This window comes from Triticum aestivum, chromosome 6A (assembly GCF_018294505.1).
Source record: "Triticum aestivum cultivar Chinese Spring chromosome 6A, IWGSC CS RefSeq v2.1, whole genome shotgun sequence".
In the NCBI taxonomy this organism is placed as follows: Eukaryota; Viridiplantae; Streptophyta; class Magnoliopsida; order Poales; family Poaceae; genus Triticum; species Triticum aestivum.
The window spans coordinates 100,104,478-100,392,835 of record NC_057809.1 but is presented as its reverse complement, the minus strand read 5'-3'; the positions used below and the strand labels follow the sequence as shown (position 1 = coordinate 100,392,835).

At 45.0% G+C, this 288,358-nt stretch overlaps 1 protein-coding gene and 1 long non-coding RNA gene across 7 annotated transcripts; one reads left to right on the top strand and one right to left on the bottom strand.

The window, feature by feature from the left end:
- Positions 1-105,688: 105,688 nt before the first annotated feature.
- Positions 105,689-108,004, bottom strand: LOC123129491 (uncharacterized). Its single transcript, XM_044549639.1, has 2 exons — positions 107,817-108,004; positions 105,689-107,453 (listed from the first exon to the last, which is right to left on the bottom strand). The coding sequence occupies exon 2, from the start codon at positions 107,240-107,242 to the stop codon at positions 105,689-105,691; it is 1,554 nt and encodes a 517-aa protein (XP_044405574.1). The 5' UTR covers positions 107,243-107,453; positions 107,817-108,004.
- A 77,896-nt stretch (positions 108,005-185,900) lies between these two features.
- On the top strand, positions 185,901-191,077 carry LOC123132282 (uncharacterized). 6 transcript variants are annotated; one of them, XR_006464609.1, is made up of 9 exons: positions 185,901-186,143; positions 186,211-186,284; positions 186,509-186,855; positions 186,958-187,424; positions 187,519-187,859; positions 187,953-188,095; positions 189,226-189,356; positions 189,461-189,738; positions 190,647-191,077. It is a non-coding gene; the product is annotated as an uncharacterized lncRNA (long non-coding RNA). The 6 variants fall into 6 exon arrangements; XR_006464608.1 differs by having other exon boundaries at positions 186,958-187,859; positions 189,461-189,543; positions 189,620-189,738; XR_006464606.1 differs by having other exon boundaries at positions 186,509-186,747; positions 186,958-187,859.
- The last annotated feature ends 97,281 nt before the right edge of the window (positions 191,078-288,358 follow it).

Here is a 288,358-nt window from a genome sequence, read left to right as displayed (position 1 = left end):
ATTCCAACTTCTCTATGGTTTATAAACTATTTTACTAGCCATAGATTCATCAAAATAAGCAAACAACACACGAAAAACAGAATCTGTCAAAACAGAACAGTCTGTAGTAATCTGTAGCTAGCACAATATCTGGAACCCCAAAAATTCTAAAATAAATTTCTGGACGTGAGGAATTTATCTATTAATCATCCTCAAAAAGAATTAGCTAAATATTACTTTCCAAATAAAAATGGCAGCAGTTCTCGTGAGCGCTAATGTTTCTGTGTTTTACAGCAAGATATCAAGACTTTCCCCACGTCTTCCCAACGGTTCTACTTGGCACAAACACTAATTAAACACAAAAAACACAACCAAAACAGAGGCTAGATAAATTATTTATTACTAAACAGGAGCAAAAAGCAAGGAATAAAAATAAAATTGGGTTGCCTCCCAACAAGCGCTATCGTTTGACGCCCCTAGCTAGGCATAAAATGCAAGGATAGATCTAGGTATTGCCATAATAGTAAGATAGATCATTAAAACTCTTTTCATATTCTCTACGTTCGGCAGCAAGTTTTCTTTGAGGCAAGCAAAAGTAATCAAAAGGGCTAAATTTAATGGGACAAAAGTCCCCAAGATCAACTTTAGGAGGTATAGGTTCCTCCTTCGGCCCTTCGTATTGCACAACAATTCATCACTATAAGCAAGCTTTTGACAAAACTTTGTGAGCCTATACTCAAGAGAGTATCCTAGCTCATTATTTCGAATGGAAAAATCATTATTAAGTTCAGAAAGTCTATCAATTAGAACATTGGTGGGAACCTTTTTTCTAAGGTTTTCATTAAAAGCAACATATTCTAGAGATTGAAAACGCATTATTTCCTCTTGATCAAATAGGATAGTTTCTATGGGAGGACGGCCAGCGTCCACCCTATAATGCGCGAAGATTTCTTTGGCCTCTCTTATTATAAATCTGAATTCATGAGCCAAAAAGATAGTAGTGACACGCTTAACAGAAGAATGCTCAATATTAGAAAATTCTAGGAAAATCCATTGTATGCAAGGGTGCATGTGCATGAATTGTCTTTCAGGTTCAACCACAAGCATGGCAATAGCGTCCGCGAGACTACTAGTTCTATGAAGGATAGAACTACCCATAGAAGGCAAAGCAACGACACAAGTAAATAAATCTTGGATAACTCCTTTTCCAATAATATTACCACTACCAATATGGAATTTTTTTGTATGTAAGATAGGGGGTTCTTCAGCAGGAGCGTCAGAGTTTTTCATGATATTATTATTTTCCATATCGATAATAATTTCCCCAATTTCAGACATAACGTTAGATAATGCAAAAGGCAAAAGGAGGAAAATAGAGGAAGAGAGGGAGGATAGAGAGAGAGGGCGAATAAAACGGCAAGGGTGAAGTGGGGGAGAGGAAAACGAGAGGCAAATAGCAAATAATGTAATGCGGGAGATAAGGGTTGTGATGGGTACTTGGTATGTTCACTTTTGCGTAGACTCCCCGACAACGGCGCCAGAAATGGCTCATTGCCGGGAGTCAGATCTTGACTTGCGTGAACCTCCCCGGCAACGGCGCCAGAAATTCTTCTTGCTACCTCTTGAGCACTATGTTGGATTTCCCCGAAGAGGAAAGGATGATGCAACAAAGTTGCGTAAGTATTTCCCTCAGTTTTTGAGAACCAAGGTATCAATCTAGTAGGAGGTTGCGCGCGCGTCCCTAGTACCCGCACAAAATAAATAACTCCTCGCAACCAACGCGATAAGGGGTTGGCAATCCCTTCATGGTCACTTACGAGAGTGAGATCTGATAGATATGATAAGATATTTTTTTGGTATTTTTGTGATAAAGATGCAAAGTAAAATAAAGGCAAAGGAAATAACTAAGTATTGGAAGATTAATATGATGAAGATAGACCTGGGGGCCATAGGTTTCACTAGTGGCTTCTATCAAGAGCATAAGTATTTTACGGTGGGTGAACGAATTATTGTTAAGAAATTGACATAATTGAGCATAGTTATGAGAATATATAGGTATGATCATGTATATAGGCATCACGTCCGAGACAGGTAGACCGACTCCTGCCTGCATCTACTACTATTACTCCACTCATCGACCGCTATCCAGCATGCATCTAGAGTATTAAGTTCATGAAAACAGAGTAAAACCTTAAGCAAGATGACATGATGTAGAGGGATAAATTAATGCAATATGATAAAAAAAACCATCTTGTTATCCTTGATGGCAACAATACAATACGTGCCTTGCTGCTCCTACTGTCACTGGGAAAGGACACCGCAAGATTGAACCCAAAGCTAAGCACTTCTCCCATTGCAAGAAAGATCAATCTAGTAGGCCAAACCAAACTGATAATTCGAAGAGACTTGCAAAGATAACCAATCATACATAAAAGGATTAAGAGAAGATTCAAATATTCTTCATAGATAAACTTGATCATAAACCCACAATTCACCGATCTCAACAAACACACTGCAAAAAGAAGATTACATCGAATATATCTCCACAAGAGAGGGGGAGAACATTGTATTGAGATCCAAAAAGAGAGAAGAAGCCATCTAGCAAATAACTATGGACCCGAAGGTGTGAGGTAAACTACTAACACTTCATCGGAGAGGCTATGTTGTTGATGTAGAAGCCCTCTGTGATGGATACCCCCTCCGGTGGAGCTCCGGAACAGGCGCCAAGATGGGATCTCGTGGATACTGAAAGTTACAGCGGTGGAATTAGGGTTTTGGCTCCGTATCAGATCGTTTGGGGTAAGTAGGTATATATAGGAGGAAGGAGTACTTCGGTGGAGCAATAGGGGGCCCACGAGGGTGGAGGGCGCGCCTGGGGGGGTAGGCGCACCCCCTACCTCATGGCCTCCTCCTTTGTTTCTTGACGTAGGGTCCAAGTCTCCTGGATCATGTTCGGTGAGAAAATCACGTTCCCGAAGGTTTCATTCCGTTTGGACTCCGTTTGATATTCCTTTTCTTCGAAACCCTAAAATAGGCAAAAAACAACAACTTTGGGCTGGGCCTCCGGTTAATAGGTTAGTCCCAAAAATTATATAAAAGTGGATAATAAAGCCCAATAATGTCCAAAACAGTAGATAATATAGCATGGAGCAATCAAACATTATAGATGCGTTGGAGACGTATCACCGGGGCCCTCAGCTTTGGCCTTGTTGCCGGTACTAGGCATACCAGATCCTTCAACAGTCATTACTGCCTTATCTCTTCGCTTCTTAATGCCCTTTTTGCTCTTCTTTTGACTAGTTGATTCATCCTCATCCTTTGAGTAAACATTGATGCAATCTTCCTCCCTGTGCAATCTCCTTCCCTCTTCCATCCGAGCACATTTATCCACTAATGTATAAAGCTCATTCACAGTCTTGGGCAGCCGCACGTTCATCTTGGAATGAATGCGGCAGTTGTGCACGTTGGACTGGAAGGCTACCATCACAGCTGCCGAATGGATATTTGGGATATTTCTAAGAACTTTGTTGAATCTCTATAAATACTTACGGAAGGTTTCTCCTTCCTTCTGCTGGAGAAGCTGCAAATCGCTGGGCCTGCTGGGTTCTTGATGACCGCCAGTGAAAGCCCCGATGAATTCGTTGCACAGGTCAGCCCACGACGAAATGGAGTTCTCCGGTAGGTGCATCAGCCAAGACCTTACATTGGACTTGACGGCCAAAGGGAAGTAGTTGGCAAACACCTTTTCATCTCTTTCCCTGGCAGCCTGAACAACGATGGTGTAGATGCTCAGGAACTCTGTCGGGTTCAGCCTCCTATCGTACTTCTCAGGGATCTCTGGTTTGAACATGCGAACGAACAACCAATGGACTTGCCGTAACTCTTGTGTAAAGGCAGGGCAGCCAACCTCCAAAGGTAGGAACCCTCCAATGCCGAGTGGAGGCTTGTCGACGTTAAGGCCATCACACCCGACAGTCCAGCGAGGGTTGTTGCGGCACTGCTCGATGACGACGTGCATATCTCCTCTCCGCACATCCTCCGGGGCTCAATGTTGTCTTGGACATACTCAAGGGTCAGAAGAGGCCATCGAGACGTTATCGTGATCTTGATTATGTTGCGCTCGCACCGGCTGCCGTGGTGGGGAGTGCACCATGGGGATGGCCCCTTTCGTACGATCGGTAGCACGAGCTGTTGCTGTCGCTTGGGGAGGTTGTGGCGGGTCAACTCGCCATGAGCCCCCAGCTTCGGTGAAACCAAGCAGACTCTGGATAGTGGCACGCTATTCGACCATCTGCTCGGACGATGGAGAAAACCTCAGCAGCAACTAAGCTTGCGGCATGGCCTTCGAGGCCGTGCTTGGCAGGAAGGTCGATGATGTCGATCGTACCGTCGCTCAGCTCTTGATGGTGCTAGGGGCGTTAATACTGCGCCCCCGCTGTTGCTGCGGGGTGACCACCTGGACGTGGTGTGGCGAAGGCGCTTGAGGGCCAGCGGCTCTGTCGACTACAGCGACATGGTCGACCCGTCCAGGGGGAGGTGCATGTACAACAACCGCACCCGTGGCGGGGGCGGCCGGAGGGCGGCGGTTCACCCTGGTCTAGGCATCGTTGTTGTGGTTGTGCTCATCCATGGGGGAGATGGGCACAGATGGAGTGGCTCCCTCACCCGCACCTTGGGGAGCGTGACCGTCAGGGTGTTGCTGATGCTACTCTCCTCCGGTGCCTCCTGCTCCTGCGTCGGCTGCGGGAGAAGTGTCGATGGTGCCGCCTGCTCCAACCACTTCGCCAGCAGCGTCTGCGCCCTCACGCATCTCCGCACCACCCGCAGCATTGGAGGCTGCGGGCAGCAGAGCCTTCGAGGTGGATGGGTGGGCCGAAGGTCCAGACTTCTTCTTGGGCGCCGTAGTCGACAGCATTGTCGAAGATGACGATGGTGATGAAGATGACACACTGCCCACGCCTTCGGATTCACGCAAGAGAGCCCCCTACCTGGCACGCCAAAGATGCCGCGGGAAACCACGACCACCTATGGGACCAGGAGGTCCCTTGCTGGTTCGGCAGGGGGGCGACGCGTTGCACAAAGAGCGGAGGGGCGTGGGACAACACGACAGAGATCACACAGGCAATTTACCCAGGTTCATGCCACCGCGAGGCGTAAAACCCTACTCCTATTTTGGTGGGTTCATGGTGGAAAAGTTGGTGATGGAACGTAGTACACTTGCCCGACAGGGATTGCCTTGGGGCAGGAGCGACTACGCACGGATGGGGTGCGAGTTATCCAACCTACTAACCCTTTGTAGGGTTGCCATGGGCCTCCTTTTATAGATCAAGGGGTAACCACAATGGCAAAATAGTCATTATGCACTGATAAGATAGCAAACAGTGCTATCATCCCTAACTATGCGGGCTGACAGGGCGCAATAAATGCACCGCTTAGGGTCACATCACTGGTTGCCCGGCAAGGCCTGCCGGGGCTATCTTGCCAGCTCCGCGTCTGTTCTCTTGACACGTCACAGGACGGGTGTCATCTACGGGTTTCTCCTATAGGAAATGGCTGCCACTTAATCACTTTGTGGATTGACACCGCACTGATCGACGACGTGGGTCGTGGTTAAGTGAGCCTTAGTAGGCTTTGCCAGGGAGCTTCGGTTGCTTTCTTCTGGTGGTGGCCTTGCCCCTTGCCGGGCTCGCCTGCCCGGCAAGGGAGGCCCTTCTCTTGTCGATATTCTGCTTTCTTAGCTTGATCTTGGTCTTTCTGGTCTATATGCTGGTCCTTCAAATCTCTTGGTCCTTGTATTCTGACTCGGTCCGGTGCTTCAATCTTGTTCACGTGCCTGTGCATAGTCCGGGAAACAGACCTAGGGTTTTTTGCACTGACAAACATGAACCTAGTGATAATGCTAATAATGATGTCCATGCTGATGCTCAACCTAGTAATGATAATGATGTAGAGATTGCACCTGATGTTGATCTCGATAACCCACAATCAAAGAATCAACGTTATGATAAGAGAGATTTTGTTGCTAGGAAGCATGGTAAAGAAAGAGAACCATGGGTACAGAAACCCATGCCCTTTCCTCCTAAGCCATCCAAGAAAAAGGATGATGAGGATTTTGAGCGCTTTGCTGAAAAGTTAGACCTATGTTTTTGCGTATGCGTTTGACTAATATGCTTAAAATGTCTCCTTAGGCTAACTATATGAAAGATATTATTACTAATAAAAGAAATATACCGGAAGCTGAACTTTCCACCATGCTTGCTAATTATACTTTTAAGGGTGGAATACCAAAGAAACTTGGAGATCCAGGAGTACCAACTATACCATGCTCCATTAAAAGAAACTATGTTAAAACCGCTTTATGTGATCTTGGAGCCGGTGTCAGTGTTATGCCTTTCTCTTTATATCGTAGACTTGAATTGAATAAGTTGACACCTACTGAAATGTCTTTGCAAATGGCTGATAAGTCAACTGATATACCCATCGGTATTTGTGAGGATGTGCCTGTTGTGGTTGCAAACGTTGCTATCTTAACGGACATCGTTATTCTTGATATTCCCGAGGACGACAGTATGTCGATCATCCTTGGTAGACCCTTTTTGAATACAGCAGGGGCTGTTATTGATAGCAACAAAGGCAATGTCACTTTTCATGTTAATGGTAATGAGCATATGGTACACTTTTCTAAGAAATGACCTCAAGTTTATAGTATCAATTCTATTGGAAATTTTTCAACTATTAATATTCGAGGTTTTGAATTCCCTCTTCCTACTGTCAAAAAGAAATACAATATTCATATTGTTGGGGACATGCATATCCCTGTTGAGGTAACCTAGCATCATTCAAAAATTCTCCGGTTTCATGTCATTCGGAAGAAGTTTGTTAATAAGACTTGATCAATGATGCGGCTTGAAGCTACGTCGGTATTTCCCCAAAGAGGAAGGGATGATGCAGCACAGCGGCGGTAGGTATTTCCCTCATTTATGAGATCAAGGTTATCGAACCAGTAGGAGAACCAAGCAACACGAGATAAACAACACCTGCACACAAATAACAACTACTCACAACCCGACATGTAAAAGGGGTTGTCAATCCCTTGAGGGTAGTGGCTCCTCAAGATAGGCAAACATACGTGAGATAAATTGTAGTAGATTGATATATCGAACACCAAATAAAATAAATAAGAATAAATTGGAGCAAGGTATTTTTGTATTTTTCGTTTAATAGATCTGAAAATAAATGCAAAGGAAAATAATATGAGAAAGAGATCCGGGGGCCGTAGGTTTCACTAGTCGCTTCTCTCGAGAAAAATAGCAAATGGTGGGTAAACAAATTACTGTTGGGCAATTGATAGAAGTTCAAATAATCATGACGATATCCAGGCGATGATCATTATATAGGCAGCACGTCCAAGATTAGTAGACCGACTCCTGCCTGCATCTACTACTATTACTCCACACATCGACCACTATCCATCATGCATCTAGTGTATTAAGTTCATGGAGAAACGGAGTAATGCAATAAGAATGATGACATGATGTAGACAAGATCTATCTATGTAGAGATAGACCCCATCGTTTTATCCTTAGTAGAAAGGATACATATGTGTCGGTTCCCCTTCTGTCACTGGGATCAAGCACCGGAAGATTGAACCCACTATAAAGCACCTCTTCCCATTGCAAGATAAATAGATCAAGTTGGCCAAACAAAACCCAAATATCGGAGAAGAAATACGAGGCGAAAGGCAATCACGCATAAAAGAGATCAAAACAACTCAAATACTTTCATGGATATAAAACGATAGATCTGATCATAAACTCAAAGTTCATCTGATCCCAACAAACACACCGCAAAAAGAGTTACATCATGTGGATCTCCAAGAGGTCATTGTATTGAGAATTCAGCGAGAGAGAGGAAGACATCTAGCTACTAACTACGGACCCGAAGGTCTACAGAGAACTACGCACGCATCATCAGAGAGGCACCAATGGAGGTGGTGAACCCCATCTGTGATGGTGTCTAGATTGGATTTGGTGGTTCTGGACTCTGCGGCGGCTGGAATAGATTTTCGTTGACTCCCCTAAGGTTTTTGGAATATTGGGGTATTTATAGAGCAAAAAGGCGGTCCGGGGGCACTCAAGGTGGGCACAACCCACCAGGGCGCGCCTGGGCCTCCTGGCGCGCCATGGTGGGTTGTGCTCTCCTCGAAGCACCCTGAGGCGCAACCTTGGCCCATTAGGTGTCTCTGGTCCAAAAAAATCTCCGTAAAGTTTCGTTGCATTTGGACACCGTTTGTTATTGATTTCCTGCGATGCAAAAAATAGCAACTGGCGCTTGGCACTATATCAATAGGCTAGTACCAAAAAATGATATAAAATGACTATAAAAATGATTATAAAACATCCAAGATTGATAATATAATAGCATGAAACAATCAAAGATTATAGATACGTTGGAGACGTATCAATCAACCTTGTTAATGAATTCCTTTTGATGAGCATCAGATGGATGAATTTAGAAGGCATAACTCTCTGTACCCATCCTTTACTTTCTGTTATCTGGATTAAATAAAGCAAAATTAGTATTTTCTGTCTGTTTTTTGAATTATCCATGCAATAAAAAAATCCCAAAAATAAAAGTTCTCCAAATGCCCTGAAAAATTAGTATGATTTTTATAGAATATTTGAGAATTTCTCTCACTGAAAACACTGCAGGGGGCCTCACCAGTGGGCCACAAAGGTGGATGGCGCGCCCTACCCCCTAGGTTCCCCTACCTTGTGGGTCCCATGTGGCCCCCCTCCACTTATTCCAGCACCCATCCACTTCGTCTTCCTCTAGAAAAAATCATCCCATAGCTCAAACTCGTGTTCTTTCTCATTTTGCTGCCATTTTCAATCTCTTGCTCAAAGCTCCATTCATAAAACTGCTTTGGGGGGACTATTCTTCGGTATGTGACTCCTCAAATGATCCAATTAGTTTTTGTTCTAGTGCTTAATTCATTTCAAATTTTTGCTGTTGTGGTGACCTTGTTTTTAGCTTGCATGTCAAATTTATATGGTCCAAAGTAGTTTTGATGCATGATATATCCTCTAGGCACTTGTAGGAGTAGTTGCTATCAATTTTGTTGAGTTTGGTTCACTTTTATTTTGAGTCGCTAAAAATTTCAGAAATTTTTTAGAGGAAGAAAAATGTCTAGGAGAATGTACCAAGGTGGTACTTCGAGGAAGCAAGCACCGAGGCTCGTGATACGTGAGCCAGACCTTGAACCACCAAGGGAAGCTCAAGTGCGGCCTTGTGAATGGCCGTTGGATGAATTTATGGTTCGTGCAAGTTTCAAGGATGAGTTTTATGCATACGTACAAAATGCCGGCCTTGAGGACTTCTTGTCAGACAGGTGCCGACAATACTATCACCTCACCGATTCCTTTGTGCGGAGGTTTAGTTTTCATCTCAGTGCAATACTCATACTATCTTGTTTGATCTCTATGATAAATCCTATACCATGGACCCAGAAGATTTTAGTGATGCATGCAAAATTCTACAAGGGGGTATTCCTTGTGAGCCTCACAAATCTGAATACAATGATTTTCATGCTAGCATCACCGTGGGAGAAACTAGAAATATCACACAAGCCACCATAGGGAGCATTCACTTTCCCGCCATACATTATTTTGCTCTCTTTGTAGGTAGATGCATTAACGGTAAGCATGAGAATTGCCACCTTTGCGTTCCAGATCTTAGTGTCCTCAAGTGTGCGGTGTTAGGTGATAATCGATATAACTTGGGGGCCATTATTGCGAGGAGGTTACATCTTAATTCTAAAGAGGGGGGTTTATTTGGTGGGATTTATGCAACTCGTTTAGCTAATTATCTTGGTGTACCCATTAGAGGGAATGACATAGAATTGCCACCTAATTTTCTTGATTATAATGCTATGGTACACTACCAATTTCTTGATAGGAATGAACAGTTCCTCCAGTACCGATTAATATTTGATAGACGGCGTGCCGTCCATGTTACCCATTTCTCACCGACATTACATTCATGTTCACACACTCATTCCAGTTGTTGGTGTTAATACTTTTCCATTGTATTATCCATGTTAGTTTATTTTCTTGTTCTTGCTTTCTTCTTGTGTGTTTGAAAAACCTTAAGAAAAACCAAAAAAATTAGTTGTAGTTAGTTTACTTTCTATGCATGTTTAGTAGTAGTATTAAAAGAAAACTCAAGAAGATTTCTCGTTCTTCTTTTGCTTGTTGGGAGATTTCCCGTGTAAATAGTTTTTCTCGTTCTTGTTTACTTTCTTCAGAAAAACAAAAACTCGAAAAACATTTCAGTGTGTTTCTTTGAAATTCTTTTCTTTTCTTTGGGGGTCGAGAGGAGAAGAGCATGATGAAAATGTTGAGTGGCTCTCATATGCATTCTTGTTGATCTAACAAAGAGCCCATATTACCTTGTCTTCTCCTTTGAATAAATTTTTGCAAATTCCAGCTTAGTCCAATGCACGTGCACTATTATTATTATCCACACTGTTCGGTGGTGCAAGTGAAAGGTAATAATGATGATATATGATGAAATGATTGAGATGAGGAAAAGCTAGTATGAACTCGACCTATCTTGTTTTTTTAAATCTAATTAGTTCATCGTTCCTGATTCAGCACTTTATGAATGAAACATGTTTGCAGTGACAATTGGAGACTATAGTTACTCATGCCATGCTTAATTAGATAGGAGTTTATAATGGTTTACCTTGCGTGCCAACATGCTTGTAAAATGGTTGTGATTTAGTATGATATGATGGTATCCTCCTTTGAATGATTTGAGTGGCTTGACTTGGCACATGTTCACACATGTAGTTGAAACAAAATCAACATAGCCTCCACGATATTTATGTTCATGGTGATTTATATCCTAATCATGCTTGCATTCAATGTTGGTTAATCTCAATGCATGTTTATGACTATTGTCGCTCTCTAGTTGGTCGCTTCCCAGTCTTTTTCTAGCCCTCACTTGTACTAAGAGAGAATACTGCTTGTGCATCCACTTCCATAAACCAAAAGTTGTTCCATATGGGTCCACCATACCTACCTATATGCGGTATTTACCTATCGTTCCAAGTAAATTTGCATGTGCCAAACTCTAAACCTTCAAATGATAATCTGTTTTGTATGCTTGAATCGCTCATGTACCAACTAGGGTTGTCAATATCTTCCATGATAGGTGGGTTATTCTCACGATATGCGGACACCGCTCATTCACGAGAAAAAAATTGCAAACAAAACTCCCCCATGACTGTTTTTTGTTGGACGGTACCCGTTGTTTCAAACCAGCCGTGGAGTGTGCTTGTTGGTGGTGGGGAGTATAAATATTACCATTTTGCTCGGGAACCGCCTATATTGTATGTAGCATGGAAGATACCGAGATCTGTTGGTTGTTATGTTGACAATGAAAGTATGCTGCTCAAAATACTATTTATCTTTGTTTCAAAACTCGAGCTCTGGCATCTCTGCAAATCCCTGCTTCCCTCTGCGAAGGGCCTATCTATTTACTTCTATTGCTGAGTCATCATCCTCTTATAAAAAGTACCAGCTAGAGAGCACCACTATCATTTGTATGCATTGTTATTAACTTATATTTGAGTATGACTATGATTGGATCTCTTTTACCATGAGTTACAATGTCTAGTCAGTCCTTGATCTTTAGGGGTGCTCTGCATTTATGTTTTGCGGCCTCAAAAAGGGCTAGTGAGATACCATCTTGTTATATCATATCATGATTGTTTTGAAAAAGTGTTGTCATCCAAGATTTATTATTAATGCTCGGTAGTTGATTATGCCATTGATATGAGTAAATGTGAGACCTAAATGTTATTGTGAATATGGTTAGTTCATGATCTTTGCTGAAAACTTGAATGATGGCTTTACATATTTGCAACAACAAGATCAAACAGAGTTTGTAAAAGTTTTTCTTTATCACTTTCAGTTTGTCAACTGAATTGCTTGAGGACAAGCAATGGGTTAAGCTTGGGGGAGTTGATACATCTTCATCGTATCTACTTTTCCAAACTCTTTGGCCCTTGTTTTGGACTCTAATTTGCATGATTTGAATGGAACTAACCCAGATTAACGCTCTTTTCAGCGGAATTGCCATGGTGTTATTTTTGTGCAGAAATAAAAGTTCTCGGAATGACCTGAAAATTCACGGAGATCAGTTTTGGAATAAATAAAAAATACTGGCGGAAGAATCAACCGAAGGGGGCCCACACCTTGGCCACAAGGGTGGGGGCTGAAATAACATACGGTGCCCCCATGTTTGGTTTTGGTAATTGCTGACGTTCTCTGTGGACTAATGGTTGCCTTGAGTTATATTTGAAGAATTTGTCCATAGGTTTTTCTTGAAGTCCATGTGTTGGTTTCAAGGAGTTTATGTCTTGACCAAGGTACTATTCAAGGAATTATCCAAATATTTGTCATGTAGAAGACATGATGCAAGGTTGATCAAGACTAAGTCAAGTGTGAATCAAGTTGATCAACACACAAAGAGTAGAAGATGTACCGAAAGGGATCAAGTGATCCCATGGTATGGTAAGCATTGTCCATTATGCTTTGTGTACTAACCCATGGTCTATGTGAGAGTTATTTGTGGGGTTAGGTATGTTTCCATGGTCGTGCATCAAAATGAAGATATCATATAACCCATGGTGGATGACATCAAGTGGTGATCGTCATCAAGATTGTGGTGTGCAAGTTCAAGTGGAGCATCAAGAAGATATCATGCTTGAATCTTGCCGCCCATTTCTGTGACAACAAACTTGTGAAGATGTGCCGAAGAGTGGCTCACCCATGGTGGAGTATGGGGGGAATCTACTTGTCTTCATCAAGTCAACACAATCAAGAAAGGTGGTCCAAGTTGAGGAGGTCAAGATCTTCACCATCTGGATCAAATGTATTATGCATAAATCAAAGGTATGTCCTTTATAGGTTTCTAGTTTACCAGTCTCATGGTGTTAGTTGGGAGACCGGATTATAGGATCGATAGCCGTACTATCAAGGGGGGCTCTCGAGTGAGTAGCTTATTCGTATCGTTCATAGAGAGGTCAAACCTTTGCATAGTTGGCATCATATTTGTTGGTTCTTATTTTGCTTTTCTACTTGTGAGGTTTTAGAGCTTGTGTTATCTTCGTGACAAGCTCTAGTTCATCGAAAACCGATTTCCTATGCATCTTCTTTTGCGTTTTCAATGTTGGAGTTTTTACCGGTATTGTCTGAGAAAGGGTTCTCACCGTTTTATTTTTGGTATTTTCTCAATTTCTATTTCTTGATATTTCTATCAATATTGTGTTAGCCCTTTGCCTTAGCTTTCCAACAAACTTGGTTTCATCAAATTCGGAGTTCGTTTGCAAAAGTTGTGGTTGTTTCAATTTTACAAGTTCCCGCTCTCTCTGCCTAGTGTGGGTGCCTGGGGTTTCTTGCTAGTCTTTGGGGGAAAAGAGAGAGGAGATCTAGATCCACATTTCCACCAATCACTTTCTCCTCTATATGAGGGGAACCCCTTGGATCTAGATCTTGGAGTTCTTGGTGTTCTCCTTCTTGTTCTTCCTCTCATTTTCCTCCATAGCTTTCATTGCTCTGGTGGGATTTGGGAGTGAGGGACTTGGGAACTCAGTGTTCCCTTGCCATTGCATTAGTTGCATAGGTTTGCGTTCTCCACGGTGATACATGAAAGTAAAGAGTTGAGAATCTTATTACTCTTGGGTGCTTGGTACCCTAGAGCTTGTTCCTCTTGGGTGCTTGGGCGCCCTAGACGGTTGGTGGTGCTTCGAAGCTCAATCATTGTGGTGCAAAGCTCCGGGCAAGCGTCGGGGTCTCCAATTAGGTTATGGAGATCGCCCCGAGCAATTTGTATGGGTTCTGGTGACCGCCCCCAAGGGTTGCCACAGTGCACGGGTTCGGTGACCGCCCCCAAGGGTTGCCATTTGTACGGGTTCGGTGACCTCCCTCAAGGGTCCCTTAGTGGAATCACGACATCTTGCTGTGCGGGGGCGTGAGGAGATTATGGTGACCCTAGTGGCTTCTTGGGGAGCATTGTGCCTCCGCACCGCTCCAAACGGAGATTAGCATCCGCAAGGGTGTGAACTTTAGGATACATCGTCGTCTCCACGTGCCTCGGTTATCTCTTACCCGAGCCCTTTACTTATGCACTTTACTTTATGATAGCCATTGTATGACATGTTATATATGTTGCTATCACTTAGTTATTTATCTTGCCGGGCATAAGTTGTTGGTGCACATAGGTGAGCCTAATTGATTTAGGTTTGTGCTTGACTAATTAAACACTAGTTTTATTCCTCATTTGTTCAAGCCTAAACTGTAATTATTTTAAAGCGCATATTCATCCCCCTATAGGCCACATCCATGATCTTTCAATTGGTGTCAGAGCCTCGTCTCTCTTTATTAGGTTTAACCGCCTAGAGAGTAAGGATGTCGACTAGGGGGTTAGGATTCTCTGACACTGTTAATTTTGATGGCACAAATTTTGATGTTTGAGTAATTCGCATGATTAATCTCTTTAGGGTCATGGACCCAAATTTAGAGAGAATTGTAGATATGGGTTTTTCTGCACCAAAGTATCCCCAAAGATTATCTTTAGAGGATGAGAAAAACTCTTATCTCAATGCTCAAGCTTCTAATATGCTTTTCGATGCTTTGAGCAGTGTAGTTATATTTCAACTCATGTCGTTCCGGGATGCTCATGAGTTGTGGACAAAGCTTCAATATAAATATGGCGTGTCCAAGTTTTGTGGGGATGATGGTTCTCCCTCCACCTCAAGCCGTCTTGTCTTCTCAACTTCTTCTACTTCACCTACATGTGGATTGCCACAAGGTAAAGATATGGTGAGTAGTGTTGGTCATTACAATGATGATAGTGTGCATATTGTTGATGATTCTTCATCACTATCTTATTGCAACACTTCATCTTTGGACGTTGACAACTCGAGCACCCTACATGTTTCACATGCTTGTGTTGATAGTCCTTGCATATGATGTAGAAATTGCTTGGGTAAATCATGTGATGATATGCTTGCTATATATGTCTTGTTGCGTTGCTAAAAATGCCTCTATTTCCTCTAGTTGTTGTGCTGACGATGTAGAGGAAACCCAATACTCCATGGAACAAGATGTGGTCTTGATTAGTGCTTCAAGGGATCTTACATCATCATCTATTTCTTCTCACTTTTTGCCTTATGGCTAAGGCTTTGAAGGTATCTCCTACTTTGAATCCCAATATATCTCTTAATGATGATGATACTAATGAGGATGAGAATATTGATGAAGAGAATGATAATGTGCCTCCTTAAAAATTAAAGGGGAATCAATTTTTAAAGCTCTTCATAAGAATAAAATTGCTTGTTCCAACTTCATGGAAATCATGTCTATTGCCATTGAGGGCAAGAAATACATTAAGGAGTTGGGATCTTATCTCAAGGAGCATGAGGTCACCATTGAGAAAATGGAAGGTCATGAGCGTGATTATGCTAATGAGATTGCGGACCTATCTCAAGCCTTGAACTTGAACAAACCACTAAGGAATCTCTTGAGGAGACTTTTGCTCTAGAATTATCTATAGTGAGGGAATCTCATGATAGAGCTCTTGAGGTGGCCAATGATTTTGAAACTAAAAATGAGAAGCTTGAATTTGCGCATGCTAAACTCCTTGAGGACTTTGGGCACCTCGAAAATGGCTCAAGTGTCATTAAGAGTGAGCTCATTGGACTCACCCAGTCTCATGCACAACTTAAAGCTTCATATTCAAAAGATCATGCCAAGTTGCCTTATCCTCTTGTTGTTAATGATGATGCTTGTGCTACTAACTCTATTTCTTGCGAAGCATCCATTTTGAAGGAGAATGTTGAGCTAAGGGCTCACCTTGAGTTTCTATCTAGCAATTATGAGAAATTGGAAGAATATCATGTAAAGCTCACAAGATCTCATGATGATCTTCTAGTATCCCATAATGTTCTAAAGATACCTCATGAGGCTATTATGACTAAGGTAACATCTAGTGAGCCTCACGTGGATACTAGCACTATTTCAAGTCTAAATGTTATATTGTCATGTGCTAGTCCTCGTAAGTCATCCACTCATAATGTTGCTACATCTTGTGATGAATTACTTTCCTTGCCTTGTTGCTCTAACGTTGATGCCTATACTTCCTCTAGTACTTTTGTTGAGACTAACCATGTAGAGGAAATCAAATAGCTCAAGGCCCAAGTCATTTCTTTGAAGATTGACTTGCAAAAGTGTCATGAAGGGAAGTCCACACTCAACAATATCTTGAGTGTGCAAAAAACCCCAATGACAAGGGTTGACTTGGATTCAACTCCAATAAGAAGAAGAAGTCTAATATGAACAAGAAGAAGGGCCAAGAAAAAGTTAAGAATCCAGCCAAGATTGTTTGCTTCAATTGCAAAATTGAAGGGCATCATGTTGGATCTTGCTCATTGAAGAAGAAGCTCATTAGTGACAAGCAACAAGGAAAGCGGACGCAAGTTCACTCTCATGCTCAACCTCAAGTTGAAGAAAGGCCTCTTCCCAAGAAGACTCAAGCTAATACTTCTCAAGTTGAGAAATCAAGTGAGAAGAAAGTGAAGAGTAGACGTTTCTACCTATGTTGTGTGAAAGGTCACCTCGCTTCTTCATGCACGAATGGTATCTTATCCCACCCTATTTTAATTGATGATGTCTATTCTCTTGGGAAGGATAAGGTTGGCAATGTGTTTCCCAAATTTGTTTGTACTCAAAGTGGTGTCAAGAAAAGAACCATTTGGGTAGTCAAGCCTATTGTGACTAACCTCTTAGGACCCAACTTGGTTGGGACCAACAAGCTCAAACTTGATCAATATGTGTTGTTGGAGGGTATTGAAGCCTTGGCTACATCATGAAGATTAATGGGTCCTCATCGTTCATATTGTCTCAAGCCAAGTCAATTGGGTTTCTATCTTACATCTAATGTTCCTCCTCGCGGTAACTTGTACTTAAATTGTTTACATTTAAAGTTACTTGCCCCCTTGCATGTTTTGGTTTTGTACCTTGCATGTGTTTGTATATGTTGTGCTTCGAACTTTCTTAACTTGAGTAATCAACTGTGTATGATGGTTTGCACATCATGTACACGTGAGAGTTGTGTTGAGCCTTTTTGCATCTTGTTGTATCTTAGTTGGCTCTTGTGAGAGATTAATGGAACATCCCATTGTGGGGGAGTGACATGCTTTGTGCACTTCACGATCCTATAAATGTGTGCACATGAGGAATACCACCTAGTAGTGATATTACCAGATTATCTAGTCTCTATGTGGTATGTCTTCTCATGAGAAATTCAAATTCTAAATAGTCTATTAATTATCTCTTGTTGGATTCTTATTGCCTCTTGTTAAGTTTTCTTTGGTATCACATTATGGGGGAGTAATGTGCTATGTGCATACTACAAGCCTAGAAAATGTGTACATTTGAGATATTGTCACCTTGAATTGGTATTGTAAATTATCTTGTTCCTAGGTGGCACGTTAGCTCTACAAGTTGCAATTTGTTGTTGTTTTTGGTGTGAAGATGATGTTGGATATCTTTGCAATCTACCACCAGGAATTATTTCCAAATACTTCTTCTCTTGACAATTGGTAATCATTTATGTGGTAAATATTGTTGATCATCTTTACATTGGCTTTTGCTTTTATTTGCCTTATCTCTTGCCAAGGATTGTGTCAACTCCCATTGTCGTCCGTACCACTTGTGGATCTTATTGATTTCTTGATCTTGTCTATTGTTTTCTAGATATAGTGAAAGTGGTGATCCCTCCGTGTGCATTTTGTATTCAAATTAAAATTCTCTATAATGCACAACTCCTGGGGGAGCTGTCCTATTTCCTATAAAACACTCATCTTGTGATCCTTATCAAGTGTGTTGTGGTGGAAGGCAAGCCATTTCTTTTTGGTACTTGTGACATCATGAAACTTTGTATAGGGCTTGGTTTGTTCGGAACCATCCTCTCTTTTGGGAGTTTGATATCTTTAATTTTGTGTGTTTCAATGGATATCTCATTCCTTGATGTATATTTTAATTGATATCTTCCAAGTGATGATTTTCTTCGTTGGTATCTCATTTTCACTTGGTATTACTTTTCCATTTGGTATCAGTTCTTGAAACTCTTTAGCATGCATATTTACTTCATGTATTTTCATTAGCATGCTTTCTTTCTTTGGCCCAATATATAATGGGAACTCCACCTCAAATTGAATGAGATGTGCATGAAATTTATTTTCATACCTATGTGGACATATTTATGTGGAGTTTGTCCTATGTATTGGTGTTTCTAACTCTTTGGTCCCAATGAATTTGTGTACCATTTAGTTTGTTGTGTTTTTCTAGGAACAATTGGAGACGCATTGGATGCTCGGCTCACTCACAAGGAAGGTCTTGTCACCATGTGCTTGTTGGAGTCAAGCTTGGATGATCCATGAACTGCTATCTACCTTCAATTGGTATCTAGTACATCCTTCCAATGCTATCTCAGTAACAAGTATCATCATCTACTTCATGAACATATTTCTTGCATCAACCTTGTGTAGGCTTTATCATGGAATGCAACTCATTCTTTCTTGTGATACTTGTTTCCTTTCTCAAAGCATCCCAACAATGATCTCATATTGCTAGTTGTGATGCCTTTGATGTTCGTGTGGTTAGAATTCATTTATATAAAATAAGACCATATCAAGGCATGTGCTATGCTTTCAAGCAAATATCTTATTGGTATATTTATGACTTCCTTGTGGATATCTTATTCTTTCCTTTTTGTAACTATCTCATGTGTACATCCTTCTTTGTGGATTGATATCATCATGATCTTCATCTACCTAGAATCTTATACACTTCAAAGAAGTTGCATATCTAGTTGATATCCCTTTCTTTCACGCCCACCTCTTCGTTCTTGTATTATTTCTTTGGTGGCTCCGTGAAAGTGTGTGCCTTATGTGCGGGTCTTATCTCATTACATCTTGATGCACTCTTGTATGGTGAAGATAATTGTTTTCTCTTGCTTGTCTCGATGAGGCTTTTGCCATTCGATTGGTATCCCTCCTCTTGACAACGCTATCATTTTCTGTCTTCACCATGGGTTGTCACAAGAGTTGGTTATTCTTTTTGCATATAGAGTGTGTTTGTGAACCCCTTTGCTTGATGTGTGTGGGAAGGACATGCCTTGCACCTTGTATCTTATTTATTCAAGACTATGTTGATGCTTAATGCTCATCCTTATATTAGTCTTCTCAAGTGCTTTGGCATGACTCACACACATTATTTCGGTTGAGCGTATTTCTAAGTTGCCTCTTTTATATGGTGGTCAACCATTTGTTTGTTGCAAGTGCTAGGCTTAGTTTCCTACATGCCCGCTTGCACTTGTTGTGAGGTTCTATTGATTTTGGGGGATTGATGATCTTATTTAGTGCACTTTGTATCCAAATTCAAAAATTCTTATTTATGCACAAATCATGGGAATCTTCTCTAGTTTCTTTAGAACACTCCTATGCTCATATCATAATATCCTTTATTCATGTGGCTCGTAGGATCATTGGTCTAGTTGGTTCAATTGGTATCTTTTGATTGCTTGTTTCAATTGGTATCTTTCGATTGCTTGTTTTTCTCTTTGTTATGTCTTTGTGGCATATCATCCTTTAGCAATCTTTGGATCCTGAATATAGTTTGTCTTCCTCCTAGTATTTATCTTTGGATATGGGTATTGCATTCCACTTCTTATGATAGATACACAATCTTTTGAGGAACAGATTTTATATTGGCCTTCTAAGCTTTTCGCCCATTTTGGCAATCGATGCCAATGGGAGAGAAGTTTCAGAGAGTTTTGCGGAGAAGTTTAGAGAGTTATTTCTTCTTGCTTTGGTTTTTGTCCTAAAGTTTTGCATCTCATACGCTTGCATTATTGGTTGTTGCATTGCATGGTGATGCATAATTCCTTATATAAACTCTCTTGAAAGTGATTGTCATCAATTACCAAAATGGGGGAGATTGAAATAACATGCGGTGCCCCCATGTTTGGTCTTGGTAATTGACGACGTTCTCTATGGACTAATGGTTACCTTGAGTTATATTTGAAGGATTTGTCCATAGGTTTTTCTTGAATTCCATGTGTTAGTTTCAAGGACTTTATGTGTTGACCAAGGTGTTATTCAAGGAATTATCCAAAGATTGGTCATGTAGAAGACGTGATACAAGGTTGATCAAGATGAAGTAAAGTGTGAATCAAGTTGATCAACACACAAAGCATAGAAGATGTACCGAATGGGATCAAGTGATCCCATGGTATGGTAAGCATTGTCCATTATGCTGTGTGTACTAACCCATGGTCTATGTGAGAGTTGTTTGTGGGGTTAGGTATGTTTCCATGGTCATGCATCAAAATGAAGATATCATATAACCCATGGAGGATGACGTTAAGTGGTGATCGTCATCAAGATTGTGGTGTGCAAGTTCAAGTGGAGCATCAAGAAGAAATCATGCTTGAAGCTTGATGACCATTTTGGTGACAATGAACTTCTGAAGATGTGCCGAAGAGTAGCTCACCCATAGTGAAGTATGGGGGAGAAATCTACTTGTCTTCATCAGGCCAAATCAATCAAGAAAGGTGGTCCAAGTTGAGGAGGTCAAGATCTTCACCATCTAGCTCGAATGGATTATGCACAAAGAAAAGGTTTGTCCTTGATAGGTTTCTATTTTACCGGTCTCATGGTGTTAGTTGGGAGACCGGATTAAAGGATCGATAGCCGTACTATCAAGGGGGGCTCTCGAGTGAGTAGCTTATTCCTATCATTCATAGAGAGCTCAAACCTTTAAATATTTGGCATCAGATTTCTTGGTTCTTATTTGGTTTTCTCTTTGTGAGGTTTTAGAGCTTGTGGTTATCTTCGTGACAAGCTCTAGTTCATCGAAAACCGATTTCCTATGCATCTTCTTTTGCGTTTTCAGTGCTGGAGTTTTTACCGATCTTGTTTGAGAAAGGGTTCTCACCATTTTATTTGTTGTATTTTCTGAATTGATATTTCTATCAAGATTTTGTTAGCCCTTTTCTTTAGCTTTCCAACAAACATGGTTTCATCAAATTTGGAGTTCGGTTGCAAAAGTTGTGGCCGTTTCAATTTCACAGGTTCCCGCTCTCTCTACCTAGTGCGGGTGCCCGGGGTCAGCCGATCCCCTCCTTAGACAACTCTCTGATGAGTCCGAGTGCCCGGGGTCATCTGGGCTGCTCCCTCACCTCCTCTTCCATTCTTTGTCCGGTATGAGTGCCCAGGGTTTGGGGCCCCGGGTGCCCGGCTCCTCCACACCAACTCCTCATCCCTGCCTGTCCGGGTGGCCGGGGTTTTACCCCCGGGTCCTCGGGGTTGTATGGTGTTTTCTCTGTTGGGTCTAGGTGCCGGGTGTGGCGGCTGTGTGCAAGGCCACATTTTTCTTGGGTGTATTTATACCCCCTTCTTCCTCCTCCAACCTAAGAAATCTGAGCAAGTTTTGCCCCCACCATTGTTGACCTCTTGGAGCTTGCTATCTCTCAATCCCTCCATGGTTTCTTACTATTTTTTGGGGGGAAAGACAGAGGAGATCTAGATCCACATTTACACCAATCACTTTCTCCTCTATGTGAGGGGGACCCCTTGGATCTAGATCTTGGAGTTCTTGGTGTTCTCCTTCTTGTTCTTCCTCCCATTTTGCTCCATAGCTTTTGTTGCTTTGGTGGAATTTGGGAGTGAGGGACTTAGGTGCTCCGTGTGCCCTTGCATTGCATTAGTTGCATCGGTTTGAGTTCTCCACGGTGATACGTGAAAGTAAAGGGTTGAGAAGCTTATTACTCTTGGGTGCTTATTACCCTAGAGCTCATTCCTGTTGGGTGCTTGGGAGCCCTAGACGATTGGTGGTGCATTGAATCTCAATCATTGTGGTGTAAAGCTCCGGGTAAGTGTCGGGGTCTCCAATAAGGTTGTGGAGATCGCCCCAAGCAATTTGTACAGGTTCCGGTGACCGCCCCCAAGGGTTGCCAAAGTGTACGGGTTCGGTGACTGCCCCCAAGGGTTTCCATTTGTACGGATTCAGTGACCGTCCTCAAGGGTCTCTTAGTGGAATCACAGCATCTTGCATTGTGCGAGGGCGTGAGGAGATCACGGTGTCCCTAGTGGCTTCTTGGGGAGCATTGTGCCTCCACACTGCTCCAAACGGAGATTAGCATCCGCAAGGGTGTGAACTTCGGGATACATCATCGTCTCCACGTGCCTCGGTTATCTCTTACACGAGCCCTTTCCTTATGCACTTTACTTTGTGATAGCCATAATATGACATGTTATATAGCTTTCTATTACTTAGTTGTTTATCTTTCTTAGCACTTTACTTATGCACTTTACACGAGCATAGTATGACACGAGCCCTTTACTTATGGACTTTACATTGTGATAGCCATACCTTGCTTTCATAACTGATGGCAGCTGGAACTGCGTCGCTTTTTCCCCGGAGAGGGAGGGATGATGGAGTACAGCGGCGTTAGGTATTTCCCTCAGTTATGAAACCAAGGTATGGAACCAGTAGGAGAACCAAGCAACACAACGTAAATAGCACCTACACACAAATTATAACACCTCACAACCCGACGTATTAAAGAGGTTGTCAATCCCTTTCGGGTAACGGCGCCAGAAATTGGTGCGTGACAGTAAAAATGTTGTAATAGATTGGATAAATAGATCGCAAATAAAATAAAAAGCAGGAAAGTATTTTTGTATTTTTGGTTTAATAGATATAAAAATAAAAGTAAGAAAAAAGTAGATCGCAAAGGCAAATATATGAGAAATAAGACCCGGGGGGCGTAGGTTTCACTAGTGGCTTCCCTCAAAAAAATAGCAAATGGTGTGTAAACAAATTACTGTTGGGCAATTGATAGAACTTCAAATAATTATGATGATTGTTGGCACACGAAATCGCCGCGCAACACTAGGATAGTTGTCGTGCTTTCGTGACGACGAACGATTGCTTTACGAGAAAGCAACAAAGATTTCCTCGCTTTCGTGGAGAAGAACCGGCCGCTTTTCAGCGCAAAACGGCAAAGATCGCCAAACCTAGGGCTGCTAGGGCTTGGCAGGAGGTAATGGCGTAAAATAGAAGAACATGAAAAAAATAATATTTGTATTGATAGATCAATTGTTTGGGGGCTTTTTCCAATCGGTCGTGGCCTTATAAATAAGGCACGCTGGACTTGGTGTAAAATATTACTAACTCTGAAGCTAAAACCGATCAGGACTAGCCTTTCTTGATTCGGTTACCGTGTAGCTTACGTCTACAAAAAATATACTTGCCAATCTAAGTACCTAGCAAACCTAGGCCATATCCACGTACATGCACTCTTGTATATATGAATAAAGTATTCCGGCCACGTCGCTATCACACTAAATATAGTGGCTAAGCATATGTAGAAATACCTTGAGCCCACAAAAATATTTAAATATTCCGACAACGTCACAAATCAAACTGCATAATGGCCATCAGGACTAAGCACACTTCTTCATATACGTAGATATATATCACTTGCATGCATCACACCCATGGTACAGTATAGCATATGATTCTTCTTAGGACTTGTTTCTTCACCTGCCACGAAATTTCCTGTGGCAATACTTCAACAATGCATTAACCGATCAGCTTGATAAATCAATGATTTAATTTGGCTCATCATATATTAACTAGCCAAATTATACCATCAACACATGCCCCCCCAGTTTTTGGTACAATTGCATTGACCAAAAATACTATAGCAGTTACCGTATGATGAAGTCGATCACGATCATATCATTACTCAGGGCGATGTCTAAAGATACATCGTCCAAATTTTCTTAGGGCGATACCTCAAATAATATATCAGCGAAATTTGCTCAGGGCGATACTTAAAATAACATATCGGCCACAACATGTTCATGCCTCCTGCCACATGCTAGGATAGTACTTCTTCAAGTATTTTCCATTGAGAGCTTTGGACAACTTTTCTCCCTGCAAAGATTGTACAAAATATGAATTCCCGGGAACAATCTTGAAGATTTTGTACGGGCCCTCCCAACTCGGCGACCATTTGCCGAATTTCCTATCTTTAGTTCCAACAGGTAAAATCGTTTTCCACACTAAATATCCTATTTGAAATGATTTATCTCTCACCTTTTTATTATAAGCCTTGGCTACTCTTAATTTTTCCTTCTCAATTTCTCGCAAAGCTCTTAATCTCTCTTCTAAAATGTCATCTATCTTATCCATCATCAGGTCATTATAATCTACAGCTGACAAATCATTTTGTCTGGCCATTCTAAGAGCTTGTAAATTAACCTCTACGGGTAACACCGCCTCCTGGCCATATACTAGATCATACGGTGCTACTTGAGTCTTTCCGTGCTTAGATATCTGATAAGCCCATAAAGCTTCCGAAAGTACCTCATGCCACCTTTTCGTATGTTCCTCAATTTTCTTCTTTATAAGTTTACTTAAAGTTTTATTGCTAGATTCGGCCTGTCCATTAACTTGAGCGTAATAAGGCGACGAATTTAACAACTTAAGTCCTAAAGATCTAGCAAAATCACGAAATTGATGAGACATAAAAGAAGCACCTTGATCAGTAGTTAAAGTTTAAGGAATACCGTCTATGAATAATATGCTCTAAAACAAAGCTAATAACCTCTTTATGAGTCATATTTTTCAAAGGAACTGCTTCAGTCCATTTAGTAAAATAATCTATAGCAACTAGGACGAAGTGATGTCTTTTAGAAGACGAAGGATGTGTCTCACCAAAAAAATCTAAACCCCATCCGCTAAATGGCCATGGCCTAATTATGGGATTTAACATAGACATGGGCGCTAACTGTACACCAAAATTTTGACATGCCTCACAACCTTTATAATACCAAAAACAATCCTCTAGAAAAATCGGCCAATAAAACCCCGCTCGTTTTAATAACCATCGCATTTTGTGAGCCGACTGATGTGTTCCACATATTCCTTCATTCACTTCACCCATAGCTATTCTAGACTGATCAGAATCCAAGCATTTTAAAAATAACCCATCTATTGTTGGGCGATACAACTCGTCGTTAAATAAAGTATATTTTAAAGCTTGTTGCCGAATTTTCCTATCTCTCGTTTGACTTGGATCCTTTAAATGATTAACTAGAGGAACTCTCGAATCAATTAGTTCTAAATTATTTGCTAATTCTGTCGTTTGTGACCCATGCACCGAATCTACACTACATTGTATAGTTAGTTGTTCAACTGTGCTAGGCCCAAGTGCACCCTGTGGTAAAGTATCCATCATTATAGACGCAACATGCATCGGCTTGTATAATATAAAAACATAATAATATAATAACCGGATGCTTGCTGTGCTAAACAATTAGCTCTAGAATTCTCTTCTCTAGGTATATGATGGATGGTGAACGTATATAGAGACTTAATTATGCCTAAACATCGGTCCAAATAAGTATTTAATAACCCATCAAAACATTGAAATTCACCTTTAATTTGTTGTACTACCAGAAGCGAATCCCCAAAAGCATCTATATCCTTTACACCCATATCAAGTAAAGTTTGCAAATCAAACAGTAAAGCTTCATACTCAGCTTGGTTATTAGTGCAAGGATATTCCAAATGGACCGACGTATCATAAACAACATTATTAGGTGAAATTAAAACATTACCGACGCCTTGCCCGTCCCTACAAATCGATCCATCAAAATAAAGCTTCCATGGACATACACTAACATAATTAATATTTTCATCATCCTTAATCCTATGATCAACAATAAAATCGGCGATAACTTGACCCCTCATAGCACGCAACGGTTCATCAACGGTTCATATGTTAAATCATATTCTATTAGCGCGTAAGCCCACTTTCCAATCCTACAACTAAGAATCGGTCGTTGCAACATATACTTAATGACGTCAGCCCGTCAAGCTACTACACACGTACTAGAAAGAAGATAAGGCCAAAACTTGGTACATGCATAGTATAAAGATAAGCATAACTTTTCAATAAACATGTACCGACTTTCGGCGTCGAGAAAACGACGGCTTAAGTATGCAATGATGTATTCTTTCCCGCTGACCTCTTGCGCCAACACTGCACCGATCACCCTATCTTCTGCAGCAATGTAAAGCCTGAATGGCGCACCGGACTTGGGCGCCCGCAATATTGGAGGATTCGATAGGCATCGCTTTATATAATTAAAAGCATCTCGTTGCTCTGCCCCCAAGTAAATTCGGCTTCATTCTTTAGCCGAAGTAGAGGAACAGACGATTGAATTTTCCCTGCAAGGTTAGATATGAACCGTCTTAAGTAATTAATTTTTCCTAACAACTTTTGCACATCCCTTTTACACGTGGGTTCCTCCAAATTTCTAATTGCCTCCACTTTCTTAGGGTAAATCTCTATGCCATTTTCATGAATTATGAATACTAAAAACTTACCAGCCGACACATCACAAGCACATTTGAGTGGGTTCATTTTTATTCCATACTGGCGCATCCTTTCAAAAGCTAATCTTAAATTGGTTAAATGATGATCAAACCCATCCGATTTAACAACTATGTCATCAATATATATTTCTAGTACAATGCCTAGAAGATCATGAAAAATTTAATTCATAGTTCGTTGGTATGTAGCACCGGCATTTTTCAACCCAAATGTCATAACGACCCACTCAAATAAACCAAAAAAACCTGGGCAATGAAAAATAGTCTTAGACATATCTTGTTCGGTCATAAATATTTGATTATAACCTGCATTACCATCTAAAAAGCTAATTACTTTATGTCTCGAGGCATCATTAATAAGCATGTCGGCTATAGGCATTAGATATTCATCTTTTGGAGTAGCCTTATTCAAATCTCTAAAATCAACACAGATTCTAATATTACCAGTATTTTTCTTTTCCACGGGCACAATATTAGAAACCCAGCCTGCATATCTACACGGCCGAATAAACTTAGCTTTTAATAACCGATCAACTTCTTCTTTGATGCGGTCATACAAATTAGGATTGAAACTTCTACGAGGTTTTTTATGCGTCCTAAAACCAGATTTTATAGGTAATCTATGCTCTACTAAATATCTACTCAAACCAGGCATCTCAGTACAATTCCAAGCAAAGCAATCAACGAATTCTTTATGTAATAAACATACCTTACTTTTCTGATCAGCTTTCAAGCTAGATTTTATAAATGTAGGCCTCGGAATACTTCCATCACCAATATCAATTTCTTCAAGTGGATCAGTCGATGAGAATCCTTGTCCAAGCTTTTCCATGTTATCAAAATCTTCAATAGTTTCATGCATATCATTCCTTCCGGAACGATACTCCTCCGTGCGTCTCTACAACCACTTAATATTGTCTTCTTTATTCATTATTTATCTAGATAAATCATTAAGCCGAGCTACGTTAGCTGGCTGTGCATTTATAGGTACAAAACCATCTCTATCGGTACTAATGTAATCATAGTCCAATAAATCCCTACCGGTCAAACAACGCATCTCACCGTGTTGCCAATCAACCGGCGCCTCCGTCAAAGCAATACAAGAAGAATTGTTCGCCTCTATCACCTCAACATCATCATTAACCCACTGAATTAAGCATTGATGAAGAGTAGAAGGAATGCAACAATTTGCATGAATCCAGTCGCGTCCCAAAAGAATGTTATACCGTCCTTTCACATCGACAACAAAAAACGCAGTCGGCAACGTTATGCTTCCGACTGTGAGCTCCATAGAAATAACACCCTTAGCCTCAGACAATTCTCCTAAGAACCCACTGAGTCCCATGTTGGTCTTCATTAACTCGTTCTCTTTTCGGTTCGGTTTAGAAAATACCGAAAAGGGCATAATATTAACACCCGCACCGCCATCAACAAGCATGCGACCAATAGGCTTACCGTCAATGTGACCTTTGATAAATTATGGCTTTAGGTGCTGTACATGCTTCTCTGGTTTCTCAAATGTAGCATTCTTTGGGCCAAGAACAAGTTCAGCAATTTCAGCCTCGGGCGCGCGAAATTCAGCAGGCAATGTGAACACCATATTAGCATCCATATCAGTTGGTACATCTTTATCATTCTCTGAATTTTCTGCAATAATAGTGTCATCCGTATTTTTATTTTCCTCAGCTGCGATGCGCTTCTCCTTCCAAGTTTTTGTGGGTATCATCAGTTTATCTTGATTGAACCATTTATCACGCTTCTTCTCAGCTATCTCTTCCTTTACTTCCAATGTCCGCAGACGCTGTACACGTTGTTTCTGAGTGTGAGTAAGTCCCTTTGGGCACCACTGAGGTGCTGGTTTAGTCCCTGGCGCAACTGACTTAATTTTGCTGCCCCCGGGTCCTTTGGCCTGTACTGACATACTGTTCCTCCTGGGATGAATATTCTGTCTTTAGCCGACAAACCTCTTTGCTGATTAGAATTATGTCCGCGTACATTGCTGGAATCCCAACATGTGCATGTGTTGTTGTTATACTTCAAACCCATTGGAGGCAAACTCTTGGACGTTCCTAGACCACAATTTCTTATAACTAAATCAGCATACGAACTTGCCAATTTATACTGTTGAGTAGTACGTGAGGATACAACATGTTCCTTGTCTGACCGTGCATGTGCGTCATGCCCAGAATTAGTTTTCTCTTCAAATTGATTAGATTGGCCAGCTTGCCGCAACTTCATGCCATTACTTTTCTCCTCTGTACCAACAACTTTTGTAGAGACACTGCTTGTTTCTATACAATTGACAACACTTTCATCTAACTGGTATTCTGCTATTTTCAGACCATGAGCAGTATCTAAGTCATCTACACTTTTTCCGGGTTTAGAATCGGCACGTTTCACAGGCATCCATACGCGCTTGTAGTCGCCCTTATAGTTGTTGCGCTCTCCACTGCGTACCGGTGATTGACCTCCTCAAATCTCGATGGTGTTATGTGATCTAGCCTCGTCATTGAAACGAGCCCTTTTCTCATATACGTTTGGTCTGAACGTATGCATCGGCGGGATCCATCCCGGCTGAAAATAACCTTTTGACCCTGTAGGATATGGCGCCCAAGGATTAAACCCCCATGGAGGAAACTGTGGATACATAGGAGGTGCATAACCCCAATATGTCGGCTCCATTGCAAAATATGGCAATTGGTCATATGCACTTCCTTGCCATTGCTCATGACTACGAGGTCCAGAAGGATATCTTGGAGGCTTATTTCCTTCGAGCCGATTAAACACATTGCTGGTCTTGCATGAGGTATATTTTTTCAACAACATGCTAACTATCGGCTTTGGCCTTGGAGCTTGTCTCCTCCCTCCATTGACTTTCCACACTCCTATTTCTGGATTTTTTGGCTTGATCATCCTTCGAGGAGCACTGTTATTAACAATGTTTTTCTCTCTTGCGGATTTGGTCTGATCCGACCGAATAAGCATTTTTTTACTCTCAAGCTCGACCACATTGATAGGAAAAGGGTCGCTATCGAGCTTCATCTTAGAACCTTCTGTAAACGTCAATCGTCCTTCATTGATGGCCGATTGCACCTGTCGACGAAACACGTTACAATCATTAGTAGCATCAGAAAAAGAATTGTGCCACTTACAATAAGCTCTTCCACCCAATTCTTCTGGAGGTGGAATTACATGACTCTCCCTCACTCTAATTAATTTACTTTACAGTAACATATCAAAAAGTTCTATCACACTTGCTTACATCAAAAGTATATTTAACTTCGTCTGTTCTAGCAGGTGTAGGTTTTAAAGCAGAACATACAAAAGGTTTTGACTTCGGCGCTTGAACCCATTTGGCTACACATATATTAACATCATCCTCACTAGCCAAATCACTATCATAATCTAAGGCATTAACTACATGGTTTTCTTTCTCTTTATTTCTATTATCTTTAAACCGGCTATATTGTTTAATTTCCTTAGCTCAGTTTTCTTGCGCCAAAGCCTTCTGCAAAACTTGATTAACATCTAAAAATTCCTGCCCTTCTAGTTTATCCTTAGTATGAGCAAGTAGACCCGAAAAGGCAAGATCGGCTAAATCCTTTTCGGCTATGGTCAAGCTGAAACATCGGTTTTTGACATCTCTAAACCTCCTAATATAGTCATGAACATGCTCATTATATTTCTGCCTAACCATGGTTAGCGATGTAAACCAAGTAAATGCAGTACCGGATAAAGATAATGGAAACAATTTTAATCTAAAACATCCAATGTGCCGACCTCGCTGCATTGTGCTAAAAATTGTCCCACATGCTCAAAAGTAGATCTACCATCTTCCCCCATAAATTTAACAAAATCTGGAATTCTAAAACCACGAGGATATGGTGTCGAGTCAAAGTAATCAGGGTATAGTTTTTGATATGCACGTGCTCTACCCTTAGGTTCTAAACCAAATTCTCTAAGTATATTAGCAAGCTGATCCTTAAAATTATTATTGGGCTGTAGAGAACTGGCTTGTGGAGCAGATGGAACACCAGCACGTGCTGGAAATTCCGGCAAAGAAATTGGAGCATGCGAAGTTTGCAATGGAGACCCACTGTAATATGAATCAGGTACCAGCCCATACGGAACCCCGGTACCGACAGGCGGCGGTGGTGGCGTACTATATGCCACTGTCTGATAACTAGGCTACTGCATATTAGAATTAAACCCAAAACTTTGGTTATTGCTATTGTGATTTTCTGGAACCGAAGTCGAAACAATAGGAGGAGTAGTACTAGGAACAAAATTATTAGCTGAATTACCAACATAGTCCCGGCCATCCAGATTATTGTTTAAAGGGACGTGAGGCTGCATAGCATTAGCCGATGCACTAGGCGTACGTATATTACTTGGCAAATTGTTAAATCTGCTACTGTATGGTGGCATCGTTTTTTTCGAGAATACTCATCATTGAATTGCAGCACTAATGAGCGTACATGACCAGGTAGACAATTTTCAAGATCCTTATTAAACTGTACCTTAAATTCTTCAAGTCTATTAGCTATTGCTTGAGTAATTGTACGTGTCGTATTTTCCATATCAGAACCATATTTACTAGCTACGGACACATCAATTAGATGAGCAATTTCTTCGGTTGAGGTTTTTACCTAAGTATTGAACACATCGGAAGGGCTCAGAACTACCTTTTTGACGACACGTTCCTCGTCTTCGCGTATCCAGCCAACTTCAGCTTCAGCCTCTCAACCTTTTCTTTCTCAAGCTCCTCTTCAAGCTCGCGCCGATCATCTTCTGACAGATCGTCGAGTGTGACGGCGATGATGTTCTCCAGGTCGATGTCGCTCCCGTTCTTGGACTTGGTACTCATCGTGTAGCTCTTCTTCTTCTCATCCCTAGCGGAGTCGCCAATTGTGTTCGCACGCGAAATCACCGCGCAACACCAGGATAGTTGTCGTGCTTTCATGACGACGAACGATTGCTTTACGAGCAAAGCAACCAAGATTTCCTCGCTTTCTGGAGAAGAACCGGAAGCTTTTCAGTGCAAAACGGCAAAGATCACCAAACCTAGGGCTGCTAGGGATTAGCAGGAGGTAACGATGGAAAATAGAAGAACGTGAAAAAAATAATGTTTATATTGATAGATCGATTGTTCGGGGGCTTTTTCCAATCGGTCGTGCCCTTATAAATAAGGTACGCTGGACTTGGCGTATAAGATTACAACTCTGAAGCTAAAACCGATCAGGACTAGTCTTTCTTGATTCGGTTACCATGTAGCATACGTCTACAAAAAATACACTTGCCAATCTAAGTACGTAGCAAACCTAGGCCATATCCACGTAGATGCACTCTTGTATACATGAATAAAGTATTCGGGCCACGTCGCTATCACACCAAATATAGTGGCTAAGCATATGTATAAATACCTTGAGCCTACAAAAATATTTAAATATTTCGGCAACGTCGCAAATCAAACTGGATAATGGCCATCAGGACTAAGCACACTTCTTCATATATGTAGATATATATCACTTGCATGCATCACGCCCATGGTCCAGTATAGCATATGATTCTTCTTAGGACTTGTATCTTCACCTGCCATGAAATTTCCTATGGCAATACTTCAACAATTCATTAACCGATCAGCTTGATAAACCACTGATTTAATTTGGCTCATCATATATTAACTAGCCAAATTATACCTTCAACAACGATATCCAGTCAATGATCGTTACATAGGCATCACATCCAAGATTAGTAGACGGACTCCTGCCTGCATCTACTACTATTACTCCACACGTCGACCGCTATCCAGCATGCATCTAGTGCATTAAGTTCATGGAAAAACGAAGTAATGCAATAAGAACGATGACATGATGTAGACAAGATCCATTTATCAATATGGCGGTAGATATAGATCTCGTATTTTTATCCTTAGTAGCAACGATACATATGTGTCGGTTCCCTTTCTGTCACTGGGATCAAGCACCGTAAGATCGAACCCACTACCAGGCACTTCTTCCCATTGCAAGATAAATAGATCAAGTTGGACAAACAAAACCCAAATATCAGAGAAGAAATACAAGGCTATTAGAGATCATGCATAAAAGATATCAAAGAAACTCAAATACTTTCATGGATATAAAAACATAGATCTGATCATAAACTCAAAGTTCATCGATCCCACCAAACACACCGCAAAAGAGTTACATCATATGGATCTCCAAGAGACCATTGTATTGAGAATCAAGAGAGAGAGATGAAGCCATCTAGATACTAACTATGGACCCGAAGGTCTACAAAGAACTACTCACGCATCATCGGAGAGGCACCAATGGAGGTGGTGAACCCCATCCGGGATGGTGTTTAGATTGGATCTGGTGTTTCTGGACTCTACGGCGGCTGGATGAATATTTCGTCGACTACCCTAGGGTTCTGGTATTTTTGGGGTATTTATAGAGCAAAGAGGCGGTGTGGAGGGGCACCTGAGGTGGGAACAACCCACCAGGGAGCGCCTGGGCTTCCTGGCACACCCTGGTGGGTTGTGCCCCCCTCGGGGCACCCCCAGGTGCAACTGGGGCCCATTGCCTTCTTTCTGGCCCATAAAAAATCTCCGTAAAGTTTCTTGGCATTTGGACTCCGTTTGATATTGATTTTTTGCAATGTAAACAACATGGGGAAAATAGCAACTGGCACTTGGCACTATGTCAATTGGTTAGTACCAAAAATGATATCAAATGACTATAAAATGATTATAAAACATCCAAGATTGATAATAAAACATTATGGAACAATAAAAAATTATAGATACGTTGGAGACGTATCAGCATCCCCAAGCTTAACTCCTACTCATCCTCGAGTAGGTAAGTGATAAAAATAGATTTTTTATGTGGAGTGCAGTTCGTCAAGTCAAATCATATTCTTTTATTTATAGCAATGACATTTGTAATTTTATGTAATTCAAAGCAATAGTCTAGTTTTGACATAATAACTTAGGTACTCAAGCATATCAACAAGCAACCATGTCTTTCAAAATATCAATGGTAAACAAGTTATCCCTAGCCCATCATGCTCAAACATTGATCCATTCATGAAACACACTCGGATATTAACTACACCCAATACTTGAGCATGATCATATTGCCTCCTAGTTGGTGCTTTTATGAGAGAATATGGAGACTCAAATTTCAAAATAAAAAATTGCATAAAGTAAAAGAAAGTCCCTTTGCAGAGGGAAGTAGGGATTTGTAGAGGTGGCAGAGCTCAAAGCGAAAAATTTGAGATAAAAACATTTTGGGAGGTGTATCCATCCCGCCAACGAAAACGACTTAGAATTCCAAACACTTTCCATGCTAGATATGCCATAGGCGGTTCCAAATAGAAAATAAAATTTATTCCTCTTTCCACCATAACTTTCACTTTCCATGGCTAATCGTGTCCACGGGTGCCCTCCATACCAACACTTTCCAAGGAATTTATTATTTGACAACATAAAATAAATTCATTTTTGTTTTTGCATTTTGGGACTGGGCATCCCTAATACCTTTGCCTCACTCTCGTGCAATGACAAGTGAATAAACACTCATCTTGAGAATAACACATCTAGCATGGAAAATATTAGCCACCTCTCACCGCTCCGCGAGCGAAACAAACACACAAAAGAGAAGTTTATTTTGAAAATTAGAGATGGCACATGCAAATTTTCTTAGAACGGCAAAAGAATACCGCATATAGGTAGGTATAGTGGACTCATGTGGCAAAACTGGTTTAAAGGATTTTGGATGCACAAGTATAGGTCATACTTGGTGCAAAATGAAGGCTAGCAAAAGATTGGGAAGCGACCAACCAAGAAACGAATAATCTCATAGGCAAGCATTAATCGTAATTAACACCGAATAATGCACCACAAGTAGGATATAATTTTCATTGCATCATTATTGACTTCGCTGCATGCATAGGGAATCACAAACCTTAACACCAATATTCTTAGTAGAGCACAATTACTCATCAACATAACTCACATATCACATCATCATATCTCAAAACTATTACTAAGAATCAAGTTTATTTTGTCAAATGATCTTCATGACATTTTCTTTTACTTTATCCTTCTTGGATATCTATCACTTTGGCACTAATTTTCATGTGTTGCTTTTCATAAGCTCGAACAAATATAAGTGAAGATCATGGGCATAACAAATTTTCTTTCTCCCAAAATAATTTAAGTGAAGCAAGAGAGAATTTCTTCAAAATTTTACTAACTCTCAAACAAATCTAAGTGAAGCAAGAGATCATTTCTTCAAAAATAACAAAGCACACTGTGTTTAAGCCGTGTTTTGGGCGTGTTTTGGGCGGTTTAAGCCGTGTTTTGGGCGTGCCGTGATGGTGCCCCTCCCCCTGTACCCATGGTATTTCTAGAGCGTAGTTATGTACGCGAAGTACTGGTGCCGCATTTTTGCGAGGGCTGGGGTTGGGGCCGCATTGCTACGCCTGCTCGGAGCGTGGCAGGCGGTCTTGTTGTAGGTTACTCCGGGCGCGCTTGATGGTTTCCGGACATTTAATGGCCGGACTGGAGAACTGCCTGGAGAAGCTGCTTTGTACTTCCGCTGCAAGGGCCGCCGTGTGCTCCTCCATTCGGAGGGAGCGTTCGGTGTTTCCATTGACCGTAATTACTCCTCGAGGGCCTGGCATTTTGAGCTTAATGTATGCGTAGTGCGGTACCGCATTGAACTTGGCGAATGCGGTTCGTCCGAGCAGTGCGTGATAGCCACTGAGGAATGGGACTATGTCAAAGATTAATTCCTCGCTTCAGAAGTTATCCGGAGATCCGAAGACCACTTCAAGTGTGACTAAGCCTGTACAGTTGGCCTCTACACCTGGTATTAAGCCTTTAAAGGTCGTTTTGGTGGGCCTAATCCTCGAGGGATCTATGCCCATTTTCCGCACTGTATCCTGGTAAAGCAGGTTCAGGCTACTACCGCCGTCCATCAGGACTCTAGTGAGATGAAATCCGTCAATAATTGGGTCTAGAACCAATGCAGCGAATCCGCCATGACGGGTGCTAGTGGGATGGTGCCTTCGATCAAAGGTGATCGGGCAGGAGGACCATGGGTTGAACTTTGGGGCCACTGGCTCTATCGCGTATACGTCCCTTAACGCGCGCTTCCGCTCCCTCTTGGGGATGTGGGTTGCGTATATCATGTTCACCGTCCGCACTTGTGGGGGAAAACCCTTCTATCCACTGTTGTTCAGCGACCGGGGCTCTTCGTCGTCATCGCTATGCAGCCCTTGTCTGTATTTTCGGCATTTAACTTGCCTGCCTGCTTGAACACCCAACAATCCCTGTTGGTGTGATTGGCCGGCTTTTCGGGGGTGCCATGTATCTGGCACAAGCGGTCGAGTATTCGGTCCAAACTGGACGGCCCCCTAGGATTTCTTTTGAATGGCTTTTTCCGCTGACCGGATTTATAGCCTCTGAATCCAGCATTAACTGTCGTATCCTCAGCGTTGTCGCCGTTAATGCGGCGCTTCTGCTTGTTGCGACGCGACCTGCCACTACTGTCCCTGGTATCCGAATTACCACGGTTCTTGGTCATGTTGTTGCTACGAGCAAGCCAGCTGTCTTCTCCCGCGCAAAAGAGGGTCATGAGTGTCGTGAGTGCTGCCATAGATTTCGGCTTTTCCTGTCCAAGGTGCCGGGCAAGCAACTCGTCACGTATATTGTGCTTGAAGGCTGCTAGAGCCTCAGCGTCCGGACAGTCGACTATTTGATTTTTCTTTGATAGGAACCGTGTCCAGAATTGCCTAGCCGATTCCTCTGGCTGCTGAATTACGTGACTTAGGTCATCGGTGTCTAGGGGTCGCACATAAGTGCCCTGGAAATTATCGAGGAATGCGGCTTCCAGGTCCTCCCAACAACTGATTGATCCTGTTGGAAAGCTATTAAGCCAATGCCGAGATGGTCCTTTAAGCTTGAGTGGGAGGTATTTGATGGCGTGGAAATCATCGCCGCGGGCCATGTGGATATGAAGGAGATAATCCTCGATCCATACTGCAGGATCTGTTGTGCCATCATATGATTCGATGTTTACGGGTTTGAAACCCTCGGGGATTTGATGATCCATTATTTCGTCTGTGAAGCATAGTGGGTGTGCGGCGCCTCTGTACTGGGCTATATCACGACGTAGCTCCAATGAGCTTTGTCTACTGTGTTCAGCCCTGCCGAATTTATGGCCGGCGTGACGGTTACCGTACCGAGTCGTGGGGAACCCATGCGATCCGTAGATCGATCTGGTTTGCCTTGTCTTGTCCTCCAACATATCTCGTAGGTCCGGCGCATTTTCCCGTGCCTTGGTACGGGGTGCGGCTTGAGCGGAGGGCCGAGAGGCCTCTCTGTCGCGGCCACGAGGTGGCCGATCGGTCGTGTCAAGTGCAGGTGATGCAGGCTTAAGTGCTTCCTCCTCTAGTCGGGGTAGCAACCTGCGCTTTGGGTAGCTCTTGGAGGGGCGTTCGAGCTTATGCTCTTCGCCCGCAAGGACTTTAGTCCATATGTCGACTAGCAAATCTTGATCAGCTCTAAGTTGTTGCTGTTTTTTCTTGAGGCTTCTTGCCGTGGCCATAAGCCTGCATTGAAAACGCTCTTGCTCGACGGGGTCCTCTGGCACGACAAATTCGTCGTCATCGAGGCTTGCCTCGTCTTCGGAGGGAGGCATATAATTATCGTCCTCGACCTCTCTGTCTGCCGCTCTCTCATGAGGGCTGGTTTCTCCATCCTCCTGTGCTAAGTCTTGCTGGAGGGGGTTTTCTTCGGCACTCTCTGGAGTATTATTATCTCCCGTGCTGGAATCACCGTATTTGTTTTGGCGGGATTTTGATCGGCGCCGCTGACGCTGGCGCTTAGGCTGTTTCTTGGAGGGGTCATCCTCCGCTGTTCCATCGCCATCTCCTTCTTTTGGGGTGTCCACCATGTATATGTCATATGACGAGGTGGCTTTCCAGGGCCTGGTAGGCGCTGGTTCTTCATCGTCTCCTTCATCGGCGTCCATACCGTCGATGTCTTCAGAGTCGAAGTCGAGCATGTCGGTTAAGTCGTCGACAGTGGCTACAAAGTGGGTGGTGGGTGGGCTTTGAATTTCTTCACCGTCCGAATCCCAACCTTGCTGACCGTAGTCCGGCCAGGGCTCTCCTGATAAAGAGAGAGACTTCAGTGTCTTCAGAATATCGCCGAAAGGCGAGTCCTGAAAGATGTCCGCGGCAGTAAACTCCATGATCGGCTCCCAATCGGATTCGATCGGCAGGGGCGTGGAGGGTTTGGAGTCCGGAGAGGAGTCCGGCTCCTTGGAGTCACGAGTCTCGCAGAGTGCGGGGCTGGTGTTCGGCTTGATCGCCGTTGGGATCGCAGCCCCCGAGGCGGCGTCCAACCACCCATCCTCGATCGGCGCAGTTGGCTCCGAATTAAGGGTCGAAGTCGATGCGGGTGCGGCCTCCAGGGCACTGTTCGGTGGCAGAGCTAGATCGTGCTCGTCGTGACAGTGCGGCGCGCTCGGTAGTGGCTCGAATCCATTGAAGATCAAGTCCCCGCGGATGTCAGCCGTGTAGTTTAAGCTTCCAAATCTGACCTGATGGCCAGGGGCATAGCTTTCGATCTGCTCCAGATGGCCAAGTGAATTGGCCCGCAGTGCGAAGCCGCCGAAGACGAAGATCTGTCCGGGGAGGAAGGTCTCACCCTGGACTGCATCGCCATTGATGATCGTAGGAGCCATCAAGCCTGACGGCGACGACACAGAGGAACTCTCAATGGAAGCACCAATGTCGGTGTCAAAACCGGCAGATCTCGGGTAGGGGGTCCCGAACTGTGCGTCTAGGCCGGATGGTAAGAGGAGGCAAGGGACACGAAGTTTTACCCAGGTTTGGGCCCTCTTGATGGATGTAAAACCCTATGTCCTACTTGATTAATATTGATGATATGGGTGGTACAAGAGTAGATCTACCACGAGATCAGAGAGGCTAAACCCTAGAAGCTAGCCTATGGTATGATTGTTGTTGTGTATGTTGTCCTATGGACTAAAACCCTCCGGTTTATATAGACATCGGATAGGGTTAGGGTTACATAGAGTCGGTTACAATGGTAGGAGATCTACATATCCGTATCGCCAAGCTTGCCTTCCACGCCAAGGAAAGTCCCTTCCCGACACAGGACGAAGTCTTCAATCTTGTATCTTCATAGTCCAGGAGTCCGGCTGAAGGTATAGTCCGGCCATCCGGACACCCCCTAATCCAGGACTCCCTCAAGCACAACGGTAGGTTTCTTACGAATAGATCTATTATGAGCATTGCAAATTCTATACCAAGCATCTTTTAAACTTTCTCCTTCCCTTTGTTTAAAGTTGAGAACCTCATTCTCGGGAGTGCAAGCCGTAGAGGAGGAATTATCCATAATGGCAAACAAGATCTCGCACACAAAAATAGATCCGGCAAGAAAATGATGAATGGAAAAAGAGAGGCGAATAAAACGGCAAATTTTGTGAAGTGGGGGAGAGGAAAACGAGAGGCAAATGGCAAATAATGTAAATTGCAAGGAGATGAGATTTGTGATTCGGAATCTGGTTATGTTGAAGATCATCCCCGGCAACGGTGCTAGAAATTCTCCTAGATGGCAGCTGGAACTACGTCGGTATTTCCCCGGAGAGGGAGGGATGCTGCAGCACAGCGGCGGTAGGTATTTCCCTCAGTTATGAAACCAAGGTATCAAACCAGTAGGAGAACCAAGCAACACAACGTAAACCGCCCCTGCACACAAATAACAACACCTCGCAACCCGACGTGTTAAAGGGGTTGTCAATCCCTTTCGGGTAACGGCGCCAGAAATTGGTGTGTGACGGTAAAAAGGTTGTAATAGATTGGATAAATAGATCGCAAACAAAATAAAGTGCAGCAAAGTATTTTTGTATTTTTGGTTTAATGGATCTGAAAATAAAAGCAAAGAAAAAGTAGATCGCAAAGGAAAATATATGAGAAATAAGACCCGGGGGCCGTAGGTTTCACTTGTGGCTTCTCTCAAGAAAAATAGCAAACGGTGGGTAAACAAATTACTGTTGGGCAATTGATGGAACTTCAAATAATTATGACGATATCCAGGCAATGATCATTACATAGGCATCACGTCCAAGATTAGTAGACCGACTCCTGCCTGCATCTACTACTATTACTCCACACATCGACCGCTATCCAACATGCATCTAGTGTATTAAGTTCATGGAAAATGGAGTAATGCAATAAGAATGATGATATGATGTAGACAACATCTGTTTATCTATATGGCGGTAGATATAGATCTCGTCTTTTTATCCTTAGTAGCAACGATACATACATGTTGGTTCCCTTTCTGTCACTTGGATCAAGCACCGTAAGATCGAACCCACTACCGGGCACCTCTTCCCATTGCAAGATAAATAGATCAAGTTGGCCAAACAAAACCCAAATATTGGATAAGAATATGAGGCTATAAGAGATCATGCATAAAATAGATCAAAGAAACTCAAATACTTTCATGGGTATAAAAACATAGATCTGATCATAAACTCGAAGTTCATCAATCCCAACAAACACACCGCAAAAGAGTTACATCATATGGATCTCCAAGAGACCATTGTATTGACAATCAAAAGAGAGATGAAGCCATCTACCTACAAACTACGGAACCAAAGGTCTACAAAGAACTAGTCACGCATCATCGGAGAGGCACCAATGGAGGTGGTGAACCGCATCCGAGATGGTGTTTAGATTTGATTTGGCGTTTCTGGACTCTGCGGCGACTGGATGAATATTTCGTCGACTCCCCTAGGGTTTTGGTATTTTTGGGGTATTTATAGAGCAGAGAGGCGGTCCAGGGGCACCCGAGGTGGGCATAACCCACTAGGGCACGCTTGGGCCTCCTAGCGCGCCCTGGTGAGTTGTGCCCCCCTCGGGGCACCCCCCCAGGTGCAACCAAGGATCATTGCCTTCCTTCTGTCCCATCAAAAATGTTCGTAAAGTTTCGTGGCATTTGGACTCCGTTTGATATTGATTTTCTATGATGTAAAAAACATGGAAAAAACAACAACTCGCACTTGGCACTATGTGAATAGGTTAGTACCAAAACTGATATAAAATGATTATAAAACATCCAAGATTGATAATAAAACAACATGGAAAAATCAATAATTATAGATACGTCGGAGACATATCAGAGTTCTTGGTGTTCTCCTTCTTCTTCCTCCTCTCATTTTCCTCCATAGCTTTCGTTGCTTTGGTGGAATTTGTTAGCGAGGGACTTGGGCACTCCGTGTGCCCTTGCCATTGCATTAGTTGCATCGGTTTGAGTTCTCCATGGTGATACATGAAAGTAAAGAGTTGAGAAGCTTATTAGTCTTGGGTGCTTGGTACCCTAGATCTTGTTCCTCTTGGGTGCTTGAGCGCCCTAGACAGTTGGTGGTGCTTCGAAGCTCAATAATTGTGGTGTAAAGCTCCGGGCAAGCGTCGAGGTCTCCAATAAGGTTGTGGAGATCACCCGGAGCAATTTGTACGGGTTCCGGTGACTGCCCCCAAGGGTAGCCAAAGTGTACGGGTTCGGTGACCACCCCCAAGGGTTGCCATTTGTATGGATTCAGCGACCGCCCTCAAGGGTCCCTTAGTGGAATCACGACATCTTTCATTGTGCGAGGGCGTGAGGAGATTATGGTGTCCCTGGTGGCTTCTTGGGGAGCATTGTGCCTCCATGATAACCCACAAGTATCGGGGATCGCAATAGTTTTTGAGGCTAGAGTATTCAACCAAAATTTATTGATTCGACACAAGGGGAGCCAAAGAATATTCTCAAGTAGTAGCAGCTAAGTTGTCAATTCAACCACATTTGGAAGACTTAATATCTGCAGCAAAGTATTTAGTAGCAAAAGTAGTATGGAAGTAACGGTAACGATGGCAAAATTGACAGTGGCAGTTTTTGTAGTAATCGTAACAGTGGCAACGGAAAATTTACTAAGCAAATATCAATATGTGAAAAGCTCATAGGCAATGGATCAATCATGGATAATTATGTCGGATGCGATTCCTCATGCAACATTTATAACATAGGGTGACACAGAACTAGCTCCAGTTCATCAATGTAATGTAGGCATGTATTCCGAATATAGTCATACGTGCTTATGCAAAAGAACTTGCATGACATCTTTTGTCCTATCTTCCCATGGCAGCGGGGTCCTATTGCAAACTAAGGGATATTGAGGCCTCCTTTTAATAGAGTACCGGACCGAAGCATTAACACTTAGTGAATACTGAACTCCTCAAAGTATGGTCATCACCGGGAGTGGTCCTGATTATTGCCACTTCGGGGTTACCGGATCATAACACATAGTAGGTGACTATTGACTTGCAAGATAGGATCAAGAACTCACATATATTCATGAAAACATAATAGGTTCAGATCTGAAATCATGGCACTCGGGCCCTAGTGACAAGCATTAAGCATATCAAAGTCATAGAAACATCAATCTCGGAACATAATGGATACTAGGGATCAAACCCTAACAAAATTAACTCAATTACATGGTAAATCTCATACAATCCATCACCGTCCAGCAAGCCTACGATGGGATTACTCACGCACGGCGGTGAGTTTCATGAAATTGGTGATGGAGGATGGTTGATGATGATGACGACAACGGATTCCCCTCTCCGGAGCCCCGAACGGACTCCAGATCAGCCATCCCGAGAGAGATTAGGGCTTGGCGGCGGCTCCATATCGTAAAATGTGATGAATCCTTCTCTCTGATTTTTTTTCTCCCCGAACATGAATATATAGAGTTAGAGTTGACGTCGGTGGAGCCGGGCCCATGAGGCCGGGGGCGCGCCCCAGGGGTGGCGCCCTGCACCCTCGTGGACAGGGTGTGGGCCCCCTGATGCTGATTCTTTCGCCAATATTTTTTATTAATTCCAAAACGTTTCTCCATGGATTTTTCAGGTCATTCCGAGAACTTTTATTTCTGCACAAAAATAACACCATGGCAATTCTGCTGAAAACAACATCACTCCGGGTTAGTTCCATTCAAATCATGCAAGTTAGAGTCCAAAACAAGGTCAAAAGTGTTTGGAAAAGTAGATACGTTGGAGACGTATCAACTCCCCCAAGCTTAAACCTTTGCTTGTCCTCAAGCAATTCAGTTGACAAACTAAAAGTGATAAAGAAAAAAATTTACAAACTCTATTTGATCTTTCTGTTGCAAATATGTAAAGCCAACATTCAAGTTTTCAGCAAAGATTATGAACTAATTATATTCATAATAACATTAAGGTATCATATTTACTCATATCAATGGCATAATCAACTAGTGAGCAATAATAATAATCTCAGATGACAAAACTTTCTCAAAACAATCATAATACGATATAACAAGATGGTATCCCGCTAGCTCTTTCTGAGACCGCGAAACATAAATGCAGATCACCCCTGAAGATCAAGGACTGACTAGACATTGTAATTCATGGTAAAAGAGATCCAGTCATACTCAATGTAAATTAATAGCAATGCATCCAAATGATAGCGGTGCTCTCCAACTGGTGCTCTTTAATAAGAGGATGATGACTCAACATAAAAGTAAATAGATAGGCCCTTCGCAGAGGGAAGCAGGGATTTGTAGAGGTGCCAAAGCTCGAGTTTTGAAACAGAGATAAATAATATTTTGAGTGGCATACTTTCATTGTTAACATAACAATGAAGAGATCTCGATATCTTCCATGCTACACACATTATAGGAGGTTCCCAAATAGAATGGTAAATTTTATACTCCCCCGCCACCAACAAGCATCAATCCATGGCCTGTCCGAAACAACGGGTGCCTCCAACTAACAACAATCCTGGGGGAGTTTTGTTTGCAATTATTTTGATTTAAGCATGGGACTCGGCATCCCGGTTACCAGCCATTTTCTCGTGAATGATGAGCGGAGTCCACTCATCTTGAGTATAACCCACCTAGCATGGAAGATATAGACAGCCCTAGTTGATACATGAGCTATTCGAGCATACAAAACAGAATTTCATTTGAAGGTTTAGAGTTTGGCACATACAATTTACTTGGAACGGCAGGTAAATACCGCATATAGGAAGGTATGGTGGACTGATATCAAATAATTTTGGGGTTTATGGAAGTGGACGCACGAGTAGTATTCCCGCTTAGTACAAGTGAAGGCTAGAAAGAACTGGGAGGCGACCAACTAGAGATTGACAACAGTCATGAACATGCATTAAGATTAACCAACACTGAGTGCAAGCATGAGTAGGATATAATTCACCATGAACATGAATATTGTGGAGGCTATGTTGATTTTGTTTCAACTACATGCGTGAACATGTGCCAAGTCAAGCCACTTGCTACCTCTTCAGCACTGCGTTGGATTTCCTTGAAGAGGAAAGGATGATGCAGCAAAGTAGCGTAAGTATTTCCCTCAGTTTTTGAGAACCAAGGTATCAATCCAGTAGGAGGTTGCGCGCACATCCCTAGTACCTGCACAAAACAAATAACTCCTCACAACCAACGCGATAAGGGGTTGTCAATCCCTTCACGGTCACTTACGAGAGTGAGATCTGATAGGTATGATAAGATAATATTTTTGGTATTTTTGTGATAAAGATGCAAAGTAAAATAAAGGCAAACTAAAAAAGCAAAGGAAATAACTAAGTTTTGGAAGATTAATATGATGAAGATAGACCCGGGGGCCATATGTTTCACTAGTGGCTTCTCTCAAGAGCATAAGTATTTTACGGTGGGTGAACGAATTACTGTTGAGCAATTGACAGAATTGAGCATAGTTATGGGAATATCTAGGTATGATCATGTATATAGGCATCACGTCCGAGACAAGTAGACCGACTCCTGCCTGCATCTACTACTATTACTCCACTCATAAACCGCTACCCAGCATGCATCTAGAGTATTAAGGTCTTGAAAACAGAGTAACGCCTTAATCAAGATGACATGATGTAGAGGGATAAATTCATGCAATATGATAAAAACCCCATCTTGTTATCCTCGATGGCAACAATACAATACCTGCCTTGCTGCCCCTACTGTCACCGGGAAAGGACACCGCAAGATTGAACCCAAAGCTAAGCACTTCTCCCATTGCAAGAAAGATCAATCTAGTAGGCCAAACCAAACTCATAATTCTAAGAGACTTGCAAAGATAACCAATCATATGTAAAAGAATTCAGAGAAGATTCAAATTTTGTTCATAGATAATCTTGATCATAAACCCACAATTCATCGGTCTCAACAAACACACCGCAAAAAGAAGATTAGATCGAATAGATCTCCACAAGAGAGGGGGAGAACATTGTATTGAGATCCAAAAAGAGAGAAGAAGCCATCTAGCTAATAACTATGGACCCGAAGGTCTAAGGTAAACTACTCACACTTCATCGGAGAGGCTATGGTGTTGATGTAGAAGCCCTCCGTGATGGATGCCCCTTCCGGCGGAGCTCCGGAACAGGCCCCAAGATGGGATCTCGTGGATACAGGAAGTTACGGCGGTGGAATTAGGGTTTTAGCTCCGTATCTGATCGTTTGGGGGTACGTAGGTATATATAGGAGGAAGGAGTACGTCGGTGGAGCAACAGGGGGCCCACGAGGGTCGAGGGCGCGCCTGGGGGGGTAGGCGCGCCCCCTACCTCGTGGCCTCCTCCTTTTTTCTTGACGTAGGGTCCAAGTCTCCTGGATCATGTTCGGCGAGAAAATCACGTTCCCGAAGGTTTCATTCCGTTTGGACTCCGTTTGATATTCCTTTTCTTCGAAACCCTAAAATAGGAAAAAAAAATAGCAATTCTGGGTTGGGCCTCCGGTTAATAGATTAGTCCCAAAAATAATATAAAAGTGGATAATAAAGCCCAATAATGTACAAAACAGTAGATAATATAGCATGGAGCAATCAAAAATTATAGATACGTTGGAGACGTATCACCACTTGAATCGTTCAAAGGAGGATACCACCCTATCATACCACATCACAACCATTTTAATAGCATGTTGGCACGCAAGGTAAACCATTATAAACTCGTAGCTAATTAAGCATGGAATGATGAACTATAATCTCTAATTGTCATTGCAGACATGTTTCATTCATAATAGGCTGAATCAGGAACGATGAACTAATCATATTTACAAAAACAAGATAGGCCGAGTTCATACCAGCTTCTCTCATCTCAATCGGTCCATCATATATCATCATTATTGCCTTTCACTCGCACAACCGAACGGTGTGGATAATAATAATAGTGCACGTGCATTGGACTAAGTTGGAATCTGCAAGCATTTAATACAAGGGAGAAGACAAGGTAATATGGGCTCCTGGTTAAATCTTTTTGGATTTTCTTTTAATTACTACTACATGCATGGAAAGTAAACTAGCTAAAAGCTACAACTATTTTCTTGGTTTTTCTTAAGTATTTTCACACACACAAGATGGAGGCTCAGAAAAAGAAAAAAAACTAGCATGGATAGTACAATGAAAAAGTATGAGCACCGACAACTAGAATGAGTGTGTGAACATGAATGTAATGTCGGTGAGAAATACGTACTCCCCCAAGCTTAGGCTTTTGGCCTAAGTTGCTCTATGCCCATGGATCGAAGCTACTCTCTCCGGTGTACTAAGGAGGCTCCTCAGGGTGCCACTGGTTGGCTATCTCCTCAGGATCCCACTGATAAACAGACTGTCGATAAGGGTCAAGTGGTGGCTCAGGCTCAGGCTTTGGGACTTGTGTCAGCCTCCAGTATGCATAAATGGCCTCTGGCAAGATGAGGTACGTGCCAGAAAGTATGTTAAACGAAGAGGGTGTAGGTAAGGTAATAATCTCACAGTGAGTTTTATCAAATATCAAATTATACTTAAGCATCTTCTTCTTATTTTTAACAATAAAACCATGTGCTACCATACTCTTATAATTTAGAAAAACAGGGGCAACAACTTTTCCTCTTTCTCATAATGCCTAATAGGTATCTGAAAGTGTTCAGCAAGGCGTGAAGCAAAGATGCCTCCGAAGATGGGACCCATTGTACGGTTCAGACTTAATCGTTTAGCAATAATAGCGCCTAAGCTGAAAGTTGTATCGCAAAGCAAAGCATGGCACAAAATGACAAGATCAGGAGCACTAAGATTTCCACTATTCCCACGACCAATCAAGCATCTACTACAAATATTGCAAAGTAACGTAGAACAGGAAAATGTATACTAGTAATTCTTGCATATGAAACTCTCCTCGTTTCCCATGCAGCAATTATATCAATAAATTCATCCAAATCACTACGGTGTGGTTCCTCGATGCTGCCCACAATGGGTATCTTGCATACCCGACAAAAATCATGGAGTGACATCTCCTTAACCTCATCATATAAGTGGAACTCCACTAAAGGTGGTGATTTCTTAGCATGGAAATAAAGATTTTGCACGAAAATATTAGTGAGTAGAAGATATTGTTCGCACTGTCGTGCAGGAAGACGGTGATGCCTGCATTCTCAGCCAAGTGATAAAAGTCATCGTAAATTCCGGCAGCTCTCAAGAACGCGTCACAAGGCCATTCGCATGGCCGAACCTCCGCAGTGCGAGGAAGATTGTATTTGGGCTTTTTATTCTCCTCATTCTGCTTATCCTTCGAGCTTCGGCTCGAAGAGCCTCTGAATAATCTCTTCAACATTTTCTCCCTCTTAAATTTTTAGTGACTCAAAATAAAAGTGAACCAAGCTCAACAAAATTGATAGCAACTACTCCCACAAGTCCCTAGAGGCTATATCATGCATTAAAACTACTTTGGACACATATAAATTTGACATGCAAGCTCAAGAACAGGGACACCTTAGCAGCAAAAATTCGCAATAAATAAAGCACTAGCACAAAAACTAATTGGACCATTGGAGGAGTCACATACTGAAGAACAATCTCCCCAAGCAGTTTCGTGAATGGAGCTTTGAGCAAGGAGGTCGAAAATGGAAGCAAGATGAGCTAGAACACGGGTTTGAGATATGGGATGATTCTTTCTGGAGGAAGACGAAGTGAGTGGGTGCAGGAATAAGTGGAGGGGGTCCATGTGGGGCCCACGAGGCAGAGGGCGTGCCCCAGGGGGGTAGGCGCACCCTGCACCCTCGTGGCCACATGGTGGGGGCCCCTGGTGTGTTCTGAGTGCCAGATATTCTTAAATATTCTACAAAAAATTATATTTCATTTTCGGGACATTTGGAGAACTTTTATTTTCGGAGTATTTTTATTGCAAGGATAATTCAGAAAACAGACAGAAAAAAATATGTTTGCTTTATTTAATCTAAATAACATAAAGTAAAAGAAGGGTACAGAGAGTTGTGCTTTCTAACCTCATCCATCTCATGCTCATCAAAAGGAATCCACTAACAAGGTTGATCAAGTCTTGTTAACAAACTCTTTCCAAATAACATGAAACCAAAGAATTTTCGAATAACACTAGGTTATCTCAACGGGGATATGCATGTCCCCAACAATAAGAATATCATATTTCTTCCTGACAGTAGGAAGAGAGAATTCAAAACCTCCAATAGTAATCGTTGAAAAAAATTTCCAATAGAATTAATACTATGGAATTGAAGTTGTTTCCTCGGAAAGTGTACCATATACTCATTACCATTAACATGAAAAGTGACATTGCCTTTGTTGCAATCAATAACAACCCCTGCAGTATTCAAAAATGGTCTACCAAGAATAATAGACATACTATCGTCCTCGGGAATATCAAGAATAACAAAGTCCGTTAAAATAGTAATGTTTGCAACCACAACATGCACATCCTCACAAATACCGACAGGTATAGCAGTTGATTTATTGGCCATTTGCAAAGATATTTTAGTAGGCGTGAACTTATTCAAATCAAGTCTACGACATAAAGAGAGAGGCATAACACTAACACCGGCTCCAAGATCACATAAAGCAGTTTTAACATAGTTTCCTTTAATAGAGCATGGTATAGTTGGTACCCTTGGATCTCATAGTTTCTTAGGTATTCCACCTTCAAAAGTATAATTGGCAAGCATGGTGGAAATTTCAGCTTCCAGTATCTTTCTTTTATTTGTAACAATATCTTTCACATACTTAGCATAAGGATTCATTTTAAGCATATCAATCAAACACATACGCAAGAAGAAAGGTCTAATCATTTTAGCAAAGCGATCAAAATCCTCATCATCCTTTTTCTTGGATGGTTTAGGAGGAAAAGGCATGGGTTTCTGAACCCATGGTTCTCTTTCTTTACCGTGCTTCTTAGCAACAAAGTCTCTCTTATCATAACGTTGATTCTTTGATTGTGGGTTATGAAGATCAACAGTAGGTTCAATCTCTACATCATTGTTATTGGTAGGTTGAGCATCAATATGAACATCATCATTAACATTATCACTAGGTTCATGTTCATTACCAGATTCTGTTTCTACATCAAAAATAGAAATATCATTGGGATTCTCAAGTGTGTCAACAACAGGTTCACTAGAAGCATGCAAAGTCCTATCATTTTTATTTTCTTCTTCTTAGAAGGACTAGGTTCATCAACATTAGTTCTCTGAGAATCTTCATCAATTCTCTTAGGGTGGCCCTCGGGATACAAAGGTTCCTGAGTCATTCTACCCCCTCTAGTCACAACTCTAACATCATCATAATTTTTCTTATTATTTAATTCATTGAGCAAATCATCTTGTGCTTTAAGCACCTGTTCTACTTGAGTGGTAACCATAGAAGCATGTTTACTAATAAGTTTAAGGTCACCTTTAACTCTAGACATATAATCACTCAAGTGTTCAATCATCTAAGCATTATGTTTCAATTGTCTACCAACATAAGCGTTGAAGTTTTCTTGCTTAACAATAAAATTATCAAACTCATCCAAGCATTGGCTAGCAGACTTATAACGAGGATATCACATTCATCAAATCTATAGGGAGAATTTACCTTTACTACCTATGTCGGGTTATTAAGACCATGTATTTCTTCAATAAGTGGTAAATTCTTAACATCTTCAGTTTTAATACCCTTTTTTCATAGATTTCTTTGCCTCTTGCATATCTTCAGGACTGAGAAATAGAATACCCCTTTTCTTGGGTGTTGGCTTAGGAGTTGGTTCAGGAAGTGTCCAATCATTATCATTACTCAATATAATATTCAATAGCTATTCAGCTTGCTCAACAGTCCTTTCCCTAAAAACACAACCAGTACAACTATCCAAGTGGTCTCTAGAAGCATCGGTTAGTCCATTATAAAAGATATCAAGTATTTCATTTTTCTTGAGAGAATGATCAGACAAAGCATTAAGTAATTGGAGAAGCCTCCCCCAAGCTTGTGGGAGACTCTCTTCTTCAATTTGCACAAAATTATATATTTCCCTTAAGGCAGCTTGTTTCTTATGAGCGGGGAAATATTTAGCAGAGAATTAATAAATCATATCATGGGGACTACGCACACAACCAGGAGCAAGAGAATTAAACCCTGTTTTAGCATCACCCTTTAATGAGAACAGAAATAACTTAAGGATATAGTAGTAACAAATTTTTTCCTCATGAGTGAATAGGGTGGCTATATCATTCAATTTAGTAAGATGTGCCACAACAGTTTCAAATTCATAGCCATAGAAAGGATCAGATTCAACCAAAGTAATTAACTCAGGTTCGACAGAGAAATCATAATCCTTATCAGAAATACAGATAGGTGAAGTAGAAAAAGCAGGGTCATATTTCATTCTAGCATTCAAAGACTTTTCTTTCAGCTTAGCTAATAGTTTCTTAAGGTCATATATATATATATATATATATATATATATATATATATATATATATATACTTTGCAAGAAAAAAGATCTCTAGCAGTTTCTTCATCCATATCATAACCCTTAGGCACATCGGACAATTCATATCTAGGGGGAGAATCTTCATCATCACTTTCATCTATATTATCTGTTTCAATAATTTCATTCTATCTAACCCTAGCAAGTTGTTCATCAAGAAATTCACCTAATGTAACATCCCAAAATTCTAAATTTTGGAATGTTATATTAAATAGATAGATTTGATTGGTTGTTTGATTGATTGACTGAAAGTGAGTGAAATTCGGAACTTTTTGAAAGTTAAATGAGAGGGAATAAAAGGACTTTCCCAAACTTCCATATTTGCTTTCTGATCTCTGTGAATTCAAATACTTTTCATCACAAAACCCTCGAGAGAAGATGACATGACTTCTTCCATTTATTTAAATGACATGGGGTGTTTGAAAACATTTGAATTTCATTTGGGAAAATATTTCCAATTCTGAAACTTTATGCAACTCAATGATTTTCATGAGAGAAGATAAAATGACTTCTTCAAATTATATGAAATATGAGTTGGGAGTTTCAAAGAATTAAATTCAAAGTTCTTTTGAATTTATTTTTAATTTGGAGTTATTTGAGTTTTATTCAAATTATTTTTCTCCAAAAATAAAATACATGGAAAATAGGGTAACATGATTCCCTACAATAGAAAATTGGAGAACAATTAATTTGAAATCATTTTGGTATTTTTAAAATGATTTTAGTTGGATTTTATTAGACCCGTAGCACTCTTTGATTTATCTGAATTTGTGTGGATTTTCTTTGAAGTTATAAAAATGTTCGCGTCATAGAAAATAATTTTCTGAAAATTTGGATATATTATATGCCTATATAATATTTTTAGTTATTTTGTTTTATTATTTTAGTTCTCTGGCAAAAAAATTGTTAAAAAAAGAGTTTTCCCTCGCCGACTGGGCCGGCCCAGCATCTCGCCAGGCCGCGGCCCAGCTCCCCACCGCCGTCCCTGCCGTCTCTGATGGGGACTCCTTCCCTGGAGTCCGCCGCACCGCCGCCTCCATTGCCCCTCGCCTAAGCCGCCCTCGCCTCCCCTCCTGTATAAATGCGCTGCCCCCGCGCCCTCTTCTCCCCTTTCTCTCCCTCAAGCGCCGCGCCCCTCGCCTCACGCCACTACCAACCGCCGCCGCCGGACTTTGCTGCCGCTGTCGCCCCTCGCTGCGTGCTGCCGCCGCCCGCACCACCGCGCCACCGCTCCCCGCTATCGCGCCGCGCCTTGCTGCTGCTCGCCCGCAGCCATCGCCCCGCTCCTCGCCGACGCCCGCCGCCACGGGAAGACGCCGAAGTTCGTCGCTGGTTTTCCAACGGAAAACCGCCCCAACCGGTAAAACCCTAGAAAGGTTTTATTTTGGTTTTTTTGGTTAGTTAGATCGGTTTTTCTCTTTTAGTTAGATTTAGTTTATGGACGTTCATTAGATAGGATTTGGTAGAGAACGAGTTCATTCTTTAGCTCCCTGTAGCGAATGTTCACTATTTAGTTTTTTTCTTTTATTTCTTTAGTTTTCGGCCAGGGACCTATTCGTGATAAATTTCTTCACAGATTAGTCCCTGTACTTCAAACGACTATAACTTTTTACCCGTTAGTCCAAATCCAACGAAACCAACGCTCACATCTTCGTTATGATCCATTCTATCCATTAATCCAACTCAAACATGTTCTTGGAAAGTTTAAAATTTGAATTAGATCAGATTTGAATTCAAACTTCATTTGGTCATAACTTGAGTTTCGTAGCTCCGTTTGAGTTGATTCTTTTTGCAAATCGAAGCTCTTGACCTAAACATTCTAATAAGGACAAATTCATGTAATTTTGGTACTATTAGAAATTGTTCTATGTTGCAAGAGCTATTTGATTGGTTTTGACGTTTTCCGAATCGTCTTGTTCGTTCTTTCTGATCTTTTGAGTGATTGCTTATGTGTGGTTACTATTGCTTGCTTACGATAGATTGACCGGAGTGTGACGAGTAGATCTATCAAGAGTTTTGAGTGTGAATCATCTTCATCAACATTGTAGGCAAGTTCACACTTTGATCATACCCCCTTTCATACCCAGTTTTTATTGCATTAGATCAAACCTCAAACATTGCATGATTAGGATCTAATTAAATTGTGGGATTGGGAAGTAGTTGATGAGGTAGGAACCTATTACCCTGCATTCAAACCTTGGGAGTTACTATTACGTTATGCTTATATTGCCATGCTATGCTCGTAGACGTGGTTTGGGTATGAGTGAAATCCATGACAGATGTGAGATTGTTATTTAATGGTTCAACTTAAGGTGGCAACTTGAATACACATCTGGGTGGATTGCTAGGGGCACCCTGGGGATATACCAGTGGACTTGCCCGGACACCTGGGGATATACCAGTGTTGTCCTAGGAGATCCCGGGGATATACCGTGTGATCATCCTACGGTCCGCCACCCAGGCTCAAAGGGATCATAAGATTATTCATGCTAGAAACTTTCGTGTGCAGCCACAAGCTATTATGGGCTCTAGCATAGTTGATTAAGTCGTGTGAACTCTTACAATTGTAGACTAGCAGATGTAGGGGTTGTAGGTGATACGGTCTACCCATCGTAAGGTGCAAATGCTTCTGAAAGACTATGTCTCGGTCATCCGTCTTCTCAAACACCATGTAGTGCGAGAAACCAAACGGAGGCGATCGAGTCTTGTGGGGAAAAGTGCGCAAACCTCTGCAGAGTGTATAAACTAATCAAGGTTAGCCGTGTCCCCGATTATGGACATCTTGAGTATCTAGTTCTTGGATTATCCTGTTTATCTCATCATGTTACTTTAAATGAATATTGTTGGGTTTAATGATGTTATTTAATTGGGATTGAGAATGCTGTCAACCATTCTCAATGTTCAACGACCACCATGATAGTTAAATAAAATTTATTCCTTTGTAGTAGGGAAAAATTGGCTTTTCGCAAAAACCTATAACCATAGAGCTTTTCCACCAGCCAAATATGCATGTAGTGATAGCCTTTATTCATCATTTTCTATGGTGTGAATTTGTCAGTACATTCAATGTACTGACCCGTTTCGGGCTGCAACGTCTCATGTTGCAGGTTTCTTACGACAACTAAGTGATACGTTAGGGTTACGATTTCTACACTCAACTTTGCCGTTGGTGTTGATGGGAATCCACAACCTTGTTGCTTCCGCTATTTTGGATTGAGGTAATAGTATTTACGTTATTTTATACATGTGATTTACCTCTGTTATAAATCCTCGAGTACTCTGTGTGTCAGCATACCGATCCAGGGATGACACTTAAGCACAGAGACTTGATCCATTCGGGTCAGGTCGCTACAAGATGGTATCAGAGCACATGTTGACTGTAGGACGTGACCCTAGAAACCGGCAAGCCCATAGCAAAGATTTTTCTCTACAACTTTCCCTTTCAAAAAGATCTTTTACCTCTCTTCTCTTCTGAGCTTATTCAAAAATTCCCCTTTTAGTAAGACTATACCCCTTTCCCCTTTTGACCACACAAAGATTCGACGGATGAGACCACTCCAAGAAGTACAAGATGTTAGACAACTAAGACCACTTTGGAATGAAGAGTATTTTTGTGCATCTTAATGGAAACTACAAACTGTTGAAGACTCTGAAGACTAGGAAAATTGGAGGCTCTGAAAAATTTCCAGATTTATGTGACCTAGGAAGGCAACCCTTATGTAACTTGGCAGACTATGGAAGTTGTTAATACCCGAGATCAAGGTGTATTGGAGAAAGAACGGAGCATGGAGCATGAGAACTCAAAATTTTGTCAAGAAACCCTAAGGCAGGAGATATCAACTATGGATGATAGCTCATGGGAATGACAAGAGCAGAAACACGGTTATCCATGATGTCATCGCCCGCTGATGCTATTGTCACCGTGCTGAGTTAAGGATGCATTTATTCAGAATGGATTTGATGGAAGAAGGCTGATGGAGCACCTATTAGTAAGATGAAGTTTTAATCTTAGCCGGTGTATCGCCATGATCTGGAGTGTTACATCAAGAAGTTAAGATGGAGCTACAAGAAGCCGTATTTTGACAAGGAGCATTTCATGAAGAACTTAGGACCCAGAAGTTGAAGTAGCCAAGCTGGAGGAGCTACAACCTCAGATACTGGAGATTTGTCAAGAACTGAAGGACAGTATGACCAAGGCTCATGCCAAGGATGTTGAAACCCAGAAGTTTGGAATGCAACTCCAAAATATTCAAGGATGTCACCAGAGACTTTGCTACAGCAGAGATGAGCTGGCAAAAGGACTTGAGAAAGACAAGTATGACCAGAAGAAGCCATTGGAGGCAAGAACAAGACTCGAAGAGTTATATGACCTTGAAGATTTATTAACCTTTAGAAGACCAAACCCCTTTCATATGCCTACGTTAGATGCGACGTTTGTGAGCTGTCATTTGTTTGATGTTTTTCCCGACAGCCACAAATAAAATTTGTCTTTTCAAAACTTTTGTTTGTGTTGTGTGTATCCCTCTCTATCTCTCTTATCCCACCCCATAACCCATGGACCCAATAGATGTTGAATGGAGATGAGCTTGTATTTTCTGGACCGATGCGTCAGTTGGAGACAGACCGATGGATTCAGAACATGGAGGATCACATGGAGAATAACCCTATAGTTGGAAAGGATATGATCTAGCATGCTCTTCAGTGCTTTGAAAGAGGTGCTGCTACGTGGTGGAGGATGTACCAAACCATCAATGGATGGCAAGGAGTAACCCCTTGGAAAGAATTTAAATTGACTCTGCCAAAGTCTCGGCTTGCGTCCCAGAAGTTGAAGCCTTATGGAAAGGATATGAAGAAACCTTGTGCCTGCAAGATTTGTGGAGAAATAGGACACACCCATAAAGAACACAAGGATGAATGCCCTAATTGTGAAGGAAGACACCCAGTTGAAGAATGCCGAACTAGGCAGATTACTTGTTTCTTGTGTGAAGGGACTACCCACTATCCTGCTCAGTGTCACATTTACCCCATGGTACAACGAACCATCCAACAGAAGAAAGAAGTAATGAAAGGAGCCCTCATGGAAATTTTAGAAGAAACTTTGATGAAGGAAAAGGTGGGGGACATACCCAAAGAAGAACCAATTAAACCCTGCACCAAGTCATGCCATTCATGTGGAGAAGAAGGACACATCTCCCAAAATTGTTTGAATGGGGATCTAGTAGAATTCCCGACAGAGGAACTAGAATATGACCCACAGGAAATAGAAGCCATGATTGGCATGGAAAAGTCCAGGAAGAGAAGCAGATTGGATTCCAGGAAGGACCTGAGTCATATCACCTGTTACAGGTGCAAGGAGTCAGGACATTACCTCAACAATTGCCCAAAAAGGAAACCTCGATACTTGTCAGAAGTAATATGTTTTAGTTGTAATGGAGCAGGGCACTTTTGCCAGAGAATGCCCCAAGGAGAAGGAAACTTGTGCTAGATAGTTGAGTTTGCAACAAAAGAAATGGAGTAGTAGAAGTGAGAACATTTTTCTTCTATATTGAGGTGTTGAGTTGAGTCATGTAATGGAGAAGCGAGTGATTGTAATCATTTGAGAATGAATAAAGTAGCATCGTTGGTACTGATATGGATTTTATGAGTTGTCACTCTATGAAGAAGGATTTTGACCATTTTTAGGATAAGAGAAATATGGTCTATGGAAGATTTGTGCATTTTAAGGGTGGTAGTACCCTGTAAGAACCCTTGACCCCTGGAAAAGATAAGGATACTCCACTGAGTGGATTTCGGACAAAATGAATACGAGTTTTGTCTCGATATGTGTGATGCCCCAAGAATATGTGGGATGAAGTTGGAGACCGTCAGTTGTTTGGACCAAATGTGATCAAGGAGTCAGAAGAGAATGTTAAGATGATTTGAGATAGACTGGAGGTAGCTCAGTCCAGGCAGAGGAGATATGCAGACTTAAAAACTCAAGGAGGTAGTCTATGAAATTGGAGAAAGAGCATGTCTTCATGTGTCCCCTCTGCGAGGAGTTACACGATTTGGAGTTAAGGGACTGTTAGCCCCGAGATTTGTAGGATCATACCGACTCTTGGAGCATATTGGAGAAGTGGCCAACAAGTTGGAGTCACCCTAAGGACTGTCAGGAATTCATGATGTGTTTCACGTTTTCCCAGTTGAAGAAGTGCCATGCAGAGATGGCTAGTATTCCCCTGTAAGGACGCTTGACCCTGGAAAGGAAAATGATGTTCCACGAAGTAGAATATGGATTTCATAAGTATAAGTTTTGATTTCGGTATGTGGGATATCCCACGAGGATGAAGAGATGAATTACTATTGGATATAAAGGAGGTATGATGTTGGAAATATGGATCAATGGAAATTCCATGATTATTCTGAGTACTCACGTCTTGGTTTGGTGCCAATAGAAGGAAAAGAGACAGTACAATTGGATGAATTTTAAGGATGCTAGGAAGTTGGATGTTGGAATAATGATCAGTTGCCCCGAGGATGAGTTCAAGGATCACAAGTGATGAGATGGGCCATAACCCACATGCCCTAGGACCTGCCATGAAGCAAGCACATTCTTGCCGAAGGAAAAAAAAACCTGAAAGAAGTTAAAATTTTATCGACAGACGATCTTATAGGAGTTACGCAAAATCTGAGAGTTGTGAAGGAACGATAGATGTTTGTTTGGCTTGCAGAATCTATGGATATATCCGAACTTCATTCGTCGACAAGAGAAATTCTGCAATGCTTGTGAGGATGACCAAGTGTTAGTATGCGAGATTCGCTAAACCATATACATGGTAATGATTTGGGTGCGGGATGGATTGATCACCATACCGACTTACTCTTATTATTCGCCTTGCTATGTGGGATGGTAAATCTGAGTGACTTACCTATAGCAGAGAGACGACGATCAAAACCCTATTTAAACCTTAGAATGGTACAACAAGTTTTCCCTTGTACAAGGCAGCTTTGCCAACCGTAGGTTATACAGTGATGATCAACCCAGACCCACTTCCCACAGGAGAAACCCTAAATTGTTGACCACCATGAGAGATATCGATAGTTGATTAGTATTGGCGCCAGACCCGTCAGCTAAGAAGACCGAGTCTCGGAATAACCTTACCAGGATGAAAGTACCTAAGAATTGAGGAAAAGGTTAAGCCACTACAGAAAGAGCCCAGATAAGGGATTATCCTGAAGATCTGAGAAGACCAACACTGTTAACAATATGGATGAAGTATATGAGTTTTGATGAAACCGTAACCATACTTCTAAGGGTGGTAGCACCCCAGACCCCGGAGACGATTGATGAAATTTTGAAGAGACCCTGAACCTAACCTATTTCTTTCTAGCCTCTCCGAATCTCGAGGACGAGATTCATTTTAAGGGTGGTAGGTTTGTAACATCCCAAAATTCTAAATTTTGGAATGTTATATTAAATAGATAGATTTGATTGATTGACTGAAAGTGAGTGAAATTCGAAACTGTTTGAAGGTTAAATGAGAGGGAATAAAAGGACTTTCCCAAACTTCCATATTTCCTTTCTGATCTCTGTGAATTCAAATACTTTTCATCACAAAAACCTGGAGAGAAGATGACATGACTTCTTCCATTTATTTAAATGAAATGGGATGTTTGAAAATATTTGAATTTCATTTGGGAAAATATTTCCAATTCTGAAACTTTATGCAACTCAATGATTTTCATGAGAGAAGATAAAATGACTTCTTCAAATTATATGAAATATGAGTTGGGAGTTTCAAAGAATTAAATTCAAAGTTCTTTTGAATTTATTTTCAATTTGGAGTTATTTGAGTTTTATTCAAATTATTTTTCTCCAAAAATAAAATACATGGAAAATAGGGTAACATGATTCCCTACAATAGAAAATTAGAGAAAAATTAATTTGAAATCATTTTGGTATTTTTAAAATGATTTTAGTTGCATTTTTTTAGACCCGTAGCACTCTTTGATTTATCTGAATTTGTGTGGATTTTCTTTGAAGTTATAAAAATGTTCACGTCGTAGAAAATAATTTTCTGAAAATTTTGATATATTATATGCCTATATAATATTTTTAGTTATTTTGTTTTATTATTTTAGTTCTCTGGAAAAAAAGTTGTTAAAAAAAGAGTTTTGCCTCGCTGACTGGGCCGGCCCAGCATCTCGCCAGCCGCGGCCCAGCTCCCCACCGCCGTCCCTGCCGTCTCCGATGGGGACTCCTTCCTCGGAGTCCGCCACGCTGTCGCCTCCATTGCCCCTCGCCCAAGCCGCCCTCGCCTCCCCTCCTGTATAAATGCGCCGCCCCGCCGCCCTCTTCTCCCCTCTCTCTCCCTCGAGCGCTGCGCCCCTCGCCTCATGCCACCACCAACCGCCGCCGCCGCACTTTGCTGCCGCTGTCGCCCCTCGCTGCGTGCTGCCGCCGCCCGCACCACCGCGCCACCGCTCCCCGCTGCCGCGCCGTGCCTTGCTATTGCTCGCCCGCAGCCATCGCCCCACTCCTCGCCGACGCCCGCCGCCGCGGGAAGCCGCCGGAGTTCACCACCGCTTTTCCAACGGAAAACCGCCCCAACCGGTAAAATCCTAGAATGGTTTTATTTCGGTTTTTTTTTGGTTAGTTAGATCGGTTTTTCTCTTTTAGTTAGATTTAGTTTATGGACGTTCATTAGATAGGATTTGGTAGAGAACGAGTTCGTTCTTTAGCTCCCTATAGCGAACGTTCACTATTTAGTTTTTTCTTTTATTTCTTTAGTTTTCGGCCAGGGACCTATTCATGATAAATTTCTTCACAGATTATTCCCTGTACTTCAAACGACTATAACTTTTTACCCGTTAGTCCAAATCCAACGAAACCAACGCTCACATCTTCGTTACGATCACCTCTATCCACTAATCCAACTCAAACATGTTTTTGAAAAGTTTAAAATTTGAATTAGATCAGATTTGAATTCAAACTTCATTTGGTCATAACTTGAGTTTCGTAGCTCCGTTTGAGTTGATTCTTTTTGCAAATCGAAGCTCTTGACCTGAACATTCTAATAAGACCAAATTCACGTAATTGGTACCATTAGAAATTGTTCTATGTTGCAAGAGCTATTTGATTGGTTTTGATATTTTCCGAATCGTCTTCTTCGTTCTTTCTGATCTTTTGAGTGATTGCTTATGTGTGGTTACTATTGCTTGCTTACGATAGATTGACCGGAGTGTGACGAATAGATCTATCAAGAGTTTTGAGTGCGAATCATCTTCATCAACATTGCAGGAAAGTTCACACTTTGATCATACCCCCTTTCATACCCAGTTTTTATTGCATTAGATCAAACCTCAAATATTGCATGATTAGGATCTAATTAAATTGTGGGATTGGGAAGTAGTTGATGAGGTAGGAACCTATTGCCCTGCATTCAAACCTTGGGAGTTACTATTACGTTATGCTTCTATTGCCATGCTATGCTCGTAGACGTGGTTTGGGTATGAGTGAAATCCATGACGGATGTGAGATTGTTATTTAATGGTTCAACTTAAGGTGGCAACTTGAATACACATCTGGGTGGATTGCTAGGGGCACCCTGGGGATATACCAGTGGACTTGCCCGGACACCTGGGGATATACCAGTGTTGTCCTAGGAGATCCCAGGGATATACCGTGTGATCATCCTACGGTCCGCCACCCAGGCTCAAAGGGATCATAAGATTATTCATGCTAGAAACTTCCGTGTGTAGCCACAAGCTATTAAGGGCTCTAGCATAGTTGATTAAGTCGTGTGAACTCTTACAGTGGTAGACTAGCAGATGTAGGGGTTGTAGGTGGTACGGTCTACCCATCGTAAGGTGCAAACGCTTCTGAAAGACTATGTCTCGGTCATCCGTCTTCTCAAACACCATGTAGTGCGAGAAACCAAATGGAGGCGATCGAGTCTTGTGGGGAAAAGTGTGCAAACCTCTGCAGAGTGTATAAACTAATCATGGTTAGCCGTGTCCCCGGTTATGGACATCTTGAGTATCTAGTTCTTGGATTATCCTGTTGATCTCATCATGTTACTTTAAATGAATATTGTTGGGTTTAATGATGTTATTTAATTGGGATTGAGAATGCTGTCAACCATTCTCAATGTTCAACAACCACCATGATAGTTAAATAAAATTTATTCCTTTGTAGTAGGGAAAAATTGGCTTTTCGCAAAAACCTATAACCATAGAGCTTTTCCACCAGCCAAATATGCATGTAGTGATAGCCTTTATTCATCATTTTATATGGTGTGAATTTGTCAGTACATTCAATGTACTGACCCGTTTCGGGCTGCAACGTCTCATGTTGCAGGTTTCTTACGACGAGTAAGTGATACGTTAGGGTTACAGTTTCTACACTCAACTTTGCCATTGGTGTTTATGGGAATCCACAACCTTGTTGCTTCTGCTATTTTGGATTGAGGTAATAGTATTTACGTTATTTTATACATGTGATTTACCTTTGTTATAAATCCTCGAGTACTGTGTGTGTCAGCATACCGATCCAGGGATGACACTTAAGCACAGAGACTTGATCCATTCGGGTCGGGTCGCTACACCTAATGGCACAGTATTATCAAGCATAGAAGTAGTTTCATCATAAGCATCATGCATAGTAGAAGTGGCATCATCAATAGCATGCTACATATCAGAATCAATAACAGGTGTAGGTGTCGCAAATTTACTCATAACAGAAGGTGAATCAAGTGCAGAGTTAGATGGCAATTCCTTACCTCCCCTTGTAGTTGAGGGATAAATCTTGGTTTTTTCATCTTTGAAGTTCCTCATCGTGATCAACAGATATAAACCCCAAGTGACTCAAAGAATAGAGCTATGCTCCCCGGCAATGGCGCCAGAAAATAGTCTTCATAACCCACAAGTATAGGGGATCACAACAGTTTTCGAGGTTAGAGTATTCAACTCAAATTTATTGATTTGACACAAGGGGAGCCAAAGAATATTCTCAAGTTTTAGCAGCTGAGTTTTCAATTCAAACAAACCTAGAAGACTTAATATTTGCAGCAAAGTATTTAGTAGCAAAAGTAGTATGGAAGTAACAGTAACAGTGGCAAAAGTAACAATGGAAGTTTTTGTAGTAATCGTAACAGTGGCAACGGAAAAGTAACTAAGCAAAGATCAATATGTGAAAAGCTCGTAGGCAATGGATCAATGATGGATAATTATGTCAGATGCGATTCCTGATGCAAAAGTTATAACATAGGGTGACATAGAACTAGCTCCAGTTCATCAATGTAATATAGGCATGTATTTCGAATATAGTCATACGTGCTTATGGAAAAGAACTTGCATGATATCTTTTTTTCCTACCCTCCCGTGGCAGCAGGGTCCTATTGGAAACTAAGGGATATTAAGGCCTCCTTTTAATAGAGTACCAGACCAAAGCATTAACACTTAGTGAATACATGAACTCCTCAAACTATGGTCATCACCGAGAGTGGTCCCGATTATTGTCACTTCGGGGTTACCGGATCATAACACATAGTAGGTGACTATTGACTTGCAAGATACACTGGTGTGCGTCGGTCCTAAGCAAACGGTTTAAAACCCCTTTCCGTGACGGCATCTCGAAACGTTGCCAAGTGAGTGTGGGCGATAGGGGGGTCCTTCCCACACGACCGAGAAACCGTCGGGGATATGTCCTCCTGGCACACACGTTCGGCAAAATGAGGTCGTGTGTGACCGGCGAGCACTCAAATATGGAAATACGTATAGTAGAGCTAAAAAATACAATTATACGGCAAAATTGTTTCTGGTCGCAAGTACATCCCACACAGTCAGTCCCCGCTAAACGTTTTCGTTCGTATGCACATCCCACACAGTCGCTCCTAGGAAAACGTTTCCGTTCACAGGTACATCACACACAATTTTTCTCGTTAAATCGATTGTGTTATTGAATGTATCACGCACGGTCCATAGAAGAAACGGTGTGGCAAAGGCTGTCCATCACACACATTTTTTATGTGGTAAACGTTTGCAGAAGGTGGCCTAACGCAAACAGTTTTCAAGAGAAAGTTGTGTGTGATTGTTCATTGATCCAATATGGTTTATTCCTAGAAACTATGTGTGTTGCCTGAGGTCATCGCCCACGGTATTTTTTCAACAACCGTTTGCAATAGCAAAACACAATTAGCAGGCTAATTCGCCATTAGCAGGCTAATTATCCGATTATTCATAATTCATTTATTAATCTAATTGACATTTTGTATTAAGCACAGAATATATTTCATTTCCATATTAAGGAAGCAGAATTTTATAATTGAAATATATCTGAGTACAACATGATATAGCTTCAGCACTCAGCAACCCCATTACACAACTGCACCAGCAACAAGTTCCACATGCAACATGTAGAACCTTTCGAAATTAGCATCATAGATGGTATATAGACAGATGCATCTCATCTGGAAAACTGCTGAAGCGGAAGGCGAATATTGAGCCTTCATTCATGTTGAAGATCTTCGCAACTTTAGGCCAGTGCATGTGGATGATTGATCGTCCGTCCTTCTTCCTCTTCAGGAACACTTCAATATTGAACCGTGGGTGTTGTATGAAAACATTCCTCACCTCTTGACCATAGAGGTGGTTAGAGAGGTAATCATCAGTGAACTGCTTTGGAAAGGCCTGAAAACAAGGATGTGCATAAATATCTTCTCTATATTGGAAATGGGGCAAAGGAATAAAAAAAGGCACAGTATAATAGTTAGTACCATCTTGTAGTGAACTGATGTCTTCTTCATTTTGCAGACAAAAATCTTGTTGTTTTTTGTCGCTAATTTCTTTATCCTAACGATCTTTCTGAGTCTCTTGATTTGATTGATATTCATGGACAACTCATTTCCCCGTATGCAAAAATGGTCGAACAGTGGGTCAAAATCTCTCACAGCAGGACCTACATGTGCAAGACCAAATTGTTAAAAACCAAAATATTAGAATGGTTCCTGCAATTGCACAATAATGTGCTATTAGACAACGGACCATGCACGTGCTAACCTCGATTGTAAACCTCAGTGCTTCCCATTGTTTCCCTGCAACACATATAAGATAGTTAGTCATCAAGTTAAGTAAGGGTTCGCATACTATCAGTAAAATATGTTGATGAAAAATAAGCACATTGCAGATTCATCAGATTAATTGAAGCCACACGAAAAACCCATTTACCCTAACCAAGCATGATTAATAACTAGGAAATATATCACTTGTATATGTTTCTAATGTTTTAAGTGCAACCAAATTTGATTTATTCCTCACATGCACAACAATACAAAATTCTACCCACGACAATTAGACATCGCATTGCAGAATTGAACCAAGCAGTTAACTAAACACCACAACAAATAAACCAAACATTAACTGAACACCACATTGCATAATATAACATACTCCTAATAGAAGATCAGACAGTTAACCAAATAGTTAACTACAGCCAATTGTAGCAATTACATTTATTTCTCATGTATTTACTACAGCCAAATTCAATTTATTCCTCACATGGTATGCAATAACAGAATGCACCCACAATTTTGTAAAGATAAATTTGATTTATTTCTCACATGGAAGACAATACAAAATTACAGCCTGAAGAATTGAACATCACATTTGCAGAATTGAACCAAACAGAAAATTGAAGATGACAACAAAGTAATAAAACGGTTAATAAGTGAGCACCACACTGCACGACATATAGAACATATACACTAGAGCAACAGATTGCATGGTGAAATTAGATAGCACAATTCACTAGAATTTGTGAAGGAAAGGCAGGAGCAGCACACGCAACGGGAAACCGAGCATGCTTAACCGGCGTAGCTAGAAATTGGCAAGGTGCCCCTTCAAGATCTAGGGGGTCGGCACGAATGGCAGCCATCACGACCTCATCCGTGCGTGTGGCCGCGATTTGCTTCCCCACTTCCAAATGCTCCTTGAGGTCCTGGCTATACTGTGTGCACCATGGCTTAGGCCGGCGCTTTTTTGGTGGAGGGGTCAGTGATTTGGGTGGAAGGTGTCGCGCTCGCGCCGGCGGTCGGGGCCTGTGGGATGTGGAATGAGGAGGAGGATGGGGGTCGGGTGTGGATTACCTGCCTGGATAGAGGAGGCCGAGCAGCGTGAAGGAGGGTCGCTGGCAAGGAGGCGGTGGCGCTGCAATCAAGGAGTGAAGGTTTCAACTTGGAAAGGACGGTGGAAAGAGGGGAAATGTGGCTTTTGGTAAGGGGGCGGGGAGGTAGATATTTCCGTGGAAGTCCAAAATTTGGAATCGCTTCAGCCAAAAAACTAGCGCGCAAAGTGTCATCAGACACGGTCCCTTATTCCGAATTGTGTACGATGTGTGGACATCACAAATGATTCAGATAGCTTTACCCGTGTGTGATGAATTTGAACGTCAAAAGTGTTGGTTCAAATTTCCATGGTTACAGTGGTAATCCACGTCATTGCATAATTTGGGTACACAAAGGAGACTACCGCACACCCACACTTCTTAATCGAGCAAGTTCAGCAATTAAATAGAGGTAGATGACCTAAACATTACTCTAACAAATTAAAGACCGGCGCTCTTAATTAAACAAAACAAAGAGTACTACTACGGCTAGTGCTCGTCGATCTCCGCTGCCGCCTCCATGTGCAGCTCGCGCCCGGCGGTCTCCTGGGGAAGGGGCTCCATGGCATCCATCACACCATACTCGGCAAGCATCTCGCCATCCACGTCCGCCATCTCTTTGAAAAAGGCCGCCACGATTTAGGCGTGGGCGGACGTGATCTAGGCTTGGACGGGCTCCGTCGTCGCAAGGTATGCGGCGGAGGAACGAACGGATGCTCGAACACTCTCGGCGATTGCCAGCTCTTCGTTCGATTTGTGCGGTTACCGCCAGGAGCTGAGCGTGGGTGGCCTCGACATGGTCATGGGTGGCCTCCATCAGGGCTAAGGCCGCCGCTGCGGAACGGACAGCTGCTATGCCAGTCTTGCCAGTTGCTATCCCCGAGGCAGATGTTGCTTCTGCCACCTGAGAAGCAACGGCGGCCGTTTGGGCTGCCTTTGCCGCCCGGTCGCAGATTGCGGCCGCACTCATGCACCTTGTTAGCACGCGCAAGGCGGCTGCGGCCGCGCTCTCACCGGAGTGGGCCACCGAAGTTTCCCTCACGACGCGGCTCCACGTGCCCATTTTTCACCGGCGACGATTGAATAGTGAAATGATATTTTGGGAGTGAGCTAGTGTGCTTGACACGCCGGTTCTGGACTGTAGTTGACGCACCTTCTCGCGTAAGCCATAGACGTATTATACACCGACGTGCTCCATGATATTTTTGTACTACATCTCACATGGTTGCTGATAATAAACTGTGTGCGATCTACTCGATTTTTCATCTTGATTTGAATTACATAATGGGATCACAGCGGCAATGGCCGGTGTTTGAATTGCTAGACCTTTTATTTGGAGTGAACGTGCAACTATATGTGTGTCGTAAAAGAATTGGAATTATACAGGGTTCGTTTGAACATTTTATACATTAAATTTTTTTTCTAGCCATTTCAGGTGAACAATTCAAATTTTAACTACAAGCACATGCTCCAGTGCATATAAATTGGTTGAAAAATCAAATATTTGTCCTTGGGTGCATTCTTAGGTCCCATGCAAGAAATGGGAATGAATTTCAAACACCAGGGCACCGTTGATTGCCGGCAAAACATTGAGATGCCTGGTTTTTAAATTCTAGTAAATCCAAAACTCCTCTGAAATTCATGAAACTTGGCATGCTATCATGGAGCGGCATCAACATGCCGTGCTACAAATTTTGTCCCATTTGGGGCAGGTTTGGGTATATGCTTCTCACAAACCGGAGCTTCTCACAACAAGCATCATGGTTTTCGATAGGGAACGTCCCACCTTTGGGGACGAAACGATATACATTGCCTCTTATTGCTTTCAATTTTTTTCTCATGTTAACATAGAACAACAAGAGTGCTATGTGAATTTTTGTGATTTTTCGGGGTTCGTTTGGACATTTTTATGCATTAACTGAGTTTTCAATGCATTTATGTGCACAATTCAAATTTGAACTACATGCACATGCTCCACTGCATATAAATTGGTTGAAAAATCAAATTTGTGTCCTTGGGTGCATGCTTAGGTCCCATGCAAGAAATGTGAATGAATTTCAAACACCAGGGCACCATTGATTACCGGAAAAACTTTTAAATTCTAGTAAATCCAAAACTCATCTGAAATTCATGAAACTTGGCATGTTATCATGGAGCGGCATCAACATGCTGTGGTACAAATTTTGTTGCATTTGGGGCAGGTTTGGGTATATGCTTCTCACAAACCGGAGCTTCTCACAACAAGCATGATGGTTTTCTGTAGGGAATGTCCCACCTTTGAGGACAAAACGATATCCATTGCCTCTTATTGCTTTCAAGTTTTTTTCTCGTGTTAACATAGAACAACAGGAGTGTCATGTGATTTTTTGTGATTTTTCGGGGTTCGTTTGGAAATTTTTATGCATTAACTGAGTTTTCAATGCATTTTATGTGCATAATTCAAATTTGAACTACATGCACATGCTCCAGTGCATATAAATTGGTTGAAAAATCAAATATGTGTCCTTGGGTGCATGCTTAGGTCCCATGTAAGGAAGGGAATGAATTTCAAACAAAGAGGCACCGTTAATTGCCGGCAAAACATTGAGATGCCTGGTTTTTAAATTCTAGTAAATCCAAAACTCGTCTGAAATTCATGAAACTTAGCATGCTGTCATGGAGTGGCATCAACATGCCGTGGTACAAATTTTGTCCCATTTGGGGCAGGTTTGGGTATATGCTTCTCACAAATCGGAGCTTCTCACAACAAGCATGATGGTTTTCGGTAGGGAATGTCCCACCTTTGGGGACGAAACGATATCCATTGCCTCTTATTGCTTTCAAATTTTTTTCTCGTGTCAACATAGAACAACAAGAGTGTTGTGTGATTTTTTGTGATTTTTCGGGGTGTTTGGACATTTTTATGCATTAACTGAGTTTTCAATGCATTTTATGTGCATAATTCAAATTTGAACTACATGCACATGCTCTAGTGCATATAAATTGGTTGAAGAATCAAATATGTGTCCTTGGGTGCATGCTTAGGTCCCATGCAAGAAATGGGAATGAATTTCAAACACCGGGACACCGTTGATTGCCGGCAAAACATTGAGATGCTTGGTTTTTAAATTGTAGTAAATCCAAAATTATGTTAACCATTCATGTGACACCATGTGTCTTGGTTTTAATGTCTATAGGACGTGCCGTGCCGTGCGGATTTCTGCAGCTCTTGATCGCAAACATTTTAAATAGAACACTCGTATGCAAAGTGAGAGTAGCGCAGGATTTGTGCATCCCTTCAACGTAAACAGTTGTTTTGGATGAACCGTGTGCAACCACGTACAAACAATTCTGTAAGATTTGTCAATCCTTGTAACACTGCGATTTGTGAAAATATGAAGCTAAACATCACTAGCAGTATCTAATTTTTGCAACTAAAATTCGGTAATTAAGCATAGATTTCATTCATAGATTAAGCAGTCGTTCTTAATTTATACAAACAGTTCAACTCGACAGATGAACCGACCAAACTTTTCTCCAATTGTTGCCAACCACGTACTGAAATAGCTAGTTGAACTATATATACTAGCTAATTTAGGGTACATTGTACAGTTCGACCACATCTATAGTCAGATGAACTGAACAAAATAGCCCCTAAATACTACTACTGCGGAGGGGCTTTGTACTACTTCCGGCTGCCTCTCCTCTGCCGAGCGCGCTTAGTAAGATGTGGAGGAGGAGGAGCCTACCGACGAGCTGGGCAACCGCAATGTGGTGCCTGCCGCTAATGCAACTTCAGCGACGCTCAACTCGAACGCCCTCTACCGCTCCAGACGACCCCTCTCGAAGCGGTGGTTCTCCTTGTAGATCTCTTGATTCCTCGCCTCTGAGGCGGCATGTGCCGCGGCCACTACGGCGGTAAGGCTCTTTGTGTGCTCGAAGAGGCGCTCCTCCTCCTCCCGTAGGAACTCGGTGTAGCGCACAAGGTCGCTGTCACACGTGCTGGCATCCACCTCCGCCTCCCGCCTTCGGGCGGCGGTGGCGGAGCGGGTGATGACCCCGGCGGTCGACGGTGGGCTGGCGGCCACGACCACCACCTCCTGCCTTCGGGCCGCGGTGGCGGAGCGGGTGATGGCCACAGTAGGGGTGGCGGCCACGACGGCCATCTCCTGCCTTAGGGCCGCGGCGGCGGAGCACGCGATGGCCCTGGCTTTCGACGGTGGTGTGGCGGCAACGACAGCTGGTAACAGCTGCCGACAGGAACCGGCGGTGGAGCATGTGGTGGGTGTTCCATGCATACCCAACAGGGACGCCACGCGCACTACACTACGCCGAGGACTGCGCTGTCGACGTGGTGTGGCCTCCTAGCTAGAGTTGTCCTCTAATGATGGCGGAGTGGTTGAGCGACAACGACGGACCGATGCCATTGGCGATTGTGGGAGAAGTAGATGAGATAAGCTACAGGGAGGGAGGGGAAAATGCGATGCAGGACTTGCCGGCCGTGAGGGTTTTTATAGCAGGCTAGTAAGCATTGGGATTTTGGGGGATTTCACCGAGTCGGGCGGGAAGCTTGCGCGGGAACCTGTGAGGTTGCGTGAGAACGACCTCACCAATGATTCATTGGCGCCACCATTTGGCCAAAAGAACGCCCCCGCATGCTGCGCAAGCTTGCGTTGTAAGCCGTCTGCGGCAACGAGGTGACAAGACGTGCGAGAGGAGGACGAGAGGACACGTACACATACAGTTAATAAAAAAATGTTTGCAATTTAATTACCTACTATACCCCCGTCCTGGTTTATAAGTAGGATTTAACTAATAAAGTACGTATGCATGTCGCCATAGATTATATCGTTGGAGTCGTATTTGAACATAGTTTCTAGCTATACAATTTTTGTAACATGCATTAACACTTTTTTGTTAAATTTAAGGTTATACACCAGGAAGCGTTTGCCCACAACACACACATCTTATTCCATCACAAATAGCTCTGATGGATCAACTGTCTACCACGTATCGCAAACGCACCTCTAATCTGATTCGTGCTTGATGTCTCCGACATCGCTCGCACAGTTCGTATTATTTGCCACATATAAGTGTGATGTCCTCTGCTCGCGTCCCTCGGCAAACTCTGCTCATCGTTAGATGCCGCAGCGCGCTGTGCTCGCTGCTAGGCACCGTGGCATGCTCTATCGCGTCCGTTGGTTGCTTTGCTCGCGTCCGTCAGCGTGCTCGACTTGTGGATAGCTTTTCCTTGAGGCGACCGCAGAGCGCTGATACGTCTCCGTCGTATCTACTTTTCCAAACACTTTTGCCCTTGTTTGGACTCTAACTTCCATGATTTGAATGGAACTAACCTGGACTGACGTTGTTTTCCGCAGAATTGCCATGGTGTTATTTTTGTGCAGAAATAAAAGTTCTCGGAATGACCTGAAAATCAACGGAGCATTATTTTGGAATGTATAATGAATATTGGAAGGAAGATCCACGTCAACGGGTGTCCCACCTATCCACGAGGGTGGGGGCGCGCCCCCGGCCTTGTGGGCCCCTAACGCTCCACCGACCTCAACCTAGACTCCATATATTCACTTCAGGGAGAAAAAACCAGGAAAGAAGGATTCATTCCATTTTACGATACGGAGCCGCCGCCAAGCCCTAAACTCTCTCGGGAGGGCAGGTCTGGAATCCGTTTGGGGTTCCGGAGAGGGGAACCCGTCGCCATCGTCATCATCAACCATCCTCCATCACCAATTTCATGATGCTCACCGTTGTGCGTGAGTAATTCCATCGTAGGTTTGCTGTACGGTGATGGGTTGGATGAGATTTATCATGTAATCGAGTTAGTTTTGTTAGGGTTTGATCCCTAGTATCCACTATGTTCTAAAATTGATGTTGCTATGACTTTGCTATGCTTAATGCTCGTCATTAGGGCCCGAGTGCCATGATTTCAGATCTGAACCTATTATGTTTTCATCAATATATGAGAGTTCTTGATCCTATCTTGCAAGTCTATAGTCACCTATTATGTGTTATGATCCGTTAACCCCGAAGTGACAATAATCGGGATACTTACCGGTGATGACCGTCGTTTGAGGAGTTCATGTATTCACTGTGTGTTAATGCTTTGTTCCAATACTCTATTAAAAGGAGGCCTTAATATCCCTTAGTTTCCGCTATGACCCCACTGCTATGGGAGGGTAGGACAAAAGATGGCATGCAAGTTTTTTTCCATAAGCACGTATGACTATATTCGGAATACATGCCTACATAACATTGATGAACTGGAGCTAGTTCTGTGTCACCCTAAGTTATGACTGTTGCATGATGAACCGCATCCGGCATAATTCTCCATCACCGATGCATTGCCTACGAGCTTTCCATCATCGATCCATTGTCACCCTAAGTTATAACATTGATGAACGGGTTTGTCAACAGCACCGACTACAAGTTCGCCACGATGGATACCAAAGACGATGTAAAATAGCTCAGTGTTACGGGCTTAGCCTGCAAGAACCTTGTCGAAACACGTGACCACTACAGGGTCTGGGGAAGCATGAAGCAGGACTCCCTGGTCGAACTCGCCTCGGCCATCATCAAACCCTGCTACAAAAAGATGTAGCAGGTTGCCCAGAGAACAAGTCACGTATCCTGGCACAAGGCCTAGATGTGGCAACTGGATGAACCTCATCTCGGGTTCGCGGCCAAGAGCGTGTACACATGCTACGAGATGCATAGGCGGATCGTTGACATGAGGAAGTGCCTCGTTACCCAAATCGACGAGCCCGGATCAAGCCACAAGAAGAGAAAGCATCACAAGAAGTAGATGATGATCAGATGATCGTTTATTCTAGTTAACCATGCATGTAATATATAGTTTACTTTATTGGTGTGTGTGGAAATGGCATGTGTGTAGTAGCTACCTATGTAATTATGCATGTAATAGTTTACTTTGGTGTGTGCAAATGCCATGGTTGTAGTAGCCACCTATGTAAGTGGATGTTTAATTTGGTTATGCAAGCATGTCTGAGGGAGTCCTAGATTAGGGGGTCTCCGGACAGCCGGACTATATCCTTTGGCCGGACTGTTGGACTATTAAGATACAAGATTGAAGACTTCGTCCCGTGTCCGGATGGGACTCTACTTGGCATGGAAGGCAAGCTAGGCAATACGGATACGTATATATCCTCCTTTCTAACCGACCTTGTGTAACCCTAGCCCCCTCCGGTGTCTATATAAACCGGAGGGTTTTAGTCCATAGGACAACATACAATCACACCATAGGCTAGGTTCTAGGGTTTAGCCTCTCTGATCTCGTGGTAGATCTACTCTTGTAATACTCATATCATCAAGAACAATCAAGCAAGACGTAGGGTTTTACCTCTATCAAGATGGCCCGAACCTGGGTAAAACATCGTGTCCCTTGCCTCCTGTTACCATCTGTCTTAGACGCCCATGTTCGGGACCCCCTACCCGAGATCTGCCGGTTTTGACACCGACATTGGTGCTTTCATTGAGAGTTACACTGTGTCGTCACCATAAGGCTTGATGGCTCCTTCAATCATCGCTAGCGATGCGGTCCAGGGTGAGGCTTTCCTCCCCGGATAGATCTTCATATTCGGCGGCTTTGCACTGCGGGTCAATCCAATTCGCTTGGTCATTTGAAGCAGATTGAGAGCTACGCCCCTGGCCATCAGGTCAGATTTGGAAACTTGAACTACACGGCCGATATCCGTGGAGACTTGATCTTCGACGGATTCGAGCCCATGCTGGACGCGCCACATAGTCACGACGAGCAAGGCATTACTCTACCGTCGGACAGTGTTCGGGAGATCGCATCCGCAGCTACTCCGGCCTTTAATCTGGAGCAAGTCGCGCCATCCGAGAGCGGAGGGATGGACCCCTCCATGGAGGCCGCACTCTAAGTGGCGATAGAGACGGATACTGACTTCACCCCTTACGAGAGCCGTGTCACCAAACCACTGGATTCGTCTCCGGCCACGGACTCCGAGCCGCTCATATCCGTGCCCGTCGAGTCCGACTAGGCGCCGATCATGGAGTTCACCTCCGCGGACATCTTTCAGCACTCACCCTTCGGGGATGTGCTAAATTCATTAAGGTCTCTCTCCCTTTCAGGAGAACCTTGGCCGAACTATGTCCGGCTAGAATGGGATGCGAACGACGAAGAAATTCGCTGCCCACCCACCACCCACTTAGTAGCCACTGTTGACGACTTAACCGACATGCTCGACTTTGGCTCCGAAGACTTCGATGGTATGGACGACGAAGCCGGAGACGAACAGGATCCACCGCCCTCGGGGGACTGGACCACCACCTCTTCATATGATATATACATGGTGGACACCCCCAAAGAAGCCAATGGCGACGAAAAATCGGAGGATGACCCCTCCAAGAAGCAACCCAAGCCCCGACATCAGCGGCGCCCCTCTAAGTCCCGCCATAGCAAGAGTAGTGATACCGGCATAGGAGATAATAACACTCCGGATAGCGCCGAAGACAACAACAATCCCTTCCAGCACGGTTTAGAGCTACAGGACGAACAAGCTAGACCTCCAGAGCAGGCAACATATGGAGAACCGGAGGAGGACAATTACATGCCTCTCTCCGAAGGCGAGGCGAGTCTCAGCGACGATGAGGTTATCGTGCCTGAGGACCCCGTCGAGCAAGAGCGCTGCAAGCGCCGGCTTATGGCCATGACAAGTAGCCTAAAGAAGAAACAGCAACAGCTTCAAGCTGATCAGGACTTGCTAGCAGACAGATGGACCGAAGTCCTTGCGGCCAAGGAGCATGAGTTACCTCACCTCGAGGAGGAAGCATTGAAACCTCATTCACCAGTGTACGATGCGGTTGACCAGCCACTACGCGGCTGAGCCAGAGAGGCGTTTCAGCCTAAAGTTCAGACCACACCCCATCGCCACTGAGTCAAAAATACTAAGGCCTGGGGCAACACGGAGGACCTGCGAGACATCTTGGACAGTAAGGCAAAAATTGCAAGGTTAATATACGGGACACGAGCACGTGCGCCCACACTAGACAATGATCGTCGCGTCGGATACACCAAGAGTAAATCCGGCCGGGCCGAATACAGCAGACAAGACTCATACGAACTACATCGAGATATAGCCCGGCATAGAGGCGCCGCACACCACCTATGCTTCACTGATGAAGTTATGAATCATGAATTCTCGGAGGGTTTCAAACCCGTAAATATCGAATCATACGACGGCACAACAGATCTCGCTGTATGGATTGAAGATTTCCTCCTTCACATCCACATGGCTCACGGTGACGATCTACATGCCATCAAGTATCTCCCACTAAAACTCAAAGGACCAGCCCGGCATTGGCTGAATAGCTTGCCAGCAGATTCCGTTGGCAGTTGGGAGGATTTGGAAGACGCATTTCTTGACAACTTCTAGGGCACTTATGTGCGGCCACCGGATGCTGATGACTTGAGCCACATAACCCAGCGGCCAGGGGAATCGGCTAGACAATTCTGGACACGGTTCCTGGCTAAGAAAAATCAAATTGTAGACTGTCCGGATGCAGAAGCCCTAGCGGCATTCAAGCACAACATCCGCGATGAGTGGCTCGCCTGCCACCTCGGCCAAGAGAAGCCGAAATCTATGGCAGCCCTCACAACACTCATGGCCCGCTTTTGGACAGGCGAGGACAGCTGGCTGGCTCACAGCAACAACACATCAAGGAATCCGGATACCTCGGATACCAAAGATGTTAACGGTAGGCAATAGACCAAAGCACCGCAATAACAGCGATAACACCGAAGATACGGCAGTCAATGCCGGATTCAGAGGCTCTAAATCTGGTCAGCGGAAAAATCCATTTAAAAGAAATACCCCGGCTCCGTCCAGTCTGGATGGCATACTGGATCGCTCGTGTCAAATCCATGGCACCCCTGACAAGCCAGCCAATCACACCAACAGAGAATGCTGGGTGTTCAAGCAGGCCGGACAGTTAAATGCCGAAAACAAGGAGAAGCGGCTGCATAGCGATGACGAGGAGGAGCCCCGTCCACCGAACCCAGGAGGACAGAAGGGGTTTCCCCCACAAGTGAAGACAGTGAACACGATATATGCAACCCACATTTCCAAGAGGGAGCGGAAGCGTGCACTAAGGGACGTCTACGCGATGGAGCCCGTCGCCCCGAAGTTCAACCCATGGTCTGCTCGTCCGATCACCTACGATCGCAGGGACCACCCCACTAGCATCCGTCATGGCGGATCCGCCACACTGGTCCTAGACCCCATCATTGACAGATTTCACCTCACTCGAGTCCTTATGGACGACGGCAGTAGCCTGAACGTGCTTTATCAGGATACAGTGCGAAAAATGGGTATCGATCCCTCAAGGATCAAACCCAGCAAAACCACCTTTAAAGGCGTCATCCCAGGTGTAGAGGCCCATTGCACAGGCTCAATCACACTGGAAGTGGTCTTCGGATCACCGGATAACTTCCGAAGCGAAGAGTTAATCTTCGAGATCGTCCCGTTTCGCAGTGGCTATCATGCAATGCTCGGACAAACATCATTTGCAAAATTCAACGCAGTGCCGCATTACGCATACCTCAAGCTCAAGATGCCAGGACCCCGCGGGGTCATAACAGTAATTGGAAACACAGAATGCTTGCTCCGTACAGAAGAGCACACTGCGGCCCTTGCAGTAGAGGCACAAAGCAGCCTGTTCAGGCAGACCACTCATTTGGCGTTACAGCCCCCGGACACCTTCAAGCGAGTCCGGAACAATCTGCAACAGGATCGCCTGGCGTGATCAGCGCTTGCCTAGCAATCCGGCCACCATCCCAGTCCCAGTGCAACGACGAAATTCGTGTTGCGCGTACATAACTACGCATTGAAAATACCATGGACATAGGCGGGGGCACAATCAGGACACGCCCCGCATTGTGGCTTAACCACACCAGGGGTTGTATACCTTTGACATTCCCTTTCTATTTTAGGGCCTTACTCTTCGGAAGCCCTTTCCGGCAGTCCGATTGCCGGACACATTCCGGAAGCAACAACCAAGGCGGCAAGAAGCTAGGATGAACACGGGAACCGCCAGGTGGTCTCTAGTAATACTTGATATACCCGCTTTTCACTATTTATGCGTAGCTTGCCTTGGGATAGGACATTTCGAATTTTCCTACTTTATTCTTATTGCACTACTTGTACCAGTACGCTTCGACGTATTATTCAAATAACAGTGCATATTATTAATCTGTCATTACATTATTTAAGTTTTTCTCTTTCTCTTGTATGTCCATTTACGACATTCCACACCTGCACGCTCGGGTGCGGTCAGTACACCAGGGGCCCTCGTTTACCCCGTAATACGATGCAAGAAGTCCAAACACTTTCGACAGTGCGGCACCCCGAACTTATAGCATTATATGCATCAGCTCCAAATCATGTCTTGGGTCAACTGTTGGGTTGCCCGGCTCCCATGCTTTGGTACCTTACGTTCCGCTATATCGGCTAAGGTAGCGGTGGGAGAACTACTACGATTGTGTCCCGGTTCTTCCGAACGATCACCTCAGTAGAGAAAGCCAAAAACTGACTGTCATGATAAGGCGAGAGACTGGTCGCTGTTCGAGAGGTCCCAAGTCCTTAAAGACTTTTTCCGCTTCGGGCGAGGAGTCGGCCTTGTCCGGCTTAGGCGTGTATAGCGCCCCAAATTCGGCCCTCCGAATACCAAGGGATTCGCCAAAAATTTAAAATCATGGACTTCTATGGCTAAGTGAGAGTGATAAAGCATTATAGTATGATTGCCTGGTTCGTTGTGCTGAACACCTCCCTTGAAGGACCCAAAATTGGGGTAAAGAGTGTTCAGATTCACCCCGAACACCCCAATACTAGTTACATGGGGGCAGAAGCCAACGACTGGCCAACTCTCAGATTTTGTAAACGGCCGCACAGAAGGAATATTTTAAATTAAGAAAGTGTCGCATGGCACAAAAGAACTCATTTCATATTACAGGATCACATGGGCATCTTCATTGAAAGATTACATCTTTGGCACACTCATCTGCCACTAAGCAGGAACCCTTCAAGACGCTCTCATAGTAATTCTCGGGGCAGCGATGTTCCTTGCCCTCCGGCGGCCCCTCCTTCACAAGCTTCACGGCGTCCAGCTTCGCCCAGTGCACCTTCGCCCGGGCAAAAGCCCGGCGTGCACCTTCGTTGCAGACGGACCGCTTGATGACCTCAAGCCGTGGGCAGGCTTCCACCAGCCGCCTCACCAGACCGAAGTAGCTGCCGGACAGGGGCTCGCCAGGCCACATTCGGACTATAGGGCCCCTCATGGCCTGTTCGGCCGCCTTGTGAAGTTCGACCAACTGCTTCAGCTGGTCGCTCAAGGACACGGGGTGTTCGGTCCCAGTATAGTGAGACCAGAACAACTTCTTCATTGAGCTCCCCTCCTTAGCCCGGTAAAACTCTGCGGCATCCAGCACACAGCGGGGAAGATCTGCAAACGCTCCTGGAGAGCTCCGAACTCGGGTAAGAAAAAGGAAAGTCTCCTTCACATGCTTGCTTTGCATATTGAATGCCTTACCCGCTGCTATCTTCTTCGCCGCATCAATCTCCTGGAGGGCCTTGTGGGCTTCGGCCTTGGCGCTCCGGACGCTTTCAAGCGCCTGCACGAGCTCGGACTCTCGCGTCTTGTAGTCAAGCTCCAAGGACTCGTGCTTTTTGGCGAGAGCCTCGAGCTCTTGCTGCACCTCGCCCACCCGGGCTTCTTGTTTCTCCCGTTCAATGCGTTCTTTGGCCGCTTTGTCTTCGGGCGCGGACACCGCCTTCCTTAGGGTCTCCACCTTGGTCGTGGCCCCTGACAAATTCATGATGATCCTATTACTTTACACCGAACTTCTTTTTAACTATATAAACTGGGGTATATCTTACCTTTGCTCTCTTCGAGCTGCCCCTTGGTAAGGCTGAGCTCGTCCTCGGACCGCTTCATGGCCTGCTTCAGCGCAGAGACCTCCGCAGTACGTGCGGCAGTGGCCAGCAGGGAAGCCTGCACATACACATAGACACACTCTAATTAGACTCCTGAGTTATCATTTGATACTCTATTCTGCTTTTCTTCGCAAACGCCGAACAGAGCGTCAGGGGCTACTATCTATGCGGTAATATGTTATATTTTGAATGCTTACCTAAAAGCCTGTTAGGAGGTTGGTGCAAGCTTCGGTCAGTCCGTTTTTGGCGGACTGAACCTTCTTGACCACCGCACTCATGATAGTACGGTGTTCTTCATCGATGGAAGCGCTGTGAAGCGCTTCCAGCAAGTTGTCCGGTGCCTCTGGTTGGACAGAGGACACCGGCACGGATGGTTGGCCCCCCTTAATGGGGGACCGCCTGCCAGAGTCCGGAACCATCAAAGGTTCCGGTGCAGTGTCCGTCTGGGGCCCGAACTCGAAGCCCATAGGAGCCTCGCTCCCTTGGTACTCAGGATCCGGGAGGTCGTCGTGAGGCACCCCCAGGATCACCTCCCCTTGGGTCGGTGCCTTTTGAGACACCACCTCGGTGTTTTCCGTAGGGCGAGGGGTGGAAGCCGTCGGAGGAGAACCGCTATTCATATCCGACGAGCCCAAAGAGCCGCTCGACGAGGGTACGTCGAGATGAGCTCGGGCCGGACTGCATAATCATGTTTGGCATGAGCAAAGGCAGTACAATAAAACATACCATGAAGTACTATGGTGTCCAGACACTTACGACTTCGCCAGGGGGTTGTCCATGGGTAGCCACTCGTCGCCGCTGTCGGCGGCCGTCGTGGCATAGTCCGGAGGGAGGGTATTTCCCTTCTTGGACCCTTCGGCCTCCCCGGATGGGTCGGCCTTCCTTTCTTGTCTCCCCCGGCTAGGGGGGGGGAGAACTTTTCTCCTCCTCCTCATTTTCGTGGGAGGAGTGCGCGTCGGACTCATCGGACGATGAGTCTGATAGAACCACTTTGCACCGGAGACCCTTTCGGGTCCCTGCGGCTTTCTTCTTGGCCATCTTTTCCGGCACCTCGTAAGGTGCCAGAGTCAACATCTTCGTTAGAAGAGCGTTTGCAGGATCTTCGGGCAGGGGGCTGGGCAATCAAGCTGCTCCGATGTCTTTACCCAGTCCTGTTAATGACATGAAAGCTTAGATCCAGCACATAACCAAACCAGGGCACATAAATACCCTGAGAGATATAAAAGCCTACCAGATGGGCGCGACGCTCGGTGAGGGAGGGAGGCATCTCGGCACCCTTGAACAGCACCCTCCAGACGTCCTTGTGTGTCGTGTCATAGAGCTCTCGCAGCATCTGGTGCTGGGCCGAGTCGAACTCCCACAAAACAAATGTCCGTCGCTGGCACGGAAGGATCCGGCGGAGGAGCATGACCTGGACCACATTGACAAGCTTAATTTTCTTGTTCGTCCTGTTCTGGATGCAGGTCTGGAATCTGGTCAGCTCTACCAAAGAACCCCAGGACAGGCCCTTCTTTTTCTAGGAGGTGAGTCGCGTGGGGATTCCGGATCGAAATTTGGGGGCCACCACCCAGTTGGAGTCGCGCGGCTCGGTGATGTAGAACCACCCCGATTGCCACCCCTTTATGGTATCTACGTAGGTACCCTCGAGCCAGGTGACATTAGGCATCTTGCCCACCATGGAGCCTCCGCACTCTGCCTACTGGCCACCCACCACCTTCGGTTTGACATTGAAGGTCTTCAGCCATAGGCCGAAGTAGGGCCTGATGCGGAGGAAGGCCTCGCACACGACGATAAACGTCGAGATGTTGAGGATGAAGTTGGGGGCCAGATCATGAAAATCCAGCCCGTAGTAGAACATGAGCCCGCAGACAAATGGGTGGAGAGGAAATCCCAGTCCGTGGACGAAATGGGTAAGAAAAACTACCCTCTCATGGGGTTCGGGCGTGGGGACGATCTGCCCCGCATTCGGCAGCCGGTGCGCGATATTCGCAGGTAGGTATCTGGCTTCCCGTAACTTTTTGATGTTTTCCTCTGTGATGGAGGAAGCCATCCACTTGCCTCCTGCTCCAGACATGCTTGGAGTGGTTTGAGAAGAAGAACGCAAGCTTGGGCGCTAGAGCTCGAGTGTGCGGGAATGGGTAAGCGAGAAGGAAGAAGGCGTGGGTGTAAAAAGTAAATCTTTGACCCTTTATAAGGGCGGAGGAGGCGATGAGTCTCCCCACTCGCCTGGCAAAACCACTTATTCCCCGGGTGCCGCAATTGATGGCACGGTTGGGTTACCCACGTCCGTATTGATGAGAATCCCGTGATAAGGGGAACATGATCTCTGCTTTGACAAGACATATCAAGAAAACCGCCTCGCGATATGTGCGGAGCTGGATGAGAAAAGCGGTTCGAATAATAACCGGGCCATGAAGTGATGTCATACTATCAAAACGTGTCAACAGATTAGATTTGTGGAAGTATTATTCTCTCTACGGTGGTATGTGGAACTTATTTTGTAGGGTCGGACACTATCCTTTTATTCAAACTCTTCCATGGTGTATTCGGAGGAGGAACCCGCCTTGCAATGCCGAAGACAACACTGCGCGCTGGACTCATTGTCATTGAAGCCTGGTTCAGGGGCTACTGAGGGAGTCCTGGATTAGGGGGTCTCTGGACAGCCGGACTGTTGGACTATTAAGATACAAGATTGAAGACTTCATCCCGTGTCCGGATGGGACTCTACTTGGCGTGGAAGGCAAGCTAGGCAATACGGATATGTATATCTCCTCCTTTGTAACCGACCTTGTGTAACCCTAGCCCCCTCCGGTGTCTATATAAACCGGAGGGTTTTAGTCCATAGGACAACATACAATCATACCATAGGCTAGCTTCTAGGGTTTAGCCTCTCTAATCTTGTGGTAGATCTACTCTTGTAGTACTCATATCATCAAGAACAATCAAGTAGGACGTAGGGTTTTACCTCTATCAAGAGGGTCCGAACCTGGGTAAAACATCGTGTCCCCTGCCTCCTGTTACCATCCGCCTTAGACGCACAGTTCGGGACCCCCTACCCGAGATTCGCCGGTTTTGACACCGACAATGTCCTTATAAGTGTATGTATGTATGTATGTATGTATGTATGTATGTATGTATGTATGTATGTATGTATGTATGTATGTATGTATGTATGTATGTATGTATGTATGTATGTATGTATGTATGTATGTCTGTATGTATGTATGTATGTATGTATGTATATGTTGTTGTTCTATATGCAATCCCATCACACAACACACACGTCTTATTAGCAGCAATCATCTATGTTATTATCGGTCTTTAGACACATTTCTAATTACAGACATGTTTGCCGCGTATCACACACATCTTGTTAAGTTGAACCGTTTCTGTTCTCATGTCTTAACGCAAACAGTTCATCTGAGTGAACCGCATGCCGTATATCGCACACACCTTTGACCTGGCTGACCGTTTGTTTTGTGTTGCCTAATCACAAATAGTTCATCTGGGTGAACCGTATGCTCTCTATCAGACACGCCTTCATCTGGCTGCCCGTTTCTTTTGTTCCTCCTCATCGCAAATAGTTCATTGAACTGAACCGTATGCCCTTCATCACACGCGCAACTAAAACCTGAACTGTGTTTGATGCATCCGTTATCGCAGGCGTTTTACACATTTCTGACGGTTTTCATACAACACCGTTTGCTATTATTGCATCGCACACAGTTTCTTGAAGGGTCTCTGATCGTAGTGTCGCGTTAGCAGCATCCTGCAGTAGTGATAGGATCAAGAACTCACATATATTCATGAAAACATAATAGGTTCAGATCTGAAATCATGGCACTTGGGCCCTAGTGACAAGCATTAAGCATAGCAAAGTCATAGCAGCATCAATCTCAGAACATAATGGATACTAGGGATCAAACCCAAACAAAACTCACTCGATTACATGGTAAATCTCATTCAACACATCAACGTCTAGCAAGCCTACGATGGGATTACTCACACACGGTGGTGAGCATCATGAAATTTGTGATGGAGGATGGTTGATGATGACGACAGCGACGGATTCCCCTCTTTGGAGCCCCGAACAGACTCCAGATCAGCCCTCCCGAGAGAGATTAGGGCTTGGCGGCGGCTCCATATTGTAAAACGCGATGAATCCTTCTCTCTAATTTTTTTTCTCCCCGAACGTGAATATATAGAGTTGGAGTTGACATCAGTGGAGCCTCAGTGGGGCAAACAAGGCAGGGGGCGCCCCCAGGAGGCGCGCCCTGCACCCTCGTGGACAGGGTGTGGGGCCCCTGATGCTGATTCTTTCACCAATATTTTTTATTAATTCCAAAACATGTCTCCATGGATTTTCAGGTCATTTCGAGAACTTTTATTTCTGCACAAAAATAACACCATGGCAATTCTACTGAAAACAGTGCTAGTCCAGGTTAGTTCCATTCAAATCATGCAAGTTAGAGTCCAAAACAAGGGCAAAAGTGTTTGGAAAATTAGATACGTGGGAGACGTATCACTCCACACCGCTCCAAACGGAGATTAGCATCTGCAAGGGTGTGAACTTCGGGATACATCATCATCTTCACGTGCCTTGGTTATCTCTTACACGAGCCCTTTACTTATGCACTTTACTTTGTGATAGCCACAGTATGACATGTTATATAGCTTTCTATCACTTGGTTGTTTATCTTTCTTAGCACTTTACTTATGCACTTTACACGATCATAGTATGACAGGAGCCCTTTACTTATGGACTTTACTTTGTGATAGCCATAGTATGACATGAGCCCTTTACTTATGCACTTTACACGAGCCCTCAACTCCAACTCTATATATTCACGTTCGGGGAAAAAACCTAGAGAGAAAGATTCATCGTGTTTTACGATACGGAGACGCCGCCACCTCCTGTTCTTCCTTGGGAGGGCAGATCTGGTGTCCGTTTTGGGCTCCGGGGAGGGGAAATCGTCGTCATCGTCATCATCAACCATCCTCCATCACCAATTTCATGATGCTCACCGCCGTGTGTGAGTAATCCCAACGTAGGCTTGGTGGACGGTGATGGGTTGGATGAGATTTACCATGTAATCATGTTAGTTTTGTTAGGGTTTGATCCCTAGTATCCACTATGTTCGAAGATTGATGTTGCTATGACTTTTCTATGCCTAATGCTTGTCACAAGGGCCCGAGTGTCATGATTTCATATCTGAACCTATTATGTTTTCATGAATATATATGTGTTCTTGATCATATCTTGCAAGTTATAGTCACCTACTACGTGTTATGATCCGACAACCCCGTAGTGACAATAGTCGGGACACTTCCCCGTGATGACCGTAGTTTGAGGAGTTCATGTATTCACTAAGTGCTAATGTTTTGGTCTGGTACTCTATTAAAAGGAGGCCTTAATATCCCTTAGTTTCCAATAGGACCCCGCTGCCACGGGAGGGTAGGACAAACGATGTCATGCAAGTTCTTTCCATAAGCATGTATGACTATATTCGAAATACATGCCTACATTTTATTGATGAATTGGAACTAAATCTGTGTCACCCTATGTTATAACTGTTCCATGATGAATGTTATCTGACATAATTATCCATCATTAATCCATTGCCTACGAGCTTGTTCCATATTGATCTTTGCCCCGTTACTTTTCTGTTGCTACTGTTACGATTGCTACAAAACTGCTACTATTACTTTTTCCACTATTACCGTCACTTCCATACTACTTTGCTACTAAATACTTTGCTGCTAATATTATGTCTTTCAGGTGTGGTTGAATTGACAACTCAGCTACTAATACTTGAGAATATTCTTTGGCTTCGCTTGTGCCGAATCAATAAATTTGGGTTGAATACTCTACCCTCAAAAATTGTTGTGATCCCCTATACTTGTGGGTTATCACTCCGAGTTCTCAATCTACTAATATTGTTAATGATGCTAATGTGTTATACTTACCAATCCCAATCCAATGGGTGATGACTTCTCTTCTGATGAAATTATTAGTAATATTTTTGACCTTATCAGTAATTGTAAAGCCATATTTAAACTAATGCAAATGTACTCGAATGATGCATTACTATAGTACCATGGTACTTATTTTTTTTTGCACTATCAATTTGGCTCCCCTCCCCCCCCCAACAATTTCCAAACCCTGGCTTCACCACTGCATGGTACAATAACAAAAGCAAAGAATCAAAAGGAGGATTGAATAATAAAGTGCCACAAAGTAGCCCCATAGAGAGAAAGTGATATAAGTGAAGCCAGAGAGCATCGTCCCACAATATCTTAGATCAACACCATTCTATGGTTATGCATGTCCATCTTGGTATCGACGGGACCATCATATGTGATGCGAGTTAGAGGCATTAGGAATGACATATTTACGAAGAGAAGGAAGTTGGCATCTAGGATGAAAAGTAACTAACATTGCCTTGCCCCGGCCATCAACTCGAGCCCATCCATATTTCTCCCTCTTTGCACAGCTAGCCCGAGCCCATCCATATCTCTCTGTCTTCGTCTTCCTCTTTTCTCGTCGCTTGTGATACGTCTCCAATGTATCTATAGTTTATGAAGTATTCATGCCATGTTTATAACAATTATATATGGTTTTGGTATGATTTGAAAAGAACTATCCCGGACTGACACTGTTTTCAGCAGAACTATCGTGATTTTTTTTTGTACAGAAATAAAGTTCTCGAAATGGGCTAAAAATTTACGGTGATCTTTGATGGACCAAAATAGACCCACGGAGCACTGGAGCTGGACCAGGAAGTGACCGAGTGAGCCACAAGCCTGGGGGTGTGCCCCCCGCCTAGGGGGCACCCCCCGAGCTTGTAGGCCTTGATACGTCTCCAACGTATCTATATTTTTTGATTGTTCCATGCTATATTATATTATGTTTTGGACATTATTGGGCTTTATTATACACTTTTATATTATTTTTGGGACTAACCTATTAACCGGAGGCCCAGCCCAGAATTGCTGCTTTTTGCCTATTTCAGAGTTCCGCAGAAAAAGAATATCAAACGGAGTCCAAATGGAATGAAACCTTCGGGAACATGATTTTCGGAACGAACATGATCCAGAGGACATGGACCCTACGCCAAGAAAGCAACCGGGAAGGCACGAGGTAGGGGGCGCACCTACCCCCCCCCCCCCCGGCGCGCCCTCCACCCTCGTATATATACCTATGTACCCCACCGACATACTTCTTCCTCCTATATATACCTATGTACCCCCAAACTACCAAACACGGAGCCAAAACCCTAATTCCACCGCCGTAACTTTCTGTATCCGTGAGATCCCATCTTGGGGCCTTTTCAGGAGCTCCATCGGAGGGGGCATCGATCACGGAGGGCTTCTACATCAACACCATAGCCTCTTCGATGAAGTGTGAGTAGTTTACTTCAGACCTTCGGGTCCATAGTTATTAGCTAGATGGCTTCTTCTCTCTTTTTGGATCTGAATACAAAGTTTTCCCCCTCTCTTGTGGAGATCTATTCGATGTAATCTTCTTTTGCGGTGTGTTTGTTGATACCGATGAATTGTGGATTTATGATCAAGTTTATCTATGAACAATATTTGAATCTTCTCTGAATTCTTTTATGTATGATTGGTTATCTTTGCAAGTCTCTTCGAATTATCAGTTTGGTTTGGCCTACTAGATTGATCTTTCTTGCAATGGGAGAAGTGCTTAGCTTTGGGTTCAATCTTGTGGTGTCCTTTCCAAGTGACAGTAGGGGCAGCAAGGCACGTATTTTATTGTTGCCATCGAGGATAACAAGATGGGGTTTATATCATATTGCATGAGTTTATCCCTCAATATCATGTCATCTTGCTTAAAGCGTTACTCTGTTCTCTTGAACTTAATACTCTAGATGCATGCTGGATAGCGGTCGATGTGTGGAGTAATAGTAGTAGATGCAGGCAGGAGTCGGTCTACTTGTCTCGGACGTGATGCCTATATACATGATCATACCTAGATATTCTCATAACTATGCTCAATTCTGTTAATTGCTCAACAGTAATTTGTTTACCCACCGTAATACTTATGCTCTCGAGAGAAACCTATGGCCCCCGGGTCTATTTTCCATCGTATTAATCTTCTGTCAACAAGCTATTTCCTTTCCCGTTTATTTTGCTTTCTTTACTTTGCATCTTTATCATAAAAATACCAAAAATATTATCTTATCATATCTATCAGATCTCACTTTCGTAAGTGACCGTGAAGGGATTGGCAACCCCTTTATTGTGTTGGTTGCGAGGATTTATTTGTTTGTGTAGGTGCGAGGGACTCGTGCGTGGCCTCCTACTGGATTGATACCTTGGTTCTCAAAAACTAAGGGAAATACTTACGCTACTTTGCTGCACCACCCTTTCCTATTCAAGGGAAAACCAACGCAGTGCTCAAGAGGTAGCAGGCCCCTTGGGTACCCCCCTGATGTGAAACTGATGCTGAAAATTCCTATATATTGGAAAACCTCCGAAACATAACCTAGATGAGAACCTCTGCTGCCGCAAGCCTCTTTACTGAATCAATCTCATCTGTATGCCTATTCTGGCACCCTGCTGGAGGGGAAAATCATCACCGTTATCCATCTTCATCATCCCGTCGGTCTCCATGACGAGAAGGGAGTTGTTCACCCTCGGGGCTGAGGGTATGTACTAGTAACTATGCATTTGATCTCTCTCTCTCTCTCTCTCTCTCTCTCTCTCTCTCTCGTGTTCTTGATTTGGCCTAATCTTGATGTACCGCGAGCTTTGTTAATATAGTTGGATCATGAATTGATTTTTTACCTTCGAGGTTTCACTATTATCGGATTGAATACTTTTATGAATTCGAGAACACTTGATGTATGTCTTGCATATGAATACCCATTGTGACAACGGGATATTATATTGATTCACTTGATGTATGTGTTGGCACTCAACTCGCGGATTTCCGAGGTGACATTGGGGTAATCTGTGCATAGGGGTTGATGCATGTTTTCCTCCTACTTTCTCCGGTAGAGATCTTTGGGCACTCTTTGAAGTTCTTTGTGTTGGATTAAATATTATCAATCTGAAGCTGTTTCACTACGAGGGAAAAGCCTAGCAGCAGCGCGGGTTTTAGGTATATCAGTAGCGCGGGGTCCCGTGCTACTAATATGGCGCTACAGCTAACCTGTAGCAGCAGCGCGTGTCTGCCCGCGCTACTGCTATACAAGCGTAGCAGCACCAAGCAATATGGAAGCGCGCTACTGCTAATAGCTCTAGCGCTCTTTACTAGACTGCGCTACTGCTAGTGGCACGCTACTACTAACTTTTCTCCACTCGCTACTGCTAACTTTATTTGTTTTTGTTTTTTCTGCATATTTGATTTGTATTTGAACAGTCTTTGTACAAGAACTTTAGCATATCATACACATACAAATGTAACCATAGCATCAAATCATGTCATCATCATAATCATCATCATCCAACACAAAGTGGTCTCTCATCATCATCTCGAAAATAGCGATACAAGTCTCGATTACTTGCAACTACATTGTCATCCATCTAAACAATGATATACGCAAGAAGAGCTATCACTATGAGTGAGAGCGGAACTATTTAGTACATGAGTTCGTATCCCTCTCTCACATTAGCGTGAACCTAAACTAACTACTAGCTGTTGCTCGGAAATCTAAAACCGGTACACCTAGGGCCTGACACTCCGGACACTCGTCGTATACTCTTGGTGTTGCACTTCTTCGTCATCGATCATCTATGCACCTGCATCGTCACATGAGTCGATGATATGCAACATACATAGTTGAGCAACAGAAAGAGATAGACTTCGCAAAAATAGAGGCAACATATCATAAGCATAAATAACAAAGTTCATCGTACCCAAAATACCCTAACTAGAGTGATCTTTGCTAGTTGAGGAGGACGGTTAAATTACATCATAAATAAAGTTTCATCGTGCATAACTCAAAGTTTCGTCATTCTGAAAGTATGGACTAAACAGACACATTGTCATATATCGACAGTCACTCCAACATGTCGTTCCATCCAACCAAGTCAGGGAGATAGTCCCCGAGCTTAGTGAAAGGCTTCAGGTCGAGACACTAAGCGGCTACACGTGTTCGGACTTCTTCCCGCGACATTTGCCCATCCTCGTAGAACAAACATGTTTTGTCGAGGACGTCCTTCACGATGACTTGGGCAAGTTCATGTTGGATGTGATAGGACTCAGCTCGAAGTTGATGATCCGGGATATCTCCTACGTTCTTTGCCCATTGCAGAATATGGGCATTGCCAGATTTAGGTGACATGCGAAGGTCCTGATGATCCCGTCTATACTCTAGCATGTGGTGTAGGACATAGAATCCATCACTAAGAGAATCACTAGGTTGCTGGATGTAGCAAAAGTCGGTCTTATGGCCGAAGGCGGGCCTGCCGTCCTTTTTCTTCTTGTCCTTGACCTCTCCACCCCGTATGCCGTAGTAAAACATAGCATTGTCGAGAACAGACTTGATGTGGGTGTAATCCTTTTTGTTCATGTTCTTCGACGAGTCCAAGTAAAGAGTGTGGGAGTATCGAGGGTAAAGGATGATGAGGACGGCGTGCCGGCCGCTGCTCAAAATAAGTACACCTCAAATTAATTAGCCTTCACCGTGCAAATGAATGATTGAAACCAAAGGAAGGATATCCACGCAGATGACTTACAAGGGATGATAGGGCACAAGAATCGCATCCTTGTCCTTATTAGCGACCAGGAATTCGATGATGTAGTCCCTCGCATATTTACGGTGCTTTGCGCACACTGCCAAGAAGCCCTCGTGCATGTAGTACGGGTCAGCGACACACATATAAGGTATCTACTCAATCCCGATGATGTAGTTCATGTACAAGGCATAAAGGCGGACAAACGTAAAATCCAGCTTCTTGAAGTGAAACATGTCGAAGATGTAGTCGAATCGAAGGAAGAACTTGTCTGCGGGGCATGAATGGATGTACGACCTTTTCCACGGCACGTTAACCACATAGAGTGGGTATCCTGGATTTTTCGAGGTGATGAGGCTGTTCTCTCTCCGCAACACATCGTCATGAAGTCTCCTTAGATTGCCGTGTGTGGCCTCTAACGCCGCCTTAGGTAGGATTGGTTCACTGGCGACATGCCATTTTGCCGCACCAGGGATAGGTATACGGTCTTGAACCCGAGGCTGCTGAGGCGTCTGGATCATGGAAGCAGCTTTGTTGCCTTTCCTCCGTCTCTTCCTATGCCTCTTTCCTACTAGAAGTTCGTCTATAATATGTTTAGCCTCCGCATGCGGCAATTCATGCACCGACTCCTGACGGTCAAACCCTGAGAACTCATCATAGGCGCCAGTATTGAGATACTGTTCAGTGTTATTGTCATCCTCATCCTCATCTATGGTGACGTGATCAGCGACTAATGGAGCCTCTTCCTCACCCCGTCCGCTATCACCCAGCATGACAACCGATGCTAATTGGGTAGGTGGGGTGTTGATGTTCATACCTTGCTGAGGTTGCATGCTCGTGGGTGTACTCCCGGTTGCCTCCAGACGAAGCAGACTCTTTGGCCACAACAGGACCCACCCATTGCAACCACCAAGCCGCTACAGGGTCTCGTCGTCATCCCCCCTAGTACCGGAGGAGCCAAATTCTCGTGCCCCGGTTTGACACTGACCACAGAAACCTTGAAGATGTCGGGGGGGGGGGGGGGTCGGCCGGTTGTGGAACAATGGTTCCTTCGGCTTCGTTATCGTCGCCTTCCCTATGTCCACCTTCTGGTCGCCAATGGTGTACAATATGGTGCACGGGGTTACGTCGGCCTGCAAAGACATGTCTGCGACGTAAGACATCCGAAAGGCAACGGAAACGAGAGATTATACATTTATTGAAGAGGGCCGGTGTGACAGATACCGTGAGGGCGTCGAGCTCAGCCAAAGATGAAGCACCGCCGAGCACGTCCGAGACGGAGGATGGGCTGCTATGAGCAGGTGCGGGAGCCGGTGTAGGAGATAGTGCGGGAGCAGGTGCAGGTGCTGGTGCAACGCTAGTCGAGCTGCTCCCAAAGAAATCGGCAAGGGGAAAGTCCGCTGCATTTTTTTTCTGGATTTTGCGTGCTCCAACTGAAAACGGCTGGAACAAAGGCACTAGACATATCTGCAATCACCTATTTTGCGGCAGCTACCGCTGTTGCGACTGTCTCAACTGATTTCTTCTCAACCGCAATCTGAACCTTCTTGTCGATGTTTTCTTCAGTTAACCTCCGTCTTTCCTTTCTCTCCTCCGTGGTCTCACGGTAGTACTTCTTCCACGTGGCGCCGTCTCCGACACCATGCACGCGTCCATACGACAGCCATGTGTCCACCGGGAGTCCTTTCAATATGTTCAACGCCCAGTTGAATGGGGTGTCCCACTTGGGCCTCACCAACGCCTCAGAGGACGAGTCGCTTTCGGCCGCAATCCTATGTTGCTCTCTCTGCAAAAGGAACAAGGATCGTTTACAAATATGACTAAACATGCAGTCGAATTGATCGGAAACTAAAATTACCAGCAGTCTCATGAACTCCGTCGTGATGGGGTTCGTCTTGAAAACCTTCTTGACTGAGTCCCAATGGTGCCTTGCCCTGAGGACATCACGCTCCTGCGGGATGGTGAAGTCCCCAAGGGGTATGGGATGCCCAGACTTTCGTGTTTCGCGTCCTCCTTGGCCCATATGGACCTCTTCCTGTCATAACCACGGCTTCCGAGGTGGTGGCGCCCCATGTTCCTCTGTTGAAGCCCCTTCATGTACTTCGACTTTTTTTGGCAGCTTCGGCCTCGCAAGCTACCTTGAATATTTCAAACTGCTCTTGCGTGATTGTAGGATTATCCTTTACAATCTTGGAGTAGGCTTCCTTTTTGTTGATGACCCAATGTTTCACCCTTGTTTCCCAGGCGGCCAACGCGTCGCTAAACTTGTTCATGGTGTGTTTGTTTATCTTCTTCATTGTCGGGTCCTTATCTGGATTTTCATATTCCTTTTCATCCCGGCCTGGGAACAAGAATATATGGTGCAGCATCTTTAGGAGGGAGGGCCTCATATTATCTATCTTCTATAGTTTCTCATCGTTGATGGTGGCGGTTTTCCATATGATGCAACCTATTTGATTGTCGTAGCACGATCGCGCTTTCTTGGGTGTTGTTGGCTCAAAAATGTCGTTGTCCATCTCCGTGACCACCAGTCTAGTAGTCATGAGCTGGTTTAGGCGTCGTGGCCTCTTTGCTTTCGGTTCTATACTAGCTCCGCTAGTCTCGGCGCCGGTCTCAGTCTTAGCGCCGGTCTGCATGTCGGTCTCAGTCCCCGATGCAATATGTGGGCCCAGCAACAACATCCGTTGATCGTCAACAAGGATTAAAAATTTGTCTGCCGCCAGGTAGACGTTATCGCTATCACCAGAACCCTGCCCTTCATCGTTGCTAGCCATGTTTTCCTATGATTAAATCTAGTCAATTAATCTAGCCTTAATAAAATGAATAATGATATAAAAAACCCTATGTTTTGCAGGAACGTTGACTCCTTCCTGGTGCGGCAAATCCCGGGCACTCAATATGTCCTAGTTTGTAGCACAAGTCATGCCGGAATTCACGAAAATTTTTGGCATGACCTTTGCTAAAAAGTGGACAATCAAGCACCTGAAATTTGCCGGAACGGAAATGAATCAACATTCCGGCAAAACATAGGCCACTCGGCTTCATTCCCTGGAAACAACAAAAGGCCACTTGGGCACAATCGAACCACTTCAATGAAAAGATATAACATGACCGCTTTAATAAAAAGATATAATCGACAATAAAAGTCTAGGAAGGGATCATCTTTAAAATAAAACTTGCCTAAATTGTTTTCCTAGAAAAATAGTGGTCTTTTCAAAAATCAAAAACCTAGGACAGAACCCAATTAAATTGCAAAGTAACTCCATTTCTCTAACCCTTCTGACCTAATGCTCTAAAATAAATTTTTCCTCTAACCTAGCGAACCTAGTTAACCTAGCTTGTTAACCTAACGAGCCTAATTAACCTAGCTAGTTAGTTAACCTAGCTTCTTAACCTAGTTTACCTAGATAACTAACCTAATAAAACTAGTTAACCTAGCTAGTTCTCTGTCAAAGCCCTAAATAATTTTTTTCTTAACCTACATAATTAACCTAATTAAACTAAGTAACCTAACTAGTTCTATGTCAAAGCCCTAACTAACTTTTTGCACTAACCTAGATAATTAACCTAATTAAACTAGTTAACCTAGCTACTTAGTATGTCTAATGTTTGTGCTATGCATGAGAGAGAGAGAGGAGGGGTGCTTACAGAGGATGGCTCCGGTGGTGGCGAGGGAGGCAAGGGCGTCTCCAGTGACGGCGAGGGAGGCAGTTGTGCCGAGGGAGGTAGGGGCGTCGAGGGTGGCTCCGGTGGCGCCGAGGGCGGCTCCGGTGGCGTTGATGAGGCCGCGTGGCTCCGGTGGCGTCGACGGTGCGCGGCTCTAGTGGCTATGGGGGCGTGGGCATCGGCAGGAGATGGCGGTGAAGTGGGGCGACATCGAATTGGGGACACGGCGGTGAAGTGGGCGAGGGATTTGAGGGAGAAGTGGTGGCCAGGCGGAGGGAAACCGCTGGTTAAGTCAAACATAGCAGTAGCGAGTTATTGAAAACGCGCTATATCTAAGTTAGCTATAGAGCGTCTCACAAAATGCGCTACTGCTAAGCCTTTCTCCTTTTTTCCTTTCTCATTTATTTTTCTTTACATTTTATGTTTTCCTTTCTTCTTTTTCTATTTCCTTTATTTTCATTTACTTTTCTATTTAGTTTTCGATTTATTTTCTTTTCGTTAGCAGTAGCGCCTTTCTACATAAACGCGCTACTACAATAACTTAGCGGTAGCACGGTTTCCCTAAGAACGCTACTACTATGTGTAGCCTATCGGCTTAGTAGTGAGAATTTAGTAGTAGCGTGTTTAAAGAGAGACGCGCTACTGCTGCGTTTGTATCTGTAGCGCGTTTATCTTGCACGCGCTACTACTATTTAGCACTAGTGCCCTTTTTTAACAATCGCTACTGCTAAGATTTTGTGTATAAGGTTTTCCCTAGTAGTGTTTAATGCATATCGAATAATCAACTCATGGATACTTGTGGTGACATTGGAGTATCTAGGTGACATTAGAGTTGGTTTATGTGTATCATATGGTGTTATTTTAGTACAAATTCTAGGGTTGTTTGTGACACTTATAGGAATAGCTCCATAAATTGATTTTAAAGGATAACTCTGAGGTGGTTTTCTACCCTGCAAACACTTTCATCTTATGTTCTCCGCTAGATAGGAAGTTTAGAGTGACTCTTCGTCGCATGTTGAGTGATTGTTATATTATTCAATTATGTTATCACTATCGAGGGATTGCACTAGTGAAAGTATGAACCACAGACCTTGTTTCTAAGCATTACAATGCCATTTGTGCTCCGTTTTATCACATGCTACCTTGCTGCTTTTTCATTTTCGGATTACAAAAACCTATATCAACTATCCATACTACACTTGTATCACCATCTCTTTGCCGAACTAGTGTGCCTATATAATTTACCATTTTATTGGGTGTGTTGGGGACACAAGATATTTCTTGTATTTGATTGTAGGGTTGTTTGAGAGAGACCATCTTCATCCTACGCCTCCCATGGATTGATAAACCTTAGGTCATCCACTTGTGGTAAAATTGATGCTGCCCTACAGAACTCTGCGCTTGAAGGTCCAACACGAGTCTACAAGAATAAGTTGTGTAGTAGACATCAGCCCGCCTCCGTCATGGCATGGGAGAAGAATACCATGTATGCTACGCTAATGTTCGGGCGCTGATTCCGTATGCAGGAGGAGATCCAGGCCAGGCACGTCGCCTAGATCGCAATCGGCCTACCTCCAGACTCATCAGAGCCGGAGGAGAAGGAAGAGGAGGGGGATCAGCGGCCGGAGCCCATGGAGGGGGGTCTGAAGGAGAAGGAAGAGGAGGAGCCAGTGCTGGTTGCGGGCTTCGCCATGAAGAACGCTATCGTAGAGTTGAAGGTCGCCCAAGCAGCGGAGATGACGGAGTAGATCAGCAACCTGAAGTCCATCCAATATGAGGCATACACGGAGTCCAATCGGCGCTTCATCCGGCAAGAACAGGCGGATACTGATCCGCTTTTTAATGAGGTGGAGCCGGAGGCCACCGCGGAGCAGTGGACATGTCTGTCGCGGATGTACCTATAACAGAAACAGACATAGTGGACATCTCCTACGACAACGAGTAGTATAGTGTATGTGCAGATGTTTATTTTGCATGGTTTGTATGGTTTTAAGGATTAAAGTATGTGGTATCTGATGACCCACAAATATAGGGGATCAATTGTAGTCCTTTCGATAAGTAAGAGTGTCGAACCCAATGAGGAGCGGAAGGAAATGACAAGTGGTTTTCAGCAAGGTATTCTCTGCAAGCACTGAAATTATAAGTGACGGATAGTTTGATAGCAAGATAATTTGTAACGAGCAAGTAACAGTAACGGTAAATAATATGCAGCAAGGTAACCCAATCCTTTTGTGGCAAAGGATAGGCCAAAACGGTCTCTTATAATAAGCAAAGCGTTCTTGAGGGTACACATGAATTTCATCTAGTCACTTTCATCATATTGCTTTGATTCGTGTTCGCTACTTTGATAATTTGATATGTGGGTGGACTGGTGCTTAGGTGTTGTTCTTACTTGAACAAACCTCCTACTTATGATTAACCCCCTTGCAAGTATCCTCAACTATGAGAAAAGTATTAAAATAAAATCTAACCATAGCATTAAACTTTTGGATCCAAATCAGTCCCTTGCGAAGTAGCGCATAAACTAGGGTTTAAGCTTCTATCACTCTAGCAACCCATCATCTAATAACTACTCCACAATGCATTCCCATAGGCCCTAATAAGGTGAAGTATCATGTAGTCGACGATCACCTGACACCACTAAGGGAATCACAACATACATATCATCAAAATATCGAACACATATCAAGTTCACATGATTACTTGGAACAAGATTTCTCCCGTGACCTCAAGAACAAAAGTAACTACTCACAAATGATAATCATGCTCAAGATCAGAGGGGTATTAAATAGCATAATGGATCTAAACGTATAATCTTTCACCAAATAAACCCTATAGTAATCAACTACAAGATGTAATCAACACTACTAGTCACCCACAAATATCAATCTGAAATTCTGGTACAAAGATTGAACACAAGAGATGAACTAGGGGTTTGAGATGATATGGTGTTGTTGAAGATGTTGATGGAGATTTCCCTCCTCAAGATGGGAGAGTTGTTGGTGGTTATGATGACAATGATTTCTCCCTTCCGGAGGGAAGTTCCCCCGACGGAATCGCTCTGCTTGAGGGCAAAAGTGCTCCTGCCCAAGTTCCGCCTCAAGACGGCGGTGCTTCGTTCCGAAAGTCCTCCCTTTGTTTTTTCCAGGTCAAAATGACTTATATACCAAAAAATGGGCACCGGAGGTGGGCCGAGAAGGGCACAACCCACCAGGGCGCGCATGGGGGCCCTGGCGCGCCCAGGTGGGTTGTGCTCACCTGATGGGGCCCCTCTGGTAGTTATTCGCTCCAATAATTCCTAAATAATCCATAATAAATCTTTGAGAAGTTTCAACTCATTTGAAGATGTGCAGAATATGTAACATTGACGTAGCATTTTCAGGTCTAGAATTCCAGCTGCCGGTATTCTCCCTCCTTATGTAAACCTTGCATATTATGAGATAAAAGGCATTAGAATTACTCGATAAAGCATTATTATGCATAAAAGCATTATAAATAACAGTAGGAAAACATGATGCAAAATGAACGTATCAGTATTCGAATGAAAAGAAGGAAAATTGAGGGATTCCCGGTCCGCGTGGCGCTTCCGCGAGCATTTGAGGGGGAAGATTAGGTATATCCAGGTGTAGATGTTCTTACATTTAGATGACGCTCGCGCTGCGACGACCGACACGCAATCCTACCAGCTATGATGCCTCTTGCGCTCCTAGGACATGACCGTATTCTAATCAGATTGAATCCGGTGGCATCGGCGTCGCAATGCAGAATCCTGTAGGCTACACTCATCAAGTTTTCATCAGTCCAGGCTAACTAGTAAATGTTAGCACTACTGAGTATTTTTCATTAATCACTCTCAATTATCTTATATGTTTTGAAATTGTCATACGACTTTAACTATTTTGATTGTGTGATATATGATGCTAATGTTCTGTTTTATTAGTTTGATTTGTGTAATCTGTAATGCCGTTAGGAATAAAAAATCGCCAACAAACACATAAAGATTAATTCGAGTTTTATGCTTGTAGTTTCGAGTTCTCAATCTAGTGATGTTGCTAATGTGCTAGTTAGCAATTCCAATCCACGGGGAGATGACTTGTTTTGAGATTGCATGATAATCTACCTTGAAAAGGATTTAACAGTTAAGATCTCTTGTCAGGAAGCTATTAATAGTATTCTTGACATGATTAATAATTGTAAGGCCAAATTTAAACTAGTAAAAATGTAGTAGCTATGTGTTCATAATGCTACAGTACCATGCTACTTATTTATTTGCACTCGATAAATTTTCTTTTATCAATTTGGCTTGCCCCCTTCCCCTTCTTCAAACTCTAGCTTCGTCGTTGCGTAGTACAAAACCAAATGCAGAGAATTAGAAGGTAGGTAAAATAATAAAGTGCTACGGAGCAGCCCCATAGAGAAAAGGTGATATAAGCCAAGCCGAAGAGCATATCGACACCATTTTATGGTTATGCATGTCCATCTTAGTTCGTGGGTTCGCATATGCAATAGGAATTGGAGACACTAGGAATGCCATCTTTACGTAGAGTACGGATTCCACATCTGGGACGGACAGTGTCTCTACACTTCCTTGACCCGGCCATCAACGCCTCTGAAGGACACGGGCACCGCGAGCGAGTTGACATGTCCGGCTACCGGAAGGGCCGCATCCCATCAGGGTATATATGCGCCGCATTCAACTTGCGCGTAACTTTTCTCTTCCTCAAGCCTTGATGCCGCGTGTGTATCTATGTGCTGCATCCAACTTGCGTGCAACTTAGTTTTTTAAGTAGTGGTACAGGAGTACATCTAGCGCGTTGAAAAAACACGGAAAAATATGTCTACGTGGTGGACTTGATTTCTATTATTACAGGTAGACCTCCTAGCCTAAAGTCATTATCTTAGAGCATGGTTAATAATATAGCCGGCTGATGTCAATATGATCTAGCCTTGTCATCTATAGTCAAGCCTACAGCCGACAAGTACAATAGTAGCATATAAATATGTACTACTTCCTTCGTCTAGATGTGTTTGTGCATCGCGACCAAGACGGAGAGGAAAACGAGAATATATTTTTTTTGCTAATTAATAGCATTGCATGCAATGAACTAACCACTGCATGTTATGTTTGGTAGTAAGTCATTGAAAGCATGCACGGCCCACATATCTTATTGGTTGATATGCCACAAAACAAGAAATGAGGAGGGAGTTAATGTACAGTGCCTAAGTATTTTGGGATTATTTGGTTTTCGTAAGATGACTTACACACCTAGACGGGGGGAGTACTACTTTTTTGATACATGGTCCACATCACTCTCTCACATGTCTAGGAGCGCGTGTTGCAGTCGACTACTAATTAGTAGTCTGTTTCCCTTCTCTCTCCTCCTCTCTCTTTCCCAACTCATCAAAAATATAATACTTAAAGGCTTAGACTACCCACAGTGGAAGTAACATAGGTAGTAACATTACACGTATCTAGGTTAAATAGATGTGGCATATGCAATAAATGAAGAAAGAGAAAAGTGGTAACATAGTTAGTTACTACTAGTATGAGTAACATCACACATATCAAGACAAGATGTGTCTATAACCTAATAAATGAAGTGTTGCATGTTACCGCACATATGTTATTCCCCACTATAAAGATATAATGCCCATTGTAGCTACTCTTACAGCCCGCCTAATCATCCTTATTGTACTTGTTCTTAAGCAAGATACTCCGACTCCCTACTAGCTACAATAAAGAAATGTTCACGCACTAGTCCTCCTAGCCTAAACTCATTAAAGCAGGAGACTAGATTTCAGGAGTGGGAGTATTTCACGTCGGTGTCTACAGAAAAGTATTTTTAGCATCCATAGAGAAGGAAAGACAAACCACAAAACATTAAAAAGTAATATATACCTGTGATTTATAAATAACTCTGACACAAAAGACAAAACGGTCTCTCAGCGCATAAATGGTTGCAAGTTTATGTTTTCATCATCTTTGGTAAAATCAAGTCCACCATGTAGACATATTTTTTCTCTCCAAATTTTCGATGTTTTTTCAGCCATATATTAGCAGGATTTCACCCCATGCTACTATTATGTCATTTTTATTGGCAAACGATCCACAATCCATCGACAGGTCGGAAGACGATGATGCAAGCATGCAACAACAATGGCTAACCCATTCATGGCTGCAGGAGCCCCACCTGCTTCGGCCAACTTCACGCATCTTGACGCGCCGCCCGCCCTCTCGTAGCCCGAGTCGCTGCCATTGGATCTCGCCGAATCTCTTTGTTGGGTGTATTAACCGGCACTCCCTCCCACGAGGCCGCATGCAAGCCAATTGTCATGTCCCCACCTATAATTCGAATTAGCGTTGGTTTATTCTGAGATGCTGTTTCTATGGACTTGCTTATGCTTTGTGATGAAGGTTGAGGTTGATTAACTTGGCCTTTGATGAAGAAGCACCCTCCAGCTATATCGTAATGTGTTCCTCCACACGGTTGTGGTATTTGGATAACTAAATGATGACGAGTCGAGAATAGACACAAGCTGTCAAGGTGGATAGCATAATAATGTTTGGGTACTCTAGTATTTAGGGCAAAAAAGATAGAAAATCATGTATGACCATGATTAGATTAGCTAATCTGTGAGGAGACGCTCTATTTCAAGGAAAATGGTGGAAGGAAGTGTGTCGATGCTTTCTATGTACTAAAATCCGCACGAGGTTGAACCAGCGATGGATAACCAATATTGGCATCACCATTTTTTGTCGAGATGTCGTGTCGATGATGTTGTGCACAATGAATTTCACACCCTTTCTTAGCTGGAAAAGCAGGGGACTAATCATTAATGTCGTACGACAGAACTAGATTTCTAATATGAAATGGCGATATGGTAAGATGAAAAATAAGTCATTTTCTTAAAAATGTATGAACATGTATGATATATTTGCTCTGTGTTCTTTTTGGATTATGTTTATGTACACATGCACTTCACATATGATCCTCGATGATAAATATGTTGGTACGGTGAATAGATCATGCATTAACCTTTCTATACTCAATTGTACTGGAGGAAAAAAAAACTACACCAACCACAACATTATTTACTTATACAACCAAAAAAGTATCATCAAAGAATGTATCCAAATAGTATGTAGTTTCGAAACTACTTCTACTCTTAAACTCTATGTAATGATATTTACGGTCACATTCTTCCACGTGTATATTTTATGTCATGATCATGTTACTTCTTAATAAAACTATGGTTATACCTCCGAGCAAGTAGATAGGTACTTTGTCATGCCCTGACACTCATCGATGATCATATGACTAACATTTTGGGACGAACATATACAACGAGTGTATTGTCCATGTTGAGTTTACACAACTATTTGCATGTCACAACCAAGGGTAAAAGCTAGACAAGCCACGGATGGCATGGTTGCTTAACCTCTGCCCAACTAAAACAAAGCTAAGCCAGGAAGCGGCCCAAGCGTCAGAGCATGCGCATGGGTGCGACCGTGCGTTAAAATTGCTTTAATACCATTCCCTTGTACGACTGATGCATATCTACCTTGCCTATTTTGCATGTCTAGTTAAAATTATTGGTCCATGTCTTGAGTATTCTAACGATTCAAGTTACAAGTGTAAAACATCGAACATTAATTCCCCCCACAACTTACCTGTGAAAGTACTGGCATGAGTCGTCAACAAAACCCAAACTTTATATGAGTCGATGAAACCCAGATTATTGCCACCATTAAAGTCGTACGCAGTACAATAACAAATGCATATAATCAAAGGGTAGATAAAAATATTAAAGTCTCGCAGATCAGCCTCACAGAAAGGCTGTGATATAAGCTAGCCAAAGAACACCGACCCCATTTTGTGCCCACTACACTAGAGGGCTCACACTACTTTTCGCCGACGCCATTTAGGGTTATACATGCTCATCTTAACAACGAGGAATCCAGACTACTTTAGGATTCGGAGACATTAGGAATGACATCTTTACACAGAGAACGAAACCAGCCTCTGCGACGAGCAGTGGCGTATAAGCAGCTCCTCTCAAGGACACGAGGTCCGCGCACGACTCTGGGGGTGTTTGTTTCCAGGGACTTTTTGTGTAGGGACTAGAAAAAGGCTCTCTTAGAGACTTTTTACCAAACGGGAGGGACTTTTTAGGGACTAAACTAGGCATTTGGGACTAAATGAAGAAGACTCTCAAGGAGAGTCTTTTTTGGGACTTTTTGGGACTTTTCCAATAATGCCCCTCCATGCATTTAATGGCCCGCCACTCCATGGTGTTGTTTGATTGTTATTTTTCTATATACTAGGGGCAATATGGTCATTTAATAACCTCTAGGAAGGGACTAGGGACTTTTTAGTCTCTGCAAACAAATAGGGAGGGACTTTTTAGGGACTAGAGACTTTTTAGTTGGGACTAGAAAAAGTCCTAGGACTTATGAACCAAACAGGGCCTCTAGACGTCCGGCCCCCGAAAGGCTGCGACCCATGCAAGTTGCCCGCCACTTGACCCACCCTGGAGCCCCGCCTGGTCGTGTCGCGTTGGAGTAGATGCTGCTGACTGGGAGAGGGCTGAGACGCGATGCTTCCCTTTCTTTCTTTTCTTGATGGGGAAAAAAAGAGGAGACGACACTGTTTCTGCTCTCTAATGCAACCACCAGTCCACCACCACCCCTATTTATCTCTTCTGGCTCGTATTGACCAGTCCTCGGAACACGGTACTGCACGGTCTGCGACCAGCACTGCCGCACGCGCTCTATATCACACGCGCAGTAGTACGTACTCCCTCCGTCCGGGTTTATTAGGCCTCTTAGCATCACAAGCATGTTCCATTTTATAAGGCCCCGCTTTGGGAAGGTGCATGCATACAACCATTTCATTGGTTGCATTGAAGGCCATTGTTGTTGGTGCCATGGCTGGAAAATTAATACACTTTATGCATGCTTTTTCATTGGTTGCATGCATGTGAGAGAGTGCATTGGGAGTGGAATGAAGAATTTAATGTGAGCAAATTACAATCTGTCTTGGTCTAAGAGAAGTTGTCTTTAGGCCTAATAAACCCGGACGGAGGGAGTACTATGCTATTTCTACAGTGCAACGCTCAAACTGAACATTGGATGCAGTGACGCAGCGTCTGCCGTCCAACCGATTTCCCCAGTTTTATTGTTTTACTAGCACAAATGCCCGTGCGATGCAACGGGAGAAAACAGTACTCGGTGAAAACATGGATGACGACTGCCGCCTTCTATTTCAACACATCATCCTATTTTAAAAATAGTAACTGGTTCAAAGTTATTCAATCAAAGACTAATGGGTTATTCCTATAGATTTTTTAAAAACAGTTTCGAAGTTATAATTCACTTCTGTGATGCTTAGATTAGAGTACGTATAGGTACGTGCTTCGCTGAAGAGAAAGGGCGAGGAATGAATGTGCGTCGAAACAAGTGCTAAAGTTTCTCTCTCGCATCATGTCTCCCTCGACCACTGTGCGCTTCATCAATCCGCCGGCTTCACAAACTAATGCTTAAATTGTTAATCCAATTGGAAGATCAAATGCAAGCACCGTGCAAGAGAAGTGAAAGAGATGACACAAGAGCTAGCTAGCTTTTGTTTTTAGGGTAAAAACCACTGTAATTGGGCCAATGAACCCTGAGCTTTTCTCAATGTAATCTCATAAACAGTGTAACTATTATTTGATACCAATAAAGGGGACCACCATCCCCTCCCCTAAAAGAAGCAGCAGACTGCCCACGAATTTCCATACTTTTGCATTTTGTACTTCAACTATCTGCCTTGATCCTTCATCAAGAAACACGTTCCTCGATACCACTTCCTGAAAGTTGGGCATAGGCAATACATAACTATTACTTTGTGAAAGTTTCTACTGAACTATCCTATACCTCCGAGCAAGTAGATAGGTATTTTGCCGTGCCCCTGACACTCATCGATGGTCATACGACTAACATTTGAGGGCGAACATACGACGAGCAACTTGTCATTGTCGAGTTTACACAACTATTTGCATGTCACAACCAAGGGTACAAAGTAGACAAGTGGTGAAGGGCATGGTTGCTTAACCTTCAGCCAGCTAAAAGCAGCCAGGCCGGGAATCAGCCCAAGCGTCGGAGCATGCGCATGGGTGCGACTATGCGTTAAAATTGGTTTAATACCATTCCTTTGTACCGTTGATGCACGTCTACCTTGCCTATTTTACATATCTGATAAAATTATTGGTCTATGTCTTGAGAATTCTTAACAATCCAAGTTACAAGTATAAAGAAGATTGAACATTTTCCCCACAACTTACCTGTGAAAGTACTAGCATGCCCCGTCACCAAAACCTAAACTTTATATGAGTCGATGAAGCCCAAATTATTTTCATAGTTAATCATATGTAGTACAATGAAAAAAAAATAAGAACAGAGGGAAGACTCCCCCTGTCTTTTTCTTATAGGAGGTGAGAAGACTCGAACCCGGGCCGGCGACAGCAACCTTAGTGTTGTCTACCGCTCCACAAAGAAGAGCTTCTCACGTAGTACAATGACAAATGCAGAGAATCGAAAGGTACATAAAAATATTAAAGTGTCATAGATTGGCCTCGCAGAGAGAATGCAATACAAGCTAGCCAAAGAGCATCGATCCATTTTGTGCCAACTACACTAGAGAGCTCACCCTACTTTGCGTCCACACCATTTTGGGGTTATACTTGTTCATCTAAACACTGAGAAAAGATGACACTGTAGGATTCGAGGACATTAGGAATGACACATTTACACAGAAAAAGAAAACAGCCTCCGCGATGAGCAGTTGCGTATATTGTCTTGCCCCGGGCAGCAACTCCTCTGAAGGACATATGCAGCGCGAACGACTCTACACGTCTGGCCCCCGAAAAGCTGCTACGCATGCAAGTTGCGCGTCACTTGACCCGTCTTGGAGCCCCTGCATAGTCGTGTCGCATCGGAGTAGATGCTGCTGGCTGGGCGAGGGATGAGACGTGATGCTTCCTTTTCTTTTTTCCTTTTTGTAATGCAACCACCACCACCCCTGTCTCTCTCTCCTGGAATGTACTGCTACTCCTTGGTACAGCAAAATTGACAAATTTGACCTATGGACGAAATCAAATCACATAATGAACTGTCACGTGAAACTATTTCACGTGGCTAACCTTCTTGTGTGATGCCCGACACGAAGGCGTCACACTACACTGCGCAACGCCTCACAGATAGGCGCTATACGCCTGGCCAGTGTCGCACCCGTATGAACCGGAAATTATTAAGTCAGTGTGCAGGGTCTGAGAGCTAGGCGCCACACTATACAGTGTAGCGCCTAGCTTCTAGGCACTGCACTAGTGATTGCTTTATTTTGTAGTGCAACCACTAGTGCATCGTCTGAGAGCTAGCCAATTTTTAGGCAATGTGAGGTGCAACGCTAGCCAGGCGTGTAGCGTCTATCTGTGTGGCGTTGCATAATGTAATGTGACGCCTTCATGTCGGGCGTCACACAAAAAGGTCAGTCACATGAAATAGTTTCACGGACAGCTCATTCTGTGATTTGATTTTATCCACATGTCAAATTTATCAAATTTGCCGGTACACGTTACTGCATGCTCTTCGACCAGCACTGCTGCGCACGCTCTATCTCACACGCACGAGAGTGCTATGCTATCTAGAGTTAATTGCACAGAAGTACCACAATTCAGACATCACATGCAGATTGGTACCACGATTGCTAATTTTTGCGTGTCAGTACCAACATTGGTCCAAATTTTTGCAAATTGGACTAAAACGTGTATTTATACGTATTGACGCCCGATCCGACAGGTCGGGCCCACCCGTCAGGTGCCACGCTGGCCAATCGGCGCGTGCCCGCGTGCTGACTAGGACGAGCCGGTGCGCTGCTGTCCTAACCGGCCCGGTCGCACCAGCTCCAGCCCGGCCGCACCATTCCCCTCCCCCTCCTCCTCCTCGCTCGTTTCCTCCATCGCCGCCGACTGCGTCCCGACAGCCGGCCGGCCGCCGCACCGCCCCGCCGTCGCCATGGTTTTGGAGGACGAAAGCAGCGACGACCATTCTAGCCCCCCGTACATGCATTCTTCCTCCACAGACGGTCTCAACGAGGTCAGTACAGGGTTAGGGTTAGGGTTTCATATTTGGGATTTCTTGATTTGGTTGATTTCGCTAGGTTTTGATTTGGCCATTGTCTTTGTGCGAGCTTCTGCAGGTTCCTTTCACCATTGAAGATCCAGATTACAAGGGGCTTGAGCTGTATGTGATGTCTCCATGTGAGAAGCACGACATGGCATCTGAGAGGCTTGTTGCCTTTGAAGGAACAGACATAGGCAGGAGGTTTTTAGCATGTGCACAGCCGGTATGTATTGTAGGATTGTAGGCATACTGATTTTTTTTCTTACTTGGTCAGTGCCATATTGAACTCTGTTTGCTGGAGTACTCTGCTTGGTGTCAACATTTTGATTCATAGTGGTTAGAGTAGCTTATTTAGGTCAAGCATGAGTATATTTTGCATTAGAACAATGGCTGAACCTAGTCAGTCAGCTACTCAAGTGGTTGCTCCTCTTATTAAATTTAGTGGTCTGATGCTAAATTTAGACATTCTTTTTGGCAACTGCAGTGATTTTGTGTAATTACTTGTTGTATGAACTGTTTTGTTGTTGTTATTGTTTTTGCAGGAAGGTAGCAATTGTGGCTTTGTTGAATGGGTTGATCACCAGTGGCCCCCAACAATGCAGAATGCATTGTTGAAGCTATGGGCAATGGTTGAAGATGCCAAAAGTGCTAGGGTGAATGACAATCTTGAGAATTCTTTCACTATCCACCAACTGACAGAAGAGAAGAACAAGCTGGAGGCCAACTATGACAAGCTAGTCCAAGATGTGCATGAGCTGATGAACTTCCAGGAAGATAAGGTGGTGGATTTCAGGCATCTGCAGTCTGCCATTACATATCAGCAGGAGGTAAGAAAAGAACTGACTGATGATATGAAGGCAAAGATGGCAAAGAAAGATGCAGAGACCCAGCAACTTACTCAGAAGTATGAGGTGCTGCTCAACCTGACAAGAGCTCAAGCAACAGTCATTCAGAACTTGAAGTTGAACAAAATGAAAGAGAAGCAAGTGCTTACTGAAGCTAGTATGAATTTGGAGTTGAAGAATGCAGAGCTAACTAAGTGTCAGGAGAAGCTCACCCAAGAGAAGCTAGAGTTGAAGCTTCAGGTTGCTGATCTGCTTAAGGGAAATAAAAAGCATATTGAAGAGAAGTGGCAGTTAGAGTTTCAGAATGAAAAGTTGAAGGAGAAGTTCAGGGGGATTCAAGCCATCTTGGAGAAGTGAAGAAGATGAAATGAGATTAGTGGCATTGCTGACCTTTTGGGAATGATGGTTGTGTAATGACCTAGCATCTAGGAACTAATGTTGTGTACCGTATGCTTGTACTAATGGTGAACTATGGATGTGTATGTATGTAGTAGTTATGCTATTCATCCTTTTGTGAGAAAAGGATGAACTATGCATTTGAAGTGGAACTCCTCTATGTATTGTGAACAATGGTTATGTATTGCTATGTATGGATCAGTTTCTTATTATGTATGGTTATGTATTGCTATGGTTATGCTGATTATGTAGATTGTACATTATGACAATGTTGCAGCAAACCAGACAGTACATTGCAATAAAAGAGGAACAAGACTCACTAAATCTCATTGCATCAGAAGATAACTTCACTGATCCATTACAACTTGATCCATTACAACTTGATCCATTACAACTTGGCTACAACTGAAGCAACTAACTAACTTAATATCTTGCCTGCAACTAAGCCAAGCACAAATATAGTGAAAAGAAACAACACATTGTGAAATTTGGCCCTAATCCCTGCAATCTCTGCATTCTTCTCTCTGAGTTGAGTTTGCAGAGACACAAACATGGCCTCCCTTGTGCCATCATCTTCACTTGGAGTCAGGATTGGAAATTGATCTTCAGATCTAGCAACAGTTGCACCTTTAAGCCTCCATACTTCATCACGCAGATCCCCAATGAGCTCACTCCCAGGGTTTGTGTCCATGACAGTCTGAGCATAGTCTTTAAGCCTAGGATATTGCTTCCTGTGATCTCCTAACACAGCATCAATAGCTATGTTCTTTGCCCTATATGCCATGCACTTGGGCACATCTACACCATATTTTTCATTGCATGCATCAATTATAGTCTGAATACCAGTAGTTATATCAGATCTAAAGAGATGCTCATATTTCTGTGCTAGCCCCTTAGCACTAACCCTGGTGGTCTCAGTGGTACTAGGGCAAGTGTGCTCTAGTCTCATCTTCTTAATTACAAATGTTTTCTCCCCTTTTATAACTGCTGCCACCATTAAGAACTGGCATTTTTTATCTGTACACTCAACAATTATCCTCTGATCTGAATTCCTGTGATACCTGAAATTCCTGGCCTGGGTGATGTGCAAATTCAACAAAGCTTCTCTGAATTGATGTTGATCCCTAAAACACAACTTCATACACAGTTGCTCATGTGGTTGCTCCATTTTCTCATTGTACCACTTCCTAGGAGGCCTTTTCTTTGCCCTACTCTTCCTTTTCTTTTGTAGGACAAAAGAGAGTGGCTGAAAACCATCATCATCACTCTCCCTCAACAACCCCTCCTCTTCTTCATCTGATGATGGTCTGAAATCAGGTTCAACCTCTGGTAGCTCACTACAATGTGACCTAGTGGTTGGGCCTCTTCTAACTGGCAGCTTCTGCTTCTTCTTTACAGGTTCAACTATAGTTTCTTCTTCTTGTTCAAAAGTCCTATCTTCCTCTACCTCAAATGGGTCCTCAACTCCAGTGTCACCCTCATAATGCAGCATTTCTTCCTCTTCTGATTGATCATCATCTGATTCTTCCTCTTGTACTTCTAGCTCTCTCTGCCTCTTTCCCTCTTCCACCTCTACATCTTCTTCATCAACCATGTAATTAGGGTAACTTCCAATTTGACCATCCTCATCAGAGGAATCACTGTCCTCATAAGCCTCAAATCCTTGATATCCCTCTTCTTCTTCTTCCAAAACTGCTTTCAACTTGTTAGTTGCATTTCTGCTTTCTTGTGTGCAAACACCAGCAGGAGCAACAGGGTGATGTGTGCTACATTGACTCTCAAAGACTACTCCTTCCTGATCAACAGCTAAGATAGGAGGCTCACTCAGATCATAAACAACAGGCTCTTGGTACACCACAGTGGACAAGTCTGGCTTTTCAAAATGCTGCCTCTCAAAATCAGTATCAGGGGGTGGACAAGCCCTGACTAGCAAATTAAGCACCAATTTGTCCTGGATCTTCCTCTTTATCATCTATAATTCTGCATGACTGTCTACCAAATTCAGCCCTTTCTCTCCTAAAGATGGATTTTCAATGTGAAACAAACAATCATATGCATTAAATCCTTGGGTTTCCATCACTGCAACCAAATTCAGATAAGTAATATCTGAACCACACAGCTTCATCTCCAATGGTTCTCTTGCATCAAAATGGATCCTTACTTGCCAAATGTCTTCATCCAAACTACAGAAAAAATTAAATTTCATTTATTCATTATAATTACTCTTAATTTGGAGAGCAACAGTACAGTACATTACAATTTAAAGTAACCTGTAAGTCTATTATTTACTAATTTAGCACAAAAGCAAATTTTGGAGAGCAACAGTAAAGTACAAAACATCTTAAATTACAGTACCACACAGTACAGAACAATTTGGAGAGCCACAATAATTGAACTAAATTGAGAGTGCAATACACTATGTTACTAGGTTAGTCTAGTCACTTCAATTGGATAAAACCTAATCCCCAACTAGATAAAGCAGAAGATGAACAAACCCTAAAAATGCCCAATTGGATGAATCAGAGGAATAGGACAAGGGTACTTACAGCACGCCGCCAAGTCCATGCGTCAACTCATGGCTGCTGCTAGGGTTCGCCACCCACTGATGCGCCAACCGCAACCGCTGCTCCATGGTGAGTAACATCGACTCCTCGTCGTCGGTCGAGTACGCGGAGCTGGACTCGTCGCCGCCATCCCCGTCGACGCCAACCGTTCCGCTAGGAGGCCAGAACGGCATCTCTCCGACGCCCCCTCGCCGCCGCCGTGGACGCCCTCGCCGCCGACTGGCGGAATCGCCGACGCCATGGACTAGGGTTCGAGCGAGGAGGAGGAGGGGGAGGGGAATGGTGCGGCCGGGCTGGAGCTGGTGCGACCGGGCCGGTTAGGACAGCAGCGCACCGGCTCGTCCTAGTCAGCACGCGGGCACGCACCGATTGGCCAGCGTGGCACCTGACGGGTGGGCCCGACCTGTCGGATCGGGCGTCAATACGTATAAATACGCGTTTTAGTCCAATTTGCAAAAATTTGGACCAATGTTGGTACTGACACGCAAAAATTAGCAATCGTGGTACCAATCTGCATGTGATGCCTGAATTGTGGTACTTCTGTGCAATTAACTCTGCTATCTATGGTGCAGCGACGCAGCGTCTGCCGTCCAACCGATTTCCCCAGTCTTATTGTTTTATCTACGACTCGACGTGCATTAGTCGGTGACGTGACTCCCCTCCGTCACGTGCTAGGCTGTATACTGTTGCTGGCTTGTTGCACAAATGATATGCCGGGGTAAATACTGGCATTACGTCCCCGCCGAAAATTATATAGCCACATATTGGAGGCTTTTCACTATTTTGACTCTTTCAGATAACTTTCGCACAAAATGAATTTCACATAAAACTATTTCACGATTTGATCTTTTTGGTAACTCCATAAACTGTGGCGTTTCTTCTTTATTTAATTACGCCGAGCTAGCTAGCGTTGCTGGCCTGGTCGAGACGCTACGTGGCAGGGCAGAAACGCCAAAGTATGCAGCGTTGCTAGAAACGCCAAAGGTGCTTGGCGTTGCTGCCCAAGCATGAAACGCCAAAGGGTTTGGCGTTTCAACTAGCTTGTCCATATTGCCATTTATTTATGAAGTGGAGCAACGCTAGATAACTCGGCGTTTCTAAGTAAAGAAGAAACGTCACGGTCTGTGGCGTTATCAAAAATGGTCAAATCATGAAATAGTTTTGCGTGAAGTTTATTTTGTGCAAAAGTTTTCTGAAACGGTCAAAATAGTGAAACACACACCTATATGTGCGCAAGTACGCGGTACAACCTGCAGCTGAGATGCACTACAGTACTCATCTCTAAAGGAAGTCTGCTGCTTTATAATTCCAGTGAGTTATTTTATGCCACTAACCTAGACTCATTACCTTAAGCAGAGGAGACTAAACTAGACAAGGAGTAGGAGTAGAAGTATTTCACGTCGCTGTCCGCACAAAAGTATTTTTAGCAGCCACGGAAAAGGACAGGCAAAAAACAGAAAAAAAGAAGATCGATATATACTCCGGCCATCAGCCATGGAGTAGCATTTCACCGCACGCTACTATACTCCGGCCATCGACGGAAGACGATGATGCCAGGCTGCCAGCATGCAACAGCAACGGCTGCCTCATGCACGCATCTTGAAGCGCCGCTGGCCGCCGCTATCCGATCCCGCCAAATTCCTTGTTGATTGGTTTGATTAACCGGCCCTCCTTCCACGAGCCTTAGCACCATGCATGACAATTGCTATGTCCCCACCTAGTAGTATAATTCGAATTAGCGTTGGTTCACTGTGAGATTTTGCTTTTATGGACTCGATGATAGCGTGGCAGTTTAGCTGAAGAACCCTTCGGCTATCTCATAATGCTTTTCGTGCCCACGAATATACTCCCTCCGGAATTACTTGTCTCGAAAATGGATGTATCTAGACGACATCCATTTCCGCGACAAGTAATTCCGAACAGAGGGAGTATTTGGGACAGCTGAATAATGACAAGCTTTTTTACCACACAAAAAAAAAAGACACGAGCCGTCAAGGTCAATAGCACGGTAATTTTTTGGTACTCCAGTCTTTCCGACAAAGAAAAGGGGGGAAACACATAAGAATATGAATAGACGAGCTAATCATTAAGGTGGCGCTCAATTTCAGAAAGAAAGAAAAAATGGTGATGTGGAGGCTTTCTATGTATTCATAACCGCATGGGGTGGGGCCATGGATGGATGTCGTATCGATAGATGAACAACACTGATGACGTGGCGCACAATGAATTTCACACCGTTTCATATCTGAAAATGCAGGAGACCGGTCATATGTGTTGTACAATTCGACTGGATTTTCCATAGAAAATGAAGATAAGGTAAGATGAAAAACAATTTTTTTAACATAATGTATGAACCTGTATGGTTTTTTTCTATTACTATGTTTATTTACACATCTGCTTCACATATGTTCATCATTGACAAATATGTTGGTAAAGTAAATAAATAATGAATCAACCTTTTTATACTCAATTGTAGTCGGGGAAAAAAGTACACCAGCCACAACATTGTTTACTTATACAACCAAAAAAAGATCATCAAATGATGTATCCAAAAAGAATGTAGCTTTGGAACTACCTCTACTCTTAAACTCTTTGTTTTGATCATCACCGTCCTACACATTGTGACGCCCCGAGACCGATGTGCCAGGTGTCCTCCAGTTATTCGCCGTTGTTGCCTTATCATTTGCTTGCGTGTTGCATCTTATCATGTCATCATGTGCATTGCATTATCATGTTTTCAGAACTTGCATCCGTCTCGGTCTCCTCATTCCTTCCGTTGTCCGTCCTGAGCCCAGACACACTTGCACACGCCTGCGACATGTCCGAAATATTATTTTATAAGTGGCTGAAAAATGTTCTCGGAATGGGATGAGAGTTGGTGTGTGGTCTTATTATAGTGTAGATAGACCGCCTGTCAAGTTTCATCGCATTCGGAGTTCGTTTGACGCCCCAACGATTAACTATAGCGGCATTATAGCCAGTCTAACGTCGGACGTTTTCGGTCTCCGGAAACAGATGTCGGGCCCTCTCTCTCTCTTCTTCCCCTCGCAGTCTCGCCACAGCCCACCTAGTCCATCCTCCTTCCCCTCTTCGCTTCCGGAGTTATCCGATGCGACCGCACGGTCCAAAACCCTCTCTGCACAGTGCATCGAACCCCTCACGTGTGCGTCCGAAATTGTCCCGGACCCGACCCGGGCAGTCGTCACCGTTGGATCCGGCTCATCCCCAAACGTCTACAAAACGTCACCGTTTTCTTATTTGGACTCCCTAGCTATTTCATTCGCGACCGTCTGATTTTGATCGGAGGCTCCAAATACCCCTAACCAAAAATCTTCGTTGCTATATATATAGACACCTAACCCTAAATGCCATCCGATCCGTCAAATTTTTCCCCTGCCAAGTCGGCCGCCGCCACCCTCTCCCTTGGGATCGCTCCCGATCCAAAAATCCCCTCAGCCAACCACATCTCCTCGATCCAAATCCTCCCCGACCACCGTCCTTGTTTTCCGTCGCCACCCAATCCATTCATCCAGCCCGCAACAGTGTCTCCCCTCGATGGCTCCATCGCTCATGTCCGAGCTCCTCTGCCCGTCGCCCCTCTCCTGGAGCCGCGAGCGCCCAAGGCTCCAGCCGCCCGAGCACCGGCCAGCTCGCTGGAGCAGATCACCGGCTACCAGGACCGACCTTCCCTGCTCCTTTCTTCTTCCCTTCCTTCTCTCTGCCTACTTTCCTTTCCCCGTTCTCAACTCTCTCTTTCTCTGTCTCGCTTTGGACAGGGAACCGAAGGAGGCCGCCATGGCCTTGGAGTTTCACCACCGCCTCGTCGCCTGGATCCGTTGCTCTGCGCCCGTCCAAGGCCTTCCTCGCCCGGATCCGCGCGACTCTGGCCTCCCTCGCCTCTCCCGCGTCACCGGAGCCCCGGCGACCCCTCCTGGACCTGCTGCTGCCGCCTGCGTCCTCCTCTGCTTCGAGCCGCATCCTGCATCGAGCGAACGCTCGTCCTCGAGCGTTGACTGCGCCCCCCTCCACCTCCTCATTCGGTCCAGCCAAGGCCCAAGCCGCCCACTTCGTCAGCCCGAGCCGCCAAGCCTGCAGCCAGCTCCACCGACCGGGCCTTGGCCCATGTGAGCAGCCTCTCCAGCAAGGACCGGCTCTGTGAAGCCCAATGTGAGGAAGCCCATCTTCGGTTGCTCCCGTAGAGCCTAGTTCGGGCCAGTTTTGGCCTGACTCATGTTTTTTTCCGCGGAGTGATTTATCTATTTATCCAGGAGTCTGCATATTTTCATATTACCCCCTCCATGTTCATGCATTAATAACTCTTAAACCGTGCTTCAGATTAAAATGGTTTAAATATGTAAAATGCTTAGAATTTCATATAGTTTCGTAATATGTCACTTTCATCCATGTTTAAAATGTTTAAAATGATGTTTGGTTAAATTTACTCCTATGCCATGCTAAAATGCTTTAATTCATAACTAAATAACCGTAACTCCGAATTTAATAAACTTTATATGTAAATGGGGTAGAATTTTGCCTAGTTTAACATGGTGGCATCATCTTGCATGTTTAACAACCCTAAAATTGTGTTTAGGGCAGAACAGTACCAAACCTAATATATGCACATGAGGAGTTTCCGGGCTTGTTGTCTTGTTGTTCCGGCCTCATTTAAACTTGCCTAGATCAGATAGTTTCATCATGTTTCACCTCTTGCCATGCTAACAACATTTAATATTGTTGAGTACATAACCGAGATCAAACTAAATAACTTGAATGTGGTGTTTCGTCAATATGCAACCTGTTGCATATTGAGCTCCACTTAATTTGTAGGGTTGCTTGTGCTTTTTTTCCATGCCATGCCTCTTTAAACCGGACATGCATCGTACTTGATTGTGCATCATGCCATGTCTATGTGTTGGTTGTTTACTATGGTGCTTGCTTCTTTCCGGTGTTGCTTCTTCGGGTTGGTTCCGATAACGTCGCGTTTGTGAGTACCCGTTCGTCTACGTCCATTTGTCTTCTTCATGGACTCGTTCTTCTTCCTTGCGGGATTTCAGGCAAGATTATCATACCCTCGAAATCACTACTATCTTTGCTATGCTAGATTTGCTCGCTCTTTTGCTATGCCAATGCTACGATGCCTACCACTTGCTTTCAAGCCTCCCAAATTGCCATGCCAAGCCTCTAACCCACCTTGTCCTAGCAAACCGTTGATTGGCTATGTTACCGCTTTTCTCAGCCCCTCTTATAGCGTTGTTAGTTGCAGGTGAAGATTGAAGTTTTGTTCCTTGTTGGAACATGGAGATGTTGTTCCTGGTTGGAACATGTTTACGTGTTGGGATATCACAATATATCTTATTTAATTAATGCATCTATATACTTGGTAAAGGGTGGAAGGCTCGGCCTTATGCCTGGTGTTTTGTTCCACTCTTGCCGCCCTAGTTTCCGTCGTATCGGTGTTATGTTCCCGGATTTTGCGTTCCTTACGCGGTTGGATAATAATGGGAACCCCTTGACAGTTCGCCTTAAGTAAAGCTCTTCCAGCAATGCCCAACATTGGTTTTACCATTCGCCACCTAGCCTTTGCTTTTCCCTTGGGAGTCGCGCTCTTGAGGGTCATCATTATTTACCCCCCCCCGGGCCAGTGCTCCTCTGAGTGTTGGTCCAACTGAGCGATGTCCGAGGCTACCAGGGGCAACTCTGGGCTGGCTTACCCGACGTCTTGCTCATCCGGTGTGCCCTGAGAACGAGATATGTGCAGCTCCTATCGGGATTTGTCGGCACATCTGGGTGGTGTTGCTGGTTTAGTTTTACCCTGTCGAAATGTCTTGTTGTACCAGGATACCGAGTCTGATCGGAATGTGCCGGGAGGAGGTCTATTCCTTCGTTGACCGTGAGAGCTTGTGATGGGCTAAGTTGGGACACCCCTGCAGGGTTTTGAACTTTCGAAAGTCGTGCCCGCGGTTATGGGCAGATGGAAATTTGTTAATGTCTGGTTGTAGAAAACCTGAAGTTGACCTTAATTAAAATGAATCAACCGCGTGTGTTACCGTGATGGTCTCTTTCCGGCGGAGTCCGGGAAGTGAACACGGTGTTGGAGTTATGCTTGATGTAGGTTGTTTTAGGATCACTTCTTGATCATACTTGTATCGATCGTGCTTTGCCTTCTCTTCTCGCTCTCATTTGCGTATGTTAGCCACCATATATGCTAGTCGCTTGCTGCAGCTCCACCTCATACCTTTTACCTTACCCATAAGCTTAAATAGTCTTGATCGCGAGGGTGCGAGATTGCTGAGTCCCTGTGGCTCACAGATACTTCCAAAACCAGTTTGCAGGTGCCGATGAGTCCGTGAAGATGACGCAACCAAGCTCATGAGGAGCTCGATGAAGACCTTGTCCTTTGTGTTGTTTCGTTCTAGTTGATCAGTAGTGGAGCCCAGTTGAGGTCGATCGGGGACCTTTGTCGCATTTGGAATTCTTCTTTTATTTTGGTTCCGTAGTCGGACCTTGATTGTATTTGGATGATGTAATGCTTTATTCATGTATTTGTGTGAAGTGGCGATTGTAAGTCAACTATGTATCTCTTTCCCTTATGTATTACATGGGTTGTGTGAAGATTACCTCACTTGCGACATATGCCTTCAATGCGATTATGTCTCTAAGTCGTGCCTCGACACGTGGGAGCTATAGTCGCATCGAGGGTGTTACACACATCCCCATGTATGTTTTATGTTATGATCACGTTACTCCGGAATAAAAATGTGGCTATACATCCGAGCAAGTAGATAGGTACTTTGTCATACCCTGACACTCATCGATGGTCATGCGATGGGGTGGGGCCGGCTATGGATGGATGTCGCATCGATAGATGAACAACACTGAGGACGTTGCGCACAATGAATTTCACACTGTTTCATATCTGAAAATGCAGGAGACCGATCATATGTGTTGTACAATTCGACTGGATTTTCCATACATAATGAAGATAAGGTAAGATAAAAAAACAATTTTTTTAACATAACTAGCAAAAATGCCCGTGCGTTGCAACGGGTATGAAATAAATCTGAGAGTGTGGTATTCGCATAAGGATCCACTTTATTAAGATCCCATTGTATTCCGAAAGCTCGTAATTTCTTCTCTGCTAACTAAACCAACTACTTCAACTCGCTCTAAAGAACTTGAATTGTGTGTAATAAGATGTTGATATTCAATAATCATGTCTAAAAATATTACAGAAATCTAGACATTTATCAATCAGTGGCTACTCCTTCGGTGCGAAAGTAATTGTACATCATCCGCATACTTGTAGCAGCTTCAAATAGATCATAGTATATTAATTTCTATATCTCGCAATCTCAGTTGTTGCGAGGGGTGAAACAGGACGCGAGGAAGGTGCATCGTTGTTGCACTTTCTCTATTATTCATCCCTCCCTATCGTACCAACGACAGCAATGGCATTTGAAAGTTGTGGATATCTTGATGGTCAGCAAGTACCGGTGTGCCTCAAATATCTTCTTGTTTAACAAATAGTTTTTTCAACATTTCATCCACTCATTGTTACTCCGTTCCTAAATATAAAGTCTTTGTAAAATTCTATCATGGACTATATACAAAGCAAAATGAAGAAATATACACTTTAAAATACATCTATATACATTCGTATGTGGTTCATAGTACCTTTATTAAGACTTATTTTTAGGAATAGAGGCATCTAATAATGTAAAAACAACACCAAGTAACAACAGCAAGTAATTATAGTTGGTGTTCATCCGAATTTCTTTAATCAGTGCACGCATAGCCATCCACCAGCTCCCAACTCGGTGGAATTTCGTTTCATAGTGTTTTTTGAACCGACTGATTTTTGTTTTGGATTAAGTGCACCGTGAACCATCCCGCTGGATCATGATGGCTCTCGACTCGCGCACGCGTCAATTGGGTGTTACGTGCTTCATGGGACCCACCAACCGCCCCAGGCACATCCGCTTTTTCTTCTCGATCGAGTCCACCACCCCCACCGGCAACAGCAAGCCCGATGTTTCTTATTCTCATCACCCAGCAGCTGGTTCTGCTCCTCTGTTTTCTATCCACCTCACATCACCCACATCCTCCTCTTCCTATCTAATCCAGCGCACCCACAAACGACTGGCTGGCTGGCTGGCTTGGTGTCACCCCGCCACCATGGCGTCGATGACCCTGGAGAGCGCGCGGTCGTGGTAGCCAGAGCCAGGGCAGCACCACCCTGTCGTTAAGGAACCAGACCAGAGGACGCCATGGGCGCCTTGGAGCTTCCCCTGTCCGATCTGGTCGCCTGATCCCGCTCTGCTTGCGGCTCGCATTGACCAAGGAGGCCAGCGTCTTGTCCAGCCTCGGCCCACCTGACGCGGGTGGGTTAGGGCATCTCCAGCCGCGCCCTAGGAAGGCCTTCCCAAGTGATTTTTTTTGCGCCGCCATCAAAAAAACGGTCCAGTCGCGTTCCCAGGAGTCCGATTTTCGCCGGTCTGGGCCAAAAACAGCGCCGGCAGACTCAGGCCGAACCCGACGCGCTGGGGGGCGCCGGGGCGAACTGTTTTGGCGTGAAACAGCCGCGGGCCCACCGTGTCAGCGACACGGCGCCTCGTCTTCCCCAACGGCCTCGGTTTCCGCGGGGAATCAATGCCAAGGCTGCCGCCGGTCAGCCTTGCCATTGATTCCTCACGGGCGACGCGTCACGGGACGGCACGCCGACGCCTCCCCTCCCTCGCATGCGTACACACGGGTGCGGCGCGGCTATATAGCCGGTGGCCTGCACTCGCCTGTGCCCACACCAGCCCCGCCCCTCGCCGCCGCCCAGCTCCTCCCTCTCCCTACCTCTCCCAAGCGCCGCCGCCCAGCACCTCCCTCTATCTCTCTACCTCTCCCGAGCCTGTCGCCATGGCAGAACGCTTCCCCGGAGACGAGGCGGTGGCCAACGGCTTCGGCCGCCGTTCGCTCCGCGAACAGGAGTCCTGGCTCCTGTTCCAGGCGAACATCCCAGCGCCGCCGGACATGCGCGCCGGGCCGACGGGGTGGAGGCTCAACGCCGGGGGAGTGCCCATTCCCCCGTTGCCCGATGCCGTGGCGAAGCCGAAGTACTTCGCCGAGGAAGTCGAGGTCGTGCGCGCCTTCCTGACCGACGCCCAACTCTCCCTTGCCCAGTACGCCGCTGACAACCACGCAGCTTGGGCGGCGTATTTCGAGCGCCGCCAGCAGCAGCGCTTGGCTTCCATCAACGGTGCGCTGGTGGTTGGCGGCCGGCAGAACAGCGAGGGGCGCCACCTATGGTGGGGCGTCCCCGGCCGCACACTCGAAGGCGTGATGACGTACCTCGAGGGCGGCAACGACCCACCGTTGGCGTACCCGGCGAGGGCGGCCGCCCCGGCGCAGCACCAACGCGCCGGGCCATGGGCGCCAAGGAGGTTCGGGTCCTCCTCCTCTTCTTCCTCCTCCCGATCTTCATCGCACTCCTCCGGCACTCCGGCCCTGCTCGGCGTCAAGGCCGAGCCCGCGGCGGAGACGCCGCTCGGCCGGCGCACTCGCAGCACCGGCATCGTCATCAACGAGGGCGGCCGGCGCGCCTACTCGTCGGCTCCTCCTCCGTGCTTCGTCAAGCCAAAGACGAAGCCGGGGCTCGCGCCGGTGAAGACGGAGCCGGCCGCGCCGGTGACGACGGAGCTCGACGACGACGACGCGCCAGGGACTCCATAGCGATGGAGAAGGAGCGCCTGGAGAAGGGGAAGGAGCGCCAGCGCGCCGCCCTGCTTCGCTTCACGGAGCGTCGACGCGGCCACGACGAAGGCGGAGTCGTCGTCATCTGCGACAGCGACGACGACGACGATGATGCGCCGCCACCAGTCCGCCATGGCGACGCCGGGCAGGGGTCCAGCAAGGGTGCCCGCGTCAAGGAGGAGAAGGCCGCCGACGACGATGGTGGCGACGGCGGCGACTTCAGCTAGTTTTTCCTTTAGATTAGTTTATGTATATATGCTATGTAATGAAAATCCACGAACTTCGCCGAAATGTGCCGAAATTTATCTGTGTGTGACCGAAATTTATCGTGTTTGGCCGAATTTTATCGTGTTTAAGGCGAACTTCGCCGAACTTCTTTTATTTTAAAATGTGCCTGGGGACGGCCCTGGGGCCGGCGGCTGGGGACCAACTCGCCCCCAGGCCCAATTTTTGCACCGACTCACTCCCAGGCGGCGATTTTAGGCGTCCCCTGAGGGGCCAACGGCTGGAGATGCCCTTAGGCCAACTGACTTGCCCCAGCCTACTAGATCGAGAGGATCCCTCTCCCCTCTCTTCTCTCTGTGTGTGTTTCCAATCAATCATGTTGGGTTAAATTCGTTTTTGTCTCTGGTGAGAATTTTCTGTAAATTATTGTAACTGATGAAAATCAAATAGGGGAGCGATGTGGGACAAAAAAAATCGGAAGTAATCAACCCTTGACCAGACATCACCTATGCCCAAATCCAATCCAATCCAGCCCCTTTTCTGCTGCGTTTATGCCCAAATCACTTGACATGCGGCACATGCAGCGCCGGCCTACCGTGAGCAACTCCAGTGAGCCACGTCTTCCTTCTTCAAGCAAGGCAAGTCTCCTCGTTCTGGCTCTGCTCGATCAATTATCACTACACACCAGCGGCTTCGTGCATGCAAATCTCTTTGGCACAACACAAGCGGAATAACATTTCTTCGTCAGGCACCGTATGTACCTTGGCGCTGTCGCCGGTTAGCTCAAGACGGACACCCCGTGGCCGTGGTGTGCATGCCCGGACTCTGCTCCCGCCGAGACCCTTTTGCAGACAGAGACAACGTCGAGCTGCATCTGCTCGTGCCGGCACCCCTTGATGCAGAAGGGTGTGTCCCCTCTGTACATGAAGACGTCGCCGTCGCGCGCCAGCCGCTTGGCGTAGAGCGCGCACGCGTCCAGCGCCGGCATGCCGGGCTCGCCCACCGGCTCATGGCGCGTAGGTCAGCGGCGATGACCTCGTTGCTCTTGGCGACTCCAATCCATGCCTGGCTCCACTGCCGGAGCCTCTCCTCCGGTTCGCCGTTGCAGTAGCGCCCGCACTCCTGGCCAAAGCCGCCCCGCCGCAGCGCCTCAATCCGCCGCGAAGCCTCGCCCCGTTCCTTAGCTCGGGCAGCACGGACGCATCCCCCTGCCTTGGTTTGTGCAAGTCGACGCCGGCGGCAAGCGGCGGGGCGCGGGGCGTGACTGGCGGTAAAGTGGAGGCAAGCAATGGATAAGGGGGGAGGAACGAACCGTTATCCCTTTAAGATAGGACTGCGGGTTATTTTCTCATAAACGGAAGGACTTTTTTGCAAAAAGGCCAGCGACGTACGACCAGAAGCAATCGTTGGTTTATTAGTAGGTAAAGATGTATGAACCTGTATGGTTTTTTCTATTATTATGTTTATTTACACATCTGCTTCACATATGTTCATCATTGACAAATATGTTGGTAAATTAAATAAATAATGAATCAACCTTTTTATGCACAATTGTACACTACCACTAGTAGAAAAGAGGGCTTTGGTTCAGGCCGGGTCAGCCCATTAGTCCCGGTTCAGTCCAGAACCGGGACCCATGGGGGCATTGGTCCCGGTTCGTGAGGCCAGGGGCTTACCGGGCCTCGTGGGGGCATTGATCCCGGTTCGTCTGGCCCCTTTGGTCCCGGTTGGTGGGACGAACTGGGACCAATGGGCCTCGCTCCTGGCCCACCACCATTGGTCCCGGTTGGTGGCTTGAACCGGGACCAAAAGCTTTGGTCCCGGTTCATGCCACGAACCGGGACCAATGAGGTGCCTATATATACCCCTCGCCCGTGAGCAGAGCACCCCAGTGCTCTGTTTTTCTCTGGCTGGCGAGGGGAGGGCTTTGTGGTGCTCTAGCTCACCTCCTATGCACATGAGGTGTTTGATGAAATTCCCGAGCCACACTAGTCAAGTTTTCTCCTCTCGAAGCTCGACCTCAAAGATCCATTTTCCTCGAGATTTGTCTAGGTTTAGCGGCCCGTCATGTCTCATTCCCGTCTTCACCGCCATCGATCGCCCGCACCGATCTCGTCGCCGACACCACCGTGGTGAGCCTCTTGTTCTTATCTTCTTTCTGAAAGAAAAAAAATTCTTACTTTAGATAGATACTTCTCTAATTTTCTTACTTTTATTATTGCTTGTTATTATATAGTGCGATGGTTTTGGTATCCGCCCCCGTCGGCCCTCGTCCTGGCTATGATTCAGATGTGATATATATTATCTTCTTATAACTATTTGGTTCATTTATTGTTTATGACAATTATGCCGACCAACGTAACATAGATTTTATTTATCTAGGAGGTAGTTGAACCGGAAATTCCAACCGACCCTATTATCGAGAGGTTAAATTTAGTTGAAGAAGAAAACAATTACTTGAAGGAAAAAATAAAAAAAAATTGAGGAGGAGAAGATGATATTGAAGTTGCATGTTGCGGATGTCGTCGATGATCACAAGATCAAGATGGATGCAATGCGGTTGAAGATGAGAAAGATTAGAAAATATGCCATTCATACCGAGGCTTGATATCATTATGCCGTTGGATCAATTGTTACCTTGGTTGCGATTATGATCGCATTTGTTTTCGCATTGAAATGTTTTACATAGTTTCAATGTATGGTTTAATTAATTAGATGCTCTGGAGAGCTATATGTTGTTAGATGAGAACTATGTATGTACTTTGGTTTTAATGTGATGATGAACTTCTATTAATTTGGTCACTTAATTATCTATTCATGATGTTTTGTAATGGTTTTTGACACACTTAATTATATATAATGCACGCAGATGAACCGGCAATGGATGTACGGTGACAGACACACCTCCGAGTACATTAAGGGCGTGCATGATTTTCTCGAAGTGGCTGAGGCAAACAAGCAGAATGGTTTTATGTGTTGTCCATGCCCTAAATGTGGGAATACGAAGTCTTACTCTGACCGGAAAATCCTTCACACCCACCTGCTTTACAATGGTTTCATGCCACACTATAATGTTTGGACGAGGCACAGAGAAATAGGGGTTATGATGGAAGACGGCGAAGAAGAAGAGGACGATGACAACTATGTGCCCCTGAATATGGTGATGCTGCAACGGGGGAAGCTGCTGAAGATCAAGAGGAACCAGACGATGTGCCCAATGATGCTGCAACGGGGGAAGCTGCTGAAGATCATGAGGAACCAGACGATGTGCCCGATGATGATGATCTCCGCCGGGTCATTGTCGATGCAAGGACGCAGTGTGAAAGTCAAAAGGAGAAGCTGAAGTTCGATCGCATGTTAGAGGATCACAAAAAAGGGTTGTACCCCAATTGCGAAGATGGCAACACAAAGCTCGGTACCGTACTGGAATTGCTGCAGTGGAAGGCAGAGAATGTTGTGCCTGACAAAGGATTTGAGAAGCTACTAAAAATATTGAAGAATAAGCTTCCAAAGGATAATGAATTGCCCTACATTACATACGTAGCAAAGAAGGTCGCATGCCCTCTAGGATTGGAGGTGTAGAAGATATATGCATGCCCTAATGACTGCATCCTCTACCGTGGTGCGTACAAGGATCTGAACGCATGCCCGGTATGCGGTGCATTGCGGTATAAGATCAGATGAGATGACCCTAGTGATGTTGACGGCGAGCCCCCAAGGAAGAGGGTTCCTGCGAAGGTGATGTTGTATCCTCCTATAATACCACGGTTGAAACGTCTGTTCAGAAACGAGGAGCATGCCAAGTTGATGCGATGGCACGGTGACGACTGTAAGAAAGAAGGGAAGTTGAGAGCACCCGCTGACGGGTCGAAGTGGAGAAAAATCGAGAGAAAGTACTGGCCTGAGTTTGCAAGTGACCCAAGGAACGTATGGTTCGGTTTAAGCGCGGATGGCATTAATCCTTTCGGGGAGCAGAGCAGCAATCACAGCAGCTGGCCCGTGACTCTATGTATGTATAACCTTCCTCCTTGGATGTGCATGAAGCGGAAGTTCATTATGATGCCAATTCTCATCCAAGGCCCTAAGCAACCCGGCAACGACATTGATGTATTCCTAAGGCCATTAGTTGAAGAACTTTTACAGCTGTGGAATGAAAACGGTGTACGTACATGGGATGAGCACAAACAGGAGGAATTTAACCTGCATGCATTGCTATTTGTAACCATCAACAATTGGCCCGCTCTCAGTAACCTTTCAGGACAGACAAACAAGGGATACCACGCATGCACGCACTATTTAGAAGAAACTCAAAGTATATACTTGGACAAATGCAGGAAGAATGTGTACCTGGGCCATCGTCGATTTCTTCCGACCAACCATCAATGTCGAAAGAAAGGCAAGCATTTCAAAGGTGAGGCAGACCACCGGAAGAAGCCCACCATGCGTACCGGTGATCACGTACTTGCTATGGTCAATGATTTACACGTAATCTTTGGAAAGGGTCCCGGCGGACTAGCTGTTCCGAATGACGCTGAGGGACACGCACCCATGTGGAAGAAGAAATCTATATTTTGGGACCTACCCTACTGGAAAGACCTAGAGGTCCGCTCTTCAATCGACGTGATGCACGTGACGAAGAACCTTTGCGTGAACCTACTAGGCTTCTTGGGCATGTATGGGAAGACAAAAGATACACCTGAGGCACGGGAGGACCTGCAACGTTTGCATGAAAAAGACGGCATGCCTCCGAAGCAGTATGAAGGTCCTACCAAATACGCTCTTACGAATGAAGAGAAAGAAATCTTCTTTGAATGCCTGCTCAGTATGAAGGTCACGACTGGCTTCTCGTCGAATATAAAGGGAATAATAAATATGCCAGAGAAAAAGTTTCAGAACCTAAAGTCTCATGACTGCCACGTGATTATGACGCAATTGCTTCCGGTTGCATTGAGAGGGCTTCTACCGGAAAACGTCCGATTAGCCATTGTGAAACTATGTGCATTCCTCAATGCATTCTCTCAGAAGGTGATCGATCCAGAAATCGTACCAAGTCTAAGGAGTGATGTGGCGCAATGTCTTGTCAGTTTCAAGCTGGTGTTCCCACCATCCTTCTTCAATATCATGACGCACGTCCTAGTTCATCTAGTCGACGAGATTATCATTCTGGGACCCGTATTTCTACACAATATGTTCCCCTTTGAGAGGTTCATGGGAGTCCTAAAGAAATACGTCCGTAACCGCGCTAGGCCAGAAGGAAGCATCTCCATGGGCCATCAAACAGAGGATGTCATTGGGTTTTGTGTTGACTTCATTCCTGGCCTTAAGAAGATAGGTCTCCCTAAATCGCGGTATGAGGGAAGACTGACTAGAAAAGGCATGCTGGGAGGGGACTCAATAATATGCAGGGGAGGATATTCTTGGTCTCAAGCACACTACACAATTTTACAGAACTCTACCTTGGTGACCCCGTATGTCGATGAACACAAGAACAGTCTGCACTCCAAACACCCGGAGCAGTGCGACGACTGGATTACATGTGAACACATCAGGACTTTCAGCAGTTGGATGGAAACACATCTCAGAGGTGACAACACTGTTTGTGATGAGCTGTACTTGTTGTCCAGGGGACCATCTTTGACTGTATTGACTTACAAAGGATACGAGATAAATGGGAATACATTTTACACGATCGCCCAAGATCAAAAGAGCACCAACCAAAACAGCGGTGTCCGCTTGATGCAGCAACCGAGAGGGGAAAGGACACATATTATGGTTACATAGTGGACATATGGGAACTTGACTACGGACATGATTTTAAGGTCCCTTTGTTTAAGTGCAAATGGGTCAATCTGTCAGGAGGCGGGGTACAGGTAGACCCACAGTACGGAATGACAACAGTGGATCTGAAAAATCTTGGGTACACTGACGAACCGTTCGTCCTAGCCAATGATGTGGCACATGTTATCTATGTGAAGGACATGTCTACCAAACCGAGAAAAAGAAAAGATAAGGAAGCGAATACATCATACGATGAGCCAAAGCGCCACATAGTTTTTTCAAGAAAAGGGACATCATGGGAGTGGAGGGCAAGACAGACATGTCTGAAGATTATGAAAAGTTTCATGAAATTCCTCCCTTCAAAGTCATGGCTGACCCAAGCATCCTGATAAACGATGAAGATTATCCATAGTTACGGCGCAATAAACAAATGACACAAGCGGAGAAAAAGTGAAGACTTTCTCCCGCAACTATTATGATGATACCATGCCAACTTTGTAACAGAGGAGTATGATACCATTTTCCGTTTTGTACATGCACATGCTATGTGGGTGAAATTATGATACCATGCTAACTTTCAACTTTTTCAGAGTTCATTTGAAATGCTTTAATGTCTTATGGTTCGGCCCTCGTAATACCATTATTCAAATTTTAACTATTCAAATTTGAAAACTAATGGCACTAACAGAAAGTTTATAATTTTTGTTACTAAAAGAAAAATAATTAAAAATAAACTTTAATAAAATAAATATAAATAAAAACAATAAGTATTTTGTTGTAAGTAGAAACAAAATAAAATAAATAATGCAACAAAGAAAACAAAAAAAGTGCCACCTACTGGGCCCCCGCGACCTGAATACGACTAGAAACCCTACCATGAGCCAGAATTTAGGCCCGCAGGTGGCTCAATAGGCCCACAGGCACACATCGTATGGTTAGGCCCGAAAGCCTATAATTGAGAGGAGCTCGAGAGGGTGGGCGCAGCAGCGCTTATAAACCACTCTCGAGCTCTCTCAGCTAGCAAGGTGGTACTAAACTTTTGACGCGGGGCAGCACAAGGACATTGGTCCCAGTTGGTACCACCAACCGGGACTAAAGGGGGCATTGGTCCCGGTTTGTGGCACCAACCGGGACCAATGCTCCTCGCCCCTGGCCCATGACCATTAGTCTCGGTTTGTGCCACAAACCGGGACTAAAGGGTTGGTCCTCGTTGCGGTCAGAGTTTAGTCCCACCTCGCCAACCGAAGGGGGCTCACATCCGTTTATAAGCCCTTTCCTCTCTGCCTTGTTGAGCTCCTCTCAAAGTAAAAATAAATGCCCTTATGCAGGAAATTTAACCTAAATTCAAAGTGAATTTCTCTGAAATTCATAGAAATTTACTATGAATTTAGGTTGAATTTTCTCTATAAGCGCATCTATGCTCAGTTTTTTAGTAAAGTTAATCACAAACTTGTGATTCACACGAATTTCAAAGAATTCAAATTTTAACTATTCAAATTTGAAAATTAATGGCACTAACAGAAAGTTTATAAGTTTTCTAAAACTAATGGCACTAACAGAAAGTTTATAATTTTGCTAACCTAAAAGCAAAAAGAATTAAAAATTAAAGCAAAAAACAAAAGAAAATAAATAATGCAAAAAACAAAATAAAAAAATGGAAAAAAACTATTTTTATAGTAAAGTTAATCACAAACTTGTGATTCACACAAATTTTAAAGAATTCAAATTTTAACTATTCAAATTTGAAAACTAATGGCACTAACAGAAAGTTTATAATTTTTCTAAAACTAATGGCACTAACAGAAAGTTTATAATTTTGCTGACCTAAAAGCAAAAAGAATTAAAAAAGCAAAAACAAAAAAAATAAATAATGCAAAAAACAAAACAAAAAATAAAAAAAACTATTTTATAGTAAAGTTAATCACAAACTTGTGATTCACACAAATTTCAAAGAATTCAAATTTTAACTATTCAAATTTGAAAACTAATGGCACTAAGAGAAAGTTTACAATTTTTCTGACCTAAATGCAAAAAGAATTAAAAATAAAGCAAGAAACAAAAGAAAATAAGTAATGCAAAAAACAAAACAAAAAAACTGGAATTTTTTTAAAAAAACTGCCACCTATTGGGCCACCATGGCCTGAATACGACTAGAAACCCAACCTGGGCCAGGATTCAGGCCCGTAGAAGGCCCAATAGGCCCACAGACAGCATAGTGTGAGATTAGGCCCGTAAGCCTGCATTTGAGAGGAGCTCGAGAGGACAGCCGCAGTGGGGCTTATAAACCACTTCGAGCCCCTCTCAACTAGCGAGGTGGGACTAAACTTTTGGCCGCGGGCAGCGCAAGGCCTTTGGTCCCGGTTGGTGGCACCAATCAAGACTAAAGGGGGAATTGGTACCGGTTCGTGGCAGCAACCGGTACCAATGCCCACATTTAGTCCCGGTTGGTGCCACCAACCGGGGCCAAAGGTCTTTGTTTCCCGCCCTTTGGGCTGCCGAAAATGACCTTTGGTCCCGGTTGGTGGCACCAACCGGGACTAAAGGGTGGCACTGGTCCCGGTTGGTGGCACCAACCGAGACTAAAGGCTTTGGTATATAAGCAAACAAAAGTGAAAATTTCACTTCTCATCTCGCAGTTGCCGCCCCGATGCCGCCAGGCTGCCCCGACGCCGTCCGCCGCCCCCGTTGTCGCTGTCGCCCGCGCCCTCGCCGTCGCTCGCCGTCGCCGTCGCCCGCGTCCTCACCGTCGCCACTGCCCTCTGCCCCGACGTCGCCGCCGCCACTCCCCGCGCCCCTGCTCGCCCCGACGCCGCCCGCCGCCCGCCCCTGCCCGCCCCGACGCCGCCCGCCGCTCGCCCCTGCCCGCCCCGACGCCGCCCTCCGTGAGCACCGCGCACCCCTGCCGGCCCCGCCATCGCCGCTGTGCTTTTTAGTTATATGCTATTTTTTACATGTTTTTAGATGTTTTTAGATTTTCATATATGTATGTATGTATTTTTTACATATATGTATTTCTTATGTGTGTTCATATATGTATGTATGTATGTATTTTCTACATGTTTTTTTGTATGTATGTATGTATTTTTTCAATTGTAATATGCATGGTGTTTTAAAAATACATTAATTTTAGTACATTAATGTTCTCTGATTTAGTACATTAATTTTAGGTTAGTTTCATTTTTAGAAAAGTTTTATATATTTAGGAAGAAGGAAGAGAAGGAAGAAGGAAGAAGAAGAAAAGGTTTTATATATGCAAAAGTTACATTTTTAGAAAAGTTTTATATATCTAGCTAGAAAGAAGGAAGAAGAACAAAAAGTAGGAGAGAAAAAAGGAAAATAAGAAGAGGAAGAAAGAAGAAGAAGATGAGAGGAAGAAGAGGAGAAATAAATAAGAAGAGGAAAAAAGAAGAAGAAAAGAGGATAATCTTCTTCTCCTCTATTCATTTCTTCTTCTCTTTTTTTTCTTCTTTTTTTCTTCGATCTTCTCCTCTATTTCTTTCTTCTTCTCCTATTTTTATTTCTTCTTTGTTTTCTTATGTTTTATCGGGTTTGTCGTCGTCGATATACCCCGTGTCCCGATAATTTCAACATGAGGGGGGGTTCGACCTACCCCCTCCCCGATAATATTAGTTTCCCATGTATGTATGCAAAAGTTACATTTTTAGAGCAGTTTTATATATCTAGCTAGGAAAGGAAGAAGAAGAAAAAGAATGAGAGGAAAAACGAAAACAAGAAGAGGAAGAAAGGAGAAGAAGAGGAGAGGAAGAAGAGGAGAAATAAATAAGAAGAAGAAAAAAGAAGAAAAAGAAGAGGAGACGAAGAAATGAATAGAGGAGAAGAAGAGAAAATAGAATATTCTATTTTCTCTTCTTCTCCTATTTTTTTCTTCTTTTTTTCTTCAATCTTCAACTCTATTAATATCTTCTTCTCCTCTTTTTATTTCTTCTTCGTCTTCTTATTTTTTATCGGATATGTCGTTGTCGATATACCCCGTGTCCCGATAACTTCAACACGAGGGGGGGGGGGTCGACCTACCCCCTCCCCGATAACATTATTTTTTCCATGTATGTATGTCGTCGTTGTCGATATAACCCCCTCCCGGATAACTTCGACCATGATAACTTATACCACGGGAGCACCCCCCGGCCCTCTCGGTCGAATAAAACTCTCGAGGACACCCAAACCCTAGAAAAAACGATGTCGGTCTCCTACCCCCTCCCGCCGCGCCCCTACCCTTGAATCGTTGCCAAGGCTACCCCAAACCCGGAATAAGCTAGGTCTACGTTTGCCACTAATATATCCACATGCTGTCATGTTTGTGTAATAATTGTCATGTTGTAATATTTGCAGAAACAATGGAGTTTGGGCGAGACGAGGAACAAGAACAGGTGTTGGGGGACATAATCTTAGCCGGAGGTGATGTCATGTCGTATCTTAACGGCAATGATGGTCTGGAAGCAGAACAGGGTGAAGAAGAAGCAGACTACGGTGATCGAAGAATGGAGGAGGAAAGACATGATTATGATGGCTCCGGTGACCCAATGCTGGTGCAAGAAGGAGCCCGTGGTGATGGCTCTGGTGACCGAACAGAGTCCGGCCAGGTAAATATATTAGTTAAGCCTATGATGACTAGCTAATTGATGCATTCATTGTTCTGGTATGTACACATATTAATTAACTCTCGTCTAATTCTTCTTTTTTCTAGCCCTCCAGATCGAGCACAACTTCGGTAAAGAGACGAGGCCCGAAGAAAAAGTTGCGCTCGGATGAAAGGTTTGAGATCACAGCAATCGCGCGCGATGGCATGCCAATTGAACCCATCCGGACAAATGAAGCATTTGCTGCTCAGTGCGGGGTTCTTGTTAGGGACAAGATCCCGATCAGCATCCAGCAATTGTGTAAGCCTAAGAACGAAGACCTTGAGGTGTCTTATGTCAATGATATGCAGAAAGATGATCTTTGGACTGAGCTGAAGGCAAATTTCACCCTACCGCCAGGGGAGGATCCGGAGAAGCCAGTTAAAGAGTAATTAATCAAGTCTCATGCTCTTAAGAAGATGGCAGACCTATTTAGGAGGTGGAAGAATGAGCTGAAAATGTTTGTCGACAAAGAAGAGACACCAGAATTCATCGGCAGATATGAGAAGATCAGAGATCACTGGCCCGCATTTGTGGCCTACAAGACATCGGAAAAGAGTAAGATGTCGGTGACAAACAAGAAAAATGCTGCAAAGAAGAAGCTTCACCATCACATGGGGTCAGGTGGCTACCTCAAAGCCCGGCCTAAGTGGGCCAAGGCTGAGAATGATCTGCTTGATAAAGGGATCGAACCAGAGACAATGAACTGGCCAGACCGTTGCCGGACTTGGTTCTTCGGAGCTGGCGGAACCTTGGACCCTGTATCAGGGAAATGCATTTGGACGGACGAGCAAATGAACATACCAGTCAAGAAGCTAAAGCACTATATCGATGCAGCGCAGCAAAGGAAGTTCGTTCCAGATAGAGAGAACGACAAGCTCACAATGGCCCTCGGGAATCCTGAGCACCCTAGACGTACACGAGGCACGCCAGGCTCCGTTCCGTGGAAGGCTGGTTTTCCGGACGCAGGCGGTTACAAATGCCAGGAGAGGAGGAAAAGATTGGAGCATGCCCAAATTCGGACGCCGCACGAAAGGGTTCAAGCGCTAGAGGAACGAGAAGTAGCTCGCAGCAAGCGACTTGCCGAAACTACCCCCGAAGCTACCCCGCCATCTCAGCGGAGAAGCAGCATGGCTTCCACCGAGCTGCTTCAGCCGGAGCATGTCTTGACGGCTCCTGCTAGCTACCCCGTGGATTCTATCACGGAGTCTCAACATTGCCACCTTATGACACAATGGTAGAACTTCAAAGTCAAGGCGGCTATCGACTCTGTTTGACCTACTGAATCCGGAGCAACTTTTCACTGTAGTCCGATTCCAGAAGGATATGCCAGGGTGACGGTGGACGAAATAACGGAGGGATTTGAGGACCTCCAGCTTTACTACCCTACCAGTGAAGGGGAGACTCGGCTGGGTTCTTGTCTATTGACTCCATGCCTATGGAGGAAGGAGCTCATCAAGCTTCTGAACTGGACGCCTCCGCCTCCTCCTCCTCCTCCGGCGAGTCAGGGCACTCCGCCTCCTCGTTCGCCTCCTCCTCCGGCGAGTGATCAGGGCACTCAGCCTCCTTCTCAGGCGCGTGGCGGCACTCCGCCTCCTTCTCCGCCTGCGCCAGCGCGCCCGAGCAGCCAGCCTCCTCCTTCTCCGCCTCGTCAGCAAGGGCGGAAGAGACCCGCCGCCGCTCCGGCTGCTCCGGTGCGTCGTAGTCCTTCTCCTCCGCCTCGTAAGCAAGGAAAGAAGACAGCCGCAACCGCTCCGTCTGCTCTACCGGTGTCTAGCAGTACAGCCAGAGGCGGGAGGCAATACATATTCGGTCCTTCTTTGAAGACTCCAGAGAAGTTACCATACGAGAGGACCCCGGAGGAGAATGTCAAGATCGCGCGAGCCGAAGTGAGGAACTTCTTTGAAGGGGTGAAAGCAAAGAAACATCCACCTTCGGAGGATAAGGTAGATCCGGTGAAAGCGAAGCGCACTCTGGCTGCCCTGAAAAAACCAGCAAAGTCTCCGCCGAAAGGCAACTATGACCGCATTATTGCAAAGTCATTTGTCGAAGCGGAGCGGTCGGGAAGTATTGTCAGTGATCAAAGGTTAAAAGAACGACGAGCTAGGAAAATAATTCCCCAACTCGGCGAACAAGCGAACCAATCGTGCCCCCCGCTCAAGGTGCCTACTAATGATCCGAGGATGGTGCCTGGTTATAGAAATCTTGGACATTACCTGCCCGACAATGTACATTATGAGTTCTTGGAGGTGGAGGAACAAAAATACGAGTACGGGAAGCCTCTCGTCAAAGATGAAAGATCTCTAACAACGATGATGCGAAGATTCCATGATTGGTACATGAAAACCTGCAGAGAGTTTGGGGGAGGAATACTTTGACGCTGAGAATTAGAGAGGAGCATGACCTCGTTTGAATTGAACTGTTGAATGTTCCATTTGAGGAGTTTTTTCAATCAAAAGGCCCTCGATAAAGTAATGGTCACTTGCTACTGTCTGTAAGTAGTACTAGTTCTGTCATTAAGTCTCTCTATATAGGTCAGCTCTTTCATTTCATGTATTTATAATTATCCTCACTATATTATGCAGATTGAAGATCGCCGAATTGAAGAAAAGACAAATCAGTGATATTGGGTTCATTAACACAAATCTCATAGATGCAACTGAGGTTAAATATCGTGCCGAAGATACCGAGGCCAACTTGCTACGATCGTTGGTAATAAATGAAAACAAAGATATAATACTCTTTCCTTACAACTTCAAGTGAGTGTTACTGTCTTGTGCATATTCGATTTCCCTTATTAGTCCAGGTTATAGTAATGTAATTGATGAGTTATGCATGCGTGTGCAGTTTCCACTATATTCTCCTAGAGATTAAGCTTGAGTAGGGACTAGTAACCGTCTTAGACTCGAGACGAAAAGATCCCCAGGACTATGCGGATATGACTCAAATGCTCGAGAAGTAAGTTAAATCAATCATTATCCACCATATCAGCAACTTTGTTCATTTCCTGATATATCAAGTAATTGTTTTCTTTGTCTGACAGGGTTTGGAGAAAATTCACCAAAAAGCTCCGGGACTGCCGAAGAAGCTGCAATTTAGAACCGAAATTAAGTACTATAGTAACATGTTCCGCGCATCTCCTAGTGATTCAAGCGCTAGTTTCATCAATACCATTTATAGCATGCTTGCTTATCAGTTTGATTAACCTCTATTTCTTGTAAAGTGGTTGTGCTAGGAAGCCGGGAATAATTACTGTGGATACTACGTTTGCGAGTCCATCCGCCACACGATCTGTGAACGAGGGTACTCTGACGAACAATATGAAGTGCGTAAGCAATAATATTCACAATTTTATTTTATTACAATCATTTGTGTTGAGTTTCATTTATTCATATATATATATATATATATATATATATATATGTCTTGACCCCCTTGTTCAAATTAGATGTTTCGAATGCGGGATGAACTCCTAGCACCAGATCGTATGCAAGCAATTCAAGAGGAATTGGCGGCATTCTTCCTTGACCACGTGATCGCTGAAGACAGAGAATACTATGTGGACCCTGTGTTCATATATAATTAGGAGATTATATTGTAAGAGATAATTATTGTATATATGTAGCCGGTAGTGTCGGATAGATATACGAGAACTTGTTGTTCGACCAATCTCTAGGAGAAGGAGAGGTGGTCGATATCACTTCTCTCTGTATGCATATGTTCATGACAATCTTCTGTTTCCTTTATTTGCTTACTAGCTAGTGTGTCTAGTCCTCCCTATATATACATATATATAGCGTCGTCCAAGCACGGACATAAAAGAGGACACTTCTCTCTACTAATTAGCTAGCTAACACAATATATGAAACACCTAAATTAAACTCCCAAAACCCCCAACCCTCCCCCCTTCAAAAAAAACAAAAGCCCCAGCCACTCAAATGCTGACGCGTGGATGCCTATTGGTCCCGGTTGGTGCCACCAACCGGGACCAAAGGCCCTCCTACCTGGGCTCGGCGCACCGGCCACGTGGAGGCCAATCTATCCCGATTCGTGTAAGAACCGGGACTAAAGGGTTAGGGTATTAGTAATGACCCTTTAGTCCCGGTTCACAAACCAGGACAAAAGGCCCTTATCAACCGGGCTGAATGGGGGTTTTTCTACTAGTGTACTAGGAAAAGGCTAATTAGTGGCGCACCTGTTTTGGCCATTAATGGCGCACTACAGGTGCGCCACTATTAACACACCACTAGTAACAAGTACTAATGGCACACCCCTGGTGCACCACTAGTATCCAAGATAATAGTAGTGCACCTGGCAGTGCGCCATTAATATGTCCCCTGGTGCGCCATTACTATGCCTCCCAGAGGCCATATTTACCTTGTGCTCTAGGTTACTAATGGCGCACTTATAGATAATGCGCCACTAAAGTGCAGTATGGTGCGCCACTAGTATGAATGTTAGGAATTTTTTTCTTTTCTGATATTTGCACAGGTTACAAAATATATTACTGCACAGAATATAGACAACACAACATATAAACAACAGATTTATCGAATACAAATAAAAGATTAGTCTCCGAATACAATTCATCATATTAGTCTCCGAATTCAAAAGACCGAACAAAGTTAGAACACTATAAGTCTCGAGACCGCGAGTAGCGAGTTTGTCTTCACATTACAAGTCAATATCGATCATCTAAACTACCATCACATAGAAGAGAGTCGCGGTCATCACGATGAGCATCATCACGATGAAACTGGTCTTCATCCGGTTCCTCCTCCGGTCCCTTGTACACGACATACGACGACATCTCTATGCACTAGACAAACAAAACGTTAGTAGCAATTCATAGACAATACATAAGCATTATATAAGTATGCAACAAAAGGATCGGAAGAGAAAAGCAACACATTAATAGCACGATTCATGGTCCTACTAATAAATAGCATCGATTACATATAAGTTGAACGACTGCCCAAACCAAAGAGACATACAAGTTCATTAAAGTTTAATTACAACATGAGCTAATTGATATTTCAGAAATACATAGCATCACTACTTTTGACTCGACTCAGGGACCGGAGCGTGGATGAAGCCGCCGTCTTTCATGATGGTCATGAAATCGCGATCGTTGCCAGCCTACATTTGTAGCATTGTTTCTGTTTCACTGTTGGATGGTTGATATCTGAGGTAGAACTGCCTCGAGGTGCGAAGGGCATCTTGATGGATGATTTCCGCAAACTCCGACTGGGTGCGAAAGAATTCTTGCCTGAGGTCCGCGTCCTGGATTGCCGACAAGCGTACGACCCAATATTTGAGACTATTTGGTAGCAGAAGTTGATTATGGTCCCGTACGATTGCCCGCATGTGATGGAGGACATAGTAGGCATCCTTCTGGCCGCCAGGCGGCTGCTTGACGCAGGGGAACGTCGTTACGTGGGTGAACACGTGCTTGCCGTACCTAAGAATTGGCACCCTGAAGTTGCCTCCAGATTTGGCGTAGCCGGGGAGAACATCATCAAGAACTTTCTTGATATTTGTGTAGTCTTTATTCAACTGATGGTCCGAGTCGAAATACGTGGCCATGGAATAGTTCGGGCTTAAGAGGATAAGTGTGCAACATGTGTCACTGCACAAAACACGGAATGTTAGTAAAAAAAGAATGATCAAAATCTAAGAAATCATATATTACGGGGCGGTGAGGGGATGACTTACTCGGGAAAGTAAGGCACGAGGAATTTATCCTCATCTGTGTTCGCCAGAATGACGCCTTCGAGGTATGAACTCGCGACTTGTCGGTCCCCAGCGCTACCCAAGATCTTGGCACGCATGTAGAATGGGTCGACTATCACGATGTTCGGGGTCATGTCTCTAATGATCTGTATCTCCATACTCAGCAAAAATAGCCGAACGAAGGTGTACTGCAGCGCATGAAGGTTAAACATAGCGAAGATGTCATCAAACCGCAGGACGATCATAACCCCGATGGCTCTATCGACAAAGCCCTTGCCCTCTGGCACCTTGGCCACGAAAACCGGGTATGCCACATCATTCTCGGAGAGACGCCGCTTCTCCAAAGAAAGAACACTGTCATGCAGACTCCGCATAGCACCGATTGCAGCATTGAGCAGATTAGTCGGTAGCATCGGCCTACCCGCCACATGCACCCTCCTCAAGATATCCTTAGATGTAGGTGGCCCGTCCTAAGCACGGATCGTACTCGGTGCCGGTTGGCTCGCACCCTTGTTATTCTTTCTTTTTCGTCCCTTCTTCTTCTGTTGTAATGGGACCGAGTTCTACTCAGAGACAGCCTTCTTGAGTGTGTTGGGGCTGATAATATTTCGCACCTCGGCTATCTGAGGCTCGGTGAAGGAGGCAGCTGGAGGCGTCTCCTGAGAACTGAACGCCAGACGATGCCTGTTGCAATTGGGTTTCTCCGCGGTACCAGCTAGATCGCGATCGTCTTTTGCAGGGTTGGGTTCTTGAGAAGGAGGCCCCAAGAATTCGTCACCGTACCCATGTTCGTTGAAGTACTTATCGACCCTGGTAAATGTATCATCATCGTCGTTCGGATCCTGTGCCATATGCATGTCCGGATCGGCCATATGTTCTTCATCGTCATTCGGTAGCGTTGCGGCGGTCTTGCCATGGCTTGGCGCCGGCATGACTGGTGGTGTTGTCTGTGGGGTGGTGTCCCCCGCCCCAAACGAATCTGGCTCTTCGGCCAAAGCATGGACCAGCCTATGCAGGCGCTGAGGGTCATCACATCATCTTCATCGGCCCCAGGGGGTCGATACGGAGGGAACAAGTCGTCGCAGTCCCGCAGCACCCGAACCAGTTGAACCCTATACACATTGGGTGGCATCGGATTACCGTGGAACAGGCGGTTGTCCGACTGAACGATTCTGGCCTTGGCGGCATCGATCAACTCGCCATTCACGAAGTGCAGGAGAGTGCATGGAACGTCGGCGACGCCCTGCGAAAACATGTAGGGCGTCAGGGATGCCTAGTCAAAGGCAAGGAGATGAAGTCATCGGCCGAGAGGCTTAGTTACCATGATGGCGTCGAGCTCGGCTAATGTCGAGGCACCGCCAACGGCGGGCGTGCAAGTGATGGAGGGGCCGCTTGCTGCCGAGGTGTCGGCCGGCGTATTCTTCCCACACCCGGGTGCATTAAGCTCCAATGCCGGCACCGACGCCGGAGACACCAATGCCGCCTCCGCCGGAGACACCAATGGCGCCGCCGGCGAGTTGCTGCCCGTGAAGCTGGGAATCGGGGCCGGCCCCTGTTGGCCGCCCGCAATCCACGCCTGCAGCCCCTCAAGCAAGGTAGGCATAATGGCGGTGGTCGTCGCTCCCAGTTGGTCTCGCACTTGCTCTTCGACTATCTTCGGAATCCGCGCCACTTGTGCCTTGAGTTCTTGAACCTCGGGCTCCTGGCTTTCCGAGCTGGTCTTTCTCTCCTTTCACCCAACGGTATAGTATTCCGACCATTTCGTGGACAAGCCTTTGCCGGCCACACGACGAGCTGATGTCGGCTTACTGAGCTTATCCTTGTGTTTCATTATGGTCAATGCCCTATTTAAAGTGGTGTCCCAAGGGGCACTCAGAGACGCCCCCGCGCTTCTGCTTTTAGTTTCCTGCAGAAGGAACATGAACCATTTAGAAAATTGGCTTCATTAATTAGAATGCAAGCATATGGAGCTAATTACGTGGGGGGTGTATTCCTTACCAGAACAAGCTCAAGCGCCTTGGTCTTCAGATCCGTGGTAAGCTCCTTGGTTACCGAGTCCACCTTGTACCGGGCCCTGGCATAGTTCCTGGTCTGCTTGTCACGGTATTTATCAAAGAGGGGCAGTAGGCCTTGCTCGGCACGCTTCGCGTCCTCCTTGTCCCATATAGGTTCCGCCACTATGTATCCACCGGGACCGAGTCTGTGGACCCCTAAGTTCAAGTCCTGCATTTCTTTCCCACACTGACTTGATTCCACGGTTGCGTTGCTCTCGCACTTGATCTTGAACTCCAGGTAGTCAGCTTCGCTGATTGAAGGATTTCTCTCCTTGATCTTCTCATAAATATCACCTTTTTCAATCCTTCTCTTCACCGCGGCTCTCCAAGTAGCCAGGGACGTGCTCATCTTCGTGAGGGTGGCACTGTTCACTTTATTCCCTGAGAGGCGTGTGTTTGCGAAGTCACCGGGGAACTTGTATCATTCGTGCAGCTTTGTGAAGAGGAGGTTGCGCAAATTCCCTCGGTCACGATGCCTTAGGTTCTCGGTGTTGATCGAGACGGTGCTCCGGAGAATGCACCCGAACTGTCCCGCGTACCCCTTGACTAATTCTGGGGGCGCCGTTGGATGCCCACTGGAGGACACTTCAGTAAATTCCTCCTTGATGGTGTCGAGCATGTTCGGGCGTTGGTTCTTCTGTTGCCTCTTCGGTTGGCTGCCATCTGTGGGTGCGCTGCCATCATCAGTGGTGGCATCCTCGACGGCACCATCAGTGGTGTCATCCCTGACGCCACTAGGGGTTGTGTAGTCGGGATCTGTGTCTTCCTCGGCGTCCTCATAGCGGTGAGGTTCTTCCTCCATCTCCTGGGAAAGCTCCCAGAATGCCTTGCCCGAACCGCCGGCCTCATCGTTGTGGGCCATATTTCGCTCTAAATAGGAAAAAAGTTTGGTCAAAAAGTGGTTATTGTCAAGGAACAAGATCTCTAAGTTGACCAAATAACCTAATTCTCGAGGAATGTCGCCAAAAATACTAAACTAATCCAAGGGCTGAAAATTGATCATCTGTTTCAGATTGCAGTTTTCTTTCTTGGGGCTTCGGTGTGCGGTACAAAACTGAATTTTGGAAATCTACAGAATGAACAAGCTAAGGGATGCAAATGCCCGCAAGGCTTCAAGGGTGACGACATAATGGCTCAATGTTTTTTAGGGTTGGTTTGTGAGGAATTATCATGGTCTCATCATTTAGGGTTTGTCGACACCGAGGCATCCTAAAAGATAAGCTTTTATCATTTAGGGTTTGTCGATGCCGATGCACCCTAAAAGCCTAAGCTTTCATCATTTAGGTATTTATCGACACCGAGGCACCCTAAAAGCCAAGGTTTTATCATTTAGGGTTTGTCGATGCTGAGGCACCATAAATGCTAAGTTAAGTTTTCATCATTTAGGGTTTATCGATGCCGAGGCACCCTAAAAGCTAAGGTTTTATCATTTAGGGTTTGTCGACGCCGAAGCACCCCAAAAGCCTAAGTTTTCATCATTTAGGGTTTATCGATGCCGAGGCACTGTCTCTCTCACCATCATATAATTTCTCCTTAATAAATAAAGGATCTATCTCCACATACTTGGTTCTGTCGTGTTGGATCGGGTTAATGGTTATGCTTATAGCTAATTTATTATTACACCACACCTTCAAAGGCCTTTTCCCAGCACCTTCATTCTGATAGAGGATTTCTACCCATAATATTTCACTAAGTCCTAGTAAGATAGCTCTATACTCTGCTTTGGCTGTTGATTTGGACATAACTAATTGATGTTTGCTTCGCCATGACACCAAATCTGGCATCTCTTAGTACATTCTAAGAGATTTGCAGATTCCAAGGTAGACTCTATAGTTCCAAACAACAAGTAAGCATGAAACAGGAATGCAAATATGTCCACCTGATTCAAGTAAAAGATTAATGTTGCAGATTCCAATAAAAATGTGATAAAGAGGGCACCACTATATATTGAGTATTGATTCAGCATCATGCTTTTTTGGAGATTGATATAGCAAAAAAGTTTATAGAAAATCTCTTAAAAAAAGTCATGCTGAATACACATACATGTAGTTTATCGAGTGATGGACAAAAAAACAGTTGATCCTACTTAATTAAGTACTAAGATACCCCGGTCCATGCATTAGTCGCAAGTACCCCATATGTCCTATTTTTAGCGAAGTCATGCTAAAATTCATGAAAAATTTCAGCATGACCTTTGCTGAAAATAGGACATATGGAGTACCCGAATTTGCCGGAATGGAAGTTAATCGACATTCCGGCAAACTCAAGGGCCTCTCGGGGTACCTGCAAAATCATCACGACACGATGGTCAGAGACAAAACCCAGCAATATACCTTCTTGGGTGAAGACACCAGCACCACTAGAAGGTGTCAGGACTCAAAGATGCTCCTGCATAAAAAATGAACAAATACATGCCACATATATTACACCACATTCATGGAAACAATAATGCTGGTATCTTTTCATATGGACAACCCTTTCTTTCTCCTCTTGGCTTAAGCCATAAACCCTAAAGCTGGTCTTGTAGCCTCATCCACTAACTAATGCAGGTCTTGCATTGCACACTGCCTTATAGCTGGTAAAAAGAGCTTTTGCATCTTTCCCTCCTGCCCCTGCACTGGGGCAATGAAAATGCCCGCATGGCCATGGGCAACGGAGTGACTTTCTGAGCCACCACCGTCTTGCCCCTGCATGCATCCCCTCTCTCCTTCATTGCTTGGTTTTCATTTTCATATTTTACGAACTATAAATAAACCAAAATGTTTCGTCAACAACTCATTTCCTTTCCCTAGAAAACTATACTTAAGCTGCCTTTGTTGCATAGTTACTGGGAACTTGTAAAATTTGAGCTTCAGGAGCACTCTGTGCAAAGCGTTTCATGGGAGAAGGTTCATAATTAAGAGAATTGGTTTCATGCAACACTGATTATTTTGAAGGCTAAAATACTTTTGCACAAAAAAGGTTCGACATACTTCCAGAACCTAAGTGGAACATGCTTTCAAGACATACTGATGCATCACAGCACTGAATCACTGCTACCAGTGGCGGAGCCTGAACCAGAATGGAGACAGCCAATAAAGTATGCTGAATAATTCAAACAAACTATTGCTAGCTTCCTTTTGGTTGGTGTATAAGTAGAAGTCATACGGACTAGAAAGAGATGATATAATAATATTACCTCCTTTGAATTTCGTTTGATCAGAAAACGCCTTTGCCTGGATCAATACAAAAACAGTATTATTTCATCAATTATTGACATGATATATTATCTACAATTGAAATGGAGTCCATCTATCAAATAACTAATTCAATCAACCACCGGAATAATATGTGAGTATGCAACTTTTCTTCGCAAGTTATACTAAATTTCAAGGGCCTTAGTTTTCCTTATACAGTAATAAATCAAACTTCAAAGAAACTACAAGATCACGGGTCAATATATATCACAATCAAGGCAAATAAAGCAAACAGACCCTTAGAGACAACTACACGCTAATTTGTTCATGAATAGTGATGATAGTAGGACAGGATAGGGCTCTAGGGTTAATAGTGTCCTCTGCTCTAGGTAAGATGCAGGATAGGGCTCTAGCATTGACCCTTCACAGTAGCATTGACCTTTCACAGTAGCAAAAATCCATATAATTCAACAACTACTACCCAACATCCATTGATCCATGTAGTAAGTAGCAGCATGAACATGAGAGGAACAGGGGACAAAGAGATGAACAAGGAGCATATAGGTGAGTAAGGAAGAGGGGCTCACCACGGGCAGCGCGTCGAAGGAGAGAAGCGGCCGGCCACGCGCAGGAAGAGACGGCGGGAGGTGGCGGCGAGGGTCACGACATCGTCCGCCGTTGGTTCGCCGGCTGCTGCTGGAGATCGGGGGCGGACGACGGCAGGTGCTGGCGGGGTGGGCGCGTCGCGGCCGCCCTCACCGACTGCTGCAGCGGTCGGAGGAGGCCCTCGCTCATCGGAGTGGAGGACCAGGCGGCGGGGTGAGGAACCCTAGCGCGCTCGGCCGATTCCGTTTGGGGTAACCGAGCGAGGAGACATGGGAGGGTGCGGGGGGTCGGCGGCGGCGAGGGGGGATAGCGATCGAGATGGAGAGGGATCTGGCGCGGGGGCGAGGGGGGAAGGGATAGAGGGGGGAAGATTAGCAATGGCGCACCATATAGGGGTGCGCCATAAACACAGTGATAGTAATGGCACACCTTCCCCTGGTGCGCCATTACTAACTTTTTTAATTATTTTTAGTTGCATGTAATATATTTTTTAAAAATGACGATCAAATTTGAAAACATTTATGAATGTGAAAAAATATCAACAAATTTGTTATTTGAAAATATTTATGAATATGAAAAAATATCATCAAATTTGTTATTTTAAAATATCATCAAATTTGTTATTTGAAAATATTTGAAAAAATATCATAAAAATTTGTATACCAATGGCGCACCTCATAGGGGTGCGCCTTAAGTACCTTGATAGCAATGGCGCACCTTCCTTGGTGCGCCATTACTAACTTTTTTTGAATTTTTAGTTGCATCTAATATTTTTTTAGAAAATGACGATCAAATTTGAAAACATTTACGAATGTGAAAAATATCATCAAATTTGTTACTTGAAAATATTTATGAATATGAAAAAAATATCATCAAATTTGTTATTTAAAAATATCATCAATTTTTTGGATTTTTAGTTGCATTCAGTTGTGAATTGGTAAAACATTTATGAATATGAAAAAATATCATCAAATTTGAAAAAATATTCATGAATTCAAAAAGTGCCCATGAAATTTAAAAATATTCATGAGTTCAAAAAATATTAACAAATTCAATACTTTTTGTAAGTTAGAAATTCAATACCAGAATAAACGTAAATAAATATCCATGAGGACTAGAACAGAAGAAATATCATTTCAATATGTCGAAATACAATCAAGAAATGAAGACTACAATTTAAATACAATTGATTTTAGCTAACTATCTTTTTCACAATCTTCTTGCCCTTCTTTTTCATAAATGGAGTTCTTCTGTTGAACGGACGTCCTTTAGGTAGGGTGGTCCTGCTTCTTCTTGTGGTGTATGTCACTTCATCGTCATTGTCATGTTCCATCTTCGGGTCGCCGTACTTGGCGAAGTCTTGCTCATTGGCGATTCCATCCATTCTGATGATCTTCCTTTTGCCTCTCCTCACGACAACACGACTGGGCTTTGACGGGTCGGTAATGAAGAAGCATTGGTCCACTTGAGAAGCCAGTACCCATGGCTCATTTTTCGTGGTGATGTTTGCGCCCGCGGTCTTAGATTTGGCTTCGCGTATAAGCATGATGGTGAAATACATGTCTTCTTTTAGGACGCTCTTGGCCCATCTGACACGGAACATCGAGACCTTCTCTCCAGCGTAGCTCAGCTCCCAGATCTCCTCGATCCTTCCGTAGTATCTGTCCTTGTCGTTACCGGTGTAGGATTCCATCGTTACCCCGTAGTTCTGATAACCATCGCTCTTCATGTCCTTGTCCTCGGTGTAGAATGTGTAGCCGTTGATATCGTACGCCTCATAGGTCATCAGGTTGTGCTCGGCGCCCTGTGACAAGGCGAATATGAGTTTTTCTTCCGCGGAAGAATCCTCATGTAAAGGGTACGACACAAGCTTATCCTTGAACCAACGCGTGAAACATGAATTGTGCTCTTTGATTATATCTCCGTCCGTCCTCTGTTGGCCTCGGTCATTGTATGTCTTCTCAATAAAGGTTTTGTGCTCTACCACCCAAGGATCGACCACGTCTATGTGTTGTAGCGCAACTAGGTTTGCCCTTTCAAAGTTGGCGAGTCGACCCTCGAAGTCGACATGCATTTCGCGGTGACCATCGCGGTGACCCCATCCAGCGAGCCTGCCGAGGTGCCTGTTGACGGGCAGACCAACGGGGTTCTCGATGCCTAGATAATTTGTGCAGTAGGAGATGCACTCTTCGTTCAGAAAGCCTCTGGCTATACTTTCCTCTGGACGTGACATGTTGCGAACGTATCCTTTGATGACACCATTCATGCTTTCGAACGGCATCATGCTGTGCAGGAACGTTGGCCCGAGTTGGATGATATCCTCCACGATATGGACCAGCAGATGCACCATAATATCGAAGAATGCGGGCGGAAAGTACATCTCAAGCTCGCATAGTATCACCATGATCTCTTTCTGTAGCCTTGTGAGTTGCCTCACGCCAACTGACTTCCGAGAGATGACGTCGAAAAAGTTCCATAGGCCAAATAGTGTTTCACGGATGTGCGCGTCCATGATCCCGCGGATTGCAACTGGAAGCATCTGCATCATCAGCACGTGACAGTCGTGAGACTTCATCCCGCTGAACTTCTGCTTCGCTGAGTCTAGGTATCTGCTTATCTTCCCCGCGTAACTGTAAGAAAGTTTTACTCCTACGAGGCAGGTGAAAAACTGCTCGATCTCCTCCTGACTTAGATTGAAGCACGCGTGAGCGTAGTCATTTCCGATCTTCTTGGCCTTTTTGCCTTTGCGACGACTTTCCGTGTCCGGCTTTGCCTCATCATCATCATCATTAGTGTGAAGCTCCTCCCTGATGCCCATTGATTTCAAGTCTACCCTTGCTTTCGGCCCATCTTTGGTCCTCTCTGGCATGTTGAGCAGCGTACCAAGCAGACTCTCGCACACGTTCTTCGTGATATGCATGACATCAAGGCTGTGAGGCACAGGGAGGATCTTCCAGTACGGCAAGTCCTAGAAAACAAACCTCGTTTTCCATACCTTCAGCAGCGGCTCTGGTGCCTTTCGCTTCTTTCCCGGCTCTGGCGCCTTTTGCTTCTTTCCCGACAATGGGCAATCTTTCCAATTTTTCAACAACTCGTCTATTTCCTCGCCGCTCCTCGTACGCGGGCGTCTTCGGGGTTCGGTTTCACCATCGAACAGATCCTTGCGTCTTCTCCATGAGTCATCGTCGCGAAGCCACGCCTTCGATGTCCCATGAACATGGTTTTTGAAGACCCGGGATCTTTATCTAGCTGGCGATACGTTGTGTCATCCATGCACCTAACGCATCCAGAAAATCCGTGGACCACCTGCCCCGCGACATATCCGTAACCGAGATAGTTGTGCATCGTCGTGAGCAATGCGGCTCTCATAGGAAAATATTCTTTCTCAGCGGCGTCGCACGTATTGGCTGGCATTTTCCACAGCGTGTCTAGCTCCTCTTTCACTAGCCCCAGATACAGACTGATGTCGTTCCCTGGTTGTTTCGGCCCTTCAATTAGCATACTCATGTGAATGTACTTTCTCTTCACGCACAACCAGGGGGAAGGTTGTACATCCACACAAACACATGTCAGGTGCTATGTGTGCTTCTCTGGCTGCCAAACGGATTGACTCCATCGGTGCTCGCGCCCAGCACGATGTTCCTTGGATTGTCCCCAAATTCTGGGTGTTCGAAGTTCAACGCTTTCCACTGGCTCGCATCCTTAGGGTGACTCAGCATCTTGTCTTTTTTATTTATCTCCGGATCATTTCCGTCATCTTCTCGCTTCTTTTCCTTTATATCCGCGTGCCAATGCAGGAGCTTTGCTAGCTTAGGGTCCGTGAAATACCGCTGTAGACGAGGAGTGATCGGAAAGTACCACACCACCTTTTGAGGAGCTTTCTTCCTCTTCCTGTATCGAGTAACGCCGCACACCGGACATATGGTAGACTCCGTGTGCTCGTACCGATAAATGGTGCAATTGTTCATGCACACATGGTATTTCACGTGCGGTAAATCCAGAGGACACACGATTTTCTTCGCCACCTCGAAACTGGTCAGGCACTTGTTCCCCTTGGGAAGACGTTCGTGCCAGAATGGCATTTTCTCGTCGAAGCATGCATCGGTCATTTTGTGTTTTACCTTCATCTCTAGAGCCATGAGCGTTACTTTCAGGCGGGTATCCTCGGGCCTGCATCCTTCATACAATGGAGTAACCGCGTCTATCTCCAGTCGATCCAGCTTGGCTTTCTCTCGGGCGACAGCTCTTGCGTTATCCGTCTGCTTGAGAAGCAACTCTTGAATATGAGGGTCCTGCACCCAGCCCATCGATGGTCCATCGTCGTCTACTCCGGCATCTTCATCTTCATGATCACGCCCATTGTCTGCTCCGGCATCTTCCTCATCGTCATGTCCGGCATCTCCTACATGATGACTGTGTGTTGCATCTACTTCGTGATCATGTCCTGGAGATTCTTCGTCTTCTCGCCCGCCCTCGCCGCAGTTGTCTTGCTGCCCTTCCTTATTTCTTGCCCGGCCCCCATGGACGACTTCATAATCATCTTCATCACCTTGCCACCGATAGTCATCCATGAAACCACGCAAGAGTAGGTGGTCCCACACCTGTACGGAATCTGGGTCCATAAGGCTCTTCAGCTTGCATCTTCGACACGGACATCTTATATCCGTCTCGTTCTTTTGAAGCATCTCGGCCTTCACGGAGCTCAAAAACCTATTCACGATGCCTTCGGTCATCGTGCGGACCATGATCGCCTGTGGGGTAGAGCAAAACGATATTTTAGAACAAAAAAAATTGGCATGACTTTGCCTAAAAATAGGACCAAAAAGAATGCGTAGTGCCAAATTCTCGCCGAAACGGAAATGAATCAATATTCCGGCAAAATATTGGCAACTATCACATTTCAAATACCGGTATATACCTGCAAACACAAATATATGCAACACCACAAACATACGTAGATCTAGGCCATAAAAAGTGCATGTGCACGTTGTTGGAGGGAGAAAAAAGTAGATCTACAACATAAAGAAAGCTTTCTCCTTACTTACCTATCAAAAAAAGGTAATTTAACCACTTAATTTGGGTGAATCTATGGTGCAAATAAAGTGAGGAGGAGGAGGCAGCCGAGACAAGCTTGAAGGAGGAGGTGGAGAGAATGAAGTGGAAAAAGTGAGTGTGATAGGTGGCTGTCCAAAATATCTAGCTGCTCTCAGGTTACCAATGGCGCACCACCTAAAAATGCGTCATTAGTAACCCTGGTTACTAATGGCGCACCTGTTAAGTGGTGCGTCATTACTAGTTTTGCAAAAAAAATTGTTAGTAGTGGTGCACCGTGGCTGTGGTGCGCCATTACTAGTTTGAACTAGTAATGACGCACTATACCCTGATGTGCCATTACTAGTTTTGAAAAAAAAAAGTAAAAAAATGTTAGTAGTGGCGCACAGAGCGTCTGGTGCGCCATTACTAGTTTTGAAAAAATAAAAAAAAATGTTAGTAGTGGCGCACCGTGGGTGTGATGCGCCATTAGTGATATGGACACTAATGGCGCACTCACACACTGCTATATAGCAGTGGCGCACCACATATATGGTGCGTCATTAATGTCCATATTAGCTATAGCCCTTTTCCTAGTAGTGGTAGTCAAGGAAAAAAACTACACCAGCCACAACATTGTTTACTTATACAACCAAAAAAAGATCACCAAATGATGTATCAAAAAGAATGTAGCTTTGGAACTACCTCTACTCTTAAACTCTTTGTTTTGATCATCACCGTCCTATTCACCCCCATGTATATTTTATGTTATGACCACGTTACTTCGGAATAAAAATGTGGCTATACATCCGAGCAAGCAGATAGGTATTTTGTCATACCCTGACACTCATCGATGGTCGTGCGACTAACATGTGGGATCGAACATATGACGGGCAACTTGTCCATGTCGAGTTTACACAATTATTTGCATGTCACGGCCAAGGGTGAAAGATAGACAAGCCCTGGGTGGCATGATTGATTAATCTCTGCCTAACCAAAACCATCTAGGTCGAGAGGCGGCCCAAGCGTCAGAGCATGCGGATGGTGTGACTGTGTGTTAAACTTAGTTTAATGCTTTTTTCACGCCGATGACACACGCAAAAGGTGTGTGCGGCACTCAAGATTGGTGTTCTCACGAGCACATGTCTTGGGAATCTGTGACGATCCAAGTTTTCTAAGTGTAAAGAATATCGACCATTTTTTCACAACCTATCTAAGGGAAGTATTGGCGTGAGTCATCAACAGATCTTAAACTTTATAGAGTCAAACAAATGTAAATTATTGCCACTACTAAAGTCATACGCGGTACAATAAAAAATACAGAAAATCAAAAGGTAGATAAAATATTAAATTTTCATAGATCGGGCTTAGAGAGAGAAGACGATATAAGCTAGCCAAAGAGCATCAACCCCATCCCCTTTGTGGCCACCGCACTAGATGCCACAGAGTAATTTTTTATCGACCCCATTTTATGTTGATGCATGTCCATCTTAAACATCGAGGAAGCTAGGATATGGTAGGATTTGGAGACATTAGGAATAACACCTTTACGAGTAGAAAGAGCATGGCATGTGAGTGAGCAGTGGCGACGCGGCATACATTATCTTGCCCCGGCTGAGAACGCCTCGGAAGGACACGGGCACCATGAATAACTCAACACATCTAGGTCTAGCCTCCATATGGTTGCATTGCATCAGACTATCTCCGTGACGCATGCACATTGTGCGCCACTCGACCCGTCCTCGAGCCCAGCCTACTCGCGTCCGTAGATGTTGCTGGCTAGGTGAGAACTGAGATCGATGCTCTCCTTTCCCGTAGGAGCGCCGGATCGAAGCAAACTGAACGGAAAAGCAACAACGCCTATTTCTACTGTTCATACCTCACCCTTTGATGTCATACGGTGCCATGTACCCACCATTCTCCCTCTTTATCGAGAGACTGCATGCTTTCCTACTAGTACTACGCTCTCTCAAACACACACTTGTATGCTATCCACGGGAAAGGGAAGACGAACCACAACAAAGTAGATATACTCCAGCCATCTGCCATTAATTAATCAAAGTATTATTTCACCGCACGCTGCGTTGTTATTATTGGCAACCATCCGTTCACAACCCCATCGACGGCTCGGAGGACTAACTATGCATGCAGCAACAACGGCTACCCCGCGAGCCCCACAACCAGTGCGGCAGGCCTCACGTACATCTTGAAGGGCCGTCCATCCCCTTGTAGCGCGCTGCCGCCGCCGTCCGATCCCGCCGAAACTCTTGATTGGTTGCTTAACCCTCCCACAAGCCTCCATGCCATTGCCATGTTCCCACCTATGGATTCTGCTTTTATGGACCTGATTAGCGGGCCTTTTCATGGACGCACCCTCCGGCTATCTCGTAATGTGTTTCGTGCCCACGGCTGTATTTGGGATGGCTGTCAAGTTGACAATACACATGAGCTGTCGCCATTCAAGGTCGATAGCTCGATAATTTGTATGTACCACAGCCTTTAGGGCAAGGAAAAAAACCATGTTTGAATATGATTAGATGAGCTAATGGTGAGGTGATGCTATATTTCAAAAAAATGGTGAGACTGACCGTGTTGAGGCTTTCTATGTATTGATAACCGCACGAGTGAGCCAACTATGATAACCACTACTGGCATCATCGGTTTTTTGTTGAGATGTTGCGCCAATAGATGAACAACGCCAGTGACATTGCCATGATGGATTCCTCACTGTTTCTTAACCGGAAACGCATGAGAATAATCATTGATGGTGTACGACTAGATTGGGTTTCCCATACAAAACGGCGATAAGATAAGATGAAAATAAGTCATTTTCTTCCCAGTGAATGAAGTGTATGATATAATTGTTTTCTCCTTTTGTATTATGTTTATTTACACATCCACTTCACATATGATCCTCATTGGCAGATATGTTGATACAAATACAATATATGAATCATACATCAACAAAAATATGCTCAATTGTAGCGGGGAAAACTACACCGACCACGACATTATTTATACAATAAAAAAAAGAATCCTTAACAACGCACAACTCGCGTAAGAAAAGTATTGGCCTGCGTCATCAACAGATCCTGAACTTCAGATGAGTCGATGAAACCTAAACTATTTGCCACAATTAAAGTCATAGATGGTACAATCACAAATGCAGAGAATCACAAGGTAGATAATAATATTAAAGTCTCGTAGATCGGTCTCATGGAGAGAAGGTCATATAAGCTAGCCAGGGAGCACCACCCAATCTTGTGACCACTACATTAGGGCTCACAAGATACTACTACTACTGCTAGCCCCCGTTACACGGTACGCAGGCTTTGCGTACGATAGTAGTGGTACCCTATACAACCCTAGGCTATCTACGGTGTTAGCTTTAACTTCTTCTTTTTTGCAGTACTACCTCCTTCTTGATTTATTGGTCATTTTTGTATTTTGTGCTAAACTTTGACCATAGATTTAAGTAAGAAAGTATAAATGCATGTAACCAAAAAAAAATTGTTGGATTCGTATTTGAACATAGTTTTCAACAATATTATTTTCGATGACATGCATTAATATTTTTTCTTAGTTAAATCTAAGATCAAAATTTGGCATGAAATACGAAAAGGGCCAATAACCCAGGACGTCGGTAGTAATTTGCAATAAAAAATTGGCATGCCAACATAGAAGCAGAAAATTATACAGTAAAGGATATGAATGGCTACGGTCCTCTACTCGTCTTCATTTTGCCGTACTTTGCAATAAAAAATGCTCTCTTTATTAAATTCACAATTTGAATCAAACACATATAAGACTGGTCGTAATGGTAGTATTATAGCTAGTATCATGAATGCCAACTAGACAATTTTAATGAGGTGTCATAGCATTAAATGAAGGAAAAAAAAATGAAGTATCATATCATGATATTGTATCAAAATAAATGCTACGTCACTTTGTGTCATACATGGCAATAAATAGAGCACTACATGATACTATGATACTAATATATAATACTATGCATTAAGGAGGTAGTATTATACACTAGTATCATATGCATGATATTACTATATGATACTTTCCATTACAGCCAGCCTATTCAGTTAGTAGAAGTATTGAAGTGATAACCGATCGTCAAAGCACACCACAATTATTGAATAAAGGCTACCCTGCCGCATCCTAGTGTCATCGGACGTTCGCTGCCAGATGCCGGCGCCCCTGCCCATGCCTCCGCCTGCCGCCTGCCGCTCTGCTCAACGCTCGCTACTCACTGGTCTCTGCACTTCGAATCTTCATAGGAATCGGACATCAGGAAGAGAGCAAGCATAAACGCATCTCTTCTTTGTCGAAATGCAATCTGTGCAACGGATCAGCCTACTTCTTCCGTTTAAAAATACTCGTCGGAAGAATAGATGTATCTAAATGTATTTTAGTTCTAGATACATTCATTTTTATGCATTTTTTCAACAAGTATTTTCAAACAGAGGGAGTGCTATATTGTGCTTCCTCTGTAAAAGTAAGAAAATGAACATTGCCGCTTCGTTCCAGCGTGTGGGCTTGGGCCCTACGCGCTTGTTGAGCTGAAGTACATGGGCCACCCTATGGCTACGCCGAGAGTGGTCGATGGAGTACATGGGCCACCCTCCAGCCGCCCGTCCAACTATCGACACGCCCGTCCGGCCCTGGAAAGGACGCATTGCCTCGGGGTATCCATGGAACACATGCAAGTCGCGCGTCACTTGACCTAGTCGCGTCGCGTCCGGGCAAATGCCGCTGGCCGGGCAAGAAGTGAGAGACGATGGATGCCTTCATCTTTCACAACATTATTTACTTATACAACCGAAAAAGGATCACCAGAGAATGTATCCAAAGGATATGTAGCTCCGAAACTACCTCTGCTCTTAAGCTCTATGTTTTCTTTTTGAGAATCACTTATCATCACAATCGCATTCTTCCGCGTGTATGTTTTATGTCATTATCATGTTACTTGAGAGTAAAAATGTGGTTACACCACTGGAGTTAATTGCAAGAAACTATCATATTTGCGACTAGGTTTGCAGAAAACCACCGAGTCGCTAGTCCGTCGTAAAAAAATACCGCAATTTCACTAATCTTATTACAAGTGGGACCAAATCCGTTTGATCCGTCGTAAAAACCACCAAGCACGGATCAGGTAATTTGGTCCGTTTGATCGTTTTCTGACAAGTGGGACCAAATTTTAACGAGTTGACTTGGCAAAGAATTGACATACACACCCCGTGGAATCTAAAACAAAATGCAATCAACACTCGCTTTTTCCAATCCCCCCACCCCCACCCCCACCCCGATCCAATCTAAAACAAAATCGCATTCTTTTGCATGTATGTTTTATGTCATTATCATGTTACTTCATAGTAAAATTGTGGTTACATCACTGAAGTTAATTGTAAGAAACTACCATATTTGCGGCTAGGTTTGCAGAAAACCACCGAGTCGCTAATCTGTTGTAAAAAACACCATAATTTATTTAATCTTATTCCAAAAAGCATTGATCGGGTGATTTGGTCCATATGATCGCTTTCTGACAAGTGGGACCGAAATTTAAGGAGCTAACTTGGCAAAGAATTGACATACACACCCCTGGAATCTAAAACAAAATGCAATCAACACTGGTCTTTTTCCAATCCCCCCCACCCCGATCCAATTGGGAACTGTTGTTCCCACAGGCCCTCGCCGTCGTTCCCGCAAGCCACCGCCGACTAACTGCATCGCCGCCGCGGCCTGGGGCAAGGTGCTCGCCGCCTCCTTTCTTCTGGGTGCAGAAGTAGAGCAAGCAGCAGCGGCAGCGCGCAACAAGGGCGGTGGTAGCGGCGCGGCCACGCGTAGCTTGAGCGCTGGTGGCGGCGTGCATCACCGCATCAAGAAAATGGCGTGGCAGCGCGTGGCGCGGTGACGCGTAGTGCGGCAGCGCAAGCAGCGGTGCGGCGGCGTGCATCACTGGAGCGAGCATAGGCGAGCCGTGGCGACAGGACATGAACTGCAGGGACGAGGCGCGGCCAGCTCCACCGTTGACTGCCGCAGCAGCCGCGTGACTCTACCCATGCCCTCTGCTCCCCGGCGACGCCCCATGCCCACGTGTTACTGCTCTGCTTGGGCAGCACAAATCTAGAGTTGATTCCTTTTTGTTCGCCTCCGCCCTGACTCCGGACGACGGGAGGTCAACGACGAGCTCGTATGGATGGGGGAGGGTCGCGGGCCGATGTTCGGACGAGGTACCAGAGAGGGCAGCGCCTTCCACCCCGCCATGGCCGTACCCTTCCCCTGCCGCTACCGCCCGCCAGGGGGGTTGATTGTGTTTTCTTATTTGTTTCAGTGGTGTCTATGTTAAATTTTTGCCATGTCAGCTCCTTACAATGAGGCTCCACTTGTTAGAAAGCGAACAAACAGACGAAATCATCCGATCAGTGCTTTTTACAATAAGATTAGAAAAATTGCAGTATCTTTTTGCAACGGATTGGCGATTTAGTGATTTTCTGCAAACCTAGCCGCAAATATGGTAGTTTCTTGCAATTAACTCACAACACTGAGCAAGTACATAAGAACTTTGTCATACCCTAAGGGCCCGCTTGGATGGCCATTTTTAGGCCAAAACCAGCGTAAAATACGGCTCCGAATGGTTTTCCCCTCCAGCTGAAAAACACACTTGGTTGGTCGTCTAGGCGCAACCCAAAACGATGTTTTGTTTTTGTTTACACCCATAAATATATTATCGTCTCCAAGGCTCCGTATTTTGTCCGGTGGGATTTCGTTGGTGGCTGGTAAGATACAACTGTATCTTAATACATGCGGAAACCAAAACGGCCATCCAAGTAGGGTCTGACACTCAACACTGGTCATACAACTAACATGTGGTGATGAACATATGACGACCAACTTGCCCATGTCAAGTTTACATAACTATTAGCATGTCATGGTCAATCGTGAAAAACAGACAAACCACGGGTAGCATGGTTGCTTAACCTCCGCCTAACCAAAACCAGCTAGGGCTGGAGACGACACAATTGTTAGAGCATGTGCATGGGTACGACTGTGCATTAAAATTAGTTTGTAATATTCCGTTGTACCACTGTCGAGTGTTTATGTTCCCTATTTTACATGTCTTGTTAAAATTATTGGTAGTAATATATGAAAATAATTTACCACTAGATCCTTCATCTGGATAACACACGCAAAAGGTGTGTGCGGCATTTAAGATTGATGCTCGCATGAGTACATGTCTTGAGAATCCTTAACTATCCAAGTTATAAGGGTAAAGAAGATTGAACAACTTACCTACCACTTACGTGTGAAAAGTATTGGCTTGAGTCATCAACAAATCCTTAACTTTATATCGGTGAAACCTTAATTATTGCCACAGTTAAAGTCATAGAAGGTACAATAACAAATATAGAGAATCAAAAGGTAGATAAAAATATTGAAGTCTCATAGATTGGCCTCACAGAGAGAAGGTGATATAAGCTAGCCAAGGAGCATCGACCCATTTTATGTTCACTACACCAGAGGCTCACACCGTTTTTGGTCGACACCATTTTATGGTTATGCATCTCCATCTTAAGAGCTTGTGCCATCTTAATATCAAAAGAGAGCTAGGATACGATAGGATTTGGAGACATTAGTGATAGTTTGAGATATTGGAGAATAATTGTTGTATTGATTTGGGGCCTCAAGGGCTGTTTATATAGATTACAAAGCTTGGGCTCCAAGACTAGACTAATAGAGATAGATTACAATACGAATAGTCTTATACTCTAATATCCTCCCGCAGTCTCAACGTCAGGTGTAACAATGTTGAGACTGGAGCGTATGTCGGTGAACGATGCAGTCGGGAGTCCTTTGGTAAAAATGTCAGCAAATTGGGCACTTGTAGGAACATGAAGAACGCGAACATCGCCAAGAGTCACCTTTTCACGAACAAAGTGAATGTCAATCTCAATGTGCTTTGTGCGACGATGTTGAACTGGATTGGAAGCCATGTAGACTGCAGAGATGTTATCATAGTAAACAATGGTAGCACGTGGAAGCGGACGGTGAAGTTCAACGAGAAGCTGCCGTAGCCACACCGCCTCGGCCACAGCGTGAGCAACCGCCCTATACTCAGCCTCAGCAGAAGACCTGGAAACTGTTACCTGCCTTTTAGAACACCAAGAAACAAGATTATAAACCAAATAAATGCAAAATCCGGATGTAGATCGTCGAGTATCTGGACAACCTGCCCAGTCTGCATCAGAATAAACTGTCAAGCTTGTAGGTGAAGAAGAATTAAAAAGGAGACCGTGATCAAGAGTGCCTTTTAAATAGCGGAGAATGCGTCTGACATGAGCCAGATGAGGAGCACGAGGGTCATGCATAAAGAGACAGGCTTGCTGAACGGAATAGGAGATGTCAGGACGAGTAAGAGTGGCATATTGAAGAGCGCCAGTGATGCTACGATAGAAAGTGGGATCAGAAAGAGGATCACCATTAGCCGACAGTTTAGCACCAATGTCGACTGGAGTACGAGAGGGTTGACAATCAGACATACTAGAACGAGAAAGCAAGTCCAAAATGTATGACCGTTGAGAAAGAAAGAGTGAAGACTTTGTGCGAGAAACATTAATACCTAGAAGATGATGAAGAGGACCAAGATCAGTCATGGAAAACTCACGATTGAGAGAAGAGATGATATGTTGAAGAAGAGAATCAGAACTAGCCGTGAGAATGATATCATCAACATAGAGCAAGAGGTAGGCAGTGTGAGTAGGAGACCGATAAACAAAAAGAGAAGAATCAGATTTGGAGGGAATAAAGCCTATGGTTTGAATAAAAGTAGCAAAGCGTTGAAACCATGCACGAGGAGCTTGTTTAAGGCCATAAAGAGATTTGTTGAGGAGACAAATAAAATTTGGAGAGGAGGGATTCTCAAAACCAGAGGGTTGCTGACAATAAACAGTTTCATTGAGAGTGCCATGAAGAAAAGCATTTTTAACATCAAGTTGATGAATAGGTCAAGAAGAGGAAACAGCAAGACTAAGAACAACACGAATAGTGCTTGGTTTAACAACGGGAGAAAAAGTCTCATGAAAGTCAATACCAGGCTGCTGGGAGAAACCACGACACACCCAACGAGCTTTCTAACGAGCGAGAGTGCCATCGGAATGAAATTTATGACGAAAAACCCATTTGCCAGAAACAATGTTAACACCAGGAGGTTTGGGAACAAGAGTCCATGTATTATTTTGCTGAAGAGCTTCAAATTCATCGCGCATAGCGGAAAGCCAGAGAGGATCAAGAAGAGCTCGCTTATAACTGGTAGGAATAGGAGAGATGGTTGGGGTGGCGGTAAGATTGAGACGTTTTGTGGGGAGAAGAAATCCTCGTCTTCCACGGGTGCACATGACATGATCATTGGTGGGCGGTGGTATAAGAACGACATTGGGTGGTAGTGGGTTTTCGGATGAAGAAGGCGGTGAGGGAGAAGAATCAGAGGTGGTGGGTGTCGAGGTGGTTGCCGTGGTAGGATGTGGTGAGGGCAAGACGGCTGGGGTAGAGGATGCAGTCGCGGGAGAGGTGGGGGACGGGGCAGGAGGGTGGCTGACTGTAGGCAGCTCCGGTTGAGAAACGGAGCAAGATTCCATGGCAGCAGAGATGACCGAAGGATGAACTAGGGAAGAGGTTTTGGTGGTGGCGGATTGTGGTGGAGTTGGTGTTGTGGTTGTAGTGGCAGAAAAAGGAAAAGTATTTTCATCGAATGTGACATGACGAGAGAGAATGATACGACCAAAAGATGGATCGAAGCAACGATATCCTTTGTGATCATCAGAAAGACCAAGGTGAATGCAAGGTAGTGAGCGTGGTTCTAGTTTGTTGGAGGCGGTAGAGGCGATGTTGGGAAAGCATAGACAACCAAAAACACGCAGAAAAGAATAGTCAGGGTGGGAGAGAAAAAGAGATTGGAAAGGTGAATAAAGAGGGCAAGTCTTAGTTGGTCGAATATTAAGAAGTAGTGTGGCGGTGCGAAGGGCTTCAACCCAAAAACGGGAAAGAAGAGAAGCTTGTAAAAGCATGGTGCGAAGAACATCATTAATAGAGCGAAGACAGCGTTCAGCTTTACCATTTTGAGAAGATGTATAAGGGCATGAAAAACGAAGAAGAATGCCTTGAGAGAGAAAGAAGGTGCGGTTTTGGGTGTTATCAAATTCACGACCGTTATCACATTGAATAAATCGAATTGGCAAGCCAAAGTGTGTGATTACATATTGTCGAAAGTTAAGAAAAATTGCAGGTACTTCAGATTTAGCGCGAAGAGGAAAAGTCCAAGTATAGTGAGAATAATCATCCATGATCACAAGATAATATTTATAACCAGAAACACTAGGGACTGGAGAGGTCCATAAATCATAGTGAAGTAACTCAAAAGGAAAAGTACTAATGGTAGTAGAGGTTCCAAAAGGTAATCTAACATGTTTGCCGCATCGACATGCATTACAGAGAGAGGGATTATGAGGACTGCTAGAACTAAGGATACAAAATTCTTGAAGTAAAGACGTCAAAGTGTTTTTGCTGGGGTGACCGAGACGACGATGCCATAAATCAACTGATGTGAGCATGGCACGAGGGGTGGATGTGGGCGTGCCATGAAGAGGATAAAGATCACCCGTGCTATTGTACCGAGCGAGGACCGCCCCCGTTGTCAGATCCTTCACAGACAAACCAAGAGGGTCAAAGGCCAGGATAACTTTGTTGTCAATGCAAAATTATCTAACAGAAATAAGATTTTTGATGATGGAAGGAACAACAAGAATATTGCGTAGAAGAAAATTGGCATGAGAGGAAGGGATGTAAGAGTGACCGGTGCATGAAACAGGGATGGTGGAGCCATCGCCAATGGTGATCGTGGAAAAAGCAGAAGGAAAACAAGCTGACAATAAATTCATATTTGAAGACATATGCATGGATGCACCAGAATCGAAAATCCAATATGTACCTGCGTCGTTGAGGACAAAATTGTTCATGGCGTTGATGAAGGCGGCTTGGTCCCAAGCCGGCTGTTGGGGAGGAGCAGAGGGGCCAGGAGCTTGCATGTTGACGTAGGGGATAGCGGATGGGTAGTATGCGTACAGGGCCTGCATGTTGTAGGAGGCCGGCATGGTGTTATAGGGCGACTGCGGTCCTGGCGTGCTGGGAGGCGGAGTAGGAGTGGCGGTGTAGACGTGCGCCGGCGGCCTGGGTCCAAGGAGTCCCGGAGAGCCGGTGGCTGGACGAAGACCGGGGCTCCACGTGCCCGTGTACGCAAGAGGGGCACCATACGACGAAGGGGCCGACCACGGCATCGACCAAGCTTGTACGAGACCAGTCCAAGGATCATGCTGAGGAGGCCATGGCGACAGAGCTGGTGGCGCTGGAGCGGTGGATGACGAGGCTGGTGCAGGTCCGGCAGGACGAGATGCAGGAGGCCGGTAGATTGGATTCTTGCCCTTGTAGTTGGGGCTCGGGCGCCAGCCTGGTGGTGGTGTTGAGGCCGTGGCGGCCACAGCAGGAGTTGGAGGGGTGGCCGGTTGCCGCGGCAGCCCAGGCGTGGGAGCTGCAGAAGAGGATGCGGCGGCATGAAACACCTGCGACGTCCGTTGCGCCTTGCGAGCCTGGTTCTTCTCTTCTTGCTGGAGGATCGAGCGGACCTCCTTGAAGGTGGGGTACGGCTTGAGCATGGGGATGAAGGACTGCTGCTTCTCAAATTGATCGCCGAGACCTTGGAGGAGGGCGTTGATGAGAGTACGATCCTCGACGTGATCGCCAAGTTCACGAAGTTCATCGCTGATAGCCTTGATTCGCTGGCAGAAGATGGAGACTGGGACATCGCCCTGCATGGTTGTGCGTAGCTCAGTGTTGAGCGCGTTGATTCGCGCGTCGAAGTTGTCCTGAAACAGCTGTTGAAGGGAAGCCCAGAGATCGGCGGCGGTGGCGTCATCGTCGGAGACCAGATTGAAAAGCTCCGTGGAGATGCGTGTGTAAATCCACTGGATGATGGCGAGATCATCTTTCACCCAGCGAGGATCAGCGGGCTGTGGCGGGTAGGAGGGATCAATATGGTGGCGTAGGCCGCAGCGCCCGAGATGGATGATGAAGAGATGGCGTCAATGGTAGTAGTTGTGGATGCTGAGGTCTAATGAGATCGATATGAAGGGAGAGACGTCGGCAATGGTGTCGGCTAGGAAGAACATTGGGTTTGGAGGGGGAGGTGTTTGGGTAGTTGTAGAGGAGGAGGTAGAGGACGGGGCACCGGCGGCGCGGAACTCGGCCATGGAGAAGAGGGGCCGAGTCGGCCGGGGCGGCGGCGCGGGTGGCGGTGTCATATCAGGTGCGGAAAACCTAAGCGTCGGATACCATAATAATTTGAGATATTGGAAAATAATTGTTGTATTGATTTCGGGCATCAAGGGCTGTTTATATAGATTACAAAGCTTGGGCTCAAAGACTAGACTAATAGAGATAGGTTACAATATGAATAATCTTATACTCTAATAATTAGGAATGCCAGCGGGAGGAGAAACCCAGGCATGTGGAACGAGCAGTGGCGTACATCATCTTACCCCGACCAGCCGCTACTATGAAAGACACGGGCACCGCGATCGACTCGGCACGGCTCGCCACCGAGAGGCGGCGGCGCGTCGGAGTTTCTCCGCGACGGATGCAAGCTGCACGCCACTTGACCCGCCATGGAGCCCCGCCTGCGTGCGTCGTGACGGAGTAGATGCAGCTGGCTGGGCGACGACTGAGAAGCGATGCTCCCCTTCCTCGAGGATTGCCGGCTCGAGCCGAACATCCCTCGAGAAGAGCAGCTACACATGTTTCTGCTCCAGGCGTCGGCATCGCATCCAAGTTCCAAAAGAAAGACGACCGACCGGGGATAGGAGCGGGACCGGCCTCTCGATGCCATGCCCGTTCGCCAGGTCAAGTTGTGCACCCACCAGGCCACCATCAGACCTGTCTCTTTCTCTTCAGTCACGTACCGCTAGTCCCTGCTACACACTCCTATGGCGTGCTTTGCGACTATCAGTACCTGTACTAACCCTATCTACGGTGCTACACTATAACTAAACATTGCACATGCAGCGTCTGCCTTTGCCGTCCAACGGACTTTTTCCCGGTTCTATTGTTTATTTACGACGACTTGAAATGCATTAATCATACGTGACTTTGACGCGACACTCCTCCGTCACGTACTGGTGGGGAGCGGTGGATGGAGTAGGAGACTGCATAGCATACTGCTGCCTCGAATATATACTGGAAAAAAATGCTTGCACCACGTGTGTAGATGACGTATATATTACTCCAAACAAAAGGTAACGTATACAAAAGGTAACGTGTGTAGATGACGTATATATTACTCCAAAAATGCTTGCACCACGTGTGTTTCGTCGGTGAAATACTCGATAAAATTTAACGGGAAGCTGCTGGAATCCTTCTCTCCGTCGAGGGGCCTCCGTCAAGGTGATCCTTTATCTCCTTTTCTCTTCTTATTTGTGGCTGATGCTCTCTCTGCGTTGGTGGAAAAGGCTGCAAGGTAGAATGGTCTTAGTGGAGTCAAGATCAGTAGAGGTGCTCCGGTGATTACACATCTATTATTTGCGGATGACTCCCTCCTATTTTTCCATGCTACAAATCAGCGGGCATTGTTAGTGAAAGGGGTGTTGAACACATTTGCGACGGCGACTGGACAACTCATAAACCCGTCGAAGTGTTCCATTCTTTTCTCAAGCCAGTGTCGTCCGGATGTTATTCAGGAGGTTAAACACACGCTGGATATCACCCTAGAAGCGTTCGAACCCAAGTACTTGGGCTTGCCGGTTCCGGAGGGGAGGATGCATAAAGGGAAATTTGAGACTCTCCAAGAGCGTTTGAGGAAAGTGCTTGTGGATTGGAGTGAACAATACATGTCGTCGGGGAACAAGGAGATTCTTATTAAGTCGGTGGCACAAGCCATACCAGCATATGTAATGAGTGTCTTCAAACTCCCGGCTTCTGTTTGTGATGATCTTACAAGGATGATACGTCAGTATTGGTGGGGGGTAGAGAACGGCAAGAAGAAGATGGCATGGATGAGCTGGGATAGGCCGCGTCTGCCTAAACCCATGGGGGGCATGGGGTTTAGGGATATGAGGGCGTTTAACCAAGCGCTACTAGCTAAGCAAGCCTGGAGGCTCCTGGATAGACCAGTTAGCCTATGTGCGCGGTTGATGAAGGCAAAATACTATCCTTCTGGTCAGCTTTTGGATACGGTGTTCCCGGGCTCTGGTTCTGAGGTATGGAATGGTATTCTACATGGCCTTGTGTTGGTCAAGAAAGGCGTTATCTGGCGGGTCGGTAATGGCATGATGATCCGCACCTGGCGCGACCCTTGGTTGTCCCGGCCGTTTTCCTTCCGTCCAATAACTCCTAAGGGAAAGTGTCGTTTTAACAGAGTCTCTGACTTTTTGGATGATAATGGTGCATGGAATCAGACTCGGCTGAGGGAGTTCTTTTGGCAAATGGATGTTGATCACATCCTGAAAATCAGAACTTCGCCTCGCCAATGTGAGGAGTTTTTGGCCTGGTTCCCGGAAAAGAGTGGGGGGTTTACAGTGAGGAGTGCATACAAGCTGGCTACATATGATCACAATGTTATTACAGCAAATGGTGCCTCGAGTACTGCCCCAGATGGGAACCGGTCAGGATGGAACTACATCTGGAAGTCTAGGGTTCCTCAGAAAATGAAGATCAACGCATGGAGATGTGTGACGGGGACTTTGGCAACGCAGAGTTGCAAGGCATACAGACATCTGACGACACAATCAACCTGTCAGATTTGTGGGGTGGAGGAGGAGGACTCATTTCATGCCTTGGTGACTTGCTCACATGCACGTTTGCTGGATTAACATGCGCTGCCGCTGGCCACTCCCGGAGGATGATTTCTTAATCCATGATGGGAGAGAATGATTAACTACTTTACTGGCGAAGTGCTCGACCGATGTCCAGGACATGCTACTTATGTTTATTTGGCGGATTTGGCAGCTACGTAACGACCTGATCCATGGGAAGGAGATCCCTCCTATTCCAGCCACCGTCGAATTCCTTGACAGTTACTACAAGTCCATTAAGCTGGCTGCATGCTACACTACGGAGGAGATCATTAAAGGAAAAATGTCAACCGGGGAGATGCCGATACCAGACCAAAAGGGCAGGGTCATATCGACTCCATGGCCGGCGCCTCAGCCAGGTAGGGTGGCTCTATCAGTTCATGGCTCGTTCTTGAAGGAGGATGGATCTGCTGCTGTTGGTATGGTGCTTAGAAATGACAAAGGAGATGTCCTAATGGCTGCCTACCGTTTCATCTTCTATTGCAATGACCCGCTGGAAGCGGAACTACATGCGATCATGCAAGGTTTGGCCTTAGCACTACAACACTCTGACTTGCCGGTGGTGGTTCAGACGGACTCGTCTGAAGCTTTGTCTAGCTTGACAAATGATGCACTTCTTCGTTCGGCGTATGGACAGATTGTCATGGAGATCAAAGCACTTCTTGGTACTAGGAAGTTTTTTCCTCAAAAGATCACTAGACTTCAAAATAGAGTTGCCGATCGGTTAGCTAAGTATAGCCGCACCGAGCATGCCACGGCTGTCTGGCTGCGCTCGGTTCCACCTTGTATTGAGGACTTGTGGCCTCTCGACTATAACTCTATAACTCTTTAATAAACTCCCTTTACCCTCGCAAAAAAAATAATACCACGTCACGTATTCTCATTTTTCTTGTGGGATTCCACGTCACGTCTATGATCGGCGGAATCGGTGGATGGACGTACCGCGTACGTAAGTTCATAGCCACAGATAAAAATACATGACGGGCCCAGTTAATTAGTAGTGTGCTGCTTTAAGCTGGCGAGAGAAAATACTGAGCGCATCAGCTAGCTAGCTAGCAGTGGCGGAGTCAGAAATTTTATGAAGCCTGGGCAAGTTGAGCCAAAATGTATAACCTAACAAGAGTAAAATACATCAGAGGTCTTAAAAGTATTTCAAATGTGTCAAGTAGGTCCTAAAAGTTTGAAAACATTCATCACGGGTCCTATATGTGTATTTTGCCCGCGCCTTTTAGGGCCGACTTGACACACTTGGAATACTTCTAGGACCTCCAATGTATTTTACTCATCCAGAAATCAAAAATCGAGTATTCCGATATATACAGCATATAATATAGCACCAAACTTTCAAACTTCATATCCAACAAAATGTAATTTTAAAGTAAAGCTATCCATATCACATGTCATTGTTCAATTTCTTCCATCACGGTCAAAAGGATCTCTCACTTAATCATTTTTGGCAAAAGAAAGACGTATAACCAACCTTGCATAGAAGCAAACTCGTTACGTTGCCAAAGTCCTGGAAGGTACTGCAGGATAAAAAAAATGAATTTGTAATTAAAATAATTTTATCTGTGAAATGTAAATATATTCAAAATAGAAAGTTTGTAAGAATAGAGATGGTCAAATGGAACATACTGACAATGTGCTAAAGAAAATCATGAGGCAATGGAGACTTCATTATAGTAAATGTTCGAATAATATGTGGTACCACAAGTTCACAGTACAAAGCTACTTGCAACAGCTGCATATATGTATCATCAAATATTAAGTCTACAGTAAAGTAAACTAAAATCAGTTATATATTTCTTTCCCTCCTACCAGCAGAAAAACAACAAACTACACATCAAGAAATTTGCATCCTATTACGTAACCAGAAGGTAGAAATATTGCAGGTTGCGACTTCTTACATAGTTACCCTTTCTATAATTTCCAACAGCAAAATATATATTTTTTTCTCTATACTGTGCAAGATCACGACATGAACAACAGTGCCTTTGGGAGCACGTACAAGCTGCTTTAGCATAGAAATCGGCACGTATGCCTACAGGTTACAGGCCACCACAACAAGTTCATCTATTCATATCAATCCCAATGGAAATCCCCTAAATTACCGAAGGCATGTGTTCAGTTATTTATTAAAATCTCATCATCTTGGCATATCAATCCTCAGTAGCCCAGATCAGATAAGCAATCTTTTATCGAAGGAATTGCTGAAGGAGAGGAAGGAGGGGACGAGTAGATTGCGCCCCTCGCTCGTCCTCGGCCGCTCGCCTCCGGCCAGCCTGCAGCCTCCGGTCGCCCAGATCCTTCGCTCGCCGTCTCCCCTGCAACTCCCTGCGCCGCTCAGATGCGAGAAACGAAGAGACGTGTGCAGATTAAAGAAGTCTTTTTTGTTTGAGTTATGCAGATTAAAGAAGTTGTTCGGTCGGATATTAACTGGGCTGAATTGTCAGCTGAAGGAGGCCCAACGCACTCTTGCCCGGGTAATCCCGCATTAGTGAGCAGGTTTAGCCCATCGTAACATTGCCCATCCTTGCATCGGACACGGAGCGAGCCCGGGCAAGTGCCCGGGGTCGCCGGGCGCTGCCTCCGCCACTGCTAGCTAGGCATGTTGGTCTACACGGACGGGCACCTACAATACATCGGCGCACGTACGCGGTACACCCTGCAAGTGAGATGTACACCTACTAGTACTCCTCATTTTTTAGAGGAAGTCTCCTGCCTTCTATATTTCCGTGAGTTATTTTATATGTTAGTACGTACACTAACTATTTAATAAAGTCATGTATCAACCACGCACTACTGCTAACCTAGACTCATTATCTTAAGCAGGAGACTAGACTAGACTAGTAGGTGTATTTCATGTCACTGTCCACAGAAAAGTATTTTGGCAGACACGAAAAAGGAAGGACAAACCAGAAAACAAGATACTGTATACTCCTGCTTTCTCTGAGAAACACATATCGCATGCTAACCAGTAGCATTTCACCGCCCGCTACGTTGTTATTTATTGGCAACGATCGATCCACAATCCATCGACACCTCGGATGATGCCACGCTAACCAGCCGAATCCCTTGATTGGTTTGATTAACGGCGCTCCCTCCCACGAGCCGAAGACCCATGCCATGCCAATTATCATGTAGTACTACTGTACACCTATGATTTGGATTACTGTTGGTTTATTGTGAGATTATGCTCTGTGGACATGATTATGCTTTGCCATGACGGTTTGACGGGTGAGGATGATTAGCGTGGCCTTTGAGCGGATACACCCTTCGTCTCTCTAGAATTTTGTTGCGTTTCCACAGGGTGTATTGACAATGGAGTAGTTAAATGTCATGATGACGAATTGACAATGGATACCAGCCGTCACGATTGCATGATAATTTTTTGATGGTTTGTGCCTTTCGGAAAAGGGATAACATGTATAAATTGTGGTTAGAGCTTCTACAGCCGGACGCCGAAACCCGCCCTAAACGTCCAGACGAACAACCCGGTCACTGATCGGTTGTGAAATTTCGACCCGAATGGGCGCCACAAACCGGACATAAACTTTCGGACTGCCTGACACCCCTCGTATCCAACCCAAACATGAGACCGATATGAGGGCGCCCGGGCGTGTCCGCCACGCCGAACCGACGCGGGTCCCACATGAAAATAGTCCGAAACCGGGCAGTTCGATGCTCGTCTACTCCGTCGGACCGGTGTCGCCGCGTGGCGCTGCTCCGGTGGGGCGCGTAGTGCTTAACCCGGCTATTTAGGCCGACCACCGGCACCGAAACCCTACCCCTCCACATTTTTCTCCTCCCATTCGCCATTGCCTCCACTTTCCACTCCACGCCCGCCACCACTAGTAGGCATACCCCCACGCTACCGGGTGAGGAGCTACCCATTTATAACGCTGCAGCGCCGACTGAGGCTCCTTGAGCAGATCCTGACAAGGTGCGAAGCTCGGAGTGCCGCGGGGCTACCACCGGATACAGTGGATCTAGAGGAGGAGGAGGAGGTGGTGGAGGTGGATGTGGTTGAAGATGAGGAGGAGGATGTCGGGGACGCTGGGGACGCGGATCTGCAGGTGGAGCAGCATGCCATCCTCGATTCCCTCCGCTCGAAGTCAGATGTGGTGGCCAGATGCCGTCGTCGACATAAGATGGAGGCGGAACACGCCGCAAGGGAGGAGGAGATACTTGCCTACATGGATGAGGTCGAGGAGAAGGAGGAGTCGGAGCCTTCCTACGCGACCGTCCACCCAGAGCCCAGCACCGACATCGTAGACCAAGTAGGGGCTGGTGCGCCTGTTGGAAATATGCCCTAGAGGCAATAATAAAAGGATTATTATTATATTTCCTTGTTCATGATAAATTGTCTTTTATTCATGCTATAATTGTGTTATCCGGAAATCGTAATACATGTGTGAATACATAGACACCAACATGTCCCTAGTAAGCCTCTAGTTGACTAGCTCGTTGATCAACACATAGTCATGGTTTCCTGACTATGGACATTGAATGTCATTGATAACGAGATCACATCATTAGGAGAATGATGTGATGGACAAGACCCAATCCTAAACATAGCACAAGATCGTATAGTTCGTTTGCTACAGTTTTTCCAATGTCAAGTATCTTTTCCTTAGACCATGAGATCGTGTAACTCCTAGATAACGTAGGAATGCTTTGGGTGTACCAAACGTCACAACGTAACTAGGTGACTATAAAGGTATACTACGGGTATCTCCGAAAGTGTCTGTTGGGTTGACACGGATCAAGACTGGGATTTGTCACTCCGTATGACGGAGAGGTATCTCTGGGCCCACTCGGTAATGCATCATCATAGTGAGCTCAAAGTGACCAAGTGTCTGGTCACGGGATCATGCATTACGGTACGAGTAAAGTGACTTGCCGGTAACGAGATTGAACGAGGTATTGGGATACCGACGATCGAATCTCGGGCAAGTAACGTACCGATTAACAAAGAGAATTGTATACTGGGTTGCTTGAATCCTCGACATCGTGGTTCATCCGATGAGATCATCGAGGAGCATGTGGGAGCCAACATGGGTATCCAGATCCCGATGTTGGTTATTGACCGGAGAGCCGTCTCGGTCATGTCTACATGTGTCCCGAACCCGTAGGGTCTACACACTTAAGGTTCGGTGACGCTAGGGTTGTAGAGATATGAATATGCAGTAACCCGAAAGTTGTTCGGAGTCCCGGATGAGATCCCGGACGTCATGAGGAGTTCCGGAATGGTCCGGAGGTGAAGAATTATATATAGGAAGTGCAGTTTCAGCCATCGGGAGAGTTTCGGGGGTCACCGGTATTGTACCGGGACCACCGGAAGGGTCCCGGGGGTCCACCGGGTGGGGCCACTCATCCCGGAGGGCCCCATGGGCTGAAGTGGGGAGGGGAACCAGCCCATAGTGGGCTGGTGCGCCCCCTTTGGCCCACCCCATGCGCCTAGGGTTGGGAACCCTAGAGTGGGGGGGGGGGCGCCCCACCTGGCTTGGGGGGCACTCCACCCCTTGGCCGGCGCCCCCCTAGGAGATCCCATCTCCTAGGGTCGGCGCCCCCCTAGGGGAGCCTATATAAAGGGGGGAGGGAGGGGCAGCCGCACCCTTGACTCTTGGCGCCTCCCTCTCCCCTGCTACACCTCTCCCTCTCGCAGAAGAACGGCGAAGCCCTGCTGCGGTGACTGTTGCATCCACCACCACGCCGTCGTGCTGCTGGATCTTCATCAACCTCTCCTCCCCCCTTGCTGGATTAAGAAGGAGGAGACGTCACGCTGACCGTACGTGTGTTGAACACGGAGGTGACGTCCGTTCGGCGCTAGGATCTCCGGTGATTTGGATCACGTCGAGTACGACTTCCTCATCCCCGTTCTTTGAACGCTTCCGCGCGTGATCTACAAAGGTATGTAGATGCAATCCGATCACTCGTTGCTAGATGAACTCATAGATGGATCTTGGTGAAACCGTAGGAAAATATTTGTTTTCTGCAACGTTCCCCAACAGTGGCATCAGAGCCAGGTCTATGCGTAGTTCTTTTTGCACAAGTAGAACACAATTTGTTGTGAGCATAGATGTTGTCAACTTTCTTGCCGCTACTAGTCTTATTTTGCTTCAGCGGTATTGTGGGATGAAGCGTCCCGGACCAACCTAACACGTACGCTTACGTGAGGCCGGTTCCACCGACTGACATGCACTAGTTGCATAATGTGGCTGGCCGGTGTCTGTCTCTCCCACTTTAGTTGGAGCGGATTTGAAGAAAAGGGTCCTTATGAAGGGTAAATAGAAGTTGACAAATCACGTTGTGGCTTTAACGTAGGTAAGAAAACGTTCTTGCTAGAACCCTCTTGCAGCCACGTAAAACTTACAACAACAATTAGAGGACGTCTAACTTGTTTTTGCAGCAAGTGTTCTGTGATGTGATATGGCCAAAGTTGTGATGAATGATGAATGATATATATGTGATGTATGAGATCATGTTCTTGTAATAGGAATCACGACTTGCATGTCGATGAGTATGACAACCGGCAGGAGCCATAGGAGTTGTCTTTATTTTTTGTATGACCTGCGTGCCATTGAGAAACGCCATGTAAATTACTTTACTTTATTGCTAAACGTGTTAGCCCTAGTAGTAGAAGTAATAGTTGGCGAGCAACTGAAGGAAATATGCCCTAGAGGCAATAATAAAGTTATTATTTATTTCCTTATATCATGATAAATGTTTATTATTCATGCTAGAATTGTATTAACCGGAAACATAATACTTGTGTGAATACATAGACAAACAAAGTGTCACTAGTATGCCTCTACTTGACTAGCTCGTTAATCAAAGATGGTTATGTTTCCTAACCATAAACAAAAGAGTTGTTATTTGATTAACGGGATCACATCATTAGGAGAATGATGTGATTGACATGACCCATTCCATTAGCTTAGCACCCGATCGTTTAGTATGTTGCTATTGCTTTCTTCATGACTTATACATGTTCCTATGACTATGAGATTATGCAACTCCCGTTTACCGGAGAAACACTTTGTGTGCTACCAAATGTCACAACATAACTGGGTGATTATAAAGGAGCTCTACAGGTGTCTCCAAAGGTACATGTTGGGTTGGCGTATTTCGAGATTAGGATTTGTCACTCCGATTGTCGGAGAGGTATCTCTGGGCCCTCTCGATAATGCACATCACATAAGCCTTGCAAGCATTGCAACTAATGAGTTAGTTGTGAGATGATGTATTACGGAACGAGTAAAGAGACTTGCCGGTAACGAGATTGAACTAGGTATTAAGATACCGACGATCGAATCTCGGGCAAGTAACATATCGATGACAAAGGGAACAACGTATGTTGTTATGCGGTCTGACCGATAAAGATCTTCGTAGAATATGTAGGAGCCAATATGAGCATCCAGGTTCTGCTATTGGTTATTGACCGGAGACGTGTCTCGGTCATGTCTACATTGTTCTCGAACCTGTAGGGTCCGCACGCTTAAGGTTTCGATGACAATTATATTATGAGTTTATGAGTTTTGATGTACCGAAGTTAGTTCGGAGTCCCGGATGTGATCACGGACATGACGAGGAGTCTCGAAATGGTCAAGACATAAAGATTGATATATTGGACGGCTTTATTCGGACACCGGAAGTGTTTCGGGTGATTTCGGAGAAAACCGGAGAGCCGGAGGGTTACCGGAACCCCCCCGGGAGAAGTAATGGGCCATATGGGCCTTAGTGGAGTGAGAGAGGGGCAGCCGAAGGTGGGCCGCGCGCCTCCTCCCCCCTGGTCCGAATTGGACTAGGAGAGGGGGGGCGCCCCCCTTTCCCTCTCCCTCCCCACTTCTTTCCCCCTCCTAGTAGGACTCCTCCTTGGCGCGCCATAGAGGGCCGGCCGGCCTCCTCCCCTTGATCCTTTATATACGGGGGCAGGGGGCACCCCTTGACACACAAGTTGATCCACGTGATCATATTCTTAGCCGTGTGCGGTGCCCTCTTCCACCATAATCCTCGATAATATTGTAGCGGTGCTTAGGCGAAGCCCTGCGACGGTAGTGCATCAAGATCGTCACCACGCCATCGTGCTGACGGAACTCTTCCCCGACACTTTGCTGGATCGGAGTCCGGGGATCGTCATCGAGCTGAACGTGTGCTAGAACTCGGAGGTGTCGTAGTTTCGGTGCTTGATCGGTCGGGCCGTGGAGACGTACGACTACATCAACCAAACGCTTCCGTTGTCGATCTACAAGGGTACGTAGATCACACTCTCCCCTCTCGTTGCTATGCATCACCATGATCTTGCGTGTGCGTAGGAATTTTTTTGAAATTACTACGTTCCCCAACAGTGGCATCCGAGCCTAGGTTTTATATGTTGATGTTATATGCATGAGTAGAACACAAGTGAGTTGTGGGCGATATAAGTCATACTGCTTACCAGCATGTCATACTTTGGTTCGGCGGTATTGTTGGACGAAGCGGCCCGGACCGACATTACGCGTACGCTTACGCGAGACCGGTTCTCCCGACGTGCTTTGCACAAAGGTGGCTAGCGGGTGACAGTTTCTCCAACTTTAGTTGAACCGAGTGTGGCTACGCCCGGTCCTTGCGAAGGTTAAAACAACACCAACTTGACAAACTATCGTTCTGGTTTTGATGCGTAGGTAATATTGGTTCTTGCTTAAGCCCGTAGTAGCCACGTAAAACTTGCAACAACAAAGTAGAGGACGTCTAACTTGTTTTTGCGGGGCATGTTGTGATGTGATATGGTCAAGACATGATGCTAAATTTTATTGTATGAGATGATCATGTTTTGTAACCGAGTTATCGGCAACTGGCAGGAGCCATATGGTTGTCGCTTTATTGTATGCAATGCAATCACGCTGTAATGCTTTACTTTATCACTAAGCGGTAGCGATAGTCGTGGAAGCATAAGATTGGCGAGACGACAACGATACTATGATGGAGATCAAGGTGTCGTGCCGGTGACGATGGTGATCATGATGGTGCTTCGAAGATGGAGATCACAAGCACAAGATGATGGTGGCCATATCATATCACTTATATTGATTGCATGTGATGTTTATCTTTTATGCATCTTATCTTGCTTTGATTGACGGTAGCATTATAAGATGATATCTCACTAATTATCAAGAAGTGTTCTCCCTGAGTATGCACCGTTGCGAAAGTTCTTCGTGCTGAGACACCACGTGATGATCGGGTGTGATAGGCTCTATGTTCAAATACAACAGGTGCAAAACAGTTGCACACGCAGAATACTCAGGTTATACGTGACAAGCCAAGCATATACAGATATGGCCTCGGAACACGGAGACCGAAAGGTCGAGCGTGAATCATATAGCAGATATGATCAATATAGCGATGTTCACCAATGAAACTACTCCATCTCACGTGATGATCGGACATGGTTTAGTTGATTTGGATCACGTAATCACTTAGAGGATTAGAGGGATGTCTATCTAAGTGGGAGTTCTTAAGTAATATGATTAATTGAACTTAAATTTATCATAAACTTAGTCCTGGTAGTATTTTGCAAATTATGTTGTAGATCAATAGCTCGCGTTGTTGCTTCCCTGTGTTTATTTTGATATGTTTCTAGAGAAAATTGTGTTGAAAGATGTTAGTAGCAATGATGCGGATTGGATCCGTGATCTGAGGTTTATCCTCATTGCTTCACAGAAGAATTATGTCCTTGATGCCCCGCTAGGTGACGGACCTATTGCAGGAGCAGATGCAGACGTTATGAACGTTTGGCTAGCTCAATATAATGACTACTTGATAGTTTAGTGCACCATGCTTAATGGCTTAGAATCGGGACTTCAAAGACGTTTTGAATGTCATGGAGCATATGAGATGTTCCAGGAGTTAAAGTTAATATTTTAAGCAAATACCCGAGTTGAGAGATATGAAGTCTCCAACAAGTTCTATAGCTAAAAGATGGAGGAGAATCGCTCAACTAGTGAGCATGTGCTCAGATTGTCTGAATACTACAATCGCTTGAGTCAAGTGGGAGTTAATCTTCCAGATAAGATAGTGATTGACATAATTCTCTAGTCACCATCACCAAGTTAGTAGAACTTCGTGATGAGCTATGATATGCAAGGGATAACAGAAACGATTCCCAAGCTCTTCGTAATGCGGAAATTGACGAAGGTAGAAATCAAGAAAAACATCAAGTGTTGATGGTAGACAAGACCACTAGTTTCAAGAAAAGGGCAGGGGGAAGAAGGGGAACTTCAAGAAGAACAGCAAGCAAGTTGCTGCTCAAGTGAAGAAGCCCAAGTCTGGTCCTAAGCCTGAGACTAAGTGTTTCTACTGCAAAGGGACTGGTCACTGAAAGCAGAACTCCCCAAGTGATTGGCAGATAAGAAGGATGGCAAAGTGAACATAAGTATATTTGATATACATGTTATTGATGTGTACTTTACTAGTGTTTATAGAAACCCCTCAGTATTTGATACTAGTTCAGTTGCTAAGATTAGTAACTCGAAACGGGAGTTGCAGAATAAACATAGACTAGTTAAGGGTGAAGTGGCGATGTGTGTTGGAAGTGGTTCCAAGATTGATATGATCATCATCGCACACTCCCTATACTTTCGGGATTAGTGTTGAACCTGAATAAGTGTTATTTGGTGTTTGCGTTGAGCATGAATATGATTTGATCATGTTTATTGTAATACGGTTATTCATTTAAGTAAGAGAATAAATTGTTGTTCTGTTTACATGAATAAAACCTTATATGGTTACACACCCAATGAAAATAGTTCGTTGGATCTTGATCGTAGTGATACACATAATCATAATATTGAAACCAAAAGATGCAAAGTTAATAATGATAGTGCAACTTATTTGTGGCACTGCCGTTTAGGTCATATTGGTGTAAAGCGCATGAAGAAACTCCATGCTAATGGGTTTTTGGAATCACTTGATTATGAATCAGTTGATGCTTGTGAACCATGCCTCATGGGCAAGATGACTAAAACGCCGTTCTCCGGAACTATGGAGCGAGCAACTGACTTATTGGAAATAATACATACTGATGTATGAGATCCGATGAGTGTTAAGGCTCGCGGCGGGTATCATTATTTTCTGACCTTCACAGATGATTTGAGCAGATATGGGTATATCTACTTAATGAAACACAAGTCTGAAATATTTGAAAAGTTCAAAGAATTTCAGAGTGAAGTGGAGAATCATCGTAACAAGAAAATAAAAGTTTCTACGATATGATCGCAGAGGTAAAATATTTGAGTTACGAGTTTGGCCTTCAGTTAAAACAATGTGAAATAGTTTTACTACTCACGCCACCTGGAACACCACATCATAATGGTGTGTCCGAACATTATAACCGTACTTTATTAAATATGGTGCGATCTATGATGTCTCTTATCGATCTACCACTATCGTTTTGGGGTTATGCATTAAAGACAGCTGCATTCACGTTTAAAAGGGCACCATCTAAGTCCGTTGAGACGACACAATCTGAACTGTGGTTTGGCAAGAAACCAGAGTTGTCGTTTCTTAAAGTTTGGGATTGTGATGCTTATATGAAAAAGTTTCATCCTGATAAGCTCAAACCCAAATAGGAGAAATATGTCTTCATAGGATACCCAAAGGAGACTGTTGGGTACACCTTCTATCACAAATCCGAAGGCAAGACTTTTGTTGCTAAATTCGGAGTTTTTCTAGAGAAGGAGTTTCTCTCGAAAGAAGTGAGTGGGAGGAAAGTAGAAGTTGATGAGGTAACTGTACCTGCTCCCTTATTGGAAAGTAGTTCATCACAGAAATCTGTTCCTGTGACTACTACACCAATTAGTGAGGAAGCTAATGATGATGATCATGTAACTTCAGATCAAGTTACTACCGAATCTCGTAGGTAAACCAGAGTGAGATCCGCACTAGAGTGGTACAGTGATCCTGTTCTGGAAGTCATGTTACTAGACCATGACGAACTTGCGAACTATGAGGAAGCGATGATGAGCCCAGATTCCGCAAAATGGTTTGAGGCCATAAAATCTGAGATATGATCCATGTATGAGAACAAAGTATGGACTTTGATGGATTTGCCCGATGATCGGCAAGCCATAGAAAATAAATGGATCTTCAAGAGGAAGACGGATGCTGATAGTAGTGTTACTATCTACAAAGCTAGAATTGTCGCAAAAGGTTTTCGACAAGTTCAAGGTGTTGACTACGATGAGATTTTCTCACTTGTATATATGCTTAAGTCTGTCCGAATTATGTTAGCAATTGCCGCATTTTATGAAATCTGGCAAATGGATAAACAAAACTGCATTCCTTAATGGATTTCTTAAAGATGAGTTGTATATGATGCAACCAGAAGGTTTTGTCAATCCTAAAGGTGTTAACAAAATATGCAAGCTCCAACAATCCATCTATGGACTGGTGCAAGCATCTCGGAGTTGGAATATACGCTTTGATGTGTTGCAAGGTGTGAAATTGAGTAAGACTCAAAGCCCGACCATGGCAGAAGATAGAAATAGAATGAAAGTCATTCCCTATGCCTCAGCCATAGGTTCTATAAAGTATGCCATATTGTATACCAGATCTATTGTATACCCTACACTGTGTTAAGCAAGGGAGTACAATAGTGATCTAAGAGTAGATCACTGGACAGCGGTCAAAATTATCCTTAGTGGAATAAGGAAATAGTTCTCAATTATGGAGGTGACAAAAGGTTCATCGTAAAAAGTTACGTCGATGCAAGTTTTGACACAGATCTGGATGACTCTAAGTCTCGATCTAGATACATATTGAAAGTGGGAGCAATAAGCTAGAGTAGCTCCGTGCAGAGCATTGTTGACATAGAAATTCGCAAAATACTTACGGATCTGAATGTGACAGACCTGTTGACTAAAATTATCTCACAAGAAAAACATGATCACACCTTAGTACTCTTTGGGTGTTAATCACATAGCGATGTGAGATAGATTACTGACTATAGTAAACCCTTTGGGTGTTGATCACATATCAATGTGAACGATGAGTGTTAATCACATGGTGATGTGAACTATTGCTGTTAAATCACATGGCGATGTGAACTAGATTATTGACTCTAGTGCAAGTGGAAGACTGAAGGAAATATGCCCTAGAGGCAATAATAAAGTTATTATTTATTTCCTTATATCATGACAACCGGCAGGAGCCATAGGAGTTGTCTTTATTTTTTGTATGACCTGCGTGTCATTGAGAAACGCCATGTAAATTACTTTACTTTATTGCTAAACGTGTTAGCCCTAGTAGTAGAAGTAATAGTTGGCGAGCAACTGAAGGAAATATGCCCTAGAGGCAATAATAAAGTTATTATTTATTTCCTTATATCATGATAAATGTTTATTATTCATGCTAGAATTGTATTAACCGGAAACATAATACTTGTGTGAATACATAGACAAACAAAGTGTCACTAGTATGCCTCTACTTGACTAGCTCGTTAATCGAAGATGGTTATGTTTCCTAACCATAAACAAAAGAGTTGTTATTTGATTAACGGGATCACATCATTAGGAGAATGATGTGATTGACATGACCCATTCCATTAGCTTAGCACCCGATCGTTTAGTATGTTGCTATTGCTTTCTTCATGACTTATACATGTTCCTATGACTATGAGATTATGCAACTCCCTTTTGCCGGAGGAACACTTTGTGTGCTACCAAACGTCACAACGTAACTGGGTGATTATAAAGGAGCTCTACAGGTGTCTCCAAAGGTACATGTTGGGTTGGCGTATTTCGAGATTAGGATTTGTCACTCCGATTGTCGGAGAGGTATCTCTGGGCCCTCTCAGTAATGCACATCACATAAGCCTTGCAAGCATTGCAACTAATGAGTTAGTTGTGAGATGATGTATTACGGAACGAGTAAAGAGACTTGCCGGTAACGAGATTGAACTAGGTATTAAGATACCGACGATCGAATCTCGGGCAAGTAACATACCGATGACAAAGGGAACAACGTATGTTGTTATGCGGTTTGACCGATAAAGATCTTCGTAGAATATGTAGGAGCCAATATGAGCATCCAGGTTCCGCTATTGGTTATTGACCGGAGACGTGTCTTGGTCATGTCTACATTGTTCTCGAACCCGTAGGGTCCGCACGCTTAAGGTTTCGATGACAATTATATTATGAGTTTATGAGTTTTGATGTACCGAAGTTAGTTCGGAGTCCCGGATGTGATCACGGACATGACGAGGAGTCTCGAAATGGTCGAGACATAAAGATTGATATATTGGACGGCTTTATTCGGACACTGGAAGTGTTCCGGGTGATTTCGGAGAAAACCGGAGAGCCGGAGGGTTACCGGAACCCCCCGGGAGAAGTAATGGGCCATATGGGCCTTAGTGGAGAGAGAGAGGGGCAGCCAAAGGTGGGCCGCGCGCCTCCTCCCCCCCGGTCCGAATTGGACTAGGAGAGGGGGGGGGCGGCGCCTCCCTTTCCCTCTCCCTCCCCACTTCTTTCCCCCTCCTAGTAGGAGTCCTACTCCTAGGAGGAGGACTCCTCCTTGGCGCGCCATAGAGGGCCGGCCGGCCTCCTCCCCTTGATCCTTTATATACGGGGGCAGGGGGCACCCCTTGACACACAAGTTGATCCACGTGATCATATTCTTAGCCGTGTGCGGTGCCCCCTTCCACCATAATCCTCGATAATATTGTAGCGGTGCTTAGGCGAAGCCCTGCGACGGTAGTGCATCAAGATCGTCACCATGTCGTCGTGCTGACGGAACTCTTCCCCGACACTTTGCTAGATCGGAGTCTGGGGATCGTCATCGAGCTGAACGTGTGCTAGAACTCGGAGGTGCCATAGTTTCGGTGCTTGTTCGGTCGGGCCGTGGAGACGTACGACTACATCAACCAAACGCTTCCGTTGTCGATCTACAAGGGTACGTAGATCACACTCTCCCCTCTCGTTGCTATGCATCACCATGATCTTGCGTGTGCGTAGGAATTTTTTTGAAATTACTACGTTCCCCAACAGCAACTTCATGGAGACACGATGATGGAGATCATGGTGTCATGCCGGTGACAAGATGATCATGGAGCCCCAAGATGGAGATCACATGAGCTATATGATACTGGCCATATCATGTCACTATTATTCGATTGCATGTGATGTTTATCATGTTTTTGCATCTTGTTTACTTAGAACGACGGTAGTAAATAAGATGATACCTCATAATAATTTCAAGAAAGTGTTCCCCCTAACTGTGCACCGTTGCAACAGTTTGTTGTTTCGAAGCACCATGTGATGATCGGGTGTGATAGATTCCAACGTTCACATACAACAGGTGTAAGACAGATTTACACATGCAAACACTTAGGTTGACTTGACGAGCCTAGCATGTACAGACATGGCCTCGGAACACAGAAGACCGAAAGGTCGAGCATGAGTCGTATAGAAGATACGATCAACATGAAGATGTTCACCGATGTTGACTAGTCCGTCTCACGTGATGATCGGACACGGCCTAGTTAACTCGGATCATGTTATACTTAGATGACTGGAGGGATGTCTATCTAAGTGGGAGTTCATTGAATAATTTGATTAGATGAACTTAATTATCATGAACTTAGTCTAAAATCTTTACAACATGCATTGTAGATCAAATGGCCAACGTTGTCCTCAACTTCAACGCGTTCCTAGAGAAAACCAAACTGAAAGACGATGGCAGCAACTATATAGACTGGGTCCGGAACCTGAGGATCATCCTCATAGCTGCCAAGAAAGATTATGTCCTACAAGCACCACTAGGTGAAGCACCTGCTCTCCCTGCAGAACAAGACGTTATGAACGCTTGGCAGACATGTACCGATGATTACTCCCTCGTTTAGTGCGGCATGCTTTACAGCTTAGAGCCGGGGCTCCAAAAGTGTTTTGAGAGACACGGAGCATATGAGATGTTCGAAGAGCTGAAAATGGTTTTTCAAGCTCATGCCCGGGTCGAGAGATATGAAGTCTCCGACAAGTTCTTCAGCTGTAAGATGGAGGAAAACAGTTCTGTCAGTGAGCACATACTCACTATGTCTGGGTTACATAACCGCTTGACTCAGCTGGGAGTTAATCTCCCGGATGACACGGTCATTGACAGAATCCTTCAGTCGCTTCCACCCAGCTACAAGAGCTTTGTGATGAACTTTAATATGCGGGGGATGGAAAATACCATTCCTGAAGTATTTGCAATGCTGAAATCAGTAGAGGTAGAAGTCAAAAAGGAACATCAAGTGTTGATGGTGAATAAAACCACTAAGTTCAAGAAAGGCAAGGGTAAGAAGAACTTCAAGAAGGACGGCAAGGGAGTTGCCGCGCCGGCAAGCAAGCTGCCGGAAAGAAGCCAAAGAATGGACCCAAACCTGAGACAGAGTATTTTTATTGCAAGGGAAGTGGTCACTGGAAGCGGAACTGCCCCAAATACTTAGCGGACAAGAAGGCCGGTATCACGAAAGGTATATGTGATATACATGTAATTGATGTGTACCTTACCAGTACTCGTAGTAGCTCCTGGGTATTTGATACCGGTGCGGTTGCTCACATTTGTAACTCAAAGCAGGAGCTGCGGAATAAGCGGAGACTGGCGAAGGACGAGGTGACGATGCGCGTCGAGAATGGTTCCAAGGTCGATGTGATCGGCGTCGGCACGCTACCTCTACATTTACCTACGGGGTTAGTTTTAAACCTCAATAATTGTTATTTAGTGCCAGCTTTGAGCATGAACATTGTATCAGGATCTCGTTTAATTCGAGATGGCTACTCATTTAAATCTGAGAATAATGGTTGTTCTATTTATATGAGAGATATGTTTTATGGTCATGCTCCGATGGTGAATGGTTTATTCTTAATGAATCTCGAGCGTAATGCTACACATATTCATAGTGTGAATACCAAAAGATGTAAGGTTGATAATGATAGTCCCACATACTTGTGGCACTGCCGCCTTGGTCACATAGGTGTCAAACGCATGAAGAAGCTCCATGCAGATGGACTTTTAGAGTCTCTTGATTACGAATCATTTGACACGTGCGAACCATGCCTCATGGGTAAAATGACCAAGACTCCATTCTCAGGAACAATGGAGCGAGCAACCAACTTATTGGAAATCATACATACTGATGTGTGCGGTCCAATGAGTGTTGAGGCTCGCGGTGGCTATCGTTATGTTCTCACCCTCACTGATGACTTGAGTAGATATGGGTATGTCTATTTAATGAAACAGAAGTCCGAGACCTTTGAAAAGTTCAAGGAATTTCAGAGTGAGGTTGAGAATCAACGTGACAGGAAAATCAAGTTCTTGCAATCAGATCGTGGAGGAGAATACTTGAGTCACGAGTTTGGCACACACTTAAGAAAAATGTGGAATAGTTTCACAACTGACGCCGCCTGGAACACCTCAGCGTAATGGTGTGTCCGAACGTCATAATCGCACTCTATTAGATATGGTGCGATCTATGATGTCTCTTACCGATTTACCGCTATCATTTTGGGGCTATGCTTTAGAGACTGCGGCATTCACTTTAAATAGGGCTCCGTCGAAATCCGTTGAGACGACACCGTATGAATTATGGTTTGGGAAGAAACCTAAGCTGTCGTTTCTAAAAGTTTGGGGATGCGATGCTTATGTCAAGAAACTTCAACCTGAAAAGCTCGAACCCAAGTCGGAAAATTGCGTCTTCATAGGATACCCTAAAGAAACTATTGGGTATACCTTATACCTAAGACCCGAAGGCAAGATCTTTGTTGCCAAGAATGGATCCTTTCTAGAGAAGGAGTTTCTCTCGAAAGAAGTAAGTGGGAGGAAAGTAGAACTTGATGAAGTATTACCTCTTGAACCGGAAAATGGCGCAACTCAAGAAAATGTTCCTGAGGTGCATGCACCGACTAGAGAGGAAGTTAATGATGATGATCATGAAACTTCAGATCAAGTTGCTACTGAACTTCGTAGGTCCACAAGGACACGTTCCGCACCAGAGTGGTACGGCAACCCTGTCTTGGAAATCATGTTGTTAGACAACGGTGAACCTTCAAACTATGAAGAAGCGATGGCGGGCCTGGATTCTGACAAATGGCTGGAAGCCATGAAATCCGAGATAGGATCCATGTATGAAAACGAAGTATGGACTTTGAGTGACTTGACCATTGAGCGGCGAGCCATAGAAAATAAATGGATCTTTAAGAAGAAGACAGACGCGGATGGAAATGTGACCATCTATAAAGCTCGGCTTGTCGCTAAGGGTTATCGACAAGTTCAAGGGGTTGACTACGATGAGACTTTCTCACCCGTAGCGAAGCTGAAGTCCGTCCGAATCATGTTAGCAATTGCCGCATTCTATGATTATGAGATATGGCAAATGGACGTCAAAGTGGCATTCCTTAATGGTTTCCTTAAGGAAGAATTGTACATGATGCAACCGGAAGGTTTTGTCGATCCTAAGAATGCTGACAAGGTGTGCAAGCTCCAATGCTCGATTTATGGACTGGTGCAAGCATCTCGGAGTTGGAACATTCGCTTTGATGAGATGATCAAAGCGTTTGGGTTTATGCAGACTTATGGAGAAGCCTGCGTTTACAAAGAAAGTGAGTGGGAGCTCTGTAGCATTTCTCATATTATATGTAGATGACATACTTTTGATGGGAAATGATATAGAGCTTTTGGACAGCATTAAGGCCTACTTGAATAAGAGTTTTTCAATGAAGGACCTTGGAGAAGCTGCTTATATATTAGGCATCAAGATCTATAGAGATAGATCAAGACGCCTCATAGGTCTTTCACAAAGCACATACCTTGATAAGATATTGAAGAAGTTCAATATGGATCAGTCTAAGAAGGGGTTCTTGCCTGTGTTGCAAGTTGTGAAATTGAGCTCAGCTCAATGTCCGACCATGGCAGAAGATATAGAAGAGATGAGTGTCATCCCCTATGCCTCAGCCATAGGGTCTATTATGTATGCCATGCTATGTACCAGACCTGACGTAAACCTTGCCGTAAGTTTGGTAGGTAGGTACCAAAGTAATCCCGGCAAGGAACACTGGACAGCGGTCAAGAATATCCTGAAGTACCTGAAAAGGACTAAGGAAATGTTTCTCGTTTATGGAGGTGACGAAGAGCTCGTCGTAAAGGGTTACATCGATGCTAGCTTCGACACAGATCTGGATGACTCTAAGTCACAAACCGGATACGTGTATATTTTGAATGGTGGGGCAGTAAGCTGGTGCAGTTGCAAGCAGAGCGTCGTGACGGGATCTACATGTGAAGCGGAGTACATGGCGGCCTCGGAGGCAGCGCATGAAGCAATTTGGGTGAAGCAGTTCATCATCGACCTAGGAGTCATACCCAATGCGTCGGGGCCGATCAAACTCTTCTGTGACAACACTGGAGCTATTGCACTTGCCAAGGAGCCCAGGTTTCATAAGAAGACCAGGCACATCAAGCATCGCTTCAACTCCATTCGTGAAAATGTTCAAGATGGAGACATAGATATTTGTAAAGTACATACGGACCTGAATGTAGCAGATCCGTTGACTAAACCTCTCCCTAGAGCAAAACATGATCAACACCAGAATTCCATGGGTGTTCGATTCATCACAATGTAACTAGATTATTGACTCTAGTGCAAGTGGGAGACTGTTGGAAATATGCCCTAGAGGCAATAATAAAAGGATTATTATTATATTTCCTTGTTCATGATAATTGTCTTTTATTCATGCTATAATTGTGTTATCCGAAAATCGTAATACATGTGTGAATACATAGACACCAACATGTCCCTAGTAAGCCTCTAGTTGACTAGCTCGTTGATCAACAGATAGTCATGGTTTCCTGACTATGGACATTGGATGTCATTGATAACGATATCACATCATTAGGAGAATGATGTGATGGACAAGACCCAATCCTAAACATAGCACAAGATCGTATAGTTCATTTGCTAGAGTTTTTCCAATGTCAAGTATCTTTTCCTTAGACCATGAGATCGTGTAACTCCCGGATACCGTAGGAATGCTTTGGGTGTACCAAACGTCACAACGTAACTGGGTGACTATAAAGGTATACTACGGGTATCTCCGAAAGTGTCTGTTGGGTTGACACGGATCAAGACTGGGATTTGTCACTCCGTATGACGGAGAGGTATCTCTGGGCCCACTCGGTAATGCATCATCATAATGAGCTCAAAGTGACCAAGTGTCTGGTCACGGGATCATGCATTATGGTACAAGTAAAGTGACTTCCCGGTAACGAGATTGAACGAGGTATTGGGATACCGACGATCGAATCTCGGGCAAGTAACGTACCGATTGACAAAGGGAATTGTATACGGGGTTGCTTGAATCCTCGACATCGTGGTTCATCCGATGAGATCATCGAGGAGCATGTGGGAGCCAACATGGGTATCTAGATCCCGCTGTTGGTTATTGACCGGAGAGCCGTCTCGGTCATGTCTACATGTCTCCCGAACCCGTAGGGTCTACACACTTAAGGTTCGGTGACGCTAGGGTTATAGAGATATGAATATGCAGTAACCCGAAAGTTGTTCGGAGTCCCGGATGAGATCCCGGACATCACGAGGAGTTCCGGAAAGGTCCGGAGGTGAAGAATTATATATAGGAAGTGCAGTTTCGGCCATCGAGAGAGTTTCGGGGGTCACCGGTATTGTACCGGGACCACCGGAAGGGTCCCGGGGGTCCACCTGGTGGGGCCACCCATCCCAGAGGGCCCCATGGGCTGAAGTGGGGAGGGGAGCCAGCCCATAGTGGGCTGGTGCGCCCCCTTTGGCCCACCCCATGCGCCTAGGGTTGGGAACCCTAGGGTGGGGGGGCGCCCCACCTGGCTTGGGGGGCACTCCACCCCTTGGCCACCGCCCCCCTAGGAGATCCCATCTCCTAGGGCCGGCGCCCCCTAGGGGAGCCTATATAAAGGGGGGGAGGGAGGGGCAGCCGCACCCTTGACTCTTGGCGCCTCCCTCTCCCCTGCTACACCTCTCCCTCTCGCAGAAGAACGGCGAAGCCCTGCTGCGGTGATTGCTGCATCCACCACCACGCCGTCGTGCTGCTGGATCTTCATCAACCTCTCCTCCCCCTTGCTGGATCAAGAAGGAGGAGATGTCACGCTGACCGTACGTGTGTTGAACACGGAGGTGCCGTCCGTTCGGCGCTAGGATCTCCGGTAATTTGGATCACGTCGAGTACGACTTCCTCATCCCCGTTCTTTGAACGCTTCCGCGCGTGATCTACAAAGGTATGTAGATGCAATCCGATCACTCGTTGCTAGATGAACTCATAGATGGATCTTGGTGAAACCATAGGAAAATATTTGTTTTCTGCAACGTTCCCCAACAGCGCCTGGCCCAATATGGCCAAGGCGCCCCCCCTATAGCCCATGCTGACCTAAAGGATGTGGGGAACCCTTTGTGCACTTTCGGACCATTCATGAATCCTCTGGAAGTTTCCCGGTACAATACCGAAAAATCAAACTTTTCCCGGAACCCCGATAACAACTTTCCATATATGAATCTTTACCTCCGGAGCACCTCATGATTTCCTGGATCCCATCCGAGACTCCGAATAACCTTCAGACTTCACCATACTAATATCTTATTACTACCCTAGCGCTACTGAACGTTAAGTGTGCGACGCTACGGGTTCGAGAATCATGTAGACATGGTCGAGAATCCTCTCCGGTTAATAAGCAATAGCAGGACCTGAATGCCCATATTGGTTCCTACATATTCCACAAAGATCTTTATCGGTTGAACCATGATGTCAAGGATTCTGTTAATCCCGTATGCAATTCTCTTTGTCCGGTGATATGTTATTTGCCCGAGATTCGATCGTCAGTATCTTCATACCTAGTCCAATTTTGTTACGACAAGTCTCTCGACTGTGCATTGAAATTAGTTCAATACTACTATTCCTTTGTACCACTGCCGCATGCCTGTCTTGCCTATTTTGCATGTCTTGTTAAAATCATTGGTATTACTTAACACCTAAAAATAATGTACCACTAGATCCTTCACCTGGTACTAAGAAGCACGCCGATGACACATGCAAACGGTGCACACGGCATTCAAGATTGATGCTCGCATGAGCACATGTCTTGAGAATCCTTAACTATCCAAGTTATAAGCATAAAGAGGATTGAACATTTTACCTATAAGTAAAGTATTGGCCGGAGGCATCAACAAATCTTGAAGTTTATATGAGTTTGTGAAACCTAAATTATTGTCACAATTAAAGTCATACATGGTACACTAACATATCAGGAAGAATCAAAAGGTAGATACAAATATTAAAGTGCCATAGATAGGCCTCAGAGAAAGCAGATGATATAAACTAGCCAAAGAGCATCGACCCCATTTTGTGCCCATTACACTAGAGGGCTCATAATATTTTTGGTCGATACTGTTTTATAGTTATGCAAGTTCATCTTAATATCGAGGGAGACGGCATACGATAGGATTGAGAGGCATTAGAAATGACACATTTAAGGCCTGAAGCAATCCGGCATCCGAAACAAGCAGCGGTGTACATTGCTTGCCTCAGCCGGCAGCTCATACAGGCACCGCGAATGACTCAACACGTCTCTCCTCCGGAATTTCACGAGGGTTCGGAGTATGTCCGCGACGAGTGAAGTCTAAAATAAACCCTGAGCTTGTAGAGGATGGCGCGAACAAACCCTCATCTCTAAATCCCAAAAGTTGGTACCCCGTATTTACATATCCCGGTCAATCCAGACCCTGTATGAGTAAAATCCTGTTTGGTGTAATACGAATGGCTTGATCCCAGCCGGGATTGATTTCTACTGTCACTTACTACATGGGCCCATCTGTCATTTGCTTTCCTCAATCTCTATGGGTGTGTCTGGTAGCATGTATGGACCTAACCTAATTGTTGTCATCTCATATATGCTGAGTGTAGACATGCTGATGAGTTCATGTAGTTGCTGTTGTTTGGCAGTGATGTATGCGCTGAGATTTTGTTTGGCAGCCTGCATGTGTTTAGACATGCTGAACAATTTCGAATTCTGAATATTTTTTGAATGATGAACAAAATCGAAAAAATGTCAACACAAATTTAAACATATTTTGAAAATTTAAATAAAATTTGATATTCGAAACTTTTTTGGAAAATTAAAATAAATTTTGAAATTCTATTTTTTAAATTTGAACATATTTGAAATTACGAGTTTTTTTTGAAAATTTAAACAATATTTGAATATTTTATAAAAAATAAAATTCTATTTTTTTTCCAAAATTCAAACAATTTTGATTTCCTTTTGAAATTCTGAACACTTATGATTTTTTAGAAAAATTGAAATTTCAAACAAAATTTTGAAATTATGCTTTTTTTGAAAATTTAAACAATTTCGAAATTCAATTTTTCCATTTTTTCTGAAATTCTAAAGTTTTTTGAAAATTTAAACAAAATTCAAAATTCTGATTCTTTTTGAAAAAAATAAACATATCTGGACGTGGTCTGGTCGGTGGGAACGAGTGTCAGAGCCAGCATAGCTGCCTCCATGCACCCTGTCTGGGATGCATGAGATGAGCATAACTGAGGGCACTTTTATGCATCAAATGAGCATAGCTCAGATGAGCCCATGCACCCTACCAAACAAACAAAAGTGAGTCGAATTGAGAATTTTTGCCTTCATGCACCCTCCATACACCCTACCAAACACACCCTACCTCAATGCCAAGTGTGGCGAGGCGCGGCTGGCGTTCAAGATGTTCGATCTGCTCCCGGACACGGACCTGCTATGGCAACCTCCGCTAGTGGGAGCAGCTGCTTGGCGACGCCCTCCAGGCACCTCACAAGCTCCTCGTCCAGCCCGTCCAACCCGCGGACAGTGTCGGCAATGGTGGTGATGGGGGTACCACCGGCAGCAGCCTGGGCGGCTTGGTCTTCCCTGAACTTCATGAGGTGCGCTGCGAGTCTGGCCCGCTTGAAGAAGACGAAGGCGACGAGGTTGGTGCCCTGGTTGACGGAATGAGTTCATCTCGCCCGTACTTCTGGTGCCGCTCGCCGGCGCCGCGTAGTGCTGCGGCTAGTGCTTCTCCCCACCATAAGCAGCTGCTGCCCTTGCTAGTCAGCAGCATGTACTGCTGCTGTTGCTGCTCGCCGCCGCATATTGCTACTGTTTGTGTTCTCGCCACCGCGGCGCGCATAGAAAGAGGCAAAGAACAGCTTCCTACACGCACATGCTACAAGCTAAACTCATACATGGTGACACTCTCGCCCTAGTTGTGCTATGTGCTAATGCACAACAACACAATAGTGAGCAAAATCATCAGAAGACCCCCCATTTGCAACCGCGCCTGGAGCTCCTGCACTAGCTTGGCCTCAAACAAGAAGAACGTCGCCATATATTGGCTGTCAGACTCTTGGGTCTATGGTTCTCGTCCGGTGGCTGCCATCTTGTGCTACTCTCCTCTGCTCAAGCTCGGGGCGCTGCTGGGAATGGCCTCTGCTGGGGTGCAAGTGCGGGGCCAATGCAGCAAAGACTGGGAAGGACACGGCCACAACGTTGCCAGCAGTGCACGCGTAGGTATACGCGATCCTCATGTGCGTCCGCAAGTACGCGTACACGTACGCCAGTGAGAGAAGCGAGATCCTGGCCAGGATTGTGCTTTTCCCGATGTGCCAAACGTATCTAGGGTTCGGATAGACCGTGATTAAAAAGGTCAAGATACATACTTCAAGAATTTGGAGGTGAGGGTCTATTTGCGCCCACCTCTACAATCTCAGGGTTTATTTCAAACTTTACTTGTCCACGACGGACGCAAGCTACGCGCCAGTTGACCCGCCTTGGAGCCCGGCCGTGTTGCGTCGAGTCGGAGTAAATGATACTAGCTGGGTGAGGACTGAGACGCGATGATTCCCTATCAGAAGAAGCGCCAGATCGAGCCGAACCGCCCTCGGGAAGGGAAGCAACACATGTACATGTTCCTGCGCGCTGCACCGTATGGTATCCCAGGTCGCAACAGAACGACGACCGGCCAGGGATAGGAGCGGGACCCGGCTCTGGATGCCATGCCCGTTCGCCAAGCCATGTTGTGCACCAACCAGGGCAGGCAAATTTTCGTGTTTTGACCCTTTTCTGAAACCTATTTGAGATTTGACCCTAGTTTGAAAATTTTTCGAGATCTGACCCTTTTGCTACCGCCAGAGTCTATGGCGGTAGGGTCTAACATCCTATCGCCAAGGACTTTGGCGGTAGAAAACATCGCTACCGTCAACCGGGCTGGCGGTAGCCTGCACAACTCTACCGCCAAGGTGCTTGGCAGTAGGCACGAACACGCACTATGTTTCATACTTAGAAGGTTTTTAGCGGTAGGGCATGCAAGCCTACCGCCAGGGACCTTGGCGGTAGGCTATTATACCCTACCGCCATGATCTCTGGCGGTAGCAAAAGGATCAGATTTTAAATTTTTTTCAAACTAGGATCAAATCTCAAATAGATTTTAAAAAAGGGTCAAAACACGAAATTTAGCCACCAGGGCACCACCACACCTGTCTCTCTCTTCTGTCACGTACTACTAGCCCCGTTAATTCCCTAAAAAAAGTCCCCGTTACAGTTTACACGGTACTACTACTGTATGCTTTGCGACTAGCTGAACACTGCACTCAGCGTCTGCTCAACTGATTGCTTCCGGCTTTATTGTCCTTTTACAATGACTTGACATGCATTGATCATACGTGACGGTGATGCGACTCCCCTCGTCACGTACAGGTGCGGGATGGTCGATGGAGTACGAGACTCTGCTGCCAAAAAAAGTTACTGTAATGTAATAATAATACGACGTCATGTATTCTCGTTTTACTAGATTCCACGTTACATACTCGGTACTCATGGTCTACGATCGCCGGAATCGGTGGATGGACGTATGGACGTGGGCCCAGTTAATCAGGTGGTACTGTAATCTGTTGTTTTTCGCGGGAGAGGTAATACTGTACGCATCAGCTAGCTAGCTAGCTTGCCCATATCTTTATTCTTAATAAAGCAGTTGGTAGTCTTCGTCGGTTAATTTTCGTCCCATTACTTTTGTCCGGTTTTTTTCGTAGATTTATTTTGTAGATTTTTTTCGTTTCGTCCACCATCTCCCCTTCGTTGGTTTTATCATCGCGACAGAACCGGTGGACTCCCTCTGTCAATCCCTCGCTAGTCCTACCTCGTCTCCCATCTCCAGTCGCAGCCGCCGCCACACCTGGCGACCCCCGCGCAGCACACCCACGCCGCCGGACAGCCCCGCCGCCCATACCTGCCGTCCCCTTCGCCACCCATCCCCGCCTCGCCCCGCCCGCCGCCTCCCCTTCACGCTGGCGCGCGCTCGCCTCGCCTGCACCGGGCTACTTGTGATCTGGACGCCGTCGATGATCTGGACCAAAAGGTAATCCCATTCATCTCCCCACCTTTCCTTTTTCTCGTTGATCAAGTCCTTATTCTCTGTCAATCAGGTGCTCATTCTCATATTTCACACGTACATGGCCGCCGGAAGGGTGGAAGAATCGACAATGTTAAGATTTTCATGGTATTTTTTTTCAATACAACGTATTATTTTGTCACCACTAAGCTTGTTCATTTCTCCATAATTTCTCTAAGCCCACAGACTACATGTACAGACATGATTCTTTTTTGAACTGCAGCTAATACTTCATGTTGAAGAGAACTTTGGTTTTCGTGGTTTCCTCTTCATAAAGCCAGCAGCAAGTTGGAAAGGGAGGCTAATTCTGCAGCCACATGTCTCTTTTGCAGCACGAGAAGCAACAATTAATGGTGAAAGGAGGAGGAAGATGACGGACGGTGATGGAAGCTGCAGGCGATGAGCTAGCAGCGAGGGACACAGAGGACACCAAGCAGACCTTCGGGATAGAGACACATTTATCAGGATTGTCTTCGTGTAGCGGGTGATGGATAATGAGGGATGGGACCTCGGCTTGACGCTCTTCAAGATTGTCGTTTTATTTGGGAGCCTGCCCTTCTATCGCCACCAGGTGCCTGACCTTAATTTGTGTTCTGCTCCTGTTAATTTCTCTTGTGAAATTGCTATCAGGTATTTGTGGTTGCTTTTGTAAAGGAAGATATCAACCCAAGATATCATGGTATGAATCAGCACATGAATCAAAAAGCAAGAAGTTGCTCCTTCCATTTTCCTTTCCTCTTCTGGTACTACTCACACACCTTCTCTTGTGAATCATATGCAGACGGCACACAAGATCAGCTTAGGATGCTTGTACCACCAATTTGATGGCTTTCAACCAAATTGTGCTAACTCTGGCGTGAGAACGGTAACATATATGTTTTCCTCTAGGCGTCATAGCATTGTGGATTTGCATCATTACTTCAGCAGGCTAGCTGGATGTGATCTGGACATAGGTGATTTTGAGCCAACACCAGCCTTAAAAGTATGTCTCTGTTTTCTCTCATGCTTCTACTATGATGCCCCGCATCATGTGTTTGTTAAAATGCTTAACAAATCTGAAGTAAGTTCATGCCAGCCACATGCTTGCTACGATGCCTCTCATAGATCTCTAATACTAACCTGCATGCCAAACTTACTCTCGTTATTAGGCAAGACTAGATTGGATGGATATAACTAATCTAATATATTTTCGAATGTGATCATGGATGCATTTAATGTTGAATAATATCTCCTACATCGTAATTGAAGGTAAGTAGGTAATAGTAATTTTTCATATATTGTTTGTTCTAGGTACTGCACTAATGTTTCTACAGGAAACATTTTACCTGACATATGTTTACAGGTACACGCACTTTAGAAGCCACAAACCAGTCCAACTCATGTCTGATGATTTGGTAGAGCTGTCGTAACCATGGAACTGGCTTCATTTATTGATAAGATTATGTTCATTGATCCCAAGACTATGCTCATGGGACAAGGATTAAGGAAGGTCGCCATGGGATGATTTACAAGGAATTGCCAGTGTTACGTGAGAAGGCCCAAGGCTGGAATCAACAGTAGCAAGTTATTGTTTCCCGTGAAGCCTTTTGTTTTTATTAATTACATTAGATCATGACTTCTTTCTGGATCAATAATTATTGGATGGTAATTATATCTACCAGTTTAGCTTGGAAACATCTAAAGGTAACAACAAAAAATCCGTCAGGAAAACACACGAAATCTGAACTTACACTCAATTATATGCACTCACGCTGAATTTTCTTCTTTTTGGTTCAGTTTCATAGCAGTGAAGGGGAGAGCAAGCGACTAACCAACACTAATGCGTAAAATGTAAAGAGAAAAGCATGATGGGGAAGGATTAACTTTCATTCAAGAGGTGGCCATTGAGTTGGGCAGATGAAGTTGTGGAACAACTTAAGGTCAGGGCTTCTTCGAACACGCAATGATTATTGAGATTACAAGCAGAATGTCTTTAAGGAGTTCATTTGCCATATAGATGATGTCCCTATTTTACCGAACCAACTGGTAATTACTAGATATAATTTTCTGTTACATACAAATAGTGTGCAGTCATTTGAGAAGTGAAACATGGTGCGTAAACTTAGGTCTGAATCTTGATAATCTCAAGGTCGCTACAGTACTATACTAGATACATCATATTTGCCGAGTGGTCCCCTTTCCCAATTGATTGTCAAAATAGGTGTTAAATCAATTTCTTCTGGACCAGGTTACGGGATGAACAAGTGCATGTCCCAGAACTTCAATGTTGATTAATTTTCTTAAGATGGAGTAGTTCACATGGTTCTATTTTGAGAATTCCGCCACCCCATTCGCGTGTAGCCCTAGAATATTATCAAGGCAGGATACATTGTCCCAACGCACCGAGTCGGCAAGCCCTCAGATGTGGAACCAGATTCATCACACATGCGGTTCTATCCATGGTGGTGCAGTGCGACAGTCTGTACTATGTTGCAGTTAATCTTGTGATAATGATATGCTATTCATTTGTTATTTTCAACAAATATTAGATATAATTGTTTTCATAATTATGAACCAAATTTTGCTTGTACGCATTCCTCTTATCTTTGCTTCAACTCTTTTCCTTTTATTTGTGCTGCATGGTGTAACCTGATTTGGTTGATCATTGGTCCATGCACTTGATTTGGTTTATCTTCGTGTAGCGTGCAGGGAACCTAATTCGACTTACATCTCGTGGGTGATGTGAAAAATTATGTACTCCCTTTACATGGAGTTGTTAGTTTTGTTGGTCTCCAATGCTTGACCATTTGGCTAAATATTTATTTTCTGGCTTAATTCTGTAGATAACACCGATTATAGTGGATGAATGTCCATAAAAAAATTGATCTATTATGTGGCACTTTATGTTTCTTGATTCTATAGACTGGTTCATATTAGCACTTGTACTAAATGAAAAGTGTCCATGCTCTGATATGGATCTCATGTTCTGAATTTAGGTGAAAAGTTTTCTTTCTTAAATTTTGTCATTATTACTGGAACTGAAATTTCGCTCTGTTTTCATGACCTCTAGCTGCACAGGTATACCATGCCGCCACCGCTAGGGAGCTCTTGGTTGCACTGCAAGCTGCAGGCCTTGTCAACTTGCTCGTGTCACTTAAGCGCCATAACTTCGCCCCGCTCAAGATGGATAGTTTTCTGCAGGTTCGCCACGCCCACTTCTTCCTATCCTACTACATTTGGATAATGACACTAAGTTCTAGCAAAAGCTGCAACTTAACATAATGTCACTCAATGATGCCCGGAAGGCCCCTCATCGACGGCGGGTGACCTCCGCGTCAATCTGCCGGAGCCCCCTCTTCTTCGACTCCGCCAACCGTGCAGCCACACCGTCGATCTCCTCCACCTTGTGGTTGATTTGCTACTAATCTTTCTGCACTAACTATGGACCAAATTGGTTGTATCAGGGTGGATAGTGATAATTTGAACAATCTGAAGGTCGATAGGTGGTTGCACAGGCACGCATTTGCCACGGTGTCTCCCGCGGAAATCTAAGGTTCAAGCCCATCAAAACTGCAAAAAATTGGTAAGATCGTCTTCTGGTTCCTGCTTGCTAGCTTACTATGGACACATTTGAGAGTTGTCTTAGCCCATAGGAAATTTACATACTAATTATATGGCGAAGGTTGACGCAAATGATTTGACTTGAGCAAACTCTTTTATTTACTCCCGTCTAATTTACCACCAGTATCGGATGTCGTTCCTATCATCAATGCTAGCCATAAAGTCGAATGCATATGTTGGTGAGCTCTGTATGCCAAAACCCCATAAGAAGTAGAAGCTATTTTGTACTCGTAGCAGGCAAGTTGTTTTTAACTTTATGTAAAGCAACTTGTGATATTTCTAAAAAGTAAGGTCATGTAGGCACATGCAGCGCTACTTTTCAGTCATTTTTCTACTCAACTGTAGAGTTTTATTGCAGTATCATAATTTTTCATATCTCAGTAAAGTGCATGTTTTTTATATTAATAGTAAAGTGCATGTCAGTACCACCTAAAGGAAAATTTTCAAGAAAATTGTTCTTTCCTGATGGTAATCATTTTCATACAAACTACAATGGTTTGCTTGTCCTTTTGGTTTTTGCATGGTGTCCATTCCAGAACCTCTATGGAATAATGAATGTTGTTGAATTCCTATTGTTTCGTTATGATTTTGAAGCTTTTATTGTTGGGTTCGTTTAGGTTAATAGTATGATAGAGATGAAACTTTTTGCGGAGATACATTTTTTATATACAACTTTACTTGATTCCTAATCCATGTGGAAATGTCATTAGCATACATGATACTTTACGCATACATTTTTAATATACAACTTTACTTGATTCCTAATCCATGTGGAAATGTCATTAGCATACATGATACTTTACGCATACCATACACTGTTCTATCACAACAATTGATTAGTTTCTAAATTTTAATCTTCTTTTGGTTCAGGTTACAGAATTACATGAGGATGTAGGATGGAGCCGTCCTTAGAAGAATTGTCTAAAGAACAGAAAAGTAGTAACACCATGTCTTTTTCAAGTCCAAATCAGCATTGCAATGCGCTGACTATCCGCCCATGTTCCTTATTGGAACCTTTGATAATTATGAGTAGTCTTTTAAATATGTGTCCATGTGTTGTAGTGAATTTGTACAACGCAAGTCACCATAAGTCGATGTATAGCACAATGAAACAAAAGAAGTTTAACCGAGGGGGTCATGTTAACGTTCAAAAAGAATCCAGCAACGAGGGCCCCAAGGCGATGTGTTTGAAGGGGCCAAAAATCCACCGAGTATTAAGTGTATGTAATCAGAAGGAAAAAATTAAAAGGCCCGTAGCCGAAAGAAAAACAATTTGGTTATGAGTTGAGATATTTTTATTATACTTGCTCAAATATTGCGCAAACGACAACATTTTTGATATTGTGCGAGAATAACTAAGCGCGTAAAGTAGATCTTAATTCGTAACAGATTATTTGTTGGATCATCGTTCTTTATGTATAAATCATCCAATTATTTTTTTGATATTTTCTATACATGTGAAATTTAACATGCATTATATTTATATATAACTCTCGCAAAATATTTTAATAGCCCGTTGCACGGGCATTATACTAGTTGCTCTACACATAGACCCACACGTACGCGGTAAACTATGCATGTGAGATGTGCAAGTACTCCTCATTTTTTAAAGGAAGTCTACTGCTTGGAACTCTCCATGTCATGTATTTCTACCGTCCATCCGCCACTAAAGGAATCTCCAATACTGACCCAAAATTTCCCATCGTTCATCCGCAAACAAGAAACAGTTTGCGGACACAAATGTGAAAGCCGGCCATTCAATGCTATCCGCATATATTTCAAACAAGATTTAAACAAATGAGATGTAATTCATGCAAATCGACTGATTGTCATATAAACTGAAGCACATTTATTACAATTCAGACATTTTTCAATTAAAAAAGGAGTGGCTGGACCTAAACCTATCATACGGCGGTGCCCTCGTCCATTTCCTTTGTATTCCGCATCGGTGACCATGTCCTTCATCAGCCATCTCCATCAGCGCCGGCGGGGTTTAAGACCCACGAAGTGAAGGTGTTGTCTCCAGCAAGGAAGAGTAGGACATGGATGACAGACCGGCCCACTTGGGACACAAGGCCCTGCCGCCTACCATGCCCTACTCATTCTCGGAGGAGTCCGCGACCTGTCCGTCACCGGTGCCGGTGGACATGAGGTTGATGATGGACCTGGACGGTCCGTCACTGTCCACATGCCACATGTGCCCCCGAAAGTTGGAGGGCGGCGTTCTCGTCCTCGACCACCCGCGCCACCAGAGCGTGTGCTGCCACATTCGCGTCCGGTTGTACCGCCTCTGCACTATGAGCGGCGCGTTGAGCACACGCGGTCTCGTAGAGGATCCGCTGGTCCACAACGAAGTTCGGGCTCACCGCGACCATGGTAGCCACGGCCTCCTCGCTTGCACGCTCACCGTAGATTTGGCTGTTTGCCAGACATTGCTCGAGGAGGAACATGGTGTACCGCTGCTCCTCTTGCGCCTGCCGGAACAAAGACATAGGAGCCGGCGCAAGCTGCTCCTCCTCCGCCATGGCGGTGTTGAAGTGCGCCAGCACCTGCTCCATGGTCAAGCCGACAAGCATAGGCACGGGGGCCGGCGCGGTGTCGTCGTCCAAGCTCGTCTCAATCATAGGGTCGTCATCGGAGACCTTGGGCGAGTTAACCGACATGTCATGCTCGATCCACTAGGTAGCTGCAAGGGCGGCCATCTCATGCTTCTGCTCCGATGATAGACTCTCCCACAAAGCTCTAGAGCTTGCAGTCATGGTTGATGTGTTGCAAGGAAGGAGGAAGTAAAGGGGATGTGGTATGGTGTGGAGTTAGCCGGGGGTGGGCGCCTTTAAATAGTGGACTCCGTTGAGGCCAAGCGTCCAGGCCCATCAATGCGCGGCGCCGAAGATGGTTTGTTGACCGACGAGCCTGCTTAATGGCGGTATACAGACGGACGAGTACGTGGTACATATCCATTGTCCAGTAAACTTCTCTCCGGCATTGAACTGGCGCAAACGCCGGGGACACGGCGCCCTCGACCAGTGCGCCGCTTCAATGATTGGCCTAGTGAGAGGTCGTGTCCGCTCTAAACCGGCATCAATGCGGAGCGGCCGCTCTACGACGGCATGAATGCGGGCAGCTGGCATCGGGCTGGAACGTACGTGGGCGAGGGATAAGGGTTTTTGGTGGGCCAAAGTAGTCAGAACTGGGCGTGCGGACGGTCCGGACACCCACAACACCCCCTCCACCCAGTTTGTCCCCGGTTTATGGGAAAAAGCGCGTCCGGACTGGCCTGTGGACCGTTGTAGGATCGCGTTGGATGGTAAAACATGTCCGGACCGCATGATCCAAATGGTTGCGGGTGGTTTGAGGGTCAGCGCCAATGTTGACCCTTAAATTGGGCTGAAGGAAATATGCCCTAGAGGCAATAATAAAGTTATTATTTATTTCCTTATTTCATGATAAATGCTTATTATTCATGCTAGAATTGTATTAACCGGAAACATAATACATGTGTGAATACATAGACAAACATGGTGTCACTAGTATGCCTCTACTTGATTAGCTCGTTAATCAAAGATGGTTAAGTTTCCTAACCATAGACATGAGTTGTCATTTGATTAACGGGATCACATCATTAGGAGAGTGATGTGATTGACTTGACCCGTTCTGTTAGCTTAGCACTTGATCGTTTAGTATGTTGCTATTGCTTTCTTCATGACTTATACATGTTCATATGACTATGAGATTATGCAACTCCTGTTTACCGGAGGAACACTTTGTGCGCTACCAAACGTCAAAATGCAACTGGGTGATTATAAAAGTGCTCTACAGGTGTCTCCGAAGGTACTTGTTGGGTTGTCGTATTTCAAGATTAGGATTTGTCACTCCGATTGTCGGAGAGGTATCTTTGGGCCCACTCGGTAATACACATCACTTAAGCCTTGCAAGCATGGCAATTAATGAGTTAGTTGCGGGATGATGTATTATGGAACGAGTAAAGATACTTGCCGGTAACGAGATTGAACTAGGTATTGAGATACTGACGATCGAATCTCGGGCAAGTACATACCGATGACAAAGGGAACAACGTATGTTGTTATGCGGTTTGACCGATAAAGATCTTCGTAGAATATGTAAGAGCCAATATGAGCATCCAGGTTCCGCTATTGGTTATTGATCGGAGACGTGTCTTGGTCATGTCTACATAGTTCTCGAACCCGTAGGGTCCGCACGCTTAAAGTTCGATGACGGTTATATTATGAGTTTATGTGTTTTAATGTACCGAAGGTAGTTCGGAGTCCCAGATGAGATCGGCGACACGACGAGGAGTCTCGAAATGGTCGAGATGTAAAGATCGATATATTGGACGACTATATTCGGACATCGAAAAGGTTCCGAGTGATTCGGGTATTTTTCGGAGTACCGGAGAGTTACGGGAATTCGCCGGGGAGTAGATGGGCCTTATTGGGCTTTAGGGGAAAGAGAGAAGAGAGGTTGTGCGCCCCCAAGGCATAGTCCGAATTGGACTAGGGGGAGGGGCGGCGCCCCCTCCATCCTTCTCTCCTACTCCTACTACTTGGAAGGGCTCCTAGTTCTACTAGGAAAGGGGGAATCCTACTCCCGGTGGGAGTAGGACTCCCCTAGGGCGCGCCATAGAGAGGGCCGGCCCTCTCCCTCCTCCACTCCTTTATATATGGGGAGTGGGGCACCCCTTGGAGACACAACAATTGATCTCTTGGATCTTTTAGACGTGTGCAGTGCCCCTCTTCACCATAGTCCACCTCGATAATATTGTAGCGGTGCTTAGGCAAAGCCCTGCGACGGTAGAACATCAACATCGTCACCACACCATCGTGCTGACGGAACTCTCCCTCAAAGCTCGACTAGATCGGAGTTCGAGGGACGTCATCGAGTTGAACATGTGCAGAACTCGGAGGTGCCGTGCGTTCGGTACTTGATCGGTCGGATCGTGAAGACGTACGACTACATCAACCGCGTTGTGCTAATGCTTCCGCTTTCGGTCTACGAGGGTACGTGGAAACACTCTCCCCTCTCGTTGCTATGCATCACCATGATATTGCGTGTGCGTAGGAATTTTTTTGAAATTACTATGTTCCCCAACAGTGGTATCCGAGCCTGGTTTTATGCGTAGATGTTATATGCACGAGTAGAACACAAGTGAGTTGTGGGCGATACAAGTCATACTGCTTACCAGCATGTCATACTTTGGTTCGGCGGTATTGTTGGATGAAGTGGCCCGGACCGACATTACGCGTACGCTTACACGAGACTGGTTCTACCGACGTGCTTTGCACACAGGTGGCTGGTGGGTGTCAGTTTCTCCAACTTTAGTTGAACCGAGTGTGGCAACGCCCGGTCCTTGAGAAGGTTAAAACAACACTAACTTGATGAACTATCGTTGTGGTTTTGATGCGTAGGTAAGAACGATTCTTGCTCAGCCCATAGCAGCCACGTAAAACTTGCAACAACAAAGTAGAGGACGTCTAACTTGTTTTTGCAGGGCATGTTGTGATGTGATATGGTCAAGACGTGATGAGATATAAGTTGTTGTATGAGATGATCATGTTTTGTTGAAGTTATCGGCAACTGGCAAAATTCTTATGGTTGTCTTTCTATTGCATAAGATGCAAGCGCCAAATAATTGCTTTACTTTATCGCTATGCGATAACGATAGTTGCAAGAGCAATAGTTGGTGAGACGACCATGTGACGACACATTGATATAGATCAAGATGATGGAGATCATGGTGTCATGCCAGTGACGATGGAGATCATGACGATGCTTTGGAGATGGAGATCAAAGGCACAAGATGATGATGGCCATATCATGTCACATATTATGATTGCATGTGATGTTTATCTTTTATACATCTTATTTTGCTTAGTTCGACGGTAGCTTTATAAGATGATCTCTCACTAAATTTCAAGATAAAAGTGTTCTCCCTGAGTATGCACCGTTGCCAAAGTTCGTCGTGCCCAGACACCACGTGATGACCGGGTGTGATAAGCTCTACGTCCATCTACAACGGGTGCAAGCCAGTTTTGCACACACAGAATACTCAGGTTAAACTTGACGAGCCTAGCATATGCAGATATGGCCTCGGAACGCTGAGACCGAAAGGTTGAGCGTGAATCATATAGTAGATATGATCAACATAGTGATGTTCACCATTGAAAACTACTCCATTTCACATGATGATCGGTTATGGTTTAGTTGATTTGGATCACGTGATCACTTAGATGATTAGAGGGATGTCTATCTAAGTAGGAGTTCTTAAGTAATATGATTAATTGAACTTTAATTTATCATGAACTTAGTCCTGGTAGTATTAGCATATCTATGTTGTAGATCAATAGCTCGTGTTTAGCTCCTCTGTTTTATTTTTTATATGTTCCTAGAGAAAACTAAGTTGAAAAATGTTAGTAGCAATGATGCGGATTGGATCCGTGATCTAAGGATAATCCTCATTGCTGCACAGAAGAATTATGTCCTTGATGCACCGCTAGGTGACAGACCTATTGCAGGAGCAGATGCAGACATCTTGAACGTTTGGCTAGCTCAATATGATGACTACTTGATAGTTTAGTGCACCATGCTTAACAGCTTAGAATCGGGACTTCAAAGATGTTTTGAACGTGATGGATCATATGAGATGTTCCAGGAGTTGAAGTTAATATTTCAAGCAAATACCCGAGTTGAGAGATATGAAGTCTCCAACAAGTTCTATAGCTAAAAGATGGAGGAGAATATCTCAAGCAGTGAGCATGTGTTCAGATTGTCTGGGTAGTACAATCACTTAAATCAAGTGGGAGTTAATCTTCCAGATAAAATAGTGATTGATAGAATTATCTAGTAACCATCACCAAGTTAGTAGAACTTCATGATGAACTATAGTATGCAAGGGATGACGAAAACGATTCCCGAGCTTTTCATGATGATGAAATCGATGAAGGTAGAAATCAAGAAAGAGCATCAAGTGTTGATGATTAACAAGACCACTAGTTTCAAGAAAAGGGCAAATGGAAAGAAAGGGAACTTCAAGAAGAACGGCAAGCAAGTTGCTCCTCAAGTGAAGAAGCCCAAGTCTGGACCTGGGCCCGAGACTAAGTGCTTCTACTACAAAGGAACTGGTCACTAGAAGCGGAACTGCCCCAAGTATTTGGCGGATAAGAAGGATGGAAAAGTGAACAATGCTAGATTTGATATACATGTTATTGATGTGTACTTTACTAGTGTTTATAGCAACCCCTCGGTATTTGATACTGGTTCAGTTGCTAAGTGTAGTAACTCAGAACGGGAGTTGCAGAATGAACAGAGACTAGTTAAGGGTGAAGTGATGATGTGTGTTGGGAGTGGTTACAAGATTGATATGATCATCATCGCACACTCCCTATACTTTCGGGATTAGTGTTAAACCTAAATAAATGTTATTTGGTGTTTGCGTTGAGCATGAATATGATTTTATCATGTTTATTACAAAACGGTTATTCATTTAAGTTAGAGAATAATTGTTGTTCTGTTTACATGAATAAAACCTTCTATGGTCATACACCCAATGAAAATGGTTTGTTGGATCTCTATCATAGTGATACACATATTCATAATATTGAAGCCAAAAGATGCAAAGTTAATAATGATAGTGCAACTTATTTGTGTCATTGCCGTTTAGGTCATATTGGTGTAAAGCACATGAAGAAACTCCATGCTGATGGGCTTTTGGAATCACTTGATTATGAATCATTTTGATGCTTGCGAACCATGCCTCATGGGCAAGATGACTAAGTCTCCGTTCTCCGGAACAATGGAGCGAGCAACTGACTTATTGGAAATAATACATACTGATGTATGCAGTCCGATGAGTGTTGAGGCTCGCGGCGGGTATTGTTATTTTCTGACCTTCACAGATGATTTGAGCAGATATGGGTATATCTACTTGATGAAACATAAGTCTGAAACATTTGAAAAGTTCAAAGAACTTCAGGGTGAAGTATCATCGTGACAAGAAAATAAAGTTTCTACGATCTGATCGCAGAGACAAATATTTGAGTTACGAGTTTGGTCTTCAAATTAAACAATGTGGAATAGTTTCACAAAATTCGTGCCACCTGGAACACCACAGCATAATGGTGTGTCCAAACGTCATAACCGTACTATTATTGGATATAGTGCAATCTATGACGTTTCTTACCGATTTATCACTATCGTTTTGGGGTTATGCGTTAGAGACAACTGCATTCACGTTAAATAGGGCACCATCTAAATCCGTTAAGACGGCACTATATGAACTATGGTTTGGCAAGAAACCAAAGTTGTCGTTTCTTAAAGTTTGGAGTTGCAATGCTTATGTGAAAAGGTTTAACCTGATAAGCTCGAACCCAAATAGGAGAAATGCGTCTTCATAGGATACCCAAAGGAGACTATTGGGTACACCCTCTAATCACAGATCCAAAGGCAAAATATTCGTTGCTAAAAATGGATTCTTTCTAGAGAAGGAGTTTCTCTTGAAAGAAGTGAGTGGGAGGAAAGTAGAACTTGATAAGGTAACTGTACCTGCTCCCTTATTGGAAAGTAGTTCATCACAGAAATCTGTTCCTCTGACTACTACACCAATTAGTGAGGAAACTAATGATGATGATCATGTAACTTCAGATCAAGTTACTACCGAACCTCGTAGGTAAACCATAGTGAGATCCGCACCAGAGTGGTATGGTAATCCGGTTCTGGAGGTCATGTTACTTGACCATGATGAACCTATGAACTATAAGGAAGCGATGATGAGCCCAGATTCCACAAAATGGCTTGAGGCCATGAAATCTGAGATGAGATCCATGTATGAGAACAAAGTGTGGACTTTGGTTGACTTGCCCGATGATCGGCAAGCCATAGAAAATAAATGGATCTTCAAGAGGAAGATGGATGCTGATAGTAGCGTTACTATCTACAAAGCTAGACTTGTCGAAAAAGGTTTTTTGACAAAGTTCAAGGTTGACTACGATGAGATTTTCTCACTCGTAGCAATGCTTAAAGTCTGTCTAAATCATGTTAGCAAATTGCCATATTTTATGAAATCTGGCAAATGGATGCCAAAACTACATTCCTTAATAGATTTCTTAAAGAAGAGTTGTATATGATGCAACCAGAAGGTTTTGTCAGCCCTAAAGGTGCTAAAAAATGTGTAAGCTCCAGCGATCCATCTATGGACTGGTGCAAGCATCTCAGAGTTGGAATATACACTTTGATAAGTTGATCAAAGCATATATAGTTTTATACAGACTTGCGGTGAAGCCTGTATTTACAAGAAAGTGAGTGGGAGCACTACAACATTTTTGATAAATATATGTGAATGACATATTGTTGATCGGAAATAATGTAGAATTATTCTGCAAAGCATAAAGGAGTGTTTGAAAGGAGTTTTTCAAAGAAAGACCTCGGTGAAGCTACTTACATATTGAGCATCAAGATCTATAGAGATAGATCAAGACGCTTGATAAGTTTTTTCAATGAATACATACCTTGAGAAGATTTTGAAGTAGTTCAAAATGGAACAGGCAAAGAAAGAGTTCTTGCCTGTGTTACAAGGTGTGAAATTGAGTAAAGACTCAAAGCCCGACCACGGCAGAAGATAGAAATAGAATTAATGTCATTCCCTATGCCTCAGCCATCGGTTCTATAAAGTATGACATGCTGTGTACCATATCTATTGTATACCCTACACTGATTTTGGCAAGGGAGTACAATAGTGATCTAGGAGTAGATCACTGGACAACGGTCAAAATTATCCTTAGTGGAATAAGGATATGTTTCTCGATTATGGAGGTGACAAAGGGTTTGTCGTAAAGAGTTACGTCGATGCAAGCTTTGACACCGATTTGGATGACTCTAAGTCTCGATCTAGATACATATTGAAAGTGGGAGCAATTAGCTAGAGTAGCTCCGTGTAGAGCATTGTTGACATAGAAATTTGCAAAATACATAAGGATCTGAATATGGCAGACCCATTGACTAAACTTCTCTCACAAGCAAAACATGATCACACCTTAGTACTCTTTGGGTGTTAATCACATAGCGATGTGAACTAGATTATTGACTCTAGTAAACCCTTTGGATGTTGATCACATGGTGATGTGAACTATTGGTGTTAAATCACATGGCGATGTGAACTAGATTATTGACTCTAGTGCAAGTGGGAGACTGAAGGAAATGTGCCCTAGAGGCAATAATAAAGTTATTATTTATTTCCTTATTTCATGAGAAATGTTTATTATTCATGCTAGAATTGTATTAACCGGAAACATAATACATGTGTGAATACATAGACAAATATGGTGTCACTAGTATGCCTCTACTTGACTAGCTCGTTAATCAAAGATGGTTAAGTTTCCTAACCATAGACATGAGTTGTCATTTGATTAACGGGATCACATCATTAGGAGAATGATGTGATTGACTTGACCCGTTCCGTTAGCTTAGCACTTGATCGTTTAGTATGTTGCTATTGCTTTCTTCATGACTTAGACATGTTCCTATGACTATGAGATTATGCAACTCCCGTTTATCGGAGGAACACTTTGTGTGCTACCAAACGTCACAACGTAACTGGGTGATTACAAAAGTGCTCTACAGGTGTCTCTGATACGTCTCCAACGTATCTATAATTTTTGATTGCTCCATGCTATATTATCTATTGTTTTGGACTATATTGGGCTTTATTTTCCACTTTTATATTATTTTTGGGACTAACCTATTAACCAGAGGCCCAGCCCAGAATTGTTGTTTTTTTTGCCTATTTCAGTGTTTCGGAGAAACATAATATCAAACGGAGTCCAAACGGAATGAAACCTTCGAAAACGTGATTTTCTCATCAGATAAGATCCAGGAGACTTGGACCCTCCGTCAAGAAAGCCACGATGCGGTCACGAGGGTGGAGGGCGCCCCCTAGGGCGCGCCCCCTGCCTCGTGGGCCCCTCGAAGCTCCACCGACGTACTCCTTCCTCCTGTATATACCTACGTACCCCCAAACGATCGGGGACGGAGCCAAAAAACCTAATTCCACCGCCGCAACTTTCTGTATCCACGAGATCCCATCTTGGGGCCTGTTCCGGAGCTCCGCCGGAGGGGGCATCGATCATGGAGGGCTTCTACATCATCATCCAAGCCCCTCTGATGAAGTGTGAGTAGTTTACTTCAGACCTACGGGTCCATAGTTAGTATCTAGATGGCTTCTTCTCTCTTTTTGGATCTCAATACAATGTTCTCCCCCTCTCTTGTGGAGATCTATTCGATGTAATCTTCTTTTTGCGGTGTGTTTGTTGAGACCGATGAATTGTGGGTTTATGATCAAGTCTATCTATGAATAATATTTGAATCTTCTCTGAATTCTTTTATGTATGATTGGTTATCTTTGCAAGTCTCTTCGAATTATCAGTTTGGTTTGGCCTACTAAATTGGTTGTTCTTGCCATGGAAGAAGTGCTTAGCTTTGGGTTCGATCTTGCAGTGTCCTTTCCCAGTGACAGAAGGGGCAGCAAGGCACGTATTGTATTGTTGCCATCGAGGATAACAAGATTGGGTTTTTATCATATTGCATGAAACTACCCCTCTACATCATGTCATCTTGCTTAAGGCGTTACTCTGTTTTTAACTTAATACTCTAGATGCATCCTGGATAGCAGTCGATGAGTGGAGTAATAGTAGTAGATGCAGGCAAGAGTCGGTCTACTTGTCTTGGACGTGATGCCTATATACATGATCATACCTAGATATTCTCATAACTATGCTCAATTCTGCCAATTGCTCAACAATAATTTTTTCACCCACCGTAGAATACTTATGCTCTTGAGAAAAGCCACTAGTGAAACCTATGGCCCCTGGGTCTCTTTCTCATCATATCAATCTCCATCACTTTATTATTGCTTTGCTTTTACTTTTTACTTTGCATCTCTATACCAAAAATACCAAAAATATTATTTATCATCTCTATCAGATCTCACTTTCGTAAGTGATTGTGAAGGGATTGACAACCCCTAAGCGCGTTGGTTGCGTTGAGCTATTGTTTTTGTGTAGGTACGAGGGTCTCGCGCGTAGCCTCCTACTGGATTGATACCTTGGTTCTCAAAAATTGAGGGAAATACTTACGCTACTTTGCTGCATTATCCTCTCCTCTTCGGGGAAATCCAACGCAGTGCTCAAGAGGTAGCAAGAAGAATTTCTGGCACCGTTGCCGGGGAGGTCTATGCAAAAGTCCACATACCAAGTACCCATCACAATCCCTATCTCCCGCATTACATTATTTGCCATTTGCCTCTCGTTTTCCTCTCCCCACTTCACCCTTGCCATTTTATTCGCCCTCTCTCTCTCTCTATCCTCCCTCTCTATTTGCCTCTTTTGCCCTTTTGCTTTTTGTTTTGCTTGTGTGTTAGTTTGCTTGCTTGTTGTTATGGCTAGTCTCATATCTTCTCCGTTGTCTCCCGAGAATGAAGTTCTAAATTTTAAACAAAGGGAGGGAGAAAATCTAAAATATGTTTGGTATAGAATTTGCAATGCTCAAAATAGATCTACCAGGAAGAAATCTACTCCCTCCGTCCCATAATATAAGAACGTTTTTGACACTAGTGTAGTGTGAAAAACGTTCTTATATTTTGGGACAGAGGAAGTACTTCAGTTCTTCTCCGCAATTTTTATGTAGGTGATAGTCCTTGGTATAGATATATCCTTGATACCATTACCCCAGGGAATTTCTTGGGTAGCCATACTTTTGATTCTTATAATGCTATGTTAGATTTATTTGGCTCACCACCTCTTTTGGTTAATGGAACTATGTTAACTTTGGAGCATGTTATGCAAAGACTTGAAATTATTGAAAATAAAGTTGCTACCATTGAATTAATTGAAAATCTAGATAAAAAGATCCACAATCAAATTACCCAATATGGATCTAGGGTAGGAATGACTTTGAAAAATATTAAGGAAAAGGAACCCATAGTTAATGAGAAAATAAATCTATATTCCACTAGAATCGATAAACTTGAGGGTATCATTACAAACTTGGGAACAGCTTTTTCTTCCGTAAAGAATACTCCAAGTCCTCCTACTAAAATTGCCAAGCTTATGTATGTTCCTAAAAATAAGGGTGAATCATCTAGTAAGGAAACTGCGGATCTTAAATCTATAAGTATTCATCCCAATCTTTTTTCTATCATTAAGGAACCAATTGCTACAAATGAATTTTTCGATCTTGTGCCTAAGAGTTTGATAATCACTAGAAAGAAACAAATTCCTAAGGGAGATAGATGCCTCATTGAAGAATTGCCTATCAAAGATGGCAATACCTAGATCTATTCTTGCTTGTTATGCCTAGCTAGGGGCGTTAAACGATAGCGCTTGTTGGGAGGAAACCCAATTTTATTTTTATTCCTTACTTTTTATCCTGTTTAGTAATAAATAATGTATTTATACTCTGTTTTGGTTGTGTTTTTTTGTGTTTAATTAGTGTTTGTGCTAAGTAGAACTGTTGGGAAGACTTGGGGAAAGTCTTGTTGAACTTGCTGTAAAAAATAGAAACTTTAGCGCTCACGAGAACTGCTGTAATTTTTATTTGGAAAGTGATATTTAGTTAATTATTTTTGCAGATGATTAATAGATAAATTCCTCACGACCAGAAATTTATTTTATAATTTTTGGGGTTCCAGATCTTCCGCTAGCTACAGATTACTACAGATTGTTCTGTTTTTCATAGATTCTGTTTTTCGTGTGTTGTTTGCTTATTTTGATGAATCTATGGCTAGTAAAATAGTTTATAATCCATAGAGAAGTTGGAATACAGTAGGTTTAACACCAATATAAATAAAGAATTAGTTCATTACAGTACCTTGAAGTGGTCTTTTGTTTTCTTTCGCTAACGGAGCTCACGAGATTTTATACTTTAAGTTTTGTGTTGTGAAGTTTTCAAGTTTTGGGTAAAGATTTGATGGATTACGGAACAAGGAGAGGCAAGAGCCTAAGCTTGGGGATGCCCATGGCACCCCAAGATAATCTAAGGACACCTAAAAGCCAAAGCTTGGGTATGCCCCGGAAGGCATCCCCTCTTTCGTCTACTTCTATCGGTAACTTTACTTGGAGCTATATTTTTATTCACCACATGATATGTGTTTTGCTTGGAGCGTCTTTTATGATTTGAGTCTTTGCTTGTTAGTCTACCACAATCATCCTTGCTGTACACACATTTTGAGAGAGCCACACATGATTTGGAATTTGATAGAATACTCTATGTGCTTCACTTATATCTTTTGAGCTTTATAGTTTTGCTCTAGTGCTTCACTTATATCTTTTAGAGCACGGTGGTGGATTTGTTTTATAGAAACTATTGATATCCCATGCTTCACTTAGATTATTTTGAGAGTATTAGTAGCATGGTAATTTGCTTAAAATCCTAATATGCTTGGTATTATGAGTGTGTTGAATACTAAGAAAAGTTTGATGCTTGATGATTGTTTTGAGATATGGAGGTAATAATATCAAAGTCATGCTAGTTGAGTAGTTGTGAAATTGAGAAATACTTGTGTTGAAGTTTGTGATAACCCACAAGTATAGGGGATCAATTGTAGCCTCTTTCGATAAGTAAGAGTGTCAAACCCAACGAGGAGCTAAAGGTAGAACAAATATTCCCTCAAGTTCTATCGACCACCGATACAACTCTATGCACACTTGACGTTCGCTTTACCGGAAACAAGTATGAAACTAGAAGTACTTTGTAGGTGTTGTTGGATAGGTATGCAAAATAATAAAGAGCAAGTAAATATAAAGTAGGGGCTGTTTAGATGAAGACACAACTAAATTAGTTTTAGTAAAGAGCTTTTGTCAACAAGAAGGTTATTTGTCCCTAGGCAATCGATAACTAGACCGGTAATCATTATTGCAATTTTATTTGAGGGAGATGCATAAGCTAACATAATTTCTCTACTTGGATCATATGCACTTATGGTTGGAACTCTAGCAAGCATCCGCAACTACTAAAGATTCATTAAGGTAAAACCCAACCATAGCATTAAAGTATCAAGTCCCCTTTATCCCATACGCAAACAACCTACTTACTCGGGTCCGTGCTTCTGTCACTCACGCCACCCACCATAAGCAAATCATAAGCATATTGCAAACCCTACAGCGGGAATCCCTCACGCTTGCGCGACACGGAGAGCACCATAGGATAGCACCAATAATAAAACATACAACTCAAACCAATCTTGATCATCAAATAGCCATTAGGACAAAACAGATCTACTCAAACATCATAGGATAGCCATACATCATTGGGAAATAATATATAGCGTTGAGCACCATGTTTAAGTAGAGATTACAGCGGGTAAGAGAGAGGTTCCACCACTGCATAGAGGGGGGAAGAGTTGGTGATGATGGCGGTGAAGTTGTTGGTGAAGATCGCGGTGATGATGATGGCCCCCGGTGGCACTCCGGTGCCACCGGAAGCGAGGGGGAGAGAGCCCCCCTCCTTCTTCTTCTTCCTTGACCTCCTCCCTAGATTGTAGAAGGGTTTCCCCTCTGGTCCATGGCCTCCATGGTGTGGGAGGGGCGAGAGCCCCTCCGAGATTGGATCTGTCTCTTTGTCTCTCTTTGTTTCTGCGTTCTCTCCTGGCTCTGTTTCACCGTTTCGCCTATATATGGAGATCCGTAACTCCGATTGGCCTGAAACCTTCGCCGTGATTTTTTTCCCGAATATTAGCTTTCTTGTGGCAAAAGAAGAACGTCAACCGCCTTTTGGTGGGCTCACGAGGGTAGGGGGCACGCCCTAGGGGGGGGGGCGCCCCCTGTCTCGTGACCACCTCGGGCACTGGTTCGCGTTCATTTTCCTTCCGAATTTTCCATATTTTCCAAAAATAAGCTCCGTCCGTTTTTATCCCGTTTGGACTCCGTTTGATATGGATATTCTGCGAAACCAAAAACATGCAATATATAGGAACTGGCACTGGGCACTGGATCAATATGTTAGTCCCAAAAATAATATAAAAGTTGCCAAAAAGTATATGAAAGTTGAATAATATTGGCATGGAACAATAAAAATTTATAGATACGACGGAGACATATCAGTTTGCAAGTCCCGTAGCATGCACGTATGGTAAACGTTATGCAACAAATTTTGAACATGAGGTGTTATTTGATTGTCCTCCTTATGAGTGGCGGTCGGGGACGAGCGATGGTCTTTTCCTAGCAATCTATCCCCCTAGGAGCATGCGCGTAGTGCCGAGGTTTTTGATGACTTGTAGATTTTTGCAATAAGTATGTGAGTTCTTTATGACTAATGTTGAGTCCATGGATTATACGCACTCTCACCCTTCCATCCTTGCTAGCCTCTTCGGTACCGTGCATTGCCCTTTCTCACATTGAGAATTGGCGCAAACTTCACCGGTGCATCCAAACCCCGTGATATGATATGCTCTTTCACACATAAACCTCCTTATATCTTCCTCAAAACAGCCATCATACCTACCTATTATGTCATTTCCATAGCCATTCCGGGATATATTGCCATGCAACTTTCCATCATTCCGTTCATCATGACACATTCATCATTGTCATATTGCTTAGCATGATCATGTAGTTGACATAGTATTTGTGGCAAAGCCACCGTTCATAATTCTTTCATACATGTCACTCTTGGTTCATTGCATATACCGGTACACCGCCAGAGGCATTCATAGAGTCATCTTTGTTCTAGTATCGAGTTGTAATCATTGAGTTGTAAATAAATAGAAGTGTGATGATCATCATTATTAGAGCATTGTCCCAAGTGAGGAATAAAAAAAAGAGGCCATCAAAAAAGAGAAGGCCCCCAAAAAAGAAAGGCCATAAAAAAGAAAAGGCCCAAAAAATGAGAGAAAAAGAGAGAAGGGACAATGTTACTATCCTTTTACCACACTTGTGTTTCAAAGTAGCACCATGATCTTCATAGTAGAGAGTCTCTCATGTTATCACTTTCATATACTAGTGGGAATTTTTCATTATAGAACTTGGCTTGTATATTCCAACAATGGGCCTCCTCAAGTGCCCTAGGTCTTCGTGAGCAAGCAAGTTGGATGCACACCCACTAGTTTATTTTGTTGAGCTTTCATATATTTATAGCTCTAGTGCATCCATTGCATGGCAATCCCTACTCCTTACATTAACATCAATCGATGGGCATCTCCATAGCCCATTGATTGGCCTCGTTGATGTGAGACTTTCTCCTTTTTTGTCTTCTCCACATAACCCCCCTCATTATATTCTATTCCACCCATAGTGCTATGTCCATGGCTCGCGCTCACATATTGCGTGAAAGTTTATAGGTTTGAGATTACTAAAGTATGAAACAATTGCTTGGCTTGTCATCGGGGTTGTGCATGATGAGAGCATTCTTGTGTGACGAAAATGAAACATGACTAAACTATATGATTTTGTAGGGATGAACTTTCTTTGGCCATGTTATTTTGAGAAGACATAATTGCTTAGTTAGTATGCTTGAACTATTATCATTTTATGTCAATATTAACTTTTGTCTTGAATCTTTCGGATCTGAATATTCATACCACAATTAAGAAGAATTACATTAAAATTATGCCAAGTAGCACTCCACATCAAAAATTCTCTTTTTATCATTTACCTACTCGAGGACGAGCAGGAATTAAACTTGGGAATGCTTGATACGTCTCCAACGTATCTATAATTTTTGATTGCTCCATGCTATTATCGGTCGGATCATGAAGACGTACGACTACATCAACCGCATTGTGCTAAGGCTTCCGCTTTCGATCTACGAGGGTACGTGGACACACTCTACCCTCTCATTGCTATGCATCACCATGATCTTGCGTGTGCGTAGTAATTTTTTTTAAATTACTATGTTGCCCAACATGGGCACCGCATGTATTTGCGGAATGGTGGGGACCAGTTTGCGGACACTAATGCGGGAACCGCCCATTCAACCATAGCTGCAAAACATTTCAATATTTTAACAAACCAAACAAAATTCAACGAGCACAATGGAAATGATTAAAGTTGGGACATAATTTACATAAAACGGACAATTTTTCATTCGTTTAACTGAAGAATTTCAAAAAAACTAGGAGACTAACTTGTAGCAGACCGTGACTTTGTACACGTGTCTGCTCTGCCCTAACATACCATCGACGTCGTCCATGCCATCATCGTCGGAGTAGTCAGCGGCAGAAGGACTCGGGGTCGCTGCCGCCTTGCCCGGCCACCAGCTATGGATGGATGACTTATCGACCGATGGACAAAACCGATGATGTTGCCCATGATGAATTTCATGGTCATAGCTGGAAAAGCAGGAGACTTATTGATGTTGTACAACTAGATTAGATTTTTCATACAAAATGAGAATAAGGTAAGATGAAAAAAAGTCATGTTTCTTAGAATGTACGAACATGTGTGTTATATTTGTTTTCTTTTTGTATGTTATGTTTATTTATACACATGCTTCACATATTTTTTTGAGGAACCGGCAGGACCACTGTCTTTTTATTTCAGATGAAAAAAGAGGGTTTATGTACAGAGATGACATGTTTTTCTAGGGAAACCTGACAAAAACCCCATAAGGACCAGCGTGTTCCGCTAAGTTAACCAAATCAACCAATACCGGTCAGCACTTGTGCCCTGTCAAAGGCGCATGCCAACAGTCTTATGTCGTCGAGCGCGATGGCCGCCACCTCCAGGTGAGTGAGGCGGGTTCAGTTGAATATCCAACAGTTGCGCTCCTTCCAACTATCCAAATGGTGTAGAAGAAGTGACTGCTACACCGGCGTCTTTCATCCCTGGAAAGGGGAGAGATGAGCAGATCCCACCAGTCGGAGACTCCCATGGGAGGCGGAAGTGTCATCGTGTTCGTGGGCGCCTCCCCAGTCCATGCCCATGCGACCAAACCGCAATCGCAAATGGAGAGTCGTTGCAGACGTGAGTTGCCATCTCCTGCGCTTCGAGGTATAGTGGGCATGTAGGATCGTGCGGCCATCCGCAAATATCGAGCATGACGGCCATGAGGATCTTGCCATGGAGCACCAGCCAGGAAAAGAGCTTGCATTTGGGCTCCGCGTGTGCCTCCCAAATCTTCGTCAGCGAGAACTTGGGGAAGGAGCCGAAGAATTGGGTTGTATATGCCGAAGCTGCGGAGTAGATTCCATTGGGATTCCAACGCCAGGAGATGGAGTCCTCCCTGTCTGTAGATAGTGTAACCCGAGAGGCCAGTGATGCGATCGCGATGAATTCCTGCAGGTGCATGGGGGACTGAAGGCGGGCGACCGATTTGATCCATTTATCCTCGTGTAGCTCCTTGGACACTCTTCTCTTCTTTCTAGTGGCGATTTTGTATAATCCAGGAGCCAATATCCTTAGGGGGCCTTTTCCGGTCCAGTCGTCATGCCAGAACAGAGCTTTGTGGCTGTTACCCAGCACGATGGAGGTGGAAGCCGTGAATAGCGCCATATCAGACTCGTCGCAAGGTAGGGCAGAGCCCACCCACTGAGGATCAGGGTCGGTCCACATTAGACATGGCCAGCGTAAGCGGAGAGCCCAACCAAACCTCTCATGGTACGTGATTCCCAGCCCACCTAGGGCCTTTGGCCTGCACACCGTCTTCTAGTGTTGGGGAACATAGTAATTCAAAAAATTCCTACGATCACGCAATATCTAACTAGGAGATGCATAGCAATGAGAGGGGAGAGTGTGTCCACGTACCCTCGTAGACCGAAAGCGGAAGCGTTTAGTAACGCGGTTGATGTAGTCGAACATCTTCACAATCAAACCGATCCAAGTACCGAACGTATGGCACGTCCGCGTTCAGCACACGTTCAGGACGATGACATCCCTCGAGCTCTTGATCCAGTTGAGGACGAGGAAGAGTTCCGTCAGCACGACAGCGTGGCAACGGTGATGATAAAGTTACCGACGCAGGGCTTCACCTAAGCACTACGATGATATGACCGAGGTGTTAAACTGTGGAGGGGGGCACCGCACACGGCTAAGAGATTGTATGTTGTGCCTTTGGGGTGCCCCCCGCCTCCGTATATAAAGGGGGGAGGAGGAGGTGGCCGACCAAGGGGCCGCGCCATGGGGGAGTCCTACTTGGACTCCTATTCCAAGTAGGATTCACCACCCCCTCCCGCCTTCCTTCCACCGGAGAGGGAAAAGGGGAAGGGATAGAGAGGAAGAAGGAAAGGAAAGAGGGGGCCACTGAGGGAGTCCTGGATTAGGGGGTCCTCGGACAGCTAGACTATATCCCTTGGCCGAACTGTTGGACTATGAAGATACAAGATTGAAGACTTCGTCCCGTGTCCGGGTGGGACTCTCTTTGCGTGGAAGGCAAGCTTGGCAATTCGGATATTTATATCTCCTCCCTTGTAAGCGACTCTGTGTAACCCTAGCCCCCTCTGGTGTCTATATAAAGCAGAGGGTTTAGTCTGTAGGACAACGACAATCATACCATAGGCTAGCTTCTAGGGTTTAGCCTCTCCGATCTCGTGGTAGATCAACTCTTGTAATGCTCATGTCATCAAGATCAATCAAGCAGGAAGTAGGGTATTACCTCCATCGAGAGGGCCCGAACCTGGGTAAACATTATGTCCCCCGCCTCCTGTTACCATCCGCCTTAGACGTACAGTTCGGGACCCCCTACCCGAGATCCACCGGTTTTGACACCGACATTGGTGCTTTCATTGAGAGTTCCACTGTGTCGTCACCGGATTAGGTTTTTCTCCAACGATCATCGGCAACGATGCATTCCAGGGTGAGGTTTTTCTCCTCGGACAGATCTTCATATCCAGCGGCTTCACACTGCGGGCCAACTCACTTGGCATCTGGAGCAGATCGAGAGCTACGCCCCTGGCCATCAGGTCAGGTTTGGAAGTTTGAACTATACTGCCGACATCCGCTGAGACTTGATCTTCGACGGATTCGAGCCCGCGTCAGGTGCGCCGCACAGTCACGACGGGTATGACTTAGCTCTACTGTCGGACAGTGTTCGGGAGATCACACCTATGGCGACTCCGGCCCTTGATCCAGAGCAGATCGCGCCGTCCAAGGACGGGTGGATGGACCCCGCCCCAGAGGCCGCACACTCAGCGGCGATAGAGCCGAATACTGACTTCACCTCCTACGAGACCCGTGTTTCCAAACCTTTGGATTCGTCCCCGGCCACGGTCTCCGAACCGCCTGCGTCCGTACCCATCAAATCTGATAGGGCGCCAATCACGAAGTTTTCCTCCGCCGATATATTTCAGCACTCGCCCGTGGGCGATGTGCTAAATTCATTAAGGTCTCTCTCCTTGTCAGGAGGCCCTTGGCCGAACTGTGTTCAGCTCAAGTGGGAAGCGAACGACGAAGAAATTCGTTCCCCACCCACCACCCACTTAATAGACACATTCGACGACTTAACCGACATGCTTGATTTTGGCTCCGTAGACATCGACAGTATGGACGACGATGCGGGAGACAAACAGGAACCACCGCCCGCAGGGCGCTAGACTCCCACTTCATCACATGATATATACATGGTGGATACACCCAAATAAAATGATGACGAGGAACGGGAGGAAGCAGCGAAGGACAATTCCCCCGAGAAGCAACCAAAGCGACGGCATAAGCGCCGCTCCAAATCCCGCCACGGCAAAAACAGCTATAATAGTGCAAGAAAGAGTAACACCCCAGTCGACCCCAAAGGAGACAACGATCACATGAACCCATCGGTGGAGTAGGGTGAACCAGCGGACGGCGAACATAGTACGGAGCCGCTGTCCAGTCAAGACGTCCCCGAGGGTAAAACTCATCAACCTGTCTCCGGAGACATGAATAGTCCGAACGACGATGCACACATCATCCCTGAAAGGCACTTGGAACAAGAGAACCTTCATAAAAGGCTCATTGAAACCGCGCAGAGCCTGAAGAAGCAGAAGCAAAGGCTTAAGACCGCGCGGAATACGCTCAACAGCAGATGGAGTAAAGTGCTTGACACGGAAGAAAAGTACGGCGGTAATCGCCACACAAAAAGCTATCCAAAGCGCAAGCTGTTGCCTGAATTCGACGACGAGGCCTTAGAGCCCACTCCGGCGGAAAATAAAATGACCGATCAACCGGCCCGGCCACCCCGTGGTCGCGACAGGGCGGCCAACGATGACGTACACAAGTCAGCACACGACCTACGTGAGGACCTACACAAAAAAGCCGGTTTGACCAGATCCTTTTACGGACCTAGGAAGCGCGTTCCGGCACAGAATCGTTGCCGCCTAAGCGACTATACTGAACACTACAACCGTCAGACACACCCAAATACAAGGGTGCCGTGCACCCCCTATGCTTCATCGACAAGGTACTGGATCATGAATTCCCAAAAGGATTCAAACCCGTGAACATAGAATCATACGACGGAACAACATGCACTGGGGTTTGGATTGAGGACTTTATCCTTCACATCCACATGGCTCATGGAGATGATCTCCACGCCATCAAATACTTGCCCTTAAAGTTGAAAGGATCAGCTAGGCACTGGTTGAAAAGCCTCCCCAAAAACTCAATTGGAAGTTGGGAAGAGATCGAGGATGCTTTCAGGGCTAATTTTCAAGGGACCTATGTCCGACCTCCGGATGCAGACGATTTAAGTCACATAATCCAACAACCCGGAAAGTCAGTCCGAAAGCTTTGGAACAGATTCCTCACTAAGAAGAATCAAATTGTCGATTGCCCGGACGTTGAAGCCTTAGCGGCTTTCAAACATAGTGTCTGGGACGAATGGCTTGCCAGACACCTCGGCCAGGAAAAACCAAGGACAATGGCAGACCTAACAAGCATTATGACCCGCTTTTGCGCGGGCGAGGATAGTTGGCTGGCCCGTAGCGGCACCAGCGACCCAAGCACATCCGAAGTCAGTGATGGCAATGGAAAACCGTGATGCAATAGAAGCAAGCGCCGAAGCAACGAAGACTGCCCAGACAACACGGCAGTAAACGCCAGATTCAGGGGCTCTCGACCTGGTCAACGGAAAAAGCCATTCAAAGGCAACAGAGATGGACCGTCCAGCCTAAACAAGATTCTGGACAGATTATGTGAGATTCACGACACCTCCGATAAACCTGCAAATCACACCAATAGAGAATGCTGGGTCTTTAAGCAGGCTGGCAAGCTAAACGCCGAACACAAGGGGAGGGAGACACCAAGTGAAGATGAGGATGAGCCTCACCAACAAAACACTGGGGGACAGAAAAAATTCCCACCAGAAGTCAAAACAGTGAACATGATTCACGTAACAAAGAGGAGGAGCACACGCGCACTCCGAGACATATACACCGTAGAGCCCGTTACCCCCAAGTTGAACCCTTGGTCGGCCTGCCCAATCACTTTTGATCGCCGGGATCACCCGACTAGTATCTGGCACGGAGGATCGGCTGCCTTGGTACTAGACCCAATAATTGACGGATATATCAAGACATAGTCCGCAAAATGGGGATAGACCCAACAAGAATCAACCAAAGCAATAGTACCTTTAAAGGAGTAGTACCAGGCCCAGAGGCCCACTGCACGGGCTCTATAGTGCTAGAGGTTGTATTCGGTTCTGCCGACAACTTCCGAAGCGAAGAATTAACCTTCGACATCGCTCCATTCCGAAGCGTCTATCAAGCACTACTCGGAAGAACAACCTTCGCTCGTTTTAATGCAATACCGCATTACGCTTATCTTGAGCTCAAGATGTCCGGTCCACGTGGCATCGTCATAGTTAGCAGAAACTCAAAGCGTTACATGCGGTGGAATGTACGGTGGTTTTCGCAGTCGAACACTGAACGGCCCCTCCAACCAGAATAAATGATCGGTCGTCAAGACCGCGGACACGGCTAGACGAGTCCGGCACACCCCTCGCTGTAACAGCTCAGATAAACCCGAGATTGGGTCGATGGATATACCCCCATAGGAGGCGCTAGGGGCTTCCCGCATGTAAAAAGGACTATAGTTCGGTTTGACCTTACTTAGATTGAATTTCAATGGTCTATTAAAAATAACCAACTTTCCACACGTAGACTTTCACCTGGGTTTTCTCTCTCTTACACATGACAATCGTGCTACACCCTTCCAGGACACGGCACAACGGAGACACAGGCGTAGACGTGCAGCAGGGCCCCGCTCAAAGGTTTCTTTCTAGATTAAGACCCTGTGTAAACTTTTCTCACTGTCTCTTATTGCTCCACGCCCTCCGGATACTTAGCACAACCGAGAGGGATGCTGACGTTATTGGCATTTTCGCCACGTCAGACTGGTGCACGTACCTGGAAATTCAGGGTTCATTATCAAGGGCTTTGCTCAGCTCGGTATATGTTGTAAAGTCTGAATACCTTAGGGAGTGTTCGGCGTCGCGAGTTTGGCCTTACATGGATCAGCTCTGAATCATGTCTTTGGTCAAATGTTGGGTTTGCCTGGCTCCCGTGTTTTGCTACCTTACGTTCTGCTCTATCGGCTAAGGTGGCACCGGGAGAACTACTGCAATTGTGCCCTGGTTCATCTGGATGAGCACCTCAGTAGAGAAAGCCGAAAACTGACTGTCATGATAAAGCGCGAGACTGGTCAACCACTCGAGGACTCAGTGGAATCTTCGCGATACCTCCGCATTAACAAAGGACCGGTTTCCCGGTCATGTATGTACGCGCACCGTATTCGGATAGGCGCGGAAGTACCAGGGGCTATATAGTAGCCCCATTGACAAACTCCTATGGCTAAGTGAAAGTGTTAAAGCAATATAGTCTGATTGCCTTGTTCTCCGCGCCATCACCTCCTTCATGGACCAAGACGTTGGATCAAGTGTGAATACGTGCTTTTCCGAACACCCCCGCATTATGTGCGTGGGGGCTGAAGCCAACGACTACAAACTTTTAGGTTATATACTTACATAAACAGCCGCACAGGAGGCATCATAATACCTTCAGGCAATAAAAACATCCTATATAATTCAAATAATACTGTTTTTACAATGGGGATACATGTCACTCGAACATGATACTCTTCGAGCACTAAGCCTCTATAAAACGAGCGCCTTCTAGGACTTCTTCTAAATAGTGCTCGGCCGAGACCTGGCCTACGGCCGGACCCTGGGTTGCAATAGCGGTGGCATCCATCTCTGCCCAGTATGTCTTAACACAGGCAAGAGCCATACGCACATCCTCTATGCACGCCGACCTCTTTACGGCATCGATATGCTGTACAACACCAAGGAATCGTTGCACTAAACCAAAATAACTATTTGGCTTTGGTCCTTCCGGCCAAAGATGATCCACGACAGACCTCATGGCAAGCCCGGACAACCTATGGAGCTCAGCCCACTCGGCCATTCGCTCATTTAACAGCAGCGGACGCATCGGAGCACTGAACTGCGACCAGAACAACTTATCTACTTTGTGATCTTCTTGATCTTTGAAAAACGTGGTCGCATCAACAACACTCATTGCCAAGTCTGCATACGCGTCTGCAGCACTCCATAATCGATCCAGAGGGGCATACTTCGGATCTCCAAACTTCGTCCGCAACAAAAAGGGCTTCCCAGCCATGATATCTCCGGCTTGATGGAGCTCGTCCTCTGCCGCTCTGATTTTAGAATGGGTTTCCTTGGCTGCCTCCACATCTCTCTTCAGGTCAGCCGCTCTCACTTGGCTTTCCTTTTCAACAAGCTCATATCGGCCGGCGGCACGTTTTAGCTCAACAGCCATCTTGGCTATTTCATCTTCGCTCTTGCGATGAGCAGCCTGTTCGGCTCTTAAGTCTTCGGCCGCCTTTAGGGCGACCGCATCACTTCTCCTGGCTTGTTCCTTGGCTCGGGCAAGTTCCGCCTGAAGGGTCTCCACGGCGGCAGCTCCATCTGCAATCAAAACGTATTATAGATACTAGCATCATGCTCCTCTTAATACTTGCTGACCACCCAAAAATACATGCCCTGTGCCTCGTCAAGGCGCTTGTTCACAAGCGCAATGTCGGCATCTGCCGCGTCTAGTTGCCGGCTTAATCCGGCAAACTCAGCAGTCCGGCCAGCCACCGGGCCGTCCGCTGCCTGCACATGAAAGCAGCGCGATCATAACCTGGGACTATGATCCTCTGTTTGCCACCTCAGGACAACAACCAGAGTCTCAGGGGCTACTATCCGTATAGAGCACACCTAGCGTGTGCGGTATCGTCAAATTTTTTTTGCGTACCTCAAAGCCTTTTAGCAAGCTCGTAAAAGCTTCATGCAACCCACTTTTGGCGGATGAGATCCTCTCAACTACCATACCCATTAAAGTACGATGCTCCTCCGAGATAGCCGCTTGCTCCAAAAGACCCGTCAGTACGTCCGGTTGCGCACCGGACAATCCCGGACTCTTTCTGTTACTCCCCTTAAGAGCTGAATACTCCGGACTTCGGGTGGCCAAAGGGTTACCTTCTGGCCTTGGCGGATTAGGAGAAATCCGCTGTGATGACACCTCAGGGTCATCTGCCCCAAGAGGCGGGGAGACAAGGGGAGGCGTTTCGCTCTCCATCATCTCTGGAAGAAGATCCCCTGAAGACAAACTCTGCCGGGAAGAGCTATGATCCGGACTGCAAGACATGCGTCTCAGTTATTGTCCGGGGCATTATGATACGTCTCCAACGTATCTATAATTTTTGATTGCTCCATGCTATATTATCTACTATTTTGGACATTATTGGGCTTTATTATCCACTTTTATATTATTTTTGGGACTAACCTATTAACCGGAGGCCAGCCCAGAATTGCTGTTTTTGCCTGTTTTAGGGTTTCGAAGAAAAGGAATATCAAACGGAGTCCAAACGAAATGAAACCTTCGGGAACATGATTTTTAGGAAGATTATGATCCGGGAGACTTGGACCCTACGTCAAGAAAGAAACGAGGAGGCCATGAGGTAGGGGGCGCGCCTGCCTATCCCAGGCGCGCCCTCCACCCTCGTGGGCCCCCTGTTGCTCTACCGACATACTCCTTCCTCCTATATACACCTACGTACCCCCAAACGATCAGATACGGAGCCAAAACCCTAATTCCACCACCGCAACTTTTTGTATCCACGAGATCCCATCTTGGGGCCTGTTCCGGAGCTCCGCTGGAGGGGGCATCGATCACGGAGGGCTTCTACATCAACACCATAGCCCCTCCGATGAAGTGTGAGTAGTTTACCTCAGACCTACGGGTCCATAGTTAGTAGCTAGATGGCTTCTTCTCTCTTTTTGGATCTCAATACAATGTTCTCCCCCTCTCTTGTGGAGATCTATTCGATGTAATCTTCTTTTTGCGGTGTGTTTGTTGAGACCGATGAATTGTGGGTTTATGATCAAGTCTATCTATGAATAATATTGGAATCTTCTCTGAATTATTTTATGTATGATTGGTTATCTTTGCAAGTCTCTTCGAATTATCAGTTTGGTTTGGCCTACTAGATTGATCTTTTTGCAATGGGAGAAGTGCTTAGCTTTGGGTTCAATCTTGAAGTGTCCTTTCCCAGTGACATTAGGGGCAGCAAGGCACGCATTGTATTGTTGCCATTGAGGATAACAAGATGGGATTTTCTTCATATTGCATGAGTCTATCCCTCTACATCATGTCATCTTGCTTAAGGCGTTACTCTGTTTTTAACTTAATACTCTAGAAGCATGCTGGATAGCGGTCGATGAGTGGAGTAATAGTAGTAGATGTAGGCAGGAGTCGGTCTACTTGTCTCGGACGTGATGCCTATATACATGATCATACCTAGATATTCTCATAACTATGCTCAATTCTATCAATTGCTCAACAGTAATTTGTTCACCCACCATAGAATACTATGTGGAAGGAATGCCCTCCAGGCCAGGGCCCCCCGGCGGGGGTTTCTTCTCTCATTTGGAAACCCTTGTTTCCAAGTCTTCAGGAGCGGTCCGTTTACTTCCTTGGGGAGAGGGAATTTCTGATTCTTCTCCCCGATTATCCTCCTTCGTGGAGGTACTAATTCCCCCGGTTTGGCTGAGTAATGCGTGAAGCTCGCTTTCGGCTTCCTCGTCTCTCCCTTTATCTTCCCCCGAGGGCACTTGATAATGTGCATACTCCAGCATCCTGGCTAGTACAGGATCCGGCGAGCCCTCGGGAAGGGGGGCCGAACACCTGATCATCTTTGCCTTTCTTACCCAGTCCTGGACAAGAGCAATTCTTTCAGAATTATGCTATGACAAATGAAAAGACAGTGTGTTCGGTCGTGGAAATACTTACCTTGGTATCTGGACGATTACAGTTGAGACCCGCATCCTTGGTGGTGTCCGGACACTTTATTCGTGATACGAAGAACAACCCATACATCTCTTCGAGCATCGCGCCGAAGAACTGCTGAATAGTTCGCGGTCCTTCCAGGTTGAACTCCCACACACGGAGAGATCAACGTTGGCATGGCAGGACCCGACGAACTAGCATAACTTGCATTACTTTGACAAGACCGACATCCCTCTTGAGGAGATCTCGGATGCGACTTTGCAATGTCGGCACATCATTAACCGGCCCCCAGTCTAGCCCCTTGTTGACCCATTACGCCAGTTGTGGTGGGGCGCCCGAACGGAAGGCGGGGGCAGCCACCCACTTAGTACTTCGGGGAGCTATGATGTAAAACCACTCCCGCTACCATAAGTTGGATGTCTCCGGGAAGGAACCATCTGGCCATGGGGCATCGACGCCTTTGCTTATTGTGGCACCTCCGCATTCTACGTGTCGCCCATCGATTATCTACGGCTTCAAATTGAAGGTCTTGAGCCATAAGCCGAAGTGTTGGGTGATGCAGAGGAAGGCCTCACATACGACGATAAACGGCGAGATGTGAATAATGGAATCCAGAGCTAGATCGTGGAAGTCGAGCCCATAATAGAACATGAGCCCTCTGACAAAGGGATCAAGACTAAAGTCTAGCCCTCCGAGGAAGTGGGAAACAAATACAACACTCCCATTGGGTTCGGGAGTGGGCATGACCTGCCCTCTGGCAGGCAGCCTGTGCGAGATTTCGGCGGTCAGATACCTGGCCTCCCTTAGCTTCTTGATGTCCTCCTCTGTGACAGAGGAAGCCATCCACCGGCCCTGAAGGTTAGATACGGACATGATTGAAGGTCCGAAGCGCTTCGCCTGAGCCTTGGGTGTTGGAACTCGGGGTGGGGTAAGGGAGGGATTGAGCGTGAGAAGAAAGGGATAGGCTTTGGCCCCTTTATAAAGAGGGCGAATATCAAGCGTCCTCCGCGTGGCCGTTTGGAACTTGCCTAAAATCGAGGAGTTGTACTAACGAGCACGATTGGGTTACCCACACCCATATTGATGAGAATCCCGTGATAAGGGGACACGATCTCTGCTTCGACAAGACGTGCCAATAAAACTGCCTCGCAACACGTGCCATGGCGGGCAAGGAAAAACGGTTCGAATAGTGACCAAGGCCATGGCGTGATGTCACATTATGAAAAGTTGTCAGCAGATTAGATTTGTGAAAATATTGTACTCTCTATGGTGGTATGTGGAATTTGTTTTGCAGAGCCGGACACTATCCTTGTGTTCAAAATCCTCTATGGAGTATTCGGAGGAGGAACCTGCCTTGCAATGCCGAAGGCAATCTGCGCGCCGAACTCGTCGTCATTGAAGCCTGGTTCAGGGGCTACTGAGGGAGTCCTGGATTAGGGGGTCCTCGAACAGCCGGACTATATCCCTTGGCCGGACTGTTGGACTATGAAGATACACGATTGAAGACTTCGTCCCATGTCCGGGTGGGACTCTCCTTTGCGTGGAAGGCAAGCTTGGCAATTCGGATATGTATATCTCCTCCCTTGTAACCGACTCTGTGTAACCCTAGCCCCCTCCGGTGTCTATATAAACCGTAGGGTTTAGTCAGTAGGACAACGACAATCATACCATAGGCTAGCTTCTAGGGTTTAGCCTCTCCGATCTCGTGGTAGATCAACTCTTGTAATGCTCATATCATCAAGATCAATCAAGCAGGAAGTAGGGTATTACCTCCATCGAGAGGGCCCGAACCTGGGTAAAGATTGTGTCCCCCGCCTCCTGTTACCATCCGCCTTAGACGCACAGTTCGGGACCCCCTACCCTAGATCCGCCGGTTTTGACACCGACAGCCGCCCCCCTTCCTTGGTCCAATTCGGTTTGGGCAAGGGGGGCGCGCCCTCCTCACGAGGCCTTTCTCCTCTCCTCCAATATGACCCAATAGGCCCAATACTTCCCCCGGGGGGTTCCGGTAACCCCTCGGTACTACGGTAAAATATCCGAATCACTCGGAACCATTCCGATGTCCAAATATAACCTTCCAATATATGAATATTTTACCTCTCGACCATTTCGAGACTCCTTGTCATGTCCGTTATCTCATCCGGGACTCCGAACAAACTTCATCCATCAAATCACATAACTCATAATACAAATTGCCATTGAACGTTAAGCGTGCGGACCCTACAGGTTCGCGAACTATTTATACATGACCAAGACACATCTCCAGTCAATAACCAATAGCGTAACCTAGATCCTCATATTAGCTCCTACATATTCTACGAAGATCTTTATCGGTCAAACCGCATAACAACATACGTCATTCCCTTTGTCATCGGTATGTTACTTGCCCGAGATTCGATCATCGGTATCATCATACCTAGTTCAATCTCGTTACCGGCAAGTCTCTTTACTCATTCCATAATGCATCATCCCGTAGCTAACTCATTAGTCACATTGCTTGCAAGGCTCATAGTGATGTGCATTACCGAGAGGGCCCAGAGATACCTCTCCGGTACACGGAATGACAAATCCTTATCTCGATCTATGTCAACTCAACAATCACCATCGGATACACCTGTAGAGCATCTTTATAATCACCCACTTACATTGTGATGTTTGATAGAACACAAGGTGTTCCTCCGGTATTCAAGAGTTGCATAATCTCATAGTCAGAGGAACATGTATAAGTCATGAAGAAATCAATAGCAATAAAACTAAACGATCATTATGCTAAGCTAACGGATGGGTCTTGTCCATCACATCATTCTCTAATGATGTGACCCCGTTCATCAAATGACAACACATGTCTATGGTCAGGAAACTTAACCATCTTTGATTAACGAGCTAGTCAAGTAGAGGCATACTAGGGACACCATGTTTGTGTATGTATTCACACATGTACTAAGTTTCCGATTAATACAATTCTAGTATGAGTAATAAACATTTATCATGATATAAGGAAATATAAATAACAACTTTATTATTTCCACTAGGGCATATTTCCTTTAGTCTTCCACTTGCACTAAATTCAATAATCAAGATTACATAGTAATGATTCTAACACCCATGGAGTCTAGGTGCTGATCATATTTTGCTCGTGAGAGAGGCTTAATCAATGGGTCTGCAACATTCAGATCCGTACGTATCTTGCAAATCTCTATGCCTCCCTTCTTCACTTGATCGCACATGGAATTGAAGCTTTTCTTGATGTGTTTGGTTCTCTTGTGAAATCTGGATTCCTTCGCCAAGGCAATTGCTCCAGTATTGTCACACAAGATTTTCATTAGACCCAATGCACTAGGTATTACACCTAGATCGAATATGAACTCCTTCATTTGCTGCTTCCGAAGTAGCTATGTAATCCGCTTCACACGTAGATCCCGTCACGACCCTCTGCTTGGAACTGCACCAACTGACAGCTCCACCATTCAATATAAATACATATCCGGTTTGTGACTTAGAGTCATCTGGATCAGTGTCAAAGCTTGCATCGACGTAACCTTTTACGATGAGTTCTTTGTCACCTCCATAAATGAGAAACATATCCTTAGTCCTTTTCAGGTATTTCAGGATGTTCTTGACCGTTGTCTAGTGATCCACTCCTGGATTACTTTGGTACCTCCCTTCTAAACTTGTAGCAAGGCACACATCAGGTCTGGTACACAGCATTGCATACATGATAGAACTTATGGCTAAGGCATAGGGAATGACCTTCATTTTCTCTCTATCTTCTGCAGTGGTCGGGTGTCGGTGTCAAAACCGGCAGATCTCGGGTAGGGGGTCCGGAACTGTGCGTCTAAGGAGGATGGTAACAGGAGGCAGGGGACATGATGTTTTACCCAGGTTTGGGCCCTCTTGATGGAGGTAAAACCCTACGTCCTACTTGATTTATTCTTGATAACATGAGTAGTACAAGAGTTGATCTACCCGAGATCAGAGAAGCTAAACCCTAGAAGCTAGCCTATGGTATGATTGTATGTTGTCCTACGGACTAAAACCCTCCGGTTTATATAGACACCGGAGGAGGCTAGGGTTACACAAGGTTGGTTACAAAGGAGGAGGTATGCATATTCGTGTTGCCTAGCTTTCCTTCCACGCCAAGTAGAGTCCCATCCGGACACGGGACGAAGTCTTCAATCCCGTATCTTCATAGTCCAACAGTCCAGCCAAAGGATATAGTCCGGCTGTCCGGAGACCCCCTAATCCAGGACTCCGTCAGTAGCCCCTAAACCAGGCTTCAATGACGATGAGTCCGGTGCGCGGTGTTGTCTTCGGCATTGCAAGGCGGGTTCCTCCTCCGAATACACCACAGAAGAGTTTGAATACAAGGATAGTGTCCGACCCTGCAAAATAAGTTCCACATACCACCGTAGAGAGAATAATATTTCCACAAATCCAATCTGCTGACACGTTTTGGCAGCATGACATCACGCCATGGCCCGGTAATTATTCGAACCGTTTTTCTTTAACCAGCCCCACACATAACGCGAGGCGGTTTCTTGACACATCTTGTCAAAGCAGAGATCGTGTTCCCCTTATTACGGGATTCCCATCAATATGGACATGGGTAACCCAACCGCGCCACAAATTACGGCGCTTGGGGGATAAGCGAGTTTTACCAGGCTGGTGGGGGGCGCATAGTTTCGTTCGCCCTTATAAAGGGATAATGTTTCACCTTTTTCTACCCACGCCTTCTTCCTACTTGCTCATCCATTCTCGCGCACTCGAGCTCCAACGCCCAAGTCCACATCCTTCTCCTCAACTCTCTCCAAACATGTCCAGAGCGGAAGGCAAGTGGATGGCCTCCTCCGTCATGGAGGGACCCATCAAAAAGCTACATGGAGATGGATACTTAGCCGCGAATATCGCGCACCGGCTGCCAGCCACGGGGCAGTCGTCCCTACCCCGGAACCTCACGAAAGTGTGGTTTTCCTCCCCCACTTCGTCAGTGGACTGGGGTTTCCCCTCCATCCATTCGTCCGCGGCCTCATGTTCTATTGTGGGCTGGACTTTCATGATCTGGCCCCAATTTTCATCCTCAACATCTTGGCATTCATCATCGTGTGCGAGGCTTTCCTCCGCATCCGACCCCACTTTGGCTTGTGGCCGAAGACCTTTAATATCAAGCCGAAGGTGGTGGGCGGCCAACAAGCGGAATGCGGCTGAGCCATGGTGGGCAAAATGCCCAATGTTATATGGCTCAAGGGCTCCTTCGTGGAGACCATAAAGGGGTGGCAATCGGGGTGGTTCTACATCACCGAGCCGCGCGACACCAACTGGGTGGCGGCCCCCGAGTTTTGATCCAGAATCCCCACGTGGCTCACCTCCTGGAAGGAGAAGGGCCTGTCCTGGGGTTCATCGGTGGAGCTGGACGGACTCCAGAAGTGTATCCGGAACATGATAAGCAAGAAACTTAAGCTTGTCAACATAGTCTAGGTCATGCTCTTCCGCCGGATCCTCCCGTGTCAACAACGGGATTTCAAGTTATGGGAGTTCGACCCGGCCCAGCACCAGACTCTACACGAGCTCTTCGACACAACACATAAGGACGTCTGGAGGGTGCTGTTCAAGGGCGCCGAGGTCCCTCCTTCTCTTACCGAGGACCGTGGGCTAAGCGTGAAGCGCCCTGCGAATTCGGTAAGTTCTGTACATCTGGTAGGATATTTATTTCCCATAGCTTAACCATGTGCGGGGTCTGAGCTCCCATGCCTTTGACATGACTGGGTGGAGACATCGGAGTAGATTAAATGTCCGGCCCCTATGCCCGAAGACCCTGCGGACGCTCTCCCGATGGAGATGCAGACTCCGGCTCCTTATGATGTGCCGGAGAAGACTAAGAAGAAGGCCAAGGGAACCCGAAAGAGTTCCCGGCGCCAGGTGGTGTCGAACTCATCGTCCGATAATACCGAGACGCACTCCTCCCATGAAAACAAGGAGAAGGAAGATGAAGATTCTCCCCCTCCAGCCGGGGGAGACAAGAAAAGGAAGGCCGCCCCAACCTGGTAGGCCGAAGGGTCCAAGAAGGGAAGGACTCTCCTTCTGGACTGCTCCACCGCCGCCGCCGACGGCGAAGACGAGTGGCTGCTCAGGGCCAAGCCCCTGGTGAAGTCGTAAGTATTCAGATACCAGAGTAACTCATAGCATACCTTTGTCGCACTGCTTCTCCTAAAGTTGAATATGATTATGCAGTCCGCCCCAAGTTCGTATTGACATATCATCGTCGGACGGTTCCTTGGACTCGTGGGACATGAATAGTGATACACTTCCAACCGCCTCCTCTCCTTGCCCTATGGACAATGTCGAGGTATTGTCTCAATGGGCACCGAGCTAGGGGGAGACAGTCCCAGAGGCGCCTCAAGTCGACCTTCCGGACTCCATGAGCAAAGGGAGCAAGGCTCTCGGGGGCTCCAAGTTCGGCCCTCAGCCGAACACTGCGCCGGAACCTCCAGAGGTTCCGGACTTAGGCAAGCGGCCCCCTTCCAAAAGGGGGAAGCCATCCGTGCCGGTGACCTCTGTCCATCCAGAGGCACCGAACGACCTGCTGGGAGCGCTTCGCGGCGCTTCCATCAACGAAGAGCACCGCACTATTATGAGTGCGGTGATCAAGAAGGTTCAGTCCGTCAAGAGCGGATTGACTGAAGCCTGTGCCAGCCTTCTAACAGGCTTTGAGGTAAGTATTTAAAATATAGGAAAATATTACCGCATAGACAGTAGCCCCTGATGCTCTGTTTGTTGTTCACAAAGAAAAGCTGAATAGAGGATCAAATAATATCTGCAAGAGTCTAATGTAAGTATGTCTGTATGCGTATGCAGGCTTCGCTGCTGACCTCTGCCGCACAGACTGCAGAGGTCGCCACACTGAAGCAGGACCTCGAGCGGTCTGAGAAAGAGTCAGCCTTGCCAAGAGGTAGCTCGAGGAGAACAAAGGTAAGTAATACCTTGTCTATATATAAAAAAAATGTGGTTGCTAAATGACAGGATCATCATGAATGTGCCAGGGGCCACGACCGAAGTGGCGACCCTAAAGCAAGCGCTGTCTGAGGCCAAAACCAAAGCGGCCGAGGAGCGCACCGAGCGGGAAAAACAAGAGGCACGGGTGGGCGAGCTGCAGCAAGAGCTCCAGGCTCTCGTGAACATGCACGAGGCTTTGGAGCTTGACTCGAAGACGCGAGAGTCCGAGCTTGCCGCGGCCCTCGAGAGAACAAAGCATGCCAAGGCTGAAGCCCAAAAGACCCTCCAGAAAATTGAGGCGATGAGGAAGATAGCGGCGGGTAAGGCATTCAATATGCAAAGCAAGCATGTGAAAGTAAATTACTTGTTACTTACCCGAGTCCGGAGCTCTCCAGGAGCATTCGTAGATTTGCCCCGCAGCGTGTCAGATGCCGCAAAGTATTACCAGGCCAAGGAGGGAAGCCCGACAGAGAATTTGTTCTGATCTGAGTATACTGGGACCGAACACCCGATGCCTATGAGCGACCAGCTGAAGCAACTGGTCGAGCTGCACAAGGCGGCCGAACAGGCCATGAAGGGCTTTATAGTCCGGATGTGGCCTGGCGACTCCCTTCCCAATAGCTACTTCGGCCTAGTGAGGCGGCTTGTGGATGCCTGCCCACGGCTGGAAGTCATCAAGCGGTCCTTCTGTATCGAAGGTGCCCGCCGGGCTTTTGCCCGTGCAAAGGTGCACTGGGCCAAGATGGACGCCGAGAAGCTGGTGAAGGAGGGGCCGTCGCAGGGCAAGGAGCATCGCCACCCCGAGATGTATTATGAGGGTGTCCTGAAGGGTGCCCGTCTTGTGGCGGACGAGTGTGCGAAGGATGTAATTTTTGAATGAACTTGCTCGTGTGATCCTGTATTATGAAAACTTGTTCATATGCGCTATGCAATGCTTGTTTGAATTTAAAATATTACCTTCTGTGCGGCTGTTTATCAAATCTGAGAGATGGCCAGTGGTCGGCTTCTGCCCCATGCCACGAGTGTTGGGGTGTTCTGGATAAATCTGAGCACTCTTTTTCCCATTGTTGGGTCCTTCGAGGGAGGTGCTCAGCCCAACGAACAAGGCAATCGGACTATAATGTTTTATCACTCTCACTTAGCCATAGAAGTCTACAATTTTAAATTCTGGCGAAGCCCCTAGTATTCAAAAGGCCGAATTCGGGGCGCTATACATGCCTTAAGCCGGACAAAGCTGACTCCTTTCTCTAAGCGGCATAAGTCTTTAGGGACTCGAGACCTCTCGAACAGCGACCAACTCTCGCCTTATCACGACAGTCAGTTTTAGTTTCTCTACTGAGGTGCTTAGCCCAGATGAACCGGGGCACAATCGCAGTAGTTCTCCCAATGCTACCTTAGCCGATATAGCGGAGCGTAAGGTACCAAAGCATGGGAGCCGGGCAAACCCAACTATTGACCCAAGACATGATTCGGAGCTGATGCATATAATGCTATAAGTTCGGGGTGCCGCACTATCGAAAGTGTTCGGACTTCTCACGCCGTATTATGGGGTATGCTTAAGCCCCTGGCGTAATGGCCGTACCAGAGTGTACGGGTGATGAATGTCATGAATGAACATATATATAAAAAAAGAAGAATAGATAATGCGATAATAGTCTAGTGCTATGCATTGTTTATTCAATAAGGTGCGTCAAAGCAGAATGATACAAGTAGTGCGATAAGCAAAAAATAGGACTATTTGACATGTCCCCTCCAAGGGCAAGCCGAGGAATGGTATTTAAAGCAGGTATTTCACTCGTTATCAGAAGCCACCTGGGAGTTCCGTGGTGCGACATAGCTTTCTGCCTCCTTGGTTGTTGCATCGTGTGTCCAGCAATCATACTGCCGGACAGGGTTTCCAGAGATTAAAGTCCTGAAAGAGAGAGAAATAACAAAGCGGGAAGCCCCTAGTGCGGTTGAGCCGCGTCTTGGGGCGTGCCGTAGTCGTGCCCCCCTCCCCACCTGTGCCCATGGTATTTTCAATGCGTAATTATGTACGCGTGGCATGGATTTCACCATTTGGCTGGGACTGGGGCGGGGGCCGCATTGCTATGCGAGCTCGGAACGTGCCAGGTGGTCTTGTTGCCGATTACTCTGGGCGCGCTTGAAGGTGTCCGGGTCTTTAATCGCCGAACTGGTGGATTGCCTTAAGAGGCTTCTTTGCGCTTCTGCTGCGAGGGCCGCAGTGTGCTCCTCCATGCGGAGAGAGCGCTCTGTGTTTCCATTAACTGTGATGACCCCCCGAGGTCCTAGCATCTTGAGCTTGAGGTATGCATAATGCGGTACCGCATTGAATCTCGCAAATGCGGTTCGCCCGAGCAGTGCATGATAGCCACTACGGAACGGGACTATATCGAAGATTAACTCCTCGCTTCAGAAGTTATCCGGGGATCCGAAGACCACTTCCAGTGTGACTGACCTGTGCAATGGGCCTCTACACCTGGTATGACGCCTTTGAAGGTCGTTTTTGTGGGTTTGATCCTTGAGGGGTCTATACCCATTTTGCGCACTGTGTCCTGATAAAGCAGGTTCAGGCTGCTGCCGCCGTCCATAAGGACTCGAGTGAGGTGAAATCCGTCAATGATTGGGTCTAGGACCAGTGCGGCGAATCCGCCATGACGGATACTAGTGGGGTGGTCCCTGCGATCGAAGGTGATTGGACTGGAGGACCATGGGTTGAACTTTGGGGCGACTGGCTCCAACGCATATACGTCCCTTAGCGCACGCTTCCGCTCCCTCTTGGGGATGTGGGTTGCGTATATCATGTTCACCGTCCGCACTTGTGGGGGGAACCTCTTCTGTCCTCCGGTGTTCGGCGGCCGAGGGTCCTCCTCGTCATCGCTATGCAAGTCCTTATCTTTGTTTTCGGCATTTAACTTGCCGGCCTGCTTGAACACCCAACAATCCCTGTTGGTGTGGTTGGCTGGCTTGTCGGGGGTGCCGTGTATTCGACATGAGCGATCGAGTATACGGTCCAACCTGGACTGTCCTGGAGTGCTTCTTTTGAATGCCTTTTTCCACTGACCGGTTTAGAGCCTTTGAATCCGGCATTGACCACCGTATACTTGGTATTATCGCTATTGATGTGGCGCTTGTGTTTGTTGCGACGTGACCTGCCATTTCCATCCTTGGTATCCGAAGTACCATGGTTCTTTGATATATTATTGCTGCGAGCCAGCCAGCTGTCTTCTCCTGCGCAAAAGCGGGTCATGAGTGTCGTGAGGGCTGCCATAGATTTCGGCTTTTCCTGGCCAAGGTGCCGGGCGAGCCACTCGTCGCGGATGTTGTGCTTAAAAGCTGCTAGGGCCTCTGCATCCGGACAGTCGACGATTTGATTTTTTCTTTGTCAGGAACCGTGTCCAGAATTGCCTGGCCGATTCCTCTGGCTGCTGAATTATGTGGCTCAAGTCATCGGCATCTGGTGGTCGCACATAAGTGCCCTGGAAGTTGTCGAGGAATGCGGCTTCCAGATCTTCCCAACAGCCAATGGATTCTGCTGGCAGGCTGTTAAGCCAATGCTGCACTGGTCCTTTGAGTTTGAGTGGGAGGTATTTGATGGCGTGTAGATCGTCACCGCGGGCCATGTGGATGTGCAGGAGGAAGTCCTCGATCCATACCACAGGATCTGTTGTGCCGTCGTATGATTCGATATTTACGGGTTTGAAACCCTCTGGGATTTGGTGATCCATTACTTCGTCTGTGTAGCATAGGGGGTGTGCAGCGCCTCTGTATTGGGCTATATCGCGACGCAGCTCAAATGAGTCTTGTCCGCTGTGTTCGGCCCGGCCGGATTTACTTTTACTATATCCGGCGTGACGGTTATCGTCTCGCATAGTGGCGCGCCCTCGTGATCCGTAGATCGATCTTGCGTGTTTTGCTTTGTCGTCCAATACGTCTCGCGAGTCTAGCGTATTTCCCCATGCCTTGACATTTTTATTTGTGTGGCGTCGGGGTGCGGGCTGAGCTTTTGGCTGGAATGCCTCTTTGTTGCGGCCACGCGGTGGCCGATCAGCCGCGTCATACACTGGAGATGTAGGTTTTGGTGCTTCCTCCTCCAGTCGGGGTAGCAACCTGCGCTTTGGGTAACTCTTGGAGGGGCGTTCGAGTTTCTATTCCTCGGCCGCAAGGACTTCAGTCCATCTGTCAACTAGCAAATCTTGATCAGCTTGAAGCTGCTATTGCTTTTTCTTAAGGCTATTTGCCGTGGCTATAAGCCGACGCTTGAAGCGCTCTTGTTTGACGGGATCCTCAGGCACGACGAATTCGTCATCGTCTAGGCTTGCCTCGTCTTCGGGGGGAGGCATGTAATTATCATCCTCCGCCTCTGCATCTGCCGCTCTCTCGGGAGGGCTGGCTTCTCCATCCTCCTGTTCTAAATCTTGCCGGAGGGGATTGTTGTCATCTTCGGCACTATCCGGAGTGCTTTTATCTCCTGTGCTGGTATCACCGCTTTTGCCTTGGCGAGACTTAGAGCGGCGCCGCTGACGTCGGCGCTTGGGTTGCTTCTTGGAGGGGTCATCCTCCGCTGTCTCGTCGCCATTGCCTTCTTTGGGTGTGTCCACCATATATATGTCATATGACGAGGTGGCTATCTAGTGCCCTGTGGGCAGTGGTTCTTGTTCGCCTCCTGCATCATCGTCCATGCCGTCGATGTCTTCGGAGTCGAAGTCGAGCATGTCGGTCAAATCGTCGATAGTGGCTACTAAGTGGGTGGTGGGTGGGCAGCAAATTTCTTCGTCATCCGCATCCCAATCCTGCCAGACATAGTTCGGCCAGGACTCTCCTGACAAGGAGAGAGACCCTAATGAGTTCAGTATGTCGCCGAAGGGCGAGTGCTGAAAGATATCCGCGGAGGTAAACTCCATGATCGGCGCCCAGTCGGATTCGATAGGCACGGGCGCAGGCGGTTCGGAGTCCATGGCCGGGGAAGGATCCAGCAGCTTGGCATCACGGCTCTCGTGAAGGGTAAGGTCGATACTCGGCTCGATCGCCGCTGAGGATACGGCCTCCGTGGCGGGGTCTATCCACCCGTCCATGGATGGCGCAACTGGCTCCGAATTGAGGGTCGGAGCGGTTGCCGGTGCGATCTCCTGAACACTGTCCGATGGTAGAGCTAAATCATGCTCATCGTGACCGTGTGGCGCACTAGGCAGGGGCTCGAATCCGTCGAAGATCAAGTCTCCGCGGATATCGGCCGTGTAGTTTAAGCTTCCAAACCTGACCTGGTGGCCAGGGGCGTAACTCTCGATCTGCTCCAGATGGCCAAGCGAGTTGGCCCGCAGTGCGAAGCCGCCGAATACAAAGATCTGTCCGGGGAGAAAAGTCTCACCCTGGACTGCATCGCTATCGATGATTGAAGGAGCCATCAAGCCTAATGATGACGACACAGAGGAACTCTCAATGAAAGCACCAATGTCGGTGTCAAAACCGGCGGATCTCGGGTAGGGGGTCCCGAACTGTGCGTCTAAGGCGGATGGTAACAGGAGGCAGGGGACACGATGTTTTACCCAGGTTCGGGCCCTCTTGATGGAGGTAAAACCCTACGTCCTGCTTGATTATTCTTGATAATATGAGTAGTACAAGAGTTGATCTACCACGAGATCAGAGAGGTTAAACCCTAGAAGCTAGCCTATGGTATGATTGTATGTTGTCCTACGGACTAAAACCCTCCGGTTTATATAGACACCGGAGGAGGCTAGGGTTACACAAGGTCGGTTACAAAGGAGGAGGTATGCATGTCCGTATTGCCTAGCTTGCCTTCCACACCAAGTAGAGTCCCATCCGGACACGGGACGAAGTCTTCAATCTCGTATCTTCATAGTCCAACAGTCCGGCCAAAGGATATAGTCCGGCTGTCCGAAGACCCCCTAATCCAGGACTCCCTCATCGGGCATTGAGTCTGACTCAATTCACACTGGAGTAGGCTTTTACCTTCATCGTAAGGGGCCGAACCAGTATAATTCCTTGCGTCCATTGTTCGCTCTAACCCCTTTAAGCTAACCTATCGCGATGGCTCCACGACTAAGTCCTTTCACTATGACATCTGCCGTGACAATTCCACGATAGTTGGCGCCCACCGTGGGACTTTCGCACGATGGTTTCGAGTTCTTGAAGGGCAGCTTTGAAGGACTCAAGGGATACGCTATGGACCGGATGACCAAGATTCGTCGCGGCAAGCTCTACATCGACGATGCAGGCTGGGGCCCCGAGGCCGGCTCGATTGAGTATGGGTACCGGGTCCCCTTTGGCGGAATACATGTTTTCATTGGCAAGATCGGCGAACCGGGCCCTGAGCCGGACATCTGCACCGACATCGTCGAGATAGCTCAGCGTGCAAGACCTACCCGAGTTCAGCCTGCCATAAAGCGTGCCTTCGTGGGAGTCATCCACAGAGCGAACTCTGAGGATAGATCGGGATCTGGTGGCGAATCTGTCATTTGCTCTGATGACGAGTCTTCAACCGGAGAGACCGAGTCGCTGTATCAGCTGCATGATGGCCGTATTAGTGGTGGTTCCGATGGCGACAATATTCCGGACCTCTCTCATCCACCGAGCCAAGTTGCGATTTTCATGGCTGGTACGCAGTCGGTGCAGCATTCTTCTATCGCAGTAGCGATGATTTCCGGTTCAGTAGCTGCAACACCCGCTGGGGCAGGAGGCCCCGTGCCAGCGCCGGCTCAGGTTTTGTCCGATTTATTCGACACTTTAGCAACGTTCTTGGCGGCTGAGGTTAACACGGCGAATCAGGATCAACATAACGCAGAAATTGCAAAGGTGAAGGATCAGATAGCTCAAGCTAAGGTAGATCTGGCAGCGGAGAACTCCGGGATGGCCGCAGAGCAGGCCGAGTTAGATGCACAGGCTTATCGGCTTATGCTGGATTAGAGCGCATCAAATGATGTCATGAGGAGAAGGCACCGGTATCAACTGACTCTGGTTTACGAGGGAAGGAATCTCTTTAACACGCCAGGAGCAGGAACCACCAACCAGCCAGTGGTAAACCGGGTGGAGGCACCTGGAACAGGGGCGCCGGTTCAGCCGCGCGCGGCGGATCTGCGTCGTCAGAACAATATCCTATCATAGCACGTCTCAACACCTCTAGGTCATTACTCTAACCCGTTGGATAACATCGTCGCCGCCACTTCACGATTGGCAGCTCTCCTAATCGGAGGCAAGTCTCCAGTAGCAGTTGAAACACGATGGGCTAGAGAGCTCCTTCAGACGGCTTTGACCCAACAGCAGGCTTATTCCCACAGTCGTGAGAGGATTCATTCCACCCCCCTCGCCCAAGTCGGAGCTACAACAGGCATATTGATGAACCGGCTATATCAAGTAGTGCGCGAAACCATAACCCGCCGCGAGGGCATAACCCGATGGGTGGCGGTGCTAATGCCCAGGATGTGGTGGATCATGGTCGAGCACGTCGAGAAGCCGAGTTAGCGGCGCAATATGCGGCTCGTCAGCTTATTCTAGTTCATTCAACCACTTGAGTGGAACTAGGTGTGGTTTTTAGTTCTTTAGGGGTGTCGTGTCTCACCCCGGCCTTGCGTAATGTGCGGCTGCCCAAGGATTTCAAGGGTCCTCGTAAGCTGCCCAATTACACTGTCAATTTACCCCCTGAATCATGGGTCGAGAGCTATGAGATGGCAATGGAGATGGTAGACGTGGATGATGCGTCATGTTCTAAGTACTTCACCATGATGCTAGAGGGGACAACTCGTACTTGGCTGAAAAGTTTACCAGCTGACTCCATTGGGTCATGTGCTGAGTTAAAAAGCCGGTTTATCTAGAATTTCAAAGATACGTGCAAGCAACCCATGTCAATTGTGGACTTAGCCTCCTGTGTTCAAGAGGAAGGGGAGTCTACAACCCATTGGGTAAAGCGAGTCTCAGCTATTTTGCATTCATCAGACCACATCAATGCTGATACGACAATTTTGACGTTGGAAGGCATTTGTCGGTTTACGCCTTTGAAACTGAAGTTGGGAAGGCTCAAGCGTCATTGCAATGACATGGCAACGCTCATGGCAGCTCTGGTTAAGTATGCCGATTCAGATAGTACCAAGGACCCTGAGTCTGAGGATGAAAAGCCGGAGAAGGGAAAGAAGAATGGCGGTGCCAAGGGGCAGCAGCATAACCCGGCGGGTCATGCGAACAACGGTAAGCGCAAGGCGGATACTAGCTTGGACTTTGTGGTGAACACCAACACCCAGGATAAAGGTCAGCGCCGTAAGGGTAAACCGCCCCAGCAGGGTGGAGGATCAGGTCCCAAGCTTGAGCGCCTGTTAAATCAGCCCTGCCCAAAGCACGGGTCGAAGGAAAGGCTAGCTACGCATCTTTGGAAAGATTGCTTCATTATGCGGGAGTTCAAGAATTCAAATCTCTTTCAATACAACCACGGACCGCCCAGCGGTTCAGGAAGTGGTTTTCATGAGCCGAGTTATGGTGGAGGTAGCTCCAGTTCAAGATTCCAAGGCAACCAAACTGGACATGGCAATCAAGGCAATCAGGGCAACCAGGGAGGATATAATCATCAGGGGAGTCAGCGGCAGCAACAAACGGGTTATCAGGGTAATCTGAAGCAGTTGAATAGTGGGAAGTACCATGTCTTCACCACTAGTTTGTGTAAGCGCGATCAGAAGCTTCATAAAAGGGCAGTAAACTCCATTGAACCGGTAGTGCCCCATTATCTGCGCTGGTCTGAACAACCCATTATGTGGAGTCGAGAGGATCATCCACCCCGGGTTAATAATCCGGGTCACCTGGCATTGGTGGTGGCACCTCAGGTTGGGGGGTACAAGTTCACCAAGGTACTCATGGATGGAGGGAGCAGTATCAATATCCTTTATTACGAAACCTTGCATCACATGGGGTGGACAGATAAGAATCTTAAACCGTCGAACACCGTCTTTCATGGTGTGGTGCCTGGTAAATCGGCGTACCCAGTTGGTAAGATAGCTCTAGAGGTTGCTTTTGGAGATGATCATGATTCAAGATCAGAAACATCGACTTTTAAAGTGGTGAAAATCAAGAGCCCATATCATGCCCTGTTTGGAGGACCGGCTTATGCTAAGTTCATGGCAAGGCCCTGTTATGTTTATTTGCAGCTTAAGATGCCGGGTCATAAGAGGACCATCACAGTGCACGGGAGCCGGAAGATTGCTTTGGAATGTGAAGAAGCTGATGCGGCCTATGCTGAGTCGGTTTGTGCAACAGAGGAGTTGATGTTTTACAAAGACAATGTTGATCCGGCAGATATGACTTCTCTGAAGAAACCAACTACAGAGCATGATCCGGCTTTGAAGTTTAAATCAGCCGAGGAGACTAAGCTGGTTGACTTTGTTCCTGGTGATTCATCCAGGCAGTTCAACATCAGCACTAACCTGGATCCAAAATAGGAAAGCGCGCTCATCGAGTTCATCCGTGAGAACCGGGACATCTTTGCATGGAAACCTTCTGACATGCTAGGTGTACCGAGGGAACTCGCTGAGCACACTCTTAATATAGATTCTAAGTTTAAACCAGTGAGGCAGTTTCTCCGCCGCTTCAATGAAGAAAGGCGCAAGGCTTTTGGTGAGGAGGTAGCCCGGCTTTTGGCAACAGGGTTTATTGTGGAGGTCTTTCACCCTGAGTGGCTAGCTAATCTGGTGCTAGTGCTTAAGAAGAACGACACTTGGCGTATGTGTGTGGACTACACATATTTGAACAAGGCTTGTCTAGCTGATCCCTTTGCTCTCCCTCGTATTGATCAAATCATTGATGCTACGGTGGGTTGTGACCGTTTGTGTTTTCTGGACGCTTACTCTGGTTATCATTAGATCAAAATGGCGGTTAAGGACCAGGAGAAGACAACTTTCATAACTCCCTTTGGAGCCTTCTGCTATGTATCAATGCCTTTTGGGCTTAAGAGTGCCCAGGCGACTTATCAGCGATGTGTACAGAATTTTCTTCACAATCAAATCTGGCGCAATGTTCATGCTTATGTGGATGATATTGTGGTGAAGTCCAGAAAGGAGGAAACATTGATAGATGACTTGAAGGATACTTTTGACAACCTCCGGGTTTATAAGATGATGCTTAATCCGGCTAAATGTGTCTTTGGTGTACCGACAGGCAAGCTCTTGGGTTTTCTGGTATCTAACAGGGGCATTGAAGCTAATCCGGAGAAGATCAAAGCTATCACTTCACTAGCCAAGCCCAAGTGTGTCAATGATGTTCAACGCTTGGCAGGTCGGATTATAGCTTTAAGCCGATTTATCAGTCGGTTAGGGGAGAAGGCCATCCCTCTGTATCAGATGCTGAAGAAGATGGATGACTTTTTTTGGAGTGATGCTGCCAATGAAGTGTTTGAGAGTCTCAAGCGGCATCTAGCTGAGCCGCCTGTCCTTGCTACTCCTATTGATAAAGAGCCATTGTTGTTATATGTGGCTGCTAATGCCCGGGCTGTTAGTGTGGCTATTGTTGTGGAGCGCAAGGAGGATGGAAAAGAGTATCTGGTTCAACAGCCGGTTTATTATATCAGTGAGGTGGTTATTGAGTCCAAGCAGAGGTACCCACATTGGCAGAAGCTGGTGTATGGAGTTTTCATGGCAAGCCGGAAGCTCAAGCACTATTTTTAGGGTCATCCTATCACTGTGGTCAGTTCTGCCCCCTTGGGGGATATCATCCAAAACAGAGAAGCAACTAGCCGTATTGCCAAATGGGCTATTGAGCTTGGACCTCACGGGTTAAAATATACGCCTCGCACAACAATGAAATCCCAAGCACTTATGGACTTCATGAATGAGTGGACAGAGTTGCAGGCACCCGACGAAGAGCCAGATAACACTTATTGGACTATTCATTTTGATGTGTCCAGACAATTGGAGGGCTCGGGACTGGAGTCATATTAACTTCCCCACAAGGTGATATGTTTTGTTATGTTCTCTGTTTAATGTTCCCTTGCACTAACAATGCAGCTGAATATGAGACCTTGATCCATGGTCTTCGGATGGCCAAGGAGATGAATTTAGGCCGGGTTAAGTGCTTTGGTGACTCGGACCTGGTAGCTCAACAGGTGTCTGGCACTTGGGATCCCAAGGATCCATTCATGGCGGCGTATCGACGAGAGGTGGAGATAGTGGCTGGTCATTTCAAGGGTTATCAGGTTGACCATATAGACCGGCGCAAGAATGAATCGGCGGACGCTTTAAGTCGCTTAGGCTCTCAACGTAAACCGGTGCCGCCCAATGTCTTTCTGGATGTGCTACATAATTCGTTGGTCAAGATACCTACAGAGGAGGATTTGGCTGTTCCTGACCCGGTGGCTCAATTGGTGGTAGCTCTTCACGTTATCCCGGATTGGACAGTCCCATACCTGGCGTACATGAACTGGGGCGAGTTACGAAAGGATGAAGACTTGGCCAGGCAGATAATCCGGCGATCCAAGTCAATGACCATTATCAATGGGGAGTTACATCATTGCAGTGTAGCAGGGGCGTTTCAGCGTTGTGTGTCTCCTCAAGAAGGCTGTGAGATTTTGTGTGAGATCCATGAAGGAGATTGTGGTCACCATGCCGGTTCAAAATCCTTGGTAGCTAAGGCCTTTCGTGATGGCTTCTATTGGTTGACGGCTCATGCTGATGCTGAGGATTTGGTAAAGAGGTATGACGGTTGTCAGAAGTTTGCACGCCGCGCTCATGTTCCAGCTCAAGAATTTAGGATGATTCCAATCACTTGGCCGTTTGCATCTTGGGGGCTGGATATGGTTGGGCCCTTTAAGAGTTCCAAGGACAAGAAGACCCACCTGCTGGTGGCGGTTGATAAGTTCACTAAGTGGTAGAGGCAGAGCCAGTCAGTAAGTGTGATGCAGCCACGACGGTTCAATTCATCAAAAAGGTGGTCTTTCGTTTTGGTTTTCCACATAGCATCATAACTGATAATGGTACTAATCTGTCCAAGGGTGCTATGGAAGAATTTTGTCAACATGAGCACATCCGGCTTGACGTGTCATCAGTGGCTCACCCCCAATCTAATGGTCAAGCAGAGAGAGCCAATCAAGAGATTTTGATAGGCATCAAGCCCCGGCTTATGGTTCCTTTAAAGCAGACGCCGGGTTGTTGGGTGGAGTGTACTATGGAGTATCAACACCACACCGAATAGATCTATGGGTTACACACCTTTGTTCATGGTTTACGGAGGAGAGACGGTTCTCCTAGTGACATCCGTCATGACTCGCCCCGTGTGGCGGCTTATGTTGAAGCTGATAATGAGAAAGCACGTCAGGATTCACTGGACCTATTAGATGAGGAGCGTGATATTATAGCAGCTCGTTCAGCGATTTACCAGCAAGACCTGTGATGTTATGACATCCGCCGGGTCAAAACCAGAACTTTTCAAGAAGGTGATCTGGTGCTCCGGCTCATCCAGGATCAGACTGATATGCACAAGTTGTCCCTACCTTGGGAATGACCTTTTGTGGTCAGCAAAAATCTGCACAACGGATCATACTACCTTATCGGTGTTCGAGAGCACAAAGACTCATGTAAATTGGAGGAGGAGACCAACGGCCATGGAATATAGCTCATCTTCGGCCTTACTATACTTGAGCCACATGCTCTTCTTATGTACATATTTATGACAATGTATATATTATGATCAATATAATAAACCGGAGCCTCAGCTAAAGCTGGGTCTCTGTTGTTTTTATTACATCATGAGTGGTTACATGGGGGCTTCTATTTATAAAGTGGAGTTCTATTTCCCATTGATCCGACTTATAAAGCCACATATATCAAAGGAAATCACTAGGGGGCTTGGTCGTATTCGAATCATAGCTACACCTCTTGGTTGGCATAAGACCATTAGGGAAATCACTTGGGGGCTTGGTTGTATTTGAACCATAGCTACACCTCTTAATCGGCTTAAGGCCAAAAGGACATCATGTGGGGCCAAAGAGAGTGTTGCCACAGCACAACTCAAACATAGGAACCCACCGAGCACAGCTCAAATGTTGCTTGGGGGCTCTTTGCTTCTCAAAGAACAAAGAGCTTACACCCTTTTAATAGGCTATCAAGCAAGGCTTGGAAGCCAGGTGTATTCACCTAAAACCCTGGGCTATCCTGCCTTTTTTAAGTAAGCCACTCCGTCCAGGTAAACCTAGTATGACTCGCCGAATGTTTGACAAGTCAATCTCATAGACCATGAACTTGTCAAAGTTAAAACGACGATTGGTTAATGTGAGGTCCATCTTAAAAGGCTTCAAAAAATGGTTTAACTCTGTGGCCTGGTAGCCCATGAAAAGCCTCGATTTAGGGCCTGGCAGCCCATGAAAAGCCTTGCATGATTCTTTTTGTGTATTTAATTGACAAGTTTTTTCTCCTTTGGTGAGATTTTTAATATCTTATGATAAACCGGTGTTCATTGACCGGGTTGTCTTTCAACGATAAGTTGTGAGTACATGATCAATTATAATCCGGTGTTTATTGATCCGGTCTGGTTTTGACTACAAGTCACCAGTATTATATGTGGGTACACCGGTGTTTATTATAACCCAGTATGATTTTATCATAAACCGGCAAAACATGGAAGGAGTTATCAATAATCAATATTGGGGTTATCACCCTAAATATACAAAGGTTGGTCAACCAACAGTGTGATTCAATATCACAGGTATCATCTCTTTCATCTTTGATTATTTTCAAAGTACAGCCTTGGTTATAAACCCCGGCTATATATTTGGGCATCATGACCCGTCCAGCGGTAAACCGCTAGGACACTTACAAACTTCTTGTATGCAGGAACAATTTGAATAACACCGCTATGGATTATGAAACATAATATATCCTAAAGCATGGTGGATTCACAGTATGAGGCAAAATAAGTATACATGATGGCATAGCAGACCAAGTGTTTTGAACTAGCCTATTACAAGGCGCTTTAATGCCCAAAAGAATAATTGTTTTTAGCAAGTGTGGTAGTACGCAGAAGGCTAAACCGGCCTCCGGATCTTGACTCGTCACCAGGCTGAGTTGAAGGTTGTGGATCGTCCTGCGCTGGTGCATCTTCCTCCTCTCTACCCAGTGGCTGGAAGTCAATGGTTGCCCAATCGATTCCATTTAAGGCTTGGAACACAACTTCATCACTTATAAGGTTTGAGGAGTCAACATCAAGGGCATAGGTGTGCTTACGGATTGGCGGAATAAGATCTTCTACATCATGTGTTGGCGCAGGATATCTTTTCTAATCAGAATCATAAACCAGCTGATAATGAGAGAGATCGGTTTCCTCAGCCAATTTGCTCGCTAAGGGGCGCATTTCCCTTGTCAACCTTCGAAGATCGTCATTGTTAAACTCTGAATCGTCCTCCTTTACGCCAGGGTAGCCACTACCTATATCCCCTGACTCAAGATCTGGTATCCATGCCTTAGCCCGGATTAGGGCAGTCAGCGCACCTGACCTTGCAGCTGATCTTTTTAACTCGTCCAAACGGGCAAGCAACATTGATAGTTCTCAATGGTTTCCTTTAGCAAAGTTGGAGGCGGTTTGTTATGAGCAGCAGTGCAAATGGCCCGTTGGGCTCCGGAATATAACTGCTCTAAAAGAGTATAGGCAGCCTTCAGCTTCATCTGCATGTCAGAGCCTAGATGGGTAATGCGAGTTCCTGTATCATTGCGAGCATCAGTAAACCAGTAACTGATGAGATAATGTATGTTGAAATCTTCAGGTGAGGATACTTACCAAACACAGCAGAGGTCATGGCATTTATCTGCCACTTTAAACCGGTCAGCTCTTCGGCCACCGGTTTAAGGGCTGCTTCTTTGTCTTCAACTCTCTTTTGCAATGCAGCTTTCTCTACACCCCAATCCGCCCGTTGCTTCTTAAAAGTTTCCTTCAGCTTCTCCATGGCTGCTAAGGCACTGGTCAGTTCCTCTTTGGCTTTGGAGGTTTTTGCTTGCTGGGATTTGATATTTTCTTGAAGATTAGCGGTTTGGGCTTCCCTTTTGCTCAGCTCAGCCTATAAGAGAAGGACATATCATGAGTCGGCAGTACATATTTAAAGTACCAAGCACATAACAAGTTATACACTTGGCACTTGGGGGCTAATGCCTATTTGCTTGATTATCAGAAATTTTTTACAAGTCCCAAGCGCAATACGAGTATTTATTCTTGGCACTTGGGGGCTAATGTACATTTGCTCAAAGTAACATTGGTCAAAGTCCCGGTTCAGCTTGGAAAGATAAACTGGCCCTTGGGGACGACACAGGCGAAAGTTGAAAGATTACAATGCTAAAGTACCGGTTCATCTTAAAAAGATAAACCGACCCTTGGAGGATAAGCTTGCAGAGTTGAGATATTGCAAAGTCCCGGTTTAGATTGACATCATAAATCTGCCCTTGGGGGCTACTGGAGTTGGTACTTGAAATTGGACATAAGAGAGAAACATCTATGTAGTTACCTCATATCACTCCATCAGATTCACTAAACCGGATTCGTAGTCGCGGTTTGTGTACAGACGGTTTAAAAAACCAGAATGAAGTTCTTGGGCATTGAGGTGGGTGTAGCTTGACAAGTCTGTGCTCCACTTGCCTTTTCCCATAGCAGAAAGTTCCTCCTTGGCACTATGCGTTGATAACACAACAGGATTGCCAGGGGTGGTGTGGCCAACGCCAGTAATTATAACATCATCTTCTTTGTCACCAGCAGCCTTTACTGGAGTTGACGATTTATCAGCAGCCTTAGCTGGACTGGACGGTTTATCATCATTTCAGACCGAGCTTGTCGGTTTATCAGCATGGCTTGTTGCATCAACTTCTACTTGTTCAACAACAAAGTCATGATCTTGAGGTGGCAGATCACCAAGCATTGTGTCAGCATTTGTTCCTTCCGGTTCAGAAGTTCTCTCCGGTTCAATAACCACATTGTCATTAGACGGTTTATCCACCCGAGCTTTCTTGCTGGGTCTGGCCTTGGCTCCGAAAGGAAAGGTTAGTATAGAACGCAAGTATAAAGCGTCAATGGATTAAGTTTAAAGTGTTTACCCAGGAACAATCTTAAGAGGAGGGAGCTGTGTGGCCGTTGACTCGCCAGATGATGAATGAGGTGTTCCCTGATAATTTGAATCGGACGGATTAAGAGGTTGTCGGAAATAACCTGCCTTGGGATAAGAAGTATCGAAAGTGTGTTAGACTTCAGATTGACGTTTCCGAACCGGAGTGTTCGGTAAACCGGCTGAAGTGACTACTTGGCCGCTGTGCCGAGTTGTGCGGCGAGCTTCGTGTTTCTGCTTCTTCAAAAGAAAGTGTGGGTCCAAGTGAGCTAGGTGGTGAGAAAATCTTACTTTCCGGATTGCTTGACGGATTTTTTGTGTTGGCAGAGGGTCTGAACCGAAGGAAAGGATAGTTACCTCTGTGTCATCGGCTTGGCTACCTTTAGCGTCATCCTGATAATAATCATTGTCAGTGAGGTGTATGAAAAACGAACCAAGAGAGTCAAGTGCTACCTCTGCATCCGGATCATCAAGGTTCAACCCGGTGGATTCAGCTGCCTTTTTGTTGGCAGGTTTCTTAACAACCTTCGTCTTAGGTCGAGGGGTCTTGGCCGGTTTATCTTGAGGTCTTCCAAAATGGGTCGTCACCCTGTTGAAGGATTGACGGAGGATATAAAAGATTACACAGTTAAGAATATCAAGTACAAGCAGGAGTGAGGCAATTCTTACAACTGGCGGTTTATTCAAAGTATAGAAGGGACTTAACCCGGTCCTACTACACACAGCCTCCGATTCATTCAGCCTCTGTTAGCTGAATATCAATATGTCGTTGAGGATCCTTTAAGTCCCCTGTGTACTCACGCATTAAACCGGGGCGACGGCTTAACGGTAAAACGCTCCAAGATATCTAGCAACGAGCAAAGTTAACTCCTGTCAAACCGTTAGCCATAAAAGCTCTGAGCTTGGCAAGTTGTGGCGCATTGATACGTCTCCAACGTATCTATAATTTTTGATTGCTCCATGCTATATTATCTACTGTTTTAGACATTATTGGGCTTTATTTTCCACTTTTATATTATTTTTGGGACTAACCTATTAACCGGAGGCCCAACCTAGAATTGTTTTTTTGGCTGTTTTAGGGTTTCGAAGAAAAGGAATATCAAACAGAGTCCAAACGGAATGAAACCTTCGGAAACGTGATTTTCTCATCAGATAAGATCCAGGAGACTTGGACCCTCCGTCAAGAAAGCCACGAGGTGCTCATGAGGGTAGGGAAGGCCCCCTAGGGCGCGCCCCCTACCTCGTGGGCCCCCCGAAGCTCCACCGACATACTTCTTCCTCCTATGTATATCCACATACCCCCAAACGATCGGGGACGGAGCCAAAAACCTAATTCCACTTCCGCAACTTTCTGTATCCACGAGATCCCATCTTGGGGCCTGTTTCGGAGCTCCGCCGGAGGAGGCATCGATCACGGAGGGCTTCTAAATCATCATCCAAGCTCCTTTGATGAAGTGTGAGTAGTTTACTTCAGACCTACTGGTCCATAGGTAGTAGCTAGATGGCTTCTTCTCTCTTTTTGGATCTCAATACAATGTTCTCCCCCTCTCTCGTGGAGATCTATTCGATGTAATCTTCTTTTTGCGGTGTGTTTGTTGAGACCGATGAATTGTGGGTTTATGATCAAGTCTATCTATGAATAATATTTGAATCTTCTCTGAATTCTTTTATGTATGATTGGTTATCTTTGCAAGTCTCTTCGAATTATCAGTTTGGTTTGGCCTACTAGATTGGTTGTTCTTGCCATGGGAGAAGTGCTTAGCTTTGGGTTCAATCTTGTGGTATCCTTTCCCTATGACAGAAGGGGCAGCAAGGCACGTATTGTATTGTTTCCATCGAGGATAACAAGATGGTTTTTTTATCATATTGCATGAAATATCCCTCTACATCATGTCATCTTGCTTAAGGCGTTACTCTGTTTTTAACTTAATACTCTAGATGCATGCTGGATAGCGGTCGATGAGTGGAGTAATAGTAGTAGATGCAGAATCGTTTTGGTCTACTTGTCTCGGACGTGATGCCTATATACATGATCATACCTAGATATTCTCATAACTATGCTCAATTCTGTCAATTGCTCAACAGTAATTTGTTCACCCACCGTAGAATACTTATGCTCTTGAGAGAAGCCACTAGTGAAACCTATGGCCCCCGGGTCTCTTTCTCGTCATATCAATCTCCATCACTTTACTATTGCTTTGCTTTTACTTTGCTTTTACTTTATTTACTTTGCATCTCTATACCAGAAATACCAAAAAAAATATTATTTATCATCTCTATCATATCTCACTTTCATAAGTGACCGTGAAGGGATTGACAACCCCTAAGCGCGTTGGTTGCATTGAGCTATTGTTTTTGTATAGGTACGAGGGACTCGAGCGTAGCCTCCTACTGGATTGATACCTTGTTCTCAAAAACTGAGGGAAATACTTACGCTACTTTGCTGCATCATCCCTTCCTCTTCGGGGAAATCCTGCGCAGTTCTCAAGAGGTAACAAGAAGAATTTCTGGCGCCGTTGCCAGGGAGTCTGCGCAAAAGTCAACATACCAAGTACCCATCACAATCCCTATCTTCCGTATTACATTATTTGCCATTTGCGTCTTGTTTTCCTCTCCCCCACTTCACCCTTTCCGTTTTATTCGCCCTATCTCTCTCTATCCTCCCTCTCTATTTGACTCTTTTGCCTGTTTGCTCTTGTTTGCTCGTGTGTTGGATTGCTTGTTTGTCGCGATGGCTCAAGATAATACTAAATTGTGTGACTTCACCAATACCAACAATAATGATTTCCTTAGCACTCCGATTGCTCCTCTTACCGATGCTGAATCTTGTGAAATTAATACTACTTTGTTGAATCTTGTGATGAAAGATCCGTTCTCCGGCCTTCCTAGTGAAGATGCCGCTACACATCTTAATAGCTTCGTTGATTTGTGTGTCATGAAAAAGAAAAAAGATGTCGATAATGATACTGTTAAATTGAAGCTATTTCCTTTTTCGCTTAGAGATCGTGCTAAAGCTTGGTTTTCATCTTTGCCTAAAAATAGTATTGATTCATGGAACAAGAGCAAAGATGCTTTTATCTCTAAGTATTTCCCTCCCGCTAAGATCATCTCTCTTAGAAACGATATTATGAATTTTAAACAACTTGATCATGAACATGTTGCACAATCTTTGGAGAGAACGAAATTAATGATACGTAATTGCCCTACTCATGGTTTGAATTTGTGGATGATTATACAAATTTTTACTGCCGGATTGAATTTTGCTTCTAGAAATCTTTTAGATTCGGCCGCGGGAGGCACTTTTATGGAAATCACTTTAGGAGAAGCTACTAAACTCCTAGATAATATTATGGTTAATTATTCTCAATGGCATACTGAAAGATCTACTAAAAAGGTGCATGCGATAGAAGAAATTAATGTTTTGAGTGGAAAGATGGATGAACTTATGAAATTATTTGCTAATAAGAGTGTTTCTTCTGATCCTAATGATGTGCCCTTGTCTACTTTGATTGAGAATAATAATGAATCTATGGATGTGAATTTTGTTGGTAGGAACAATTTTGGTAACAACGCGTATAGAGGAAATTTCAATCCTAGGCCTTACCCTAGTAATCCCTCTAATAATTATGGTAATTCCTACAACAATTCTTATGGAAATTATAATAAGATGCCCTCTGATTTTGAATCTAATATTAAAGAATTTATTTCTTCACAAAAGAATTTTAATGCTATGATTGAAGAAAAATTACTTAATTGGCTAGGAACGTTGATAGAATTGCTCTTGATGTTGATTCTTTGAAACTTAGATCTATTCCACCTAAGCATGATATCAATGAGTCTCTCAAAGCCATGAGAATTTCCATTGACGAGTGCAAAGCAAGAACCGCTAGGATGCGTGCTAAGAAAGATGCCTTTATAAAAGCGTGTTCTTCTAGTTCCTATGAAAATAATGATGAAGATCTAAAAGTTATTGATGTGTCCCCTATTAAATCTTTGTTTTGCAATATGAATCTTGATAATGATGGGACTGAATATGATCCACCTTTACCTAGAAGGCGTTCCAAGAATTCGGAATTTGTTGATCTTGATGCTAAATTTGATAAAAGTGGGATTGAAGAAATTAAAACCCTATATGTTGCTAAACCTCCTATTATGGATTTCAAGGAATTTAACTATGAAAATTGCTCTTTGATTGATTGTATTTCCTTGTTGCAATCCGTGCTAAAATCTCCTCACGCTTATAGTCAAAATAAAGCGTTTACTAAACATATCGTTGATGCCTTGATGCAATCTTATGAAGAAAAACTTGAATTGGAAGTTACTATCCCTAGAAAAATTTATGATGAGTGGGAACCAACTATTAAAATTAAAATTAAAAATTATGAGTTTTATGCTTTGTGTGATTTGGGTGCTAGTGTCTCTACTATTCACAAAACTTTGTGTGATTTACTAGATTTCCGTGATTTTGATGATTGCTCTCTAAACTTGCATCTTGCGGATTCCACTATTAAGAAACCTATGGGAAGAATTAATGATGTTCTTATTGTTGCTAATAGGAATTATGTGCCCGTAGATTTTATCGTTCTTGATATAGATTGCAATCCTTCTTGCCCTATTATTCTTGGTAGACCTTTCCTTAGAACGGTTGGTGCAATTATTGATATGAAGGAAGGGAATATTAAATTTCAATTTCCATTAAAAAAGGGCATGGAACACTTCCCTAGAAATAAAATAAAATTACCATATGAATCTATCATGAGAGCCACTTATGGATTGCCTACCAAAGATGGCAATACCTAGATCTATTCTTGCTTGTTATGCCTAGCTAGGGGCGTTAAACGATAGCGCTTGTTGGGAGGCAACCCAATTTTATTTTTATTCCTTGCTTTTTGCTCCTGTTTAGTAATAAATAAATTATATAGCCTCTGTTTTGGTTGTGTCTTTTGTGTTTAATTAGTGTTTGTTCCAAGTAGAACCGTTGGGAAGACTTGGGGAAAGTCTTGTTGAACTTGCTGTAAAAAACAGAAACTTTAGCACTCACGAGAACTGCTGTCATTTTTATTTGGAAAGTGATATTTAGTTAATTATTATTGAAGATGATTAATAGATAAATTCCTCACGTCCAGCAATTTATTTTAGAATTTTTGGGGTTCCATATATTGCGCTAGCTACATATTACTACAGACTTTTCTGTTTTTGACAGATTCTGTTTTTCGTGTGTTGTTTGCTTATTTTGATGAATCTATGGCTAGTAAAATAGTTTATAATCCATAGAGAAGTTGGAATAAAGTAGGTTTACCACCCATATAAATAAATAATGAGTTCATTACAGTACCTTGAAGTGGTCTTTTGTTTTCTTTCAGTAACGGAGCTCACGAGTTTTCTACCTTAAGTTTTGTGTTGTGAAGTTTTCAAGTTTTGGGTAAAGATTTGATGGATTATAGAACAAGGAGTGGAAAGAGCCTAAGCTTGGGGATGCCCATGGCACCCCCAATATAATCGAAGGACACCTAAAAGCCAAAGCTTGGGGATGCCCCGGAAGGCATCCCCTCTTTCGTCTACTTCTATCGGTAACTTTACTTGGAGCTATATTTTTATTCACCACATGATATGTGTTTTGAATCAAGCGTCTTTTATGATTTGAGTATTTGCTTATTAGTTTACCACAATCATCCTTGCTGTACACACCTTTTGAGAGAGCCATACATGAGTTGGAATTTGATAGAATACTCTATGTACTTCACTTATATCTTTTGAGCTTTACAGTTTTGCTCTAGTGCTTCACTTATATCTTTTAGAGAATGGTGGTGGATTTGTTTTATAGAAACTTTTGATCTCTCATGCTTCACTTAGATTATTTTGAAAGTCTTAATAGCATGGTAATTTGCTTAAAATCCTAATATGCTTGGTATGCAAGATTAATAATAAAACTTTCGTATGAGTGTGTTGAATACTAAGAAGAAATTGATGCTTGATAATTGTTTTGAGATATGAGGATGGTGATATTAGAGTCATGCTAGTTGAGTAGTTGTGAATTTGAGAAATGCTTGTGTTAAAGTTTGTGATTCCCATAGCATGCACGTATGGTGAACCGTTATGTGATGAAGTCGAAGCATAATTTATTCATTGATTGTCTTCCTTATGAGTGGCGGTCGGGGACGAGCGATGGTCTTTTCCTATCAATCTATCCCTCTAGGAGAATGTGCGTAATACTTTGCTTTGATAACTTTTAGATTTTTGCAATAAGTATATGAGTTCTTTAGGACTAATGTTGAGTCCATGGATTATACGCACTTTCCTTCCTTCCACCATTGCTAGCCTCTCTAATACCACACACTTTTCGCCGGTATCATACACCCACCAAATACCTTCCTCAAAACAGCCACCATACCTACCTATCATGGAATTTCCATAGCTATTCCGAGATATATTTCCATGCAACTTTCCACCGTTCCATTCATTATGACACGCTCCATCATTGTCATATTGCTAGCATGATCATGTAGTTGACATCGTATTTGTGGCAAAGCCACCGTTCATAATTCTTTCATACATGTCACTCTTGATTCATTGCACATCCCGGCACACCGCTGGAGGCATTCATATAGAGTCATATTTTGTTCTAAGAATCGAGTTGTAATTCATGAGTTGTAAGTAAATAAAAGTGTGATGATCATCGTTATTAGAGCATTGTCCCAGTGAGGAAAGGATGATGGGGACTATGATTCCCCCACAAGTCGGGATGAGACTCCGGACGGAAAAAAAGAGGCCATAAAAAAGGAGAAAGGCCCAAATAAAAAAATGAGAGAAAAAGAGAGAACTTGTGCTTCAAAGTAGCACCATGATCTTCATGATAGAGAGTCTCTCATTATGTCACTTTCATATACTAGTGGGAAATTTTCGTTATAGAACTTGGCTTGTATATTCCAATGATGGGCTTCCTCAAAATGCCCTAGGTCTTTGTGAGCAAGCGAGTTGGATGCACACCCACTTAGTTTCTTTTGAGCTTTCATATACTTATAGCTCTAGTGCATCTGTTGCATGGCAATCCCTACTCACTCACGTTGATATCAATTGATGGGCATCTCCATAGCCCATTGATACGCCTAGTTGATGTGACACTATCTTCTCCCTTTTTGTCTTCTCCACAACCACCATTCTATTCCACCTATAGTGCTATATCCATGGTTCACGCTCATGTATTGCGTGAAGATCGAAAAAGTTTTGAAAATGTCAAAAGTATGAAACAATTGCTTGGCTTGTCATCGGGGTTGTGCATGATTTAAATACTTTGTGTGGTGAAGATAGAGACCATAGCAAGACTATATGATTTTGTAGGGATAGCTTTCTTTGGCCATGATATTTTGAGAAGACATAATTGCTTTGTTAGTATGCTTGAAGTATTATTATTTTTATATCAATATGAACTTTTGTCTTGAATCTTTCGAATCTGAATATTCATACCACAATTAAGAAGATTTATATTGAAATTATGCCAAGTAGCACTCCGCATCAAAAATGCTGTTTTTATCATTTACCTACTCGAGGAGGAGCAGGAATTAAGCTTGGGGATGCTTGATACGTCTCCAACGTATCTATAATTTTTGATTGCTCCATGCTATATTATCTACTGTTTTAGACATTATTGGGCTTTATTTTCCACTTTTATAATATTTTTGGGACTAACCTATTAAACGGAGGCCCAGCCTAGAATTGCTGTTTTTGCCTATTTTCGGGTTTCGAAGAAAAGGAATATCAAACGGAGTCCAAACGGAATGAAACCTTCGGAAACGTGATTTTCTCATCAGATAAGATCCAGGAGACTTGGACCCTCCGTCAAGAAAGCCACGAGGTGCTCACGAGGGTAGGGGCGCCCCCCTAGGGCGCGCCCCCTGCCTCGTGGGCCCCTCGAAGCTCCACCGACGTACTTCTTCCTCCTATATATATCCACGTACCCCCATACGATCGGGGACGGAGCCAAAAACCTAATTCCATCGCCGCAACTTTCTGTATCCATGAGATCCCATCTTGGGGCCTATTATGGAGCTCCGCCGGAGGAGGCATCGATGACGGAGGGCTTCTACATCATCATCAAAGCCCCTCCGATGAAGTGTAGTAGTTTACTTCAGACCTACGGGTCCATAGGTAGTAGCTAGATGGATTCTTCTCTCTTTTTGGATCTCAATACAATGTTCTCCCCCTCTCTCGTGGAGATCTATTCGATGTAATCTTCTTTTTGCGTGTGTTTGTTGAGATCGATGAAGTGGGTTTATGATCAAGTCTATCTATGAATAATATTTGAATCTTCTCTGAATTCTTTTATGTATGATTGGTTATCTTTGCAAGTCTCTTCGAATTATCAGTTTGGTTTGGCCTACTAGATTGGTTGTTCTTGCCATGGGAGAAGTGCTTAGCTTTGAGTTCAATCTTGCGGTGTCCTTTCCCAGTGACAGAAGGGTCAGCAAGGCACATATTGTATTGTTGCCATCGAGGATAACAAGATGGGTTTTTTTATCATATTGCATGAAACTATCCCTCTACATCATGTCATCTTTCTTAGGGCATTACTTTGTTTTTAACTTAATACTCTAGATGCATGCTGGATAGCGGTCGATGAGTGGAGTAATAGTAGTAGATGCAGAATCGTTTCAGTCTACTTGTCTCGGACGTGATGCCTATATACATGATCATACCTAGATATTCTCATAACTAGGCTCAATTCTGTCAATTGCTCAACAGTAATTTGTTCACCCACCATAGAATACTTATGCTCTTGAGAGAAGCCACTAGTGAAACCTATGGCCCCCGGGTCTCTTTCTCGTCATATCAATCTCCATCACTTTACTATTTCTTTGCTTTTACTTTGCTTTTACTTTATTTACTTTGCATCTATATACCAAAAATACCAAAAAAATATTATTTATCATCTCTGTCAGATCTCACTTTCGTAAGTGAGCGTGAAGGGATTGACAACCCCTAAGCGCGTTGGTTGCGTTGAGCTATTATTTTTGTGTAGGTATGAGGGACTCGAGCGTAGCCTCCTACTGGATTGATACCTTGGTTCTCAAAAACTGAGGGAAATACTTACGCTACTTTGCTGCATCATCCCTTCCTCTTCGGGGAAATCCAACGCAGTGCTCAAGAGGTAGCACGCATATGTGGCCCGTTCCTTGGAAGTCAGCCATTGTGGAAAAGGATGTGTGCTGGTAAGCCGGTGAGCACGATAATCTGGTAGAGGGTTCTTATCATCAGGGGAAGTATCCTTACTGTAGAACCAAGTCTGGTTCCAATCTTTTGGATGACTATGAAGTTTGGCATGAGGAAAGCTGACGTCCTTCCTTTTTTGAATGGAAACGCCGCCAAGTTCAATGTTGGGCCCGTCTACAAATTCAGTACGATGGTTCAAGTAGAAAAAGTCCCTGAACAATTCAACGGTTCGCTCTTCTTGCAGATAGGCCTCACAAAACACTTGAAAGTGGCAAATGGACACAAGGTTAGGTCCAATATCTTGAGGGTGGATCTGGAAGCTGGCAAGCACATCACGAAAAAACCTGGATCCAGGCGGTTTAAAACCACGGCTCATATGATCAACAAATACTACCACCTCGCCATCCTTGGGGGTAGGAGGATTTTCTGGACCGGGAACTCGTTAGTGGATTTCGCTTTGTTTTGGTAAAGCGCCAATTCTGACGCATCCATCTAGTTGCTCTTCAGTAACCCGGCAAGAGACCCAGTTACAAGCATAAAATTGTTTGGCCATTTCAAAAGAAGAGCTGGAAAAAGATTAATGCCGGTTTAAGGTTTATGACGGATAAGCATATAGCGTAGAAAGTTAAGGAAAAGGTATTCAAGCATGCAAGATTGTTAAACTGGAGGTTGATGCTATTATAAATGATAAAGCGGTCGGCGGTTTACAAGGGGACTAATGGTATATGGCAGATTATTTTCTGAAGGATAACCCGCCTACACACACAATGAAAGTATAGATCTGAAGCAAAAAAGATGACTAAGTGAGGAAAAACAAGTTTCACAGTTTCACATTGGAAATTTGGATCTACCACATGTCAGGAAAACAAAAGGATTTAGACCTAAAAGTTGGTGCTTAAGCAGTTCGCGAAGTTCTAGATCAGTTTTTATACACAAAAGGCTTGGTTTGATAGGCAAAATAAGGATTGTCATCGCTACTGCATGGAAGTAGATCAAGTTTGAAGTCCATCATATAGGATCTAATGAAGAACAAGGGTAAGAACACCATAAAGGGGCCATGAGGGGCCGGGTTATGCCCACAATGAGTTAGTCATGTTTGAAGCCCATGAAGACAAGAAGTATGGCGCTTTAGAGAGGAGATCTAACATAAAGGCCTAGGGCCCAAAGGCGGATTAGGGCCCATAGACATAAACCGCCATATGATATGTAACTTATGTCATAAGGCAAGGAAAGGTAGAAACTGAGCCGGGCGCGTTTATGAACCGGCCTCGGGATTCTGTAAACCGTCGGGCGTCAACCTGTGTACATAAAGGGAGGACCCAACGCCGGTTTAGAGACAGACAACAATAATTCGAGAGCCAGGCAAAGAGGATTCGCTCCTTGGTCATCGAAACCCTAGCAATTCCATCACAACTGGAGTAGGCTTTTACCTTCATCGTAAGGGGCCGAACCAGTATAATTCCTTGCGTCCCTTGTCCACTTTAACCCCTTTAAGCTAACCCATCGCGATGGCTCCACGACTAAGTCCTTTCACTAGGACATCTGCCGTGACAATTCCACGAGAATTATGCTGTGGTGTTCTAGGTGGCGTGAGTTGTGAAACTATTCCACATTGTTTCAAATGAAGACCAAACTCATAACTCAAATATTCACCTCCACGATCAGGTCATAGAAACTTTATTTTCTTGTTACGATGATTTTCAACTTCACTCTGAAATTCTTTGAACTTTTCAAATGTTTCAGAATTATCTTTCATCAAGTAGATATACCAATATCTGCTCAAATCATCTATGAAGGTCAGAACATAATGATACCTGCCGCGAGCCTCAACACTCATGGGACTGCATACATCAGTATGTATTATTTCCAATAAGTCAGTTGCTTGCTCCATTGTTCCGGAGAACGGAGTCTTAGTCATCTTGCCCATGAGGCATGGTTCGCAAGAATCAAGTGATTCCAAAAGCCCATCAGCATGGAGTTTCTTCATGCGCTTTATACCAATATGACCTAAACGGCAGTGCCACAAATAAGTTGCACTATCATTATTAACTTTGCATCTTTTGGCTTCAATATTATGAATATGTGTATCACTACAATCAATATTCAAAAAAATAGACCACTCATCAAGGGTGCATGACCATAAAAGATATTACTCATATAAATAGAACAACCATTATTCTCTGATTTAAATGAATAAGCATCTCACATTAAACAAGCTCCAGATATAATGTTCATGCTCAACGCTGGCACCAAATAACAATTATGTAGGTCTAAAACTAATACCGATGGTATATGTAGAGGTAGTGTGCCGACGGCGATCACATCGACTTTGGAACCATTTCCCACGCACATCGTCACCTCGTCCTTAGCCAATCTTCTTTTATTCCGTAGCCCCTGTTTCGAGTTGCGAATAACAGAAACAGAACCAGTATCAAATACCCAGGCGCTACTACAAGCATTAGTAAGGTACACATCAATAACATGTATATCAAATATACCTTTCACTTTGCCATCTTTCTTATCCGCCAAATACTTGGGGCAGTTCCGCTTCCAGTGACCAGTCCCTTTGCAGTAAAAGCACTCAGTCTCAGTCTTAGGTCCAGACTTGGGCTTCTTCCCTTGAGCAGAAACTGGCTTGTTGTTCTTCTTGAAGTTCCCCTTCTTCCCTTTGCCCCTTTTCTTGAAACTAGTGGTCTTGTTAACCATCAACATTTGATGCTCCTTCTTGATTTCTACCTCCACAACCTTTAGCATCGCGAAGAGCTAGGGAATAGTCTTCTCCATCCCTTGCAAATTATAGTTCATCATGAAGCCTTTATAGCTTGGTGACAGTGATTGAAAAACTCTGTCAATGACACTATCATCAGGAAGATTAACTCCCAGTCGAGTCAAGTGGTTGTGGTACCCACACATTCCGAGTATGTGTTCACTAACAGAACTATGCTCCTCCATTTTGCAGCTATAGAACTTGTTGGAGACTTCATATCTCTCAACTCGGGCATTTGCTTGAAATATTAACTTCAACTCCTGGAACATCTCATATGCTCCATGACATTCAAAACGTCTTTGAAGTCCCGATTCTAAGACGTAATGCATGGCACACAGAAATATCGAGTAGTCGTCAGCTTTGCTCTGCCAGACGTTCATAACGTCCGGAGTTGCTCCTCCAGCGGGTCTTGCACCTAGCGGTGCTTCCAGGGCGCAATTCTTCTGTGCAGCAATGAGGATAATCCTCAAGTTATGGACCCATTCCGTGTAGTTGCTACCATCATCTTTCAACTTAGCTTTCTCTAGGAACGCATTAAAATTCAAGGGAACAGTAGCACGAGCCATTGATCTACAATAACATAGACATGCAAATACTATCAGGTACTAAGTTCATGATAAATTAAAGTTCAATTAATCATATTACTTAAGAACTCCCACTTAGATATACATCCATCTAGTCATCTAAATGATCACGTGATCCATATCAACTAAACCATGTCCGATCATCACGTGAGATGGACTAGTTTTCAATCGTGAACATCACTATGTTGATCATATCTACTATATGATTCACGTTCGAACTTCCGGCCTCAGTGTTCCGAGGTCATATCTACATATGCTAGGCTCGTCAAGTTTAACCCCGAGTATACTGCACGTGCAAAACTGGCTTGCACCCGTTGTATGTGAACGAGCTTATGACACCCGATCATCATGTGGTGTCTCGGCATGAGGAAATATAGCGGTGCATACTTAGGGAGAACACTTGTACCTTTAAATTTAGTGAGGGGTCATCTTATAATGCTACCGTCATACTAAGCAAAATAAGATGCACAATGGATAAACATCACATGCAATCAAAATATGTGACATGATATGGCCATCATCATCTTGTGCCTTTGATCTCCATCTCCAAAGCACCATCATGATCTCCATCATCACCGGCTTGACACCTTGATCTCCATCTCCAAAGCACCGTCATGATCTCCATCATCACCGGCTTGACACCTTGATCTCCATAGTAGCATCCTTGTCGTCTCGCCAACATTGCTTCTACGACTATCGCTACCGCTTAGTGATAAAGTAAAGCAATTACATGGTGATTGCATTTCATACAATAATGCGACAACCATAAGGCTCCTGCTAGTTGCCGATAACTTTTACAAAACATGATCATCTCATACAACAATTTATATCTCATCACGTTTTGACCATATCACATCACAACATGCCCTGCAAAAACAAGATAGACGTCCTCTACTTTGTTGTTGCAAGTTTTACGTGGCTGCTATGGGTTTCTAGCAAGAACCACTCTTACCTACGCATCAAAACCACAACGATTTTTCATCAAGTGTGGTGTTTTAACCTTCAACAAGGACCGGCCGTAGTCATACTCGATTCAACTAAAGTTGGAGAAACAGACACCTCCTAGCCACCTGTGTGCGAAGCACGCCGGTAGAACCAGTCTCATGAACGCGGTCATGTAATGTTGGTCCGGGCCGCTTCATCCAACAATACCGCCGAATCAAAGTAAGACGTTGGTGGTAAGCAATATGACTATTATCACCCACAACTCTTTGTGTTCTACTCGTGCATATAACATCTACGCATAGACCTAGCTCGAATGTTGTCATGGAAACGTCATGGCAGATGTCCTAGTGTGAGGACTTAGTCATGGATCCATCGCGTTGAGGTTAGCTTAAAGGGGTTAATCAGGAAAAGGACATGGGGAGTTTATACTGGTTCGGCCCCTTACGATGAAAGTAAAAGCCTAGTCCAGTTTCCAGTTGGTATTGCTAGGGTTTCAATGCATGGGGAGCGAATACGCTTGACCTGGCTCTCGATCTCTTGTTTCTTGTCCTAAGCCGCCGCTCGGTCGTCCTCTTATATACACGGGTTGACGCCCTGCGGCCCTCAGAGTCCCGGCCGGCTTATACAACATATCTAGCTCGGTGACCTTTTACATATGCCTGACTATACAAGTTTACATACATGGCGGTTTACTCTCATGGGCCTTAAGCCGCCTTCGGGTCTGGGCCCTCTACTGAGCCTATCTATGAATCGCCACGTGACCTTGGGCTTCATTGTGATGAATCTTCATAGGGATGACCCGGCCCCTCCTAGGCTGGTCATACCTAATAGTTATATCCCCAACATTAGGCCCCAGGTTGATTTGGACTTTGTTCATGTCAACCTTCAAGACTTAGAAAAATCCTTCCACCTCCGTTGTAAAAAACCTTGTAACCCGCCATGACGTCATCTTCAGGAATTTTGGAAAGTCGCCACGACATCATCTTCAACGGATCTTTACCTTAATGTCTTCCCAAAAATCAAGGCATCATTTGGCCTCCTCGTTTGTTGCGCCTGCTTGTCTCCTATCTCCTTATAAATAGGACCCGAAAACTATCCTCCATTCTTCTCCTTCTCCTTCCTTCCTCACAATGCACCGTCCCGCACGAACCCTACCACCATCGACCTCTGTCATCGTTTTCAACTCTGGCCGCTGCATCGCCCTGAGTAGATCAAAAAACCATAGAACCACCCCGCTGTCCGAACAACATTGGTACGCTTTCCTTTCTTCATCATGGATCCGCCATTAGGGTTTGTTAGTGCTCCTTGGTGTTCATTAGCGTTCATCAATACACTTCCTTTTTCTTTGTTTATATCCATAGATTAGATCCAAAAGCTATAGGAGTCTTGTGCGGTAGCAGTTTCAGTACTTGTTTTGATACTAGATCATACCCTCATTGCGACAGATCTTCTCTAGGGCTCCCTTGTTCTTCCTCTGTCACTTTTTTGTAGATGAATTTATCCCCCTTTTTGGAACAGCGGTAGATCCAAATTTATAACCTCAATCTGTAGAATCTGTTTGTCCCAATACTTAGCAAATTTTGTTTTTTGGCAACTCTTGAATATCTTAGTCATGGAGGCTTACCCTGTCGGCTTATCTTTCCTATATATATCATTAGCCCTTGCTTAAGCCGCCATTATACATTGTAATTGTTTAACTTGCAATCCATCAATTGACTTGAACCGGCCAATTATTTACTTTTTAGACTGTCCTTTCATCATGCCGCCGAAGACGATGACAACTTGCAATTGAGTTCCTTCCATAGTCACTGAAAGTACTTTGAAAGACTTGTCATTATTGGATACTTACCAGAAAAAAGTGTCATGTCTTACCGTGCTCCTGACCTGGCTGAAGTTAAACCTAAGCCGAAGGATGGTGAAATTATTGTTTTCACTGACCACATGAACCGGGGCTTCTCACCTCCCGGCTCAAAATTCTTGAGAGATGTTCTGCATTTTTTCAAGCTTCATCCATAAGATACCGAACCCAATTCCGTGTCAAATATCTGCAACTTCCAAGTTTTCTGCGAGGTTTATCGTCAAGAAGAACCTACTGTGGAGATTTTCAGAGAATATTTCTACCCGAACCGCCATAATGAATACACCAATGGTCCCAGCTTAGAACTTGGCGGGATTTCGATTCAACGCAGACAAGACGCCGTCTTCCCTCTAGCAGTTCTGCCAAGCCATCCCAAAGACTAGAACCAAACATGGTTTTACTGCAAAGATACCTCACCGTCTGATGAAAATTCGATGCCAGGTTATTGAGTTGATCATCTTGACGCAAAGCACCCACTCCCTGACAAACTTAATGTCACCGAACGCAAGAAACTTGTCCCAAAAATCAGAAAAGTCCAAGCTTTTGGAAATGGCTTAACTGGAGTTGATTTGATCTGCTGCTGGGTCACATGGCGGGTCATCCCTCTGAGCCGCCGATCCGGTTTGATGTGTAACTACACCGGAGGAACAAATGATCCATTACATCATAGTTCCTTGCGCCTGACCGAAGAAGCCATTGTGGAAATGGCAACCACTCTTATCGATAGAAAGTATGAAGACTGCAACATATTAGGGTTGAATCCATTCTGCAAGCTTAACCCGGCGCCAGAGGTAAATCCTTTAACTCCTTTTTCTTCAGCAGTTTTAAATATTTGCATGAATTTCAACATGTTACCCCTCCACAGGCTAAATCTGACTTTTGGAAAGTCAAGTATGATCATGAGGCTGCCAAAAAAGCTAGAGATGCCGCGATAGCGGCCAAGAAAACCTTCAGAAAATCGAAGAAGAAGCAAACTGCCTCTGAGTTACTCAAGATGGATGACACCTCTGAGTCGGAGGTAGCCCTTGACTCTCTTGGTATGCTTTTTAACCACCTTATTGACATTGGCTATTGCCAGGATGACATGCGGGACAACCAGGCAGTTGAAGCAGAGGTAAATATTATTTCCTCCGACTTGGAACCTTTACCAAGGCAGAAACTTCGGCGGGTAACCCGGAAAGTAAGGTATTCACACCCCTTGGCTTATTTAGATCCTCATTTTCTTTTGAAATGACAGCAACATGAGAAATTCCGGCAGACCCAGATCGCTGGAGATGACGATTTACCTTCTGGCTTACCAAGAACTCCTCAGAAACGCCAGAATGAGGTTCTCTTTGACTTTCAACCCTTGTATTTATTCAATGATTTACCTTCATTACTCACTTTTGATTCCATCTTGACAAGAGATTTCCCGTTCCTCTTCTAGCGATTCATCACAAACTCAATTGCCGGCCTTCAAGACCGCCCCCGGGTAAAGATAACTACCCTTCTTATATTCTTTATATATATGCATCATTATACTGACTTGTCTAAACCCTTTTTTAGTGGTCAAGCAAAACCCAAGAAGGCAAGGGTGACAAAGTCGGCTGAGGATCCAAAAGCCACTGATCCGGAGCAACCAACACTTATACCGGAACATCCTGAAGAACCAGAGCAGTCAACCTTTGTGCGGGAACGCGCTGAACAACCAGAAGACCCTGCTTTCAACGTTCAACCGGATTTACCTGAGCCGTTTGTAGACGAAACTGCTATTGACCCATCCAGTATTGTGCCGTCAAGCTCAGCTAACTAGCCAGAGCGGCATAGTGAAGATGTTTTAATTACTGGCACTAGATTTGTTGAACCGGGGAACCCAACTGTCTTGGCAAGACACTCTAACAAACAAGAAGTTATGGAAAGGCAGAAGATGAGGTTTGATGTGTCCCATTATGCTCATTTGAGTATTAGTGAAGTACTATCTGGTTATCTCAGTTAGGTGCACTCCAGTCGTGACTCAGAGATTGAGATGGTCAAACAGATGCATCAAAAATATGAGGTACGTTTTCTGATTTATATAAGTCATAATACCCTGCCAGCCTCCAAGTCTTCGAATTATGATAAAATTAAATGATCTGTAGACTTACAAGACTTATAAGCCTCTGCCTTAGACTCCCTCCAAGTCCGGTTTATAACTAAACCGGATGCTGATAGTACTTCACTTTGCATGTGTAGCCCCCAAGGGCCGGTTTAATCAGTATGAATGAGCCGGTCCTACTAGTCATTGTATAGAACTGAACCGTATATCCCTCATGAGCCGGCTGCGATTGTTGACAGCTTATCCGGCTCATTGGTAGAAAAAAGTCAAGCAATATGCATTAGCCCCCAAGTGCCAAGTATTATTGCTTGCATAACACTTGGGACTTTTAGAAAGAGCCATTTCATGTTTAAAAATTTGCGATGATAGACATTAGCCCCCAAGTGCCAAGTGTTATTGCTTGCAAAGCACTTGGGACTTTCTTTTATTATAATCTGCCCGGAAACTGACCAACCTTATGATGTATGCAGGCTGCGACCGCAGAACTAGAATCGCAATTGTCTGAAGCCAAGACCCGGCTGGCGACTCAAGAGACTGAAACAAAGACAGCTGAATCTAAACTCCAGTTGAGTATATCTGAGGCAGAGAAACTGAAGACCAGCTTCACTACGGAAAAATAGGCTTGGGCCAATGAGAAAATTGCTTTGACACAGCGAGCGGAGAAGGCTGAGGCGGCTCTCAGAGAAGTCACCGCTGAACTCACCGGTTTAAAGAACCGTGTGTCTCAGATGGTTTCCGCAATCTTCTATGAGTCACCTTGTTACATACTTAAAGTAAGTATTTCATTGATAAGCCGCCACTTAACTCATTGTGTAACATTTACAAGTCCCAGGAGCAGCAATCCGAGCCGGGATACCATGGTAAAGCTGAAGGTGATTTACACGCTGGTTGAACAGTTGTATACTAGAGCTCAACGGACCCTTGCCACTATCTCCCCTGTGAACCAAGGGCAGACTCTATTAAGTGATATCTTGAAGAAACTATCCATCTTGCCCGCTCGGTTCCAAGAAATCAAGCGATCATGTGCTAGAGCCGGAGCTGTAACGGATTTAAGCCGTGCGAAAGCTTGGGTACCAGAATTAGACCCGGCAGACGTGGCCAGTGGATATCCCAACTTTAAAGAATATGGAACACCTTTCAATCAAGAAGATTTTGCCGCTTGCGTCAAGGAAATTCGCCCTCATGCTAGCATCATTGGTGAGGAAACCAACCTCACCAAGTATCAGTCGGGTTTTGATGCAGATAATAAGAAGATGGCGCCTCCTTCATATAAAGTGATGGACTTAATCTCGCCGATTCGTAAACACACTTTCACCCCTGAGATTGACCCGTCTGGTCTGGTTAATGATGAGGCTGAATTCATCGCCCTTCCTGGCTTTGACTGGTCCAAACCCAACTTCCAGACGGTGAAGGAGGATGAACCAGCAAGGGATGAGGTGCAACCATCAAGTCAGCCGGGCCAAGAATCATGAATCGGTTCTGGTTTATCATCTGCTTTATGTGATACTGAAAAACAATATCATTTTGGGCTCTAAACGCCTTGTAATAGGCTAGCTGAAAACTTCTTGCTCTGCTATGCCGTCGTGCATATTGTGCTGCTTATAACACTTATCTATCCTTAATATGAAGATATGCTATATGCCCTTGATGACTTCAACAAGTTTGAATTTGTTCCTGCATACAACATTTAAAAGTGTCATGGCGGTTTACTGCTGGACGGGTTACAATGCCCCAACATGAACTTATCATGATTCATAACCAGAGCTGGTCAAAATAATAATCGTATATGAAAATATATCATACCTGTGATATTTGATCACATTTGTTGATTGTACCAAGCCAATGTAGTAAGGGTGATAACCCAAGACTTTGGATGTTGGTAGTTATCAGAGATTGCCGGCTTATGAACAAAAACCGGATCGGTTAATAAAACCGGCTATTTACCTTTATGTTATACTGGCGACTTGTAGTAAAAAAACGAGGCCGGGTTATTAAACACTGGTTTATATCATATATGACTCAGAAGGCATTATAAGCCTTATTGTTTCTCAACCTCGTGTTACTATGTCACAAAAGAAAAAATCTCAAAAAGACAATCAAATCAAAACAACAGAAAAAATCTGAGGCCTTCATAGGCCGCCAAGCCAAAATATATTCTTCAATGAAACTAGCATTAGCCACTGGAAGTCATGCGCTTTCCGTGAGCCGGCCCTCATTGACCCAATCGACATTTTAACCCGGATAAGTCCAGTTCTTATTTAAAGATAGATTTATCAGGAGTACGCGGGGTTAGAGCAGCATCATGCATCACAGGCCGATTTATCCAAGTTTCAAGGAAGGCGGCTTTACAGCCTGAGCTTCTCCTTGCTATCCGTAAAACTGTGCCCTCTCATGACAAACCGGTGTTTTAACCTTAATGAGATCAGGGACTTATTTAAAAGATTGACTGTTAAGAGTTCGGCGGGTCAATCAGGATTACCTGATGGAGGAGCATCTGGCATACAGGCAGGATAACCCGGGGTTTTAGGTGCATACAACTGGCTTCCAAGCCTGGCTTTTATAGCCTATCACAAAGTTATGAACTCTTCGTTCTTTGGAACAAAAGAGCCCCCAAGTGACACTTTGAGCTGTGCTTAGGAGTTACCTATGTTTGAGCCGTGCTTTTGCCACAAACTCTCTTTGGTCCCAATTTTTTGTATTTGGCCTATAAGCCGGATCAACAGGTAATTATAACTTTGCTGTATAAAGCAGAAGCCCCCAAGTAATCAAAACTCATCAATTGAGAGAAAAACAACAGCAGAGGCCCTGCTTTAGCAGGGATGCCGGCTTTATTATTGTAATCATAATATCTACATCGTCAAAATATGTACATTGGATGAGCCGGTGGGTCAGGTGTAGTATGGCCTAAGCTAAGCAATATTCCAGGGGCGGTGGGTCTCCTCCTCCGACGTGCGTGAGTCCTTGTGGTCTCGAACATTGCTAAGGTAATACGACCCGTTGTTTAGATTCTTGCTGACCACAAAGGGTCCTTACCAAGGTGGGGACAACTTGTGCATATCCGTCTGATCCTGAATAAGCCGGAGCACCAGGTCGCCTTCTTGAAAAGTTCTGGTTCTGACCCGGCGGCTGTGATAACAGCGCAGATCTTGCTAATAAATTGCTAATCGGGCTGCTGCTATGTCATGCTCCTCATCCAACAGATCAAGTGCTTCTTGTCATGCTCTTTCATTGTCAGCTTCAACATAAGCCGCCACGCGCGGCGAATCATGACGCATGTCACCAGGGAGAACTGCCTCTGCTCCGTAAACCATGAAAAAAGGTGTGTAACCCATAGATCTGTTTGGGGTGGTATTAATGCTCCATAATACAGAAGGTAACTCCTCCACCCAACAACCTGGCGTCCTCTGCAGGGGAACCATAAGCCAGGGTTTGATGCCCTTCAAGATTTCTTAATTTGCTCTCTCAGCTTGACCATTGGATTGGGGGTGAACCACTGATGACACATCAAGCCAGATATGCTCACGTTGACAAAATTCTTCCATAGCACCCTTAGGAAGATTAGTGTCGTTGTCTATTATAATGTTGTATGAAAAGCCAAAATGGAAGATCACCTTCTTCATGAATTGAACCGTCATTGCTGCATCACACTTGCTGACCGGCTCTGCCTCTACCCACTTAGTGAACTTATCAACCGCCACCAAAAGGTGGGTCTTCTTATCTTTAGATCTTTTGAAAGTCCCAACCATATCAAGCCCCCAAACTACGAACGGCCAAGTAATTGGAATCATCCTCAATTCTTGAGCCGACACATGAGCTCGACGTGCAAATTTCTGACATTCATCACACCTGCTGACGCGGTCCTCTGCATTAGCATGAGCTGGTAGCCAATAGAACCCATGACGAAAAGCTTTAGCCACAAGGGACTTTGAACCGGCATGATGACCACAATCTCATTCATGAATTTCTCGTAAAATCTCACAACCCTCTTCTGGAGAAACACAACGTTCAAACGCCCCTGTGACACTGCAGTGATGTAAGTCTCCATTAACAATCGTCATTGACTTAGACCTCCGGGTTATCTGCCTGGCTAAGGTTTCATCCTCAGGTAACTCCCCCTGGGTCATATAAGCCAAGTAAGGCATTGTCCAATCTGGGATTACATGAAGAGCCACCACCAACTGAGCCTCTGGGTCAGGAATAGCCAAATCCTCCTCTGTAGGAATCTTAACTGGCGGGTTATGTAAGACGTCAAGAAAGACGTTAGGCGGCACCGGCTTACGTTGAGAGCCCAGCTGGCTTAAAGCATCTGCCGCTTCATTTTTCCTTCGATTAACATGCTCAACTTGATAACCTTTGAAGTGACGAGCGATAACATCCACCTCTCACTGATAAGTCGCCATGAGTGGATTCTTAGAATCCCAAGTATCGGAGACTTGCTGAGCCACCAAATCTGAGTCGCTGAAGCATCTAACCCGGCTTAAGTTCATTTCCTTAGCCATCCAAAGACCATGGAGTAAGGGCTCATACTCAGCTACATTGTTAGTACAAGGAAACATCAAATGGAGAACATAACAAAACTTATCACCTCAAGGGGAAGCAAGAATAACTCCAACCCCGAGCCTTCCAATTGCCTGGACCCATCAAAGTACCAGCACCGGGTTAGCCAACCACTCAGGATGAAAAACTTCAATGATAAACCCAACTGCCAAGAGCCGGGCTACTTCTTCTCCTATGCCCCTTCGTCTCTCCTCATTGAACCGGTGAAGAAACTGTTTGGCCGGTTTAAACTTTGGATGATGAGGACATGACTACCTTGGATACGACCAAAAATATTGCATACATGCATATTTGTCAGGTGATTTCTAGTGCAAACTATTCAATAATCTATTTATGTTATCCAGAACAAAAATACTTCACACACTTTTGTGTTTTGTCTAATTGCAGGTGTATGGGACATTTATACAATCCACATATGAAGATAAGGGAAAAGGAGAAGTTTATCTTCTGTTCAAAAAGTCATCTCACGTCACTTTTGGGCCAAGAGAAGATAGAGTCCAAGTCTCTCACGTTCTGGATTCAGATTCGGACTGCACAGACATACCTGACTCAAAACATCAACAACTTTCTTATACAGACTCCGAATTGGGTGATTCTTTTTTTGTTGGAAAGTATATTTCGTACTCTTTCCAACCCATTTGGAATCACCTTAAAATTCGTCCGGAGTATTGAGATATCGACGAAAGAATCTAACGCTGCAGCAGAATCCGAGTCAAACAACAAGTCCAAAGGTGTTGCACCACCTCCACTTGGGCCCATGGGCCTAGTAAGACCTAGGGTTAGTTTTAGGCTGCCTTGGGACGTCCTTCCACCTCCTTGGCCACCACCCCTTGCTCCTATATAAGTAGATCCATCTAGTAGCTTTTTCGTTAGGATTTGTTTAGTTAAAAGTTAGCCATTGCAACTTCGTGTACTTCATTTGTGTCCAACGACCAGACCAAGACCGCTTACAGATCCCCACCATTATCAATACTTCATATATATTCGCAATATTCAGATTGCTTTATCATATTCTTGCTCGTTCTTCGATTGCTTGTAGGAATAGACCTTCGTGGTCAGGCTGACCGTGCTTCCGGCATCGTCAGTAACCTCAAGAGATTGGTTTAGCGATTTCTAAGGCGCAACGTCGTGCATGTTTGTAGTCCGATCGTCAAAGTCGTCTCCACCAAATTGATAGTTATCATCTCATCGAAAGATCGGGACCCTCGCCTCTATCAAGTGGTATCAGTTTTCAGGTTGCTCGGTGAGAATTTCCAGTTTTTCCTAGATTAGATTTATTTTCTGACCTATTGTCCAAGAAAAAGCCACAAAAATAAGTTAGATCTATTCATCCTTTGTCCAAGACAGTCTGAGCCTTTGCAATTTTCTTTTCATTGCTTGCATAGTTGAATTATTGGTTGCATCGTCATGTCAAGTTGCTGGTCTTAGTGTCTAGGTCGTTTGGAGTTTCGAGTTCTGTTCACATTAGTCACGCCGATGCTGCATTGTTATCCCTTCCGCTGTCCACCACCCATCCATCAATTTCCTCCACGTGCTACCCACCGTTCATTGTCATAATCATAGTTGAGATCGTTCCCATCTTCGCTTGATCCAATCTACATCTTATCTTGTTTGTTTTGGAAAGAGGGAGAGAGAAAAAAAGATAGAGAAAAAAAACGAGAGAAAAAAGTAAAAAAAAGTCAGAGAAAAAAAGAAAGAAAAAAAGTGTGAGGAAAAAAAGAGGAGAAAAAAACAAAATTCGAATCTATCTAGACTCAATCTCGTAGTTGAATTCGGATTGGAATCTGTTTTGTGCACTGTTCAGTAAAACAGGCATAACTTCCTCATACAAAGTCCGTTTTGGCTCCATGAGTACTCAAATGAAAGCTAGCGACGAGCCGCACCTAAATAGTTGTAGAAGCTAGTTCAATATTTGACACATCAAAATCGGCTTCTAAATAGGTCTTTTTGCCCTCGGAAGTTCACTAATATAGCTTATTCCAATTTTCAGGTCAGTTTTAGAATTTTTTGACTCCTCGTATCAACTTGGAATTGAGTGATTCCTTTTGCGTTTGAAAGCTTGAGTCAATACCATTCTTGAAAAAAATTATCAAAAAATTGGCACAAACTTTTCCAGAGGAAAGTTGGAGAGAAAGTTGTTGATATATCCTGCTTGGCTGTTGTTTCACATCATTATCTTTACGGCTATGGTGATCTTCACTTATTTTTTGCTGTCCAAAGCTACTTCATATCCTTTATTGAAGCTAGTTGTGCTACGGCGTGACCTCATTAGTGTTCTAGGCTCGCGTCTCTAGTCCGGTCTAGCCTAGGACTAGCACAGTACCATCATTGAGCGCTTATTCAACATTGCATCTCTGAATTGATTATTGCTAATCTTTTGCTACCAAATATAGCCAACCCAGCTCTACATATTTTTACACCGTGTATACGTATGTTCCCCTGGCAATCGCTTTACACAATATTCAGAGTTATTTGACACCGCTGGTTGCCTATCACCACCTGCCGCATGGTAAGAACTTCTAAGATATTGATATTTGTTTTACTGTGAGCACTTTACAACCACATCCTAGTAGTTCATAGGAACTTTATTCTCGAATTTTGTTTCTTGTTTCTACCAATCATGACTGGTTCCGGAGATAGAAGTTTTTGGACGACGGACATATCTTCACCATCACGAGAGTTGGGACAACACACACATGCACATGGTCAGGTTATCTCTTTACCGTCATTTGAGGGTAGATTTAATCCTGCTATTTATCTAGCTTGGGAGCTTTAAGTAGAACAAGTTTTCACTCACCATGATTTTTCTGAACTTGAGAGAGTACGAGCTACCACTAGAGCATTTACTGGTTTTGCTTCTATTTGGTGGAGTGTACATTGTAAGAAAAACATTGATAACCAACCCAAAACTTGAGAAGTTTTGAAAGCGGTAATGAGACAACAATTTTTTCCTCCTTACTATCGTAGTGAATTGCTTCGCAAAATGGAACAATTAAAACAAGGCAGTAACACTGTTCATGCTTACTACCAAGAGTTCAAATCTTATATGCATCATTGTGACATGGAAGAATCTGAGGATGATACAATGAATAGATTTTTTGGTGGTTTGAACCATGATATCCGTGCAAGATTTTAGTATATTCCTCGTTGCATTACTGGTATGTATGTTCGTGCTTGTACCATTGAGAGACAGATACAGGAAGATGCATTGGGTGACAACAACTACTATTCCAGTTCATGCTCACCACTGTCGGTTGGTTCCTCCACCGTTGCACCTAGTAGAGGAGCCCCACCTCGGATTGTGAGCGCGACATCATCTCAAGAGTATGGTACATTGTCAATGTCCGTACCTACATCAGCTACGTCTTTGCGACAAGGTAACAATAAAGGTATTGATGATATAACTTCACATGAGAATGGTTCATGCCTAGTTAACTTGAATGCATCATGTGTTGAGTTACCTATTGATTTGAGCACACCACCTATTTTAGAGAATGTTGTTACTGTCATGAATGCGTCATGTGATCAAATAACTGAAATACCAACAATTTTGAGTGCACCCATTGAAGTAACTATTGGTGCAAAAAAACCAATGTTTAATCATTTTGATATGACCTCTAATCTTATTGCATGTTTGCTTATTTAAGCATGTTGTAGCATGTAAATTTGATGCAAGTAAGGTTTATTCATCAATGTTGGGATGGTTTAATGATGAACATTGTCAATCTTTTGAAATAAATAAGAGCTTCACTTATATGTGCAAACTAAGTTGCAATATTTTCATGCCTTCTACTTCTTGTGATAATTTTTTGGCTTTAGATTTTATGAACTATGAAAGTTACTCATGTATACATGTGTCATATGTGCAAAAATCAAGGGAAGTAAAAATAGATGACATATACATATACAACATGTACACCTTGTCTCTTTTGTTAGCCACATTTCAAATTAAGCAACACCGAGGACGGCTTTGTTTTCAAGAAAGGGAGGATGACGAGGACATGACTACCTTGGATACGACCAAAAATATTGCATGCATGCATATTTGTCAGGTGATTTCTAGTGCAAACTATTCAATAATCTATTTATGTTATCCAGAACAAAAATACTTCACACACTTTTGTGTTTTGTCTAATTGCAGGTGTATGGGACATTTGTACAATTCACATATGAAGATAAGGGAAAAGGAGAAGTTTAGGTTCTGTTCAAAAAGTCCTCTCATGTCACTTTTGGTCCAAGAGAAGATAGAGTCCAAGTCTCTCACGTTCTGGATTCAGATTCAGACTGCACAGACATACCTGACTCAAAACGTCAACAACTTTCTTATACAGACTCCGAATTGGGTGATTCTTTTTTTGTTGGAAAGTAGATTTCGTGATCTTTCCAACCAATTTGGAATCACCTTAAAATTCGTCCGGGGTATTGAGATATCGACGAAACAATCTGACGCACCACCTCCACTTGGGCCCATGAGCCTTGTACGACCTAGGGTTAGTTTTAGGCTGCCTTGGGACGTCCTTCCACCTCCTTGGCCGCCACCCCTTGCTCCTATATAAGTAGATCCATCTAGTAGCTTTTTCCTGGGGATTTGTTTAGTTAAAAGTTAGCCATTGCAACTTCGTGTACTTCGTTTGTGTCCAACGACCAGAGCAAGACCGCCTACTGATCCCCACCATTATCAATACTTCATATATATTCGTAATATTCAGATTGCTTTATCATATTTTTGCTCGTTCTTCTATTGCTTGCAGGAATAAACCTTCATGGTCAGGCTGACCGTGCTTCCAGCATTGTCAGTAGCCTGAAGAGATTGGTTTAGAGATTGCTAAGGCGCAACATCGTGCACGTTTGTAGTCGGATCGTCAAAGTCGTCTCCACCAAATTGATCGTTATCATCTCATTGAAAGATCGGGACCCTTGCGTCTATCATTGGATCAATATTAAAAGTGTGCTCAGCAAGTTCTCTAGGTACACCCGGCATGTCTGAAGGCTTCAATGCAAAGATGTCCTGGTTCTCAGGATGAACTCAATGAGCGCGCTTTCCTATTTCAGATCCAGATTAGCACTGATGTTGAACTACTTAGATGAGTCACCAGGGACAAAATAAACCATCTTGGTATCATATGCCGACTTAAACTTGAGAACCGGATCATGCTCTGTGGTTGGCCTTTTCAAAGACGTCACATCTGTCGGGTCAACATTATCCTTGTAGAATTTCAGCTCCTCCGTCGCACAAACTGACTCAGCATAAGCCGCATCCCCCTCTTCACACTCCAGAGCTATCTTACGACTCCCGTGTACTGTAATGGTTCCTTTATGGCCCGTCATCTTGAGCTGCAGATACACGTAACACGGAAGTGCCATGAACTTGGCATAAGCCGGCTGTCCAAACAGAGCATGATATGTGCTGCGGATCTTGACCACTTCAAAGGTTAATGTTTCTGACCTAGAGTCATGATCATCTCCAAAAACAACTTCCAGAGCTATCTTACCGACTGGATATGCCAACTTACCAGGCACCACGCCATGGAAAATAGTGTTTAACGGCTTAAGGTTTTTATCAGTCAACCCCATGCACCGAAAAGTCTCATAATAAAGTATATTGATGCTGCTTCCACCGTTCATGAGTACCTTGGTGAACTTATACCCTCCGACCTGCGGCGCAACCACCAAAGACAAATGACCCGTATTATCAACCCGGGGTGGGCGATCCTCCCGACTCCATACAATGGGCTGCTTAGACCAACACAGTTAACAAGGAACTACCGGCTCAACAGCATTGACTAATCTCTTATGAAGCTTCTGGTCACGCTTACACAAGCTAGTGGTAAACACATGATATTGCCCACTATTCAACTGCTTCGGGTTACTCAGGTAACCAGACAGTTGTTGTTGCTGACCCCCTTGATTACTCTGCTGGTTGTAACCACCCTGGTTGTTGTGATTACCTTGATTTCCGTGAAAAGTAGAGTTAGAACCGCGACCGCCATAACCCGGACCGTGAGAGCTGGGCCCAGAAACACTGCCTGGCCCATGGCCTTCATGGAAAAGATTTGAATTTTTGTACTCCTTCATGATGTGACAATCCTTCCATAGATGCCCGGATGGCCTTTCCTTCATACCATGTCGTGGGCATGGTTGATTCAACATACGTTCCAGATTGATACCAGATCCTCCGGCTTGTGGGGGCGGCTTACCCTTAGGACGCTAACCATAAGTCTGCACATTGGTGTTAGCCACAAAGTCAAATATATTATCAGCTTTGCGCTTACCGTTGCCTCCTGGGTTATACTGCTGCGCGTTAGCGTTGCTTCTCCTCTTCCCCTTCCCCGCCTTACCGTCATCAGACTCGGGGTCTTTGGTACTATCAGAGTAAGCATATTTAACCAGAGTCGCCATGAGCATCCCCATGTCATTGCAGTGGCGCTTAAGCCGCCCTAACTTCCGCTTCAAGGGCGTGAAACGGCAGTTGTTCTCCAACATCAGCACCGCTGAGTCAGCATTGATGTGATCCGATGAGTGTAAGATTGTTGAGACCCGGTGGACCCAATGGGTTGTTGATTCACTTTCTTCCTGAACACAAGCGGCCAGATCCACAATCGACATGGGCTGCTTACACGTATCTTTGAAGTTCTGGATGAACCGGGTTTTCAACTAGGCCCATGTAACGCCCTCGATGCGGCTATATCTCCCACGTGTCGAAGCACGACTTAGAGGCATAACCGCATTGAAAGCAATGTCGCAAGTGAGGTAATCTTCACACAACCCATGTAATACATAAGGGAAAGAGATACATAGTTGGCTTACAATCGCCACTTCACACAATTACATGAATAAAGCATTACATCAACCAGATACACTCAAGGTCCGACTACGGAACCAAAATAAAAGAAGACTACCCCAAATGCTACACAGATCCCTGATCGACCCCAACTGGGCTCCACTACTGATCGACTAGAACGAAACATAACAAAGGACAAGATCTTCATAGAGTTCCTCTTTAAGCTTGGTTGCGTCATCTGCACGGTATCCTCGGCACCTGCAAGCTGGTTTTGAAAGTATCTGTGAGTCATGGGGACTCAGCAATCTCACACCCTCACGATCAAGACTATTTAAGCTTATAGGTAAGGTAAAAGGTATGAGGTGGAGCTGCAGCAAGCGACTAGCATATTTGGTGGCTAACAACGCAAATGAGAGCGAGAAGAGAAGGCAAAAGCACGGTCGAACAACTATGATCAAGAAGTAATCCTAGAACAACCTACATCCAGTATTACTCCAACACCGTGTTCACTTCCCGGACCCCGCCGAGAAGAGACCATCACGGCTACACACGCGGTTGATGCATTTTTAATTAAGTTAAGTTTCAAGTTTTCTACAACCGAACATTGACAAATTCCCATCTGCCCATAACCGTGGGCACGGCTTTCGAAAGTTCAAACCCTACAGGGGCATCCCAACTTAGCCCATCACAAGCTCTCATGGTCAATGAAGGATATTCCTTCTCCCAAGACATTCCGATCAGACTCGGTATCCCGATTACAAGACATCCTCGACAATGATAAAACAAGTCCAGCAAAGCCACCCGGATGTGCCGACAAATCCCGATAGGAGCTGCACATACCTCGTTCTCAGGGCACACCGGATAGGTCAAGCTACGAGTAAAACCAGCCCTCAAGTTTCCCCGAGGTGGCCCCGCAGGCTGCCCATTTCGGACCAACACTTAGAGAAGCACTGGCCTGGGGGGGGGTTAAAATAAAGATGACCCTTGAGTCTGCAGAACCCAAGGGAAGGTGGTAGGTTGTTAGTGCAAATGGTAAAACAAATGTTGGGCCTTGCTGGAGGAGTTTTATTCAAGGCGAACTGTCAAGGGGTTCCCATTATAACCCAACCGTGTAAGGGCAAAATCCGGGAACATAACACCGATATGACGGAAACTAGGGTGGCAAGAGTGGAACAAAACACCAGGCATAAGGCTGAGCCTTCCACCCTTTACCAAGTATACAGATGCATTAATTAAATAAGAGATATTGTGATATCCCAACAAAATATCCATGTTCCAAGATGGAACAAACTCCAATCTTCACCTGCAACTAACAACGCTATAAGAGGGGCTGAGCAAAGCGGTAACATAGCCAAACAACGGTTTGCTAGGATAAGGTGGGTTAGAGGCTTGGCTCAACAATATGGGAGGCATGATAAGCAAGTGGTAGGTATCGCGGCATAGGCATAGCAAACGAGCGAGCAACTAGCAAGCAAAGATAGAAGTGATTTCGAGGGTATGGTCATCTTGCCTGAAATCCCGCAAGGAAGAAGAGCGAGTCCATGAAGAAGACAAATGGACATAGTCGAACGGTTCCTCACAGACGAGACGTTATCAGAACCAACCCGAAGAAGCAACACCAGAAAGAAGCACACAACATAGTAAACAACCAACACATGAACATGGCATGATATGCGGGATGCGGTATGTGATGCATATGCATCAATTGGAAAGGAATGATTGAACCTGGCCTCAACTTGGAAATCCAAGAGTGCCACTGAAAAGGTGAGTTGATTTCGGTTGAAATCGATATAAAGATCACTGGAATCAGATGCACGGTTTGGAAATGGCAAGCAAAACAAATATGGCACCGGTCTGCAATAATCAGCAAGTAGCCTTCTAAATGCATCAAGAACAACATGCTACAGCACTCCAACATGACAACGAAATACATGGCAGGGATCCACTCATGATGCTTGACAAAAGATGAACACTGAGCTACGGCTAATTCACTCAATAACAGGTTCAAACAAGCATGGCAAAAGTGCAAAAGATAACAGGTTTTAGACTTAGTGAAATTAACAGCATGTCAGGAATAAATTATCATGAAGCAATGTTTAGAGCGCGATAACTACAAGCTATAGGAACATAACATGGCAAAGCAAGGCATGTCATTAAGTTACTCTAAGCATATAACAAAAGTACCTTACTGACCATAAGCCAAAAGGGATCAGAAAATACAATTGCAAGCATGTGAACATAGCAAAAATATAAACAGATTCAGACTTAGTTATAAACTAGAGCATGGCAAAACTGATAACGAGTAGGCATGTTTACGAGCTCGATGCACTCACTAGAGAGCATGGCATGACAAACTAAACATACACCCATCAAGATGACATGGCATAGAAGTTAGACATGGCAAGAACAACAACATAGCATGCACGGATCAACAACAACAAGCTCAGCAAAATTGCTAAACATGTTAACAATCTGCCAGGAACATTTTATAGCAAATGTAGAGCTCGATTGACTCAAGCTAGGGTGCTCCATAATTGCAAACGAAGACATGGATGGATATAGCACCACAATATTAACAAAACATCCTTACGGATCATCCTCAAAAGAGGCACGGATCACTAGGAAACAACATGAACATATGGCATAAAAATAAAGACAGAGCAATGACTTAGTGAAATTCCAAGTCCCTAAAATCAGCATCGTTGAGTAAGCTACTTTGCATGCTTGTGCTAGTCACCACAAAGATCACAAAAATACATGGCATACACCCCTGTAAACATGGCATGGCATACATCAAAATACATGTAGAGCTCAGGATCATAGCATGCACACATTAATCATGGCAAAAATGACAAAAGGCCATTTGCTGAAACAGATCTGCAACTTTCCTCACTAGCCCCCCTATCAACAGCACGGGCATCAAGATGAGCTTAAATGAAAATGATGCAATGAGATGAAATGATGTACTCGTTGAGGCGAACATTTTGATATGCTACACGCACGAATCGGAGCTACGATGAGGAAGTTATGGCATGTCAAAGTATGCAAAAAATATTAGGGTTAGGGATGAAAAGTCAACCCCGAGATTTCGGATCTGAGATCTGGCACTGTAGCGGTTCGTCTCCCGAGGTGCTCCGGCGTAAGGACGCGGCTCCGGCGAGCAGGGGCTCACTCCGGTGAGGGGGAGGCGAGGGGGAGGCCCGGGAGGACGCCGGCGACGAGGGAGGAGGCCGGAGACGCTCGACCGGCCTGGCAACGGCGGACGGCGGCGGTGAGCTCGCGCCCGGCGAGGCGCGAAGGCGGCAGGCGGTGGAGGCGGCGCATGGCGGCCGAGGCGGCGGGGCGGAGCTCCGGCTGGTGGGGCAGCGGCGAGGCACGCTGGCGAAGGTGCAGCGGGGCGGCATGCGAGATCCGGCGGAGGCAGAGGGAGGTGCGCGAGACGCGAGCTCGGTCGGGCGGCGGCTAGGGAGGAGCCGGCGGCCACGTGGCGCGAGGGGAGTGGACGACGGCGGCGCGGTGGTGAGGTGTCGACCCCTGATTGGTCCGGGCGACGTGGCGGTGGCGGTGGACACGTCTGGCGGCGGGACGGACATGTCCGGCTGCGGGAGGAGGAAGATGGCTAGGGTTTCATCCGCGAATTTAGGGAAGGGGATCACATATTTATATGTAGAGGGAGCTAGGAAGCTCCAAATGAGGTGCGGTTTTCGGCCACGCGATCATGATCGAACGACCGAGATGATGGAGGGGGTTTAGATGGGTTTTGGGCCAATTTGGAGGGGTGTTGGGCTGCAACACACATGAGGCCTTTCCGGTCACTCGGTTAACCGTTGGAGTATCAAACGAAGTCCAAATGGCATGAAACTTGACAGGCGGTCTACCGGTGGTAAACCAAGGCCGCATAACAAATCTCGGTCCAATCCGAGAATGTTTAACACCCGCACACGAAAAGAGGTAGAAAGGGACATCGGAGGACATAGGAGCGCCGGATTGCAAAACGGACAACGGGGAAAATGCTCGGATGCATGAGACGAACATGTATGCAAATGAAATGCACATGATGACATGATATGCAATGCATGACACACAAGCAATGACAAGGCAACAACAGCGAATAACTGGAGGACACCTGGCAGATCGGTCTTGGGGCGTTACAACACTCCACCACTACAAGAGGATCTCGTCCCGAGATCTAGAATGGCACCGGAGGGAAAACGGAAGAGAAAGAGAAGAGGTAAAACGAAGTTGCTTCTCTGAACAATGAGTGAAACCAAAGAACCTTGAGAGTTTGAACAAATTGAAAGAAAGAATGCAACGGAGATGAACAGAGTTGAAAACACTCTGTTAAGAAAGAGGAATAAGAAAGAACCGATTTAGGTAACACTCCGGTTGAAAGGATAAGCATGAATCAAACACGATCCTGACAAGACCAAAAGATGGGTTGAAGAGAGCAACATCACAATGCCTCCGGAAGGAAGAAATAGAAGATAGATAATTGAAATAAAAGAATGGAGAAGAAAATGTCAACTTCTGTCATAAAGAACTTGAAAAGGCATCCTTAAGAGAAGGGTCGAACGGAGTTGTTGGAAAACCAACAACGAAAAGAACAAAGTTGTAGTGGACTTATAGAAAACATCTCAAAGCTATGAGGTAAAATTCTTGCCCTAACGGAAATGATAGATTGGATTGATGTGAACAAGGAGACAAGAACTTATTTCGCTGGGAGGACAGATGAAGAACTTGGATTTAAATAGCATCAACTCGTTCTTAGGGAAGGCTTTAGGTGAAACATGACACAAGACAACTCCAACGAAGAGATTGATGGGTTTAAATCTCTCGTTCTTGAAGAATGGTATATTGCCACCTCAAAAGATAAGGGAGACACAATTCCACTATGGATTGCAAGATAAAGAATGCTTGAGCCCTTTGAAAAGAATGGTGATGAACACTTCGAGAAGGAAATTAAATCCTTGATGAAAACCATCATGTAGAGCCTCCATGAAGAACTCCGGAAACAAAAGGATGATCAAATGGAAGGAAAGATTAGTTGAAAACGCAAGGTGAAAACTTGTAATGATTTAGATGGGTCTTCACGATGAGATAAAACGAAAAACCTCGGAACTCCGGAAAAAAAAAGATGAAACAATTAAAATAGAGAATTTGAAGAACCTCCGGAACAAGGAATTGAATTTACTTGATGAAACAAAAATAAGAATTACATTATGCTTATCCTTTACCAATTCAAATTGATGACAAGCAATGGAATTGGCATACTACTTATTCTCGTAGAAAGGATTAAGAGAGATATAACATAAACTTGAGAATGTCTTCAACGAACCACCATAAGAATTGAAAAAGAGCGAAGTAAAAGGGATGAATCACCGGGTAAGAATTGTGAAATGAATGATGATACTTGAGACAATCTAGATACATGAAAACGAAGGGATCATGACTGATTAGAGATCACTTGGATGATGCACCGGTAAGATTGGAGAATGATAACTGATAGTTGAGAATGAATAAACCTGAATTGATGGACTCCGGATAACAAACTGAGAAGAATCTTGAATTGCTCCGGATAGGAGAAAAGAATTCCCACAATTGAAAATAATTATGAGAGGATGGCAACAAGCTAGAATCACGAATCTTGAAGAGAATGGAGCAAGATTAAAGAGAAACTCTTCTTCGGTCTTCCAATCTGAGAATGACGACGAGAAACACCACCATAAATTATTGAGGCACACCGGAATGAAGAATGGAAAAGTTGAGCCAACGATGAAAAGAATTTGAAAGAGCTTGGAGAAAAACATAAGACTGATGATAATCATTCTTACATCAAACTTCAAAAAAAATTGGGAGTAACTCCGGAAAAATTAGAAGGGTCAGGTAAGATCCTGGAAAGAGACCTATGGGTTAGGGCCCACTCAAAATAAACACCGTAGAACGATTTAAAAGAGAGAATGCACTTGTTGAATTAAATGGCTTGAATAAGGTAAGACCTCGAAAATAGCTTGGATTGATCAAGAATAGAAGCACCAATCCTCCGAGATATCTTCCGCACAACGGAATAAATGGAAAATGAGAGGTGAATAATTAAGAAGTGCACCGGCATAAGAAAGCATTTGAAACGAGGAAATGATATGATCGACAAAGCTAGAATTGAATCCAACGAAGAAGAAAAGAATGAATAATGATGAACTTGAGGTTCCGTTAGAATCTTCATGAGAATCACCGGATAAGAACATTGACGGAAAGAACGAAGAAACTTCGCATCCATAAAATGGATACTTGAATAAGACATCTGAGTCCTTGAGGAAAAAGGGTGGGCGGGCGGGAAAAACAAAGGCAGCTTGGGACGAATGAAACAAACACCGTTGAGAGGAACTGATAATTGATCTTGTGGATGTTGAGATGATCGGATCCACTTGAAGAAAAACACACCGGTGAAAAGGATTTACATGACAATCTCGATTATCAAGAAGGATTAGTATTCGCATAGGAGTATGAAAACACCGCTTAGGAAAGGTATGGAATCAACATTTGACTTTGAAGCAACTCGAATACCACAACTCAAAACCAAACAAGTATTGGCTTGCAGAATAAGCCAGAACAAACATATGATAGAGATTTCGTCCGAAGTTTTCGTGGTGGGGCCTACACGGGCTCGATCGTACAGCACCATCATGTACAAGGCAGTGCACATGACATACGAAGCGTCCCCGAGTCGGCATAGCTAAGGACTCTTTAAGACACAATGAGACCACTGTAAAACCAACCGTGGATAGGCGGATCACTAGACGTCGAACCCCAATTTCATATCATACATGTGTGAGAAAGATATCCTAGGAGCTACTTGAATTCCCACTTATAAACTCCCGAAACTTTCCGGTTATGCAATCAGGTGTTGGGGATACAGGGGAAGCATAATATCTCACCCAAAACTAACAAATCCTACATCCAGCTATATCCATCCTTCAACACATAACCAAGAAACCTTTGGAAATCATTTACCTCAACCTTCGAAAAAGCATCCGTTATACGAGTTATGGCAATACTCCCGAACTCCCTCCCCAGTACTGGGTGGCGTCGAGGTTATCTCACCAACAACTGCATAAAAGATATTTTCGATGTCGGCGAACTCAGGTATTCCAGAACTGCAACGGTACAATTGTGACGACAACACCTCGGAGCTCAACTCCCCGGGACACTGCCACAACCCCTAAATGTTAGGAGGCACCAAGAACCATGTTCTCGTCACAAAACCATCGGAACGATTCCAAGATACCCACGTGATCCTAAAAAAATAGTGAAAATTTGAGAAGAGAAGAGTCAAAACTCTACGTCAGGATGCCTCACTAGAGCGACGAAGGGACTGAGAAGTAAAAAGAATCCTACTCTCCGATATATATAATCCTAAATGACTCAAAACATTTTTCTAGACTCAACAACGCCAACGATTCGATCAAGCAGGGGGCTCCTAAGGTCGGGGAAGGCGGTCTACCGGTGGTAAACCAAGGCCGCATGACAAGTCTCGGTCCAATCCGAGAACGTTTAACACCCGCACACGAAAATATGTAGAAAGGGACACCGGAGGACATAGGAGCGCCGAATTGCAAAACGGACAACGGGGAAAATGCTCGGATGCATGAGACGAACATGTATGCAAATGAAATGCACATGATGACATGAAATGCAATGCATGACACGCAAGCAATGACAAGGCAACAATAGCGAAAAACTGGAGGACACCTGGCACATCGGTCTCGAGGCGTTACAGCCCACGATCCGATGGAATTGGCAGGAAGCCCCTTCAACCAGGTGCGGGTTGTTCCTTCCAACATCAGGGGAAAATACTTAGCACACGCAGCCTCACTGACGTCCAGCAACTCTATGGCCATCTCATAACTCTCGATCCATGCCCCAAGACTTATATCAGCTGTATAATTTGGCACTTTGCGAGGTTCTTTGAAATCTTTGGGCAGACGCTCATTACGTAGATCCGGCACTAAGAATGGCACGCCCAAGTTTCGAAAGGTTACACATGGATCCACAGAGGTGGTCGGACGAACCAGAGTCGGTTGACGAGCTGCATACTGAGCCACCAGCTCGGCCTCTCGATGAGCTCTACCCTGATCCACCACATCCTGGGCGTTTGCACCACCACCCATCGGGTCATGCCCACGGGCGGGTTACGGTTTCGTCCACTGCTCGACACAGCTGGCTCATCGAGATGCCTATTATAACTCCGGCTCGGATGAGGGGTGGAATGAATCCTATCCCGAGTGTATGAATAAGCCTGTTGCTGAGTTAATGCCGTTCGGGGAAGCTCTTCAGCCGTCCGTGTCTCAACCACCGCTGCGATTCACCTTCAACCGGGATAGCTGCTAATCGAGATGCTGCAGCAATCATGTTATCCAAAGGGTTGGAGTAATGACCCGGTGGCATCGGCACATGCTGTGGCGGGTTGTTGTTCTGGCGAGGTGGATCCACTACACGCGGTTGAACCGGCGCACCCGTCCTAGGCGCTTCAACTCGGTTTGCCCCTGCCGGGTTACTGGTTCCTGCTCCTGGCATGTTAAAAAGATTTCGAGGTTCTTAGACCAACGGCAGATGGGTCTGATGCCTCCTCCTCATGACATTGTTTGAAGCATTTTGATCCAACATGAGCCGGTAAGACTCTGCCTGTATCCGTTGTGACTGGGCGTCCAAACAGCCCTTTCTTCAGCCATCTTAGCGCCTTCCGCATTTAGCTCCTCCTTAGCATGCGCTATCTCATCGCGCAATCTTGTGATTGCCGCGTTATGTTGATCTTGATCCGCCGGGTTAACCACTGCTATTAAGAGCGTCGTCAATTTATCCAGTAAATCAGTTAAAGCCTGAGCCGGCGGGTGCTCAGGGCCTCCTGCCCCGGCAGCCACTGCCGCCCCTGACCCGGAAACCAGCTCCGCCGTAGTTGTTGAGTGCTGCATGGCCTGGGTACCAGCCATGAAAATTGCAACTCGATTCGGTGGCTCACAGGGGTCCGGAATACTGTCGTCACCGGAACAGCCCCCAAGTCGGCCCTCTTGCAGTTGATATAGTGACTCGGTCTCACCAGTGGATGACTCGCCATCAGAGTTGACGACGATCTCATCACCATATGCTGGCATGTCCTCCGATTCCACTCCATGGATAAATCCCACGAAGGCACGACTCATGGCTGGCCGAACTCGCGCGGGTCTCGCACAGTGAGCCGTCTCGATGATGTCGGTGCATATGTCCGGCTCGAGGCCCGGTGTCGTGGTTCTAAGTCTGACAGTAGAATGGGGGGTAGGGATGTAGAGGCAAGATCCTAGCTATGGAGGAGTTGTACACGCGAGTTTTACGAGTTTAGGCCCTTCTCGGAGGAAGTAATAGCCCTATGTCTCGGAGCCCTGAGGTGGTCGACTGGATTATATGCGTGTGTGTTACAAAGAGTGTGAACCCTTGTCTCAAAGGAGGGGTGGCTTATATACAGTGCGCCAAGACCTCAGCTCCCCTCCGTTACACTGAGTTCAATACTCATAAATAGACAGTGTTACAGGTAACGCTTGTAATAAAGTGCTACAAATGATCATTAAATATACGAGTAAATGCTCGACCATTGCTGTGCAGAGCGGCTTTAGGTCTTTTTGTACGTCGAGTGGTCTTTTACATGGTCGAATGGTTGACTAGTCGAGTGACTTGAAGAAGAAGACATCTCCGAGTGAATGGTATGTCGAGTGGATTTCACTCGACACCTTTATTGGGTCCTCCCTGTTCACTCTTGAACTTCTTCGCTTCTAAGACAAGGACCATAGGTAGGACGTATAGGTCAGGCCTATTACCCTACCCCAGGTCTATGTCCTCATCATTAGCCCCCGAATGGATTGAGGTCCGAGTGAAAAGAAGGTTGAAGTTGATCTTGCCTTGACTCTTGCCTTTCTCAAGAATTCATCTCTGAATGGAGGCTGGTGTTGGAACTTTTGGCCTTGTTTTAGTCGCCTTGATTGATTCAGAAATTACCGATTGGTTTTTGTAACATCGCCTGTCGAGTGTCATCTTTGATGCAAAATCTTTGGCGTGATCAGTTGCAGAGGATCCCGGATTTCGCGGGATTCGAAATTTCGGTAGAAGCGCCAGACAGAGCGCACCGTGGTAAGTGGAGTGGACAGACAGGACATTTCGATTTGTGCGCCACCTTTTTTGCCACGTATCCCATGTGCGATTGTTGAGGGATTTGACAGGATCGCCCGGACCCACGCGTCAGCCACTCGGAAGTGGTCCTTTAAAAGCGGCGAGGCCGAGGCGTCCGCACTGTGTGTGCCCATTCTCCTTCTTCTTCCTCTTGCTCCTTCACCCCATCCGGCTTCTCCACTCTCAACGCCACTGCTCCATCGCCATGAGGAAGGAGAAAACAGTGGCGCTAGAACGCACGAAGAAGGCGACAGGGGCGGTGAAAAGCAAGAAGACGAATCGGGGGTCTTCATCGCGATCGGGGCTGCCATCGGGTTGGATCCAGGGAGATTGGATCAAATCTTTGCTTCGACAGGAAGACTTGGACGATATGGCTGAGCTAGGGCTGATCGTCCATGAGTCTGCGCAGCTGCCGGAGGGGGAAACGGAGCTGCAGCCGCGACCGGGTGAGTGCGTTCTGCTCACCACTCATGTCGACCGCGGCTTCTCGCTTCCCTTCTTTCAAGGTTTCCTGAATTTCTTTGGGGCCCAACTCCATCATTTTACTCCCAACACTATCACGTATCTTGCTGCGTTCATATCCATTTGCGAGAATTTCCTGGGGTGTCGACCGCACTAGGGTCTTTTCAAGCACATCTTTACCATCTGCTCCCAAATAGTGAAGAAAGTGAACTTGAACGACGAGAAAACCCATGTTATCCAGATGTGTGGGGGTCTAGGTATTCAGAAGAGGAAGAGAAGTTCTTTTCTTTCGATGACTGTTCCGGAGTCGGTCAGGGGCTGGCAGTCGACCTGGTTCTACTGCCAGGATATCATGACGCCAGGCCAGTCAACTGGACTTCCCCCTTTCTCTTTTGATCGTGTTCAAACTCCAACTTCGTTGAAAGTGACTGCCGCGGAGAAGGCGGAGACAGGTATGCTAGTCGAGTAGTTCAATTGATCAACCAAGGTGTCACTGGCATGGATCTGCTAGAGGTGTTCCTCAGTCGGCACATCCAACCACTCCAAGCTCATGATCTCTCCATGTGGATGTACTCCGGGGCTGGTGACACTGCTCGGGTTCATCCGGAGGAGGTGGCGGCCAAAACAGTGGCCCAGTGGCTGAGGGGTATCACCGGGAACAAGGACAACCCTAGGGCACCAGGAGAGTCGACCCTTTCAGCGATAGCAATCAGCCAGACAAGGTTTGGCCATAACGACTGAGTTCTTAGACGTGTTTTCTGACTGTTTGTTGATCCGACTGACTTGTGTTCGGCTCCTTATTTTGTAGATTTACACGGAGATGTACTCAATGCCTAATGGTGAACAAGCTCTGGAGCAAGACCAAGAAGGCGAGGACAGTGCGGAGGAGAGCGGCGAGTGGGAGTCACCAACCGACAATGACTAAGATGAGAGCGATGAGTCGGGCGATGAGGAGGTAGCCGACTCACTGCCTCGTTCTGAACATCGATCAAAGCAGCACCATGATCCCGCGGGCAGCCGCGGCCAAACTGTGGTGCCGAGTGCTCCATCTCAAAAACGCGCTCGGTCTTCGACTCCAGAATTGGCTGAGAAGATCACCAAGCAGCCCAAGATCAATACTTCAAAGGCTCGGAAGACCTTGCCTAGAATCAAGATGGACATTCCTATTGCTTCTGGGTAAATGTTCTTCCCGCATTTTCTTGTTCCGACCGACTTTCTTGTTATGACCGAGTGGATGATGAACCTTTACAGCCCGGACTCAGCTGCGACTGACATGGACATTGACAAGAAGCTGGACGATGAGGAAACCGGCGACGCAGCTACCTCAAAAACCACTAAGTCTGCCCGATTTGAATTAATTTGGACGACTAGATTGTTTGTCAGCTACCCGAATGACTTTTTCTATTTATTGCAGCTCCACGGGACGTTGTTGTGCTCTCGGACGATGAAGAAGAAGTACCACTGAGGGGGAGGAAGAGGAAAGACAAGGAACTGGGCGAGAAAGCGCCTGAGGTCCAGGTTCCTCAGTCGACCGTGACACCTGGGACGGCAGTCGAGCGATCGACAGATCCGGCTCGAACCAACGTCACCTTCGCTGTCCCACTATCGACTGATTGCCCATCAGGACTAGCTGCTCAGACTTCTACTGCACCAATTCAACTCCACACTTCAGATTTGATGGTTGCTTCGGTTGCTCTGCCAGCCTCGCTTTTCACTTCGTATCAAACTCCGGATGACCCACCGACTGCTGCCAAGGAGGCTCTTCTTCAGCTGAATCTTGTGATTGGGCAAATGAAAGTGGTGCATGAGGCCAGTCAAGTGGCTTTCAACGCCGGAGCTGCTCTGCAAACCAATGTCCAGGTTAGTCATTTCCCGACTGATCATATTTCTCGTCCGATCACCCACTGGGTGTGGCTGTTTTGAAATTGTATGTCACTTTGGGTCGATTCGAGCTGAATCTTTGAACTAGTGGGGGCACTCGCACTGGGCAGACCATGCCGAGTGGAACCAAAACCAGTGGGGGCACGCTAAGTGCACCCACTGGGTGTAGTCCTTGAGACCGTAGTTGACTGCGGGCAGTCGACTATGGTCTGAGAATTTGAACCCCTCCTTTTTTTTGAACCAGTGGGGGCACGCTAAGTGCACCCACTGAGTGTAGTCCTCGAGACTGTCATTGAATGTTTGATTTGGTGGTAGTCTTAGAGTAACCCTTGCAGTGATGTCCTTCATTTCAGTCGACTGACAAGTCTTATGTGTTGGCCGTAGAAATCTTGTGATCTCGGTGCTCAACTCTCTACACTGAACAAGCAACAAATCAGCCTCAACCTTGATCTGGAACTGGCCAGAAAGAATCTCAAGACTGCACGCGATGAACTAGCTGCCATGGGAGCTAACCAATCATCAACTGTTTATCTTACTGCTGTTGGCACTTTTCTTTTCCATTTTTTTACCGAGTGACTCCACTCGAGCAGATGTATGTATTGAAAACCATCAACTCCAAGCCCGTCTGAAGAATGTTATTTCTTTAGAGAAAATGAAGCAGGCTTTGGAGAAGAAGGATCTGGATCTTGCTGCTGCACATAAGGAAGCGCGAGAGAAAACCGCGCTTGCCGACAAGAAGCTTGCTTCGGTCAGCAAGCTAGAAGAAGAAAATTCCAAACTGAAGACTGTTGTTTCTGATGCCAATCGGGAGGTTGAGCGACTGAAGAAGGACAAGGGCAAACTTACTAACGAGCTTGGGAGCCTCAAAGTTAAGAAGGGCAAGTTGGAGTCTTATCTGGGCCAGCTTGCTGCAAAGCTGGTCTTAAACCTTGAAGGTACTGATGATTGACTGACTTATTTCTGTCGACTGTCAAGTCTAATTATATCGTGGACTCACCATTTACTCGACTGTGCAGAGTTTTGCCAAGACTTTGAAGCGGAAACTGGGCGGGTCGAGACGGGTCTTGATCCCATCCACTGTCCAGTCAAGGATGATGTTGCGATGAATGTGCTGCAGTTGGAATCTAACATGGACAGTGTGGTTTCTTATCTTGCCTGCCTGAAAGCGGCGATGACTTGGGATGACGCTGAACTCTGGCCTCAGGCGGAACTGTCTCAAGATCTCGAGTTCCTGATGGCTCGAATGAATCAATTCCCCGACAAAGTGCAAGAATGGAAGAAGTCATCCGCTCGCTGTGGCACAGATGTCGCGTTGTCCCTGGTCCGAGTGCACTGCAAAGATGTCAGAGAAGACAAGCTGGCGGAACTCAAGGTTGCTAACACAAAGAGACACACTTTCCAGTCCTTCATGGACACCTTCCTTGATGCCGCTACTCGTATTGCAGACAACATAGACCTTGATAGTTTCTGCGACCCAACCAGTCCTACTCCTGATGTGTGACCGAAAAACATTATGCTCCACCATTATTTGCCTCGGAATACCGAGTGATTGTGTAACCGTTAAACTTCTTCGGGCTTGATGCTCGAATACTTTTGATCTGTCGTCCAGAACTTTAGGATCTATCTGAACTTGGTTTATTCCTGAATATGCTTGCATTTGCCTTCCGAGTGGAATTTGCTCTTTACTTTGAATAATCTTTCGACCTGCATCTTGTTGTCCTTGCGGACAAGGATGGAGCGTACATTGTATTTGTGGTGCAGCTCCAAAGGAGAAGGTTGCAGTCGACCTGCACCTCGTCGTCCTTGCGGATGGGGATAGAGCGCATGTTGTATTTGTGGCACAGCTCCGAAGGAGAAGGTTGCACTCGACATGCACCTCGTCGTCCTTGCGGATGGGGATGGAGCGCACGTTGTATTTGTGGTGCAGCTCCGAAGGAGAAGGTTGCAGTCGACCTGCACCTCGTCGTCCTTGCGGATGGGGATGGAGCGCATGTTGTATTTGTGGCGCAGCTCCAAAGGAGAAAGTTGCAGTCGACCTGCACCTCGTCATCCTTGTGGATAAGGATTCGACTTTAAACCTTAGGCGAGTACTGGACTGCAGCTAAGCCCCCGAGTGGGAGGGTTGCTCACCGCTCGGTAGGATTTTTGAACTTAGAAGAGTACTGGACTGTAGCTAAGCCTCTGAGTGGGAGGGTTGCTCACCACTCGGTAGGATTTTTTAAACTTAGGCGAGTACTGGACTGCAGCTAAGCCCTCGAGTGGGAGGGTTGCTCACCACTCGGTAGGATTTTTTAAACTTAGGCGAGTACTGGGCTGCAGCTAAGCCCCCGAGTGGGAGGGTTGCTCACCACTCGGTAGGATTTTTTAAACTTAGGAGAGTACTGGACTGCAGCTAAGCCCTCGAGTGGGAGGGTTGCTCACCACTCGGTAGGATTTTTTAAACTTAGGCGAGTACTGGATTGCAGCTAAGCCCCCGAGTGGGAGGGTTGGTCACCACTCGGTAGGATTTTTTTAACTTAGGCGAGTACTGGACTGCACCTAAGCCCCCGAGTGGGAGGGTTGCTCACTACTCGGTAGGAGTTTTTAAACTTAGGCGAGTACTGGACTGCAGCTAAGCCCCCGAGTGAGAGGCTTGCTCATCACTCGGTAGGATTTTTTAAACTTAGGCGAAACGGATTCACGGCTAAGCCCCCGAGTGGGAGGCTTGCTCACCACTCGGTATGATTTTTCAAACTTAGGCGAAACGGATTCGCAGCAAAGTCACCCACTAGGGGATTTCAGACACAAACAAAAGCGAAAACAACCGTTTAAGAAAAGCTCTCGTCTTTGATAAACAAACTACAAAGGTATTTCTTATTACATCTCACCCGAATGAGTACTTAAGTATAAAAGGGGCGGAGAAGCTCCGCATTCCAAGCCCGTGGCTCATCTTTCTTATGCTCGATATTGTAAAGATGATATGCTCCATTGTGGAGAACTCTGGTGACAATGAAGGGACCTTCCCAAGTAGGGGTGAGCTTCTGTGGTTTCTGCTGATCCACTCGAAAACCAAGTCTCCCTCTTGAAAGGCTCGACCCCTCACGTTTCTAGCGTGGAATCGACGTTAGTCTTGCAGATAAATGGTCGATCGGATCAAGGCCATCTCTCTTTCTTCTTCTAGGAGGTCGACTGCGTCCTGCCAAGCTTGTTCTACTTCATCTTCAGAGAAGAGCTCGACCCATGGTGCATTGTGAAGCAGGTCACTCGGTAGAACAGCTTCACCTCCATGGACCAAGAAGAAGGGAGTTCCGCCAGTCGACCGATTGGGAGCTGTCCTCAATCCCCAAAGAACTGATGGAAGTTCATCAACCCAGGCGCCTACTGCGTGCTTGAGATCTTGCATTAGTCAGGGTTTCAGTCCTTTGAGAATCAGGCCATTTGCTCTTTCTGCTTGTCCATTTGACTGCGGATGGGCGACTGAAGCATAGTCGACTCGTGTGCCTTGGGAGGCGCAGATGGTTCTGAACTCATCAGAATCGAAGTTCGATCCATTGTCAGTGATGATGCTGTGCGGAACCCCATATCTGAATGTCAACTCTCTGATGAAGCTGACGGCAGTACTGGCTTCAAGATTCTTAATAGGCTTGGCTTCAATCCATTTGGTAAACTTGTCGACTGCTACAAGAACATGAGTGAAGCCGCTCCTACCAGTCCTCAGTGGTCCAACCATGTCCAATCCCCAAACAGAAAAGGGCCAGACGAGTGGAATGGTCTTTAGGGCTGACGCAGGCTTGTGCGACATATTGGAGTAAAACTGGCAGCCCTCACATCTGTCGACTATATCTTTCGCCATTTCATTTGCTCGTGGCCAATAAAATCCAGCTCAGTATGCTTTAGCCATAATGGTCCGAGAGGACACATGGTGACCACAGGTTCCCGAGTGGATGTCGTTGAGGATCACTTGACGTTCTTCTGGTGTTACGCATTTCTGGCTGACTCCGTTCGCGCTTTCCCTGAACATTTGTCCTCTTATCACAGTAAAGGCCTTGGATTGACGGACGATCTGTCGAGCCTTCTCTTGATCCTCTGGGAGTTCCTTCCTAAGGATATATGCAATGTATGGCACTGTCCAGTCGGGAGTGATGACCAAAACCTCCATGATCAGGTCGACCATGGCTGGGACCTCGACTTCAGTCGGATCTGTGGCACTCTTAGGCTGCAGGAGCTCTTCAGTGAAAGGATCTTCTTGAACTGTCTGTGTGTGAATGTGCTCCAAAAACACATTGCGGGGAATGGCTTCTCTCTTGGAACCTATCTTTGCTAAATCATCGGCTGCTTGATTTTTCAGTCGGGGTACATGATGGAGCTCTAACACCTCAAACTTCTTTTCCAACTTCCTCACTGTGTTGCAGTAGCCAGTCATGGCTGGGCTTCTGACGTCCCACTCCTTCATCACTTGATTGACTACCAAATATGAGTCACCATAGACCATGAGGCGACGGACGCCGAGTGAGATGGACATACGCAACCCATACAAGAGTGCGTCATATTCTGCTTCGTTATTGGAGGAATCAAAATGAATCTAAAGGACATATCTGAGCTTGTCTCCTCGGGGGGATATCAGTACCACCCCAGCACCGGAACCGTTCAGCATCTTGGAACCATCAAAGAACATGCACTACAAAAAAACACATCCGTGACATTTTGGGCCGAACGAAATTTTTCTCTGTCATACATATGACACTTCTATGACGATAATTGTGACAAAACTCGGTATCATCATAGATGTGGTGGGCTCCTACTTCTATGACAAAAAATCATGACAGAAATGGGCTTTTCATCTTGGGCGGGCCGGAGACGCAGCTGCATGACATTCTTTGGGCCATCCATGATGGAAAAAACCGTGGTAGAAGCGAGCGCGAGGAAAATTTCGGGGAGTTCCCACTTACGGTGGGAGGTCGGGGGCCGAGCGATGCACGCTTCTCTCGTACACGTACGCGCGTGTGTGCGAGGCGTTGGCTCTAACTGAACCCGAGCGAGGCATTGGGCTCTAACTGAACCCGAGTGATTGCACTACAGGCTACGCGTTACTGAACCCGAGCGATCGATCGATGGCTGTTAATTGAACCCGATCGAGCGATTCCTTCGCTACTGCTGCTAACTGAAGCCGATCGATGGGATGAATAGTGAGTGTTGTGGGGGGGGGGGTTGGATGAACAGTGAGTGGTGGCGTTGCCTCTGGATGAACAGGACCCCGTGGTGTGGTGGAGGGCTGGATGAACAGTAAATGGTGGAGGGGTGGATGAACAGGACCCCATGGTGTGGATTGCTGGATGAACAGTAGACGGTGGAGGGGTGGTTGAACAGGACCCCATGGTGTGGAGGGCTGGATGAACAGTAGACGATGGAGGGTTGGTTGAACAGTAGCCGGTGGAGTAGCATGCGGTGGAGGCTGGATGAATAGGATCCCCTGGAGGCTGGATGAACATGATGTAACACCCTCGATGCGACTATGTCTCCCACGTGTCGAGGCACGACTTAGAGGCATAATCGCATTGAAGGCATATGTCGCAAGTGAGGTAATCTTCACACAACCCATGTAATATATAAAGGAAAGAGATACATAGTTGGCTTACAATCGCCACTTCACACAATTACATGAATAAAAGCATTACATCAACCAGATACAATCAAGGTCCGACTACGGAACCAAAATAAAAGAAGAACCCCAAATGCGACAAAGGTCCCCGATCGACCCCAACTGGGCTCCACTACTGATCAACTAGAACGGAAACAACACAAAGGACAAGATCTTCATCGAGCTCCTCCTTGAGCTTGGTTGCGTCACCTGCTCGGTAACATAGGCACCTGCAAACTGGTTTTGGAAGTATCTGTGAGCCACAGGGACTCAGCAATCTCGCACCCGCGAGATCAAGACTATTTAAGCTTATAGGAAGGCTGGGGTAATAAGGTGGAGCT

Coding starts and splice junctions, on each gene's coding strand:
- LOC123129491 (XM_044549639.1), bottom strand. CDS start 107,242: ATGATAAAGAGGAAGATCCAGGACAAATTGGTGCTTAATTTGCTAGTC.